This window comes from Trichomycterus rosablanca, chromosome 9, assembly GCF_030014385.1.
Source record: "Trichomycterus rosablanca isolate fTriRos1 chromosome 9, fTriRos1.hap1, whole genome shotgun sequence".
NCBI classification, from domain to species: Eukaryota; Metazoa; Chordata; class Actinopteri; order Siluriformes; family Trichomycteridae; genus Trichomycterus; species Trichomycterus rosablanca.
In genome coordinates, this window is record NC_085996.1 from 25,369,870 (window position 1) to 25,658,227 (window position 288,358).

Sequence of the window (288,358 nt, forward strand, 5' to 3'; positions counted from 1 at the left end):
CCCACCCACACATAGTCCGGCCCCCACCCTGCAGATATGGTGGCCAATTAGTATCTGCTGCAGGCAGATGGCACCCAGCTGACCGGAGGCAACACCGAGTTTCGAACCAGAGAGTTTTTGGATTTGGGTTTGTACCTGACTTCAACTGCAATGACCACTTACGACAGCATATGGCGCCTGCCGTGACAGGGTTATGACAAGTTCATGCAAGTGTTATGATAATAGTAGGATCTGTAGTGATGCTTTAAATTACAATGGATTTAACAATAATCAGTGTATAAATGTGTAAAGATTATGTGATTTTGGGTCCAGATGCAGAACAGATACTGGTACACTGTGTGGTAGCTCTTCAGTCCTCATTCAGCTGGCTGATCGAAGTTCATTTGAAGCTGCATACAAGTAAGTCACGACAGCAGTGCTCAATGTATGACTGACCTCTAGTGGACAATCTGATTACATTACATTAGGTGCCAAACCCTGGCCCTAAACAGGCACTGCTATAAATGTGCTTAATTTTACAGGCCTCGTTTTTCATTTTTAAAGAAAAGTGCCACATTTCACGGCAGTTATTAAATACCACTCATAAATTGAATCATATAATAAATGGTAGCTACAATATACAGCACAGCCTACCTTAATAGCTCCCTCTCAAAGACCAAAATACTCATCCGTGTTTTGACACCATCATCGTCTGCGTCCACATAAACGGTTGGGAGTTTTCAAAACTCAGTTACCCGAGTCTGTTTTTAGCTGCTTTAGACTTCGACATCTTGGACATTTTGTCTAACCGATTGAAGAAAGAAATCAACTGTACATAGACACTATCGGGAGCACAATACTTTACTGGCTTTTTTCTTTTTTTCCCTACTTTTTTCCCCCCAATTTTCTCCCCTAATCTAGTCGTGTCCAGTTACCCTGATTGCGTCCTCTATACTGATTCGACCCTTCACCGCTGACTGAGGACGCCTCTCAACTGACCTACGCCCCTCCGGCACGTACAGTCAGTACAGACTGCATTTTTCACCTGCACGAGTCGAGTTCATACACCGACGAGCACTGTGTACGGAGGGCCACACCCCCATCAGCATTATTCCTCAGCCCTGTGCAGGCGCCATCAGTCAGCCAGCAGGGGCCGCAGTCGCACCAGTTATGAGGACCTATGATCCGACTTTCTTACCCTCTAACCCTGAACAACAGCCAATCGTTGTTCATGCTGCCGCCTAGTCGGAAAGGCAGAGCTGAGATTCGATACGATGTATTCGAAACCCCAATTCTGGTGCGTTGAAAGTTTTAAAGAAGAAGATGCCACACAATCAAGCATTTTAATCCTCAAAAATCCTGGTGAGACTGATCTCTTATTTCCAGATTTATTAATAATTGCTTATTACCATCACTGTAGCCACCAAAAAAATTTTTAATCCATAACATTTATTACAAATTAAATACATTTTATAACAATAAATAAAACATGACTACAAAAACAATTGTCATTTTCCCAAAGAACATGTTTTTAAAAGTTTTTAATATTTTATAAAATACTCATCGTTCATAATCACATTAATATGATAAAAACAAGTCAGGCAGTTATCAAGTAGTTAAACTGAGCAGAATGAGTAGTGAGAACATTTAAAAAACGTTTTCCCTGAGTGATTATGTCAAAGTGCCAACCTTCCATTACAAGCAGCCCTTATTCTGAGGACCCTAAACTGGGCAATATATACATTAAAACCACCTCCTTGTTTCTACACTCACTATCCATTTTATCAGCTCCACTTACCATATAGAAGCACTTTGTAGTTCTACAATTACTGACTGTAGTCCAGCTGTTTCTCTACATACTTTTTTAGCCTGCTTTCACCTTGTTCTTAAATGGTCAGGACCTTCACAGAGCAGGTATTATTTGGGTGGTGGATCATTCTCAGTCATGGTGGTGGTGTGTTAGTGTGTGTTGTGCTGGTATGAGTGGATCAGACACAGCAGCGCTGCTGGAGCTTTTAAATACCGTGTCCACTCACTGTCCATTCTATTAGACACTCTTACCTAGTTGTTCCACCTTGTAGATGTAAAGTCAGAGACGATCTGTCATCTATTGCTGCTGTTCTAGACCTTCATCAGTGGTCACAGGACGCTGCCTACGGGGCGCTGTTGGTTGGATAATTTTGGTTGGTGGACTATTCTCAGTCCAGCAGTGACGGTGAGGTGTTTGAAAACTCCATCAGCGGTGCTGTGTTTTATCCACTCATACCAGCACAACACACACTAACACACTGTTAGCCTGTCAGTGTCACTGCAGTGCTGAGAATGATCCACCACCCAAGTAATACCTGCTCTGTGGTGGTCCTGTGGGAGTCCTGACCATTGAAGAATAGCATGAAAGGGGGCTACAAAGCATGCAGAGAAACCGCTGGACTACAGTCAGTAATTGTAGAACTACAAAGTGCTTCTATATGGTAAGTGGAGCTAATAAAATGGACATAGTGTGTAGAAACAAGGAGTGATTTTTATGTTATGGTTGATCGTTGTATATAAACCGTGTTTATACTGTGGAATTTGTCAACTCAGAAAGCGGGACAGGTCCTCTCTGATCTCAGCTTCATCCCACGGGCCGTGGATATTGTCCTTGTGTCTCTGTAGGCGAACCAGCAGCAGTGGGCACACCAGTGTGAGCACTACTAGTGCTCCAAGTAGAAGAAGAGCTCCTACAGGCCACAGAGTACCAACACCTACCACCCCACCCACACACACCAGCCCGGCTGCACACGGAAAAGTCCACTCAGCCTTGAGCCTCAGTCGCTGCAGTAGGCAGGGCCACAAAGCAAAAATTAACAGGGCACAGCACATCATGGCAAAGGTGTGCAGGGTACCAGGCAGGCGCGATGCCAGGCAAACTGAGGCAAAGAGGGCAGCATTGAGAGAAAGGCTACCCGACAGACTTGGCTGTGTGTAGGGAAATGACACCAGATGTGCCATGAGCATGACTGCGGTCATGGCGTACACTGTGTCTGTACTCACAGACTCGGTCAGCGTTTTGAGCACGGGTGAGAAGCCAAAGGTGAAGGCCAGGAAGATAGCAGCACTCTGCAGGTCAGCACAGCGTGTTCGCTTTCCTTTGTTTCCAATCCCCAAAGCCTCGTGAAGTGTGTAACCCAGTACTGAGCAGCCTAGGCCACACCAGAGCAGTGTTGATGCACTCACATATCCTCCATCCATGTAGGACCACAGGGTTAGAAAAAGTGCAACACATGAGAGCTGCTGAGAGACAAGCCCAGCTTCCCGAACCACACTCCAGTAGCGGTAGTGGCGTACACGGATGTTGCGTCGCAGCTCCTCCAAGAAGCGGCGGTCCACATAGTTGTCGGGGAATGGCTGGCGCTCATACAGGACCTTACGCCATGAAACAGACGGAACTGCATCACTGTCTGCGCCCATCACCTGGTAAAAGACATCAGTTATTTAAAAAATAGTCTTAACGTCTAATAACATACAGTTCTAAAGTGAAATATTAAACCCCCATAAGAAAATAAGCTTTTAGAACTCGAACTCTTCTACAGTTAGATTTTCCTGTAAATTAATATTTTGTTAATACAACAATGTCACAATTATTTAAACCCTAATAATATTGCTGATATATAAACCTATTATTGGTCTGTATAACCTAAAGTTGGGGTACAACATAATCAAATCATTGGGACTCAATAGCCTTAATTTTTCCTTAATTTTCTTTAGCTGTGATTTGTTATAAAGTTTCCATACATTGTTTAACACTTTAACATTTATTAAGAATTTCAAAAACAAATGACATCACTTTTCTATATAGTCACCTTCCGATGCATTTTTCCCAACTTTTTAATGCCATCAGCAAAAAATGTTTTTGGTTGACCGTGTAGCCACTGATCCACCGCTGCTTTCATATCATCATCACATAAAAATCTTTTTCCCCTTAAAGCTTCTTTGAGCGTCCAAAAAAGGTGGAAATCAGATGCAGCTAAATCCAGACTAAAAGCTCTCTCAGTCTTTCAGCCAAAGGTTTCCAACCAAAATATAAAAGTGCAGAAACGTTTTGAAGATCCCTCATAAATGCCACCCAGAGATGTATTCAGGGTGTGTTGTAACCATGGTGAAAACTGATCTGAAATCTGAAAAAGGAGTTCATTTCATTGCACCAAAAGATTGCCTGGAATCCACATATGAAATCACCTCGTGCAGGTGAAAAGATGCAGTCGGCTACTGCACACGTGCTGGAGGGGGCGTGTCCCAGTCAAAGTGGAGATCAACATCAGTAGAGAGGAAGCGTAATGCAATCGGGTAATTAGGGGTACCTGACACAAAAGGATTTTAAAGGAAGGGGGTGTTGTCATTAAGCAACAAGTCATGTCCCGTACCACATTTGTGGGTTACTAAACTATCGACCTCATATTGCACTCAAGAAACAGTACAGTAGCGTGTAAACCATGCAACTTGATATTACTTGACATCACTATTCTTTCAAAATTAAACATCTTGCTTGCTTTGGGGAGAAAACAGAAAACCAACATTACACAACATGTATTGAAATAATTTGATAAGTGTTTTTTGTGGACTTGGTGAGGCACAGAACCTGTTTAATTCTTAGATCTGGCTACTGTCTGTATGGAGCTTTACATCTTTGCCCTGTCTATCTGGTTTTCCTTTAGGTACCAGGTGTGACTAAGTGACTACATGTATGTGTGTTTATTTATTTATTTAGGATTTTAGATGGAGATCAACATCAGTAGAGAGGAAGCGTAATGCAATCGGCTAATTGGATACGACTAGATTGGTAATAAAATTGGGGGGAAATGCAAAAAAGGCAAAAGGTCTGAGTCTGGTTCCTCTCAAGGTGTCATCCTTGTAATACTAAGAGAGTTGTTTTCCCTTCCATTGTTGCCTTGGCTTTCTAAACGGGGAATTTTTGGTCCTAGGTTCTGTAAAGACAATGTGTTTTAAGACAAGGTCTACTGCAAAATAAATACATACGAGTTGACAAAAAGCCCTGAAACATTCCTTGGTGGGATCCAACCGTGGTAGCCAACTATCTGGTAAATGCCACAGAAGCTGAAGCTTATACCCCTCCTGTCAATCAGGTTTAAGGCACGTCACCCAAAGGGCCACTAATCTAATAAAACAATAATGCTTAATAAAAATTGCATCTTAATTGATTTAATAATTTAGCTATGAATTGTGAAGCCCTAGTGAACCCTGTGTCTGGGTGAATCTCTAGGTGCACTAATCAGAGATGGGGACTCGTGCACACAGCGACTCGACTCGGACTCGCAAAAAATGACTTGCGGACAACAAAAGTCAGCAACATTAGTTACGTGTGACAATTATATATACAGTATATGATCCGACATCATTCTGATCGTGTCACTTTCTGCTCTCTAATAACGCTCCGGCCGTTTCAAACCGCAATGCACGCAATGGCTAAATGTTCCAGCCAGCTTCCGGCGTAGTGATGAAGCGTCGCTCCCTACTTAAAATGGTGGAATACCCTACGTAGTGCACTTCACAGTAACAGATAGTGAATGGAACGCTCCTACATAATTGGCGCCAATGATTGTAAAAAACGCTTTCTGAACCAATCAGACCTTCTGATTTTAATTGTTAGTAAGAAATGTTGTTATTTGCATTTACTTAGTTTGAAGCGTCACACAGATGATTGTCAATGAATTTAAATTTAATAGCATCTGGAACAACATAAGATAGGATAAGATACTGTAAGGTAAACAGTATTATGGATATTTTGCTGTGTTTGGGATTTTGGCCGCTGTGCCGTAATTTGCAATGAAAACAAAACGTATCAGTTTAAGCTTTTAACTGGTACCTAAAACGGCAAAATACAGTCACTAATCTGTTGTTGTTTTTTATCTGAACTTACATATTATTTGTTTATTTCTACGCTACATTTCCAATACATGTTTTGTGTATATTATATTGACTTGACTCTGACTCTAGCCTAAAGACGCGTGACACGACTCGGACTCTAGTCTAAAGACTCGTGACTTGACTCGGACTCTAGCCTAAAGACTCGTGACTTCACTCGGACTCTAGCCTAAAGACTCGTGACTTGACTCGGACTCTAGCCTAAAGACTCGTGACTTGACTCGGACTCTAGCCTAAAGACTCGTGACTTGACTCGGACTCTAGTCTAAAGACTCGTGACTTGACTCGGACTCTAGCCTAAAGACTCGTGACTTCACTCTGACTCTAGCCTAAAGACTCGTGACTGGACTCGGACTCTAGCCTAAAGACTCGTGACTTGACTCGGACTCTAGCCTAAAGACTCGTGACTTGACTCGGACTCCAGCCTAAAGACTCATGACTTGACTCGGACTCTAGCCTAAAGACTCGTGACTTGACTCGGACTCTAGCCTAAAGACTCGTGACTTGACTCGGACTCTAGCCTAAAGACTCGTGACTTCACTCGGACTCTAGTCTAAAGACTCGTGACTTCACTCGGACTCTAGTCTAAAGACGCGTGACTTAACTCGGACTCTAGTCTAAAGACTTGTGACTTGACTCGGACTCTAGCCTAAAGGCTCGTGACTTGATTCGGACTCTAGCCTAAAGACTCGTGACTTGATTCGGACTCTAGCCTAAAGACTCGTGACTTGACTCGGACTCTAGCCTAGACTCGTGACTTGACTCTGACTCTAGCCTAAAGACTCGTGACTTGACTCTGACTCTAGCCTAAAGACTCGTGACTTGACTGACTCTAGCCTAAAGACTCGTGACTTGATTCGGACTCTAGCCTAAAGACTCGTGACTTGATTCGGACTCTAGCCTAAAGACTCGTGACTTGATTCGGACTCTAGTCTAAAGACTCGTTACTTGATTCGGACTCGTATTTTGTGACTTGTGAACATCTCTGGCACTAATCTGTATGGACTCGACACACTTTATAGAGCAAATGATTCACAGTAAATGTAGTTAGTAGGAGAGAATGATCACATACATTTGGTGTTATGATGATGTTATGAAGGTGAGTACCTGAGCGAGGTGTTAGAGCAGAATTACAGTAGAATCTGATGTAGATATGTCATGTCGACAGGAATGAATCAAGAAGGAACCGAACAGAGCCGGTGTAGCAGGTCTCATCGTCTCACCGTCTTCCGTACAGAGGAAAAATACTAGTTTGTTTCATCTAGGTAAAGGTTAAATACACAAGCATGGAAATAACTAAACCCAGAACCTCAAATAAGCAATAAACTTAAGAGAAATACGGATTAAATAATGACTTAAATCCGTTACCGAATCAGCTCATTCCTGTATACTGCTCTCCATTAGGATTCCCGGTAGTGACGAGTAATGACAACAGGAAGCAACAGAAAGAGTGAAATTGCGCCCCCTGCTGAAGGTGCTAAAGTATTTACATTTACATTTCCAGCATTTAGCAGACGCTTTTTTATCCAAAGCGACTTACACTATACAGTCTAAGCTTTAATTAATGTAGGGTTAAGGGCCTTGCTCAAGGGCCCAACAGTGGCAACCTGGCAGTGGTGAGGTTTGAACCAACAATCTTCTGATTACTAGTCCAGTACCTTAACCACTAGGCTGCAACTGCAGTCTATAGACAGACATGTAGTAATTACATGTAGCTGAGACTCTTAGTATATTTTAGTCTGCTGCTGTACATGTACACTGCCTGGCCAAAAAGGTCACCACCTGGATTTATCTAAGCAAATAGGAGAGCCTCTTATTGGATAATTACTACATGGGTGATCATGTTTCAGCTGGCAACAAGTTATTTAACCCTAACTGATGCAGTGAGTAGCTTCTCATTTGTTAAACAACCATGTCGAAAGACACATCCTGTGGTCGTGGAAAAGATGTTAATCTGTTTCAGAAGGGTCAAATTATTGGCATGCATCAAGCAGAGAAAACATCTAAGGAGAAGCTGAAACTACTAAAATCGGGTTAAGAACTGTCCAACGCATTATTAAAAAGTGGAAGGAAAGTGGGGAAACATCATCTTCGAGGAAGGAATGTGGTCGAAAAAAAATCTTGAATGATCGTGATCAGCGATCACTTAAACGTTTGGTGAAATCAGATGGTAGAAAAACTACAGTAGAACTCAGGGAGATGTTTAATAGTGAAAGTAAGAGCATTTCCACACGCACAATGTGAAGGGAACTCAAGGGATTGGGACTAAACAGCTGTGTAGCCTTAAGAAAACCACTTGTCAGTGAGGCTAACCGGCAAAAACGGCTTCAGTTTGCTAGGAAGCATAAAGATTGGACTCTGGTGCAATGGAAGAAGGTCATGTGGTCTGATGAGTCCAGATTTACCCTGTTCCAGAGTGATGGGCGCATCAGTTTAAGAAGAGAGGCGGCTGAAGTGATGCACCCATCATGCCTGGTGCCTACCGTATACAAGCCTGTGGGGGCAGTGCTATGATCTGGGGTTGCTGCAGTTGGTCAGGTCTAGGTTCAGCATTTACATTTACATTTACATTTTCTGCATTTAGCAGATGCTCTTATCCAGAGTGACTTACAGAAGTGCTTCCATAGTAAACATTTCATTTCTCAAGTTTTATTAAAGTCAAAGAACACAAATCTGCTGAAACCTGTTAGAACCAAAGTATTTTTAAAAAAATTTTTTAAGTACAAATAAGTACAATAAGTACAAGTCAGCTTAAGTAAATAAGTTCAAGTCAGCTTAAGTGTTTAGTAAAGAGGTGGGTTTTTAATCGTTTTTTTAAAGACAGCAAGAGACTCAGATGTTTGGACAGACAGAGGAAGTTCGTTCCACCACTTGGGCGCTAGAACAGAGAAGAGCCTTGATGCTTGTCTTCCTTTAGTCCTGGGTGGAGGCTCAAGTCGAGCGAGACTAGTGGCTCGGAGGTTGTGTGGTACAGAGCACGAAGGTAGCTTGGGGCTGGTCCATTTTTGGCTTTGTAGGCGAGCATCAGTGTTTTAAACTGAATGCGTGCAGCTACAGGAAGCCAGTGGAGAGAATGCAGCAGTGGGGTGATGTGGCAGTGTTTGGGTTGGTTAAAAACCAGACCGGCAGCTGCATTTTGAATGATCTGCAAGGGTTTAATAGTGGACATGGGAGCTCCTGCCAGGAGGGAGTTGCCGTAGTCCAACCGTGAGATTACAAGTGATTGGACCAGAATCTGGGTAGCTTCCCTGGAGAGAAATGGTCGAATCTTCCTGATGTTGTACAGGAGGAACCGGCACAATCTTGTCATGTTGGCTATATAAGGTCAGCTGGTTATCCAGGACAACACCAAGGCTTCTTACCTTATCAGATGGTCTGATCTGGGAGTCATCAAGAGAAATGACTAGGTCCTGGGTTGGAGACTGATCTCCGGGAATTAGCAACATCTCTGTCTTGCTGGGATTAAGTTTTAGATGATGAGCTGACATCCATTCAGCAACGTTATGTGCCCAAAGAATGAGGTCAGCTACCTGAATATACTGAACAAACAGGTTATACCATCAATGGATTTTTTCTTCCCTGATGGCACGGGCATATTCCAAGATGACAATGCCAGGATTCATCTGGCTCAAATTGTGAAAGAGTGGTTCAGGGAGCATGAGACATCATTTTCACACATGGATTGGCCACCACAGAGTCCAGACCTGAACCCCATTGAGAATCTTTGGGATGTGCTGGAGAAGACTGTGCAGTGGTCCAAATCTCCCATCATCAATACAAGATCTTGGGGAAAATTAATGCAACTCTGGACAGAAATAAATGTTGTGACATTGCAGAAGCTTGTGGAAACAATACCACAGTGAATGTGTGCCGTAATAAAAACTAAAGGCGGTCCAACCAAATATTAGTGTGTGTGACATTTTTTTTGGCCAGGCAGTGTATATTGTAGTGTTAAACCATGTGTAGTGTAAGATAGTTCTCATATAGTCATAAAAAAAACTAGTTGGTTGGAGCTGGTCATCCGTCTCAGCTAGTCAGGCTTGTTTTTAATGGTTTAAGGGGTTGTGATGACCAGACGGACAACCAGCTGCAGTTCGGCACCAACTATTTCAGCCTTAGTTTAAAATGAAAAGCATTAACAGGTTTCCCATACATCCTCATAGGAAAAATATTTTGAAACTCATCACCACTCCCAGAACCAATTGACGTCGAGTTTCAAGGTACTGTACCACTGTATTTAGAAAGAGATACAAGAAAACGCCAGAATGTGGCGCTACAGACCCAGAAATGCACAAATAAACACACAAAGGAATTAATAGAGTTCCAACACTGAACTCAACTGACAACCGTCTGTTTTTATGTGGTTACCAGAGATGTTCACAAGTCACTTGTGAAGTCTGAGTCGAGTCACGAGTCAATATAATATACCCAAAACATATATTGGAAATGTAGCGTAGAAATAAACATAATATGTAAGTTCAGATAAAAACAACAACAGATTAGCGACTGTATTTTGCCATTTTACTTAGTGCCTTTACTTTCCTAGGTACCAGTTAAAAGCTTAAACTGATGTTTTGTTTTCACTGCAAATTACGGCACAGCGGCCAAAATCCAAAACACAGCAAAAAAATCATAACCACTGCTTACCTTAGCTTATGTTGTTCCAGATGCTATAATTATAATTAAATTTATATCCGTGTGTTGTCCCATTAGTAATATAATCCATTATTTTGTAAATGTGCTTATAATTAAAAACCTCCAAACTTTTCCTGGTTGTGAGGTTTGTTTGTTTGTTAGGATTTTAACGTCATGTTTTACACTTTTGGTTACATTCATGACAGGAACGGTAGTTACTCAAACCGGAGCTCCCGGAGTAAACCCACGCAGGCACGGGGAGACCATGCAAACTCCACACAGAAAGGCCCCAGACCGCTCCACCTGGGGATCGAACCCAGGACCTTCTTGACTGTGCTACCCACTTAGCCACCGTGGGTTGTGAGGTAAAACACTTATTAAATGTATACCGATTCAGCTAATATGAATTGCAAAAGTTATTATAATTAAATGCCTGGTGATGGCTGCCAAAACAGTAAGTAACCTGAATTTGCAGAAGAGAATTTGAAGAGAACCCTTTTCATCCCACAGACAATAATATGTCTATAGTTTACTACTTAAAAGAGCACTTCAGTATATCTTCAAAATATAAGATGTTGCCGCTCAGGTGGCGCAGCGGTAAAAACACGCGCTGCAACCAGAGCTGGATTTCGAAAGTGGGTGGTTTCGAATCCAGCTCTGCCTTCAGCCGGTCGAAGGCTGGGCGGCTATACGAACAACGATTGGCCTGTTGTTCAGGTGGGGGGTGGGATTGGAGACCGGAGGGGGTGGGTCTCTCTCTGTCAGAATGCGATTACGAACTCTGCCAGCTGATTAAGAGGCGCCTACACAAGAGATGAGGGAGGGTGCCCTTAGGGTGTCTCTCCGCATGCAACGCTAGGTGGCGCCAAACTCATCAATGTGTGGGTGGCAAAAATGCATCCGGCTGCTGCCAGTGTTTCGGAGGGGATGTTGGTTAGCTTCCATCTCCTCTGTCAGGGCAGGGTTCGGCATAGACAGAGGAAGCATGATGCAAATTGGACAATTGGATGCGCTAAAGGGGGAGAAAAAGGGGAAAAATATAAAAAATATATATATAAGATGTTTGGCAAAACACTAAGAGTGCATTGTTAATGTGCATTAATAATCCATGCAGTGTAACTGTCAGGGTCTAAATAACTGTCTACCTATGCTAGCACACCAGAGCTGACATTTCAAACTCGTCGGCAGGCTGGGTGGCTATATGAACAACATTGGCTGTTGTTCATACAGTGGAGGGAAATGCCGGATAGGGACTCTCTCATAACTGCAATTACGACCTCTGCTGGCTGCCTGATGGTGTCTGCACGAAGAGAGGAATAATGTGATCAGGGTGTGGCTCTCCGAGCACAAAGCTGATCCGCATATGAACTCGCCTCGTGCAGGTGAAAAGACGTGTCAGAGGGGACGTGTGTCAATCTGCTCTCCTCAATCGGGGAGGAAGCATAATGAATTGGGTAAAAATGGGATGCGCTAAAAATCGTGAGAAAATGCATAAAATAAATAAATAAATAATTGTCTACAGTCAGTATAGTTAACACTTTATTAAAACTATGTCATAAGAAATAACAAAAATATCAGTTCATTATCTCTTTGTGCGAGTTAAAAAATAATGGTGTTTTTTTTTTTTTTGCCGGATCTCCATCACGTATAGCAGCGGCTCCACGTTCCCTGTTAGACCTGCAGAGGAAACAAACTCATGTGTCCTTGGCTCAGCTAAAAGACATGATTGTGTTCATCGGGAGAGAATAAGAAAGAGTTGAGGATGGTAGTCTTGGAAAAGATTTGTCTCCCAGAGTTAAGCGGTGGTTACGTGCGTGTTTTTCTCTTGTCGTCGAAAAGGCTGCGCAGGAGGTAAACCTGTATGCAGGACACCACCACCATCACCACAATGTTGGTGAATGACCAGACGTTAACACGATCATAGTTGCTCTCCTGCAGGTTGCGGTCACGTGCTTCGAAGGCCTTCAGCACAGTCTGGATCTGAAGACTCTTCCCTAAGCGAGCTTTCACACTGTTTATAGTGTCCTGGATAGAAAGAAACACACAGCGATAAATCATCAATTTGATTGAGTGGTTTATGATCACAGGTTCTATTCAGCTAGAAAAAAACGTTTAACAGGGTGCTCGGGGGAGCAGCAGTATAATGTGCTAGCACAACACTGCTAGCACAAGTTCGAATCCCACAGAGCTTCTGACTTGGCTGGGTGACCACACAAACACAGTTGGCCACGTTTGAGGAAAAGAAGGTCAGACGGTGTCAAGTCAAGTCAAATTTATTTGTATAGTGTGTTTTACAATGGACATGGTCTCAAGGCAACTTTACAGAATCCAGGACCAACAGACCAAAATCCCTGTTGAGCAAGCCGAGGGCGACAGTGGCAAGGAAAACTCCTTTAAAAATACAGGAATAAACCTTGAGAGGAACCAGACTCAGCAGAGACCCCCCATCCTCTTTGAGTCTCTTCCCGCTGCAGTATGCGATCTCCAGGACTGTTCCAGGTGACCTGCGCAAACAAGGGGAAAGTCACATGGAGCTTAGCGTGGCTCTCCGTTCAGGATATGGCTCTGTGTGGGAACCAAACACTGGCAGGTAAAACGGCTGCAGATGGACGCATGTCGGAGGGGGATGTTGTGATCCAGCTCTCCTTTATCAGACAGGTCAGTCAAGTGGGAGCTTAAATGAATATATTGGGAGATAAAAAGCAAAAAAATATTCCACTAGCACACCAGCACAGAGATTCTGAACACCCCAGTTCAAATCTTGGCTCTGCTAACAGTTGGCTGGGCGCCATCTAGCGGGCACAAATTGGCCACCGTGTCTGCTGGTTGGGGAAATGACCGGACTAAGTGGGTGGGGTCTTCAAACTCTGTGCAAACTCTGGTTACCAGACTGAGGCGCCTGTGCAGAAAGTGGATGAGCCTCGTGTGAATCCACCAAAGCACGGGCGTAAAAGGAGGGGTCCGGCTAGGACTGCGCACGCGTCAGAGGGCACGTGAGCAGCAATATACCCTCCTCGAACTCGATCGGGGATCCACAACAGAGGAGCACTACGCTAAATTAGGGAGAAAAAGGGAGAACATGCATGAATAATAAGAAATAAAAGCAAAAAATCCAGAAAAACATCAGACATGGCCAATTGTGTCTGTTGGACTGACCAGGTTGATAGCACAGCTGGGATTAGAACTCGAGTGTTCAAGCTTTCAGGTCACTGCACCATCCAAGTGCCCCACATTTATGTTTCGTCTTTGTTTTACTCCCCAGATGTTCTCTGGAAAGTCTCCAAGCTATCTTAAGATCAAGAAATTAGAACAGGCCACAGTCAATTTATGCAGGAATAGTTGGTCTACTGTAGCTACTACAATGCACCCACACAAGGGGCATAATGTCAAAAGACTCTATTGAGAATCCCAGCTTTATCATGGGCGTGACATGGGGTTTCCTATATAAAGCTTGTGACCGTCTGCTATTTTCAGTCTTTGCACAACTGGTCTCAAGGGAATAGGGTTACGCAAGAACCACCCAAGTCGAAGTCAGGCCTCGTCCACAGCAGAGTCGGTCAAACAAAGCCTTAGTTCCACAGTGATCACACATTATTAAGTCAAACTGGCGACTAGTGCTGCAGCTTTGATTATTTTTGTAATCGAGTATTCTACCGATTATTCCAGCGATTAATCGAGTAATCGGATAAGAAATACTTTTGCTTCAATAAAGCGCAAAAACAAATACATAAGATGAAGCGTCTCTTAAAACAAACTGCACATTTTTATTTCTTGTACAGTTTAAAGAGAACATTTTTGAAATGCAAAAATAAAATAAATCAAAATAAAATCAAATTCACATTCAACAGACAACCTAAAACTAAGGCATGAGTAACAAATAAACAATAATACATAAACATTGCCTTTAATTTGTGCAACTTTCAGAACTAAAAGTTTCAGCTACGGCTCACACAGAATATAAAGGTTTAATATTTTGTTGGAAAGCATTGTGGCATCTGTAGGAGTAAAAAAAAAAGTTCTGTCAGGATTGTATCTCCTAGATGAGTTGGATCTGGCGTTTGTGTGCATGCACATGTGTGTTTGTCTAAGTCTTCAAAAAAACATGTGGTGGTTGCAATGACAACAGTACGCGGGAGCGGCGAGCGTGTCCAAATATGTAGTATTCATTCAACTGTATGCGAAAAGTATCCGGTTTAAGTACTGTTTAAGTATGTGATTTCGGACGCGTTGTGCAAAAGTAAAAGTCGTCCATGTGAAACACCGTGAAATGTATATAGTTGTATGGATTAAATGATGCTTCGATGCAAAAAAATTGCATCGATGATTTTTAGTAGTTTTAGGAGTTTATCGAGGAATCGTTTCAGTCGTACTGGCAACCCAATTGACTTTCCTTCAGAACAGAAAGTGCATCATGCAGAAAAGCCTCCTATTCAACCTCACAAAGAGAAGCAGATTCTCCTGCGATGGTTGCAAAGTTAACTAAAGGTCTTCACCAGAAGCAGATTTAAGACTCGTCAATGTTTGAAATTGAAAATTTATGCAAAAGAGCTGCATTTTTTTGCTGCACCATACATATTGTGAACAAAGCAGCTCCTTAGCATTATGAGTGCCTTTAACTTAAACACATCTACAAGTAAATCTCTATAATCTTGGCAATTGAGTAGGTAGATTGTTACATCTTCTCTAAATATTATTTTTTATATTATTATTTGGGCTGTATTTTGTTTATCTATAACACTCAGATCAACCTGATGTGTTGGCTCACACCCACACATATACATGTGACTGATTTAATAAGACTGTTGAATATTAAATTGATGTCCACATGTAACTGGCTAGTGAAACCTAAATGGCACTACCCACAAGAAACAGTACACAAAAAGTGTCATCCATGTAAAAGCACTGGTACTGGTATATTAATGTAATTCAATTCAATAACTGTCAACTACACCAGCCCACCACAGGTTTGATCCAGGTTCAGATCTCAGCAGTGCTTTTGGCTGTCCACACAGATATAATATCGTCTTTGTCTGGGCACCCTGTTTAGGGTATTCCTCCCCTGTGCTCAGGGTTACCCTAACCAGGGTGAAAATGAAAAAAAAAAAAAAAAAAAAGATTTGATCAAATGATTAGAATAGTGATGCAAGGGGTTTGATGACCCAGCGGTGCTATCGGCCCACCGTGCGTCTACATAAAAACATGATTGGCTATGGAAACTGAACCCATCACATTTACATTATTGATGTTCTATGTGAGTACCCAAAGTAAAAATACTAAATGAGAAACTAGGGGGTGAATAATAATTTATCTTTAGGTTAGGGTTACCAGTTCACAACAGTATGCACTAGGCTTTAAAAAGCAGATGGAGCTGAAACCCTACTGACAGAGTCACTGACAGGTTTTATTGTGTCATAAAATATAACAGCCTGTCATTCCCAGTATGTAAATACAGGTTATGTAACAGCAGCATGTATAGAAATCAGGGTACAGAAATTCTACTGTGCCTTTTTGAATAATTGAATGTTAATATAAGACATCATTGTTATTTATATAAAATAATTATGTTTTGTTTTATTGGGATATAAACTGCCTTGCATAAAAATGTCAGGATTTGCTAAGAGACAAGAAGTAAAATAACATGAACATAAAAGACTGAATAAAAATGTAAATAACTCCCTGTTACGAATAGAATTTAGGTTTGTTAGCTACAGTATTTTTTTTATTATTATAGTAACATGCACAATACTGATGACACACATATGAAACACACATGAAATGCAGCCACTTAATGCTGCTCTGCTTTAATCAGTTTTAATCTTCTTAAAACTGATAATGGAGGTGCAGTCTATTTAACGTTTAGGGTGTTCAGGTGGCGCAGCAGTAAAGTATGGTAGCCCACTACTGCTGAGATCTGGTATCTGAATCTCAACTGTGCTATTGCCCGACATGCCCAAAGGCATTCATACATTTAAAAACAGGTTAACAAAAGCGGTCGGGCGAGCTTTGGCAGCACATACGCTGCACCTTGTAACTGGGAGCCATCCTAAATTAGTCTGACTAACACCTCTTGGCACTTTAATGGAGATCTTTATATTCCATTGGAATTGATAGTGCTATCCCCAGCAGTGCTATCGGCCGGTCGAGCATCTATATACACACGATTGGCTATGTCTGAGAGAGGGGTGCCCAAAGACCTGCAAAGGACTGGTGTCCTGTTCTGAGAAAACCATACCCACTGACCCTGACCTGGATAAAGCAGTGGAAAAACAGGAAAATAAATGAATAAAAAACAAACAGATAAATAAAGTGATTGTGATAAATATGGAGTTGCAAGATACATGCTGGCGCATGTAATGCATTTGGGTGTGTATCAGTACATATTGTTTTGTTAGGCTCTGTATACACTATTAAATAAATTAGCTCTATTACAAAAAAATGTTGTGTTACTACTTTCATTTGTGTGCACACTACTTAAAACCTGCATTTAAACTAAGCCTTTGTCTCTACGGATATGACGTCAGGCTTGTTTGACATATGGTATGCAGGCTTCTGAATGAAATTACTAAAAATCCTATTGAACTAAAGCTGATTTTGTTACCTTACTTTAGTTTAACTTTCAGTAAGGTTTCACACTGATTTTCCATTCTATAGTTATTCTATTTTAAATCCTCCCGCCCCGCCGGTCCGTGAAATTATATCTTATATGAAACCGGTCCGTGGTGCAAAAAAGGTTGGGGACCGCTGGCCTAGTGGTTAAGGTACTGGACTAGTAATGTAAAGGTCACTGGTTCAAGCCCCACCACTGCCAGGTTGTCACTGTTGGGCCCTTGAGCAAGGCCCCTAGCCCTCAGTTGCTTAGACAATGTACTGTTACAGTACTGTAAGTTTCTTTGGATAAAAGTGTCTGCTAAATGCCGTAAACATTTGTCAGCCCGATTTCGTTGTTACTTATGTTTCCAGCAGGTAAATCTGCTAACAAATCCATATATGACATACAGGGGTTGGACAAAATAACGGAAACACCTGGTTTTAGACCACAATAATTTATTAGTATGGTGTAGGGCCTCCTTTTGCGGCCAATACAGCATCAATTCGTCTTGGAAATGACATATACAAGTCCTGCACAGTGGTCAGAGGGATTTTAAGCCATTCTTCTTGCAGGATAGTGGCCAGGTCACTACGTGATGCTGGTGGAGGAAAACGTTTCCTGACTCGCTTCTCCAAAACACCCCAAAGTGGCTCAATAATATTTAGATCTGGTGACTGTGCAGGCCATGGGAGATGTTCAACTTCACTTTCATGTTCATCAAACCAATCTTTCACCAGTCGTGCTGTGTGTATTGGTGCATTGTCATCCTGATACACGGCACCGCCATTGGATGCACATGGTCCTCCAGAATGGTTCGGTAGTCCTTGGCAGTGACGCGCCCATCTAGCACAAGTATTGGGCCAAGGGAATGCCATGATATGGCAGCCCAAACCATCACTGATCCACCCCCATGCTTCACTCTGGGCATGCAACAGTCTGAGTGGTACGCTTCTTTGGGGCTTCTCCACACCGTAACTCTCCCGGATGTGGGGAAAACAGTAAAGGTGGACTCATCAGAGAACAATACATGTTTCACATTGTCCACAGCCCAAGATTTGCGCTCCTTGCACCATTGAAACTGACGTTTGGCATTGGCACGAGTGACCAAAGGTTTGGCTATAGCAGCCCGGCCGTGTATATCGACCCTGTGGAGCTCCCGACGGACAGTTCTGGTGGAAACAGGAGAGTTGAGGTGCACATTTAATTCTGCCGTGATTTGGGCAGCCGTGGTTTTATGTATTTTGGATACAATCCGGGTTAGCACCCGAACATCCCTTTCAGACAGCTTCCTCTTGCGTCCACAGTTAATCCTGTTGGATGTGGTTTGTCCTTCTTGGTGGTATGCTGACATTACCCTGGATACCGTGGCTCTTGATACATCACAAAGACTTGCTGTCTTGGTCACAGATGCGCCAGCAAGACGTGCACCAACAATTTGTCCTCTTTTGAACTCTGGTATGTCACCCATAATGTTGTGTGCATTGCAATATTTTGAGCAAAACTGTGCTCTTACCCTGCTAATTGAACCTTCACACTCTGCTCTTACTGGTGCAATGTGCAATTAATGAAGATTGGCCACCAGACTGGTCCAATTTAGCCATGAAACCTCCCACACTAAAATGACAGCTGTTTCAGTTATTTTGTCCAACCCCTGTAGGTCAGTACTTTCTTATAAAGTCAAGCTGCATTCTGCTAATTCCTTTGAAGTAACTGGGCAAATGAAGTCCAGGGAAGCACAGGTTGGATCTGTTTGGCTTGTAGTAATTGTTCAAAACGCTTAGCTGTAAACATGAGCATGTTCTCTTACCATAATATCCTCTAACTTCATGTCCAGTAGGTCAGCTCCCTGTACATACTCCTTCCAGTCCTCAGGATCCCCATCATCCATGTTGTCCAGAATCAGCTCGAAGAAGATGATCTTCTCAGACACGGTGCTGAAGGTGTTGTCAAAGCAGAACATATAGTCTCCATCCTCTGTCTCTACTCTGGAAAAGGTGAACAGACACTCTTAGCATATGTAATATAAAATGCATGTGTATATTATTAAGATTACTGAGTAAAGAAGAGTTGAACCTACGTATGAACCCCATCAGATTTTCGAAAGTCAGAAACCAGCACATGACCACTGGGAGAGGACAGATAAAAATCCACATCTAGGCCCGCACCATCCAGAACCTGCAGATCCATATCCAATATTGAATGAGTCACAAATATACAAGTATTTGCTCATACATATAACTAATTCAAAATAACTCAACATGAAGGTTCATTTGCAGGAGCCTTACACACATGTGAATAGAATGATATTAAATATGTGTATCCCTGGCCAATTAAGAAATCGCAGTTTATCTTAAAATGACCTACATCCATTGGAGAGTGTACTAAATATTTTTTATAGTAGTCACATTTACTTTCATCTGTCTGTGCAATGTTTTTAGTGCCACTGGAATGCTGTTTCGTTTGTCTCTAAGCACACCTTGCATAACTTAGTTTATTAGACTTACCTTAGAAAGATAGCAGTAATTAACCTAATTGTTCATTTAGTAAATTAAATAATCAACACAACCCTTCTGTTCCTTAACCAGCTACATTTTTAGATTGCCTCTTTCTAGGATGTCAATTTTCACATTTGTGTATAATTTTATTGTCAGCTGTATTTTACATTTTAAGTATGGGATCCAATACTCTGGCCCAAATCACTGGATCAGACATAGGAGGGAAAAACACGTGTAATCCGATCCGTTCCTTACTGTTGCTTAATGTAAATAACACTTAATGTAAATAAGGCCATTCAGAAATTAAAACACACTGATCTACTTAAACTTTTGGCATTTTAAAAAATCATCTACTACTGCCACATCTAAAAACACTGTTTAAACACAATAAAAATCATCTACTACTGCCACATCTAAAAAAACACTGTTTAAACACAATAAAAAATCATCTACTACTGCCACATCTAAAAACACTGTTTAAACACAATAAAAAATCATCTACTACTGCCACATCTAAAAACACTGTTTAAACACAATAAAAATCATCTACTACTGCCACATCTAAACACACTGTTTAAACACAATAAAAAATAATCTACTACTGCCACATCTAAAAAAACACTGTTTAAACACAATAAAAAATCATCTACTACTGCCACATCTAAAAACACTGTTTAAACACAATAAAAATCATCTACTACTGCCACATCTAAAAACACTGTTTAAACACAATAAAAAATCATCTACTACTGCCACATCTAAAAACACTGTTTAAACACAATAAAAATCATCTACTACTGCCACATCTAAAAACACTGTTTAAACACAATAAAAAATCATCTACTACTGCCACATCTAAAAACACTGTTTAAACACAATAAAAATCATCTACTACTGCCACATCTAAAAACACTGTTTAAACACAATAAAAAATCATCTACTACTGCCACATCTAAAAACACTGTTTAAACACAATAAAAATCATCTACTACTGCCACATCTAAAAACACTGTTTAAACACAATAAAAAACGCTTTATAAATGATAAATCGCTCACCTGAGATAAAGAAAACCTATCTTGTCCCGGCTTGGAGATCTCTCACATCCTCAACGATTAATCCATTAGTGTTATGAAATAAAACAAACTACACCGTTTCCCGTTTAGCCACAGATGTCCTCTTCAAAATCCAGCAGGGTTTAATAATAAGCGTGCTTTGGTTTTTAATAATCTACAAACATGACAGAACTTTAACGGAAAATTCTAATTGGTCCATCGCATTCGATTGACATCCAAATCTTCCAATTGTGGACACTTTATTTAGACCTGTTATTTAGATAGTTTAACCATGCTGCATTGAGACATGTATTATTACTGCTTAGTTGTTTGAGAGGAGAAATGACGGTATTAGATACTCAATTTGCAGTATTGGTATAGGTCATAAAAAAGTGGTATCGAGCCAGCCCTAATTTTAAGTATTTAATACTAGATTTACTTCTGATTCCTATCAGAAAAAAAAAGTGTATTAATCCACCTCTGGTACTCAGTGTCAAGAGATCTGGACATACACTTTACACTACATTTGAAATCAGTTCTAAGTTTTATAAACACAAATTCATAACTTTTATTGTATTATATTATATTGAATTTACTATCAGAGCTGATTGTACACACATTTTATAATTAAGGCCCTACGCTTACTAGGTCAGCCTTCCCAGACCAGGCTTAGATTCAACATTGTGCAAAATGACCCTTTGCCTGTAACACTGGCTCCTGGTATTTGTTTCAAAATTGTTTGGATTGTACCAGAATCTTGCCTTTGAAGGACACCACGATCATGCAGTCTGACATTTGCAAAACTTGATTTGTATAGCTTGTAGAAGTCAGCTCGTGTTTCAGTGGATGATGTTTGATGTTAATTTATGTAACATGTTCACAGTTACAGTGACAAAATACACTGATCAGCCATAACATTAAAACCACCTCCTTGCTTCTACACTTACTGCCCATTTTATCAGCTCCACTTACCATATAGAAGCACTTTGTAGTTCTACAATTACTGACTGTAGTCCATCTGTTACTCTGCATACTTTTTTTAGCCTGTTTTCACCCTGTTCTTTAATGGTCAGGACCCCCACAGAGCAGGTATTATTTAGGAGGTGGATGATTCTCAACCCTGCAGTTACAATGACATGGTGGTGGTGTGTTAGTGTGTGTTGTGCTGGTATGAGTGGATCAGACACAGCAGCACTGATGGAGACACTGTCCACTCTATTAGACACTCCTACCTAGTTGGTCCACCTTGTAGATGTAAAGTCAGAGATGATCGCTCATCTATTGCTGCTGTTTGATTTGCTCGTCTTCTAGACCTTCATCAGTGGTCACAGGACGCTGGATATGTTTTTGGTTGGTGGACTATTCTCAGTCCAGCAGTGACATTGAGGTGTTTAAAAACTCCAGCAGCGCTGCTGTGTCTTATCCACTCATACCAGCACAACACACACTAACACACCACCACAATGTCAGTATCATTGCAGTGCTGAGAATGATCCACCACCCAAATAATACCTACTCTGTAGTGGTCCTGTGGGAGTCCTGACCATTGAAGAACAGTATGAAAGGGGGCTAACAAAGCATGCAGAGAAACAGATGGACTACAGTCAGTAATTGTAGACCTACAAAGTGCTTCTATATGGTCAGTGAAGCCGATAAAATGGACAATGTGTGTAGAAACAAGGAGGTGGTTTTAATGTTATGGCTGATCGGTGTATGTATAAAAATCTTAAATATTTAACAGTGCATGCAGTAACATATATCTACCATAGAGGGCTCCAAAATCCTAAATCCCAGATGTGTACTGGAACTTTAATTTAATTTAGTATATGTATTATTCACTGCAAGGAAAAGACCAAGTGAGCACCGAACTCACTGATGTGTATTAAACGGAAGTAGAAAAGAATAACTTTTGATAAGTTACCTGATATTCAATCTCCAGTGAAGCATCTTTCCTCATAGTTTGGAAGAAGCACTCCTTATGACCGGCGGGTAACGTAATGGTGAAGTCGCTGTCCAGAGACTGTGTAAAAGCACCACTGACCACACTCCAATCCACCGTATACAGCCATATTAACACCATAAACACTCTCACCAGGCTGTCTTTCAACCAAACCATCTCCCACACTACAGCTGAACTCTCCCCCGTTCCCCCGTTATAATAAACAACAACTTGTTACCACCGAATATCCTCCCAACTTCCCTGACTAACTTCTTCGGGATGGTCGATACAGATCCGTGAATCAGTGAGTGGAAGGATACATGGTGTGACTTTAGGACCCCGCCGTGTTACACAGTCAACAATAACATAACCTAGCGCTTTATGTAGTTTCTTTCAAAATGTATATTCATTTCACATTTTATCTAACAAAACACAATAACAATGACTTTTACGTTTCTCAAGCTATTAAACAGCGCAGGCGATTTTTACAGACGCTCTAACAATGTTGCATTATGGGAAATGAAGTTTTTTAATTATGGCTACGTTCTAGTTTGTTTGTTTGTTTGTTTATTAGGATTTTAACGTCATGTTTTACACTTTGGTTACATTCATGACAGGAATAGTAATTACTTATTACACAAGGTTTTATTGAACACAGTCCTGGACAATTTTGTATCTCCAATTTACCTCACTTGCATGTCTTTGGACTGTGGGAGGAAACCGGAGCACCCGGAGGAAACCCACACAGGCACGGGGAGAACATGCAAACTCCACACAGAAAGGACCCGGACCGCCCCACCTGGGGTTCGAACCGAGGACCTTCTTGCTGTGAGGCGACAGTGCTACCCACTTAGCCACCGTGCCGCCCTTAATATTAGTTGTCTTAGTGTAGCAATAAAAGTCGGCTCTTAATGCTTAAATAAATGCATTTATTGTGGTTTCCCCCCTTTTTCTCCCCCTTTAGCGCATCCAATTGTTCAATTTGCATCGTGCTTCCCCTCTGTCTATGCCGAACCCTGCCCTGACCGAGGAGATCGAAGCTAACCCATATCCACTCCGAAACATGAGCAGCAGCCGGATGCATTTTTGCCACCCACACATTGATGAGTTTGGCGCCACCTAGCGTTGCATGCGGAGAGACACACCCTAAGGGCACTCTTCCTCATCTCTTGCAGGCGCCTCTAATCAGCCGGCAGAGGTCGTAATCGCATTCTGACAGAGAGAGACCCACATCCGGTTCTTTGTCCCACCCCCCCAACTGAGCAACCGGCCAATCGTTGCCCATACAGCCACTCAGCTTCGAACCGGTGAAGCAGAGCTGGATTCGATACTAGCATCTGCTAAATGCCACAAATGTAAATGTCAGCAAGAATTGATCCCAGGTACTTAGCACCTATGGGGCTGGGCTTTGTTTAGTTATTCATTTTTATAAGCTTTGATTGACCTGAACGTGTGCTTGGGTTCATTCTTTTGCTGGAAATTCCAATTATTACCATGGTTCAACAAAATCACAGAATGCATAAAATTCTACCTCAAAATGCCCTGAAATTTCTGTAAATCACCTGGTGCTATTTTCTTCAGCAGAAAAAAAACAATCATATTATCACTGATCCACCTCCACGCTTCACTGTGGAAGAAGCGCATATATAAATGAAAGTTAAATGTCAGACAGTAATAAGAAATCAGCCTCCCCTCTTATAATTAATAATTGATTGAGACAGCTTTTGCAGTTATTACAGCCAGTATTCTTATAAATAAGTCTCAGTTCTGTTCTTTTTACAAAGTTGTACCAAGTGTTGTCATGTTAGTTGGAAAGTAGTGGTGTACAGAAATTTTAAGATCTTGCAACATATGGGGTCAGGTCACTGACTGGGCCACCGGCCACTCCAACAGTGTGCATTGGGTCACTGTCTAGCTGAAAGACAAACGTCATTTTGGGATGAGCATTCTTGCAGAGAAGAGAAGGTTTGTGCCTCTCAGAACTGTACACTATCAACTTTTCTGTCAGTCCTGACCTGACTGTAAGTCCCATGTTAGAAGCACCACTATAACATGAATCTACAACCATATTTCTATGTGGAATGTTGTTTCCTGGCTGATTTGCTTTTTGAGATTTACACCATGCATCCCACTGACAATTGGAGCTAAAATCAATACTTAAGATGTTTTTAAGGGTAAGAAATAGTCAACAATATTTCACATCAAAAGCACACCCAAATGCCATGTGTCTGTTTATCAGAGTTGCAATTATAAAAGCTAGCTACACCAAATTTATTTTAGGTTGGAGGAATTTAAAAAGCTGTTACCATAATAAAAAATCTTGACAAAAAATATTAATAAATGGGCGCTCAGGTGGCGCAGAGGTAAAACACGCTAGCACACCAGAGCTGACATTTCGAACTCGTGCCATTCAGCTAGGCCGGGTGCCTACATGAACGATGATTGGCTGTTGTTCATACAGGGTGGAAGCTGGATAGGGACTCCATGTCACTGATGCATTTACAACCTCTGCTAGCTGATTGACGGCGTCAATAATGCATTGATCAGGGTGTGGCTCTCCGTACACAAAGCTGATCCGCATTTGAACTCGCCTCGTGCAGGTGAAAAGATGTATAGTCGGCTACTGCACACGTGTCGAAGGGGGCGTGTGTCAGTCTCCGCTCCTCAGTCAGGGCGGGGATCGGCATCAGTAGAGAGCAAGCATAATGCAATTGGAAGAAAAAGGGGAGGAAGTGCAATAAAAATATGATTAAATGCTTTCTAATGTGAAGAAATGTATTCAGATACAATAAGTTAATTTATTGGGATTGTGGCACAAAGCCACATCTACTCAGGTTTCTATGGTTCTGCTTCAGACCACTTTCTGACACTTTGTTAGGGAGTGTTTTTGCTCATTTTCTTACTAGTGGCTCAATTATTGCATCAGGTGTTGGCTATCCAAAACAAACACTCACTCACTTTCTTAACCGCTTATCCAATCAGGGTCGAGCGGGGAGGGGGGGTGCTGGAGCCTATCCCAGCTTTTCAATGGGCGCAAGGCACACAGTAACACCCTGGACGGGGCGCCAGTCCATCGCAGGGCAATTCAGTGTCTCCAGTTAACCTGACTGCATGTCTTTAGACTGTGGGAGGAAACCGGAGCTCCCAGAGAAAACCCATGCAGACACGGGGAGAACATGCAAACTCCACACAGAAAGGACCCGGACCGCCCCGTCTGGGGATCGAACCCAGGACCTTCTTGCTGTGAGGCAACAGTGCTACCCACCGAGCCACCCTGCCGCCCCTATCCAAAACAGTCTCTGTTATTTCATTTTCAGCCTGTTGGCCGATATGATAGGTGTATTTCATAAAGAGCAACTGTAGCCTAGTGGTTAACATACTGGACTAATACCTTAAAGGTCGCTGGTTCAAACCCCACCACTGCCAAGTTACGACTGTTGGGTCCTTAAGCAAGGCCCTTAACCCTCATTTGCTTAGACTGTAAGTCGCTTTGGATAAAAAGTGTCTGCTAAATGTCTAGAATGAATGATGAAGTGGCTGCTATGTTGTTTTTTTTACATCATTCATTTACATTTACATTTTCAGCATTTAGCAGACGCTTTTATCCAAAGCGACTTACAGTACTTTGACAGTTTATTGTCTAAGCCAGTGTTTCTCAACCTTTTTTCAGTCACAGCACCCTTTAAAAGTATTCAAAATCTTAAGTCACCCCAGTCTAAAATGTATTAAAAAACTTACACTCTGCATCCCTCGGACTGCTAACACACAAAAACACTACAGGGAAGAGACGTACTGTGGTTGCACTGCATTAGGTTTCAGAAAAATCCTCTCTTGTGCAGAGATGTGCCTGTGTTTGTTTCTGCTTTAAAACATACGCGCCATGAACCAATCAGATTTAACATCATTAAACAAGTTTATAGTTTATTTCTCAATTATTTGTCATTATACCACTAGCACTGCTCATTGTCTGCATGGTTTTTCTGTAGCTCGGTTACGGCTCTCAAACTTAAACTCAAAAGAAGCTTTATTGGCATGACAAATAAGGACATTCGTATTGCCAAAGCAAGTTAGAGAGAAATAATAAAAAGAACAATAAAAAAGAACAAATATATACAAAACAGTTACATGTGCAAAAATATAAAATAGAATAAAATATTAATAAAAAAGTGCAAAATAATAACAATAAAAATTATAATATTTACATTAATGAGGTAATTACCTCTCTCTCTCTCTCTCTGTGTGTGTGTGTGTGTGTGTGTGTTGCTTGCTCTCTCCGCGATACTGAAAGTGATTTGAATTTCGACAATAAACAGCTCTTATTATGACTGATTAATTCCCTCTACTGATGGAAGCGGAATGGTTGAATTACAGCCGATAAGAACTGCACAGAAATATAAATATATATTATAACGGCTCCCAGAGGCGCGACTCGGTTCCTTTTGTTTATTTTAAAGAGCCGTTTAATAGGATCGGATCGTTTGCGAACGACTCATCACTATAGGCAACGCACGCAACCCGCGTTGACGTTGTAGCGTGGGGAAAGGGGCGTGTGAGACAAATTTTGATGTTTGAGGCGGCTAATGGTCTACATTTTCATGATAAGTTGACTTTTTTGTATTTTTAATTTATTTCATTTTCAATATCAGTAACGTCAGAATATTTTTGACGGCACCCCGACGAAGCCAGACGGCACCCCAGGGTGAGAAAGGCTGGTCTAAGCAATTGAGGGTTAAGGGCCTTGCTCAAGGGTCCAACAGTGGCAACCTGGCAGCGGTGGGGCTTGAACCAGCAACCTTTGGATTACTAGTCCAGTACCTTAACCGCTAGGCCACAACTGTCCCATTCATGTCATATCAGTCCTGTCCTGGTTATCTAGGATGTATTACTCATGCCAGCATTGCTTCATCACACTATGCTGATGTAATAAAATGTGCTGATATCACTGGTGACGCGTCCGCTCATCAAACTTCCAACTCACCCAGAAAATAGTGGCATGTGGGCGGAGCTTAACTCAGTGCACGCGTGCTATTGGTGGAGAGGTTGACCGAACGGAGCGCTAGAGAGTCAGAGCAGCAGCGTGTGAGCTGAGACGAGAGAGCTTCAGCTCGAGCTAACCGCCCTGAACATATACCCGTTTGTTCTCAAACACCCCCCCCCGTACATTCAGAGGCAGAATTATATATTAAATAAAGACAACTGTTTAGCTGTGTTTTTAGTCTTTTGAATTCTGTGCTCGACATTGGAGTGTGAATAAAGAAGCGAGGATGTTGGTCCCCGCGGGAAGATAATGAAGAGGCTGTGCGGTTTGTTGCTGTGCCTCAGTGTAGCTCTCCTGTGCTGGTAAGTTCTCTCACATAGCTTTATCTGCGTTTCTATTTTAGCACTTTTATTGTAAAATAATGACTTAACAGTCTTAAAAACACGTTAAACCTTATTGAAATGGTAGGTTGGGATTAAAAACCTTTGTACTACTGTAGTGTTCGGTGTTTAATGCGTAGCTTGCTAGCTTCTCAGAAGAATATTAAAAGACTGATGCTGTTTGTTCTCCTATGTCGGGAATGTTGTTTAAATTTCCTTTTAACTGTAAGTTAGCAAATGTGCTAACCTTTATATTATTTTCTAATATTGCTAATGCGTTTTATTTCATATTATTATTATAACTCCATATTAATGCTACACATTCATGCTTGTTGTACGAGCTAATGTATAGCTAGCTATAGCTTCAGTCTATAAGTTAAGCTTGTTACGCAACGTCAAGGTTAGGCAGCACATGCCAAGACTAAGAAACGTTAAATACATCCAGCTAAAAATCCTCATTTATTTCTGCCTTTATGCTGCATCAGTTGTCCAACATGTTGATAAGGTGTATCTGTTATTCCTAAAATCGATGCCCCATTTACTAAGCTGAATACATTCAAATACAACTAGCTAGCTAAGCAGACAGCAGTAGTAATGCAACAGCTAAGCTTACCAGAATCTGAAGGTACCCTCGGAACAAAACATGGTACTATTTTGTATTTTAATATTTACCATCCATTCAATAGATCCAAATTCTTTATTGTCTTCCATACTGGTCTGAAACACTGGATCTGTGTTGATACACTGATATTTTGTGCTATGATTTTAATTTGACTAGATTAACCTGATGAGATTATTCACATTGCACAAATTACAGATGTTTGACTGTTTTACCATCATGTATTTGACATTTTGTCCTCCAAAGTTATCTTGTTTACTCAGATGAGTCGGTATTGGGATGATCAGTATTAGGGATGCACCGATATGGGAATTTTGGGCCGATGCCGATATCCGATATTATACACGTACTTATCTACAGATGCCGATGCCGATGCCGATATACACATTTATAACTTACAGAGAGATCAGACACCCCCGATTTACATTATAAACAAATGTACCATTTATTTGCATAACTTTTTAGCTTTCAACCAACTGTATGCAAACAATAAAATAAAAGGTGTCTCCTGAGAAAATTATTAGGCACATTTAGTTTAGCTAACTGGTTCTACACAGACTGGTCACCACTTTTAAATAAAATAGATCTATTCAAACTAATAATATATAAAAGACATTTTAAAAAGTGATCTTATATCAAAGGATTTTAAATTAACAACTTAAATAAAATAATATCTACTCAAATTAATAAAAAATAAATAGATTTAAGTCAAATTAAAGCAAAGAAATGCCAGTTGCCTTTTAGCAGTGTAACTAATCAACGATACAGTAACAGAGAAATAAGAATCCTTCAGCACTGACTTTGTGCTTCTCCACACTGTTAGAGGTGGAAGAATCTGAGCCAAATTATTTTTTTCTACAAGTTCATAAGTCTATTTTTTTTAGAACAAGAGGAAGGTTTTTCTTAACGAACAGAAGCATCTCTGCTTTATCACATGTAATTCTGTTCCTCTTTTCATTGATTACATTGCTGGTTGCACTGAATAACCTCTCGCTGTCAACGCTAGTGCACGGAGCTGACAAGAACTTGCGTGCTACTTTGGCAATAGTAGGGAATCGACTCTTGTTGTTATTCCAGTACTGCAGTGGGCTTTCATTCCTTGGTATTGGAGCTTCTGACAGGAATCCCTGCACCTGAACAAGAAACATGTAGATATGCAGGATTATATTCATTGTCATTTTTTATTAATAAAATATTGCATCAAAACGTTCAGTTGATTTTAGGACAGCATTTTATTAATGTGTAAATAATGTACACATTTGAAACAAGCATATTACATTCATATTGAAGCCAAATATTTAAAAAGGGCTTTTTTCCTTGTGATATTGAACTCACCTCTGTTGCTATCTGAGTGTTTTCTTGAGGTGCCTGCGTTTCTTCAAGAATTTCGTTGTACATATCAAAGAGAGAGCATGTCTCCTCGCCATCCCTCCTAGCTCTTTTCTCTTGTGGGCGGTCAAGCTGTGGCTCGCATGTTTGCTCTGTGCGCTCACTCGATACTTTCTCCATCTGAGTTTGGAACATTTCATGTGTCTGTAGTTTCACGTCTGCTGTAAAATATCGATCCTTATATCTTGGGTCTACAATTGTGGCGACACAGTACAGGGACTCAGTGTACATCTCACTGAAACGTGTGTTTACAGCCTCTAACAGAGCATTTTTGCTGGTTTTAACTCCGAAGTCAGAGTGAGCACTTTTAGTCAACAGTCGTTTCAATGCACTAACTGAAGGAATCGCGTCTGATGCCAAGGCTTCCGACTGGCAAATCTCTCTTGTCAATTGTTCAAATGGAGCAAGGAGTGTAATTATGTTTTCAATTAAACTCCATTGAGAAGCCGTCAGAGTAGCTGGTAACTCAAAATCAGCGGCATAAGCACCAATTGCTCTCTTCTGCTCTAGCAAGGTTTGCAACATGTAGAACGTACTGTTCCATCTGGTAGAAACGTCCTGCTGAAGCACTTTCGATGACATACCCAGCTCCGTTTGGATGGTTTTTAGACGAGAGCTGGCTAAATGCGAGTGTTTAAAATGGCCAACTATCCTTCGGCCAATCGCAATTACATCCGAGATACTGCGCTGAGAGAACACACCGTCGTTCACAGCGAGCTGTAACGTGTGGGCCATACACGGCAAACTCGGAACGCCGCATTCCACCATAGCTTTCGCAATGTTACGTGCATTGTCGCGCAGTACAACATGAATGTTCTCCTTAGAAATCTTCCATGTTTCAAACATTCTTTCAAATGCCACAGATAGTGCAGAGCTTGTGTGTGAACCGGAGCATTCTTGGGCGTGCAAAACTGCCTTCTGTAATTCAAAACTGTTGTCTACCCACTGCGCGGTTAAACTCAGAATACTCACTGGACTCACATCAGATGTCCAGATGTCCGTGGTAAGGCTAATGGAGGACACATTATCGTCGATGAGCTTGTGAATGTGAGTCGCTACCAAGTTGTGTAGCTCCGGTAGGGCTACGTCGGAAAAGTAACGACGGCTAGGTATGGTGTAACGTGGCTCAAGATGCTCGAGCAGCCGGCGAAATCCAATATCCTCCACAACAGAGAACGGCTGATCATCGAGAGCGATGAATTCCATCACCTTTGCTGTAATAGCTGTAGCTTTTGGGCTGTTTTTGTCAAATTTCTTAAATTTCTGAAGGAGTTGGTCAACCGGCTGAGTAGCTGCAGATTTTGCTGGCGTGCGCGGTGCTGTGCGAGTCTCCTCTTTCACCGTGAGGAACTCTGTATATTTGTCAGGATGGTGTGCCTTCAGATGTATAATTAAATTTGTGGTGTTGAAATTTCTTACTTTGCTCCCTCCACGCAAGACGTTAGTTGAGCAAGTGTTGCAAACTGCATGCTTTATGTCATGCTCGCTCACTTTGAAAAACTTCCATACCACAGACATTTTTGCTGCACTGCTGTAGCGCGGCCTGCGTCACCCCGTCTTCTTCCGGCAAATAATAAATGCGTCGGCAAATATCGGTTTGAAACATCGGCCAAATCTAAGCATCGGCCCGATGCCGATTGTTCTTAAAAAATATATTATCGGCAGATACAGATATAATTCCGATATCATCGTGCATCCCTAATCAGTATTAGTCAAGTGTCTGCATGAGCATACAGTCAGAGCTTTAATATTAATATTAATATCCTGTTATGTTTATGGGTCAAATTGACCCGTCTTAAAGTTTCAAAATTTAAAAAGATATAGTTTAAAGTATTTTTTGGTATGAAACTTCATTGATTTCACTTATTAAGCCAAGCAGAAGGAGTTAATAATGAAATATAAACAGAGATTATTGGGATTGTTTTTGGTTTCTGACACTTTTGGATAATTAAACCTGCCCTGGGTCAAATTGACGAGAAACGGACATAACAGGAGGGTTAATATAGGATTTATATAATGTATTTACACAATTATTCACAAAAACAAAAATCCTGAGTTAACAGACAAAGTAAAAGTGGGATCATTATCAGTATTAGTATTTAATAATTGCAGCATTAAAAAGAAGTTATTAATGTCTTTCATAAATCAGACTGTCCTCTAATCTGAAGTAAATGTACAGTAGCCGTAGAAATGGCCAGCGACAACCGAAGGTACGCTTTGTCGTACGCTTTGTCGTTCCTTATTTATGACTGTAGACCATACAATTGCATCCAGATTTTAATTGCTTGAGTGCAAATTAAAACTCCCAAGATCCTCCAAATCACAAGATCTTGGGAAAAATCCCAAAGAGTGGCAACACTGCATACGGTGGTTGTATATAATTTTGCTTTGTTAGATCTAAATTAGAGATGCAAATTTTGCTAATAATTTTAACCTTGGAAGACATATTTTGTGCTGTGATTTTGTCATGACTAGCAATAGGGATTGTTCGCATTTACATCTGAACAAATGAAAGATTTTTGACTGTTTTACCATCATGTATTTGACATTTTGTCCTCCAAAGTTATCTTGTTTACTCAGATGAGTCGGTATTGGGATGATCTGTATTAGTCAAGTATCTGCATGAGCATACAATCAGAGCTTTGATATTAATATTGAACATGGACTAAATAGGATAGCTCCTGTCTAGTTGGATTGGTTGTTGTCTGTTAATTAAAGAAATCACATACTGTCAGTGTTGCCTCTCTTTAATTCTTAAAGAATTCCCAAGATCTTGCCACAAAAATCCCAAGTAACTGAAAATGACAAAATTGTGAAGATTTATATAATGTATTTTCACAATTATTCACAAAAACAAAAATCCTGAGTTAAGACAAAGTAAAAGCGGGATCATTATCAGTATTAGTATTTAATAATTGCAGCATTAAAACAACATTATTAATGTCTTTTAAAACTCAGTGTCCTGTCTAACCTGACTTGCTATCACTATCAGACTCTGAAAACCTGGTAACAAGATTACTTGTTTCTGCTGATTAACACAGATTTATTCTATAACAACAATTACCAAAAAACGGAAGTAAAATGCATGGATGACAACAGACGTTACATCTTGTTCTCTCATTCTAGATGTAAATGTACAGTAGCCGTAGAAATGGCCAGCGACAGCCAAAGGTTGTTACTACTACTAATTATTTTGTATGTTTTGTCATTCCTTATTTATGACTATAGACCATTAAATTGCATACCATTTGAATTGCTTGAGTGCACATTAAAAATCCCAAGATTACTTGGCAAAATCCCCAAGTCCCAAGTAGATCCACCAATTCCCAAGATCTTGGAGTGGCAACACTGCATACAGTGGTTGTATGGCATTTTGTTTTGTTACTTTCACCTGTAAGAGATGTGTTTATAAGATCTAAACTAGAGATGCAAATTTTAGTAATTACTTTTAACTTATAACCCACTGTCATTAGTTGAATGTTAACCAACAAGCTTGTAGTGTCCAAACTTTTTGACTTCATGTGTTTAAAACTCTAACACATTGTGAACATGACAATAATGTAGAACAGTAAGATGAACAGACACTCAGTGAACAGAATTAGTTAAGCTTAATGAATAAATCATAAGAGAACATTTTATTACAAGCATTATCAAACATACATATCAAATGCTAGAGTTGCAGTCGGTTTCTTAAAGCTTTCTGACATCATTAGTGTAGTTATTATAAGATAAGCACAGTTCCACCTTTATACTGGGGAATGATGATGCACATATTCCACAATACATTTGTAAAAAAAATAAACAGTTAATGCACTTTTGCGCAGAAATTAACATGCCTGATAACTACATACTGACACAACAGCTTTTCTGTTTACAAATCTTTATTGGAATGGTTCTGTCATTTATGCAAATATGCATTAAACTGCATAGTAAAGTTTTACTGTTTGGGCTGTCCAAATGCCCACCGAGCGTAAGTTTACAGCTTAGCACTTTCACTGTACCTTCTTTCTCAATTCCAGTAAGTCGTCAGCTGTTGGAAATTAATTTAAACAACATTTTTAATCGATTACAATAATCAAACAATGACGTCTTATTGCGTGTCATAAATTATGTGACATTTAGGACTGTGAAACTTTCTCTCTGGCCTACAATTGATCTAATGTATAGTCAGCTTCTTACATGATTACAAAAAAAAATACTAGACACAGTTCTCTTTTTTTATTTTTTTTATTCAGGTAGTTATAGTTACAGTGAACTAGAAGTGAGTAGCTTTTTAACTATTCCTCATTTCTTGTAATAAGTGTACCATCATCAAAACACTACTGATGCTGTTCACTTCTGTTTATTAGAGCTAATGTGCAGCTTGCTGTATCATCTATAGCTTATGTACACCGATCAGCCATAACATTAAAACCACCTCCTTGTTTCTACACTCACTGTCTATTTTATCAGCTCCACTTACCATATAGAAGCACTTTGTAGTTCTACAATTACTGACTGTAGTCCATCTGTTTCTCTACATACTTTTTTAGCCTGCTTTCACCCTGTTCTTCAATGGTCAGGACCCCCACAGGACCACCACAGAGCAGGTATTATTTAGGTGGTGGGTCATTCTCAGCATTGCAGTGACAATGACATGGTGGTGGTGTGTTAGTGTGTGTTGTCCTGGTATGAGCGGATCAGACACAGCAGCACTGCTGGAGTTTTTAAACACCGTGTCCACTCACTGTCCACTCTGCTAGACACTCCTACCTAGTCGGTCCATCTTGTAGATGTAAAGTCAGAAACGATCGCTCATCTATTGCTGCTGTTTGAGTTGATCATCTTCTAGACCTTCGTCAGTGGTCATAGCCAACGGGGCGCCGTTGGCTGGATATTTTTGGTTGGTGGACTATTCTCAGTCCAGCAGTGACAATGAGTTGTTTAAAAACTCCATCAGCATTTCTGTGTCTGATCCACTCATACCAGGACAACACACACTAACACACCACCACCATGTCAGTGTCACTGCAGTGCTGAGAATGACCCACCACCTAAATAATACCTACTCTGTGGTGGTCCTGTGGGGGTACTGACCATTGAAGAACAGGGTGAATGCAGGCTAAAAAAGTATGTAGAGAAACAGATGGACTACAGTCAGTAATTGTGGAACTATAAAGTGCTTCTATATGGTAAGTTGAGCTGATAAAATGAACAGTGAGTGTAGAAACTGGAAGGTGGTTTTAATGTTATGTTTGATCAGTGTATATTGATACACAATGTACAGAACATTGTTTTATTCTTGTGGGAGAGTGTGGCTTTAAAGTGAGTGATGATAAGGACTCTAAATCTGGCTGAGTCTTAAATCACATATTAAATGGTATGCCATATAAGTGCCATAGTAATGGTGTAGTTAAACACTATAGTACAAGAAATGTGGTTTGGAACGCAGTTATTCAATCACTGATGAGCATTGTCTGCATATCCAAAAAAGCGGATAGCATGTAAATTAAGTGTGAGGTTTGACTGGCAAGGGAGAACAAAAGCAGATAGCATGTGAATTACCTGCAAGTATCATACCATAAACAAGTCGTTATTTAAGGTATAAACTGCAAAATGTGCAGAAGTAAGAAATCTCTGTGTATTAGGTAAAAGTGAATAATACTGCATTGGAGCTAAGCAGTGTGGTATTACTCCTAGGAAATAATAAAAAAAAAAAACCATTGATTTAAGGCTTTGCTTGTTAAACTACTCGTTTTCTCTAACAACACTATTCTTGATACGTTTATCAAAATATATGTGGATTAGTTAGCTGTAATTTTGACTTTTGGGTTACCGATTGAAGAATGTACCAGTTTTAAAGCATTTATTAGTGTAATTAAAAGGTGCACCAGATCTGTTGTGTAAAACTTTTAGTTAAGTAGGACCACAGCAACCTTTTTTGGCCCCTTTATATTAAAAAAGCTCTATGTCATGATATATGTCAAAATGTAAGGTTATGTAGTATAGAAAAACACCTTTTTAAGGCTTTGGCTTATGTGTAGCAATAAAGAAAGAAACTTGTTTAATGCATGTTCATCTTTTTGTTGTACAAATCTGTCTGACTCTGTATGTATCTTTTTTAGGGATGCATCGATACCATTTTTTCCCAACCGAGTACGAGTACAAGTACATGTATTTTTGTACTCGCCGATACCGATACCTATTTAGAATGATGCAATCTGGAGCATTATGGAATAGTGTAGTTTTTAGTGTAAAATAGTGCAGTGGAACAGTTGCTTGGGTTGCCATCACTAATTGTAAAAAAAAAAAAAAAAAAAAAAAAAAACACCGCACAGACATCATTGAGAAAGCTTCTGACAAGCTAACCTAAACTTCCATTAATAAACGCACGTAATTAACGTTGTGCACATCATACATGCGATGCAATTCTGCTGATTGAAATATTTACTTTAAAAGGATAATGCATTCCGATCCCATCTGAGCCGATTCTATCAGCACGTACATTCGTGGTTCACCTCGGTAAATCGTAAACGACTCTGAGTCGGCTCCCGCTCTGTGGTAATAACCAGTATAATTAAGCCTGAGCTTTATAATGTAAGCGAGTCACACAAAATGTTCTATAGTAGTTGGTGTTTATTTACAACCGCATCATTCATTATAACAGTAAACACGGAGAGATGACTGAGAAAAGAAGCTTAAAATGAGTCGACTCCTGAATCACTTGTATCGACACTGTGAACAGAGTATTGAACACAAACACGTCCTATAACAGCGGTCGCTGCTTTTGTAACCGGTTATCTTCAGTTAGCTCTATTTTGAAGGTTTTTTTTTTTTCCAAACGGAACTAAATAACATTAAACGTGCGTGTGAGCGTGGTCAGTGAGAATAATTCAATCTGTCTCCCGTGGGTGAAAAATGAATTGCTTTAGTTTTAGAAGTGAAAAAATCTCGCAATGTCACGCCCCCCCGGTCAGGCACTCGCGCCCCACAGGTTGAAAATCCCTGCGTTAACGCAGCAACGTGCACTAGGCACAAGGTATCAGATGTTTAGTATCGGAGCCTCGTTTGCGAGTGCGAGTACGAGTTAATGAGCGCGGTATCGGGCTAATACCCGATACTAGTATCGGTACTCATGCATCTCTAATCTTTTTATCAGTGGCTTTAGACTTTAGGTTACTCAAATCCAGTAATACATTGGTTAGGCCCTTTAAATTAGTTAAAAGCAGGAAAATGGCTCTTCAAGTGAAGTGTAGAAATTTGCTGTATCTTTGGGACAGCAATGTAGAGGTTAAACCAGTTGGTGAGTTTTGGAAACGACTAAAGAGGTAGAAAATTAAGAAAATAATATTAATTTTGTGAAGGTATAATTGTGAAGCTATAATTTACCACAACATTTACTATTGTGCAAAATATTCCACTAGATTTGTAAGAGTGCCTTTAGTGTTTCTTTTTCCCATGCTGCTCTGCACTTTGGCCATGGTGCCATGGGTTTGACAGATGGAGGATTTAACTACGAGCAGGCCACAATATTTGGAGCGGGCTGCACAAAATGATTATAGTCTTTACCAGCCAGGAGACTTGTGCAGGCAGGTTGGAGTTTGCTTAGAGTTCTTTAAGGTCCCGGTTACATTGTATCGTAACGTAATGTTTCGATCTTTGCAAATATTGAATTAAATGAGCTTGAATTCGAATGAGCTTTTTAAAGCACTGTTTCAGATTGACTTTAGTTGTTCAGTGGTTCATAAGGCTCAATGCAGATGCATTAACGTCTGGCCATGCAGGAGAAGCGTGTTCTTAAGCCTCCAACAGATGCCTTATGCCACTGTTAATAGCCAACACTTATTGTTGGCTCTTTATTAAAAGATTGCTTTGTGGTGTTTGTGTTGTGTGGTGTATACAGAGCAGCCTGCAACGAATAGAACTGAAGTTTCCTCAGAGTAGCTGCTATGCTGATGCTTGTGTGTGTACATATTGCATTACTTTTGCCAAAAGCAAACTTGGGATGAAAAGACTGGCTTTTTCAGGTACTGAAACAGTGTGTTCCTTTACTTTCACTACCCCCCTTTTTACAGCTGAGGAAGTTTCATGATGCAAAATGAGCCACTGTTGATGTTTAGCTTCTACATTTAACAATGTCAAGTTAAATGTAGACTTGTTTAATGCCTGTACTCTTTTTGGTGTACAATACTTTGTGCTAAACATTGTGAGAACTGTCAATCAGTTAAAATGATTTTAACTCAATATTGCAAATAATTTAAGTTATTTGCTATCTACCATATATAATATTGTTAAAAAATTGGAGGCCAATGAACGTAAGAGGGCCAAATACTCTGAGTTAGTGGCTGAGTGTCGGAGCAAAGGCTGGAAAGCCCGATGCGAACCAGTCGAGGTGGGGTGCAGGGGTTTTGCTGGCCAGTCTCTACCCCGCACCTTGAAGCTCCTTGGAGTTAAGGGTCAGCTGTGCAGAAAAGCCATTAGGAACATCATAGAGGCTGCGGAGAAAGCCTCAAGATGGCTATGGATCCGGAGGGGGGACCCTTGGAGTAGCAGGCCACTTGGACACAAGTTGGGGGCTGATCACCCCCGGCTGGGTCGCCCGAGCGAGGGTGTTTGATGATCAAAGACCCGAAACACCCAAGGACCTCGGGTTCATCACTGATGATGTGTCCAAGTAGCACCTAGTGGTGTATTCAAGAACTGTGGGAAATTTAAGTCTGAGAAGGGTGATGCCAAAAACCACTGTTTATACAGCATTGGGCGGCATCGTGGCTCAGTGCTACCTACCTAAGCTCACAGCAAGAAGGTCCTGTGTTCGATCCCCAGGTGGGCTGGTCCGGGTCCTTTCTGTGTGGAGTTTGCTTGGTCTCCCCACGGGAGCGCCGGTTTCCTCCCACAGTCCAAAGACACGCAAGTGAGGTGAATTGGAGACACAAAATAGTCCATGACTGTGTTCGATATAACCTTGTGAACTGATGAATCTTGTGTAATGAGTAACTACCGTTTCTGTCATGAATGTAACCAAAAAAGTGTATAACATGATGTTAAAATCCTAATAAATAAAAACAGCATTGCATGAGAAACCATCAGGGTACTGTAATAAATAAATCCACATGGGCTTGGAAGTGCTCCGTAAAAAGACGTCGTCAATAGCACAGTCCTTAGAGGCACCGTGGCTAAGTGGGTAGCACTGCCGCCTCTCAGCAAGAAAGTCCAGGGTTCGATTCACAGGTGGGACGGTCCGGGTCCTTTCTGTGTGGAGTTTGCATGTTCTCATGGGTTTCCTCCGGGTGCTCCGGTTTCCTCCCACAGTCCAAAGACATGCAAGTGAGGTGAATTGGAGATACAAAATTGTCCATGACTGTTCGATATAACCTGTCCGATGAACCTTGTGTATTAAGTAACTACCTGTTCTGTCATGAATGTAACCAAAGTGTGTAAAACATGACATTAAAATCCTAATAAACAAACAAACAAACTAGCACAGTCCAACTTTCCAAGCTGTCAAATAGATTTTTTGAGTTTCCAATGTTGGCAGAACAACATAAACCACCCAGCTTCTCTTCTGCTCAAAGGATTGCTTTGTTCTGGTAGAGTGGCCTCGGAGTCCACACTCCCACCTCATGTACGTTAGTAGGCATTCCTTGAGCTTCTTTTTCAAAATGCAACAATCTTTGTAAGAAAACTTTGATTCCCACAAGCAGAGCCATAATGAGCAATGCAATTGTAAGACTGGAGAGACAGTGAAGGAATGAACGCCAGGAAAAAAAGCCTAGTCAGGCAGAAATGCAGATATGTGCAAAATGCTGCTCTGGTACAAATCCCACTCATACTGAAGTTTCAACTCCTTCCCTTCTTCTGCATCATCATATCATATGGATCATGCATTGATAAATAGGATTGTTAAGGGGACAGTAACACTTTTAATCATGGTGATTGATTTGACACTTACCACACTTTTGGGTTTATTAAAATAAACCTTGATTTGATTTTGAAATAGCTTTTAATACTTATTACTTGTTACATTATTATATTATATTATTATGTTAATTCCTTAGGAGAACAAAAAATATTGTCGATACTTTTAAGTAGTCTGCTGTCAGAAGAGAAGAAGCCTGTTTTACCTGCTAAACAGATGATTAATGTTAAACTGCTAGTGCATAGCGTACTACAGCTATTAACAGATTCCAATGTGACTGGGTGTAAACAAATTAAACTATTTTAACAAATATTAGTTTTGACATCGATAAATGAGAAGAATTTAATGTGTTTAAATAAGAAGTGGGTGGACAAGCCCAGTCCTGAAGAGCCGTAACCCAGCCCAGCCAGACAACCTGACATATCATATTAAACCAAGCCAGCAGGTCGAATGAGCGCACCACACTGCCTCGACTAACAGGGTCGGATCTCTACACCCTTGTTTTACAAAGGCTAATCGAAAGCCCAAGTAAATAAATATGTTTTAATCTGGTCTTGAAGCCTAATGCCAAGTTCACACTACATGACTTTCCAAGTCGTCAGATCGCTGTACAGTTCAGACTACACAACTGGATCTCTTGTAATCGGAAGTAGGGGTGGGCGATATGGCCCTAAAATAATATCGCGATATTTCAGGATATTTTTGGCGATATAACAAAACACTGAAAAATATTTTATTTATTTCGAGAAAACACTATTGCAAAAAAAATAATGTTCAGGTTTTATTTAGAATGAATATAAGTTAACACTTCGTAGAAAAATGTAAGAAGTATGTAAGAATTACGCACACTTTTCTGTATTTTGTCTTTCCAATAAAAATAATGTAACATAATGTAATGGCGAAGCCAGACAATTTTTATAGGGGTGGCCAGACTGAGACCATTGCTCACACAGGGGTGGCACAGAAACTGATACCTTTTTTTATGTGGTCACTCACTCATTTACCTATACAGGCAGTGAGTGCCATGTAGAATTACATCACGAAGACTCGCATAATAATAATAATAAGCTTTTTTCTTTTCATTTTCCCTGACAAGTAAAAAACCAAAATATAGCAACTTTAACATTTATGAGGAAGAAATACATTCCTTTGCAATACTTTATCATTTGGCTGCCAACTTGTGTGTAATGATGACACTCAATTGAACCCAGAACATGCCAGTGTGAATGCATGGAATACTAATTTTAATTTTCTTTCAACAATATGATACAGACTGACCAACAATATTAAGCCAAATCAGCATTGAAAATTGACTTTACTTTTAATAGCCTTCTTCAATACTGGAGCTTTTTAAAACGGAATATTTTCTTTTAAATAGAGGGGTGTGAACCTGCGTGCAGAAATACTTCCGCAAAAAAGCTGCCGGCAAAGCGGTGGTTGGGGTTTGGGTTGCCAAAGATTAATTTATGGTGGACTTGGAGTTTTTGGAACGAGCTCCTCCACCGCAGAGCCGCTTTCCGCCATACTCGTTGCTGTGCCCAAATGACACACGTAACGAACGTACGCCATTTGCGTAGCTGTGTGACGTCATTACGTAAACAACGCAGAATATCGCTATTATTACGATATGGGATTTTTTATCGTTTTAGAAATTATACGGGTATTATCGTGAACGATACGATATAGCACAACCCTAATCGGAAGTCTTTTAAGTCGTTGTGTATTTTACACTACACGACTGATCGGCGATAGGGGGTCACACACTACACCATCTATGACCATATGGAATCGCAGGCGGGTCTGTCTGGTCTCCCAAACTACTTTTGTCACGAAAACACATGCGAGAAGTGACGAGGGGTTTAATGATACCATGCGACCGGCTAGAAACTATATTACGCCCCTGTCCCACGTTTTCACACTCCTCCTCCGGGTTTCTCCCTCACCCCTTATCCTGCATTCTTATTGGCTGTAGTTCAACATAGCAATCGCTGCCACTCGCAACCTGCGATTTCGAGTTGGCGACAGGTCCAGATATTTAACATGCTAGATATTTTTCTTCAGTCCGCGAGTGCTCGGCGAGCCGCTCGGATCAAGTCGCTGAACGGTTCACACACAGCGATTGAGAGCCGAGTTTCGATCCCCGAGCGAATGCTGATTTGCCTCCGAGCTGTCACATCGTCAAGTCATGTCGTTTTCCCACCAAACGTTAAATGCTTAGTATTGTGACATACTGGTAAGCAAAAGTAAATGATGCCCTGAGGGGAACCTCTTTCAGTACTGTGTGAAGGTCTGTCCCCATATGTTAAAATAAAGAAGCCAGTTTTACTAGTTTCTTACATAACATGGAAGCAGAATTTACTCAGAACTTACTCAGAATGTACTGTACTACTTGCACCTGCCTGTGTTCACATGCTTAGTGAGGGTGCTGCAAATATTGCAAAAAACAGTTAAATTTGCATAAATGATCCAGTTCCCAATTAGTCCATTTTATTTGTATAGTGCTTTTTACAATGGACATTGTCTTTAAGCAACTTTACAGAATCCAGGACCAACAGACCAAAAACCCCTGTTGAGCAAGCCAAGGGCGAGGAACTCCCTTAAAAATAGAGGAAGAAACCTTGAAAGGGACTAGAGTCAGCAGGGACCCCTAGACTATATAGACTGTATAGATATGGTTTGTCTCTTAAAAACTTAGACTAACTCACACCCCTGAAGTTACAGACTGTTTTGTTTTACCAAGCATGATCGATTTCTTAAAGAAAACTGGAGGACCACGCTATGCTCTGTATTTCTTCACCACTTGTTCTTGCAGGCAGTAGAAGTCTCTGTTGCAACAGTAAGGTGCTGAATTCCCATCCAGTGTTTTCATCTCTCTGCTACCTTCAATTGTATCTAATAAACTGACCATGGTCGTGACACAGCTAAGATTCAATTTTGGGTCTCCACAGTGGTGGGCTAGGACACTAACTGCTTTTGTTTTTGAATAGGACATAGATGATGTTTGGACCCTTGTTTTTGTCAGCTGATTTAAGGTATGCAACCTTGGTCATGTGTATGTTTCTGAAAATATCATCCGTTTACAAATTTTTTTGCTCGAAAGTTGGTTGATTCCGATTCATAGCCAAACATGGGTCCTACCATCTCTAATGCAGTCTGTATGTAATAAAAACAAAGCCTAGATCAATCACATGAATATGGTTTGGTTTTTAGTTACGGTGTTGTTACAGGTACTGTGAAGATTTTGACATTAATGCCCAACCCTCTGCTTTATACCAGACCAACCAGAAACATGGCAGCATATTCAGCTACTCTTGTTTATGCAGTAAAATGTGTGTCATTTTTTCCCCTGGTAAGAGTAACTTCAGTTTCCTCATGTAATCTAGATCAGATTTGATCTTTCTCTTCCTTGTGTGATCTGTAGGTGATAAACAGGTCTGATCAGCCTGGATTTTTTTTAGCTTTTTATCTGAATCCGGGTCTAGGGCGCACTTACCATGTGCACTGGCTTGACAAAAGCAACAGTTTCTCATTTACATCTGTTACAAATCAGCAGCCCTTTAACATTGTTTTCTTTGCATTTCTAAATGACTAGAAACATAGTCAGTGTATTTGTAGTTATAAAAAATGTATAGTTTTATAGATTGTTGCATATTGATTAGGGGTGGGTTTATAAAATAGATTTTTCGATTTTAATCGATCTTTATTTGAACGATCCGATATCGATTCATATAAATGCGAGATCGATTTTTTAAATACGCCCCTTTTTACGGTGCACACGGAAATCTATTACTATTGTTACCCCCTTTAATTTCGCGTGACCAGCCACTGTTTTTTCATGCAACGAGATCTGACCTGCACATCAGTTTAGCATGGCAGAAGCTCAAGTTATGACCACTACACAACTTTTTGCACTGATTTTCGCTGGGCTCTGGATTCGGGAGGAACTCGGTGTTCGCTCTGCGATCAAAACTCGGCTCTCAATCAATGTGAGAAACAGCGAGGGGAAACACAGGGGAGAGGTTGGAAACAGGTGGTGGAGCGCAATATAGTTTCTATCAGAATACATCAGCACACGCGAGATCGTTCTCTACAAAACAAAATATTTATTAACCTCCAACTCACTACAGAACGATCCATGCTGCTCGTGTTGCCAAATCCACTCAGATTCATTTATTTCATCAGCGCACAAACTTTGATTGCTCGCTACTTGTTGATGTGCATGTTTGGAAGTGGTATCATTAAACCTTTCATCACTTCTCACGTGTGTTTTCGTGACAAAACGTAGTTTTGGAGACCAGAGAAGCTCGCCTGTGATTCCCCCTGGAGATGGATGGTGTAGTGTAAAACTCCCCATCGCCGATCAGTCGTGTAGTGTGAACATTACAGTGACCACGTGTTAATCAGAGTGTCGTGTAGTGTAAACTTGGCATAAGCTGTACAACAGCCAGGTGTATGTTTACATTACATTTACAATATTGTAGCATGTCAGACAAATGGAAGAAAACAGTAACATTCATTTTTTATTATTATTTCATTTGTCTGACATGCTACAACATTGTAAATGTAATGTAAACATACACCTGGCTGTTGAATGTTACTGTTTTCTGTTTTGGATTAATTATTTATGTAAACAAAATACACAAATATTTTTAATAATAAATGTTCTTTGTACAATTATCACATTCGTTCTCTGAACATCTGTACATATGTAAACAAAACCTGTTAATGTAACTCAAATATGCCTAAATGTGTTGAATCGAAATTGGATCGAAAATCGAAAATCGAAAATCGAAGATCGAATCGAATCGGGACCTGGTGAATCGGAATCGAATCGATCCAGGAAATTGGTGGCGATACCCAGCCCTAATATTGATTATAGATTAGGCCAAAAATATTTATTCACTTCATACTTTTTATTAGGGATGCATCAATACCATTTTTTCCCAACCGAGTACAAGTACATGTATTTTTGTACTTGCCGATACCAATACCTATTTAGAATGATGGAGTTAATGAGTTGGAGGTTAATAAATATTTTTGCAATGTTGGTGTTTTGTTGTTATGTTTTGTAGAGAACGATCAGGTCAGAAATACTGTAAAACGTGTGTGTGTGCCGGTGTATTCTGATATAAACTATATTATCCCCCTGTCCCACCTGTTTACACTCCTCTCCTGCGTTTCCCCTCACACCGTATCCTGCGTTCTCATTGGTTGTTCGACATGTCACTCATTCCCAGTCGCACATCTCAGATCAGATATCTGACGTGCTAGAAGACTCGATCGGTCGGATCGAGTTGTTGGATCGAGTTGTTGGATAGTTGGAGTTTTGATCGCCGAGCGAACGCCGAGTTGCTCCAGAGCCGGCAAATCTAGCGCCGACCAGCCAAAAAATCAGGGCAAAAATCGTGTAGTGTGAACTAAGCATAACGCAGCACACGGTATCAGATGTTTAGTATCGGAGCCTCGTTTGCGGGTACGAGTACAAGTTAATGAGCGCGGTATCGGGCAAATACCCGATACTAGTATCGGTACTCATGCAGCTCTACTTTTTATGTATTTAAACAGATAGTTTTGTCCTGCAGTTACCTCTTTCTTATAATAATAATAATAATAATACATTTTATTTATATAGCGCTTTTCAAGATACTCAAAGACGCTTTACATAAGACAAATAATCAAAACAAATACGTACATACACCATACAAATCAAATCATAGTACAAAATCAAAATAGTACATCAACATCAAGAATAATTAAGATAAAAACAAAGAGAGCAGCATAAGACAGTTCATTAAAAATTAGCTAAATTATGAGAGAGAACAACAAATATAGAACAATTTCTTAAAATTAGACAGAAACAGGACAGATTTACATGCAATCAGGAAACTGAAAACTTTACAAGTTTTAGGATCTAGGACTTCACATTTCTGTCGTGATCTAAGTATAAAAACTATTAAAAAGAATAGCAAAAATAAAAGCATTTATTTCGTGTTGTTACAAGTTAAATGCCATATTGAATAGATGAGTTTTGAGAAGTGACTTGAATTTGGACAGGTCAGGACAATCTCGTAGGTGTTTGGGGAGAGCATTCCATAAAGATGGAGCAGCTATGGAAAAGGCCCTGTCACCCCAGGTCCGGTGCTTGGTCCTAGAGGGTATGGACAGTAGGTTAGCCTCAGAAGAGCGAAGGCTACGGGAGGGAATGTGCTGATGGAGCAGGTCGGTGAGGTAGGATGGGGCCTGATTATGGAGAGCTTTGTGAGTGAATAGAAGAATTTTGAATTGAATGCGTTGAGCAACGGGAAGCCAATGAAGTTTTTGTAGAACAGGTGTAATATGATCACGGGAGCGAGTATGAGTAAGGAGGCGAGCAGCTGAATTCTGGATATACTGAAGTTTTTTTAGGATTTTGTTAGATGTACCATAAAGGATGCTATTGCAATAATCAATTCTGGATGTAATAAAAGCATGAATCAAGGTTTCGGCGGCAGAAAAGGAGAGTGATGGACGGAGACGTGCTATGTTTTTTAGATGAAAGAAAGCAGTTTTGGTGATGTGATTTACATGGCGGTCAAAAGAGAGGTTGCTATCAAAAATTACACCAAGATTTCGGATGTTAGAAGACGGAGACAAAGTGTCATTATCAATGGTAATTTGAAAATTTTTTGTGGTTTTTGCCAGGGTTGTAGGACCTACGATGATCATATCTGATTTTTCACAGTTTAATTTGAGGAAATTAGCTTTCATCCACAATTTCATTTCAGTGATGCAATTTGTCAGAGTGGAGTGAAGTTCAGTATTAATGGATTTGGAGGAGATGTAAAGCTGAATATCATCAGCATAGCAGTGGAAATGTAAACCATGCCGACGTATGATGTCACCAAGGGGGAGCATATAAAGAATAAACAAAAGGGGACCTAACACTGAGCCTTGGGGAACGCCTTGGGACAGTGGAGCAATGGCAGAACTACAATTGTTGATATTAACAAACTGTTGTCTGTTTACGAGATATGACCTTAACCACAAAAGGGCAGTACCAGTGATGTTGACAGAGGATTCAAGGCGGGACAGAAGAATGGAGTGATTAATGGTGTCAAAAGCTGCAGTAAGATCAAGGAGGACGAGAATATTAATTTGTCCAGAGTCTGAGGAAAGAAGAAGGTCATTTGTGACTTTGAGGAGGGCTGACTCAGTGCTGTGCTGGGGGCGGAAAATGTTTATGTTTTCTTCTGCCTTCTCACATTTGTGGCCACTGTATAGAGTTAAAATGGACCAGCATTGTATAGGGTAAGGAAAAGTAATTTAAATTATTTCCAACAGCTGCTGATTAAAACTGAAAGTGGAGCTACAGATCTTTAAGGTAGCGTTGTGCAGGAGGTGCTATTGTTTGACGTGTTAAACAGTGAAGCTGTTTTGCATCAGTAAGGAGTCTGATTGCAGCTGTTTCAACACTCTTGTCAGCCTGCATGTCGCTGCAACAGTAACCTCACTGTCTGGTCGAGGCTCAGCTAGAGCAATGGAGGAATAAAGAGAGCATAGCGTGTCCTCTCGTATGTGTTAAAGTTGTTAACTGAAATTATTTCTTTTTTTTTATTTTTAGAATTTTCTTTTGGAACTTTCTGTGCGTCTCAAAAATCACTCAGATTTGTTCATGTAATTTCACCTTTAAATAAAATTTCCAGATGAGGTTCAAGCCATGAAACTAATGGGAAATAGATATACACTATTTTAAACAAATTGAAACCTAAACAAGTACAGTCCTGCATTAACAGAAAGGCATTTTAAAGTTTCGAGCTCTAGCAAGCTAAAAAACACATCCTAGAAAGGGCAGCAATTCATTGTGGGGCCCACACACTTTTACAAACATTACTATCACATTCAGGTGCTTCGACTAGACAGTAGGAGTCGCTGTTGCAGCAGTAAAAATGTGACGCAGCATTTGACCTTTTCTCAGACATGGTTAAGAAGCACCTGACCAGGCTGGTGACACATCACATTGTTTGTAATGCTGCTTAAATGTCAACTTCAGCTTCACGTCAGTGGATCTGTGCACTCTTTTTAACCAGTGCCACGTTGTCACTCTATCGGTGCGTCATTCACGTATCATGTAAGACCACCGCGAGCGCCTCTTTTGTGCTAAACCTGTATTCAGAGCTTTGTTCTTGTTTTGACACTCTATACTGTTATAGTCACTACAGTTCACACCCTTTAAAATAACAGAGCAGCTTATACAGTTAAAGTTACTAAATCTGCTATCATATCTCACACATGGATCAATCAGTGTTTTGGGTAGTTACACTTTACATTTATAATAATTAAGTGTATCATCAGATACTGGTTGTTTATTTTTATGTCTCACTGCAAGCTGATCCAGCTTTCAGTTCACTAGACAGCAAGGCTATATTTATTGTTAATGTACAAATATTAATTTATAGATTTGTTTTTACAGCATGGAGCTGCATCATATAGGGTTTTTTAATATGTACTGACAACTGGAAAAGTAAAGTGCCCAGCCATTGCGAAATCAGAAGAAGCTGGGAGAGAAACATTCACCTTTGCAATTTAAGAGGAGAAAATGGGCCGCTCAGGTGGCGCAGCGGTAAAGTACGCTAGCTCACCAGAGTTTGGGGATACATCGTATATGAATGTATACGAATACATCGTATCGAATCTCAGCTCTAACTTTCCGACTAGGCTGGGCGGATGCATGACCAACGATTAGCTGTTGTTCAGGGTTAGAGGGTAAGAAAGTCGGATCATAGGTCCTCATAACTGGTGCGACTGCGGCCCCTGCTGGCTGACTGATGGTGCCTGCACAGGGCTGAGGAATAATGCTGATGGGGGTGTGGCCCTCTGTACACAGTGCCCGTCAAGTGTATGAACCCGACTGTACTGACTGTGCGTACCGGAGGGGGCGCATGTCAGTTGAAAGGCATCCTCAGTCAGCGGTGAAGGGTCGAATCAGTATAGAGGACGCAATCAGGGTAATTGGACACGACTAGACTGAGGGATAAAAAAAAAAATTGGGGAAAAAAAAGAGGTGGGGAAAATATAAATGAAAAAAAAAAAGAGGAGAAAATGCTAATTGGCTAAGATCTACTGAATTCAGTGTTAAAATGTTATTTTTTACTGACTAGTATGTTTTGCATAATGTATAATCACAGGTAAAAATAATGTCTGAGGAAGGGCAACTTCTTTGACCAAATCTGGCCTGTTAAGGATCAAATAATGTTATTAATAAAAATGTGTTCAGTAGAGTCTGGAAAAACACAAGGAGCACTGTAATGAATTTGAACTGATCTGTTGTTTTTCCATTTGATACTGCTTTCATTTTATGTTTTTGAAGTGGCAGGTATTAAGACTTTAACGGTGCTTTTACACTCGAAATAAAAGGCAAGATTTATAGATGACTGGTCTAAATCCTCTACCTGGACGTGTGCACTAAAAAACAAACAATTAAAGTTTGCCAAATTCAGGGTCTTCTAAGATGTCATTTCAATTAGGCACCAAGGGACAGGTCAGGATAGTGATCATGACAATACAAATAAGGAGTGCTGTGTCAAGAGGGCCATACAGCGTAAAAACTGTGCCAAATTGGGTTTTTGGACCAGAATTATCCACAAAATATCCTGACCCCTAATATATGGAAGCAGCTGAAAGAAAAAACAGCTGTATTTGTTAAGTGGTCTAGGGGCAACAACTCAGCCAGGAAGTATTAAGGGACACAACTGTCAGGAGGAGCCATCACTGAATTAACTGCTGTAAAGACTTTAAAATGGGTTGTTGAAACATGATTGGCATACCGGATCCAATGTACCAAATCCCACCAATGGACCTCAAACCTACAATAAACTCATATATCAAGGACAAATGGCAAAACGACTGGAACATACACCAGAATCATAAGTTGTACTAAGTAGGGCTGGGCGATATGGATCAAAAATAATATCTCGATATTTTTTGCTGAACGGCGATATACGATATATATCTCGATATTTTTTTATCCCATAAGGTAATAACAAAAAGACACTTCTGAGACAAAGCTACATGTTCCAATTTTTTTACAGGCACTTTTATTAATATTCATGCTGGGGAAGCTTCACACAAGAACTATTTTTCCTTAATAAAAAAAAAAAAAGAGCTATTCTAAGAAAAAAATAACTTGTTTTCTAAGGCATCTCCTGTTGTGTAATGTGAATTACAAATATATTGTCTGGCCCTTTAAGAATGTTAAGTGCACTATAGGGCACAGGGAGCGAGTGTGTAGGGAAGATGTCGGAATGACACGGTTTCCGGCTGAGCTTGTGTGACATTAAAAGTAAAACCCCGTTAAAGTAAACCCCTCGTTAACCCCCCACCCCACCCCCACATGTTTGGACTTTATACATTATTTTATGTATATGTCGCCATAACATTTACATTAATTTTTTTTTTACGTATAGAACTCAGTTCTGTAATACAGGCAGAACTAATCGTTCATGTTACTGTGTAACTATTACAACATTTAATGCATTTTAATCAGCGTTCTGCTTCATGCACTTTATTATTATTTAACAGCTTTATTTGTTGTTTAATTGCTGTTTGCTCCTTGTTTACTGCAGAGTTAGTTCATGCAATTTAATAATGTTTGGTTGTTTATTGGCCGACAACAAGAAATACTATAATAGAAGATAAATAAATAAATGACGTGTCGGACGTCGGGCGATCGTCCAGTATAAACTAACACAACCACGTACATCCAGTACAGAAATCCCCATAATGTTTGTATTTACAGATAGCAAATATATGCACATCACATATACAAACACAAGAGTCAGAACAACAGGAGACGCACCGTTACGTTATTATTACTTTCTCAACACTTAATGTGAAGTAAATACGTGCATGTCAGCGCGTGCATGCCCTTGTATTGGTTTTTGAAACGAATAACGACTCGTTTTCTTGTTTTTTAACTTTGGGATTTGAAGTGAAAATGAATGACCAAAGGTACACGGAGCTGGAACCTTTTGTCTGGACTTGTTTTCGGCATTCTCTACAGAATACGTTATTCTGCTGCTCATCTGACACTTTGAATTCGAACCATCTCCAAATAATTCCAAAAAGAGTCATTATTTTTCTTTTTAGTAAGCAGCTCCTCTTCGATAGCTTCTGTCACGTCTTTATCCGTCTCCATGCTATCGCTGCCTGCAGGAATTACTGGTGAGGCGGTGGGGCGGGGCGAGTTGTGTTCAGTGAGGGAGAGAGGCGGGGCAGGTGAACATGTGCAGAGACAAACTGGGAGAAGAGAAAGACGAACTGTCTGATCTAACTGGAACGCAACATCTATATCGATATATGCGATATTGTCTTATCTTATATCGCGTATGAAAATATATCGATATTTTATAAAATCTCGATATATCGCCCAGCCCTAGTACAAAGCTAATCCCACTATTGGGGAAAAAATGAAGACCTACCTCGAAAACCGTTGGGACCAGACAGTGTACACAAGATGCCATATTGGACATACTAGATTAACACACATGTACCTGATAAAAGGTGAAGCTGTTTTATATTGCGCAACATGCCAAACACAGATTACAATAAAACATTTAATGCTGGAATGTATCATCTATAACCATGAAACACAACAGATCTTATCAGCAAAAACCATAAAGGAACTCTTTAGCAAGACAAAAGTAACATCACTCCTAAAATTCCTGTCATTAATAAAACTGAAGCAACACGTATAAATGAACATACATAGACAACAGACATAACTTCTCTAAGTCAAATGAAATAAGTAAATAAAAGACAGATTACGACCTTTCCTGACATGAACATGGCCAAAAGGGCAGACATGGCGTCAAAAACTAAACGCTAAACTAAACTTGAAACATGATTGGCGATCATGTTGAATGCTTCTTTGTGTGCTGATTGGTTTAACATTGACCGCCACTTCCAGGTTGCCAGCTCGGACACTGAGAAAATATGCAAAGAAACGACTCTGGTCGTCCAGCTGAGGAATAGAAAAAAACACATGGCTGTAATAATTAGTCGGGTTACATTCAACCAGACACACAGATTTAGAACTAAATATTCACATAGATCTTTGTTATTATGAAGAATTATTACTGCCAGCCAATCAGAAACGAGAATTTTTTTTATGACTGCATATGGTCAATAGACGAAGTGGTTTGGTCTGTCCTATTGCTCACAGTAGCTTTACAGTATATTTGAATTGACTCCAGTCTGCACAGTAATGCTGTGAGAGAAAGGAAGGATAATATTGAATGATCAGGATTTAAACCCTGTTGCTTTGCTGTTGGTTCAGACAGAAGCGGCTGTCTCTCTCCAGCCATTCAGCCCGTGATGAGATGATTATCTCTCTGGCCTACTTTCCAGCACAGAGCTGGAAGCTTTGTTCCCTAGCCACGTGGCTTTTTTTACACTCCAGCAGAGCTCCAGCTATTCCTTTGCTTTCTGTGCACTTTGTTGTAATCTAAATCTGACCTTTTTCTTTAATCTTTTGTTCTGAAATCACTTTTAAAATCATGTAGACTGTAGATCATCAAGAGCATGGATTTTTTGCATCCAAACAGTTGAATGTACACTAATACGTATATACTGCTGTATAATTTAGATTTCTGCCTGCATTGATGCCTAGTGAAGAACCCTTAAGGTGAAAAGCACAGATTCCTGTTTTTTTTCTATCATTTAACAATTTATTAATGCCAGCCTTAAAGTTGTGCAGACTTGTGCAGACAAACTTGAAGCAAATGAGCTTTATGTGTAAAACCGTCCTACTAATTTTACTTTATTAACATACTTTAGTCACATTGTGTTGGGTTAGGAATGTCAAATTTTTTGTAGTTTTTGTAATCATCTGTCAGTGCTAAGTCATTTGGTCTGTTTGCTGAGGAGTGCTTGTCCCCCGATGTATCCGGTTGCAGGTTTATTTTTATTTACAGAATCACAATAGCAGACTATTTCCTTGTGTGCTGTTTAAAAACCAGACACTAACTGATGTTTACTTTAGTAACGCTACAAAAACATGGTTGTGCCACAACAGGTTTTTTGTCTGTGTCTGTCTGTCTTTGTGAGTCTGTCTATGACTGTCGTTGTAAGTCTGTCTGACTCTGTCTATCTTTGTGATTCTGTCTGTCTGAGTCCGTCTTTCTATGAGTCTGTCTTTCCTTATAAGTCTGTCTGTCATTGTGAGTCTGTCTGAGTTTGTCCGTCTGTGAGTCTGTCTGTTCTTGTAAGTCTGTCTGTCCTTGTAAGTCTGGCTTTGAGAATCTGTCTCTTTGTGACTCTGTGAGTCTGTCTATGAGTCTGTCTGTCTATGACTGTCTTTGTGAGTCTGTCTGTTTGTCTTTGTGAGTCCGTCTTTCTATGAGTCTGTCTTTCCTTATAAGTCTGTCTGTCATTGTGAGTCTGTCTGTCTGAGTTTGTCTGTCTGTGAGTCTGTCTGTCCTTGTAAGTCTGTCTGTCCTTGTAAGTCTGTCTGAGTCTGAATGTCTTTGTAAGTCTGTCTGTCCTGTTGAGTCTGTCTGTCCTGTTGAGTCTGTCTATGACTCTGTCTGTCTTTGTAAGTCTGTCCGTCTATGACTGTCTGTCTTTGTGAGTCTGTTTGTCTCTGTCTTTCTTTGTAAGTCTGTCTGTCTGAGTCTGTCTGTCTTTGTGAGTCTGTCTATAAGTCTGTCCTTGTAAGTCTGTCTGTCTTTGTGAGTCTGTCTGTCTTTGTAAGTCTGTCCATCTATGACTGTCTTTGTGAGTCTGTCTGTGAGTCTGTCTGTCTTTGTAAGTCTGTCTGTTTATGTATCTGTCTTTTTTTGTCTGTCTTTTTTTGTAAGTCTGTCCGTCTATGACTCTGTCTGTCTTTGTGAGCCTGTCTATGACTTTGTCTGTCTGTGTAAGTCTGTCTGTATGTCTCTGTCTTTCTTTGTAAGTCTGTCTGTCTATGAGTCTGTCTGTCTTTGTGAGTCTGTCGAAGTCTCTGTCCTTGTAAATATGTCTGTCTGTCTGTGACTCTGTCTGTCTGTGACTCTGTCTGTCTTTGTAAGTCTGTCTTTGTAAGTCTGTCTGTCTTTGTGAGTTTGCCTATGACCCTGTCATTCTTTGTAAGTCTGTCTGTGGGTTTGCCTATGACTGTCTGTCTTTGTAAGTCTGTTTGTCTTTGTGAGTTTGCCTATGACTCTGTCTGTCTTTGTAAGTCTGTCTGTCTGTGAGTTTGCCTATGACTCTGTCTTTGAGAGTGTCTATGACTGTCTTTGTAAGTCTGTCTGTCTATGACTGTCTTTGTGAGTGTCTATGACTGTCTGTCTTTGTAAGTCTGTCTGTCTGTATTTCTTTGTAAGTCTGTCTGAGTCTGTCTTTCTGTGAGTGTCTGTTTATGTCTCTGTCTTTCTTTGTAAGTTTGTCTGTCTATGAGTCTGTCTGTCTTTGTGAGTCTGTCTAAGTCTCTGTCCTTGTAAGTCTGTCTGTGACTGTCTGTCTTTGTAAGTCTGTCTGTCTTTGTGAGTTTGCCTATGACTCTGTCTGTCTTTGTAAGTCTGTCTGTCTATGACTGTCTTTGTGAGTGTCTATGACTGTCTGTCTTTGTAAGTCTGTCTGTGAGTCTGTCTGTCTCTGTATTTCTTTGTAAGTCTGTCTGAGTCTGTCTTTCTGTGAGTCTGTCTATGACTGTCTGTCTTTGTAAGTCTGTCTGTTTATGTCTCTGTCTTTCTTTGTAAGTCTGTCTGTCTTTGTGAGTCTGTCTAAGTCTCTGTCCTTGTAAGTCTGTCTGTCTGACTGTCTGTCTTTGTAAGTCTGTTTGTCTTTGTGAGTGCCTATGACTGTCTGTCTGTAAGTCTGTCTGTCTTTGTGAGTTTGCCTATGACTGTCTGTCTTTGTAAGTCTGTCTATGACTGTCTTTGTAAGTATGTCTGTCTATGACTGTCTGTCTATGACTGTCTGTCTTTGTAAGTCTGTCTGTGAGTCTGTCTGTCTGTATTTCTTTGTAAGTCTGTCTGAGTCTGTCTTTCTGTGAGTCTGTCTGTTTGTCTCTGTCTTTCTTTGTAAGTTTGTCTGTCTATTAGTCTGTCTGTCTTTGTGAGTCTGTCTAAGTCTCTGTCCTTGTAAGTCTGTCTGTGACTGTCTGTCTTTGTAAGTCTGTCTGTCTTTGTGAGTTTGCCTATGACTCTGTCTGTCTTTGTAAGTTTGCCTATGACTGTCTGTCTTTGTAAGTCTGTCTGACTGTCTTTGTAAGTCTGTCTGTCTGTCTGTCTGTCTATGACTGTCTGTCTTTGTGAGTCTGTCTATGACTGTCTGTCTTTGTAAGTCTGTCTGTGAGTCTGTCTATGTCTCTGTATTTCTTTGTAAGTCTGTCTGTCTTTGTAAGTCTGTCTGTTCTTGTCTGTCTCTATGAGTCTGTCCTTGTAAGTCTATCTGTCTTTGTGAGTATTTGTCTTTGTATGTCTGTGTGTGTGTCTGTCTGTCTGTCTTTGTGAGTGTGTTTCTCAGTGTCTGTGTGTGTGGGGGGGGAAGGACCAAAATAGAGTACAGAAAGAGAACGTTGATAATGATATTCAGTCAGGTGTGCTGGGCTCTGTTTTTCCATTCCTTTTGCATACATTAATAAACCACATGGTGGTTTTATGCAAGGTCTCTTCACTGAATAATCCATGCAGGTACTTTTTTGACTGGGTACATCATTAGCATCTGTTGGCAAAAACTCCTTCCTGGTACAAAACACATATTAATTATTGAAGTAAAGTCAGTAACGAAGATGACGATCACTAGTTTAAATTTACCTCATAATCTTTACTTATTCCTGCTCACAAAGTCCCATTTTGTGTGGTGTTACTTGTTTGAATGCTGGTTCTGTCCTGGAAAATTAGTAGTCTATCTATAAATGTTTATCTGTGTTTATCTGTAATACTAAATGCTAGTGTTTGCTTTGTTCTTAAATCTTGGCTCGAAGTGAAGAAGAGACAGATCAGGGTTTTAACAATGATTATAGGTAGACCAGGGACTCGTCTGTTTATGACTTAGTTGGCAAACATTAGTGTTCTAAATCTTACGTGGGCAGCTACCAAAGCCAGTGGAAAGAATTTAGCAGTGTACTGACAGCGCCTGCATCAATGTGTCCATGTTTTTATAGCGTCTGAATGAATTTGTTGAGCCTGTGATCAAAACTGTACTTAATTATACAATGATTTTAGCACTGGCATGATTATGGCCAGAAGTATGTGTGAGCTTGTTGGGCATCCCATTTTAAAACCATTATTATTGTGACCATGCATTTTTACAAGATTCAGGCTCTAATGTTGGAAAGGAGGCCTGGCTTGCAATTGATGTTCCAGTTCATCCCACAGCTGTTCAATTGGTATGAGGTCTGGAATTATAGAGGAAATATAAAGGTTTTTTTATACTATTTATTCAGCTTACTGTGAACCGGGAACACAGTCATGCTGGAACAGGAAAGGGCCTTCCTCAATCTACTGTCACAAAGTTGAAATTAGGTTGTTTATTTACAGTGGGGCCAAAAAGTATTTAGTCAGCCACTGATTGTGCAGGTTCTCCTACTTAGAAAGATGAGAGAGGTCTGTAATTTTCATCATAGGTACACTTCAACTATGAGAGACAAAATGAGAAAAAAAAATCCAGGAAATCACATTGTAGAATTTTTAAAGAATTTATTTGTAAATTATGGTGGAAAATAAGTATTTGGTCAATAACAAAAGTTCAACTCAATACTTTGTAACATAACCTTTGTTGGCAATGACAGAGGTCAAACGTTTCCTGTAAGTCTTCACCAGGTTTGCACACACTGTAGCTGGTATTTTGGCCCATTCCTCCATGCAGATCTCCTCTAGAGCAGTGATGTTTTGGGGCTGTCGCTGGGCAACACGGACTTTCAACTCCCTCCACAAATTTTCTATGGGGTTGAGGTCTGGAGACTGGCTAGGCCACTCCAGGACCTTGAAATGCTTTTTACGGAGCCACTCCTTCGTTGCCCGAGCGGTGTGTTTGGGATCATTGTCATGCTGGAAGACCCAGCCACGTTCCATCTTCAATGCTCTCACTGATGGAAGGAGGTTTTGGCTTAAAATCTCATGATACATGGCCCCGTTCATTCTTCCCTTAACACGGATCAGTCGTCCTGTCCCCTTTGCAGAAAAACAGCCCCAAAGCATGATGTTTCCACCCCCATGCTTCACAGTAGGTATGGTGTTCTTGGGATGCAACTCAGCATTCTTCTTCCTCCAAACACGACGAGTTGAGTTTTTACCAAAAAGTTCCATTTTGGTTTAATCTGACCACATGATATTCTTCCAATCCTCTTCTGGATCATCCATATGCTCTCTGGCAAACTTCAGACGGGCCTGGACATGTACTGGCTTAAGCAGGGGGACACGCCTGGCACTACAGGATTTGAGTCCCTCTCGGCGTAGTGTATATACTGATGGTAGCCTTTGTTACTTTGGTCCCAGCTCTCTGCAGGTCATTCATCAGGTCCCTCCGTGTAGTTCTGGGATTTTTGCTCACCGTTCTCATGATCATTTTGACCCCACGGGATGAGATCTTGCGTGAGGCCCCAGATCGAGGGAGATTATCAATGGTCTTGTACAGGGGTTGGACAAAATAACTGAAACACCTGGTTTTAGACCACAATAATTTATTAGTATGGTGTAGGGCCTCATTTTGCGGCCAATACAGCGTCAATTCGTCTTGGAAATGACATATACAAGTCCTGCACATTGGTCAGAGGGATTTTAAGCCATTCTTCTTGCAGGATAGTGGCCAGGTCACTACGTGATGCTGGTGGAGGAAAACGTTTCCTGACTCACTTCTCCAAAACACCCCAAAGTGGCTCAATAATATTTAGATCTGGTGACTGTGCAGGCCATGGGAGATGTTCAACTTCACTTTCATGTTCATCAAACCAATCTTTCACCAGTCTTGCTGTGTGTATTGGTGCATTGTCATCCTGATACACGGCACCGCCTTCAGGATACAATGTTTGAACCATTGGATGCACATGGTCCTCCAGAATGGTTCGGTAGTCCTTGGCAGTGACGTGCCCATCTAGCACAAGTATTGGGCCAAGGGAATGCCATGATATGGCAGCCCAAACCATCACTGATCCACCCCCATGCTTCACTCTGGGCATGCAACAGTTTGGGTGGTACGCTTCTTTGGGGCTTCTCCACACCGTAACTCTCCCGGATGTGGGGAAAACAGTAAAGGTGGACTCATCAGAGAACAATACATGTTTCACATTGTCCACAGCCCAAGATTTGCGCTCCTTGCACCATTGAAACCGACGTTTGGCATTGGCACGAGTGACCAAAGGTTTGGCTATAGCAGCCCTGCCGTGTATATTGACCCTGTGGAGCTCCCGACGGACAGTTCTGGTGGAAACAGGAGAGTTGAGGTGCACATTTAATTCTGCCGTGATTTGGGCAGCCGTGGTTTTATGTTTTTTGGATACAATCCGGGTTAGCACCCGAACATCCCTTTCAGACAGCTTCCTCTTGCGTCCACAGTTAATCCTGTTGGATGTGGTTTGTCCTTCTTGGTGGTATGCTGACATTACCCTGGATACCGTGGCTCTTGATACATCACAAAGACTTGCTGTCTTGGTCACAGATGCGCCAGCAAGACATGCACCAACAATTTGTCCTCTTTTGAACTCTGGTATGTCACCCATAATGTTGTGTGGATTGCAATATTTTGAGCAAAACTGTGCTCTTACCCTGCTAATTGAACCTTCACACTCTGCTCTTACTGGTGCAATGTGCAATTAATGAAGATTGGCCACCAGACTGGTCCAATTTAGCCATGAAACCTCCCACACTAAAATGACAGGTGTTTCAGTTATTTTGTCCAACCCCTGTATGTCTTCCATTTTCTTACAATTGCTCCCACAGTTGATTTTTTCACAACAACCTGCTTTCCTATTGTAGATTCACTCTTCCCAGCCTGGTGCAGGTCTACAATTTTCTTCCTGGTGTCCTTCGACAGCTCTTTGGTCTTGGCCATGGTTGAATTTGGAGTCTTACTGTTTGAGGCTGTGGACAGGTGTCTTTTATACAGATAATGAGGTCAAACAGGTGCCATTAATACAGGTAACGAGTGGAGGACAGAAGAGCTTCTTAAAGAAGTTGTTACAGGTCTGTGAGAGCCAGAAATCTTGCTTGTTTGTGGGTGACCAAATACTTATTTTCCTCTCATAGTTGAAGTATACCTATGATGAAAATTACAGACCTCTCTCATCTTTCTAAGTAGGAGAACCTGCACAATCAGTGGCTGACTAAATACTTTTTGGCCCCACTGTAATAGAGTTTATTTTATACGTCTGTTAGCAGTGGGTGTGGCTGAAATACCTGAGCGCAATTGTGTTTGAGCATGGTTTGAGCAGCTAGCCATCTACTAGCATAAAGCTATAGGAATCTTATTTGGCTGACCCTTGACTTTGATGTTTCCTTCTTTGCTCCAGTAATGCCAAGTTAACACTACACGACTTTCAAGTTGTTCATATCACTGTACAGTTCACACTACACAACTGGATCTCTTGTAATCGGGAGTCTTTGTGGTTTTCACTCTACATGACTGATCGGTGATAGGGGGTCACGCGCTAAACGATCTATCACCAGGATAAATCTCAGACGAGTCTGTCTGGTCTCCCAAACTGTTTTGTCATGAAAACACACACAAGAAGTGACAAGGGGTTTAGTAATACCATGTCCAAAAATGCACATCAGAATGAAGCAAGCGATCAAAGTTTTTGTGTGCTGATGTGTAGTGTATTCCACAACAGTTAGTTCCGACCTTACAATCTGATTGGTTGAGAAGCGTTCTAGCCGTGTTGATATTTGTGATAACAGCACGGCCTTTTCACACCACAACTGTACTACTCCGCTGATGCGTTGCCAGTAGCGACAAGCTTCATGCACACAAGCTGCAGTTGTTTTGTAGGCCTATTTGTGCTCATACACATCCAGAAATTGATAAAATGGATCACTTTTAGATAACATTCGACCTGCAGCCTGTTTGGCCAGACTCTGAAGAAGAGTGTGACAGCAAACGCACATCAAATTCTGATTCGGTAAACGCTGTTAGGTCGGCTTCAGTGACGGAAGAACAGCTGAATACGCTGGAATTCGCTTCCAAACTAGCGTTACTTTGTAGTGTTAAACTACATGCCTTTTTAGCTTACTGTGTTAAGGCAGAGTAGGGTATTTTTACCGTTGCATAGCAGCAACTCATTCGTTGTGGAACTACTTTTTGGCGGAAGGTATTGTCAATATTAAAGCATATTTAATATGAAATTCAGGGCTTCTTTGATTTATTTTCTTTCTTTATTTTGTAAAAAATGTTGTATAAAAGCAATAGAACACTTGAGGTCGTGTATTATCGCGAATAACATCACCTTCGGCTCGTGCCTGCGACCAGATCACAGCCGTGATGTTATTTGCTATAACACACTCCCTCTCGTGTTCTATTGCTTAAAAAACAAATAGGAAAAATACATGAATCTGGCTGAAGGAGTGGGTTTGGCTTCACAGCCAACAGGGATTGTCTGTTCTGCCAAAAGAGTTGGAAGTCAAATAATAATATTTTTTGCAGTGCAACGTTGGTATTATGGTTTGGCATGGATGGTAAGTCACATACTGTTAAGCTTGTGTGTGTGTGCGGATGTATTCTGATAGAAACTATATTATGCCTCTGCCTCATACATTTACAATTCCACCCCCGGGTTTCCCTTCTATATCTTGTGCTTACAGCAATCACAGCCTTATCGCAACACCTTTCACACTACAGGATTTTGAGTCGCAGACAGGTCCAGATATTTCGCATGCTAGATATTTTTCTTGAGTCTGCGAGTGATCGGATCGAGTCGTTGAACGTTCATACATAGCGATGTAGAGTCGATGTTCAAGCCTCGAGCGAACGCCGATTTGCCTCAGAGCTGGCACGTTTAACAAAGACTTGTCGTCAACCGAAAATCAGGGCAAGAATTGTGTAGTGTGAACTAGGCTTGCGATCAGATGTCTGTTGTAGGGATGTAACGATGCACCACAAGACAGTTAAAAATCGATTCAAATGTGTAACGATTCAAATCGGTTAACATGTATAATGAATCGATATTCACTATAAACAGCAGAGGGCACTGGCGCTATTTACCTCGCTTGGTTGGCGTCACTACAGGGTTGCCAGGTTCGGAAATTTCCAGCCAAATTTACTTATGTGAGGATACTTTCTTTATTCGTAGTATTCATTTATTTGATATGGGATTTATTTTAAAATTTCATTTGTTTGTTTTTTTTATGCAAAAAGCGAAATGTGTAGCATTGTTTTGCATAGTTTGTACCTACCTCAAAAATAAAAGAACATTCATTATTTAGATAAATAAAAGATAAGCACAAATACAGAATTTATTTTTAAAGAGAAATAATTAAAGGAAACTTTGTCATTTGTCTAATTTAATTTTGTTTAAAAAATCGGGAAGAAATCGTATCGTGAACCCAGTATCGTGAATCGCATCGTGGGTAGAGTGTATCGTTAGATCCCTAGTCTGTTAAATTGATTCTGGATTATCCTCTACATTTCTATACTATTTTTACGTTGACTAGTACTATAAGATACATGCTATGGACAAACATTGTAATCTGTTTCTTTATTTTGGTAGATGTGGTCCAGTTCTGGAAATCAGAACAGAGCTGCCCACAGACTACGTTCAGCATAAGCTTACAGGAAATCTGTAGAGGGATTATGTTGTGCATCTGGCCTTCCTGAACCCCCTCAGGCAGACCAGCCCAGAGAATAAACCCTGGCACAGAACACAGAGATCTGCCACATCAATTACAGTGATGGCTAATTGAACTCTCTCGTGTTTTGTGTACCACTTTGTGAACTATTTTATTTCTCACTGCCTGTGTTTGGACCAACATGCCACTCTGGTCTTTGTTTGGATAACTTTTACAGCTCTTTCATTCTTGTTCTGCCAAGTACCAGTCTGTGGTATTTCCTGACTGCTGGATGCTTTGATGTTAATAATTGATCCAAGTAGGCAAAAGCAGTCCACCACTTAAACATCTTTACCATCAATGGTAGGGATGTAACGATACATTCTACCCACGATGCAATGAGATTCACTTTACGATTTTTTAAAACTAAAATTAAAGACAAAGTAAGACAAAGTTTCCTTTTATTATTTCTCTAAAAAAATAAAATAAAATATTGTATTTGTGATTATCTTTTATTTATCAAAATAATGAATGCCCTTTTATTTCTGAGGTAGGTACAAACGATGCAAAACAATTTTGAATTAAGCCCAATTTGTCTGAAAAACCCCGAATTTGGCAACCAGGCGTATAGCGCCAGTGACGTCCACCAGGCGAGGTGTATAGCACCAGTGCCCTCTGCTTTTTAAAGTGAATTTCGATTCATCCAGTGCTGCTTCTGTGACTATATGTTCAGCGTAAAGGCTGAACAGGTATGGAAACTCCTTTGCCAATGTGGAACCAGTCTGTTCGTCCAATAAAATAATGAGATGTTCTGATGTTCCCATATATACAGTGTATCACAAAAGTGAGTACACCCCTCACATTTCTGCAGATATTTAAGTATATCTTTTCATGGGACAACACTGACAAAATGACACTTTGACACAATGAAAAGTAGTCTGTGTGCAGCTTATATAACAGTGTAAATTTATTCTTCCCTCAAAATAACTCAATATACAGCCATTAATGTCTAAACCACCGGCAACAAAAGTGAGTACACCCCTAAGAGACTACACCCCTAAATGTCCAAATTGAGCACTGCTTGTCATTTTCCCTCCAAAATGTCATGTGATTTGTTAGTGTTACTAGGTCTCAGGTGTGCATAGGGAGCAGGTGTGTTCAATTTAGTAGTACAGCTCTCACACTCTCTCATACTGGTCACTGAAAGTTCCAACATGGCACCTCATGGCAAAGAACTCTCTGAGGATCTTAAAAGACGAATTGTTGCACTACATGAAGATGGCCAAGGCTACAAGAAGATGCCAACACCCTGAAACTGAGCTGCAGCACAGTGGCCAAGATCATCCAGCGTTTTAAAAGAGCAGGGTCCACTCAGAACAGACCTCGCGTTGGTCGTCCAAAGAAGCTGAGTGCACGTGCTCAGCGTCACATCCAACTGCTGTCTTTGAAAGATAGGCGCAGGAGTGCTGTCAGCATTGCTGCAGAGATTGAAAAGGTGGGGGGTCAGCCTGTCAGTGCTCAGACCATACGCCGCACACTACATCAAATTGGTCTGCATGGCTGTCACCCCAGAAGGAAGCCTCTTCTGAAGTCTCTACACAAGAAAGCCCACAAACAGTTTGCTGAAGACATGTCAACAAAGGACATGGATTACTGGAACCATGTCCTATGGTCTGATGAGACCAAGATTAATTTGTTTGGTTCAGATGGTCTCAAGCATGTGTGGCGGCAATCAGGTGAGGAGTACAAAGATAAGTGTGTCATGCCTACAGTCAAGCATGGTGGTGGGAATGCCATGGTCTGGGGCTGCATGAGTGCAGCAGGTGTTGGGGAGTTACATTTCATTGAGGGACACATGAACTCCAATATGTACTGTGAAATACTGAAGCAGAGCATGATCCCCTCCCTCCGGAAACTGGGTCGCAGGGCAGTGTTCCAGCATGATAATGACCCCAAACACACCTCTAAGACGACCACTGCTTTATTGAAGAGGCTGAGGGTAAAGGTGATGGACTGGCCAAGCATGTCTCCAGACTAAACCCAATAGAACATCTTTGGGGCATCCTCAAGCGGAAGGTGGAGGAGCGCAAAGTCTCGAATATCCGCCAGCTCCGTGATGTCGTCATGGAGGTGTGGAAAAGCATTCCAGTGGCAACCTGTGAAGCTCTGGTAAACTCCATGCCCAGGAGAGTTAAGGCAGTTCTGGGAAATAATGGTGGCCACACAAAATATTGACACTTCAGGAACTTTCACTAAGGGGTGTACTCACTTTTGTTGCCGGTAGTTTAGACATTAATGGCTGTATATTGAGTTATTTTGAGGGAAGAATAAATTTACACTGTTATATAAGCTGCACACAGACTACTTTTCATTGTGTCAAAGTGTCATTTTGTCAGTGTTGTCCCATGAAAAGATATACTTAAATATCTGCAGAAATGTGAGGGGTGTACTCACTTTTGTGATACACTGTATATATATATATATATATATATATATATATATATATATATATATATATATATATATATATATATATATATACATATATACATATATACAGGGGTTGGACAAAATAACTGAAACACCTGTCATTTTAGTGTGGGAGGTTTCATGGCTAAATTGGACCAGTCTGGTGGCCAATCTTCATTAATTGCACATTGCACCAGTAAGAGCAGAGTGTGAAGGTTCAATTAGCAGGGTAAGAGCACAGTTTTGCTCAAAATATTGCAATGCACACAACATTATGGGTGACATACCAGAGTTCAAAAGAGGACAAATTGTTGGTGCACGTCTTGCTGGCGCATCTGTGACCAAGACAGCAAGTCTTTGTGATGTATCAAGAGCCACGGTATCCAGGGTAATGTCAGCATACCACCAAGAAGGACAAACCACATCCAACAGGATTAACTGTGGACGCAAGAGGAAGCTGTCTGAAAGGGATGTTCGGGTGCTAACCCGGATTGTATCCAAAAAACATAAAACCACGGCTGCCCAAATCACGGCAGAATTAAATGTGCACCTCGACTCTCCTGTTTCCACCAGAACTGTCCGTCGGGAGCTCCACAGGGTCAATATACACGGCCGGGCTGCTATAGCCAAACCTTTGGTCACTCGCGCCAATGCCAAACGTCGGTTTCAATGGTGCAAGGAGCGCAAATCTTGGGCTGTGGACAATGTGAAACATGTATTGTTCTCTGATGAGTCCACCTTTACTGTTTTCCCCACATCCGGGAGAGTTACGGTGTGGAGAAGCCCCAAAGAAGCGTACCACCCAGACTGTTGCATGCCCAGAGTGAAGCATGGGGGTGGATCAGTGATGGTTTGGGCTGCCATATCATGGCATTCCCTTGGCCCAATACTTGTGCTAGATGGGCGCGTCACTGCCAAGGACTACCGAACCATTCTGGAGGACCATGTCCATCCAATGGCGGTGCCGTGTATCAGGATGACAATGCACCAATACACACAGCAAGACTGGTGAAAGATTGGTTTGATGAACATGAAAGTGAAGTTGAACATCTCCCATGGCCTGCACAGTCACCAGATCTAAATATTATTGAGCCACTTTGGGGTGTTTTGGAGAAGCGAGTCAGGAAACGTTTTCCTCCACCAGCATCACGTAGTGACCTGGCCACTATCCTGCAAGAAGAATGGCTTAAAATCCCTCTGACCACTGTGCAGGACTTGTATATGTCATTTCCAAGACGAATTGACGCTGTATTGGCCGCAAAAGGAGGCCCTACACCATACTAATAAATTATTGTGGTCTAAAACCAGGTGTTTCAGTTATTTTGTCCAACCCCTGTATATATATACATATAATCATATAATATATGTATATAGCAAATGGCAGACATAATGGATCACACTAACAAAGCTTTATGAAGTATGCACTGACTTAAAAATCTGCCAGAAATCATACCCAGGAAAACGTAAAGATCAAGTTATCTACTCTAGATGTCGCATTGAACACACCAGACGCGCACATTCCTACTTGATAAAGGGGGAGGATGCCCCGCAATGCGAATCCTGCCAATTACCCATCACGATTAAACACATACTAACTAAGTGCCCTAAATACCAAAGGGAAAGACAAAAATCCTCAATAGCTGGAACAATGAAAGACATTTTTAACCTTGGAAAAGCAGAATTTTTTTTTTACTTCATTACAATCACAAAATTAGAAATACACATATAATATCAGAGACGACCTAACGAATACAAAGCACCCACATAAACCTTTCCTGCCATGAATGTAACTCACAAGAGTAAACACGGCATTAAAAGATAGATAGATAGATAGATAGACAGACAGACAGACAGACAGACAGACAGACAGACAGACAGACAGATAGATAGATAGATAGATAGACAGACAGACAGACAGACAGACAGACAGATAGATAGACAGATAGACAGACAGATAGATAGATAGATAGATAGATAGATAGATAGATAGATAGACAGATAGATAGATAGATAGATAGACAGATAGATAGACAGATAGATAGATAGATAGATAGATAGATAGATAGATAGATAGATAGATAGACAGATAGATAGACAGATAGATAGATAGATAGATAGATAGATAGATAGATAGACAGACAGATAGATAGACAGATAGATAGATAGACAGATAGATAGACAGATAGATAGATAGATAGATAGATAGATAGATAGATAGACAGATAGATAGACAGATAGATAGACAGATAGATAGACAGATAGATAGATAGATAGATAGACAGACAGATAGATAGACAGATAGATAGATAGACAGATAGATAGACAGATAGATAGATAGATAGATAGATAGATAGATAGATAGATAGATAGATAGATAGATAGATAGACAGATAGATAGATAGACAGATAGATAGACAGATAGATAGATAGATAGATAGATAGATAGATAGATAGATAGATAGATAGATAGATAGACAGATAGATAGACAGATAGATAGATAGATAGATAGATAGATAGATAGACAGATAGATAGACAGATAGATAGATAGATAGATAGATAGAAATCCTTGTGTTCTTTTGGTGGGTGGTAAAGATTTACAGTTGCAGCTGTAGTATTTTAATAAACCACAATCCATTTTGTCACAACTAACTGTATGCTAGAATTTAATAATGGTTACCGATTTTATACTAACTACACTCTACACCCTTGTAGAAAAAACCCGAAAACAAAAACCTTCCACATGGGTTTCTGGTCTTAACACCAATGTACTAACTATAGTGTCTGGCAGTGCTAACACATGAGCTCATGTTATTGGAACTATGCATGGATGGTCTCAAGTATCTCTGAGTTAATAAGTCATGACAAGTCACTGAGCATCCTTGGATTCTTTGACACATGAAATCTGAAAATTAGAGATAAGATTTTCTGCAGCCTTCAGTGCTTAGCATGCCTCAGCTATTTGGCTTTGATACAATCAGAGTTATAAATGAGAACTTTTGATAACTTAATACTTTGATCAAGAAGGCTACTGTACAATGAAACAGGAGCAGTTCAACTGATCTAAGCTTGTTGGTAGAGGTGATTCCAGTATAGGCTAGGGTGCTGACAGCATGCTAACATTTGCCTCCATGTGTGCAGGTTGAGGCCAGGATTCAAGGTGAAAGTGTGTGCGTGTGCGCATGTTTAACAATCTGAGCTCCCAGCTGTTGTTCATACTCATCTGATGAGTGTATTTTTTACACCAAGATAAATGTCATTACTGTATGTTTAGTATAAAGCAGCTGCACGAGGCATGACTAATAATTTCTTTGTGTCATGAAAATAGTCTCTGATTTACATTCATATGAGTGGTCTACTTTTAGTTTCATATGCAAATTAATTGGGCTTTAAACAGGTCCGTAAATAGGTGTATAGCTTCCAGCTCAGAATTGATTTTAATTGGATTTGTCTTTTTAGGTTACCGTTATAAAATACACCGATCAGCCATAACATTAAAACCACCTCCTTGTTTCTACACACATTGTCCATTTTATCAGCTCCACTTACCATATAGAAGCACTACAATTACTGACTGTATTCCATCTAGTTCTCGACATACCTTTTTAGCCTGCTTTCACCCTGTTCTTCAATGGTCAGGACCCCCAAAGGACCACCACAGAGTAGGTATTATTTGGGTGGTGGATCATTCTCAGCACTGCAGTAACACTGACATGGTGGTGGTGTGTTAGTGTGTGTTTTGCTGGTATGAGTGGATCAGACACAGCAGCGCTGCTGGAGTTTCTAAACACTGTGTCCACTCCCTGTCCACTCTATTAGACACCCTGCCTAGTTGGTCGACCTTGTAGATGTAAAGTCAGAGACGATCACTATTGCTGCTGTTTGAGTTGGTCATCTTCTAGACCTTCATCAGTGGTCACAGGACGCTGCCCACGGGGCGCTGTTGGCTGGATAGATTTCTGGTTGGTGGACTATTCTCAGTCCAGCAGTGACAGTGAGGTGTTTAAAAACTCCATCAGTGCTGCTGTCTTATCCACTCATACCAGCACAACACACACTAACACACCACCACCATGGGGGTCCTGACCATTGAAGAACAGGGTGAAAGCGGGTTAAAAAACATGCAGAGAAACAGATGGACTACAGTCAGTAATTGTAGAACTACAAAGTGCTTCTATATGGTAAGTGGAGCTGATAAAATGGGCATTGAGTGTAGAAACAAGGAGGTGGTCATAATGTTATGCCTGATTGATGTAGTGAACAGGTGACTTATTGCCAAGAAATATGTTATTCACTCATTAGATTATTTTCAATTCTTACATTTATTAGGTGCTCATACATTGTGAGCAATTAGATGATGTAGGCCTGGCTACAATAATCTCAAAATGCGTTCATATTAATTCCTCATCATCTCTCATCTTTTCATGCAGTTTGTGGTAAATAAGATGTGTGTTAAAACCATTTGATTTGACTACTTGTTAGTGGTGTTCAAATCCCATCTTATCTCTCCTGAATAAGACCCCTCAAAGAACAGATGCCCTTTGAAATCTGTTTGCGCTAGAGTTGACCATGGTTAACTCACTGTTATGTTGGGTCACACATGCCACAATTTACAGTTGCTAGTGAAGATAGGCCATTTACAAGTTACAAGTATATTCAAATCTCAGCAGAGTCACCGGCCAGCCTTGACGTCCACACGAACATGGTTGGTCGAGTTTGAGGGAGGGAAGGATGCACAGGGTTTCTTCACACTGTCGCTGCATTATGCAATCACCAGGATTGGTCCAGGCACCTGCACGGATAGAGGAGGGAGGAGGGTCACATTGAGCTAAGTTTGGCTCTCCGTATGCTTCGTGTGTGAACCCGGCCCTGGCAGGTGAAGTTAAGCGCCTGCAGATTGGACACGTGTCGATGGGGGCGTGTGGTGATCTGGCTCTCTTTGATCAGATCAGGGGTTGTGAAAACAGCAGCGGATTGACAATTGGAAAATGGAAATGAATATATTGGGAGATATGCTTGGAAGATGCACAGATCAAGACTTGTGGTGCATATGTAAGCACTACAAGGTAATCTAATCCAACAACTAAAAGTATGGGAACTGTTTTTATGGCATCTGTGTAGTAACAATTTACTGTGAAATAATGTTTAAAATGATAATAATAATAATATAGGTTATATTAGGGCTGCCGCGATTGGTCGCCCTAGTCGATGAGCATTGACGTCAATATTTTAAGTTAAAACTGTGCTTATAAATGATCCTTTTTCATTTCTACTACGTTTCCATTCATATAACCATTCATATGATTTCCCTCGGCACTATTTGCTGCGTGCGTGACCTGAGTTGTATTTGGTCCAATCACTGGTTGGCGGCATTAAGCGCATTCTTAAAAAATGCCGTCTGCAGAGAGCTTTCAAAGAAAAGCTAAAGGTTTTCCAAGATCCAAATCATCTAAAGTTTCGGAATACTTAAAACTGGCACAAATTGTTTCATTAAGCTTCTCAATCGCGGAGTTCTTGGAATACCGTATTTCTTAGCGAGTTCAGTTAGGGCGCATTCACACGCGCCGTGCACTTGCTCCGTTGGGCTCGCGATTTTTGCTGTTTCCGCGGCGATCAAAGCGCAAAAAGCTTCTCATGTGAATGCGCCTTAACGCTTATCACTGTGTTTACATGGCTTAGAACTTGAAGTTTTGAGTGAATGTGTAGGTTAGAATCTGGACTCATTCAGTCTTTACTGTACGTTGGACTTAATGAGACTTGCCCACATCTGTTTTATTTCTGCTGTAAGTTTAAGCACTTTGCTTTGTGTATGGAATGCCATAAACACATGCTGCACTTGGTTTAATATGGAGCACTTGAGAATTTGATAATATGGACATAAACCCCGTTTACATTTATTTTTGTGCCATATTATTATGCCATGCAGTTTGTTGTTAAAATAAAAGAAGCGTAAATGAGATTCTGAATAAAAATTTTTAAGGAAAATTAATTGTTAGATTAATCGACTAATCGATAAAATAGTCTATAGATTAATCGATAAAAAAATAGTTGTTAGTGGCAGCCCTAGGTTATATAGTTCAAAATGAGCTGTATGAGGCTGCACATGTAGCAAGCTGGAAGGCTGGGTCTCAGACGACACTCCGTTTACCATACTGTGTGCTTCATTAACAAAGAAATCATTTAGCAGACTGTTTATATGTATGCACAGCCTGATGCAGATGATCAAATGTTTGCTCTTGGCTGTGTGTAATAGGTGAGTTTGCAACTAGTCGTTACCCCGATGACTGACTGGCAAACTTTAAAAATGTAGTTGCTGAGTAGTGCACACACTGTCAGTGCTCATCACGGGCATACACTGAGCCTAGTCATGGATTACATGGAAACTCTGCCCATGTCAGGTTTAGCCCAAAATAGCATAGTATTACTTACCTGTTTTTTCTAGTTAGTTCTGAATGTATTAACAGTCTTGATTTGTGTTTTGCAGGTCCCCCAATCATAATGTCCAGTGTTCAGTACAGCCTTCCACGGGCCCAGAACTTTCTGAACAGGACGATGGCCCTCACACGACACAGGAGGAGAAAACTATCGTCAAGGTAAGAAATACAACCAGACAGCAAACAAAAACTAGTTCCTTCCTGCAAATAAACTTTCTGTAGCAAAACCTGGGCAACAAATAATTTATTTATTAGGATTTTTTTGAATGCATTTTCCTCCCGATTTAGCACACTCAATTCAGTCTTCCGCTGCTGAGAGATACCAGATTGCATCTGAGAAGAGCACATCGCTGCACACGCCTCTTCCGACACATGCACAGCCCTCCTCTTCTCGCCCATTCATTCTGCCTCTTCCGCCAGTCAGGGTCCTTACACAGCATATGAAGACCTACCCACCCACACATAGTCCGGCCCCCACCCTGCAGATACGGTGGCCAATTAGTATCTGCTGCAGGCACTGCCAATTATTATGCCTAGATGGCACCCAGCCAGCCGGTGGCAACACCGAGTTTCGAACCGAGGAGTTCAGAAACTCTGTGCTGGTGTGCAACCTGGGCGCTCTTTCATTCGGATTTTAATGTCATGTTTTAAACACTTTGGTTACATTCATGACAGGATAGTTACTAGTTGCACAAGATTCATCAGGGCATCACCGTTGCTCAATGATGATTCATTTCCACAGGTGTTGAAGCTGGTGTCCAATTTGTATCATTGTACTTTAATGAAGCTGGTATTTGAAAACTACTTAGAAAGAGGAGATGTCGAGTGCATCTAGTTCAGAAAGTTATTTTTATAAGCTGCTGCTTCCTATCACCCCCACTCCATCTAAACCTAATGGTTTAGACTTAAACCTGTGATGACCTATGATGTTTTATTTCATACATTTTTGTCAAATAGCTCCTCCGGTACTTTTATTGTTAAGTGTTCTAGGGCAACACAGCATTTATAGCATTATTTATTTAACATAACATTTATAGCATTGTTTATTTAGAGCAACAAAGTTTTATTAATAATTTAAATATAAATTATGCTAAAATACACAAGATTACGAAACATTAAATAATGTTTTAAAGCAAGAACTAAATATGTTTTACTGACTTTAGTGGCTGTGTTAAAATATAAAATATTACAGTTTTTCACTATCAAATATAACTATTAAATTTAGGTTTCCACAAACAGGATTTCTTGACTCTAACGATGGATTACAATAAACTTAATACTAGCCATGGCGCCCAGGTGGAGCAGCGGGATATTCCGCTTGCACACCAGCACCGAGTTTCTAAACTCCTTGGTTCGAAACTCGGTGTTGCCGCCGGTCGGCTGGGTGCCATCTAGCGGGCATAATTGGCAGTGCCTGCAGCAGATACTCATTGGCCACTGTATCTGCAGGGTGGGGGCCAGACTATGTGTGGGTGGTTCTTCATACGCTTTGTAGAAGAGACGCCTGTGCAGAATGCATGTACAGCGACGTGCTCTCCTCGGATGCAATCTGGTATCTCTGGTAGCAGCGGAAGACAAAATTTTTGTGTGCTTAATCGGGAGGAAAATGGGGAGAAAATGCATTAAAAAAAATACTAGCCATTAGTTTTAGATTCCACACAAGACGGTCAGTTAAAAGGTGTTCAACTCTGCTGGGATTTCAACTGAGAAGCCAAACCGTTGATGCTAAACCAGATCTGAACCTTACTTATGAATTCCTTTTTCTGTTGATCTTGAAATTCCTTATTCTGTCAGCCCTTCTCATTCTAAATCCATAATTAACTCAGTCTAGTCTTGTGTAGCATTCAGCAATTATTCTGCTGAGTCTGTGAGACTTGGGAAATCAACAGGCCACATTCACATTGACCTGTAGGTCTGTCTTCGTAAGAGTGGGAACAGAAGTCTCACATGGTTTGACCTTTAGGGGAATGCGTATGTTGATAAGTTAAGATTTTGTAAGACCTAATTACTAAAGACTTTGCACTGGTTGCCAGTGAGTGTTTAGACAGCCTGCTCAAATTCAATGTCTGAACATCTAGAAAAACCCACTCTGCTCTGTAGCTGATGATTATAAAATAAATCTAATTGTTGGAAGATTCGTTCATGCTACTCAGTTTGATTTAATCAGTCTGATCTATTTTTCTCCACATAAATATTCGAGTCAAATATATGAATACAGTTTTTTTTTTTTTTTTTTTACAAATTTTAACCTATTGGAAAGTAAAAAATAATAATAATACATTATAGATAGACACTGATAGATAGATAGATAGATAGATAGATAGATAGATAGATAGATAGATAGATAGATAGATAGATAGATATTTTACTAAATGAAATTCAGTAAACAAGCAGTAACTCTATTAAAATGTGCCAATGGCAACATCACATGATTTTACTGGAAGTGTTTAAAATGTTTAAATCAGCTGATAGCTTTAGTCGCTGTGGGTCTGTAGTGTACTTAGTAACACTTGGTGCAAAGAAGGAATATATCCTCAAGTGTACCAGTCCATTGCAGGCCCATCTCACTCACTTACATTTACATTTTCAGCATTTAGCAGACGCTTTTATCCTAAGCGACTTACAGTATACAATCTAAGCAATTGAGGGTAAAGGGCATTGCTCAAGGGCCCAACAGTGGCAACCTGCTCGACTTGAGCCTCCATCCAGGACTAAAGGAAGACAAGCATCAAGGCTGTTCTCTGTTCTAGTGCCCAAATGGTGGAACGAACTTCCTCTGTCTGTCTGAACAGCTGAGTCTCTTGCTGTCTTTAAAAAACGATTAAAAACACACCTTTTTACTAAACACTTAGGCTGATTTGTACTTATTTACTAACACTTTATTCCAATCTTTTCCATTTAAAAAAAAAAAAAAAAGGCACTTTGGTTCTAACAGGTTTTAGCAGAGTTGTGTTCTTCGACTGTTGTCTATCTAAACTTAAGGAATGAAATGTTCACTATGGAAGCACTTCTGTAAGTCGCTCTGGATAAGAGCGTCTGCTAAATGCTGAAAATGTAAAATGTAGTGGTGGGGCTTGAACCGGCAACCTTCTGATTACTGGTCCAGTACCTTAACCGCTAGGCTACAGCTGCCCTACTTACTCACCCACTCAGCAAAGCAAGCCATAACATCCCCGCTTCGATAATGCCCTTTATCTGATCTCAGTCCCACCGTGAAAGCATACACCACAGAAGCTTGGCAAAAAGATTGTGAAACCTATACCACCAATAAACTGTAAGAAATCCACCCTACTTTAAAAACAGACAGAATTCAATACCCCAAAAAATTATAGGAACAAATGATTTACACAAGACTCACTCATACCTACCTGCTAAAGGGAGACCAGGTCCCTACTTGCCCCCTCTGTGGACCAAGAACCTCTGTCAAACACATCTTCTATGCATGCCAGAAGATAAACAACACCAAAACAAAATTCTACCATACAAACAACTACACAGAAATCTTCACATTAGCCCCCTCAAATTGACCCATATCTACTTTGCTAAAAGAAGACCAGGCCCCCACAAGCCCCCCACAAGTGGATCAAGAACGTCTATTAAACATCCTCTATTCATGCCAACAGATGAACACCATCAGAACAAAATTCTACAATACCAACAGCTACAGGGAAAATCTTCACCTCAGTACCCCCCAAAAACTGCTTCAATTCTTGGGAGCAATTACATTTAAAAAATGCCATATAAGTTAAGAAAAAACAATAAAGACTATACACCCTCATAGTTACACAAACACTCAAAGCACAAGTAAAAAAAAAAAAAAAGAAGCAAATTGACCCACCACTTTGACGTTTAAAGTTCATTTATCAGCTTGGCCTGATAATAGCCATAGCAGCTGACGTGGCATTAAGAATTAAACAAACAAACATTAGCCCCCTTCCCAAAAAACTGCTTAAAAGCAGTACTTAAAAACCCTAAATAAGATATGAAAAATCTATTAAACTCACAGTCAAGCAAACAACACCCTAATCCCTATAAATTCAATACAAACAAATCAACTTGCCACTTTGACTTTTTAAAAATGGAACCTATTATTTATTCATGGTAATAGCTATAGCAGCTGACATGGCATTAAGAATCAAACAAACTCACCCACTTACTTAACCAGGGGGGAGAAGTATAGCAATCCATAGCCAATCCACCTATGTGCATGTTTTGGAGGCTGTAAAACCTAGTGGAAAACCAACAGGACACTGGGAGACTGGGATAATTTTTTAGCCCAGTGACTGGACATGAGGATCAATTTCTGAAGAAATTACATCTTGTACTACTGTGCTGTCGGCTTTGTTATGAAATTAAACTTGTGAAATACATGTAAATAGTAGTTATTCAGGGCTTATTGTGATCGTCACACTTCTGGTCAGTCTGCTTAACCAGACTTACTTTAAAGGTTACTTAATGTTTAATGTCGGTTTACTTTATATTTGAATGTTTGATTTGTATTAGTAAGCCTCAGTTCCTGGCCTGTGGTTGGGTGGTTTGTTTGAAAGGCAAACAGCAGCCATACAGGTTTAGTTTGCCGTACAAACACACACTCAAATGCCTCTTTGAATAAACACACACTCACAAAGTATGATCTATTTAGCTTGTCTTTAAACCATTAGCTTTTTGTTCTGTCAAGTTACTTAAGGTGGTTTCAGTAGGTTTATATTATAGTCTGTCTATTGTAAGGCAAATCCATTCTAATACAATATACAAAAATGCCCATGACTGTGTTTAACATTGGACTTGAATTGATGAATCTTGTGTGACCTGTATCTGCCTGTCCTGTCAGGAATGTAACCAAAGTGTAAAACATGACATTAAAATCCTAATAAATAATAATATGTCAGCGTGTCTGATCCAGACCAGCAAGTAAGAGCAGTATAGGCATGATACTATGTCTGTATAAGTCCTCAAATTTTCTCAGGCACCTAAAAACTTAAATAAATAATAAATATTGTACAAGTTTTTGTTATTGTTCTGGATGGGAAAAGAATTGTGCTTATTATTTTACAAGATCCTTCTTCTGTGTCTGTTACATAAGTGCAAATTAAGGATGCTCATTGCTTCAGGTACATTTAGACTGGTTGCTTTGCTCTCTATCATCTTGGCAGGTTGAGGAGAAATGGACCACACAGCTATCATATGAAGTGGGGCTGGAGACAGAGAGGGCTGCATTAGAGGAGCAGCTGAAGCATGATGCTCAAGATGAAGACGAACCTAAAGAGGTACCTGTGGTGATATTGAATCTATACTGATGCACATTACAGTCTAGCTGCTGTTAGAGCTGGGTGGTATGGCGGTACATTTGGTGTACCGTCTTTGATTCCTCATACAGTATGGATTTTTCATATACCACCGTACCGTAACATCTGTACAGCTGTATGCTTTAAAAGGCGGCAGAGAGCGGCATGGTGGCTCAGTGGGTAGCACTGTCGCCTCACAGCAAGAAGGTCCTGGGTTCGATCCCCAGGTGTGTTCTCCCAGTTTGGGTTTTCGCCAGAAGCTCCGGTTTCCTCCCATAGTCCAAAGACATGCAAGTGAGGTGAATTGGAGATACAAAATTGTAACCAGTAACTACCTTTTCTGTCATGAATGTAACCAGTGTGTAAAACATGACGTTAAAATCCTAATAAATAAATAAATAAACATAAGGCAGCAGATCATATAATATTGTTCGCCGCTAAAAGCACTGTGGAGCGCCGTGCAGATTAAGTACTTAGCCAGGTAGCAGTAGCATGACAGTGTTAACAGATGAGAGAGGTTTCCTCAATATGGTAGGAAAAAAAAAAAAAAAACAGATGGAAGATGAAGAGAGGAAGACCAAATATGCACCAGAAGAATCTGCCAAAGAAAGGAGGCTGTTTAGAACATACTAAAACACTATATACTGCATGGTTTGTCGACTAGACTACATAGTCACAGATTTTTTTATAGTTGTAGATGTAGACTCCATTTTTTTTATCAGAGAATTAGTTCATATGGAACTAAAATACTCTAATAGCTGTTTACATTTGTATGTCTGATTCAAGTCATGCATATTGTTTCAGATTATTGTGTTGATGAATAATACATTGTCTTATTCTAATAGGGTTATATTATAATTAAGGCCCTACCTTATTCACAGTCGTGAAAATTGCCTCATGGACTGTGAAATGAGCCTTTTTCCATGTAATATGCAATTTTCTGTGAAATTCGAAATTTAAGCTTTGTGTTTAGCGAGTTAACATTTTTAATTCGGGCAGCATTCAAGTGCCTCACATTTACTGGTTAATTTGCACTATGAGGCGGTCCTAGCAATCTTACGGCAATTTAGTTAGCAATCGGTTAGTCAAAATGTCCAAGATGTTGAAGTCTAAAGCGGCTGCAAACACTACTCGGGTAAATGAGTTTGGAAGACTCCCAAACAATTCTGTGGGAGTGCGTAGAGGGGGTGTGTCAAAACACTGACGAGTATTTTCATTTATACAACAGTTAGTTCCGACCTTACAATCTGAAGCGTTCTAACTGTGCTGATATTCGTGATAACAGTACGGTCTTTTCACACCACAACTGTATTACTCCGCTGACGCGTTGCCATTGACGACAAGCTTCATGCACACAAACGCGCACACAGGCGACACAGACCTTATTCCCGATCGCGTTTTAAATCCGTTATCTGATATACAATCTAGTGCACTGTGTAGGAAACATAAATCAATTGTCTAATTCACTATCTAGTGCACTATGTAGGGAACATAAATCCATGATCTGATACACAATCTAGTGCACTATGTAGGGAACATCAATGTGTTTGTAACGCGAACAGTTAGCTTAATAGCCCAGTTAGCAGCTCCTAGAAGTTCTGTTATCACCCATATCCTTTGGTGTGTGCGAGAGGTTTTTATTTCTTTTTTTTCCCTTCGGAGGTTCTTGCCCTCTTCTTCTTGTTCTTACCTTCCTGAAATGAGTTTTTGCAACTTGGGATGTCTGCTTTGTAGTGTTAAACTTTATATTCGTTGTGGAACTACTTTTTGGCGGAAGGTATTGTCAATATTAAAGCATATTTATTATGAAATTCAGTGCTTCTTTGATTTATTTTCTTTCTTTATTTTGTAAAAACTGTTGTATAAAAGGCCGTGTGTTATCGCGAATAACATCACGGCTGTGATGATATTCGCGATAACACACTCCCTCTCGTGTTCTGTTGCTTAAATTTGAGACGGAGCCTCGCAGTGTCGCTGAATGTTTTAGCTTTACACTTAACAATTAAGATAGGCTGTGCTGTGTATTGTTGCTTCTTTTTATTTTATCATTCAATTTATGAGTGTCATTTAATGACTGCCGTGAAATGTGGCACTTTTCTTAAAAAAATTAAAGACATTTAATTTCAGTCTCATTTCTCTTTATAGACTGTGAATATAGTAGAGGAGGTTGTGGACCATGTGCACTTTGTACCTGAGTCACAGGATTCAGAGCCCCTTTACACACCTGATCAGCAACAGGGTACCCAAGAACAACCCCACCAATCATCACCACCTCCTCACTCAATCCAGAGCCAGCTTGAGGATAAACCTCCCAATGCTTCGCCCCCTCTGGAACAAACTGCTGCTACTGCTGATGTTGATTCTTTGTCTGCTGAACCACATGCCGACATCCATATAGACCCCAACGCTGATGAGCCCAGGAACACATCAGAAGCAGCCTTATCTACCTCACACACCTCCACCGAAAGCCCCTCCAGGTGAGTTGTCTAATATGTTTAAAGAAATCACTTATTTTTATGTGGTATTGTTCAACCATTCCTCAACTATTTTTATATTATTGTGCACATTTATTCATACAGTTTTGGCTCAGTGTAATGAGACTGAGTAATATAGGTATATTTCCCAAATCATCTGAAATTCTGGACATTCAGTCGTGTTACTGAATTTAAGCATCAGACATACCAAATATGAGAAGACTTCACACTTCTCTGCTTGGACTGTCCTCAGCCATTTGCAGGATTCTCCCACAACCAAATTTCGACCCTAAATATCCCCCTCCTCCAACTCTCTTCTCTCTCTCCTTTTCTTTCTGTCTCTTTTGGTAAATAGCATATGATTTGTCCCCTCAGTCCACTAGAGATTGCCAGTGCTGGTGCTCCACTAAAGAACTCTAATGCCAGTTATTGTGAGTGGGGCTCCATGGCCCTCTCCAGCCAGTTTCCTGCTTCTACAGTCAGCAGGTAAGGACTGAACAGCTGTCAGCTAACCAGCTCATTACTGTTAATAACAGGTAACTGTGAGAATAGCCAGGTAACAGTGAAGCACTGGAGGAACAATGTGCTTATTCTGGCACATCATTTTCCCTACCTCAGTTCATTCTAGACATTCAACTTCTCAAGATCCAAACACTGAGACCTGTTCTGATGAACAAAAATTGTTTTGTGGTTTAATTTTTAACTGACACATTCCACTAGAACACAATTTTGAAAGATTTTGCCTTTCTGTAGCGTGTTGGTTAAACCAGTGGAGAGTCAAGAAGCAGGGACCAATGAAGACCCGGTTGCCTCTCTAGACTCGGCTGCCTCTCTAGACTCGGCTGCCTCTCTAGACTCGGCTGAGCAGGACCTTGCAGAGTTGGAGCAGCCAGCCAATGTGTCACACTCCCCAGAGGACCAGCAGGTAAATATTAACACACCCATATCTAAATGACATACAATGATGCTATTGAATTCTGCTTGGTCAAAAAGAGAGACTGTTCGTTCGAAGTTTGTTTAAATGCATTATTCATTTACATTTACATCTTCAGCATTTAGCAGACACTTTTATCCAAAGCGACTTACATTACAGTTACAGTATACAGTTTGAGCAATTGAGGGTTAAGGGCTTTGCTTAAGGGCCCAACAGCAACAACCTTGTGGCAGCAGTGGTGGGGCTTGAACCAGCCACCTTCTGGTTATTAGTCCAGTACCTTAACCACTAGGCTACAGCTTGCCCCTGCTATCTATAGTATTTAATGAACAGGTGCAGGGGCATGTTTAACAGACATTCTCAATAGCCCACAGCCCTAACAACGGAGTCATCACTGCCCTGCCCTGCAAAGTCACATCGGATGCATTACAGAAATGCTTTATTTGCTTCTATTGCATTTGTTATATATATATACTGCATATACTGTATATACTGTGTATATATATATATATATATATATATATATATATATACAGTATATATACAGTGTATCACAAAAGTGAGTACACCCCTCACATTTCTGCAAATATTTTATTATATCTTTTCATGGGACAACACTATAGAAATAAAACTTGGATATAACTTAGAGTAGTCAGTGTACAACTTGTATAGCAGTGTAGATTTACTGTCTTCTGAAAATAACTCAACACAGCCATTAATGTCTAAATGGCTGGCAACATAAGTGAGTACACCGCACAGTGAACATGTCCAAATTGTGCCCAAAGTGTCAATATTTTGTGTGACCACCATTATTATCCAGCACTGCCTTAACCCTCCTGAGCATGGAATTCACCAGAGCTGCACAGGTTGCTACTGGAATCCTCTTCCACTCCTCCATGATGACATCACGGAGCTGGTGGATGTTAGACACCTTGAACTCCTCCACCTTCCACTTGAGGAAAGGTTGGGTTTAATTTGGCTCAATTGGGTTTAGTCCATCACCTTTACCTTCAGCTTCCTCAGCAAGGCAGTTGTCATCTTGGAGGTTGTGTTTGGGGTCGTTATCCTGTTGGAAAACTGCCATGAGGCCCAGTTTTCGAAGTGAAGGGGATCATGCTCTGTTTCAGAATGTCACAGTACATGTTGGAATTCATGTTTCCCTCAATGAACTGCAGCTCCCCAGTGCCAGCAACACTCATGCAGCCCAAGACCATGATGCTACCACCACCATGCTTGACTGTAGGCAAGATACAGTTGTCTTGGTACTTCTCACCAGGGCGCCGCCACACATGCTGGACACCATCTGAGCCAAACAAGTTTATCTTGGTCTCGTCAGACCACAGGGCATTCCAGTAATCCATGTTCTTGGACTGCTTGTCTTCAGCAAACTGTTTGCGGGCTTTCTTGTGCGTCAGCTTCCTTCTGGGATGACGACCATGCAGACCGAGTTGATGCAGTGTGCGGCGTATGGTCTGAGCACTGACAGGCTGACCTCCCACGTCTTCAACCTCTGCAGCAATGCTGGCAGCACTCGTGTCTATTTTTTAAAGCCAACCTCTGGATATGACGCCAAACACGTGGACTCAACTTCTTTGGTCGACCCTGGCGAAGCCTGTTCCGAGTGGAACCTGTCCTGGAAAACCGCTGTATGACCTTGGCCACCATGCTGTAGCTCAGTTTCAGGGTGTTAGCAATCTTCTTATAGCCCAGGCCATCTTTGTGGAGAGCAACAATTCTATTTCTCACATCCTCAGAGAGTTCTTTGCCATGAGGTGCCATGTTGAATATCCAGTGGCCAGTATGAGAGAATTGTACCCAAAACACCAAATTTAACAGCCCTGCTCCCCATTCACACCTGGGACCTTGACACATGACACCAGGGAGGGACAACGACACATTTGGGCACAATTTGGACATGTTCAGTGTGGGGTGTACTCACTTATGTTGCCAGCTATTTAGACATTAATGGCTGTGTTGAGTTATTTTCAGAAGACAGTAAATCTACATTGCTATACAAGTTGTACACTGACTACTCTAAGTTATATCCAAGTTTCATGTCTATAGTGTTGTCCCATGAAAAGATATAATGAAATATTTGCAGATAATATATACAGTGTATCACAAAAGTGAGTACACCCCTCACATTTCTGCAAATATTTCATTATATCTTTTCATGGGACAACACTATAGACATGAAACTTGGATATAACTTAGAGTAGTCAGTGTACAGCTTGTATAGCAGTGTAGATTTACTGTCTTCTGAAAATAACTCAACACACAGCCATTAATGTCTAAATAGCTGGCAACATAAGTGAGTACACCCTACAGTGAACATGTCCAAATTGTGCCCAAATGTGTCGTTGTCCCTTCCTGGTGTCATGTGTCAAGGTCCCAGGTGTAAATGGGGAGCAGGGCTGTTAAATTTGGTGTTTTGGGTACAATTCTCTCATACTGGCCACTGGATATTCAACATGGCACCTCATGGCAAAGAACTCTCTGAGGATGTGAGAAATAGAATTGTTGCTCTCCACAAAGATGGCCTGGGCTATAAGAAGATTGCTAACACCCTGAAACTGAGCTACAGCATGGTGGCCAAGGTCATACAGTGGTTTTCCAGGACAGGTTCCACTCGGAACAGGCTTCGCCAGGGTCAACCAAAGAAGTTGAGTACACGTGTTCGGCGTCATATCCAGAGATTGGCTTTAAAAAATAGACACATGAGTGCTGCCAGCATTGCTGCAGAGGTTGAAGACGTGGGAGGTCAGCCTGTCAGTGCTCAGACCATACGCCGTACACTGCATCAACTCGGTCTGCATGGTCGTCATCCCAGAAGGAAGCTGACGCACAAGAAAGCCCGCAAACAGTTTGCTGAAGACAAACAGTCCAAGAACATGGATTACTGGAATGCCCTGTGGTCTGACGAGACCAAGATAAACTTGTTTGGCTCAGATGGTGTCCAGCATGTGTGGCGGCGCCCTGGTGAGAAGTACCAAGACAACTGTATCTTGCAAGTCAAGCATGGTGGTGGTAGCATCATGGTCTTGGGCTGCATGAGTGTTGCTGGCACTGGGGAGCTGCAGTTCATTGAGGGAAACATGAATTCCAACATGTACTGTGACATTCTGAAACAGAGCATGATCCCCTCCCTTCGAAAACTGGGCCTCATGGCAGTTTTCCAACAGGATAACGACCCCAAACACAACCTCCAAGATGACAACTGCCTTGCTGAGGAAGCTGAAGGTAAAGGTGATGGACTAAACCCAATTGAGCACCTGTGGCGCATCCTCAAGTGGAAGGTGGAGGAGTTCAAGGTGTCTAACATCCACCAGCTCCGTGATGTCATCATGGAGGAGTGGAAGAGGATTCCAGTAGCAACCTGTGCAGCTCTGGTGAATTCCATGCCCAGGAGGGTTAAGGCAGTGCTGGATAATAATGGTGGTCACACAAAATATTGACACTTTGGGCACAATTTGGACATGTTCACTGTGGGGTGTACTCACTTATGTTGCCAGCTATTTAGACATTAATGGCTGTGTGTTGAGTTATTTTCAGAAGACAGTAAATCTACACTGCTATACAAGTTGTACACTGACTACTCTAAGTTATATCCAAGTTTTATTTCTATAGTGTTGTCCCATGAAAAGATATAATGAAATATTTGCAGAAATGTGAGGGGTGTACTCACTTTTGTGATACACTGTATATACTGTATATACCCAATTTCCTGATGGCATTAAGCTTCCTCTCTGCTGATTCTGATCTCCACTACTGATTTATGAGAACAAGACTGACACACACCCCCTTTGACACGTGTGCAGTAGCCGACGGCATCTTTTCAGCTGCACGAGGCGAGTTTATATGCGGATCAGCTTTGTGTATGGGGAGCCACAACCTGATCAACGCATTATTCCTCGACTCTGTGCAGGCGCTATCAATCAGCCAGCAGAGGCTGTAATTGCATCAGTTATGATGTCCCTCATCAGCTGTATGAACAACAAGCCAATCATTGTTCACGTAGCCACTCAGCCCGGTCGGATGGCAGAGCCAAGTTACGAACCGACGGGTTTGAAATTTCAGCTCTGGTGTGCTAGCATTTTATATATATATATTTATATATATATGCTAGCAAAATATATATATATTTTTTAGGGCTGTCAAACGATTAAATTTTTTAATCGCGATTAATCTCAGAATTTCATATAGTTAATCGCGATTAATCGCATTAAATAAAATCTGTGTAAATGTTATAGAAAACAAGGTTTTTTAAGTGAAATGTGAAAGTGGACGTTTCTACACGAAGTGAGTGTGTTTTGACCCTTTTGGGGCTTCCATAGTTCATGGACTAGCGTGCTTGACTCCGGTATTCAGTGCCGTAACAGATTAAGTTAATAAAGTGTTTTGCTCCCGACAACTTGTGAATATAGCGTGTATTTATTTCTTTATTATGCAAGCATCCCTACGACGCTCAGTTATATTATTTTAACAAACCGCAAATGAACAACGGTGGCAAGTCCGACATTAAAACGTTGGTTCTACCAGTCAAGTCTCAACATGAACTAGAATTTGCGTTAACGGCACTATTTTTTTTAATCGCGTTAAATTGAGATTGCGTTAATGCGTTATTATCGCGTCAACTTCGACAGCCCTAATTTTTTTACATCATTAATGTTGACATCAAAAATTTACCTGAGACAGTGGGACAAGGAATTATCAGCATATTGGGGGTTTGTTTTTCCCATGTTTATGTAAAATGGCAATGAAACACACAGTTCCCAGTCGATTTCAGGTTCCCAGCCTATAGAATATAAAAGTGTCTGTGACCATCTTTGAGAATGTATGGTATAAGCAACAATAAAAAATTACTGTGAGTAAAAACATCACAATTAAACATGAGACTTTAATGATGAAATGATGTCTCTGGGATTTGCACATGGGGTTTGGAAGCACACCGTCTCTACAGGTTTGCTTATTCTGCCTGGGGCTGTAATCATTTGTTTCTATTAGGGGTTGCCAGAGTGGATCACTCATCTATATATTTTATTTGGCACAGTTTTTATGCCAGATCCCTTATCCAGCCTTGGGTCTGGTACTTTGGGTGCACTGATATGTGTCCCCCAATTGCCAGGTTCATATAACACCATGCACCTTCTACAGTTGTAAGCCCAGCTCGGAATTCGAACCCCTGGAACTCGGGCACTGCTGTTACCAGCAGTGTGGCGCCTACATTTATGCCACACTAGCTCAGTCAGTGGCAGTTACTAGTTTCCTGTAATGATGTAATGCATCCAAATCATAATTTGATTACTAAAATACCTGTTTTTAATTGGATTACACTCAATTTACATGTGCAGTATTGTAAAGTAATTTGGATGTTATTGACACTTATACACTGAAAATAACACAAATATAATATAAAAACACTGAAATAAAAAGCAGATTCTTACAATTTCTCAGAACCCTGAGCTGTAACACAAGTTTAAAAGTGAAACAGTGAGGAGAATCCAGCTAAACACAGATATACATGTGGAGCTTTCAGAGTGAATCTGATGGTTATTCCACACAATTGGCAGTTTTGTCTCATATTCACACTGATGATGTTTTACTGCATCACTCAAGTTGAGCGCTGAACAAAGCGGCCGTTCATTCACAATTTGAAAGCAAAAGCAAAATGAACACGTTGAGTTTAAGGGTACACATTTCTTGACGAAGGGCGTTGAGTTTTAAAGTTTTTGAGTTTAGGGGACAATGAGTTACAAGGTACCATGTACTTTAAAAATCTCAGTGTCTCAAACTTAGACAAATGCCATCTCTGCTATGAAGCATGTTTCTTTTTCAAATTAGTAATTGTTTAATATGTTGGCTGCAAGCAAAAAACAAGCATCAAACCTAATAGATCAACCCATTATATCTGAAATATTGACAAAAGACAAAGAACTACGAGAACAGCAATACAAAGTCGTCTATTGCTGGATCCCAAGCCACATAGGGATTTTAGGCAATGAAAGAGGGGATCGGATTGTTAGGACATCAACTGAAGATACAATCACCATGCGACCACCCCCCCCAGACGCCTTTCCAAAAATCTTCTCGCTCATTAAAAACAAATGGCAAAACGAATGGGACCTCAAACCTCACAACAAACTATATGAAATAGAGCCAAAAGTAGGACAATGCTACACTAGAATGGACAGTCGACTAAATCAGACTATCCTTACAAGGTGCCAAGCTAACGCACAAGCACCTTCTTACAGGGGAAGATGCACCAACTTGCCACCTATGTAAAGATAGACTAACAATCAAACACATACTGACAGACTGCCAAACACTAAACACAGAAACACTGAAATACTTTAATGAAAACAATATACATACAAAACCTGCTTAAGACAACAGCACCAGGGAAAATACTAAATTTTTTTTATTCATTTAGATTCAAAACATCTATCTTTCTGCCATATGAATGTACTGATACGGCATTAAAATTGAACAAACAAACAAACAAAAAACAAACCACACTGTGTGCACACATCCATGCCAGTGTGGTATTATCTGTATTTTGGTAAAGCATTTACACAGTCTGTGCACTCAGACTGATTCACTAATTCCATTATAATAATAATAATAATAAAATGCATTTTATAAAGTTTAAGGGAACATTTAAATAGAGGTGTTTAGCAAGGTGGATAGTCCAGCATAGACTGTTGATTTATTTTCAGACATCTAATTCAGCTGACCTGTTTATTACAGTGTTCAGCTGTTGTTACTCCTGCCTGGTACAGTATATAGAACATCTCTTGTTTCATTTTTCCTATCAGGCATTTATCAGAACACAGTCAAACCTCTTATTATCCAGAGTCAAGCCAAGCTTTCTAGTCCATTTCCTGTGTGTGCATGTATGTGTATGATGGTAGTACTAAAACTATAATAAGATTTTAGAGCTTCATTCTCCTAAGGGAAAATGACTGAGTGGCTATTCAAAATGCAGTCACGTAATACTTACACTCTTTCTAAATGCTGTCCTGTTGAAAAGCTTTGTAAATGTTTAACTCTGTCAATCCCATCCAGAAAAATACAGATAAAATTGAGTGGTCCAACGTTTTTTTAAATGCACCAATAAGATGAAAACTGTCACAAAATATGATCTCATTTAAAGGTCATTCACACTGGATCAGTCAATCAGAAGATTAATTTAAGTGCTATTATTATTTTTGCTGTATTAAGAACATTCTGTAATGGCTGCTAAATACCATTATATGTCATCAAATAGTTTAGAAATTGACTTTTTTTTAATGCATTTTCTCTCACTTTTCTCCTGATTTAGCGTAGTCAATTTGTCTTCCGCTACTAGGGAACCCTGATTGCATTCGAGGGGGGTATATTGCTGCTTATGCCTCCTTCTAGCGGAGACCTTCTTTTCGCCTATGCTTACTGCACTCTCTATCTGCTAACCAGGGTTCTTACACAGCGTTTGAAGACTCTCAATTAGTCCGGTCATCCCACCCTGGACATTGGCCAATAAGTGTCTGCTGCAGGCACTGCCTATTATGCCCGCTAGATGCCGCCCAGCCGACCGGTGGAAACTCCAAGTTCCGAACCGAGGAGTTTAGAATCTCCGCGCTGGTGTGCCAGCAGAATATCCCGCTGGGCCACCTGGGCGCCACAGCTTTATTTCTTTGATTTGTAAGTAAGCAAAACAAAAGCTTGAAGTCACTGCTACAGCACCAGAGAAAACCAAGGCCACATACTGGCATCTTGCTGGATGTTTGGCCATGGGGAGATGGAAGGGCTCAAATGTATTATAGAATTACACTATAAAATACAGATAATTTACAGCATGTCAGTTTTTTTAGCTTTATTAAATTTAGCTTTTGTTTTTTCTTCTTGTTGGGATGGTTTGGGGACCTTTGTAGATGACAAAGAGACTTATTTGTTTCTCTTCTTACTTTAAGTTGAGGAACTCAATCAGGTAGAAGAAGAAGATATACTTTATTTGTCATATATACATATACAGGTGTACAGTACATTCTTTCTTGTTTGGAAGCCGGGGTCAGAGCGCAGGGTCAGCCATCGTACGGCGCCCCTGGAGCAGACAGGTTTAAGGGCCTTGCTCAAGGACCCAACAGTGGCTGCATAGCAGAGCCTGGATTTGAACCGCCAATCTTCCGCTTTATAGCCCAAAGCTCTACCCACTAGGCTACCACTGTCCAAGAAGGATACACACGCCTAGCCAACCAGATCTGCCGATTCAGTTTCAAATCCAAGCGATCAATGCGGTGACAGATGTTGCAGCCAGTTCATCCTCACATCAGCTAAAGATATAAGCTAAAATTTCCCAAGGTGATAGTACAACCACAGAATTGAAATGTTGAAAAGTAACGGCACACCTGCACTTATTTGAGCATGCTAAGATCAATAACATTAATTTGTACATTTTCATCTGCCATATGTTCTGTCTGTATTAAAAGCCTAAAGAATTGGGCATGTCATTCGGCTGGAAAAAGGCAAAAAATAGTCATGATTGTTTAATGCATTTACCGGACACTTTTTTTTATATAAGTGCCTTATTGTGACTGAATGCAGTCCAAGCGTTTGAGGCTTAAGGGCTTTGCTCAAGGGCCCTACAGTGGCAGCCTGACAGCAGTTTGAATTGGCAACCTTCCGATTACTAGTGAAATACCTTAACTACTATGCTGCCTCTACCACAAATGACAAGAATATATGGCTGTTTGCAGAGATGCTTTGTTAATAAATGTTGTATTTTTGTTTGTTTGCTTTGGTAAAGGTTTAATAAATGCACACTAGTACAAATTAATTTCACCTTTTAATTACAGTAAAATGAATGAATGACATGCCACACTGTCTAATAATATGACTAAAAAAGTGTGAAAATAAGCACATTGTTGTTGTGTTGTGATTCGTGTAGGTGGCTGACCCTGAAGGAGGGACTGATCCCCCTGGTACAGGTAAAGAAGTCATTCCCACCTTTGATGAGTGGAAGAAGAAAGTCATGGAGGTGGAAGAAAAGAAAAGTGAGCAATCATTTTATTCTTCATGCTCCTACTCCAACTTTCATAAGTTTTTTTTTTAAATTCTGTTTCTCAATTGATCCCTTTTCTCCCAATCTAGTTGTATCCAATTATCCTCGTTATATCTCGTCCACTGCTGCAGTGATGAGGAATTCCTTGGCCCTTGTAACGAATGGGCTAACGTAACAAGAGAGGGCGGACACACACGCAGAGACGTTTTACCAGTGTTTAATAATAACAAAAGGCACAAGGCACAAGACACACTAACAAATGACCTATGATGAGCTAAATGCTAAACTAAACACACACAAAACTAAACTAAACTGTACTAGACCCTAAGCTAAGCTAACACATGCTAACACCAAACAAGAACTGACTAACACAAAACACTTAACAAGACTTTAAGACAGGAGCATGGACAAGATAATCAGACAAACCTGAATTTCATTACATGAGCATGAAAACAAAAGCATGAAAAGTCAAACCAGCATGAGCTAGAAATCCAAACAAACCAAACCAAAATAGTCACTACCAACATGAGTACCAAAAAAATGAGCTGGGAAAAACCAAAATAGTCTCAGCTGAAGCTGTGGATCATTAACGATTCATTGACGAATCAGCAGCATAGAGGGGGTGTTGGCTTTACCAAAAACAAACCACCTCCACAAACTTTTGGAGCACCATGAACCATGAAGCTGGATTCGTGACAGCCCTCCCACACAGACTGGTCCAAAGTTTTTTTTAAATGCACCAATAAGATGAAAACTGTCACAAATATGATCTCATTTAAAGGTCCTTCACACTGGATCAGACAATCAGAAGACTAATTTAGGTGCTATTATTATTTTTGCTTTATTAAGAACATTCTGTAATGACTGCTAAATACCGTTATGTGTCATCATAGTTTAGAAATGGACTTTTTTTCTATTTATTTATGCATTTCCTCCCACTTTTCTCCTGAACTTTGGGAGCACCATGAAGCTGGATTCGTGATAGCCCTCCCACACAGCAGACGTTAGCCAGTCATGTCGGAGGCAGAAATCAGCCAATCGGGTCTGTGTGTAGGCGCTCGGCCGGCCGATAGCAAAACTGAGAATCAAACTTGCGTCCTCCAAAAATATCAACCTCCCTGGTCAAAAATACATCTGCTGCGTGCCTCATATTAAGTTACATTTTGTAAGTCAGTGAGTAAGTAATCTGGTGAGAGTGGAAATCACTACAATGAATTGACACTTTATCCTGTGCCTGGTGTTTCAAGGGAGGCTGTTTTAAGTGGGATAATGGAGATGGGCGCCTGGGTCTCCATATGGATCCAGGTTATAAGAAGCAGTCGGCTGCTGCACACGTTTGTGGTGATGTGTAATAGTCACAGCTCACTTTGGTTAGGAGTGTCTGTCAACAGCATTAGAGGAAGCAAAATGCAATGGCTAAATGGATAGAACTAGATTGGGAAAATAATAAAAAATTAGAAATATAAGAAAGGACTGGTGATTATTCTTGGTGGTTTATGTCAACATACAATTATCACAGTGAGTTACTGACTAGTAATAGGGTATAAAACAATCATAATAAACAATGTATGCCAGGTTGTACTTTATAAGGGGGTTCTGTTAAGCACATCAATAAAATATAACCCTAAAACAGAGGCTATAAGAGACATCTTTTGATACATGGTCAGTATGACTGTGTTGGATAAAACAGTGTAACTGACATTTCAATTTTAATTCAAAACATTTCATGTAAACATTGCTGTATGTTGTGTATGACTTTAAGGGTTATTATATTCACCCTTACTCACTCTGGATATCTGACACAGTAACTGTAAAATCTTCCCCTTCATTTAAATTCTCCAAACATGATCTGCTATTTATTTCTGTATTATTAAACAACTATATAGCTTTATTACACATTTCTAAATCATTCAGCCAGTCCGTGTTGATCATGTTTAAGTCCAACGTTTTGTTTCTGAGTAAGGTGCTCAAATGCTCCCCCACTCACACCCCCCATTGCACTTCAGCAGAGGAGCAGTGAGTTCAGGCTTTTAGCTGGCATATAATACTCCTAATACTATTTCACACTGCTGTGTATAATTCTCTTTCTCTCTTTCACTCACTCTCTCTCTCTCGCTCTCTCGCTCTCTCGCTCGCTCTCTCTCTCTCTCTCTCTCTCTCTCTCTCTCTCTCTCTCTCTCTCTCTCTCTCTCTCTCTCTAAGTTCAATTCAATGGTAAAAAGGTACAATGTTGCCAAAGCAGGTAATAAGAAATTCTAGCAAAAACAATAGAAATCAATATTATACGAGGGATCTTCAAAAAGTTTTCACACTTTTTTAAACTCGATTTATTAAGAATTTCAAAAATAAATGACATCACTTTTCTACATAGTCACCTTTCCTAGCGTCGTACCAACTTTTTAATGCCATCAGCAAAAAAATGTTTTTGGTTGAGCGTGTAGCCACTGATGCACGAAAATCTTCTTCCTCCTAAAGCTTCTTTGAGCGGTTCAAAAAGGTGGAAATTTGATGGCACTAAATCCAGCCTATAAGCTCTCTCCCAGTCTCTTAGACACAAGAAGTTACTACTCTTCCCACCCTCACAGTTTCCAACGAAAATATAAAAGTGCGGAGACTTTTTGAAGATCCCTCGTAGATTACAATAGAACACTATAAATTATTTACAGGGTTATTTGTAATCAGTTAGAACAAAAAGGAAAATAAAAGAGTCAAGACAATTTCTGAATATGTAATGATCAGTAGTAGACAGTTGCTGGTCTCCCTCTCTCTCTCTCGCTCTCGCTCTCGCTCTCGCTCTCGCTCTCGCTTTCTCAAACCAAAATATAACTTTTTCATTTGATGTGCTATTTTGAGAAGTAAAGTATGCAAAGTTTATGATGCATCACCCCCTGTTCTCCTGGCTAACATTAAGCCAAATGAAGTGTGTTCATTTTACTTGTAGGTGATTTAAAATGTTTTACAGGTCTCATTGATTTTATACTACAGTCTTAAAAATGTCAAGATTACGTTAAAAAATATATAAACTAAAAGAGATGTGCAAACACTGTTTTTAACTAATATATTAATCATATTTCTACTCTTTTGTTTGTTAGTATTTTGTGACTTGGTGCTACTTTAGGAAGTAGAGCATACAAAGTAAATGTCGCATTACTTTATGCACACACATTTCATGCATGTGCAGACACGAGTTATTTTTGGTAATCTAAACTAAAAAATAAAGTACTGCCTATATTATGGAACAAAATGTCAGGGATTAGGTGCATTTTAAGTACAAAAACCTCTTCCACCATTAAGCGAAGAGTGAGCTTACTTAAATGGATAAATGAATAAACTATTCTGCTTTAGGGAATCGGTATGTTCTATAGGAGCTTAACCATGCAGGTGCTTTGTAGTCGATGCAGAATAGAGACAAGCTGCATCATTTTGAAAGCTGAGGAAGCCAGTCATATATAAACATACACAGTGGGGGAAAATAAGTATTTGATCCCCTGCTGATTTTGTAAGTTTACCCCCTTACAAAGACTTGAACAGTCTATAATTTTTATGGAAGGTTTATTTTAACAGAGAGAGACAGAATATCAACAAAAAAATCCAGAAAAAAAAAACATTAAATAAAAGTTATAAATTAATTTGTATTTAATCAAGGGAAATAAGTATTTGACCCCCACAGACCGGTAATGTGCACAAAAGGCACACAAATGAGTCCTGTCCCTGTATAAAAGACACCTGTAACAGAATCAGTTTCTTCTGTTCAAATCTCTCGACCACCATGGGCAAGACCAAAGAGCTATCAAAGGACGTCAGGGACAAGATTGTAGACCTGCACAAGGCTGGAATGGGCTACAAGACCATCAGCAAGAAGCTTGGTGAGAAAGAGACCACTGTTGGTGCGATAATTCGAAAATGGAAGAAATACAAGATCACAGTCAATCACCCTCACTCTGGAGCTCCATGCAAGAATGATTCTGAGAAAGGTGAGGTCAGTCCAGAATTACACGGGAGGAGCTTGTCAATGATCTCAAGGGAGCTGGGAGCACAGTCACCAAGAAAACCATTAGTAACACACTTCACCGTAATGGATTGAGATCCTGCAGTGCCGGAAAAGTCCCTTTGCTCAAGAAGGCTCATGTACAGGCCCGTCTGAAGTTTGCCAATGAACACCTGAATGATTCAGAGAAAGCTTGGGAGAATGTGATATGGTCAGATGAGACCAAAATTGAGCTCTTTGGCATCAACTCCACTCGCCGTGTTTGGAGGCAGAGAAATGCCCGGTGGGGATGGTGTTCTTGGGGTCATATCCAGCATTTCTCTGCTCCCAGCTCCCTTGAGATCATTGACAAGCTCCTCCCGTGTAATTCTGGACTGACCTCACCTTTCTCAGAATCATTGTTACCCCACCAGGTGAGATCTTGCATGGAGCTCCAGAGTGAGGGTGATTGACTGTGATCTTGTATTTCTTCCATTTTCGAATTATCGCACCAACAGTGGTCTCTTTCTCACCAAGCTTCATGCTGATGGTCTTGTAGCCCATTCCAGCCTTGTGCAGGTCTACAATCTTGTCCCTGACGTCCTTTGATAGCTCTTTGGTCTTGCCCATGGTGGTCGAGAGATTTGAACAGAAGAAACTGATTCTGTACAGGGACAGGACTAATTTGTGTGCCTTTTGTGCACATAACCGGTCTGTGGGGGTCAGAATTCTTGCTGGTTGGTATGGGGATCAAATACTTATTTCCCTTAATTAAATACAAATTAATTTATAACTTTTGTTTAATGTTTTTTTTTTCTGGATTTTTTGTTGATATTCTGTCTCTCTCTGTTAAAATAAACCTTCCATAAAAATTATAGACTGTTCAAGTCTTTGTAAGGGGGTAAACTTACAAAATCAGCAGGGGATCAAATACTTATTTTCCTCACTGTATATAATACATGGGTAATTAAATAAATTTGAAATTTAAATCCACAACATAAAGTGTGCAAAAAATCTAAATCCACTTCTGTGTATAATAAACAGTAATTACTTCTTATTTTTTTGTATTATTTTTTTCTTTTATTTTCTCACTTCTTATATACATATAGCATAAAGAAAAACAGAACAGCACTGCTATTTTAGCTTGTAAAACCCTGACCATGTTAAACATTAACCATTAAAGCATTATAAGAATTTCATTTTACAGTGTAACTGCTGGTTCTTCTGTGCACATGACAGTAAAACTCTTGAATCTTGATAGCTGTCTTCATGCACATATTTTGTACTAAAACAGGCATGCATTAAGTTCTTTCAGAGATCTGCACAAGGGAAAGCAACTAGTTAATGCAAAAAAAAAAAAAAAAAAAAAAAAAATAGTGGATGCCTTTTCAATAATTTAATGCGATCTATAACAAACACGTTACTTGTTTATCAGATTATTAGAACACTGTGTTACTATGTACTTATTCATATGTTATTTACTCATCCCTTAGTGGATTCATTGTGCATTTTAATGAGTGAATTTGTCCAAATAAATAAATTAAATTGTATTTTAGGCCAGTCTCTGCACACCTCATCTAATGGGGGTTCTCACCAAGTCAAGAAGATCCAGAAGAACTTTAAGAATAACTATGCCTCTGTGGAGTGTGGGGCTAAAATCCTTGCAGCCAATAATGAGGCCAAGGTAAAACACAGGACATACTGTACACACGGCATAATAATGAACATGTTTTAATAATATTTCCATGTAAAGAAAAATGTCTTTACTGTTCTGTTGTGTTGTCAGTTTGCTGCTGACCGATTACTGTACTTATTCTGCACTAGATGTTTGTGTATTTAATTGCATTGTCTTTTTGAATAATAAGTAAAACAAAAATTCCATATTAGATAGAAGATCTAATATGTTAAAATGACTCTCAAAAATGGTAGCCATGGGTGGCACACTGGTGTATTGCACTAACCCATCCACCACCACAGAGAGCTAGGTTTGAGTCTCAGCTGTTCTGTACAGACACAGTTGGCTGCATCAGAGAAAGGGACTTTCCTGTTTCTTTTCACTAACTTACTTTCAATCTAGGGCCACATGCATTTCCTCACCTGCTTGCAATGGAGACTAAGAGAGAGCTGCATTGCGTTCTGAGAGTAACACTAAGCTCTGCAGATTATCCATTGCTAGTGCAGGCGTCTTGACAAAACAGCAATCAAGTTAAGCTTCGATCTCTGATCTCTGAAGTTTCCTCCCTGCTGCTGGAACATTGGCTCCCACTGGTTGTGTCTTATATTAAATTAGTTGAAAGATCCCAAACATCCCAAGACAAATGAGCAAAAATAGAAGGAACTATAAAGGGGACAAATCCTTTTCACAGCACTGTATATGCAATGATGTAATGTATCTGTGAATGTGTTGGTTTGGTTTGAATGGGTGTGTTGTTCCTTTACTGTAGAGCACGTCTGCTATTCTAATGGAAAATATGGATTTATACATGCTGAACCCCTGCAGTAATAAAATCTGGTGAGTAATGTAAACACTGAACTGAACTAGTTACATCAGAATGAATGAGTTCTCAGTTCTAAGTGGTTCTTTTTGGTGTCAGGTGATCAGAAAGAAATGACACATTGTCTGTTCTTAGCAGATCTAAATTGTATTACAAGGCCAAAGTGTATACATGAAGTGAAATGTAGGATGGGTTTACATTTTGCGACTATCGTTTCAATATACTAAGCATCGCAAGAAAACAATAGGGTTGCGAAAACCATGTGTGTCTGGGGAAACTTTCACGGCTACAGTACAAAATATTCTAGAATGTCAAGGGTATATTGTAGACTAATGCGTAGTTCACACTACACGGTTTTTGCCCTGATTTTCGCTTGCCGACAGGTCTCCGCTCGATGTGGCAGCTTGGAGGCAAATCTGCGTTCGCTCGGGGCTCGAAAATCGGCTCTCGATCGCTACGTGTGAACCGTTCAATGACTCGATCTGAGCGGCACGCCAAGTGCTCACAGACTTAAAAAAAAATATCTAGGATATTTAATATTTGGACCTGTCAGCGACTCAATCATGTATTGTGAAAGGTGTTGTGATCAGGTTGTGATTGTTATGAACACAAGATACAGAAGGGAAACCCGGGGGAGGAGTTGTAAATGTGTGGTGCAGAGGCATAATATATTTTCTACCAGAATACGTCGACACACAAACAAACCATAATACCAACGTTGCATGGCAAAAAATATTTATTAGACTTTCAACTCTCTGCAAAACAGACGATCTGTGCTGGCCATGTAGCCAAATCCACTTCACCCAGATTGATTTATTTTTCCTTCTTGCTTTTACGCCACACATCAACGCACAAACAACTTTGATCACTTGCTTCTTGTTGGCGTGCATTTTTGGACACGGTACCATTAAACCCCTAGTCACTTCTCGTGTGTGTTTTCATGACAAAACGTAGTTTGGGAGACCAGAAAGACTCGTCTGAGATTGCTCCTGGTGATAGATGGTGTAGTGTGTGACCCCTATCAGCCGATCAGTTGTGTGGTGTAAAAAACCACAATCATTAAAAAAACCTGAAAATCATTATGAACAACCTGAAAATCATGTAGTGTGAACTTTGCATTAGCAAAACTGTCAAATCAGTTGAAATATAAAATTAAATCCAACAATGTGGATGTGTATTTAATGTTTCATAGCTTTCTTGATCTGTCCAATATAAACACATTTACTTTTTTTTTTTAAGTAACACAACTCATTCTGGAACACATAATTTAACACATTAGTTAATTTAATATCTTTCCCATTCTGAAATTATTTAAAGCAGTTCTACACAGTTAATTGAGATGTATTTTCTGATTACAGCACAGCTCGAATTGAGCATTTTTAGTGCCATTACAAAAAAAAAAAAACACAAGTGTGCCATTGCTAATTGTATTCATTTCTAAGAAGCCATTCTGGTTCTGGATCCAGACACACCGGTCCTCTATTTAGTCACCTTAGATCTAGACATGCTCTTCTGCCATATGAATCTCTTTTCATCTGTGCTTCCACACACACAAACACTGTGTTCATTAGTATTATGGGATCAGCTCAGCTGCTGTCCTGCACACCCATTCTGCCTGGATACATGTGACGGAGCTTCCAGTGAAATGTCAGCTGGAGGACGCAGCTGTTTGTGCTTGGACAGAAAGGGGATGCAGCTTAATAAATCATCTGACTTCATTACATGAAGCCTAATTTAACATCGTCTGGGCTGAGAGTTTCTTAAGGGGACCCTCGAGCTCCAGAATAGTCTGCATTTCTAGGAAAACTTTTCACTACATCAGACACAGGAATGTTAAACTGACATTGCACTGATGTTTTCTCTTCTGCTTTCTGTCTGCGCTTTCAGGTTTGTTATTGAGCTCTGTGAGCCAATCCAGGTAAAGCAGCTGGACATTGCCAACTTTGAACTCTTCTCCTCCACTCCGAAAGATTTCCTGGTGTCCATCAGTGACAGGTATGCCAATATAATTTACTACCTGTGCACATCCTGGATCTTAAACGTCTTTACTGATGCAAGGTCCGTTTCCAAATCCACTAGATCTTTCTTACAGTTTATCTGAATAAATATTTACATTTCGTTCTGTTGGTATTTTTTATTACAGTACTTTCAGTTAGGTTACTGGGTGTTTTGACCTTTGCAAATTACACACAGACGTACAAAAATCTATATTTAAATATTACATAAAGTTAACCAGTATTGTTTTTTTAAAATAATTATGCTCATCCCTCATAGTCAGGGATCAAGTACAGTATGTTTTGCTAAGCTTTGTTGTCCTATGTCTTCCAAGACTATCTGACCTTCAGGGGTAGTGCAATACAGAATAATTTCCACGTAATATTATTTGACCTGAGTCAGAACAGTCATATGACACAATGAACTGCTGACTGGCTGATGGCACTAAAAGATAAAGAAAATACAAACAAAACACTTGAAAAATGATCACTGTATTAGCAGTGAAAATGGTCTTGTCAGAAAATACTGCTAACTTTTAATAAAGTCTATATGGAAGAACAGGCTTTTTGCACACACACTTTCACAGCTAGGACTAGCCTGGTACATTTAGCTAGCTTAATGCTGTTCCCTGTAAACAGTTTGTACATTTTGAGTTGTCAATTTGAAAGAATGGTGGTGTCTCAAGGCCTCTGGTGTCACCACAGAAAGTGGATTCAAAATCATTTTGGGGCGGCACGGTGGCTGTGTGGGTAACACTGTCGCCTCACAGCAAGAAAATCCTGGGTTCTAACCCCAGGTGGGACGGTCCGGGTCCTTTCTGTGTGGAGTTTGCATGTTCTCCCCGTGTCTGTGTGGGTTTCCTATGGGAGCTTCGGATTTCCTCCCACAGTCCAAAGACATGCAAGTGAGGTGAATTGGAGACACTAAATTGTCCATGACTGTGTTTGATATAACCTTGTGATCTGATGAATCTTGTGTAACGAGTAACTACCGTTTCTGTCATGAATGTAACCAAAGTGTAAAACATGACGTTAAAATCCTAATAAACAAACATCAGAATCATTTTGGCAGCTGAGAAGCAGCGGATTCCAAACCCTGCACCAATTATTTTGTATTTCTCCAGCCCTCCCCTCTCTCTCTCATTTCTTTGTTTTGGTCACTGTGTGTATGTTAATCAGATTTACCTCTCTAACTATTTCCTTTCAGATATCCAACCAACAAGTGGATCAAGCTTGGCACCTTTCATGGACGTGATGAGCGCACAGTCCAGAGCTTTCCTTTAGACGAACAGCTGTATGCTAAATATGTTAAGGTAAAAAGCACAGTGTTTGCCCTGGCACTTTACTCTCTATGAACTTGGTTCATGACAGGCCAATGAATAACTGAAGTACTGGACTGGGTTTTCTGGGTGGTTGTTGTGTTCTCATTTCCATTTTTGAGGTGGTGAGCGGTTCAACTGCAGACTTGTAAAACACACTGACATTTTTTAATGAACTGTTTGCTCCCTTTGCAGAAAGTAAAACATCTGTTAAAGGCAGTGACAGCAAAAACAATACAGAACTGTCAAGAATATTAACACTTTCTGTATGGGTGTTAAAAAATTACTGAGAGAAGTGTCAGAAGGACTAACAATACAACACTAATCTTTCTTTCAGACTTATAATTAAATAAAATTAAGTAAAGCTGAAAACTAATAATAATAATGAAAGTTAACCCATCAAGCATTGTCACACTAGCATAGACGAACATACACTGATCAGCCATAACATTAAAACCACCTCCTTGTTTCTACACTCACTGTCTATTTTATCAGCTCCACTTACCATATAGAAGCACTTTGTAGTTCTACAATTACTGATTGTAGTCCATATGTTTCTCTGCATGCTTTGTTATCCCCCTTTCATGCTGTTCTTCGATGGTCAGGACTCTCCCAGGACCACTACAGAGCAGGTATTATTTAGGTGGTGGATGATTCTCAGCACTGCAGTGACACTGACATGGTGTTGGTGTGTTACTGTGTGTTGTGCTGGTATGAGTGGATCAGACACAGCAGCGCTGCTGGAGTTTTTAAACACCTCACGGTCACTGCTGGACTGAGAATAGTCCACCAACCAAAAATATATCCAGCCAACAGCACCCCGTGGGCAGTCTAGGTCTAGCAGATGACCAACTCAAACTTTACTCTGACTTTACATCTACAAGGTGGACCAAGTGGGTAGGCGTGTCCAATAGATTGGACAGTGAGTGGACACAGTATTTAAAAAATCCATGCCAGTGTCCTTGCAGTGCTGAGAATGATCCACCACCTAAATATTACCTGCTCTGTGGGGGTCCTGACCATTAAAAAACAGGGTGAAAGCAGGTTAAAAAAGTATGTATAGAAATAGATGGACTACAGTGTTCCTATATGGTAAGTGGAGCTGATAAAATGGACAGTGAGTGTAGAAACAAGGAGGTGGTTTTAATGTTAAGGCTGATCAGTGTATATCAGACAACTACAATAAAAACAGCGATATTGTTTATCAAAAACGTATACAGTACATCTAATTGTTAATATAAAATGAACAGACGCCAGGCATAAGAACAAACAAAAAGAAAAAAGTAATAGACACGATGTTCTTTATTTTTTGTCTGTGTGAGGTAAATCAATTACAGTTTGGGAAATCAACTCCAAAGCTGGACATTCAAACTACTAATCAAGAATTGTGATTTGATGACTTAAAGCTCAGTAACAATTTAATGTGTTTTGTGTATGGTAAAAATATTAAATTATCCTGCACTGGTGCCCTGTCTAGGTTTTGTCCTGCCTGGCAACAAATGTTGTGTTAGTGGTATTCTGTTTTCTTCATATTATAAAAAATAGCTACCCAACACCGGTGGTACATATCGCCTTTGTATATGTGTCAGTTAGGACCTGTCAGTTTGCGGGTATAATATGCCATTGGTTTGGATAAAATTTCAAAGGCACATTGACCTGCTTCTATACCTCTAACAATGTAGCCACAGACAGATAGTATTTAATATACAATATATCAGCTTTTTTGCAGCAAGGCTTTGTGGAGAATGTTACCTATACTTGCCTTCCTTTACTTTCTTTTACGTATCTCTCATTTTCTGTCTCATTTCCAGGGTCTATTTCTAATAACCTGTTCTGTCCTTAAAGCTTGTTGAAATTTAGCCTTTTGACGTCAGTTATGCTCTTAATGAAATAGTGTCTCTGACTAGTAATCAGAAAAGTTTACTATTTTATTTTGTTCTTTTGGAGGTGGGTAACAGCACACCATTAAGCTCTTGTACATGCTTTACAATGTTTGCATTTCATGAATGATATTTGATTCATTATTCATTCATTACATTTACTTTATATTGCAGACTTTTATCCAAAGCGACTTACAATTGTGATAGAATACAATTCAAGTTGGGGTTAAGGGCCTTGATCAGGGGCCCAACAGTGGCAACTTGGCAGTGGTCGGGCTTGAACCAGCAACCTTCTGAGTTCTAGTCCAGTATCTGAGCTACCTTGAGCTACCCTTTTTTCATTAGGTTTTACCACCGCTTTATCCAGGTGAGGGTTACGGCTTCCCCAGAATCAGTATTATTTTTTATTATTTTTTATTTTATTTTTGTTATTATTAATTATTATTATTAATTATTTTTGTTATTATTAATTATTATTATTAATTATTATTATTATTTTAATGAAAAACCTATCCAAACATCAATATAATTTTTATAATTTTAATTTAAGCATTAGCATAATTGAATAATGAATATAGGTGTATTACACTTAAGGTAATTCACATCCTGTGTGCTACATAGTGTGTAACTACTGTATATCTTTTACAGTGCACTAATTGAGCACGCTGCGATTTGTGCTACTTAATGTAGAACTATGCCATGTTTACTGTATTAATTAAACATACTATTTAGTACAGTAGTTTACAGTGTAGGACGGTTACACCTGCTGTTCTTATGCTCAGTTCTGCTTTATACTGAGTTTGGTCCCACTTTACTCAGGTTTAGATCTTACTCACTTTAAAGGCAAATTTCCTCACATGTAATCCTACTGAAGGTGATGCTCTCCACTGTGAAACAGGATTAAATGATAACGTTTTATCAACACACATTATTTTATATGAATTATGTGAAGGTGAATTACATTTTAATGTCCTGACAATCTGACATTTGGGCTTGTTCCTTCATGTTTTGCCTTCCAGTCAAAGCATCTTGTGTATGTAGGATCAAACCAATTCATGTTTTTCCTGTTCTGTTACATTTGTCATGAAGGTAAAATACATTGATCTGAGCATGTGAAGCCTGTCACTCATAATGTGGCAAATGCTAAAGAGATACTGAACTTGCTTGTGGCATGTCTCTTTTTTTACTGATACTTTTTCTTGTTTTTCTCCCCTTCCACCATCTTGCATCAGATGTTCATCAAGTACATAAAGGTTAGCATTCTCCTGTCTTAGCTGTTTTGAATGCACGGTAATTGGCACTTTGGTGGCAGGGCCCAGGTGGAGTAAAGCATGGCAGTGGTACAGTTTTTGCACAATAAAAACACTCATTTGCACAGACTGCTGGCTTTTGTTTAAGGTTAAAACGTAGTGAATCCTATTTTCTAATTGTTTTCTATGTTTATTTATTTGTAGGTTGAGCTGCTTTCCCATTTCGGTTCTGAACATTTTTGTCCCCTCAGTCTGATCAGGTGGGTGAGATTTGATGTTTTCTAATGTGTAATCATTACTCCCCTTCCCTCAGTTCTTTATTGTATATTTTACAATAAAATCCATTTGTTTTTACCTGTATGAAGTGAGTTTATGCAACTTTTTATTATAGAACCTTGTCTTAAAGCAGCTTTGCAGAGTTTTAGGTAAAATTTAAAATAAAGCAACTCTAGAATTAGCCAATAACATAACATTAAAACCACCTCCTTGTTTCTACACTTACTGTCCATTTTATCAGCTCCACTTACCATATAGGAGCAATTTGTAGCTCTACAATTACTGACTGTAGTCCATCTGTTTCTCTGCATGCTTTGTTAGCCTCTTTTTATGCTGTTCTTCAATGGTCAGGACTCTCCCAGGACCACAACAGAGCAGGTATTATTTAGGTGGTGGATGATTCTCAGCACTGCAGTGACACTGACATGGTGGTGGTGTGTTAGTGTTTGTTGTGCTGGTATGAGTGGATCAGACACAGCAGCGCTGCTGGAGTTTTTAAATACCATGTCCACTCACTGTCCACTCTGTTAGACACTCCTACCTAGTTGGTCCACCTTGTAGATGTAAAGTCAGAGACGATCGCTCATCTATTGCTGCTGTTTGAGTTGGTCATCTTCTAGACCTTCATCAGTGGTTACAGGACGCTGCCCACGGGGAGCTGTTGGCTGGATATATTTTTGGTTGGTGGACTATTCTCAGTCCAGCAGTGACAGTGAGGTGTTTAAAAACTCCAGCAGCATTGCTGTGTCTTATCCACTCATACCAGCACAACACACACTAACACACCACCACCATGTCAGTGTCACTGCAGTGCTGAGAATGATCCACCACCTAAATAATACCTACTCCGTGGTGGTCCTGTGGGGGTCCTGACCATTGAAGAACAGCATGAAAGGGGGCTGACAAAGAATGCAGAGAAATAGATGGACTACAGCCAGTAATTGTAGAACTACAAAGTGCTTCTATATGGTAAGTGGAGCTGATAACATGGACAGTGTGTGTAGAAACAAAGAGGTGGTTTTAGATATGTTCAAATATGATTATATATAAAATATTTTTATATATATAATTTTTCTTACATTACATTATGTAAACCATTTTAATAGCTTCCTTGTGACATTTAGGATTTGTTTTACGGGTTCTGCTCTATCTTATAATTGCAGTAATAGTGGGTTGTGTTATTCCATGTTGTTTGCTTTGGCAGAGCAAGTAATGTGGGTTGAGAGGCCTACGACGGGTACAAGCCTGCTGCAGAGCAACAAAATACACACAGTGACCAGCTCTATAAGCAGTTTATTTCCATGCTGTTAGAGGCCAGCCAATTAAAGCTGTCAGAGAAAGTGAGAGAAACATGGCAGCAAGACGAAAGCAAAACCTGTTGCAATTATTTATGTGTGAGACCGCCCAAATTACACTCTCACCCTGCGTTCACGCTGGTAGCGACTTTTCGCCTCATGTCACTCAAATCGCTGATTGCTCATTGTCCTGCGTTCACACCAGCAGAGTCATTATCATCTGTGGGCGTTTGGTTGCCATGGTTTAACTGACACCAAAAACTTAAAAACACCACATATTGTTTACTAAATTGAACAATGTCTGTTCGATTTCTGTATGTATGTGTGTATAAATACACACACACACAGGTAGCACAGTGACAGGGTAAGCGTAACGCAGTAGTACGACTGCAATTACTATGAACAGTTTAAACTAAATACTATGATGTAATGAGAGTGTCTATACAACATACAGTGATACCTGTTTTCCAGGTTTTCCATACAATGTTGGGGGAAAAAATTCCTTGAAACTCGTTGAAGTCGAGTTTCAAGGAATTTTTTCCCCCAACATTGTATGGAAAACCTGTTCATTTGTTCCAGGGTCCCGTAGAACTGCATTGTTGTTTTTGACACTTGTACACTGAAAATAACACAAGTATCTTCTTCTTTTCCTCGGCCTTTGTCCCGTTCGGTTATGGGGTCGGATCATGGTCCGCGCATTGATTTGGCACAATTTTTACGCCGGATGCCCTTCCTGACACAACCCTCCCTATTTTATCCGGGCTTGGGTTGTGCATCTAGTGGCTAGGTATCTATAGGACAATTCAGTGTTTCCAATTAGCCTGGTGGCATGTTTTTGGACTGTGGGAGGAAACCGGAGCACCCGGAGGAAACTCACGCGGACACGGGGAGAACGTGCAAACTCCGCACAGAAAGGACCCGGACCACCCCACCTGGGGATCGAACCCAGGACCTTCTTGCTGTGAGGCGACAGTGCTACCCACTAAGCCACCGTGCCGCCGAAAATAACACAAGTATAATATAAAAAAATACAATCGAAAACAGTTAAATATCAATAAAAAATACAATAAAACCTGCACTTTACCTTTATTGTTTTCTTATGCTTCTTAATCGTGGAGATGTTTAATCTTGGAATACCGTTTTCCGTTCAGTAAAGGCGCATTCACATGAAAAGCGGCACAATAGCTTTTGCGCTTGCTGTGCCGTTATATCCTATGGAGTGTGTCGGTACACAAAGATTAATGTGACATAATGTACTAAAACGCTATAACCCCGAGCTATAACACAAGTTTAAAAGTGAAACAGTGAGTAAAATACAGCTGAACACAGATACATGTGGGCGCTATTCGTCTCATATTCACACTTTGACGTTTTACCACACCGATCAAGCGAAGCGCTGAACGAAGCGGTTCATTGTTAATTTGAAATTAAATAAATCTATTAAAGCTGAACACTGAGTTTAAGGGAAACGTTGAGATTAAGGGTACATATTTCTCAACGAAGATTTTGATTTTAGAGGACCTTGAGTTTCAAGGTACCACTGTATATTTTAAAAGTTCATTGCTTGAGACACAGCTTCCCATAATCACACAAATAAGTAACTGTTTTTGGGTAAAGATTATGGTAGTGAAGCAGTTGTAAAATTTTAAAAAGGTGAAACAAATGTGTATCTTGTAGATTAGGCATCATTGGAACTTGCCCTCTTATATATTTACGTTCCTAACCCCCTTTGGTTGTGATGTGAGCTGTTTATCATGTCAGTTCAAGATAACATATAGAACACTGTTATTTACATGTTTTTTAGTTTTCTAGTCTTCTTTATTTACAAATTGTATTTGTTGTTTTGTTAATTCTTTGTTGTCTTGGTTTTCACTTCCTTTCTTAATCAGTTCTATTTTTTCCTGGTTATTAGGGTATTTGGTACCAGTATGGTGGAGGAATATGATGAGATTGCTGACTCACAGTATACATCTGAGAGGGCTGAGTACCTGGATGAGGACTATGGTATGATATTGATTTGTGTTTGTTCGTGTGTGTGTATGTGTTGTATTGTATATACAGTATATTTTGTATTTGCTGAACACTACTTTAAAAATACTTTAAATCAATTTGTTGTTGTTTTTGTATTATGATGAACAGTAGCTAAAAATATTAAAGGTGTTCTCTTAACTCCAGACCTCAATTTCCTAGATTACCCTCTGGGCTACCTACCACCTGATGACAAGCAGTCGAAAAACCTCTTGGGTTCTGCAACAAGTATGTACTATGATATCTATCGTCATAGTTTTCCCTGTACAGTGGTACCTTAAAAACTCAACGTCAATTGGTTTTGGGAGTGGTGTTGAGTTTTAAGGTATTTTTTCCATAAGGACGTATGGGAAACCTGTTAATGTGTTCTATGGTCTCGTGGAACTGCATATATTTTAGGCTAATGTAAAATAATGGTGTTGTTTTTAAAACTTATACACTGAAAATAACACAAATATAATATAAAATATTTCAAGTTTAGGGGACGTCGAGTTACAAGGTACCACTGTATTGTATTATATACCTTTACATGTGACAGTATACAGTCTAAGCAATTGAGGGTTAAGGACCTTGCTCAAGGGCCCAACAGCAGCAACCTGGCAGTGGTGGGGCTTGAACCAGCAACCTTCTGGTTACTAGTCCAGTACCTTAACCATTAGCCTACAATGTCCCTATAGAATAGAGCATGCCAAATCAAGATCCTCCCCTAATGGTTAATACCAAATTTTTTCAGGACCAATCAAAACACACACAAACCTATGTTTGTGAGAGTTTGAACACTGCTGGTCCATGTCTATGTTTCAATCATTTCTAAAGTTAAACTGATTAAAAATCATTATATACTCTTTATTACACATAACATACACTCAGACGCCTGCTTTTCAACAATGTCTGACTGCATACAAGCCTGTTGTTACTGTGAATGTATCCTGAGTCTAGAAAGGTCACCAGATGCCAGTTACTATATTACACTGTAATCTGAGCTTATCAGGATTTGAGCTCAGCAGGGTGCTGTCACATATGAGAAAGAATGCAGAACACCAGAACTTGCAACAAAACTTCAGGGCATTGATAGTTCAGCAGTTAACATACTGGACTAGTACTGGACTGCCAGCTTGAATTTCTGGCGTTTAGCAGGTGATTTTATCGTAACCGACTTACAAATGTTATTGAATACAGGCAGAGCAATTGAGGGTCAAGGGCCTTGCTCAGTGACAGCTTGGCGGTGGTGAGGCTTGAAACAGCAACCTTCTGATCACTAGTCCAGTACCACTTAGCTATTACTGCTCTAAGACAACATGTTTATGGCAACCACACATCAACAGAACAGCTTCAGTTCTCTTAATTACTTGGTGATGGGCAGTGGTAGCTCAGTGGTTAAGGTACTGGGCAGAGGGTTGCTGGTTCAAGCCCCACCACTGCCAAGTTGCCACTGTTGGGTCCCTGAGCAAGGCCTTTAACCCTCAATTGCTCAAAAATCGTGTTCAGTCATAACTGTAAGTCGCTTCGGATAAAAGCGTCTGCTAAATGCCGAAAATGTAAATGATGTTGGTAGAGAATGTGTTTGAACACACTGGGCCCAAATCATCCACAGGTGTTGGATTAGATTGAAATCTGGTAAAAAGCATATGGTTTACAGCATTTTTAGTGACTTATCGTGCCCTGTTAATGTATGCAGTGTCATCCTGCTTCCCTTAGAAAAATAAATGTTCCATAATATTAATCAGGCTGACTTTGTATTGCTTTACAGTGACTCTTCCCTTAACCCTTTAACGTTCTGCTCAACATTTTGGTAGAGCACATTTTGAGTCACTATATCTTATTGAAAAGTTGTTGAACTTAACTCAAACTGATAGTGCTATATCTACCATTCGGTAGAGGTATGTTATGCAAAAAAAATCCACTAGGGGTCACTGTGTCTTTCAATAGTATGCCGTTTCAGTTCACCTCCATAGCCGAAGTGGGCTACCAGTAAAACAAGCCACCCATTCGGACGTTTTTTGGCCAAATTTTCAAAGGTAAGCATATTTTCTGTGCACATTGTAGTTTCAGAGGTTTTAATGATCAGAATGATGTAACTTTATACAGCATAAATATGTTTTATAAGGGTCAAATAATTTTTTAAAACATATGTGACCAAATGGTTGAATTGACTCTTTAGGGTAAAAGTGTATATGCTTAGCTATAGTAATTAGAACCAACTTCTTGCTTTGAAATAAAAATCTCTGATCATTCATATTTTGTTCATGTGACACATTTATTGTTATTCCATGAAATATATTTAAATCTATTTATTTGACAAATTTTGACACATACAAGGAAATTGGTTGTAACAAATTGTATGCTAACTTTTTTTTTTTTTTTTTTACAAATAATAGATGGACACGAAAATATTTTATGGTGCAAGACCACGCTCTGTCCTAGCCCTCATACCAGAAAATCCTCAAGAGTCTGATGGTGATCTGAGTGATGACGATGACCAAATAGAGGATCCTGATTATCTGCCCACACAAACAGAAGACTCTGGAGAAACATCTTTTGAGTCCATGGATGAAGAGGACATAGTCTCAACAAGTTCATCTTCTAAACCGCCACCCCGTAAGAAGAAGATGAAAGAGAAAAACTCCCTGAAAACAGTTTCCTTAGAGGAGCCAGAGGACACCAGTGACCCTACTTCACCCCTAGGCCTAAACAAAGGCAGGGAGAAAATCTGGAAACATGAAGACATTGGGACATTCCAGGTTCCTGATTCAAGATTTGAGCCCCCTGATGCTGTAAAGACACCATTCCAGTATTTCAAAACACTCTTCACTGACAAGATGATTGAACATATTGCTCAACAGACCAATCTATACTCTGCCCAAGAGTTGGGGGATCCAATCAAAACTAGTCCACAAGAGATTGAAGAGTTTTTGGCAATACTACTCTTCATGGGTGTTTTCAGCTTCCCATCTATTGAAGACTACTGGCACCATGAGTCACGATTCAGCGTCATAGCTGATATCATGCCACGTAAAAGATTCAGGCTGTTGCGTCGGTTCATTCATTTTAATGACAATCAACAGTGGGATAGCACTCCAGACCGATTTCTTAAAATCCGCCCCCTTTTTGAGATGCTTCGTGAGCAGTGCCTCCTCATTCCATCTACATACAAACAAAGTATTGATGAGGTGATGGTGGCATATAAAGGCACAAGGGCCGGCACTCTTCGCCAGTATATTGCCAACAAACCAGACAAGTGCGGCTTTAAATTGTTCTGCCGAGCCAGCTCATCTGGAATCATCCATGATCTACTGCTCTATCAAGGGGCATCCACATTTTTCAATATTGCCCTAAGTGAGCAGGAGCAAGAGCTGACTCTAGGGGCCAAACTGGTGACAGTTTTGTGCAAAACCATGACGCAACCACAGCTGTCAGTTGTCTTCTGTGACAACTACTTCACCAGCTTTAAGATGATCCAGAATGTACATGCAAACTTGGGTGTCAAATGCATCGGCACTGTCCGATCAAACCGTGTCAGTGGAATACCCTTGATTACAGACCAACAGCTAAGGAAGAAAGGACGTGGAGCTTTCGATTATAGGTCTTCTGATGGTGTGATTGCAGTGAAATGGTTTGACAACAAATGTGTCAACCTTCTGAGCAATGCTTGTGGGATCACACCTCTTTCCACTGTCAAAAGGTGGAGCAAAGTTGACAAGACAAAGATCTCTGTCCCTTGCCCATCACTTATCCCAGCCTACAATGAGCATATGGGAGGCATTGATCTTTCTGACATGCTGGTGCACATGTACAAGACCCCTGCGAAGTCAAGGCGATGGTACTTACCACTGTTTGGATACATTCTTGACCTGTGCGTCTCAAACTCCTGGCTGGTCTACAAGAGAGACTGTGACCTACTGAATGAGAAACCAATACCTCTCAAAAGGTTCCGCCTGGCAGTCGCCCACACTTTGAAGCAAGTCAACAAGACAGCATCCAAGGTTGGCCGACCATCATTCTCTTCTCCACCACCAATGTCTCAGAAGAAACAATATGTCCCAAGACCCACACAACCACAACCAGATGTGCGTTATGACAACTGTGGACACATGCCGCTTCACAGTGTCAAGCGTGGGCGGTGCAACTTCTGTCCAAAGGGTGTGTCAAGGTGGAAGTGTGAGAAATGCAATGTTTTCTTGTGTCTTAATGCAAACCAGCAATGCTTCATAGCATACCACAAGAAATAAATTGGATTCAATGCTGAAAAACCATTAGTGCTGTTGCACATCACACATGAGTATTTCAAAAAAGTCACAAAAGTTAACAAAGTTAGCATGTTACTGCACTTTATTATTGCTTTTTATTGTTGTTGTTACTATTTATTATTGTTTTATTATTATTATTGTTGTTGATGTTATGTTCTGATTTTACTACAAATATGTCTCGGAAGAAACACTACATCCCAAGGCCCTCACAACCAGATGTTATATGACAACCTTGGACACATTCCACTTGTCTAAAAAGTCACAAAAGTTAAGAAAACAAAGAGTTAGCATGTCATTGCCCATTGTTTTTAATATTTTTTGTATTTCTGGTTCATGTTCTGATTTTACCACTGAGTGCCATCTCAACCATTTGGTAGAGGTGTATATTTTGAAAACTGGGGGGTCTATTTAAAAAAAAAACACCAATTGTTTTTATTAATGCCCCAAACAAATAAAAAATTTAAATTAAAAATTTTTCCTTTGCTTTTTTCTTGGTGAGGACATTAAAGGGTTAATGGAGATGAGTGTCAAATTTCATGAATTCAGCTGCACTTATGTACTTTTACTTTTTGCTTTTACAGTGGGGGAAATAAGTATTTGATCCCCTGATTTTGTAAGTTTACCCCCTTACAAAGACTTGAACAGTCTATAATTTTTATGGAATGTTTATTTTAACAGAGAGAGACAGAATATCAACAAAAAATCCAGAAAAAAAAACATTAAATAAAAGTTATAAATTAATTTGTATTTAATTAAGGGAAATAAGTATTTGATCCCCCACCAACCAGCAAGAATTCTGACCCCCACAGACCGGTTATGTGCCCATGAGGCACACAAATTAGTCCTGTCCCTGTATAAAAGACTCCTGTCACAGAATCAGTTTCTTCCATTCAAATCTCTCGACCACCATGGGCAAGACCAAAGAGCTATCAAAGGACGTCAGGGACAAGATTGTAGACCTGCACAAGGCTGGAATGGGCTACAAGACCATCAGCAAGAAGCTTGGTGAGAAAGAGACCACTGTTGGTGCGATAATTCGAAAATGGAAGAAATACAAGATCACAGTCAATCACCCTCACTCTGGAGCTCCATGCAAGATCTCACCTGGTGGGGTAAGAATGATTCTGAGAAAGGTGAGGTCAGCCCAGAATTACACAGGAGGAGCTTGTCAATGATCTCAAGGGAGCTGGGAGCAGAGAAATGCTGGATATGACCCCAAGAACACCATCCCCACCGGGCATTTCTCTGCCTCCAAACACGGCGAGTGGAGTTGATGCCAGAGCTCAATTTTGGTCTCATCTGACCATATCACATTCTCCCAAGCTTTCTCTGAATCATTTAGGTGTTCACTGGCAAACTTCAGATGGGCCTGTACATGAGCCTTCTTGAGCAAAGGGACTTTGCGGGCACTGCAGGATCTCAATCCATTACGGCGAAGTGTGTTACTAATGGCTTTCTTGGTGACTGTGCTCCCAGCTCCCTTGAGATCATTGACAAGCTCCTCCTGTGTAATTCTGGGCTGACCTCACCTTTCTCAGAATCATTCTTACCCCACCAGGTGAGATCTTGCATGGAGCTCCAGAGTGAGGGTGATTGACTGTGATCTTGTATTTCTTCCATTTTCGAATTATCGCACCAACAGTGGTCTCTTTCTCACCAAGCTTCTTGCTGATGGTCTTGTAGCCCATTCCAGCCTTGTGCAGGTCTACAATCTTGTCCCTGACGTTCTTTGATAGCTCTTTGGTCTTGCCCATGGTGGTCGAGAGATTTGAACGGAAGAAACTGATTCTGTGACAGGAGTCTTTTATACAGGGACAGGACTAATTTGTGTGCCTCATGGGCACATAACCGGTCTGTGGGGGTCAGAATTCTTGCTGGTTGGTAGGGGATCAAATACTTATTTCCCTTAATTAAATACAAATTAATTTATAACTGTTATTTAATGTTTTTTTCTGGATTTTTTGTTGATATTCTGTCTCTCTCTTAAAATAAACCTTCCATAAAAATTATAGACTGTTCAAGTCTTTGTAAGGGGGTAAACTTACAAAATCAGCAGGGGATCAAATACTTATTTCCCCCACTGTAAATTCTTCCTTTCATTTGTTAACTCTGTGCTGATACACACACCAGATTTTTTAGTCTAAGTTTAGACCGGCACTTGTGGTTTAGACCGACTCTTGTACTCTTAGACCATTCCTCATGTACTTACAATGTCTGTCTGCTTTCTGATGACGCAAGAAACGTGGCCACTAATCTGTACACACGCGGTGCTCCTCTTTCCAAGTGTTGGCTTTGCTCCTGCTGTGCTGGGGGAGGTTCTGTGTTAGAACGAATGCTTCTGTCCTATTCGCTAAAAGGGCTCCCCGCCCCATGTCATGTGTCAAAAAAGTCATTTAAAAAATGCATGTGTTTATGTATACACCTAAAAACTTACCTGGTAGGATTCATGTCAAACCTGGCTTTGGTTTGTGTTTTAATTCAGTAATAATACTAAGGAAGTAATGTTTCATCAGTTCATTAAAAATTTATTTTCTTTTAAATACTGCAATTATAACGCCAACATATTATGATGCATTAAAATTCAAATTGTGTTTCTTTAAAATGAAAGGTGGGTTTAGTTTTACACCATTGTTTTAGGGCTTATAGCTTTAATTAATATTCATGTGTATTGCTTTCAGATGCAATTCTCAACATGGTCAACAACATTGCTGCAAACGTTTTAGGCGGTAAGCAAGAGCTTGAGGATGGAGGTCAGTTGGAAGGTACAGTATTTTCAGTATATATTTGTATAACTGTAGTTTAAATACATAAGTCTACCCAAAGGATTAATTCAGAACTCATTTGAAACAGGATTTCACTGGATCGGATATCAGAAGGAAAAAATTTGTAATCTGATTCGATACTGTTGCTTAATGTAAATAACACTTAATGTTAATAAGGCCATTGTTTGTGTGTAAAGCAAATAACACACAAAGATACGTTCCAACGTTTATTGCCAGCTCACTCTTGATGACATTATTAACATGTGCCACTGATCTACAACTCATCTGCAACAGCCTTTCAGAAATTCAAACACACTGATCTACTTAAACTTAAAGCATTTTAAAAAATCATCTACTACTGCCACATCTAAAACACTATTTAAACACAATAAAAATCACTTTATAAATGATAAATCGCTCACCTGAGATAAAGAAAATCGCTTGTCCCGGCTTGGAGATCTCTCACATCCTCAACAATTAATCCATTAGTGTTATGAAATAAAACAAACTACACCGTTTCCCGTTTTCCTCTTCAAAATCCAGCAGGGTTTTTTAATAAGGGCTTTGGTTTTTAATAATCTAAAAACGTGACAGAACTTTAACAAAAAAACTTAACTCTGCGTCAATTCTAATTTGTTCATCGTGTTTGACATCCACAACTTCTAATTGTAGACACTTTTGTTAAACAAGTCAAAAATACTGCTAAATGTTCTGTGTGTAAAAGTTAAAATAAAAACAGCATTTTTGCATAAGTGTGATGTATCTTCTGTATTTATTCCTTTAGAATATTTGTTTTACAGTCTGAACATTGTTATTTAGATAACTAGTTTAACCATGGTGCATTGAGACATGTATTATTACTGCTTAGTTGTTTGAGAGGAGAAATGACGGTATCGGGTTGGTATCTAGTATAGTATTGTTCTTTTCTATAAAAAAAATGCTTCTAAACCAACTAAAGCTGTTGCTGACGTTTTCGTATAAGCTGTACATTATCAGAAATAGTCATTTATTTGCACTTGGGAATATTACTGTTTAAGTGTTTGCATGTATAACAAATAATCATTCATTGCATGCCAGATTTTCCTCAAATGTGAGATTCAGGTGCAGCATTTGCTCTTCAGAGCCAACCTTTTAGACTGTAGAGCTTCTTTTGTCTCACTGAGCAAACAAAATTCATGCCTGAGGGAGTTGCTCAAAAACCAGCCTGCCCAAAGTGATTAGTTTAAAAGATGGAGTATGTACTGGTATATTTACTTTGTGGAATTCACTCTACAGCTTAGCCTGAGTATTGCTATCCAATGTGTGCAGTACTGTGAAATGTGATTTTTTTTCACCACTTCTAACTAAGAGGGAGGCACGGTGGCTCAGTGGGTAGCACTGTCGCCTCACAGCAAAGAGGTCCTGCATTCGATCTCCGTGTGGGGCTGTCTGAGTGGAGTTTGCATGTTGCAAGTGAGGTTAGTTAGAGATGCAAAATTGCCCATGACTGTGTTTGCCTTGAACTTGTGAACTGATTAATCTTGTGTAACCAGTAACTACCTGTTCTGTCATGAATGTAACCAAAGTGTCTGACTTGACACATTGCAATGCTGTGGTAGGACCTGAAACCTTTCAATTAAGGTAAAAATAAAGCAATTATGCAAGAAGTGAGGCAAAATTCCCTCAGTGTGATGTGATAGTCTGATTTTCAGTGAAGCCACTGCAACACCCTCTAAACCGCCTCCTTACTGTTTCTTGTACTTCTTTTTTACATACTGATTTCTTCTCTTTCTATATGTAGTGATTATTATTCTTGTTTTCCTTTAGGAAATATGTCATCAGAGATGGAAAACAGCACAGAGGTCACAGAAACCCAACTTACACCCACACAAACCCTAACAGAGCAAGAAGAAACGTATGTTGTACATATATATAAACATCTATCCTCACATTATTTAGCTTGCTGAATGCTCAAACCCCATGTATGCTTTTTACAGCTCTGTAGCTTGGTTTGCTCACAAAAAAAAGTTAATTTCTGTGTGTGTGTTTTTGTAAATACAGTGCTCACAAAAGGAACACTTAAATCTAGGGGTGTAACGATTCGATTCACGATTCGATTCACGATTCTGAGCTCACGATTCGATTTTCTCACGATTTTTTAAAAAGTGTAAACAGTGCAAAACAATGCACATTTTCTTGTACAATTAAAAAAAAAAAAAAAAAAACTTCAGTCCCCTGCAATTAAAGGTAATTACCAAGAACAGAGTACTTTACTGTAACCTAACAGGTTTACCAAATTTAAGTTACTTATTGCCATCTTAAATTGAAAATCAAAGTAATCAAACAAGCTCATTCAGCTGAGCCTTTAAACAGATTTTTTTGTTGCTTGAACTAATTTATTAACAAATTACATGTAAAATGAATTACTAATGTAAAAAAAACATTGTATCAAATGTTTATTATTTAAATTGCCTTATTTATATACTCAACGTGGAACAGAGTGCCACAACAATAAATTATAAAATACAAAAACAAAGACCCATCTCAATTAGACAAAAAGGTCTGATTGTGTATATTATTTGTAAATTTGCATCTACAGTGGAACAACACAACATCAACAAAGTATCACTCAACAAAATATAAATGAAAATGTGCAAAAGAAAAATCAGTATCCAGGTGACAGGATTTGTAAGTATTTAGTGAAGATTGGCATTCAGAAAAACAAGCAGCTCATCTTTGAGGGGTTGATCCTGTTTCTCCTTTCTGTTCTGATCTGCCCTGTTTTAGAAAAGATTCTCACTGAGAGGACAGATGTTGCTACAGTACACGCGCTCTCTCTCTCTCACTCCCTCCTGTTCGTGTGTGCGGTGTGTGTGTGTGTGTGTGTGTGTGTGTGTGTGTGTGTGCATCTGTAACCCCGCCCCTCCTGCTAACGCCACCACGGAAACGGAAAAAAAACCCGGAAATGAACGAATCGGCTCAGGATTCTGTCATTCATTTTAAAGAGCCGACTCTTATAGCCGGATTCTTCGCGACCGACCCATCACTAATAAATTACAGAACGCACGTGCAATCGCGCAGATGTCCACGATGCACATCGCTACATTTTTGCATCACGATGCATCGTTACACCCCTACTTAAATCACACACAAATCTTCATGAACGAAAGATTCAAGTTAAAATTTGTACTGCTATAAAAAAATTAAGTGGAGGCCGCTCAGGTTGCGCAGCGGTAAAATACGCTAGCGCACCAGAGCTGGGATTTCGAATATGGCATATCGGATTTCATCTCTGCCATCCAGCTGAGCTTGGTGGCCACATGAACAACGATTGGCGGCTGTTCAGGGTGGGATGAGCCAGACCAGGGTTCCTCATGGTTCCTGGTGCAATTACGACCTCTGCCGGCTGATTGATGCCGCCTGCGCAGGGTTGGGGATTAATGCTGATCTGTGCACAAGGCTGATCCACATATGAACTTACCTCGTGCAGGTAAAAAGATGCAGTTGGTACTGCACATGTGTCGGAGGGACCATGTGTTAGTCATGACTCTCAGTCAGAGTGGAGGCCAACATCAGTAGAGAGGAAGCATAATGTAATCGGGTAAATGGATATGACTAGATTGGGAGGAAAATTGGGAAAAATGTAAGAAAAAAAATTCATCACACATTTTATATGTAACTATTTCTTTTTAAAGCTAATATGAACCTGCTATTCACTTTTTTGTTTTATTTGTTTTACTTTAAATCAGTTGTGCTGTATTTTTGTATCATATTTAATTCTTATGTTTTTTCCACAATCCCAGGCTGGACACTCAAGAGCTGGATTCCACTCCGACTCAGCCTGATGTCCAGGTGCCCGTTTCTGAGTCTCCCTCTGACCCTACACCTGAGGAGAGCCGCATCGTCATACTCATCGAAGATGAAGAGGAAGAGCCCACACCACCCATGGTGACCCTGCTGGAGGAAGAACAGGACGAGGAGAGGATGCGTGAGGAGTCTCACCTCAATGAGAGTGCATTTTACTGCTCCCACCTTTCCACTCTGTCCTGCCTGGCCAGCCTGTATGAGCACCTCCACCTCTGCTGCACAGCTGCTTTGGCCATGCAGCGTCTACGTGGAGAGCACCATGTACATGCCAACATGCAAACACATTCAGACACTCAACTCCCTGACCCCACTCCAAGCAAAATCTCCTCTCCCCTCTCTGAGAACCCTTCAAAAATAGAGCAGACGTTTCCAACTCAGAGTGAGACTGTTGAGCCCGCCCACACTGCCCCTGTTATTTCGGATCCGATTCCTGATCCACCACCTATCCTATTAGAACCAAGCCAAACCTCCTCCCTTATTCACCACAGCTACTCTGAGACCCTTGTGTCTAAAGCCACGCCCACTGACGGCATCCCTGAAATGCAGCCCACTACTGAGGCTCAGGCCCAGGCCCCAAATTCACAGCTCTTGGAGAGCATTTCTGAAACACAAACCTTTTCAGCGAGCAGCACTTCCTTTACATCTGCCACCATTTCCAACGTCTTCACTTCCACACCCTCGATTCTCACTGCTGAGACTGTGCCCCCAGTCCCCACCCAAGAACAGGTGCTGCATCCAGTACCTACACACACACAGCCTGCCGATATCCCGCCTCCCACAGAACTGCCCGTGTCCACAGCCGAGTCCTCTGCAGACACTGAGGATGGCCAGCCTAATGCCTATCAGCCTAGTCCCCAGGACGAGATTGTGGAGGAGGTGCAAAGCACACTACAGCGTTCCGCCACAGATTTTTACGCTGAGCTGCAGAACTCCACCGAGTTGAGCCATGGCAATGGGAATGGCAACCATGTGCATGCCTCCAACCAGAAGGAGTCAGTGTTCATGAGGCTTAACAATAGGATCAAAGCCCTTGAGATGAACATGTCACTCAGCAGTAGATACCTGGAGGAGCTAAGCCAGAGGTAATGCGCCAGTACACTAAAATATCGTATATTCTACCTTATTCTTATGTACTGTAATAGCATTTCATTTTTTATTACATAGTGCATTTTTATAATACGATTATAAACATTGTATGTATGATTAGCTTTATGTATTCATACTAATGGTTGTGGTATAACAGCAATTTTCCTATTTCTACCATAGATAGACAAAAATACAGTTTATAAAAACTTGTATTTACCTGTAAGTTGTACTTGCAACTGCATTGGCCAGATCAGACACATCTAGGAAAGGCTCTGTGTCTTTGTATAATTTTAAGCACTACTCTGCTGCCACAGTTTAAGAACTAAAAGCTGATGGCAGCACAAGGTTCAAAAAGTCATGTGTATTTTACATTAGACGACTGATCGCCGATAGGTGGGTCACACACTACACCAATTATCACCATGAGGAATCTTGGACGAGTCTGTCTGGTCTCCCAAGCTATGTTTTGTGACGAAAACACACGCGTGGAGTGGCGAGCGGTTTAGTAATACCATGTCCAAAAATGCACGTCAACAAGAAGCGAGCGATCAGAGTTGTTTGTGCTCTGATATGTAGCGTAAAAGCAAGTTGGAAAAATAAATGGATCTGGGTGAAGGAGTGGATTTGGCTATGTGGTCAGCAGGAATTGTCTGTTCTGTTCTGCAGAGAGAGTTGAAAGTGAAATATTTTTTGCAATGCAACGTTGGTATTATGGTTTGGCGTGGATGATAAGGTCACAAATACTGTAATGCTTGTGTGTGCTGATGTATTCTGATATAAACTATATTATCTCCCTGTTCCACATATTTACATCTCCTCCCCCGGGTTTCCCTTCTGTATTTTGCGTTCATAACAATTACAATCTCATTGCAACACCTTTTACAGTACATGAATTTGAATCGCCGACAGGTCCAGATATTTAACATGCTAGATATTTTTATTGAGTCTGCAAGCGTTCAGCGAGCTGCTCGGATCAAGTCGTCGAACAGTTCACACACAGCGATTGAGAGCCGATTTCCGAGCCCTGAGCAAACGTCAAGTTGCAGTCGAGTTGCCACATCTAGCGGCAAGCGAAAATCAGGGCAAAATCGTATAATGTGAGCTAAGCATAAGCAACTGACTGTGGATTACAGCAACACACTTTCATCTTGCTGTTTCCACTGTTTGTATTGTGGAAGTCAAAACACGATCTGGAAAACCAAGATCTGTACTGATACAGCATGCTTGCATGCCAAGTTTCACATGTAAAGAGTCATTAAAAGAAAACCTTACATGTTACCTTACATGTAAAGTGTTGTGTACTGATGAATGGCAAATGGAACTCTATGGGCAAAAAAGTAGTAGCATTTGATAAAGGGCACCTTGCCAAATATCTAGCATTTGAATGGATATTGTACACTTGTGGGATGTGGGATAGTGGTCTTTGCTCAGGTAGATGCAGGAGAATGTTAAAATGAGATTGGGTTCTGTAACAGGACTAATATACCCTACAATCCATGCACTACTTCAAAGTTCTGGTTAGAACTGCAGCACACTTTCTGCATGTGTCTGTATACAGAACTGGTGGTTGAGGGTGAGTTAGGAATTGTTGCGTTTATTCTAAATATCTCTTCTGTTATCATTTAGATACCGCAAGCAGATGGAAGAGATGCAGCGGGCTTTTAATAAGACTATAATCAAACTGCAGAACACTTCCAGAATCGCAGAGGAACAGGTAACCAGCACTTTTTACTTACAAATAACACCCAGATTTTTGTCCAATGACATTACTAGTAGCTGTTATATTATCTTTAAGAAATTAAAATAATCTCTGTGTGCACTTTCGCAGGATCAGAAACAAACTGAGTCCATCTTGATATTGCAGAGCCAACTGGAGAGTGTCACCAAGCTTATGCTCAATCTGACAGATACTGTGAGCCAATTACAGAGAGAAGTATGTTTACACACACACACATTGCAAGAGTTCACAGTTCATGCATTACTTGTCTGGATGCAATAATTTATATGCGTTATGTAATGTGTGTTTCAGGTGTCGGATGGACAGAGTTATCTTGTGTTGTCTTTGGTGTTGTGTTTGGCTTTGGGCTTGTTGCTGTGTATGCAGTGCTGCTGCAGCTCCTCCAGTAACAACCGGAGCACAGTTATTCCAGTGAGCAACCACTACCCTAGTCCCAAAAGGTATACACATCATCACACATTGCATATGCAAGACACTTTACTGATCCAGGTCAATTTTTGCAGTTACAAAACAATGGATATCTTTTGACAGTTTTCTACATCATAAATTGTCGACATCTGCCAATTACAGATGTTTTTCATTCTTTTTTAAATATCCAGACTGCTGTTCTTGCACAGTTATTGTCCTGTCATATACAGAATGACCTTTTAAACCTGTCTTTGTACAAGAATAGGCATTTTACAAAAAAAACATAACTATAGTGACTGCCTTCCTTGCAGTCACTATAATGCTGAATAAGCTCGGAACTCAGTGTTGCCGCGACCCTGACCAGGATAAAGCAGTTGATGGAATGGGGAAAAAAGGCTAATCAATCATTAACATGCATTCTTTACTCACTCTTAGGTGTTTCTCTTCATATGATGATATGAGTTTGAAGCGGAAACCTCCCTGTCCTCTTGTACGGTCCAAGTCCTTTCAGTTGCCCCCTACAGAAGGTAAGAGTTCCCAAGTTGCCAGTCTTGCTGTACCACAGTAATCTCTCAGCACTGAGGCCCAACACTATGACTTCATAGTGAAATCGGTTGCATGCTTCCATTTGATTTCTGTATGGATAGGCGATTTTAAAAATATCATGTTAGGCAAGGCACGTTTATTTGTATAGCACCTTTCATACACAGTGGCAATTCAAAGTGCTTTTACATAAGAAAACATTTAAAGCATTAAAACATTCCTGAGATCTAGAACCTCAGAAAGACTTCTTGCAAACATTTAGTTACAATGTTAGCAGTGAACAAAATCATTTAAGCATTAAGAGTATTTTGGAACATGGTGCATTACGTTTACATTTTTGGCATTTACTTTTATCCAAAGCCACTTACTGCTGTGACAGTGTACAGTCTAAGCAATTAAAGCTTAAGGGCCTTGTTTAAGGGTCCAACAGTGGCAATCTGGTAGTGCTGGGGCTTGAATTGGCAACCTTCTGATTACTATTCCAGTACCTTAACCACTAGGTTACAGCTTCCCTGGTGCATAAAACAAACTATGGCATTGCTGGTCTTTGATTGCCAAAGCCACATGCCCATTGTCAATGCCACATCCACTGCTTTCATAAAAACACGACCGTGTCAGCGATTTTTGTACCAAAATTGATTACTTTGAATTTTGAATTGACTACTTTGCACCATGTACAATTATTTCAATTTATTTAATTTCATTTTCTTTTACTGTGCAACTGGCAAAATGATAACTGTTGTCAGTCGCTTTGGTGGCATGCTTGATTCATATGAGGCAGTATAGTCAGACAGCACATTGCCCTATTTTTTCCTGTCAATGAATAGTCTCCAGTTACCTTTAGGCTTATTTCCTACCTTTTGTAATTTCCTCCTTCATTTGTAATTGAAATCAAAAGTTTTTTGTTGCAATGTGTTCCGTTATTGTGGTGAGGTCTAAGCAGTAACGATCATTAATGTGTCTAACCGAGCGTTATTACACCAAAGCAGCAAGTTATACATGTAGTAAAGAAACCCAGTGCAGTTATGCTGTATATCAGCACTTCTCAGATGCCTCTTGTTCAGTTAAACTACTTGGTTGGAGCACATACAAGTGACAGGAAAAAATCAAGAATATTAACTTCCAGAATTCCATTCTTTCTCTTTTACTCTTTTTATTATTCTGATCATGTATAGTACTGCGTGAAAGTGCTCTAGGCCAGCGGTCACCAACCTTATTTGCACCACGGACCGGTTTCATATAAGATATCATTTCACGCATGGGGGTTAAAATAGAATAACTGAAGAATGGAAAATCAGTGTGAAGCTTGAGCTTTTTTCACTGCAACGAGACGCTGCTTCCACCTACTGGTGATTGGGGACGATAACATCCAAGAGTAATGGAAATGTAATTGCTCTTATAAGCGATCTCTAATTATTTATTCTTTCTGTGCGGCCCGGTAATAAATGACCCGGTCCGTGGCCCGGTGGTTGGGGACCACTGCTCTAGGCTGTGTGGGTGCATGTTTGGCAGTTTTTGTTTGGTTTTGGTTGTTAGAGTTTTTGGTTGGCTTATGTGAAGTCATTTGCAATTAGCAACTACTGTACTGAACTGTAATGATGCTTGAAATCTTAAACAGTTTCTATAGAAATGATGAATAACAGCTATTCGTTTTGTCTTTTTGTTACTCATTTTGCAGTAAAATATTCTACTGCTTGTACATGATACTGGTTGCCATATCATTTATTTAATCAGACCGCCTTTCTCTCATTTTCAGTAGGTCCTGATGACTTGTACATTGTAGAACCGCTAAAGTTTTCTCCAGAGAAAAAGGTACGGTATCCCTTTCACCTGCATTGCTGGGCTGCTGTGCATTTGATGTGCTTCAAATTACTGACTAGTTCTATTATCACCAAAAATAAAATGTTTATAATCTAAACATTGCAAATAAGCAGGGTGAAAAATAAAGCACTCTTTAATTTGACTTGATGTTGTACATACACAGATCAGGCATAACATTATGACGACCTTCCTAATATTGTGTTGGTCTCCCTTTTGCTGCCAAAACAGCCCTGACCCGTCGAGACATGGTCTCCACTAGACCCCTGAATGTGTGCTGTGGTATCTGGCACCAAGATGTTTGCAGCAGATCTTTTAACTCCTCTAAGTTGTGAGGTGGGGCCTCCATGGATCGGACTTGTTTGTCCAGCACATCCCATAGATGCTCCATTGGATTGAGATCTGGGGAATTTGGAGGCCAAGTCAACACCTCAAACTTGTTGTTGTGCCCCTCAAACCATTCCTGAAGCATTTTTGCTTTGTGGCAGGATGCATCATCCTGCTGAAAGAGGCCACAGCCATCAGGGAATACCGTTTCCATGAAAGGGTGTACATGGTCAACAACAATGCTTAGGTAGGTGGTACGTGTCAAAGTAACATCCACATGGATGGCAGGACCCAAGGTTTCCCAGCACTTGCTGTTCACTTGCTGCCTAATATATCCCACCCACTAACAGGTGCCATGATAAAGAGATGATCAGTGTTATTCACTTCACCTGTCAGTGGTCATAATGTTATGCCTGGTCAGTGTAAAGAGCAGAGTAAGTCATTCGGAAAACAGCCTAGAAGTTACTCTTTTATTCTTATCAAAATTAAATTGCCTTTCTATTGAAAGAAATCTGTAACCAACTTAAAGTTGTACTATACCTTCACAATAGTTTTTTTTTATTTTTTTTATTGTTTTTACAGCTTTAGGTACTTTTCATTTGTTGTTTCAGGAATTAAATTATTTTCTTTGTATCATGTTCTGACAGAAAAAACGCTGCAAAATGAAATGTGCTGAGAAGGCCTCTGTGACGGCTGCTAACGGCAGTGGCGAAAGCGAGAGTGTGCAAGTGCCCCAATTCCTACCATCAACCTGCAACGCGGATACGTCTGCCTACTCATCTGAGGTGTCTCGCGTGTCTAAGTGCAACTCAGAAAGTTTATCTTCCTCCTCCTCCTCCTCCTCCTCGGCCTCATCCACAGTGTCAGACGAGTCCACCTCCAGTATCCCATCTGTTAACAGTGACTTAACTAACGGGCAGGTCCCAACAGCCAAGAGCAAGACAGAGAAGAGGTCCTTGAAGCGCCGCCGTTCTAAGATAGGCGATCAGCAGCAGGAGCAGCCACCACCACGATCACATGGCCGATATGGGACGGGGCTTCTGCACGCTCCCATTCCTGTTGCAACGTGTGTAATGCCTGCGCTTCAGGAGCTGATAAAGGGGAAACAGGAACTAGGCGTTGGGACGTTTAGAGTAACTGCTGTGACTAGCCATGTTTGAGTTGTCCCTTACATCATCCAGGAACTTTGCGTGGTTCTGTCTCTTACTATTCATTGAGCCAGACTTCCACATTGCTGGAACACAGATTGGAATACAGACTCCATGACAACAGTAACCCTAGTAACACCCCATCCCACTTAAATATTTATTCTGACATCCTCTTCTCTTTTATGTGCCTTTATTTGTCCGTTTCAAACTCACAAATGTCTACAGATGACAAATTGAGGTTAAGGATCTCTTTTTTGGGAGGTTTTGTATCTTTCTGAATGGGATTGTATATTTTCTTTTAAGAGGACCAGTAGGATGACCAGGCCAGAGAAGCAGCAGGAGCAGACACCTTTTCTACACACTACTATGGTCAACTGTCTTTTTCTTCCCTTATTACTCTCTCTCTCTCTCTCTAGTTTCTCAGTTTAGTCAGTGTTTGCCCTAGTCTCAAGTGTTCATACATTTTTTTTTGAGAAACAGGCTTTTACTCACACTCCTTTTTACTTTCAATGTGGCTGTATTTGTAACTCCAGTTCTCTCTATATTCTTTGTGATTGGTGGGACCAGAGTGTGTGTGTGTGTGTGTGTGTGTGTGTGTGTGTGTGTGTGTGTGTGTGTGTGTGTGTGTGGTGTGTGTGGTGTGGGTGTGTGTGTGTGTGGGGGTGTGTGTTTATTTGTGGGTGTGGGTAGATTGTATCTAATAGCACAGTGCTCCCTGGTACTTTAAGGCATGTCCATATTTGCACTTCTGTTCCAGAACCAGGTCTGTGTTGCCCTGAACCGCACAATGTATGAAAGTGATCTACCCCAGAGACCCAAATAATAGAATTTGTTCAGCAAAAAACTGCATGTCCTATAGTCATGTAGACCTTACAGTTACATGCAAGATGTGCTTTTGTTCTGATGTGCAAGAACAAAAAACACATTCAACAGCAGTCCTCACATAAGTCCACTGTTTTCCACCCTGTTTACTAAAATCTAGTTTCCTAATGCAGCCAGTTCTCACTAAACTGGTGCAATCCTGGGAACCAATCTGGGGTTTTCATATCCATTTCTCGGGTTGCATTTTAAGTTTCACATTGGTGGGGAAACAGATGCTGTCTGTATATCCAGCAGTGTCTCCTTGATATAGAGAACAAACAAATATCTGGTGTTCGATTTACATTGATTCTTATGTTGATTGGAGCAGGTCTGGGGGCTGGGTCCAAAGAATTATCTTCAAACTCCTTCTGGTCTTGTTTTGAGGAAGGGGTTTTTGGAGCCTTGGCTTGATAGCATACTTCTAATCGTATGCCTGCGGTGTAAAAAGTATCTATTATTCATGTTTATGATTTATGAGCTAAGTCAAAGCTGCTCGTTCAAATAAATCCAATTCTTCAAACCATATGTGTTAAAAAGGCTTTCCTGGATGCAGTGTTCCTTTTGCCACCACTGTAAAGGTTTAAATATATACTATATGGTCTTGTCGCTCAGGTGGCACAGTGGTCTAATATGCCAGCCCACCACTGCTGAGATCTGTGTTCAAATCTCAGCTGTGTTATCGGCCGGCTATGTCTGAGGTAAGGGTAGGTCAAATCCTTGTCTAGGGTGTTCCTGCCTTGCTTCCAGTGTTTCCCCAAAATGAGGCTGGCAGTGACGTGATCGCTGCAACTGGGAGCTGATCACATTCACACAACGTATGTTCCACGTCCAAGCTCATTTGAAGTAAACAGACCGGAGACCAATACCCATAATACCAAAATTTAGTGCATTTATGCTTAAATGTCCCAGACTTTGGTTCTTAGTTGACTTTTGGTTCACAACAGGAGTGCAAATGAGAAAACACACCTAGTTTACAAGAATAGCTGAACTTATGGCAAAACTAAAGTTGTGTAACTGATTTATGGTTTAAAAAATAATGGCCTGTGTGAAAACCAACCTGTTATGATCACGCCCTCATCCAAGTATTTGGTCCAAGTGTGATGACACAACATCCATTTATGTTAGCAGAACTTAATGAAGAACAGATCCAACCATTTGGCTTTTTGGTGGCTTTCCATGTATTGGTACATGTTTTCTCAAAGGGTCAAAGTCCTCCTCATGGCACTTTTGACTGTTCTGTTTTTAGAATATGATCAACGGTGTTTAAAGTTCAGGCGGGGCCTGCACTCAGCTGCAGCACATACATAGCAACATATACATTTCTTTATATTTTAAGCAGTTTATTGCGGTTTGTTTGTTTGTTTGTTTGTTTGTTTGTTTGTTAGTTACGTGAGCCAGCACTAAATAAAGCTGTTAACTTGTTTACTGCAGGTACCCGATTTTTAGGAACACACACACACACACACTATATATATCCAGACCCACACACAGATTTTTACAGAGGGTGCTGTTTTATTTATTTGTTTATTTATTATAAAGTCACTTTTGCCTTGGACTCTTTATGTGCAGGATTGGTCAACAGAAAGGGAGTTCTACCATCCTTGTAGTGGGTACTCTTTATTTAAACTTTAACATGCTTTATATGTTGTTTCACATGTACAAAACTTCATCATGGCACATCCAAAGTGTTTCTTATTTATTATTCAGAGCTGAAATCTGATTACAATAGCCACCATCACATTTATTACGTAGATGTGTTTATATTTCCTATTCACTTAATTCTCACTGATTCCTAATAGGTTTGTAAATGTTTCTCATGAGCTAGTCGACACTCATAACTAAGTCTGCCTTTACTCTGTTGCTCTATATGGTGGATCTGTTCTGATGAGTTCTTCACTGTAGTTGCAGTATTAAGGTGTCTGATTTCTAATCTGCCAGACGGATGTGTGTTAAGCAAACGTCTTTCTCATTCCTCTTGATCCACTTGTATAAACCATCACCTCTCTCATTGGCACTATACCTGCTGCTGTATGTCTCCTTTAACTCTGTTTGTATGTGATTGAAATGGCTATCTGAAGCATGTGTCCGTTCTGTTAGAACCTACGCTCTAACGATGTGTCTAACTGGTCATTGTGTGATGGTTGACTCAGTTCCTAACCTTGTCTCTTGTTGAAGCTTTCTTCAGATGAGAATATGAATTCTGTTTGGATTGAAACTAAAGGAAACGGTCCAGGTGGGTAAAAAGCATCATTTCAAAATTATTTCACCCAGAGATATTCCAAAAAATCTTTTTGTTTGTGTAAATGTAGATGATGATGTGCTTGTGTATTTGGTGTTTGTGTGTGTATGGGTGATTTTGAGATAAACCTATCATAACCCGATGATTAGAGGCGAGACTCTGGTGTTACCCAGGTCTTACTTCTTCAGCACTTTGGAGTGAGTACTCCTTATGCCTTTTGGTTTTTCTACACTTGCCCTTCTTCTCCCAGTGCTTTTCTTTGTGTCCTCCAGAGGCCATAGGCTTATGTATTAATGCAGCCCACCAGATAATATGTGAGAACGGGTTGCAAAGTATTTTTTTTAACTTGATTAATTGTAACTACAAAGATGTAGTGCCAATAGAAACTGTGAATTTCTAAATAAAACAATTTGTCTGTAATGCTGGTGTCAATAATTTGCTGTCTTTTTTTCCTCTATAGGTAAGGTAAGGTTAGCCAATCAAATTTCACAAACTTCCCAGCAACTCTAAAATTTATTTTGTTATTATTATTGTTACAAAGCCATGGATGCCACTGAAACACAGTAAGAGCTATGACCTTGTAACGAAGAATAACTTAAAATTTGACTGGTCTTTTAAAGGTCTCCAAAGGGTTTGGCAACAACTTATCCATGAGTTCACATCCCAGAAATGCACATCTCTAGCCTTGGCTAAAGTCATTGGTAAAGCAACAAGCTAAAAGTGGTATTTAAAAGAAAAACACTAATAACCAAGAAAAACTACATACTTTTTGAACATGCTGTTCACCCTGTTCTTCAATGGTCAGGACCACCACAGAGCAGGTATTATTTGGGTGGAGGATCATTCTCAGCCCTTCAGTGACACTGATATGGTGGTAGTGTGTTAGTGTGTGTTGTGCTGGTATGAATGGATCAGACTGTGGGGGTCCTGACCATTGAAGAACAGGGTGAACGCAGGCTAAAAAAGTATGCAGAAAAACAGATGGACTACAGTCAGTAATTGTAGACTGCTATCAGTCGTTTGTATGGACTGAAAACTTTGGATGGATTTGTTCTCTGCATCATTCTCTGTGTTGGATGAATGAAATTTATTTGTTTTGAATCACAGTAACAACAAATATTGTAATCAAATGCTTTCATATAAGCAACATTTAAAATGTCTGTTAATAATGCTGCAAAATTCTTCAGGTTTTATATTAGTATTAGTTTATATTTAGTTCATTAAGTTTCAAATGTTATATATCAGTGTTTATTATTGATTTTTTATTCAATATAAAACATTGGGACATGTCTTAAAATTTCTCAATTATTTAATATTAAAAATATTGGCACATGAACTAAAACGTTTAATTTGTTTAATAATAAAAATACTGGGACATGTCCTAAAATTTCTCATCCTGAAATTTCTTATTGTTCATCACATAAGAATTTTGGGACATGAACTAAAATGTCTACTTTTCTTATTAGTAACCGTTCACCTACATTTTAGGAAACTCTACCTGAAGTTGCACAATTAATAAATCAGCCAACGAGTTGGGGAGTTAAGGTTCACTGCTCACTCCTTTTTATTTCAGTATGTGGCCAAGGCCACAATAACAAGTGAGTAGTTCAGACTGCATCTGATAATCTAGGCCATAATGGTGGAATAATAGAGCTTTGATTATACTGGAATATAACTAAACTTTGTAAAGAGTAGTAGGTGTTTCTATTTTATGCTTGTTACAAAAATATGCTTTTTGGTTGCTGCATGAATCTGTATCCAACCAACTTTAAACGTAACTTAGCTATGATAGTTAATGTTAGTGATGGCTGATTGATTAACACTTTCAAATCTGCCCGTTTTTTTTTACCACAAAATGTTTGTTTCTACTTTAATACAATTACTGACACATTTTAGCAAAGGTATTTATTTTCACACATTATTTCTACATAACATTATCATTGTTATAACCCTTAAAGTGTTTCATTTCCAATTTTTAACTACATCAATAAAATTTAAAAATATCAAAATTAATTGTTGTAACAATGTTGTGACCACTTATTTGTGTTTGCAGTGTACCTCCGCAGGCAAACAGTACGCCCAGACTGGTTCTAACCCACAAAAGTCCAGAAAGGTGTTATTTCTTGCTATTTTTAGATCACAACAACAAAAGATGTCTTCTTGACATGACAAGATCAAAAGAAATAACACATAGCCTTTCTAGACTTCCATACTAACCACTTTATCCTAATTCTGATATTCTTAGAGATAAAAGAAAGCTGGAGAAATCCACCTGGCAAGGAAAAATATGTGAAACTCTTCAAAAACATTGACAGGAGCTGCAGTACCATTCCACCCAACAACAAAAAAATTATGCATTTATAATAAGATTAGGGTGACACATGGCTCAGTGGGTAGCACTGTCGCCTCACAGAAAGAAGGTCCTGGTTTGATTCCCAGTTGGAGCAGTCCGGGTCCGTTCTGTGTGGAGTTTGCATGTTCTCCCGTGTCTTCATGGGTTTCCTCCGGGTGCTCCGGTTTCCTCCCACAGCCCAAAAACATGCAAGTAAGGTTGCCAACCGTCCCGTAAAATACAGTATCGTTCCTTATTTGGAAACTAAACGTGGTGTTCTGTATTGAACTGATACGGGACACGCTTTGTTCCGTATTTTTATTAATGCTGCAGATTAGACTGAGACAGGGTGATATGTATGAAGCAGAAGGAAACTGCTGCTGCGGTGGGAATTAGAAAGCATTTGGTTATTATTTTAAGTAGTATTTACTTTTAGTCTAAGTAACGCCGTGTGTGCGCAGGCATATCAGCATAACAACCTGCTTATTACTCCGCTGTTTGAGTAGCGCAGTGGGCAGAGCGCATCAAGCATATTTTCCCCTAGGTTCGGATCCGGCTTAGGGCGAAACTAAAGTAACACAAGCAGGGCCGGCGCTATGGGGGCGCTGGGGTGGGCATTACCCCTCCCAGATTTTCTCACTGCCCCCTTAAGCAACGCAGTCCAGAACCTGGGCTGCATGTCAGTGTGAAGATAGATTATGTAAAAATGTTGTTTGAACTATTGAGAAAGAATGTTACATGATGTTCTTCATGCATGTTGTTTTGTCTAAAATCTGGTTCTGATTTATTATTATAAAGAATGAAAATAATAAATGTTAAACAGCCTAAATAAAACATTTTGATAATGTTCCTATGACCTGTTATATTTTTTATAGGTGCAACCCTAAACGCCTACCCCCTGCTCCCGCTCAGGTAAACACCCGCCATCCCACCCCCCACCCTATGCCTTTCGCCAACCCGCCAGCCCAGGGTGTTCCTTATTTCCAGTTCTTAAACTGTAAATTGTCCATGTCTGTGTTTGACATTAAATACTACAACTGAGGCCGCTCAGGTGGCGCAGCGGTAAAGTACGCTAGCGCACCAGAGTTGGGGTTATGAATACATCGTATCGAATCTCAGCTCTGCCTTCCGACTGGGCTGGGCGGCTGCATGAACAACGATTGGCTGTTGTTCAGGGTTAGGGGTAAAAAGTCGGATCATCGGCCCCTGCTGGCTGACTGATGGCGCCTGCATAGGGCTGAGGAATAATGCTGATGTGGGTGTGGCCCTCTGTACACAGTGCCCGTCGCACTGGCGATTTCTCTAAGACTGCAAGGGAAGCTCAGCTTCCCCTAAAATGTCAAAAATGTAATGGTCAAATATGTACAGTTGTAATACATTTGTTACAGTTGTTAACATTTCATTGACTACAAATGCGTTAGAACACGTTAATCTCGAAGACGAGTTCGTTCAGAATCAGCTACTTATCACAAATCGACTGACTCGATTTTGTTAACTCCCGTAGCGTCAATGCATTTGCCCGTAGAAGCTGAGCGTCTATTCACTTCTATGGGACTGCATGGAAGGGTTTTTTCATTGCTTCGAAACTCGCCGGTCATTGGATAAATGCCACGATTTTGTCCCGCCCCTGGACGCTGAGCTTCTCTGGGAGTGAATGGAGCTGTGGGCGGGTCTGGATGCGGAGCTTCTGCAAGATGATTGGAGGATCAGTAGAAAGGCTGAATCCCGTTTTGATTGACAGCTATTTTGAGATCTACTCGTCACTTAATCACTGGGAGCTTCAGTCCCATCGCGGATTTTGCGAGTGAAGTCGCCTACTTGGTACGATAGGATCACAGGCCATTTTCTTGAAAAGGAACGGAGGGCAGAATTTATGTATGAATAAATTGACAAATTTTATGATGTAAGCCGACAATGAGCTTCCCCTCTTTGAAAGACCAGCAGCCGCCACTGGCCCGTCGGTGTATGAACTCGACTGGTGCAGGTGCAAAATGCAGTCTGTACTGACTGTACGTGCCGGAGGGGGCGTATGTCAGTTGAGAGGCGTCCTCAGTCTGCGGTGAAGGGTCGAATCAGTATAGAGAACGCAAACAGGGCAATCGGACACGACTAGATTAGGGGAGAAAATTGGGGTGGAAAAAGTGGGAAAAATTATAAAAAAATAAAAATAAAAAAAATACTAGAACTGATGAATCTTGTGTAACCAGTAACTCACCTGTCCTGTCATGAATGTAACCAAAGAGTAAAACATGACGTTAAAAGCCTAATAAATAAAGAAAGAAAAGATTAAATCATACAATTTGACATTTTGGGGCACACATAAGCTCTGACTCTTGTACTACTGATCAGAAGAAACTGCTGACTTACTCATACTGACTTTTATTTTGACAGTGCTAGTTCGGCAGGTTCACACAGACAGTCCTCATATCTACCTGTTTACAGTGCGGTTCAGAATATCCTGAGGTAATAACTTTATTATATTAATGTAAAATATTGTGTGAAATAAAGCTTAAACATAAAGAGACAAACCATTTAATGTAGGGAGATGTTACTCTGTTATTCAGTAATGGTGTGAACCGCTATATTACAGACAGGCCGATTAAATACAAGTAGATGAAATGTAATGCTGTCATGTCTTGTTTGGTGAATAAATGAATGAATGATTTAACAGAGTGGGATGTGTATATAGAGAAGCAGGACTGGTGTACTATAGTGGATAAGCCGCAATCTGAGCTGTCAGTAGAGAGATTTAACACTGCTGTGTAATCCCAGCACATCCCTGTACATTCTCACCAACACTTTATCTGATTCATCTGATTCTGTAGCATGTAAATGTGATGTTTTGTTATATCTCTGTTAAATGAAGTAATAATTAAGACCCTATATTTGCACCTCATTGCTGCCTTTTCAGAGACTTGTTTCATAAAGACCAAATTAAACCATAAAGCAAATAATAAATGTCATATATAAATCACCCAGAGTAACAAGAAACACTACAGTCAGTATTTGGGTTAAAATTACATGATCTGCCAGTGTTTAGTTCCACTACTTTGACTTAAGTTAATACAACCCCAAATCAGAAAAAGTTGGGACTAGGGATGTAACGATACACTCTACCCATGCTGCGATGCGATTCACGATACTGGGTTCACGATACGATTTTTTCCCGATTTTTTAAACTGAAATTAAAGACAAATTATGACAGTTTCCTTTTATAATTTCTCTTAAAAAAAGAAAATAAAATCCTGTATTTGTGCTTATCTTTTATTTATCTAAATAATGAATGCCCTTTTATTTCTGAGGTAGGTACAAACTATGCAAAACAATTTAGAATTAAGCCCAATTTGGCTGAAAAACCCCGAATTTGGCAACCAGGCGTATAGCGCCAGTGACGCCAACAAGGCGAGGTGTATAGCGCCAGTGCCCTCTGCTGTTTAAAATGAATATCGATTCATTTTACAAGTCAAATCTATTTGAATCGTGGAATTTTTTAATCGGTTATTAACTGTCTTGTGGAGAATCGTTACATCCCTAGTTGGGACGGTATGAAAAATGCAAATAAAATAAAAATGCAGTGTTCCTTACATTTACTTTGACTTTTATTTGATTGCAGAAAGCTTAACCCAAGATATTTCATGTTCTCTCTGCTCAACCTGATTTCATTTGTTAATATACCTCCATTTCTGCATTTCAGGCCTGCAAAACATTCCAAAAAAAGTTGGGACAGGGGCAGTTTAGGGCTAGTAATGAGGTGAAACAACTAAATAATGATGTGATTCCAAACAGGAGATGTTAACAGGTGATTGTAATCATGGTTTGGTACTAAAGCAGCATCCAGGTAAGGCTGAGCGTGAGAAAATTATTAAAATGTTTAAAAACAATGTACCTCGAAGAAGGTATACAGTGCATAATATCATTAAGCTATTCAAGGAATCGGGAGGAATTTCAGTGTGTGAAGGCCAAAGGGGCAAGCTTAAGCTTAAGACGTGTTTGCAGGAAGAATGGGGCAAAATAAAAGCTGAAACACTAAATCACTTGTTCTCCTCGCTGCCAAAACGTCTTTTATGTGTGGTGAAAAGGAATGGCAACATTACAAAGTTGTAAATGCTTTACTTTCCCAACTTTTTTTGGAATGTGTTGCAGGCCTGAAATGCAGGAATGGATGTTTATTAATAAATGAAATGAAGTTGAGCAGATAAAACATAAAATATCTTGGGTTCATCCTGTCTGCAATGACAATACAATACACACAATATATGTTGTTGGTACAGAATGCTTAAAAATAAAAATTTGTAGTACACCACTGATACCAGTGTTGCACTGTGCTCTGTGCTTATGCTACTTTAATGTGTCACTGGTGTATTAGTGTTTTGTAATGGGCATTGATTTAGCCAAGTTCTAACACATGCAACAGAGGCCAAAAGTCACCTGACCTAAACCCCAGTGAGCAATTATGGGCACATTTAAAGACAGCGAATGCCAGGCATTTAGTAACATTACTAGATGCTCTTTTGAACATTCAGAAACTGTGCTGGGACTATATGTATTGTAAGATTTTGCACAAAGTTTGCAAACTTTGGGACCTTAAAATATTTAACTGTGTTACATTTTTAGTTTTTGTTAATTAACTCAGTCCTTGTTCTGATTTGTTTTAGGATGGCCGAACCACCCCAGTCATGTGACTGTTTTGTTTCTCTACCGCCTGGTTCTAAGTACGATCATGTGATATTTGGGAAGAATTCGGACCGGCCAAGGGATGAGGTGCAGGAAGTGGTTTACTACCCTGCTGCATCACATGCTCCTGGGGTCACTGTGGAGGTGAGTATTTACACCAGGATACACTGATCAGATAGTATCAGTCTTACCAGTAAAACACTGAATCCGTCTTAAAGCACATGTAATGCATTTTCAAGATTAATCCACTGTTTCGGATGTTTGTAATTTTAATTAGCCCAACTGCAAATAATTTACATGAACAATGAGAGGACAACAGAAGCATGTATTATGACAGTCAATAGTCTACAGTCATGTATTATAATTTGAGCAGTGTTTATTTCCGTTTGCGATTGATTGAAACACTTACATTCTTTCCACAAAAAGCTTTTTATAAATTAGATTTTTTTTCTGTTGTTGATTTTTTTTTTAAATATGCTGATTTATAAATATAAATCTATCAAATTAATAATCTTGTAGTGTAAAAAGTTCTATAAGGTCATTAACTTTGTTGCAAGGCCATCTAATTATTTGCCAGTGATTACGACTACATGGCCAAACGTATGTGTACAAAAGTAGAGCTGAGCTGTTAACCTTTCTTTTTCCTCCCAGTGCACATACATCTCAATACCGCAAGTGGAACACACACATGCAGTGGTGCTGAGCAGGCCCGCCTGGCTTTGGGGGGCTGAAATGGGGGCCAATGAACATGGCGTGTGTGTTGGGAATGAAGGAGTGTGGACCCAAGAACCCGTGAGTCCAGAAGAAGCACTGCTAGGCATGGACCTGGTCCGGTGAGTTGCATGGGATACTTTAAGATCATATTAGGGTTTTACCTGCATATCATGGTTTGACATTTTTGGCTTGAGTAATGAACTGGGTGTGCTGTGTGTACTGGATGTGGGTTCAGGTTGGCTCTGGAGAGAGGGAACAGTGCATGGGCTGCTCTGTCTGTAATCACCGAGCTGTTGGAGCATCATGGGCAGGGAGGAGCGTGCAGAGAAGATCCTGAACACTTCAGCTACCACAACACCTTCCTGCTAGCCGATCGCCAGGAGGCATGGGTACTTGAGACTGCCGGGAAACTGTGGGCTGCTCAAAAAATCACAGGTTAAACATTGCACTGTTTTTTTTGCATGTATTTCATTTTCTTAAAGTTAAAAGTGAACCTTGAACTTTATCTAATAGGCACTTTGTTGACCTCTCACCTTCTAATGAGGTGGAGTAGCTGTTCTAAATTCTAGGTTTGACTGGGTGTGGGTAAATGTGTGATGGTCTGTATGGGACAGGGACTCTGTAAAGGGGCAGTGTAGCTCTGGGCTACCACTCAGAAGGTTCAAATCCCCGTTCAGCCAGTCAGCCACCATTGAGTCTTTGTCCAAGACTAGTAACCAGACAAGATCTCTTGGCTTTGGGGGCAGCGTACAATAGCTGACCCTGCACTCTGTTTCCGGCCTTCAGACAAGCTGGGGTATGGTAAAAATGAATTCACGTTAGTAAATATGACTATAAGCCATTCTTCCACTTTGCACTTGTGTTTCTAGTTAGGCTGCGTCCCAGTGGTGGCCCCCTGGTTGTGCACTCTAAAGACACATTTGGCTGTGTAGCAGAGGCCAGATTGAGAGTCACCTCCTTGTTGCTGTTGCACTTAGGAAGGCTGGTATCACTATAAATTATTTAATTAATTAAAATGTTGAGTGTTTTTACATCGATTATAAAATAACAAAAGTCTAGTTACACACATACACACAAACACAGTGCACACTGTTTTTGGTGCCTGCTTTAAAGAGTGACACAGCTATTTTCTTTGTTCACTTTGCCAGAGGGAGTAAAGAACATCTCTAACCAGCTGACGATAGGCACCGAGATCACTGCTGAGCACCCGGAGCTGCGCAGCATGGCTCAGTCTCAGGGCTGGTGGAGTGGAGAGGGCGAGTTTAACTTCAGTGCTGCTTTTAGCCCCGACAACCCCCCTGCTAGAATGGAACTGGCCAAACAGCGCTATAAAGGAGGCACAGAACTGCTTCAGAAGCATGATGGTGCGTAAATATATGTCAACCGTATGACATTTTAGCATTTTAATTTGGAAATGTATTAAAATAAATAATAATAATGTGAGCTACTGAGATTAAGCTTTCCAGCAATTTCTGAAAAGGATTGATGTAAGGGTTATTAGTAAGCGTGATGCTGATACTGCAAAGATTTTTGAATCCCTGCAATATTTGTTCTTGTATGTTCGACATTGTACACTGATCAGATATAACATTAAAACCACCCGCCTAACATGCGTAGTGGGTAGAGCTTTGGGCTATTAACTGAAAGCTTGAGAGTGAATCCCAGCTCTGCCATGCTTCCACTGTTTGGCCCTTGAGCAAGGCACTTAACCCTCTCTGCTCTAGGGGTGCCGTATGATGGCTGACCCTGCATTCTGACCCCAGCTTCCAAACAAGCTGGGATGTGCGAAGAAAGAATTTTGTTGTACTGTACACCTGTGTATGTATATATATATATATATATATATATATATATATATATATATATATAGTGTATCACAAAAGTGAGTACACCCCTCACATTTCTGCAGATATTTAAGTATATCTTTTCATGGGACAACACTGGCAAAATGACACTTTGACACAATGAAAAGTAGTCTGTGTGCAGCTTATATAACAGTGTAAATTTATTCTTCCCTCAAAATAACTCAATATACAGCCATTAATGTCTAAACCACCGGCAACAAAAGTGAGTACACCCCTAAGAGACTACACCCCTAAATGTCCAAATTGAGCACTGCTTGTCATTTTCCCTCCAAAATGTCATGTGATTTGTTAGTGTTACTAGGTCTCAGGTGTGCATAGGGAGCAGGTGTGTTCAATTTAGTAGTACAGCTCTCACACTCTCTCATACTGGTCACTGAAAGTTCCAACATGGCACCTCATGGCAAAGAACTCTCTGAGGATCTTAAAAGACGAATTGTTGCACTACATGAAGATGGCCAAGGCTACAAGAAGATTGCCAACACCCTGAAACTGAGCTGCAGCACAGTGGCCAAGATCATCCAGCGTTTTAAAAGAGCAGGGTCCACTCAGAACAGACCTCGCGTTGGTCGTCCAAAGAAGCTGAGTGCACGTGCTCAGCGTCACATCCAACTGCTGTCTTTGAAAGATAGGCGCAGGAGTGCTGTCAGCATTGCTGCAGAGATTGAAAAGGTGGGGGGTCAGTCTGTCAGTGCTCAGACCATACACCGCACACTACATCAAATTGGTCTGCATGGCTGTCACCCCAGAAGGAAGCCTCTTCTGAAGTCTCTACACAAGAAAGCCCGCAAACAGTTTGCTGAAGACATGTCAACAGAGGACATGGATTACTGGAACCATGTCCTATGGTCTGATGAGACCAAGATTAATTTGTTTGGTTCAGATGGTCTCAAGCATGTGTGGCGGCAGTCAGGTGAGAAGTACAAAGATAAGTGTGTCATGCCTACAGTCAAGCATGGTGGTGGGAATGCCATGGTCTGGGGCTGCATGAGTGCAGCAGGTGTTGGGGAGTTACATTTCATTGAGGGACACATGAACTCCAATATGTACTGTGAAATACTGAAGCAGAGCTTCCTCCGGAAACTGGGTCGCAGGGCAGTGTTCCAGCATGATAATGACCCCAAACACACCTCTAAGACGACCACTGCTTTATTGAAGAGGCTGAGGGTAAAGGTGATGGACTGGCCAAGCATGTCTCCAGACCTAAACCCAATAGAACATCTTTGGGGCATCCTCAAGCGGAAGGTGGAGGAGCGCAAAGTCTCGAATATCCGCCAGCTCCGTGATGTCGTCATGGAGGAGTGGAAAAGCATTCCAGTGGCAACCTGTGAAGCTCTGGTAAACTCCATGCCCAGGAGAGTTAAGGCAGTTCTGGGAAATAATGGTGGCCACACAAAATATTGACACTTCAGGAACTTTCACTAAGGGGTGTACTCACTTTTATTGCCGGTGGTTTAGACATTAATGGCTGTATATTGAGTTATTTTGAGGGAAGAATAAATTTACACTGTTATATAAGCTGCACACAGACTACTTTTCATTGTGTCAAAGTGTCATTTTGTCAGTGTTGTCCCATGAAAAGATATACTTAAATATCTGCAGAAATGTGAGGGGTGTACTCACTTTTGTGATACACTGTGTGTATATATATATATATATATATATATATATGACAAGTAACGGCATTCTAACACATGGACTCAACAAGACATCTGAAGGAGTCCTGTGGCATCTGGTGATGGGACTGAACCAGGAGCTTTGTAATACATACAAAACAACTCATACAAAAACTTCTTAATTTGGTCAGACACAAAATCCCACTTATGCCTAGTTCACACTACACGATTTTTGCCCTGATTTTCGCTCGGCGACTGGTCGGCGATTGATTTTCCGGGTCGGGAGCAACTCAGCGTTCACTCGGCGATCAAAAAGTTTGAACTACCCAACAACTCGACCCGACCGGCTCGCCGACCGCTCGGCGACTGGATTGAGTTTTCTAGCAGGTCAGATATCTGATCTCAGATGTGCGACTGGAAATGAGTGACATGTCGAACAGCCAATGAGAACACAGGATACGGTGTGAAGGGAAACGCAGGAGAGGATATAGTTTATATCAGTATACACCGGCACACACACGTTTTACAGTATTTCTGATTTGATCGTCCTCTACAAAACATAATACCCCCGCTGCATTACAAAATTATTAATTAACCTCAAACTTACTACAGAACAAGCCATATACTGTTCGTGTTGCCAAATCAGATTCATTTATTTTTCCTCTTTGATTTTACGCTGCACATCAGACCACAAACAATTTGATCTCTCGCTACTTGTTGACGTGCATTTTTGGACGTGGTATCGTTAAACTTCTCGTCACTTCTCACGTGTGTTTTTGTTAAGAAAAAAAAGCGAGACCAGAGAATCTCGTCTGCAATTCCAGTTGGTGATGGATCGTGTAGTGTGAAACCCCCTATCGCCGATCAGTCGTGTAGTGTGAAATATACACCGACTGAAAGACTCCCGAGTGCAAGAGATTCAGTCGTGTAGTGTGAACTGTACAGCGACCTGACGACTTGGAAAGTCGTGTAGTGTGAACTTGGCATTACAAGCCATGGAATCTCTAAACACCGATTACCTCACTATCAGCGCAATACATGCAAAAGTGAAAAAAGCTTGTGTGTGTCCCTGTGCTCCAGGCTCTGTAACAGGGGAGGTGATGATGAGCATCTTAAGAGACAAACCCAGCGGGATCTGCATGGATTCAGAAGGTTTTCATACCACAGGCAGCATGGTTTCAATCCTGCCACGAGATACCAGCATGCCCTGTGTTCACTTCTTCACTGCCACACCTGACCCCTCCAGGTGGTTCTCTCCCCTCAAAGGGTTACTTCAAATAAAATAATAATAATATGCAAAAAGTAGTCAAATATTAAGACACACAGCCAAGTCATGCTAAAAGTTCTCCTCCCGGGCCTTAAATGTTTATACACAATTTGGCCAAAAGTATGTGGATATCTTTGTAAAATCATCATTGTAAAATTTTGATGCAGAACATCCAAATCCAGTAAACTCCAAGTTATCTAGGTTCTCATGATGTGCCGACGTTACTTAGATAATATCAGTAAATAAATAATACGTAAATACTGATGTTGCGTAGTCTGTGTGTGTCTCAGAATCCATACTGTGTACAGCCTAATGACAGAGTACTGATACCACCAATCAAAATGACTAATTAAACTTACTATTTAACACCAGCACCGAGTTTCTGAACTCCCAGGTTCGAGGCTCGGGGTTGCCACCGGTCGGCTGGGTGCCATCTGGCGGGCATAATTGTCCACCGTATCTGCAGGGTGGGGACCGGACTATATGTGAGTGGGTGGGTCTTCATACGCTGTGTATTGACCCTGATTGGCAGAAGAGACGCCCGTGCAGGAAGCATGGACGAGAAGAGGAGGGCTGTACACGTGTAAAGAAGGTGTGGGCAGCGGCAATCTGGGGTCTGTCAGCAGCGGAAGACAAATTGGATGCGCTAAATCGGGAGGGAAAATGGGGAGAAAAATGCATTAAAAAAAAACTTACTATTTAGTACAGTTGCTGGCATAAAGGATAAACATTTATTCTAAACAGATGTATTAAATGGTATAAAATGACCAGTTTTGGGGGGCTTGGGTGGTGCAGCTGTCTAATATGCTAACCCCACCATAGCTGAGATCTCAAGATCTTAGAATTGCTGCCAACCTGGCCAGGCATTCAGACTGGCACAGTTGGATGTACATGGGGTATAAAGGTTTAATGGGCTTCATTGTCGCTGTACAATTGAGATCTTTGCTGTCTGGTTAAGGTGCCTGAAGTATTGTTAGGGTACTCAAGTTCATAGCAACTCTCTCCATATGTGGTACAGGTGACAGTCCCCTACTGGCATGTTTAAAGATGTGGTTAGTGAGAGCATTCGCTTTGTAGCATTAGGTATATCAGTAAAATGATACATAAAGTAAAAAAAAAAAACTTTGAAATAACTGTGCTTCAGACCAATGTTAACAGTAAAGAGTAAAAATGTAAACGGTTTATTGGATTTTTTGCTTTATCAAATGACTGGAACACACTTTTTGTCCATAAATTCTTTCATAAGTTTATTGTGTTTTTTTTTTTGTATATATATCATACAATATATAAGTTATGTAATGATATGTTATAATCATACCTTATACTAACCTACTGTGTTATTTCTTTCACTACAGGTCTGTTTTTAAGCCATTTATATTCTCGGAGAGCATGCGTCCGGTCACTATGGTGATGTCTCCACAGTATGGCTCAGAAGATCCTGTGAAGGCTCAGCCTCGATTCCAGCACCACGTTGACAGGAAGCATGAGCTTTACAAAGCCCACCAGTCAGCACTGGCCACCATGGATGAAAAACCAGTGAGAAAAATTAGTGAAGGCTGTAGAGCTTCACAGTCCTATCACAGTCCTAAAGATCTGAGTTCTACATAATTGTAGTAAAGTGTAGTGTGAAGTAAAGTATGATATTGTCGCTGTCTGATGAAAAACACGTATCTCCAAAAACCCAACTTTTCAAAAACTTTTTTCCCTGACAGTAACGGTGCAAACAAACCACAGATTGCGACATTTAGATACAATTCAGCACAGAAATAAAAGTATATCTTTATCAGGTCGTCAATCCGTCTGTTTCATATGCAAAATGGACTTACGTGTACAAATATAAGTCATTTTTAAACAGTAAAGGAGGGGAAGGAAGAGGAGATACGCGGTTTTGATGGACCGATCTAACAGCCAATGGAGATACTCGTTAAAGAGATTGCGTGATTTTTCATCTTTTAATTGGTCATTTTGATATTCGCTGCTATTGACAGAGATTTCTACCCACAATCAACACATGTAAAAAAGTGAAAACCGCTAAAAGTGGAGATACGTGTTTTTCAATGGGCAGCGACGATATATTTAATATTAGTAATAATATTAGTTACATGACTTTTTTGTTGTAATGTTGATCAGTTTTTGATTACATTTATTTAGGATGGTGGAGCTTCTCTGCAGGAAACTATGCACTTCTTGGAGTCACAGTGTCTACAGGAGATTGAAGCCATGCTTAGAGGGGAGGTAGAGGGCCAGGAGCTCGGCGACCTCTTTTTTGACTGCGTAGACACAGAAATAAAGTTCTACCAGTGAGACAAAGCAGGTAAATAAACATTTAAACCGTGGTAATTCATGTAACCGTGGTAATATGTAATACATATTACACATACTGTATAAATCCTCATGCAGTTACATTCTTATTACAGCCTTCTTCAACAAATATGATCATTACTCATGTTTCTGCCTCTAACAGTAACCAAAACTTAACATTATTTGTTATTGATTTTAGCCCTGTTGCACTAGCCACAGTGGACTTACTTTTACAGCCTTGGATATCATATTCAGTCCTAGGTTTATAGGGCTTTGCATTAGGTGTTGGGAGTCACTTATAACACAGATATGGTATAACAAATTATGATTCTCACTTTGGCTAATCTGTATAATATCAGGTCATTACCTAAATCTAAAGTAATGCAAGGGTTATTTCCTAACAACAGAAAGATGCCTTATCAACATTTGTCTTTTGAGTATGTTTGATTGTTTGCATTATCAGTAATGTGTCTTATGTTCTAATGTTTTACTGTTTTTCAGTTACCTTGTGAATATAACTAGTGTTTGCTGATCTGCCCTGGAGAGGGATGGGCTCGTTTGCTTCGATCCACCTCTTATAGTTTCCCCGACGCCATGTAACACATCGTGATGCACATTATAATGCCACACTAATTGTAACTGTATGAAACAGGTACTAGATATTCATGTTGAGCATTGTATTATAGTAGTCATCTGGGCATATTAATGCTACATTAATGAGTAATGGATAGATGACTTAAGGTGTGTGTAGAACTTTGTGAAAAGGGAATAGGATAGAATTGCTTAGATCATTCCTGTGTTAGTGTATGACTGTTAAGCTGCCTGGCAGCTCCTCACAGATGAATGTCAATAAAGATTAATACTTTTAAGCCTGATTGTCTTTATTTTTGCTACTTGGCAGATTGTTTTTAACTGTATATTTGTTCTTACAACAGTCATTTCATGCATCTTCTTATGAGACTGTATTTGCATGGTTTTAACCACATACACCGATCAGCCATAACATTAAAACCACCTCCTTGTTTCTACTCTCACTGTCATTTGATCAGCTTCCCTTACCATATAGAAGCACTTTGTAGTTCTACAATTACTGACTGTAGTCTATCTGTTTCTTTGCGTGCTTTGTTATCCTGCTTTCACCCTGTTTTTCAATGGTCAGGTATTATTTAAGTGGTGGATGAGTCTCAGCCCTGCAGTGACAATGACATGGTGGTGGTGTGTTAGTGTCTGTTGTCCTGGTATGAGTGGATCAGACACAGCAGTGCTGCTGGAGTTTTTAAATACCATGTCCACTCTATTAGACACTCCTACCTAGTTGGTCCACCTTGTAAATGTAAATTCAGAGATGATCGCTCATCTATTGCTGCTGTTTGAGTTGGTCATCTTCTAGACCTTCATCAGTGTTCACAGGAGGCTGCCCACGGGGCGCTGTTGGCTGGATGTATTTTTGGTTGGTGGACTATTCTCAGTCCAGCAGTGACAGTGAGGTGTCTTATCCACTCATACCAGCACAACACACACTAACACACCACCACCATGTCAGTGTCACTGCAGTGCTGAGAATCATCCACCACCCAAATAATACCTACTCTGTAGTGGTCCTGGGAGAGTCCTGACCATTGAAGAACAGCATGAAAGGGGGCTAACAAAGCATGCAGAGAAACAGATGGACTACAAGTCCGTAATTGTAGAACTACAAAGTGCTTCTATATGGTAAGTGGAGCTGATAACATGGACAGTGTGTGTAGAAACAAGGGGGTGGTTTTAATGTTATGGCTGATCAGTGTATATTTATACTCGTTTTAGCCAAGATAATTTTCAGGGACCTATCAAGTGAAATCCAGTTTTTAAGGAGCATGTCACAGGTTGTTTATAATATTAATAATATTAATAATGGCGGATAACAATAGTGTGGTTGCCTGTTGCTGGAACGATGTGAACTCCCGACACAAGGTGTCGCTCTAAAAAACACAGAGAGGAAACTTGTCTCCATCAGAAACATGGCGGACGAGTTGGATGTTGTGGATATAGAAGGAGATGAATGTAATGCAGATAAAAGGTAAAATCAGTCTGAATTCATCATTTATATATGTATATGATCATAGTGTAAGATGCACCCACCAGCGGGCTGGTATTGAGACAATTACACGGTTTATTATAAGATATGTCATATACGGTCTGTTATGGTAAGCATACAGTCCTCAACACAAGGTGTAAAATACATTGTTTTATACACGGTATAGTGTGTTTTATATGGAAAAGCATGCTAATTGGAATTGAGCCTGAATAGTATGTTAGTCAGGTTCAATTTAGCACCTCAAAAACCATTAAAGAGCATTTTTATAGATGTATATTTCTCTTACTGTATTTGTTGAGAGTTAACACACGAAATGTCAATACTGTGTTGTCTCATATAAAGTGCTGTCTTTTTCAAGCTGCAGTATTAATACGGTAAATGGCTCGGTGGGTAGCATTGTTTCCTCACAGCAAGAATGTCCTGGGTTTGAGCCCCAGATGGGGCGGTTCGGGTCCTTTCAGTGTGGAGTTTGCATTCACCCCGTGTCTGTGTGGGTTTCCTCTGGGGGTTCCGGTTTCCTCCCACAGTCCAAAGACATGCAAGTGAGGTGAATTGGAGATACAAAATAGTCCATGACTGTGTTCGACATTAAACTTGTGAACTGATGAACCTTGTATGTAATGAGTAACTACCGTTTCTGTCACGAGTGTAACCAAAGTGTAAAACATGATGTTAAAATCCAAATAAACAAACAAACGAACCATGTCATTACCCCATTTATGCCATTCCAGTACTAAGAATGGTCCACCACCCAATCTGGTTAGTAAGGAATCCATTTGGATTGATCAATAGGGTACAGGCAAGTTACAAAGTGCAGTGAGCGACAGATGGACCACAATCAGTAATTGTATACTGCAAAGTTTATCTGTATTGAGTGGCATATAATACACTGCCTGTCCAATAAAAAGGTCACCACCTGGATTTAACTAAGCAAATAGGTAAGAGCCTCCCATTGGATAATTACTGCATGGGTGATTATGTTTCAGCTGGCAACAAGTTATTTAACCCTAACTGATGCAGTGCGTAGCTTCTCATTTGTTAAACAACCATGTCGAAAGACACATCCTGTGGTCGTGGAAAAGATGTTAATCTGTTTCAGAAGGGTCAAATTATTGGCATGCATCAAGCAGAGAAAACATCTAAGGAGAAGCTGAAACTACTAAAATCGGGTTAAGAACTGTCCAACGCATTATTAAAAAGTGGAAGGACAGTGGGGAAACATCATCTTCGAGGTGGTCGGAAAAAATTGTGATCGGCGATCACTTAAACGTTTGGTGAAATCAAATGGTAGAAAAACTACAGTACCTAGAACTCAGGGAGATGTTTAATAGTGAAAGTAAGAGCTTTTCCACACACACAATGCAAAGGGATCTCAAGGGTTTGGGACTAAACAGCTGTGTAGCCTTAAGAAAACCACTTGTCAGTGAGGCTAACCGGCAAAAACGGCTTCAATTTGCTAGGGATCATAAAGATTGGACTCTGGAGCAATGGAAGAAGGTCATGTGGTCTGATGAGTCCAGATTTACCCTGTTCCAGAGTGATGGGCGCATCAGGGTAAGAAGAGAGGCGGCTGAAGTGATGCACCCATCATGCCTAGTGCCTGCCGTACAAGCCTGTGGGGGCAGTGCTATGATCTGGGGTTGCTGCAGTTGGTCAGGTCTAGGTTCAGCAACGTTATGTGCCCAAAGAATGAGGTCAGCTGACTACCTGAATATACTGAACGACCAGGTTATTCCATCAATGGATTTTTTCTTCCCTGATGGCACGGGCATATTCCAAGATGACAATGCCAGGATTCATCGGGCTCAAATTGTGAAAGAGTGGTTCAGGGAGTATGAGACATCATTTTCACACATGGATTGGCATCCAGACCTGAACCCCAATGAGAATCTTTGGGATGTGCTGGAGAAGACTTTGTGCAGTGGTCCAAATCTCCCATCATCAATACAAGATCTTGGGGAAAATTAATGCAACTCTGGACAGAAATAAATGTTGTGACATTGCAGAAGCTTGTGGAAACGATGCCACAGCGAATGCGTGCCATAATCAAAGCTAAAGGCGGTCCAACCAAATATTAGCGTGTTTGACCTTTTTTTTTGGCCAGGCAGTGTATATACACACACATTAAATTTATATTTTAGCATTTTCTTGCAAACTCCAAACAGATAGGATCTGGACTGCCCCACCTGGGGATCAAACCCAGGACCTTCTTGCTGTGAGGCAAAAATGCTACCCACCGAGCCACCGTGCCGCCCTTTTGAAAGTTATCCACTGGCACCTTTTTAGTTCCAGTATGTGTGTTGCTGTTGTCAGTTGTGTTAGGCTCATGTGTGATGCTGAGTTAACTGAGTTAGGCCATAATCTCATCTATCTGTGATCTCTCAGTGACCTTAGTGAAGCAGTGTTACTCCAGGATCAGTACTTACAAACAGCATGGAGGACTGACCCTTCTATTCTGGTAAGGAAACAATTTAGCAAGTACATAAAATTGTACAACTGTCACAGAACAGAAAATGTGTATATAAATGTATTAAAAGTAGCCCAAAGGTGCTGTACTGGTAAGGTTAGACTGGGATTAGTGATTCTAACATATTAATGTGGTAATATAAAACGTGTACACGAAACGTAAATTGTGATACCTTAAAACTGCACGTAAAACAGGTGATATTAGGTGATGGAATGGCATATTTAACTGTAGTGAGGTATGGACATTGTATTTATTGAATAAAAACAAATATCACTAAGTAATCGCTTATTGCTTTATATGTTTACTTATGTTTAACTTTTGCTGGCTTTGTCAGAAAGTCAGTACATTAATGAAGTCAAGCTGTTAAAACATTATGTGGCCAAAAGTATGTGGACACCACTTCTAATAACTGAGTAAAGTTGTTTCTGCCACACTTATTACTAGGTATCCAACATTTAGGCAAAAATATGTGGAAGACCCTTTTCTGTTTTATTGTTTCATCTTGACCGTGTCTGGGCCCATAAAGACTCTAATGGCTTGTAAAGAACCCCAACCTTAACCATGCTGAACACCTTGGGGATAAATTGAAATGCTGATTATGAGATCATTGCCTGGAAAAAGAATGGAAAAAACAAAAGCAGAACAAACTCTACAATATCCACCCCAACATCCAAACACGTCCAACACTACCAACTGGAAAGAGACTGGAACAGACGACATACACAAGATGTCGTATTGGGCACTCCCGCCTAACACACAAGTAACCATCGAACATTTATTGACAAAATGCACAAAATATAACATAGAATGACAAAGACTCACAATTCCAAACACAATGGTAGAAATCTTTAACAAAACCGAAACAGAAACTCTGATCAATTATTTGAAAAAGACAGGACTGATAATACACATCTAGAAATAAACACAGAAAGGACACAAGAAAAAGAACATGAATAAATAACCCGAACAAAGCTAGGTACCTATCTTGCCATGAGAATGACCAATGGGTAAACATGGTGTTAAACAACAAACAAACAAACAAACAGATCATTGCCTGGTTTTCCAAAGGCTTATAGTCATTGTTAAAAGTTGTGGACAGAGTGTCCAGTAGAGTGGATGCTTTTATAACTGCAAAAGGTTGGATGTTCATCAAGCTCATGGTCATACACATACTTTTGGTCATAAAAAAGTGTACCATGGTTGCAGTCCTAATTTCTGACTGGCTGTCAATCCGGTAATACTGAGTTCAACTAATGCTCATATCCCATTCTACCAGGAAAGTTGAGGATTTGTTCTCAGTCTCTGGTTTTGCATATTGACATTGTATCAGAATGGCTCTCTCACAGACTCATCAGGGGAGATTACTGCAACACTGTACCTTAACACTGTACCATAATAAAAACAAAAAAAATTGACTATGAATCTGTTTCTGAGCTTTTGGGGTGCAGACAGAGCGAACCAGAGACATTTCCCATTTTATTGCTGAGGTACTAATGTCCTAATGACGTACAGCTTTCGAATGTATATCAGTTTAAAATCAGTGCATCTGTTGGAATTCAACATGTTGAACTTAATTCATTACGTCTTTTTACAAATGAAACATAGTAGACTTCCTTACTAAATGGCTAGCATTATGTCTAGCAAAATGCTATAGTTGTAATACACAGAAAATAACCATTTACAGACTGTCCTGGCTGTTTACATGCGTAAAGTTGTGTATGTTAATACTTACATTAGCTCAGGCCAACCTATGAAATAATAAACCTCATGCTGTGTTAAAATAGTTTATAAACACATTTTACTGTGTATTCACTAATATTTTTGCTGAAAATCTCATGCTGAGACATGCTGTGCCATTATTTATTTCCTTTTATTGTTTTCTCCTTAGCCCTGGACCCTGGATTCCTCAATCAGTAATGAGAATCGAGAGGTGATCGAGAGTATGCTTCTGGAAGAGCAATATCCTTATTCCGTTCTCTTCTTTGGCTCTTGTTTAATGGACATATCTTTATAGCTTTAACTGTTATATTCTCAGAAAGCACACATATATTCTCTTAACCATGATTACGTACTATTTTGCTGGTAAGAAGGTCTCTAACATTGTGTGGACTGAAGACAAGTCTAAAGTAAAGAAGTAGGTAAAGCAGCATGTTTTTCCATTTTTTCCTCTTAATGAAAGTCTGCTTGATGAATCTGAACAAAAAAAACAACAACAACTTTTTGCAGATCATCAGTTAAGAGTTCTGGAGCTCCAGCACGCTGGGGCCAGGAGGAAAAGGACCTCTTTGAGAAAGGAATAGTAAGTTATTAATGACTTTTCTTTAATACATATTTAAGCCTGATGTGTTTGAAAAATGTAACACAATCTAACACATTATTTAATAATACCTGTACAAAAAAATCAGTCTTGTACAGAGTTTGAACACCCCTGGTCAAGTCCATATTTAGTTGATTTTTTTTTAATCATTGTTCAAAATTAGTGTTTATGTGATCAATTTAACATATTGGAAACATGTAAATGACCCATGCATGATTAATTTTTTTTATTTTTTCTTAATGTGTTAAAATTCCAGCCATACAGTTTGCTTATATAGTATGTGTTAATTTTTCACTTAAAACCATGGCAGTCCAAATGTTTGCATTAAACTGTTTTGTAATGTGTTTTAACAGATTAAAGAATAATAAATGCCAAGAATTTGATAACTATTTTTAAACCTGTGGTAATGTATCTAACATGCATTGTACTTTTACATTGTGTGCAGTCACACATTAATAAGTATACATTATATACACCGATCAGCCATAACATTAAAACCACCTCCTTGTTTCTACATTCACTGTCCATTTTATCAGCTCCGCTTACCATATAGAAGCACTTTGTAGCTCTACAATTACTGACTATAGTCCATCTGTTTCTCTACATACTTTTTAGCCTGCTTTCACCCTGTTCTTCAGTGGTCAGGACCCCCACAGGACCACCACAGAGCAGGTATTATTTAGGTGGTGGATCATTCTCAGCACTGCAGTGATACTGACATGGTGGTGGTGTGTTAGTGTGTGTTGTGCTGGTATGAGTTAATCAGACACAGCAGCGCTGCTGGAGTTTTTTTAAATACCGTGTCCACTCACTGTCCACTCTATTAGACACTCCATCCTAGTTGGTCCACCTTGTAGATGAAAAGTCAGAGACGATCGCTCATCTATTGCTGCTGTTTGATTTGCTCATCTTCTAGACCTTCATCAGTGGTCACAGGACGCTGTCCACGGGGTGCTGTTGGCTGGATGTTTTTGGTTGGTGGACTATTCTCAGTCCAGCAGTTAAACTCCATCAGCGCTGCTGTGTCTGATCCACTCATACCAGCACAACACACACTAACACCACAATGTCAGTGTCACTGCAGTGCTAAGAATGACCCACCAACCAAACAATACCTATTCTGTAGTGATCCCGGGAGAGTCCTGACCATTGAAAGCATGCAGAGAAACAGATGGACTACAGTCAGTAATTGTATAACTACAAAGTGCTTCTATATGGTAAGTGGAGCTGATAAAATGGACAGTGTGTGTAGAAACTAGGAGGTGGTTTTAATGTTATGGCTGATTGGTATACATATGCATTGTATGCGACATTGTAAAGCAAATTATAACAGCGTTCAACTATTTTTACATTTTGGGCTCATGACACCTGATATGGCAAATGGATAAAACCCTACAGTGACCCACAATGATTTTTTCCCCCCAAGAAATATAGTTAGCTTCTGGGCTACTGGAAAAAAGTGTCAAATTTTGTCAAAAAATGTCTTTGTTTATTTCATGTTGTATGTGGCACTTGGGCGGAGGGGTTAGGCTCTTGCTATCCAAAACTGTACTATGAATATTTTTGCATATCATATGAAAAGACCAAAAAAGCATAAAAAGTCAGTAGGAATTTTCAAGTAAATAGCAATTTGCTTATGCTTAAAAAAAGGTTTATGTATGAAATACTATGTAATGTATACCCCAAAAGGCTTAGCTTGAACATGTTTGTTTGTTTTAAATAAGTATTTACTTAAAATATTTGTATTAATCATATGTTTGAACTAAGCGCTCAAGTAATGCAGCAGGAAATACCATTAGCCCTCTACAGCTGGAACTGAAACGTCAGCAGTGCTATCGGACTGTAGGGCGTCTACTTACAGACATGATTGGCTATGTCTGAGGTGGAATGGCTGAGGCTTTGTGATGGATTGGCGTCCTGTCCGGGTGTGTTACTGCATTGCGTCTAGTGATTCCGAAGAACTGAAAATGAAGATGAAATAAAATAATCTGGTTGAACCACCAGACATTTCGCAGTTTTAAAGCTAATAGCTTGGATGAATTATTGCAGGCATAAAAATGAATGTCATTCATCGTAGGAGGAGTTTCCTTGAAGAGCTATTTAGAATTCTTGCCATGAACTAGTAACAACGGTATGAATCATGGACTCTTTAGGCTCAGTATGGGCGGAGGTGGACTAAGATTGCAAAGCTGATCGGCACCAGAACTGTTCTGCAAGTGAAGAGCTATGCCAGACAATACTTCAAAAACAAGGTATAGAACCCCAGCATGAAGTTCACTTTTAGAATGACTGCTAATAAAAAGTACAGACACATCCAAGACACTTGATTGGATGTTCATATTCTCGCCTTTTTCTTCTATACTGTAAGCTAATCTTTTTTTTATTCATTTTTTTATCCTCAAGGCTAAAACTGAAGGTCATGCTGACATGTCCCCTGCTAAGCCCAGAAGCTCGCTGCTTCATGCACCACCAGTGGTTTTGAGCCTTCCCTCTGTCCAACCTCAAACTGATGTTCTGGCCAACGCTGTACGTATTGAACGACTATCTGACGACGAGGATGTTGATATCACTGATGATCTCAGTGATGATACAAGCCAGCCTGAAAACCACTTAGATTTCAGGGATGAGTCCAAAGGTTTGAATCAGCATCGTTATCAGAACTCATGCTCATGTAGTGCGCTTTACTGGCAGACTAAAACTGTCTCTAATGCAGGGGTAACATCTGACGGGCATGCTGAGGTAACCTCTGAGGAAAACAGCTGTTACTTTTCGACACTGATTAAGTCTGAACCTGCAGAGCAAACAATGGCTTGCTATGCCGACCCTAGCTCAAATGCACTTCCCTCGCCCAGGCATGAGAATGCTGAAGGTACTTAATGCCTTTCCAATGCTTTTTACATCAGTTATTTGGCACGGAAAGTAAAACAATTCTCAGCAATTGTGCAATCCTCTGTTTATTCTCTAGATGTTGAACATAGTCTACCGGAGGAGACTGAAGAGGAAGATGAGGAGATGCTAAAGGTCCCTGAACAGGAAGTGATGCTTGATAAAAGCACAATTATGGAAGAAGAAAAGCAGGCCATCCCAGAGTTCTTTGAGGGTCGTTCATCCAAAACTCCAGAGAGATATTTAAAGATACGCAACTATATTCTACAGCAGTGGTGAGAGTCTGCAAAGAACCATGGTGGATTCATGAGATTACACAGACTACGATTAGACACTTCCAGCTTCCAAACAAGCTGGGATATGCAGAAAATTTACTAGTATGGGATATTTAATAGTACTGGGCATGTGGATATGTATATATGACAAAAAAGGCATTTTTTTTCTAAATCAACAGGGGATGTATTTGACTTTTTATTGCTAACTTCATTTTATAGAATTTCTCTTCATTTTTGCTGCATCTTATAAGCAGGTTTTTGTTTTCACAGTAAACAAGTAAAATGATAAAGCTAAAATCGAATTACTTTAGGGTGATTTAATGCATCATAATTGTTGTACAACTAGTTGTGATTGTTGATATTAAGTTAATTATCAATCAATTAAATTATTGAATTAAGTTCATGCCGAGTATATGTTAGTGTTGGACAACAAAATAATTAATTATAAAGAATTAATATTTGTTTATAAGGCTTTGACTGAAAATGTTATAGTAAAAAAAAAAAAAAATAGTATATTAATTTAATTGGTTTAATAATGACCCTATACATATTAACTCTTTTGTTTCATTTTGCATGTATTTGTGTTTAAACCAACATTAACAAAACGTATTGCGGTCATCTTAAACAGTCTTGATACGGTCATGATGTGAGACATGCTGTTGTGGCCTTTTTGTGTGTGTGGTTTTAGGGAGAACAGTAAACCCAAGTACTTGAATAAGACATCAGTCCGTCCTGGCCTGAAGAACTGCGGGGATGTGAACTGCATTGGAAGAATACATACCTACCTGGAGCTAATAGGGGCAATCAACTTCAACTGTGGTAATGCTTGAATGCTTCTGTCTACCTTTTGGGGTCCTGACACTCCACTGGCAGCCAACTATTTCACCAGTTAGTTGCCAATTGGTTGTGTTGAACTGGCATTGAGGGCTAGAAATAGTTTATATTCTAGTCAGTGTTGGAGAAGAGAGACCAAAACAAACCTGTATTAAAAGGTGGCAGAATATTGTAATATTTAAATGTAAAATCAACATTTGCCTACCTGGCATGGTGTTATTGTAAATTCTTAATTCGTTTACACCTTTAGCATTAAATGTATTTATTTACTGTGTTTTGTTTTGCTTGTTTAGAGCAGGCCATCTATAACCGTCCTCGGCCAGTGGACCGCTCTCGACTGAAAGAGAGCAGAGACAGCCTGGAGGCCTATCAGCTGGCTCAGAGACTGCAATCCATGGTGACTATTAACCTGTGTTGTTCTAGTTTTGAAAATGTTCTAGTGTTTGTTTTCAGGTTCTGTTTGCTAGTTTTAAAAGTGCATAAACACTACAGAAAAACTCACAAAACTTTGTTATACAATTTTTATTATTAGTTTTTGTTTTCAGGATAGTTTTTGACTTTCAGCATTCAAGCACACAGGGGCTGACAGCAGTTGCTCTCATATACACTTCTGTCCCATTGTTACCACTCGCATAGCATGACATGCTAGACCGCCTACTGTATTTTCACCCAAAATTAGCAGATCCACATGATAGAGATAGCCAAAGCAGGAATGCTTGTAGTAGCTGGCTTTGTGATTCCTTTTCTCTTTTTTTGACTCATTGGTGTACAAAATCTGTCTCTTAGCGTACAAGAAAGCGGCGAGTTCGGGATGCTTGGGGAAACTGGCGTGATGCCAGAGATTTGGAAGGCCAGACTTATGAGGTAGTACATCTACACACATTGACACTCACTGTGATCTACATTACATTTTCAAAAGTTTGTAGACACTTTTAGACTAGTGGAATTTATACCTTTGCATACATTGTAAACAGGTGCCTGAAATAAACCATTGCCTGTCCAAACGTTGTAATGGAATGCGCAAAGACCTTTAATGTGGCAATTTTATTTGATTCTACCTATCTGACATTTCAGTTCATTAAGTCTCTTCCCTGGTATAGCAGCCCTGGTCATCTAAAGTACTGTTACTGAGAAATACAAATGTCTAGAAGTGACAACACATTTTCATAACATTTTGTGATCAGCATTGACAGCCCTAGTTAAATTCAGCACAATGTCATGTTTATTTGTAAAAATGTTTATTAAATTTACAGTCCTGTCCATTTTTTCTGCATCACAGATTATACAGGGTTCTACACTCCTTCAACATGAGCAAAAGCAAATCCTTAAAATCTAGTGGACAAGTTAGCAGCAATGGAAAAGGGACCAAAGGCTGTTTTGGAAGGATATTTTCATGTCATATACTGCATGAATCTACTTTTGACCATACAGTGTATAAATCAGCCCATATTAAAAACCATGTGAAAATAGGAAATAAGAGTCCAACAGATTTAAAAATCCTGTTAATTTATTTTTGGACAGTGTGTTATAGGACTCCCCGTGTTCTCCCAGTGTCCGCGTGGGTTTACTCCGGGTGCTTCGGTTTCCTCCCACAGTCCAAAGACATGCAAGTGAGGTGAATTGGAGACACTAAACTGTCCATGACTGTATTCAATATAACCTTGTGAACTGATGAACCTTGTGTACTGATGAACCTTGTGTAAGGAGTAACTACCGTTTCTGTCATGAGTGTAAAACATGATGTTAAAATCCTAAAAAAACAAAATGACAATACAGAGTGTAAGTTGTGGGCTCTTATAGAATTAGTAGGACACAGCCAATTCAGTCTTATTTATGCAGTCAGGGTTAATTAAAGCAAACAGGATGCACCTGAACACAACTTGTAGTGCCACAGCAAAGGGTCCGAATACTTTTTACCTCAATTAACCGTGTGTCTCTCCCCACTGATCAGCATTTAAGTGCAGAAGAGCTTGCCATCAGGAGGGAGGAAATGAGGAAGAGGCAACCAAAAGCCAGTAAAATCCCTAAACAACGAGGGTGAGTTAAGTGGCATGACTGATTTACACAGACACACTTAATCTAGCAGTAGATGCAGTACAGATTGCAGTAGGCGATACAAGTACCAGCTAAATAAGCTTGTTTTCTCCTGCATTGCAGATCTTTTGATCCTTTCCAACTTGTTCCGTGCAAGGATTTCGGAGAAGAGAGACAGGTAGAGGTGTTGTAACTGCACTTTTGTTAAAGGCAATTGATGTAACAATTGATCACATGCATTTTCTTTATGTTTAGGAACCATTCAGTGTGATTGTGTATGCTGAAGCCCTGCTTGTCATGGACATGGTATGTTTACATGTTGGTGTTAGTTCTGTTTTGTGTGTTTCAAGTTTGCCATGTGATAAGTAATTAAAGAGTTAAAGTCTGTACAGCACTACCTTTAGACAAAACAGTCATTAGAACAGAGTTCACATTTTGAGAAACATTGGTAAATCAAATACAGTAGACACACTAACAGATCTAGAAATGAGAGAAATTAGAGCAGAAATTAGACAGTATGAGAATAAAATCAAAAACTGTCGTTTCCGTACAGGGTACTTACACCGATTAGGCATAACATTATGACCATCTTCCTAATATTGTGTTGATCCCCCTTTTGCTGCCAAAACAGCCCTGACCTGTCGAGATATGGACCCCACTAGACCCCTGAAGGTGTGCTGTGGTATCTTGCACCAAGATGTTAGCAGCAGATCCTTTAACTCCTGTAAGTTGTGAGGTGGGGCCTTCATTTATCTGACTTGTCTGTCAAGCACATCCCACAGATGCTCTATTGGATTGAGATCTAGGGATTTGGAGGCCAAGTCAACACCTCAAACCATTCCTGAACCATTTTTGCTTTGTGGCAGGGTGCATTATCCTGCTGAAAGAGGATGCACTGTGTATTCTGACACCTGTCTATCAAATCCAGCATTAACCTTTTCAGCAAACTGAGCTACAGTAGCTCATCTGTTGGATCGGACCACACAGGTCAGCCTTCGCTCCCCATCAGTGAGCCTTGTCCGTCTATGACCCTGTTGCCGGTTTACTACTGTTCTTTCTTTGGAGCACTTTTAATAGATACTGACCACTGCAGATAGGGAACACCCCACAAGAGCTGCAGTTTTGGAGATGCTCTGACCCAGTCGTCTAGCCATCACAATTTCCCTTGTCAAACTCGCTCAAATCCTTACGCTTGATCATTTCCCCTGCTTCTAGCACATCAACTTTGAGGATAAAATGTTCACTTGCTGCCTAATATATCCCACCCACTAACAGGTGCTGTGATGAAGAGATAATCAGTGTTATTCACTTCACCTGTCAGTGGTCATAATGTTATGCCTTATGATAACACATACATATATATCAGGCCTTATAACACATATATCAGGTTTTTTGGCTTTAATATAATGTCGTCTAGCACATATCTCAATTTTGATGCCGTTTCTGTTTATTTTGCCAGCATGCCCATGTCTCTATGGGAGAGGTGATTGGACTCCTGGGTGGATCTTACAGTGATGATGAAAAGGTGTTGAGGGTGAGGCCCTTAATGGATTTTAGTACATAAAATGATATAAAACGTCTTCATTCTTTTTCTAATCAAAAGATTTGAAGGATTTAAAGACTATTTTCACACTGAAAGAAAAAATATTTTACATAACAGTTAATAATAACACATAATAATAATAACAGTTATTGGGCAGCTATGGATTTGGAACAGAAAGCGTCCCATTTGGAATCAAATATTTTTGATAAAAACAGCAAAGCATTGTAGAACATCTTACATGAAAGCAGGGTTCTACTGTTTTGTACAGCTAAGCATGATGAATCATAAAAGTATGTCAAATATTTACTTATTATTTCAGCTTTCGTTAATGTTTCGTTAATGTGCTTAAGGAAGCTCTAACTGCTTTCACCCAATTACATGGGGTTGCATTTCTCCCATCCCGATAGCAGAACTAATCAGCTCTTGACTCCTGGTCATGAATGGCTTACAACTTATCTGCCACTAAAACTTGTGACCTCTAAATGATACGTTAAATGCTTTTCTTCTGAGCTATTCAGCAGCCACCGTCACATACTGTATTTCTGCTGCTCTAATAATCAGCACCGCAGATAAGAGAACATTTACTGCATCGAGGCAGTGAGATTCTAGTAAGGATGAATAGTGCTAGTGACTGGATCTTATGATGTATCTGTGTTTGTATGTGTAGATTTGTGTAGCAGAACCATGTAACAGCCTGAGTACTGGAATGCAGTGTGAAATGGATCCTGTCTCCCAAACTCAAGCATCTGAGCTGCTTGAAGCCAAGGGTCACAGTGTAGTTGGTTGGTATCACTCCCATCCAGCCTTTGACCCCAACCCTTCACTCAGAGATATTGACACCCAGGCTAAATACCAGGTATTTAGATTTTGGAGCTTTACTAAGCACTCACTAATATACACAAGCACTGCTAAGCTGACATAATGTGTTTTTGAAATGACTAAAACATTATAGCATATTTTTAATTACTTTTATTAGGGACAAATATTAAATATTAATCATTCAGGAACTACTTTCACTGCTTTTTTTGTGTGTGCATTTTTCACAATTTTCCTCCCAATCTAGTCGTATCCAATTACCCGATTGCATTATGCTTCCTCTCTACTGATATTGACCTCCACCCTGGTTGAGGAGAGCGAGACTGACACACACCCCCTTCGACACGTGTGCAGTGACCGATTGCATCTTTTCGCCTGCATGAGGCGAGTTCATATGTGGATCAGCTTTGTATACGGAGAGCCACACCCTGATCAATGCATTATCCCTTGTTTCTGTGCAGGCGCCATCAACCAGCCAGCAGAGGTCATAATTGCATCAGTCATGGCACCCCCCTAGAACAAAAGCCAATCGTTGTCCGTGAAGGCGCCCAGCCTGCCGGATGGCAGAATTTTTTGGCAGAACTAAGTTTTGAACCGACGAGTTTGAAATGTCAGCTCTGGTGTGCTAGCGTGTTTTACCCCTGCGCCACCTGAGCGCCTACTTTTACTACTTTTATTGTCGTCTGAAGTCCCTGCCTGATTTTTTGTAAATGGTTTGCACAATTTTTCGACCTTTTGGAGGCGTGTTTGCTGGATTGTGGTTAGATGTCAGTATTTAAATGCACAATATAAACAATAACGCCATCTAGAGGTAGTTTAGGTAGTACCTGCCTGCAGCCAGATCCGTGTCCTATAGAAAACGTATGGTGCATCATGAAAATGAGAATCGGACAACAGCATCCACTGACTACTGAGCAGCTTAAGTCTTGTATCAAGCAAGAATAAAAACCAAATCCACTTGCAAAACAGCAACAATTAGTGCATTTAGTTTCCAAACCATTAAAAAGTCTCATTAATAGCAAAGCTGATGAAACACAGTGTTAAACATGCCTCTGTCCCACTTTTTTAAGTGTTATGCACACATCAAATTCTGAATGTGTTTATATTTACAAACTACAGTGATCAGTAAAACACTGGATATCTTTTCTTTCTACTTTTGTAAGTTAAGATTCAGGACAATTATGTGAAACAAATCTCATATTCTTTGTTTATTGCATTTTACAAACTGTCCCAACTCTTTTTTGTAGAGTTATTTCTCTCGAGGAGGAGCTCCATTTATAGGGATGATTGTGAGTCCATACAATCCCAGTAATTCCTCCCCTGTATCCCAGAAGACCTGTCTCTTGGTGGAGGAAGAGACCAGTTCTGCAGGCATTCAGAGTATGTACTAAACCTTTCTTTAGCTATAACTTTCAAGTAAGGAAGCATTATAGCATTTCACTATAAAGCTTAAGTATTTCCATTGTTGCTCCTTTTTTCCATAGATAATTATGTTTGAAAAGAGAGTTCTGTACACTTGGTAACAATAAAAGCTGCTTTCAAAATCAAGTGTGAACCAGGACATTAAAACAAGCTTAGATCCACCTTTCAGTGGTGGTAATATTGTTGGTTTAAATAAATTATTTTATTGTTTGTTTCTTTTATGTAGTTGAGTTTTTATATCACTTAGACTAGAGATTGACGTAGAGAGTGCTGTGGTTTAACCCACATAGGAAAACGTTTTGATCCATTTGTATTATTTAAATTATTACTGATGAAATTCTTACAAATTAAGTTATAAATGGAAGCTTTTTCCATCAGTATGAATATGGTTTTGGATAACCATCATCCATCATGGTATAAAGGTAGCGTTTGTTTCTCTTACTGTTCTACATTACTGCAACATTCTCTACTTTAAGCTGTTTGTCATTAAATCGTGAATAATCATTTATATATGAAACTGTTTTTGTTTTATATTGGATGCAGCACTGTAAGTTTACCTTTGAATAATGGTGGTTGGTTTAAAAGAAATGTAGCAAAAGTTGCATCCTTTGGTTGGGCCCTTGTTTATGACATTTTTACAATGTTACCATACAATAGTTACATGTTTAAGTTAACATTAACCAATGATTTATAAATATAGGTTGATAGTTGTAAGTACTTAAATTGTGCTTTTAATATGCAGTGTAATCGTTGTAGAGATTCAATATTCTGTAATTATTGTTGTGTTTCACAGAAGTTCCATACAAGTTTGACTACCAAGTTTCCACAAAGCATCCTGACTGGATGGAGGTGATGAGAAGAGCAGAATGGGTGGTGTTCAAGTACAGGCAGTCTTACGGGTTAGTGCAAAAGAATTAAAGCAAAATAACCATGCTGATTGATTTGCATTTTGGTCAAAGTTTTAGACACAGTTTGGACCAATTTCCATTTAGGCAAGTTGTTAAAAATAAAACAGCAACACTATAATATTAAAACTTGCCTTTTTACTCCACGAAGTTAATTAATTATTTGTATATTTGCCCATATTTAGCCACCATAATTTTATCATTTAGAAAAGCTGGGGAAAGAAGTAAAGTGAAGTGTGATATTTCAGACATTATATTTTGTATTCATGTTGGTCATTCAGAAATAGATTAGCTTTTTTAATTCTAAAATATCTGTAACGAATGTGCTCAGATTAGTAATGTGCCTGCATTTTCTTCTGTAATTGTTGACAGTTTTTACACCAGTTGTGCATTAAAAGCCACTGGGAATATATCATTTACTGCATTAGAAGTGGCAAGAGCCAAATAGTTGATCATCATTGCAAACATATTCTTTCTGAGGCAGTAGGTCATTTAATTAAGGTTTGTAAGCCAAGTTTTTAGTTATAAGTACTCTTGTCCATCACATGACTTTGTGACGTCCCAGTGAGTTATAAAACCCATTAAACAGTTGCCATTAAACCAGTGGTTGTTTTTATATACTGAATGGATTTAATTGAAGTAGAAATTGTTATTCACTCTTTTGATAAGGTGTGTACCCATGGAAAGGCTCTACCGGAGAGATTCTTCACTTACATGCCTGGAAAAGGTAACATCATTCATTCTTAACTATAAAATTGTGGCTGTATGGAAGTATATGTGTGCCCACATGTCTTCAGAACCAAGTATTCCAAGTGTTGTAAAAACTGGGTCTTGATCTGTGCTCAGTTAGACAATGTTGCTACAAGGTGAATTTCCTGACTGGCATGCAGCACTAACTAGCAGCTTTTGCTAGACCACTCTTTTTCCAGGTAAATGCTGGCACCATCTCGTGGTTGAGGAGTGAAATTACATGTCCTTCGTATATTATATGTGGCCATATACCCACAAGGACGGATTAAGGATAGTCTGGGCCCCTGGGCAAACGACGTTATATGACGTTATAATCCTAATAAAGAAATAATTATAATAATAAATAAGTATTTATCTGTTCTACAGATGCTCACGTCCCTCAGGAAGATTCTCACAGAAACACCGGAAACAGAGACTTTTCTGGTCCAGATTGAAACACTGTTCATTTCACATTTTAATGAAAAGCATGAGACTGCACACGCGTCTGGCTTCTCTAATCTTCACGACCTGAACACACAGTCTCCATTACACACTTTTTCTATTTCTGAGGCTGCAGATGACAGTGAAGCACTGGATTTTGAGGGGATGTATATGACTGAGGAAAAGCCAATCACTAAAACTGATACAAGCTTAAATGATTTGAGTTTTACTCAGTAAAAAACAGAACTCTAACACTTAGTCCAAAAATTTTGTAATCATGCACTTCTAAATTGATTATAGGACTAGCCGATATGATTAAAATTCATGTCTCTTTGTTCATAAGATATTAATAGTTATCAGTATTGTTCTTCCTAAATGTTAGTCTTTTTTAATCTGTACATGTATGTATGTTTATATTTTGTTGTATTAATCTTATCTGCTGTAATACAGATCGTTAAATAGAATTATTAATTATACCAATTTCATATTTAACATCCAGCACTGTTAGCTGTTTTATTAGTCAACCAAAAGTTGACTAACAATAGTACCTAAGCCCAATTTTAAACTTGTAACCTGTAAACTTGTAAAAGATGAACATAATGTAGGACAGAATGTAGTTCTTCATCTAGTTGCTCTTACCAGACCTGAGAGACAGTGTAATGTATATGAAGTGTTGTTATAGTAAGAATTGTTATAGTAAGAATTGTTGTAATATAATCTAGGCTGACCTTATGAAAGCAAAACTAATTCTATAATTTACAATGTAAAATACAGTACTTGGTTTTAATAGTTTTGGAACACACGAACAAATTGCACCCAGAGCAAATCAATTGACCAACCTGACTAATATAACTGGATCAAATACAAGTTGCACAGCTTTGCCATTATTCTCACTTTGCTTAATTTAGGATAAATTGGATCTTTTCCTCATGTTAGGACTAAACAAACACAGACATGGAAGTACTTATTTTTTACAGTATTGTTTTTTACAGAAGAAATATCAAGTGTCAAGAATTGCATATATATATTATCATCACTCAGTATGTTTTGTAATAAATATTATTTCATTTATTATTTCATTTATAAAGTTGTTTTTTATTATATTTATATATATACACACACAACCCCAAATCAGGAAAAAGTTGGGACAGCATGGACAATAACATGTACTTTGACTTTTATTTCATTGCAGACAGGATGAACCTGAGATATTTCATGTTTTGTCTGGTCAACTTCATTTCATTTTTTAATAAACATCCATTCCTGCATTTCAGGCCTGCAACACAATCCAAAAAAATTGGGACAGTAAAACATATACCACTTTGTAATGTTGCCATTCCTTTTCACCACACTTAAAAAACGTTTTGACATCGAGGATACCAAGCCTGATTCATCTGACCACAATACACGTTTCCACTGTGTGATGGTCCATCCTAGATGCCTCCGAGCCCAGAGAAGTCGACGCTGCTTCTGGACATGGTTAACATAAGGCTTCTTTTTTGCACAGTAATTTGCACAGGCTAAGATCGTTTGATGCTGGTCTCCTTGTTATACCCAGGTTTAGGTTGACCACCATGGGTGGTAGATCATTTAGTGTTGCTGCCCCGACACTGTGGAACTCTCTTCCTCTCCCTCTTCGTCTCTCTTCCTCTCTTTCTGAGTTTAAATCTCTTCTTAAAACGTTCTTGTTTACTTAACACTTTCATTCTCATGTTTCTATTTGATTGTTGTTCTTGACTGTAATTACTATGTGAAGCGTCCTTGGGTATTATGAAAGGCGCTATATAAGTTGAATGTATTATTATTATTATTATTATTAGTAAAGTTTTAAGTGGTATTTGTGCATGTAACTCCGTATTGTAGTGCTTGGTAAAGGTTTGCCAAAGTAATCCCTCACCCATGTGGTTATATCAGTTATTGTTAAGAGTTAGTTCTTGATGCAGTGCTGTCTGAGGGATAGAAGATCATGGGCTTTCAGCTTAAGCTTGCGCCCTTGGCCTTTACGCATTTAAATTTCTTGAACTGTTTGAGTCCTTGAACTGTTTAATGATATTATGCACTGTAGAGGGAGAAATATGCAAATCTCTTCCAATGTTTCTTTGAGGTTCATTGTTTTTAATCATTTCAATGTTCTCATGCATTTGTTGACAAACTGGAGATCCTTTGGCCATCTTTGCTCATCAAAGACTCAGCCTTTCCTGGATGCTGCTTTTGTACCTGTTCACATCACCTTTAGTTTTTTCACCTCATTACTAGACCTAAATTGCCCCGTCCCGATAGCGCATATATATATATATATATATATATATATATATATATATATATATATATATATATATATATAATCACTTTATAACCCTGCAAGTAGGCAAAGATGATTTCAAAACGGAACTACATTCACATATGGTAGAAGGAGGCGATTGTTGATGTAGCGCACTGTTGCCATGTCCGTGGAATTAGCGCAAAAGTTAGACTTTAAAGCAGCCTCTATAAATGGGTATGTTTATACAAATCTCATTTCGTTTAATTGTTTTCAATAAAAACAGTTGCACTGTTTACACCAATGAAAGTCCAAGTGGGAGTAATTTTACCACGTCAGCACCACGTTGCTCGTCCTCCATTAAATTCCAGGCAGCACCCCGGCCAGTCTCTCACAAAGTCCCTATTTCTAAGCCTGCGGCAACCCGTAACCCGGGGGGTATTCCAGAAAGCGGGTTAAGTGATTAAACCGGGTAAATTAACTCAGAATTAAGGAAAACTCGGGGTTTTCCGTTCCAAAAACCGAGATTAAAGAGAGCCTGTGTCAGTTACTATAGCAATTTACGCTCTGAAGCTAACCTGCTCGCTGGCAGGTTAACTTAAACCTAACCCGGGGTTACACACTTTTCTCATGTAAACCCGGCGGGTTCTTTACTCCAGGATCCAGTGGATCCCGACGCGCTAATTATTCGAAGAGATCTTAAACGGAAACGAGTCATTAAACTCAGATTAGTCATTTCCCGATTAATTTCTCTGCAAACCTTTCCGTTTTTATCAGTCAATTCGGGGAGAGTGGGGACGGTTGCAACAAGGGGCAGTTGCAACATTATTAATCACAATATTAATAAAAAGGCTTGTTATAGCATTAATTATAACATTATGAATGGAATGTTATGGATTAATATAGAATACCTTTAACACACACACAGTTTAGTAAACTAAAATAATTTGTGGTTCAAATTAATTGTAATTAACCCCAAACATGATTGTTAAACTTAAAACAGGGTGTTAAATTAAACTTAAAACAGGGTGTGTACATATATATATATATATATATATATACATATATATATATATACACACATATATATATATATATATATATATATATATATATATATATATATATATATATACATATATATATATATACACACATATATATATATATATATATATATATATATATATATATATATATATATATATACATATATATATATACAGTCACATTAATGAATGAAAACCCTATCTGTACACAAGAAAAATTCTGTCTTTGCAAAATTATGTCAAAGAATGATTTTACTACATATTGAGGTAAATTCAGGTATTATTTTTTACACATTTGCAATATTACACTTTGTGGATCAGCCCTCACTTCTTTGCAGACTTTATGCATTGCTCTCCGTTTTTTGTATGTTGGTCCATCCAAAAAGTATGCCTAGCATTGAAACTCTTGTTTGTCTGTAATAAACATCAAAGATAAATGCTACAGAATAGCAGGTTTGTCTTTAATAATAAAGATAAAAACTGAAAAGTAATAAAAAAATTGCTCTGCACCATCTTAAGGATTCTCAAGGGTTAGTGGCTGCATGGATGGAGCCCACATTCCCATTAAAGCACCAGCAGAAAATGAAAAGGATTAGGTGAACAGCAGACAGAATATCCCTCCACGTACAGGTAGTGACCATTATCTTAAAAAATAAACAAATGTTTTAAATAAAACAGTGTAACATTTAATACACATTCTGCAACTTACTGTTCTCCATCAAGATCTTATGTGATGCTACCCACATTACAAATATTGAAGCCAAATGGTCAGGCTCTGTGCATGATCACTGAAAATAAAACAGTGCAACGAGTTAATTTCCTTGTCCTTATTCTTTAGTAAGAACATTTATATTTATACACCCTTCGCACTGACACCCATCTTAAATTCAAGCAACTAAATTTCTAGCCTTGTCTGTTTTATATGCTCAACCTGAGGATCACACTTTGCAATTTGTTTCTCCAGATGGACCTTGTATATATCATTTACACCCAACTTGAAAGAAAAAGGCAAAAATAGCATGTTATGATCAAACATAGCTTTTTGTGTTCTCAATATTTCAGATATTTGGTAAGACATTTTTACTGTTCTAAGCTGAGCTTTGGATGTGGATGGTCCCTCATCTGATTCGGGACTGCCCATCACATTCTGTTAGAGGACAGTCACACACATTACCATGGTAGATCAAATGAAATGCCATGCTCTATGTCCAACATATCCTGTACCTCTATAGGCCTCCCAATATCATCCCACCTTGAGGCAGAGGAGATGGTTTCTCTATCATCCTTCAACAGTGTTTTTTTTTTTTTTTGGATTAAAGAACATTATTTAAACTCATCAGGATCTAGGGACATTTAGCTCACTAACAATTGCAGAAGGCTCAAAACCACACCACCAATCACTGTAGAGATGGCAATATAAAGTGTTCAGACTACCAATGCAGTTCTTAATATTCCACAGTTTATGCACTACAAACTAATTATTTACATTAAATAAACATGCCTTGAACATAGACAGTTTTTGTATTTTATTTTTATCTGCTGCTATGTGCATCTGATTCCACTTGGATTACACCTAGATTGAGTAAATGAAAGGGAAAAAACGTGTAAAATCGTGACAAACTGACATATTAAACATTTTGCCCTATCCTTCTGCTAAATGTTGAATTATGTTTCAACAAGTTTTTTTTATTGAATTTAAACTCACGCATTAACTCACATTTAACTAACTTTTTTTTGCCATTTGCGACATCTTTTTTTTACGGACGATGCTGTATTACTTTTACATTTAAAACATTTTCATGATCTGCACATGCAAACATTAAAATAAACAGTTCTATTGGTGTAAAATATTACAGACTACTTTTTCTTTCATTCACATCCATGATGAATCCATTTATCGCCACTCCATTGAGAATGCCTGTTTAGAGTTAACAGTGAACGCGCTTCTGCTGGGTTCAATCTACTCAGACTTGAGTAATCTAACCCTGAACCGCTTTTCTGGAACAGAAAACTCCGGCTATGACACGGTGAGATAAGTCAACTCGGAGTTCAGGTTTAAGTTTGAAGTTTGTTAAACTGGAATACCCCCCCGGAACCTGAAAAAAGAGAAACACATTCCTCTTCTGTTGAATGTGTTTAACCTTCAAGCCCGGAATAACAACACAGATTTGCATAAGTTACTATCATACTGTGAAAATTATAGGGAGTACTTTGGAAAACTATTGTCACTTAACACAGTCTGTCGCTGCATAAAGAAATGTAACCTGGAACCTAAAAAAAGAGAAAGACATTCCTTCTCAGTTGAAACGGTAAAAACATTGTAAAATCAGACAACAGGCTTTTGATTTAATTAGTACCCTTCCTTTAATTCCAAAACAATTAAAACGTTTTAGAAACAATGGTAAACATGTTGCTGTCAATGTAATTTGGACCTTTGTGAAATAACTCACATTTTGTCATGTCAAATTGTAAAAAATATATATTTCTGACTTAATTTATATGTGGTTTAATATATTGTAGGGCAGTTGTAGTTAGTGGTTTATGTACAGGGCAGTGTTAGCTTAGTAGTTAAGGCAAAGGACTAGTAACCGGAAGGTCGCTGGTTTATGAATGAATTAATCCTTTATTGTCATTGCACATTGTACTTGTACACTTGCACAACGAAATTGAAGTACCCCCTTGGTGTAGAAAACAACAACAGCAAACTATAGCGCTATATATACAATTATAAATCAACACTCAAACAAAACAAAGCTGAACAGAAGCGATTGCACTTGTCCCATTGAAATTTTTACATTTAAATTATAAGTTGCACATTTGCCCATTAAAAGTGAAATATGAAATTGCACGAGACCCATTGAAATGACACGCGATGTGTCACATGTTTGTTTAACAGAGCTATGGCCATGTTGTAAAAACTGTCTCTCAGTCTATATGTCCTTAGTTTGCCTGTAACGTCTACCAGAGGGTAGCGGTTCGAACATCAGGTACCCTGGGTGTGTACTGTCTTTTTTAATTTTGTGTGCCCTCCTGAGACAACGGGTGCTGTAAAGTTAAGTTAAGCCCACCATCTACCAGCTTGCCACTTTTGGGCCCTTGAGCAAGGCCCTGAACCCTCAATTGATTGCAATGTACACAATTCAATGTCTCAATTTGAAGTTTTGGATAAAGGTGCCTGCTAAATGCTGAATATGTAAATGTAATGTAATGTAGGTTGCCGGTTCAAGCCACACCTTTGCCAGGTTTCCATTGTTGGGCCCTTGAGCAAGACCCTTAACCCTCAATTGCTTAGACTGTGTACTGTCACAACTGCAAGTCGTTTTGGACTAAATGCCAAAAATGTAAAGGTGAAATACTTTTACATTAGGTTGGATATTATTTTCATTAGGGTACTTTTTAACAGCATACCTGGCAACCCGATGAAACGTGCTTCCGAGTCCAGTGAACACTTGACGCTAAGCCCATGGAGTCCAGTGAACACTTGACGCTAAGCCCATGAAATTTTTACAGGTAACGTCGTCGTTTTGTAGTTATATGAAGGTCTCTGAATGACATGAATTTAAGTCAATTATCGCTCAAATTTACCAAATGTTAATAGTTAACATTTTTGTAACATTTCTGGCAAAATGGTTTTGGTCTACACTTGTCTTTTTAAAAGCGTAAGAACATTTACTTTACCGACTCTGAACCGACTCCAGTGTCATCTGCACAGGGTTAATGGTGTTTTTACAAACCCCGGGCTCCATTTATACCAGGATTTTAGGTCGTTATCTCAGGTTGGATTACCTAGTAAATACTCTGCTTATCGTTTACAATCAGTTACATCGTTATGTTTAAAGCGGAAAACGTTTCGAGGAATCAGTTGCTCCGTTGCAGAATGTGCCCGTAACGTTCCTTTGAACCGATTCAGAAGTGAACCGATTCAGAAGTTTTCCACATCGGCTCGCTTGTATGCTGCTCCTGCACCGCTTGTTCTTCTACTGCTGACCAAACATGTGCAGAAGGTCGCAGCCGTTATTCTGGGAAGGTAAGAATATCTCTGTCTTTGAGGGTTGGGGGTGGATGGCTGTGGTATCCCTGTGTTTGATTGGCTTCCTGTTCAGGGTGTGTTCATGTCACGAGGCTGAAGTTAGTTACTTATTCGCGGCTTCCGATTCGTTTGGTTACTTATTCGCAGCTTCTTATTTAGCGGCTGAAGTTGGTTCCTTATTCATAAAGGGAGCGTTCGCCATGGATATTTGCTGCACACTTTATATTTTACCGACATAAATCAACTAAATGAAGACGTGAACATATTTTTTTTGGCTGATTCTCATCGTGATATTGTCAATGTAAAAATGTGATTCAAATATAATTAAAATATTTACTTTGTAAAATATTTTTTCAATTCATTCTTTCAGGCTGCATTTCCACTGTAAGGAAAACCTATTTTTATTCAGAAGCATACTGGTGGCATAATTCAAGTCGGGCCAGACAAATAACAAATCCATCATACAGAACTGGTCCCTCTCTGTAAAAAAAAGTTGATTTTAGACTGGCCCAAGTTCATTCTATACCTAAAATCGAACTGGCAACATGGCACACTCAGCAATGGTGCACATGAAAATTGATTCAAATGAACTGGCAACATGCTACATCTAGTGCAATTTAAGATTGTATTTTAAAAACGTTTAAAAGCTATACTGAAGGCATTATTCATGCACAGACAGAAAAACAATAAGTCCGTCACGATCAGGTTTTTCCCTGTACAAAAATCTTGTTTTACACTGACCTGCCAATTGTGATTCCATTCATCAAAAATTTATTCCTTAAACTCAATTTCCATTGGTATTTTCAAAGCCTATTTCAGCATCTGGCCAGATCTAGCCCTTTTCTCTCAGGAAGGACAACTAATTTCATACCTCCAAATCAGATATCACTTTACTTTACCTGTGTGTCCAAATAGGCCTACTCCTCTATCCTGTTTTTTCTTTTGCTACTTACTGTGGTGGTTTCCGTTTGTGTTTGTTTGTACTGGTTATTGTTGTGGTCTACATTTGTGCCTATTTTTAAATTACTGCTAGTCAGTGTTCACTAGTCCGTGTTTGTTCGTGGTTCTGCTCATTAAAAGCTGTTTAACGCATATGCGACTTGCGTTCGTCACATGAACAAGTAGGCTGTATAGTGAAGGGCCCCCATGAGACAGTGGCAAAGATTGCAACTTCTTAATATGATTGCCATGTTCTCTCAAGTAATAAAATTTAAAAATTGCTTACAGGGAGAGAATTCTTCTTTTTGGTTAATTTGTTTTCTCTTTGAATAAATTTACATGTGCACCATTGCTGAGTGTGCCATGTTGCCAGTTCGATTTTAGTTAGAAAATGATCCTGGGCCAGGCTAAAATCAACTTTTTCTTACAAAGACGGACCAGTTCTATATAATGAATTTGTTATTTGTCTGGCCCGACTTGAATTATGCCACCAGTATGCTTCTGAAATTGCCCCTTTGAATCAATTTTCATGTGCACCATTGCTGAGTGTGCCATGTTGCCAGTTCGATTTTATGTATAGAATGAACTTGGGCCAGTCTAAAATCAACTTTTTCTTATAAAGAGGGACCAGTTCTGTATAATGGATTTGTTATTTGTCTGGCCCGACTTGAATTATGCCACCAGTATGCTTCTGAAATTGCCCCTTTGAATCAATTTTCATGTGCACCATTGCTGAGTGTGCCATGTTGCCAGTTTGATTTTTGTTAGAAAATGATCCTGGGCCAGGCTAAAATCAACTTTTTCTTATAAAGAGGGACCAGTTCTGTATAATGAATTTGTTATTTGTCTGGCCCGACTTGAATTATGCCACCAGTATGCTTCTGAAATTGCCCCTTTGAATTAATTTTCATGTGCACCATTGCTGAGTGTGCCATGTTGCCAGTTCGATTTTAGGTATAGAATGAACTTGGGCCAGTCTAAAATCAACTTTTTCTTATAAAGAGGGACCAGTTCTGTATAATGGATTTGTTATTTGTCTGGCCCGACTTGAATTATGCCACCAGTTTGCTTCTGAAATTGCCCCTTTGATCAATTTTCATGTGCACCATTGCTGAGTGTGCCATGTTGCCAGTTCGATTTTAGGTATAGAATGAACTTGGGCCAGTCTAAAATCAACTTTTTCTTACAGAGAGGGACCAGTTCTATGTAATGAATTTGTTATTTGTCATTTGCACCATTGCTGAGTGTGCCATGTTGGCTATAGATTTTAGGTATAAAATGAACTTGGGCCAGTCTAAAATCAACTTTTTCTTACAGAGAGGTACCAGTTCTGTATGATGGATTTGTTATTTGTCTGGCCCGACTTGAATTATGCCACCAGTATGCTTCTGAATAAAAATAGGTTTTCCTTACAGTGGAAATGCAGCCTGAAAGAATGAATTGAAAAAATATTTTACAAAGTAAATATTTTAATTATATTTGAATCACATTTTTACATTGACAATATCACGATGAGAATCAGCCAAAAAAATTATGTTCACGTCTTCATTTAGTTGATTTATGTCGGTAAAATATAAAGTGTGCAGCAAATATCCATGGCGAACGCTCCCTTTATGAATAAGGAACCAACTTCAGCCGCTAAATAAGAAGCTGCGAATAAGTAACCAAACGAATCGGAAGCCGCGAATAAGTAACTAACTTCAGCCTCGTGTTCATGTCTTGGGCTCACTGATTCCTGTTGGTTTCGGACCCACCGCAATCCTGACCATTAGGGCCCCCTCTAGGAGCAGCAGCAGCAGCAGCAGCTGAAAAGTGATAGGTCATCCAGGCTAACAGATGCTGGTAAAGTTGTCTTCACACAAGTAAATCCTTGCTGTCATGTTCCAAAATCTTGAGAAAAACATTCCCAAAATAAAGCAGGCTGATAGCTTATAGTTGAATGTGATGTTTAGTTTTTATATTATATAGACCGTTTCAAATGAATATTCATGAGTCCAGGAAGTGACGTTGATGTTCCTAAGACGCTTCCGCTTGGTGGTAAACAGCGCTCAGAACAACAGCGATTGACCACAACTGCTTCAATTCTTTTGCGCTAGTTCAGTTGTGATTTACTGACAGTATGTCTAAATTAAAGTTAGGACCGTGTTGTTCGGTTGTCGGATGTTCCCTCAGGCCAGGTACAAACTTGCTTTCAGAAATTAAGGTGAACAGATTTCCAAAAGACAACGCACAGCGAAACGCTTGGATTGCTGCTGTAAATAGAGCCGGCTGGATACCCACCATCAACTCTTATAATAAATGTAATATATATTATTTCATAATAAAATATTGTGAACAAATGTACTCACTTAAACGCTGTTCTCTTGGTGTCTTGTCCCTGACGTTTAGCTTAAGTGTATTAAAATATGCAGGCGCTTAATATTTGTATTAATAGAACAGAATAAACATAAACCTAACATAAGCCTTAAAAAGTTTACATTTTCCTGAGAATACGATGTAAAAGCCATAACTTTATAGGACTATATTTTGGGGAAATGTCACTATATGGAATTATATTAACGGCTTAATTAGCTGTAATAATTAGCTTAGCTTAATTATTAAATGACACACAGACCTGTAAAGAAACATGGTTCTACTTTTGTAATACAAAAAGTAAACATTCTATTTATGAGTACATTGTGCTTACTGTAATATATTTCATGTATTTCCAGTTAGGCTATAAAAAAATCGTTTTAGCATTAGCTAATATGTTCTAATTCAGATGAGAAGTAATTCACTGTGGTTTGTCATATTTTTATCATATTATAATGGCTCTTAACTCAACAGACACAAAAGGGGAGATGACACAATAATTATTTTAATAATTAATTGTATGCGTCCAAACTGCGGTGTGCTTTCACTGCCTCTCTGGTGTAAACACACTCCGTTTCAACAGGGTAGTGATACACGTCTGGGTATGTTACCTCAGGCAAACGTTTTAGGTCAGCGGAAAAACACTTCTTAAATTCTCCTCAAAAGGGTCCGGTACAGATACTTGATGATCTATCATTCATTTCTGCTAATATCGCGTTTGTTCCGCGTTCGGGAGACTCGCAAAGTACGAGCTCGTCATGTTGACAGCTGGATGGATGTTTAAAAGTGGCGCTACCGGAAAGGCGAAAGGAACAGACATGCGCAGTAGCGTTGTTATTGTTTACCCTCATTGAAACGGTCTATACATTGTCAAACATTTTTGAACTGTGCATCACTTTTACACCCCTTATATGAGTAACGTATTTCTCCCTTGTAGAAGTATCAGAAAATGGTGGAAAAGCTTGCCACCCAATAAGAAGCAGCTCTTTCGTGAGTGGACAAGGCAGCGGCGATGGTACCTTGTAGGAGCTGGCACCGGGCTGCTGGTTTTTATTTCACTCTTTCTCCTGACCCACCTGGAAGAGTCTCCTGTGACGGGCAGAAGCAGGTTAATGGTTTTCAGCAGAGAAAACTTTATGCAGCTTGCCCAACATGCTTCTGAGGAGGTAGGACTGTTTTAATCAATAAGTTAGTCACTCTGTCCTATGATACTATGTTCCTTGCATAAATTGGTGTAATATAATGCCAGCATTTCTAGATTTCTGAAGTCTGTCCTTAAGAATTTGTGCTCATTTAGTCAAAAGACTATTTGAGAGCTCAGGCCTGTTTGACGAGAAGGCCTAGCTCTCTAAACTGGAAACAGTTATTTATTTCAGTTTTGTGCAGCTGTCAACACCACACTCATCAAACCATGCATCAAAATACCTGTTTGTCCACAAGGACACAGTCGTGGTAAAAAAAATAGCATTTGCCAGACTGTTGCCACAAAGTTGGAAGCATGTCATTTATCAGATGCGGTGGGTCTGATTCATTGGGCAAAATGCAGTAAACACCCCGGACAGGTCGCCAGTCTATCACAGGGCAAACACACACACACAGGCACAGGGCAATTTCTAGTAGGCATGACTGCATGGATTTGTGGGAGGAAACCGGAGCATCTGGAAGACACCCACAATGCAAACTTCACAAAGAAAGGACCCTGTGTAAGGGAGTAAACATGTACAATGTTAATAATGTTATATAAAAAAGGTATTTACAATAATAAAGAAGTTACATTTGTTTTACAGTGTATGGACCAATTAGTGTGATTTAAGTAATAAAGCTTTAATTATTTATTTCTTAATGCAACCACAAATATTAATGCTTGTTCTCTCTGCCCTGTCCCCTCTTTTTCCCCTTTCTCTCCTAACCAGTGCATAAAGAAGTATGAGAAATTGTTTCTCCCTGTTTCAGACCCCAAGCATCAGGTGGTTGAGCAGGTGATACAGTACTTGGTACAGAGAAACCAGGACATTGATGGAATTAATTCTATACCCTGGACAGTTCATGTGGTAGCGAGTCCTTTGAACAATGCCTTTGTTTTGCCTGTAAGTCAATCAAGAGTAAATCAACAGAATAATTTGAATTTGGTTGAATCCTGAAAATGTAGTTGTAGTTCAGTGAAGTTCAGTGTCAGCCATGATCTTTTGAAATGGCACGCATACATACAGTTCATAATTGAACTGTGAAGTGAAGTGGTAACAGATGAGAGTATTATGATTGGATATAAAGGGATATAAAGACTCAGTCCTTTCTAGCAAAGCTTGGTTCTTGCTCATGACTTTGTGAGAGAATTGTGAATCAGTTCAGAAACGTTATTTAATAAAGATACAGATACAATCACAACATGCAAATTATTTAAGTTTTCATCATCTTTTACTAAGGCCTTACCTAATTCATGGCCGTGAAAATAGCGTCATGGGACCAGCCTTTTCCAGTGTAATATGCAATTTGCTGTGAAATTCAAAATGTAAGTTTAGCAATTTAACATTTTTAATTCACATAGCATTCAAGTGCCTCATGTTTACTGGTTAATTGGCACTATTAGGCGGTCCTAGCAATTCTATGGCAATCCAGTTATGCCTAGTTCACACTACACGATTTTTGCCCTGATTTTCACTTGCTGACTGGTTCACTTTGCCGGCTCGCGAGCAACTCTGCGTTCGAAACTCGGCTCTCGATCGCTATGTGTGAACTACTCAACAACTCGATCCGAGCGCTCTGCGATAATTATCTAAATAATTATCTGAATATAATTATCTAGCTTGCTAAATATCTGGATATAAGTTGGCCGACTGGCAATGAGTGCGGTGTTGAACAGCCTATGAGAACGCAAGCTACGGGGTGAGGAGAAACGCAGGGGAGGAGTTGTAAAAAGGTGGGACCGGGGCACACGCTCAAGTATAAACATAACACCAACGTTGCATTGCAAAAATATTTATTAACCTCCAACTTACTATAGAACAAACAATCCCTGCTGGCCACGTAGCCAAATCCACTCAGATACATTTATTTTTCCTAGTTGCTTTTATGCTGCCCATCAGCACACAAACTTTGATCGCTCGCCACTTGTTGACGTGCATTTTTGGACATGGTATCATTAAACCCCTTGTCACTTATCGCGTGACAAATGTAGTTTGGGAGACCAGAGAAGCTCGCCTGCGATTCCAGTTGGTGATAGATCGTGTAGTGTGAAACCCCCTATCGCCGATCAGTCGTGTAGTGTGAAAGCCACACCGACATGATATCCTGACAGAATGCCAAGCCATCAAAGAAACTAGAAAAATATTTTACAGAGACACAAATATGAAAGACCTCTTCGAACGCAATAACCCACAAAAATCCTGAATTTGTTGAATTACCTAAAGATTAAAGCCAAATATAGTACATTAACTTTCACTAAGCTTAAACTTGGTATTGAACCCACCTCTAATGCCTTGTACATAGCCTAATTGAGCTGGAATGGCAATAAACACAAACAAACAAAACACAGACATGAAAGACTCTCTATTACAAGAGATCCAGTCGTGTAGTGTGAACTGTACAGCGACCTGACAACTTGGAAAGTCGTGTAGTGTGAACTTGGCATTAGCAATCAGTTAATCAAAATGTCCAAGATGTCAAAGTATAAAGCAGCTAAAAACACTACTCAGGTAACTGAGTTTGGGAAACTCCCAACCAATTCTGTGGACGCTCTGGGGAGAAGGGTGTCAAAACACGGATGAGAATTTTCATTAACATGATGCCTCACACGTCACGTGATGCCTCACACGTGAATGTTCTAGGTTTACATTCAATCTTTAGGGTAGACTGTGCTGTGTATTGTAGCTTCAATTTATTTCATCATTCAATTTATGAGTGTTATTTAATGACTCCCGTGAAATGTGGCTTGAAAATCTGTGATTTTTGAAAAACGAGGTCCGTGAAATTACACATGCACATTCCTCTGCACGTTCTTCTGTGAATTTAGGAGAGCCCTATCTGTCACACATAATAGATAGATTCAAGGAATCCAGTGAAATCTCAGTCCATGCCGGGCAAGGCCAGAAACCACTGTTGAATGTGCGTGACCTTTGAGTCCTCAGACAGCTTTGCATGAGAAATGATCATGCTGCTCTGATAAATATAGCCACATGTTCTTCGCTGTGTTAAATGAGCATTGCAAATTACTCCTGAGAAATGCAACCAGAAACTCTATACATAGAGAAAGCCATGCATCAATTCTGGTCCCAAGCTAATCTCATATGGACTAAAAGACAGTGGAAATGTGTATGACTAAATGTCATCAGATTAGTTCATTTTTCAGGTGGTTTTCGGGGCAGTTTGTAGTACTGCAAATGACTGGTTTATTGATAAGGATAGACATTTTTACACATTAAACAAAATGTGTAGCTTGATTTATACACTATTAACAAAACAATTTGGTTGCAGCCAGGTTGTGATTGATTTCTGATAATGTGTGTTTGTGTGTGGTTGTGTGTTTGTGTGTGTTGTGTAAAGGATGGGAAGGTATTTGTATTTACAGGAATGCTGGACATTGTTGATATCCATCAGCTGGTTTTTGTAATGGGTCATGAGTTGGCGCACGCCCTAATTGGTCATGCTGTGAGTACCAGTTCATTTTGCAGACTTTTACACATCATATCCATCATTTAGGACTAAAAACATATATTGGTTGGCTGAAATTACTTTTACCTTTCCGTAGTAAACACTTGGACAGGGGTTTAGTCCATGGCAGGACATTACTCACTTATACATGTACTCATTGACTTACACTTAGGGGAAATTTTGAGAGGTTTCCCATAAACTTTCCACAACTGCTGGTGTAATCTGCACAAAACAACAAAGAACATGTTAGGAAAAATTAAGTAGTTAAAAAAAAAAAAACTTTATGCATTTTCTTTCTCTCCACCAATGCCGATCCCTGCTCTGATTGAGGAGAACGAAGCTAACCCACGCCCCCTGCCGACACGTGCAGCATGCCGTATGCATCTTATCACCTACACTTTGACGAGTGTAGTGCAGTGCAGTTCAGCGTTGTGTACGGAGAGACACACCCTGAGAGCACTCTTTTCTCATCTCTGTGCAGGTGCCATCAATCAGCCAGCAGAGGTCGTAATTGCACCAGTCATGAGAGAGAGACCCCATCCGGCTTAGTCCCGCCCATATCTGAACAACAGGCCAATCGTTGTTCATGTGGCCGCTCAGCCTTAGCCGGCAGGCAGAGCTGAGATTCAATACGATGTATTCGAGATCCCGGCTCTGGTGCCAGCGTGTGTTTTTACCGCTGCGCCACCTTCGCGGCCAAGAAAAATTAAGTCGTTTAATCAAAGTTATTTTTTATGTTGAATTAGGTTTATAATTTAATTTATTAAATTGTTAAACTATTATTGGAATACTATTCCTCCCCTCCAGAAAGCATCAGCTCCTAGTTTACAGCCATAAACTGCTTGTGATGTAGTGATGAAGCTTGGTTCAACCATGGCAGCTTAGATGAATAATGTTGCACCATTGTCTAGTTAGGCAGCATTCAAATATTTATTTAATTTATTTATTAGGATTTTAATGTCATGTTTTACACTTTGGTTACATTCATGACAAACGGTAGTTACTTGTTACACAAGATTCATCAGTTCACAAGTTTTATGTTAAACACAGTCATGGACAAATTTGTATCTCCAATTCACCTCACTTGCATGTCTTTGGACTGTGGGAGGAAACCGGAGCTCCCGGAGGAAACCCACGCAGACACGGGGAGAACATGCAATCAGGATCGAACCCAGGACCCTCTTACTGTGAGGCGTCAGTGCTACCCACTGAACCACCGTGCCACCCCAGCATTCAAATAATAAAATGCAAACTGAGTCTGGCTATGCCATTGTTTTTTCATGGAAAGAGTGGTGTCATTTGTCTTAATACTGTTCTATCCTGTGTATCCTGTTTCAATGACTTAATAATGTGCTCTAGTTTAGCTTTGACCCAGTTTGTCTCGTTGTTGGCATTTTGCAATGACAGTGCCACACTTTTCTGTTCCATTAGAAGCAACTCACTTCTCAACATCTTTATATCAGCTGGTGCAGCTAGGAGTTATATTTTTATACAAAAATACAAAGAAATGACTTTTAATGTTTACAATATTTGGAACAGGGACAACGTAAGAATGAAAATTTTATAGAATATTTAGGTTACACCATTTTAAAAACATTCCCATAGTGGTGAGTTGGTAACAGTTCATCATTGGATATGAAAGGATAATCCACAAAAGCTCATTCTTTGTGTAAAAATATGTGTTTTGTCTTCTGTTAATTTGTCTCCTGCTGCTGAGGGATACCCGATTGCATCCGAGGAGAGCATGTCGCTGCCCACGCCTCTTCCGACACGTGCACAGCCCTCCTCTTCTCGCCCATGCATTCTGCTCAGGCGTCTCTTCCGCCAATCAGGGTCCTTACACAGCGTGTGCAGACCCACCCACCCACAACATAGTCCGGTTGTCCTACCCTAGCAGATACGGTGGCCAATTAGTATCTGCTGCAGGCACTGCCAATTATGCCTGCCAGATGGCGCCCAGCCGACCGGTGGCAACGCTGAGTTTCGAACCGAGGACAAAATCTCGACGCTGGTGTGGTAGCGGAATATCCCGCTGCACCACCTGAGAAAGGCTTTAACAAATGTTGTACTAAAAGGACAGTATTATATACAAAGGCAGTGGTAGCTCATAGCTGTACTGGTAATGAGAAGGACACTGATTCAAGCACCATCATTGAGTCTCTCAGGTTCAAATCCCAGCTCTGCTATTGGCCAGACATGATTGGCTATGTCCGGCTATGACCTTTGCTGGCTAAACGATGGCGTCCGCACAGAGACGAGGAGTAGTGAAAATCAATGCTGTAGCAGTGACTCTCCGTACACGATCTTGTGGAGTTGAAAAGAAGCAGTTGCACATTTGTCAGAGGGGCCGTGTTAGGTAGGGTCGGTTAGAGTCAGTGTTTGCAGCAGAGGAGCAGAGATATAACTGTGTAATTGGATCTGACTAGATTGGGAGAAAAGGGGAAAGAGGCATAAACAGAATAATGAAAAAAGTTAATGCATTCTGAGAGTTTATGTTGTCCTCGTCTACATCCACAGTTCTAGTAAAAGTGGTCCAAATCGACCTGTCATTTAAGGTCAAGTTTAAAGCACTTTTCTGCATGGTGGTGAAATCCTATCTGTATTAAACAAATGGAAATTTAATCTGGTCTGTGTGCATTTAGTTTAGTAAGAATACACTTTTATTATGAGCTTAGCAACAGCATTTAAAGAAATGCATTAGTATTCAGACATCCCCTAGCCATCCTGATGCATTCTGTTAGAAAACTAAACACCCTTCAATGGGTTTAAACTGCCTGTTTATCTCCCTTTAGCTTGATTCAGGTTTGTTTGTTTAATCAGTATTATTTAAAATGACGATAGCTTTCCTTCTAAACATGTGCATTAAAGGCTTAATTATAATGTTGGTGTGCAGTTTCAGGACTTTGCATCATGCAAAGAGTTGAGGTTATGAGGAAGGAACTTTTAATGTAGCAGGTAAAGTAACACCTGTGAGATTTATTTTTATTTTATGAGGATCTTAACGTCATGTTTTACACACTTTGGTTACATTCATGACTGGGCAGGTAATTACTGGTTACACAAGATTCATCAGTTCAAGTTTAATGCCAAACACAGTCATGGACAATTTTGTACCTTCAATTCACCTCACTTGCATGTCTTTGGACTGTGGGAGGAAACCGGAGCTCCCGGTGGAAACCCACGCAGGTACGGGGAGAACATGCAAACTATACACAGAAAGGACCCAGTGAGATCAAATAAAAAGGTTGTAGCTGCTTTGGCTTGAGCGTCTGAAAATTCAGTTCTCGGTTAACTCTTAAAGGACGTGTTTATTCTTGAAGTTTGGTTCCTTTGGTCTGGACTAACCAAGAAAATGATACATTGTTACATTTTCATGCTGGTTTGCTTAGTGTTCACACTCACTAAATTACAATTAACCTAAATAAAAATTAAAAACAATAATAATAAAAGGGACATAACGCACATATGGCTATTTTGAGAGCCAGTCGTCAGAACAATGCACCATACTGGGCCATACATGCACTATACATGGTGGAATATGCTAGAAACACAGCTAAATGTGGTAAAATGGATAAAGGAGTCAAAACAGCACCAGAAATCAATGGCAGAGCTAGGTGTGTTTTAATCGAATTAAAGCTGACGAGTATAAACATCCATGAAAACAAACACCAATATGTTTTGTTTAAAGTGATTATACACCAGTCAACCATAACATTAAAACCACCTTGTTTCTACACTCACTGTCCATTTTATCAGCTCCACTTACCATATAGAAGCACTCTGTAGTTCTACAATTACTGACTGTAGTCCATCTGTTTCTCTGCATGCTGTTTTTCAGTGGTCAGGACCCCCAGAGGACCATTACAGAGCAGGTATTATTTGGGTGGTGGGTCATTCTCAGCACTGCAGTGACACTAACATGGTGGTGGTGTGTTAGTGTGTGTTGTGCTGGTATGAGTGGATAAGACACAGCAGCGCTGCTGGAGATTTTAAAAACCTTACTGTCTCTGCTGGACTGAGAATAGTCAACCAAACCAACCAACCAAAAATATATCCAGCCAACAGTGCCCCTTGGGCAGTGTCCTGTGACCACTGATAAAGATCTCAAAGATGACCAACTCAAACAGCAGCAGTAGATAAACGGTGGTCTCTGACTTTACATCCACAAGGTGGACCAACTAGGCAGGCTGTCTAATAGTGACAGTGAGTGGACACGGTATTTAAAAACTCCAGCAGTGCTGCTCTGTCTGATCCACTCATACCAGCACAACACACACTAACACACCACCAACATGTCATTGTCACTGCAATGCTAAGAATGATCCACCGCCTAAATAATACCTGCTCTGTGGTGGTCCTGTGGGGGTCCTGACCATTAAAGAACAGCATGAAAGGGGGCTAACAAAGCATGCAGAGAAACAGATGGACAGCAGTCAGTAATTGTAGAACTACAAAGTGCTCCTATATGGAGTGGAACTGATAAAATGGACAGTAAGTGTAGAAACAAGGAGGTGGTTTTAACGGTATGGCTGATCGGTGTATTTTGATGTAATAATAATTATTAAGTGCTTTGTTTTATTTAACGGTATGGCATTAGGTAAATTAAATAGATTTGATAGATCTGTGGAAAAATAAACTGCTCATAGGTAATTGCAGAACAATAAAAGTAAAAGAAAGGTAAACACTTCAGAATGTTGACAGAAGACATCACATTTTGCCATTATTTTAGCCATATTGAAAAAATGTTTACAAAAATGTATATACTTGGTTTATTCTCCTTTCTTATAGTCTTTACACAGTGGCTGTAGTTTTGTGCTGAGAACTATAAAGTGTGCATCAGATTTATCGCTGCCATTTTGTTAATTTACACACACAATCTGCACCCTCAGAAGTACTTGCAGACCTTATTAAAACCCTAATAGATTTTTTGTTATTTATATCACACTCTCACATAAACTCCCCAAACTGTGTATTTATTAAGCCAGACACACAAACGGGCAAGGCGTTTTTTTTTCTTTTGCTTCTTTTTTTCCTCTTAAAATATGCAAAGCTTTATTGACACTGTTAGTAAATAATGCAAAAGTATAATTAACGATTTACTTATTTTCCATTTCTATGCACTATTTACTTTGCATGATGATTAAACTTGGATTTTAATGTCCCAAAGTGAGTATAAAACAGTACTCCACAACATGACAATCACAACACATCATTGTTGATTGTTACCTTTAGGAGTAGCTTTAATCTGATCATGGTAGTGGCAGATTTAATGTTACTCACAGTTTTTAATTGAACATGACAGGATGCTGCATAGCACCACACACTCATTTACTTACCAGCTCATACCCAGGGTTAGTTAAAAGCACTTTTTGCATATATTTGGAATGTTGGTAGAAAACACATGCAAAACATGCCTGGATAGTGACTAAAGGCATTTTGTAACCCTGGAGACTTAGGTTCTATGGGTCAAAAGCACTACAGGCTTCGCCACCATACAACCCTCTCATATCCGACTAAAAAACAAAAATACTAAAGTGGAAAACTGTTCAAATTTCAAATACAGAAAAGATCATAGCTCAAATTTGACCAAATTAGGAGTATGTTTAATTGAAACCAAGCCTGGCATACTGTGTATATAAAATTAGTTAGTTAATGGGTCGTATCCCACTACCCGATTGCATTACGCTTCCTGCCTACTGATATTGACCTCCACTTGAGAGCCAAGACTAACACACACCCCCTCCGACACATGTGCAGTAGCCGACTGCATCTTTTCCTGCACAAGGCGAGTTCATATGCAGATCAGTTTTGTGTATGGAGAGTCACACCCTGATCACATTATCCCTCGTCTCTGTGCAGATGCCATCAATCAGCCAGCAGAGGTCATAATTGCATCAGTTATGAGGAATCCCCTACCAGCACCCATCCTTGAACAACAAGCCAATTGATGTTCGTGTAGGCGCTCAGCCTGCCTTTGGTTACATTCATGACAGAACAGGTAGTTAGTTGCAGGTTACACATGATTCATCAGTTCAAGTTCAATATCAAACATCATCACAAGCAATTTTCTATATTTAATTCACTTAACTTGCATGTCTTTGGACTGTGGGAGGAAACCGGAGCTCCCAGAGGAAACCCACACCGACACAGGGAGAACATGCAATTATTCTCACTTATATACACAGATCAGCCATAACATTAAAACCACCTCTTCTACACTCGCTGTCCATTTTATCAGCTCCATTTACCATACAGAAGTACTTTGTAGTTCTACAATTACTAACTGTAGTCCATCTGTTTCTCTGCATGCTTTGTTAGCCCCCTTTCATGCTGTTCTTTAATGGTCAGTACTCTCCCAGGACCACCACAGAGTAGGTAATATTATGGTGGTGGATCATTCTCAGCACTGTAGTGACACTGACATGGTGGTGGTCAGACACTGCAATGCTGCAATGAGTGCAATGAGTTTTTAAATACCGTGTCCACTCACTGTCCACTCTATTAGACACTCCTGCCTAGTTGGTCCACCTTGTAGATGTAAAGTCAGAGACGATCGCTCATCTATTGCTGCTGTTTGAGTTGGTCATCTGCTAGACCTTAATCAGTGGTCACAGGACGCTGCCCACAGGGCGCTGTTGGCTGGATATTTTTGGTTGGTGAACTATTCTTAGTCCAGCAGTGACAGTGAGGTGTTTAAAAACTCCAGCAGCGATGCTGTGTCTGATCATACCAGCACAACACACACTAACACACCATCATAATATCAGTGTCACTGCAGTGCTGAGAATGATCCACCACCCAAAAAATACCTACTCTGTGGTGGTGCTGGGAGAGTCCTGACCATTGAAGAACAGCATGAAAGGGGGCTAACAAAGCATGCAGAGAAACAGATGGACAGCAGTCAGTAATTGTAGAACTACAAAGTGCTTGTATATGGTAAGTTGAGCTGATAAAATGGACAGTGAGTAAAGAAACAAGGAGGTGGTTTTAATGTTATGGCTGATAGGTGTATATTACAATAATTACTTGCAATGGCACAATATTAAAGCAAAATTGAAAAATAAACATGGTTTCTCAAATATTCTCCTTCTCTTTGGACAAATCATTTAACTTCTAGTATATAAATAGGTAATTTCTTGCATAGCCTTCTCATATTTATTCATTATACCAAACTGTCACTCTCCTAGCACTGCGTAAAAAGTTGCATGCCAAAGACTATAAAACATCTTATTACTGTTCTCAAGCACTGGTTTAGCAATGAGTGCCATTGTATTATAACCCTGTCAGTCATATAAAGACCGCAGATCGCTATCTGCCTCTAAATGTGCACCTTCAGGATGTGTGTATGATGGAATACAGAAGAGAGAGAGAGAGTAGATCTTTATGAGACGAGCGTCATATTCATCAGCTCGGAGACACAGTGAAGTGCATGTTATGGACTTTGATGGCCTGGCTGCTTGGAATGAAATGGCTGGGTGATATTAGACTGGCAGGTAGAAAGGGGCTCGTATTCTTTCTGATATTGCAGGCTGAGAATGGGATTGTTCTGATGACTCCTGCAGGTAATATAGAGTTTCAGTGCCATCTGCATTGCGGTACATTTTGCAAATGCTGAGCCACTCAAAGAGAAGAGTCTATCTAATTGTGCTATTACATGCCTTAATGTGCGTAGTTTTATTTTTATTCTGTCGTATTAATAATCCATCTCATTCAGCATCCTTTTCCAAACCTGTGGGATATAATGTGGAGTTTTCAGTCACCCCCTGTTCCTGCTTTGTGGCTTTTAACAGCCTTCACTGTTCTACGTAGAAAGGCTTTCTACAAGATTGTAAAGTATGTCTGAGGGAACTTCTGTCTGTTCTGAACATTTATAAGGTCAGGCACTGATGTTGGATGAGAAGGCCTGGTTGTCAATCATTGGTCCAATTCATCCCAAGGTGTTTCATGGGGTTAAGGTCAGGGCTTTGTGCAGGCCACTGGCATTCATCTATGCCTCTAAAGATCAGGTTTTGTTTCTTACAATGACAGTCTGGATAAAAAATAGCATTTGCCAAGCTGTCCTCTTCACCAAACTTGTCAACCCATGTTTTTACGGACCTCGCTCTGAGCTCAGGGACACAGTCATTGTACAATAAGTAAAGGACTTCTCCAAACTAATGTCACAAAACATACTTTTAGCTATGTAGTGTATTCTAAATTGTTCATTTATTTTCTTTTGACAAATGATTGCACACAGTTGGCTTGTCCAATGAATGATTAATAATAAAAATGTACTTTATTCTTCCTCTCTCAGGCTGAGCAGGCCAGTCTCTCTCATATGGTGGATTTGTTGTCTATATTCCTGTTGACAATGATTTGGGCGGTCTGCCCTCGGGACAGTCTTGCTGTGTTGGGACACTGGGTACAAGGCAGACTAGTCCAGGTAAGGTTTTGTTAAAGTATACAGATCTGTAATTGCAAGCCAGATTTTGTGAAACATTTGGAATCACCCTTATGTGTGCAGTAATATTTGTGGTTTAGTAATAACACACATTCAGTACTTTAGCAGGGCTTTTTATGTCTTGTCGGTACTGATTAGATTTGCACTACAGCAGTGGTCCCCAACCACCAAGCCGCGGATCGGTACCAATCCATGGGTCATTTATTAACTGGCCGCACAGAAAGAATAAAGAGATTCTACAAGAGAAATTACATTTCGAGTACTCGGGTGTTTTTGTCCCCAATTACCACTAGGTGGGAGCAGCGTCTTGTAGCAGCTAAAAAAGCTCAGGACTCGCACTGATTTTCCAATCTATTTTTTTTCTTTTCTATTTTTTAATGCATTTTCTCCCATTTTCTCCCAATTTAGCGTAGTCAATTTGTCTTCCGCTGCTGGGGGATCCCTGATTGCTGTCGAGGTGGGTATATTGCTGCTCATGCCTCCGACGACCCACGCGCAGCGGAACCCTTTTTCACCCAGGCACCTCTCTGTCTGCTAATCAGGGTCCTTACACAGCTTTTGAACCCCACCCACATAATCCGGTCATCCCGCCCTAGCAGAAACGTGTCTGCTGCAGGCACTGCCAATTATGCCTGCTAGATGATGCCCAGCGGACCGGTGGCAACACCGAGTTTCGAACCGAGGAGTTCAGAATCTCTGTGCTGGTGTGCTATGGTGTCCCCCCATTCTATAGTTATTCTATTTTAAATCGCCCCACCCCTGCCGGTCCGTGAAATTATATCTTATATTAAACTGGTCCTTGGTGCAGAAAAGGTTGGGGACTGCTGCACTGCAGTATGGAGAAACATTAGACCACTTTGGGTTTTCAGGCATGGACAGTTGACACGAAAGAGCACTTTAGCAGGACAAAAGTCTGTCCTCTGCCTGTTTTTGATATTCAGTTATTGAATACCTTGTGTGATTTTGGTCAAAGTCACATCAACAACTTTTATTAAGTTCCGTTGAGGAGTGCTAGGTTCAGGAGGGTCAGGTTGAGTGAGCTCAATTGTTTATTACTGTCATTCCTACAATTCGGTGCTTTTTATGTCCCCAGGACTGATCATTGCATTTATTTAGTACATTTTAAACAATACAATTTCTAAACATCTTACTGAATAATTAACACTTTCAAATACTAAACACAGTGTTTTCTACCCCCCCCCCCCCCCCCCCCAACATAAAATGACTGTATACATACTGTTTTTATCTCTTAGATACCAGAGGTTTTCCCATGTCCCCAGTGCTGTACATTCAGATTTAGTGATGGATATATGAGGTTTAATCATGAAATTATCTGTCTTTCAATACTGTTTAAAAGATTTGCTTAAGTCCCTCTAAACCCTGGATTTTTTTTTCTTTTATTGCTGATTATAAGGGTTTTTCACACGTCCCTCAAGTTGCTGTCCACCCTGTTATTTCTTACTACTGTCTCTTAAAATAAAGAACTGTTTTACATACTGACATCATTTCCTGGAGCTCACATGATCTTTTTGGAGGGAAAACAACTGTGGAAGATGATTGGCTAACTCCTCATTTTAATGTTATTTTTCCACATTTATCCTAAAAGTCTTATATGGTCAACCATAACATGTCCACCCATTTTAAAAATAATCATACTAAAAAGCGGAGAATTCTTTGTCTGAATTCACTTTTATGCTAGCATGGTTTTGCTCACTCGCTAGCTAATGGCTAATTTTATGTTAGAATGTCCACCCTGTAATGGTCCACCCTTTTACAACCGAATACGTAACAGGGTGGACGTCACAGTGTATATGAGGTGCATGTGTAATTGAGCTTGACCAATATTAGTTTGGAAAAGTATAACATGTCCTTTTTATAATAAAACATGAAAAACAAATTAAAACAGTGTTTCATTTTCAAAAAGTTCTAAGGTCCAAAAGGCACCCAATCCCAGGAATGACCCTACTGTGGTGTCCTACTGAGAATTGTCTTATTGTAATTGTTAAACCCCCAACTCTTTGGAACATAAATGTGTTTATGAATTATAAAACCACATTTCTATACCTGAGTACAACAGTTTTAAACTTAGTTTTATGAGATAACCAGCATTTTCAATCTCATTTTATTAACATCTGACTGGTAGATAGCCCCAAAGTTTGCATAAGTTGACATACCTGGACTGTGAATCATTACTTAATGTGTTCAATAATTAAAAACAACTATTGATTGTTGATTGTGTTACATTATTTAGCTAGTTTGCAAATGTTTACGATTTCTTTTGACATTTTGGTTTTAATTAAAAGCCAGTGATGCAAACTCTAAAACATTTTAGATCCAGTAGGCAATATTGTCTTCATAATGATTCTGAACTTTATGTTTATAAAGTGCTTAAGTGAATAATGTCTCCAGACTAAGCCTATTCACTTTTATAGTAAATGCTTCTTGTTTTATATGCTTTATTTATGTAGTAATAGTTGTAGTCTTGCTGAGTTTTGCCACCGACTCCTTTAACAGTTTAAAATAAAATAGCTTTGCTATTGTTTTAAATTTTCAGTTTAATCATTTATATTAAGTCGTTGGCGGTTTAAATTACAGTTTTAATTGCAGTATAACTCAGTCTAGATTTTACTGAACCCCTTTTTCCACTATATACTACTATATAAAAGCTTTCTCTTTCACAGTATATTTTATGTTTATTGCACTATTTGATTACTATTTCCAGGCATAGTTTTCTGCTGACCATATCCAAAAGTCTTCTACCAGAATTTGCTATCAATAAAATTATAAAACTAATACAATTTTGTACCATTTAATTACCTTAAGTTGAAACATATAATAGATAAGTGTTATGAAATGAATATGAAAATGAATTTGTTACACTCATTTTAACAATTTACCTTATTGCAACATTTTTAACAAATAAAACAAATAATCTATTAACAATGGGCATGAACTAAAAATATGTTAATCTTAAAATATGTTAATAGCTTGTAGAGTACTGAGTGAATGTTGTTTATGGATCTATTGTAGTTCATGTTCGACCGGCCCTTCAGTAGAAAGCTGGAAGCAGAGGCTGATGAGGTTGGAATGAAGCTGGCTGCAAAGGTACTCAAAACATCAACACTTACTAATGCAATGTATTCAGTCAGTTCTAGAATTATTGCACCCTTGGACAAGATAATAACACTAAGCATTTTTAACATTCTATAAAAATAGAATTATATTTAAGCTACATTTATTTTACTTATGCATCATCTCCCATTTCCCCCCAATTTAGCGTAGTCAATTTGTCTTACGCTGCTGGGGGATCCCTGATTGCAGTTGAGGAGGGTATATTGCTGCTCACGCCTCCTCCGACCCGCACACAGCCCTTAGCAGAACCCTTTTTCACCCATGCATTCTCCACAGGCACCTCTATCTCTGTTAATCAGGGTCCTTTCACAGTGTTTGAAGACCCCACCCACATAGTCATCCCGTCCTAGCAGAAACGTGTCTGCTGCAGGCACTGCCAATTATGCCTGCTAGATGGCCCCCAGTCTTTCACCATCTACTGAGCACAATATTGTAAAAAGAAAAGAGACATTTAAAAACAGGAGTTCTTGGTGCCAAAGGAAAAAGAAAAAAAAAAACACTTATCAGTGAAAAGTTCAAAAGCCACTATCTATCACAGTACGGCAGAGCATAAGTCCCCACAACATGGATAATTTGCATTCTGTGTGAAGGTACCACTGATGCCGAGATGTATAATGGAATTTTAGAGACATAGGCTGCCATCAAGGCGATGTCCCCGCGAAGTCCATGGTTATTTCAGCAATTTAATTGCAGGGCCTCCTTTTGCACTTGTTACAACAATGTGGCCTTATAGACACTGAGTGTGTCTGCTTGTCTGGCTTGCCTGCAGTCCAGACCTGTTTCCTATTGAAAATTTATGGCTTATTATCAATTAAAAAAACGTGACGTCTTGTATCGAGCAAGAATGGGGAAAAATTCCACCCTCAAACTATTAAAAAGTGTAATTGATAGAAAAGGTGATACGCCTCATATTTTAGTGTTGCAGGCATCAAGTTTTAAATTTGTTTATATTTACATAATACAATTAAGTTGGTCTTTGTAGTTTTGTCAGTTAAATAAAGTTTGTGATTTTGTCCTTTAGTTAGTTATGATATTTTGGATATAATTTATCCACGCTTTATTCAGGACCTCTTTCATCCACCTTTATCAAGGGTGCTAATAATTCTGCAGTTGGCATGATTGATGTAATGACTGAAGTAGTCTTGATAATTCTGTAAGTAAAGTGAATCTCTCATGTAATTTGCTATTAGTGCTATGTGAACAGAATATTGTATTACTAATAAAGGCAATATCCACTGTCCTCTTTAGATGGCAGTGTTCACACACATGTTGGTAGGCTGTGGCATGTTTTCTGTGCCAGCCAGAGCTGTACTGCTGTCACAAGTCCAGCCTTTACACAGTCCTTTTAAAGAAGAGGATTTCTGAATAGTACTGTTGAATTTGTTTACTTTGCATATTCCACTATGTTGAAAGTCACAGGCCTGGGTCACTTCTGGATCAGAGAGGGTTAAAACTCTTGTTCTTGCTCTTGATTGGTGAAGCTGGGATTTGAATCCTCAACCTTCTGACTGTAAGCCCCGAGCTCTGAGCTGATGCTGTTAGCCCACCCCCTTGAGTGTTAGTCTCCCTGTTCAGTAATACGTTATTTAGAACATATAACTCATTCAGGTTGATAATGCTCGGCTCTTATGTTTGTGGGTTAACTTTACGTTTACTCTGTCCCTCTCTTAGGCCTGTGCAGATGTGAGAGCTGCACAAGTGTTTTGGCAGATGATGGAGTTAAATGATATATTGAGTGGAGAGCCCACCATCCCTGAGTGGCTTTCCACCCACCCATCTCATCGCAATCGCTCCACACACCTTGAACGCCTTGTCCCAGAGGTAAGGTCCACATAGACTTGCACCTCTTACACATTTCCTGGTGGTAGCGCACACACAAACATCCTAGAAATAGAAACATTATTTTCTCACCAGCCTGTATTGCTTCCTGAAAACAGTGACTTATTGGAAATTTTACAAATAAGAGATTTAAACAATTGAACAAAACCAACCAGCTGAAATAATTACATTGACTTAATAACAAGAGAAAATACTTACATATGAGGGCACTAGACGTACACCGATCAGCCATAACATTAATACCTCCCCTTGTTTCTACACTCACTGTCCATTTTATCAGCTCAACTTACCATATAGAAGCACTTTGTAGTTCTACAATTACTGACTGTAGTCCATCTGTTTCTCTGCATGCTTTGTTAGCCCCCTTTCATGCTGTTCTTCAATGGTCAGGACCCCCACAGGACCACCACAGAGCAGGTATTATTTAGGAGGTGGATGATTCTCAGCACTGCATTGACAATGACATGGTTGATGGTGTGTTAGTGCGTGTTGTGCTGGTATGAGTGGATCAGACACAGCAGCGCTGCTGGAGTTTTTAAATACCGTGTCCACTCACTGTCCACTCTATTAGACACTCCTACCTAGTTGGTCCACCTTGTAGATGTAAAGTCACAAGAGATGATCGCTCGTTTATTGCTGCTGTTTGAGTTGGTCATCTTTGAGATCTCTATCAGTGGTCACAGGACGCTGCCCACGGGGTGCTGTTGGCTGGATGTTTTTGGTTGGTGGACTATTCTCAGTCCAGCATTGCTGTGTCTTATCCACTCATACCAGCACAACACACACTAACACACCACCACCATGTCAGTGTCACTGCAGTGCTGAGAATGACCCACCACCCAAGTAATACCAACTCTGTAGTGGTCCTGGGAGAGTCCTGACCATTGAGGAACAGGGTGAATGCAGGCTAAAAAAGTATGTAAAGAAATAGATAGATTACAGTCAGCAATTGTAGAACTAGAAGTGCTTCTATATGGTAAGTGGAGCTAATAAAATAAACAGTGAGAGTAGAAATAAGGTGGGGGTTTTAATGTTATGGTTAATCGGTGTATAGTATTGTATACTTACAATCGTGTATGAGGGTGCACTTGTCAGCATTTATTACTGTAAATCTTATTTACTATTGCAAATAGGTAAAATATTAAAACAATTTAATCAGGCAAGTGTATAATACAGCTGAAGAAATGGCATCTCAAAAACACAGAGATGGGTCTGCTTGTTTACATTAGACCTGCTAGTTTACAACCTTCTGCAACATTAATTTATCTACAGTTGTAAACAATGTGCCTTTAGATTTTTATTAGCATATAAAATTAAATATACAAACCAGCCGCTAAAACTGAACCGTGCTAAGTATCCCAGCAAAGCATCCTCTGAAGCAGTTAAATATCTTGACAAAATGCCTTTGCTTTTCTTTATAGAAATTGTAATACAAATGCACCATTACCTTTCAATGTCATTTCATTTTAAACCTCCTGGTGCAAGGAGGAGCTGTCAAAAATGGTGTGTGGAGCTTACAGGTCTGTCTGAGGTGGACCCACACTAACAAGGCATCTAGAGACCACCCTGCCTCCCTAGAGTTTACACAAACCGACTGAAAGGGATTGTGTGCTGCTTTTTAGTTTCATATAGATTGGATATTTAGGCTTTTGAAAACACTCCTTACAGGAATGGCTTACATTTCTCTCTCATATCCTAAAACATGTACATATTTATACTTGCTTATGCTTCCATGAGCTTTATCTAAAAGGTTTGGGCTGTCACAGAATCTAAGTAATGTAATTTGAGAAGGTATTGTTCAGAATATGCTTTCAGGAGAGTTATTTTCCTTCTATCCATGTCCACTATCCCTTCAGTGACTGCTTTACATTATGCCTCTTCAGTATTTCCCCTTAAACAGGCATTAATGCATTTCCTCAATTTGTCTTCCACTGCTGAGGGATACCCGATTGCATCCGAGGAGAGCACGTCGCTGTACCCGCCTCTTCCGACACGTGCACAGCCCTCCTCTTCTCGTCCCTGCATTCTGCACAGGCATCTCTTCCGCCAATCAGGGTCCTTACACAGCGTATAAAGATCCCACCCACACATAGTTCCGTCCCCCCCTGCAGATATGGTTGCCAATTAGTGTCTGCTGCGGGCGCTGCCAATTATGCGCACTAGATGGGACTCAGCCGACCGGTGGCAATGCCGAGTTTCAAACCGAGGACTTCAGAATCTCGACGCTGGTGTGGTAGCGGAATATCCCGCTGCTCCACCTGGGCGCCTGGCATTTGTTTTTTAATCGGGCAGTGATAGCTCAGTGGTTAAGGTACTGGACTAGTAATCAAAAGGTTGCCGGTTCAAACCCCACCACCACCAAATGCCAAAAATGTAAATGTAAATGTAATCGTCTTCCTGCCTTGCTCATCCGAGCTGGTGGTTGTGCTTGAGCTGCTAACAGTTTTAGTAGGATGTTTAGGTTGGATACTTGCCTTTAGGATTTATCATATGATCAGAGGTGAAGGTGGGTCGAGCAGCAAAAATGTAAAAGACTAAAGTGAGAAAAAAATACTTCCCAAGCAGTTGAAACCCTTTACCATTCCTTTATCATTATCATATTTTGCTTTGCACCTTTTAAAGCTTGTAGTATTCGTATTTGCAAGGTTATACTAGCGTTAGCAGAATGAATATGGCCAACTACTAAAGATCAAGCCTGAACTAGAGATCAAACACTATACAAGACTATTAATCACCATATATGGTCATTTTTTTCATATACAATAATGTGCAGTATTGTTTACAAGATTACCATGGGAGGCGCCCAGGTGGCGCAGCGGCCTATTCCGCTAGCACACCAGAGCCGAGATTCTGAACTACTCAGCATTGCCACCAGTTGGCTGGACGGCACCTGGCAGGCATAAATAACAGTGCCTGCACTAAGGGCGGGATGACCGGACTATGTGGGTGGGGTGTTCAAACGCTGTGTAAGGACCTTGACAAGCAGATAGAGAAGCAGAATGGCAGAATGTATGCACTCCTGTGCAGAATGCATAGGTGAAAAAGGGTTCCGCTAAGGGCTGCGCGCGGGTTGGAGGAGGCGTGAGAAGCAATATACCTGCTATATAACTGCTATCAGGGATCCCCCAGCAGCCGAAAGACAAACTGACCACGCCAAATTTGGAGAAAATGGGAATAGTGGGTATGTGAGTTTCATCATATCAGCCCAAAAAGTGTTCTATGCTGCCAATACATAAAAACTGTAAGTATACATCAGTGAGCCAAAACATGGCAATGCTTAATATGGCACGGTCAGACTGGGCTGAGGGTTGTTCCTCGTCGGACAAGTGTTGAATGCAGCACATGTATGATCAGGCATAAAGACCTGATTAACTTTGATAAGGGTCCAGTTGTTATGGCTAGACAAGTGGATTGAAGTATCTCCCAAAAAGCAAGAGGTGCTCATGGGCCATGGTGAATACCCACCGACAGTGGTGTAAGGCGGGACAAGCCATGAATTGCAGACAGGTTGACATCCAAGATCAGCGGTGCATCGTTTACCTGTGTCGTGGACACAATGACACCATGTTGCACTGTAGGACGATCCACCTTGAAAGGACCGTGTATGTCCTGGGACCAGATACTACAGGACCTTTTCAGATGTCTTGTAGAGTCTATGTTTCAGCAGATCAGAGCCAGGATTCCAATGTTTTGGCGCATCAGCGTTGTAGTGCAATTACAACTTTAATATTTTTTGGTTCTAGATAATTATAATGAACTTAATGTTGTGTAGTCAGGGTCATTCAGTTTAAAGTTGTGTGTGGTTCAATGGTGCTAAACACTCATGCAAATCATTGTACTTCTCAATAGATATTGAGACACTGAAATAATTCAACACACACACTCACACACACAATTAACGGACAAATAACATCTTTACCATCTGTTCCTTCCGAGTTTGTGGCACCTTAGTGCCAGTATGCAGGCAGGACTCTTTCACTCACTGCTACAGGTTCACACTGAAGGTTAAGTAAGCCCATGTGTGTGACTAACACACTCTCTCTCTGTCGTTCACTCACACTCACACTCACACACACACTTATACTCCCCGTACGGCACATTTCCCAGCACCTTTACTACTTAGCATCATATATTAGAGAACCATTTTGTGGAATCTGTGATGTGTGACTTTGTGTGTTCCTTAGCATTAATGTCCTCCACAGTCAACACTCACTAGCTCACTACGCCTGTGACTACACACACACTTATATATTTGTGTGTGTGTATATATATATATATATACACCGACTAGGCATAACATTATGACCACTGAAAGGTGAAGTGAATAACACTGATTATCTCTTCATCACGGCACCTGTTGGTGGGGGGGATATATAAGGCAGCAAGTGAACATTTTATCCTCAAAGTTGATGTGTTAGAAGCAGGAAAAATGGGCAAGCGTAAGGATTTGAGCGAGTTTGACAAGGGCCAAATTGTGATGGCTAGACGACTGGGTCAGAGCATCTTCAAAACTGCAGCTCTTGTGGGGTGTTCCCGGTCTGCAGGGGTCAGTATCTATCAAAAGTGGACCAAGGAAGGAACAGTGGTAAACCGGCAACAGAGTCATGGGCGGCCAAGGCTCATTGATGCACTTGGGGAGCGAAGGCTGGCCCACGTGCTTCAATCTAACAGATGAGCTACTGTAGCTCAGATTGCTGAAGAAGTTAATGCTGGTTCCGATAGAAAGATGTCAGAATACACAGTGCATCATAGTTTGTTGCGTATGGGACTGCATAGCCGCAGACCAGTCAGGGTGTCCATGCTGACTCCTGGTTTCTACACACATTGTCCATTTTATTGGCTTCACTGACCATATAGAAGCACTTTGTAGTTGTACAATTACTGACTGTAGTCCATCTGTTTCTCTACATACCTTTTTTTTTAGCCTGCTTTCACCCTGTTCTTCAATGGTCAGGACCCCCACAAGACCACTAAGGAGTAGGTATTTTTTGGTTGGTGGATGATTCTCAGCACTGCAGTGACACTGACATGGTGGTGTTAGTGTGTGTTGTGCTGGTATGAGTGGATAAGACACAGCAGTGCTGATGGAGTTTTTAAACACCTCACTGTCACTGCTGGACTGAGAATAGTCCACCAACCAAAAATATATCCAGCCAACAGCGCCCCGTGGGCAGCGTCCTGTGACCACTGATGAAAGTCTAGAAGATGACCAACTCAAATAGCAGCAAGAGATGAGCAATTGTCTCTGACTTTACATCTACAAGGTGGACCAACTAGGTAGGAGTGTCTAATAGAGTGGACAGTGAGTGGACACGGTATTTAAAAACTCCAGCAGGCCTGCTGTGTCTGATCCACTCATACCAGCACAACACACACTAACACACCACCACCATGTCAGTGTCACTGCAGTGCTGAGAATCATCCGCCACCCAAATAATACCTGCTCTGTGGTGGTCTTGTGGCGGTCCTGACCATTGAAGAACAGGGTGAAAGCAGGTTAAAGTACGTAGAGAAACAGATGGACTACAGTCAGTAATTGTAGAAGTACGAAGTGCTTCTACATGGTAAGTGGAGCTGATAAAATGGACAGTGAGTGTAGAAACAAGGAGGTGGTTTTAATGTTATGGCTGATCGGTGTATATCCTGCTTGTTTAGTACTTGGTTGAGATATGTTTTTTTCTATTTTAAGCAGAATTCTTTTGGGTCTTAGAGTTTGCACCATGTTGTGCAAAATGAACTGGCAGGCTAGCTGGGAAGCAGTGGTAAGCCAATTTTAAGGTTTTGCTAAAAGGATTAAGATTAGGGCTATATTATTTGGCCACTTTAAGAAATCAGCTATTTTTATTTGAAACCATTTCAGTAGTGCTTTTAGTCATTCTCATTCCTAACCAGATCAAAACATATTGTACATGGCAGTTGACATATTTTGGCACTGCCAGTAGAATTAAGCTTTACTAAATAAAACTCTAAAACCCTGTCCTGTTAATGTTGATGTAATTATTGCTGGCTTTCCATATTATTTTTTTTCTTGTCATATTACAGGATGATAAGTAATGGACATAATTTATTTCCTTTTTAGTGTCCAAAATAAGAGTCTTATAGCAGTCCCTCTGTAACTAGAGGGCAATGTTATTGGGTTAATGTTACCCAATAAGCTTTATACAAGCACCTCTTACATCAAGTGCATTTTACATGTATTTAGCCATTCAGAATAAGAGTTTCCTAATGGCCTAATCTTCAAACAACCATGCACTCCCTAAATCCATCCCTCTCCCAGGCTAATGAATAGAGTTTGTGTTAAGAGCAACATCTGATATATTCCTGGGGGGAATTTTCTGAATAAAGCTTTAACAAGCTAAATATCATGTATAAAGTACTTTGCTGTAAATACTACACTGATCAGCCATAACATTAAAACCACCTCCTTTTTTCTACACTCACTGTCAATGTTATCAGCTCCACTTACCATATAAGGAGCACTTTGTAGTTCTACTTGGTTGAAGGAATTTGAAACATGGGTATAGACATATCAGGAGAAGTATTTTTGGTACTGAGTAGGTTATCTAACTCGATTGAGAGGCTTATTAACTGGTCCAGTGAAAGTGAGTCATCATGGCAAGCATGCACAGTTTTGACTTCAGGTCTGAGTCCTGGCAGATCAGAGGTTATGAGAGCATAGTGGTTTTAATCTGATTGTGTTGACAAGGTACGAAAGGTGACCTGTTGCCAGGTCGCAAGCAGAACAGCTCCTTACCAGACCCCCTTCCTTTAGCTGTGGAAATTCATTGTTATTATTATTATTTTTTTTTTATTATGATGGGCAAATCTGGCTTTAGTGGATAAAAAATTACAGTTGGCTGCTACTCTATAGTACAAGTTTGGTGAAGGGGCCGTGATGTTCTGGGTCTATTACTGATGGTTGGAGCTAAACATATTGGTTTTTAAAACTACAGCATACAAAAACGTTGAGAATAATTGTTTGCTTGTAGCATATTAGAACAGATTTGGGGAAGGCCATTTACCAAGAAATGCCCCAGTTCACGAAGTAAAAACCATTGAAATGGTTTCCTGAGTTTAGTTTGAAAGAACTACCATTGACAAAAATCCTGACCTACATGGAACTTATTTGTAAAGAATTACAAGCCAGGCCTTTTCTAAATAGTGGGGGCTCTTATAGCAGCCAGGGGGCTTAAATACTTATGAATGCTTACAGTGACGTAAATAGGAGCTCATGGGCCCCGGTGCATATACTGTGTATATATGTATAGCTGATCAGAATGAATTAAAGATACTCACTCAGAAGTTTATGCGGCGTGCCTTGTGCTCAGCGAAATCATCTACAAACACTGCTGCTCAACTCGTTCAGTCGAATGAACAGGGGAACTGATGTTGGAAGCGAATTCCTCTGTAATATTTCTGCTTTTGAAGTAAGCATCCAATAAGCATCCAATTTAGGAAGTTTATTCAACTGCTCTGACTGCTCATGCCTTTCTTTTTGCTTCTGAGCACCGCTTTTTTGTTTTCATTTACTGAGCATTTTGCCCGGTACCCCTCAGCTCACCACAGACAGATCTGTTTGGTTTGCAGTAGTCACACATCAAGTTCAGCCTGATGTTCCATTGGTCTAGTAACGTTAAACAGGTTACAAAGATTCCCAAAATCCTTGCTGTGCACTCACTGTATACACCGATCAGCCATAACATTAAAACCACCTCCTTGTTTCTACACTCACTGTCCATTTTATCAGCTCCACTTACCATATAGAAGCACTTTGTAGTTCTACAATTACTGACTGTAGTCCATCTATTTCTCTGCATACTTTTTTAACACACACCAACACACCACCACCATGTCATTGTCACTGCACTGCAGTGCTGAGAATGACCCACCACCTAAATAATACCTGCTCTGTGGTGGTCCTGGGAGAGTCCTGACCATTGAAGAACAGCTGTGAAAGGGGGCTAACAAAGCATGCAGTGAAACAGATGGACTACAGTCAGTAATTGTAGAACTACAAAGTGCTTCTATAAGGTAAGTGGAGCTGATAAAATGGACAGTGAGTGTAGAAACAAGGAGGTGGTTTTAATGTTATGGCAGATCGGTGTATTTTGATTACATGTATTCTGAGGTTTCATTGTCTTTTAGTTATTTTAATCTTTTACTAAACCCCTTGAATGCTTAAAATTTTTGGATGTGATCAAGTGTGTGGATGTTCCTTGGCTTCCTATTATAGTGATAGTTTTGAGTTAAATGGTTTACTGTCTATTGCTATGCACCTCAAACATGTTACAAAGTTATTCTATTAATTCCCTATGAGACTCTTCTCAGAGAGAGCTGAGAGATCATGTGTGGACTATTAGATGTGCTTGTAAAAAAGGAATACCAACTAAGAGGGTTTTTGTTAAGCTATGCTTTACTTGTCCACTCCATCCATCCACCCACCCACCTGGTATTAAACTTCAATGATCTCTGCCATCTACACAATACAAAGGTGATGCTAAGTTCAAAGGTGATTTCAAGTTCAACGTTCTTAATAACGTGTGTTTACTTGTCTTTTGTTGCTGCAGGCTCTAGAGCTCCGCAATAAATGTGACTGTCCTGCACTTCCTGACATCGATCCCCGGATTACCTTCTCCAAGACTGTGCAACTGTTGCTTGAAAGGCTTGAGAAAGAAAAAAGCAAAGCCCAGGAAAACAAGAAAGAAAGTGAAATAACTGTAGTGTCTTATCAATGACCCAACGTTGGTTAAACAGAGTGATGGTTACATCTGCCCTGCTGCAAGCTCTGCTCTGTGAAGAAGACCTGTCTCCATTTGCTGTGCCGTGAAGACTTCAAGGTCTCCTGAACTTAAAACCATAAAAAGTGGTCAAATTAATGCACTTGGATTAATAGTTTTGGCTATAGTTAACACAGTGTGGAAGTGAAAACTACTTTTACTTTGTACCATTGACTGTGCAATAGTTTGACATACTATTCACAGTAGTACATGGTTTTGTATACAGCAAATTGTGGCTGTTCTGGTTCCAGTTTAGACTCTTTGTCATTCTGTATGAATACCATTAATGAAAAAGTACTTTGACAAGTTTGACTACTATATACACCGATCAGCCATAACATTAAAACCACCTCCTTGTTTTTACACTCACTGTCCATTTTATTAGCTCCACGTACCTTATAGAAGCACTTTGTAGTTCTACAATTACTGACTGTAGTCCCATCTGTTTCTCTACATACTTTTTTAACCTGCTTTCACCCTGTTCTTCAATGGTCAGGACCACCACAGAGTAGATATTATTTAGGTGGTGGATCATTCTCAGCACTGCAGTGACACTGACATGGTGGTGGCGCTGCTGGAGTTTTTAAATACTGTGTCCACTCACTGTGCACTCTATTAGACACTCCTACCTAGTTGGTCCACCTTGTTGTTGTAAAGTCAGAGACGATCGCTCATCTATTGCTGCTGTTTGAGTTGGTCATCTTCTAGACCTTCATAAGTGGTCACAGGACGCTGTCCATGGGGCGCTGTTGGCTGGATATATTTTTGGTTGGTGGACTATTCTCAGTCCAGCAGTGGAAGTGAGGTGTTTAAAAACTCCAGCAGCATTGCTGTGTCTGATCCACTCATACCAGCACAACACACACTAACACACCACCACCATGTCAGTGTCACTGCAGTGCTGAGAATGATCCACCACCTAAATAATACCTGCTCTGTAGTGGTCCTGGAAGAGTCGTGACCATTGAAGAACAGCATGAAAGAGGGCTGAGAAAGCATGCAGAGAAACAGATGGACTACTGTCAGTAATTGTAGAACTACAGAGTGCTTCTATATGGTAAGTGGAGCTGATAAAATGGACAGTGACTGTAGAAACAAGGAGGTGGTTTTAATGTTATGGCTGATCGGTGTAAATAGAGTATATGACGATGCAAACAGAGAATCAGATCTAAAATCCTACTTGTACCTAACTGTGACATGTATGCTCATTTATTTTGAATTGGGGGTAAGCTTGCATAATGTTTCTAGGTCAGTTTTAGTGTTTTCTCGGAAATTAAAATACTAACCTTTCATTATACATACAACCAACAAAATGTTTATAGCTATTGTGCCCCGGTTAAAACTCAGTTAAAACTGTTTTTTCTTGTTATTTAGCTGTGATTTGGCGTACATACACTATATGGCCAAAAGTATTTAATCACCTGACCATGAGTTTGTTGGACATCCTATTTCAAAAACAGATGGTATTAAAATAGAGTGACCTCTATGTGATCTCAGCTATAACAACCACCCTTTGGAGGGCTTCTGACTAGACTTAAGTATGTCTTATATGATATGGGTCAAGAAAGCTTCAATTGCCTCCAAACCTTCAAAGCGGAGCTGAGATCAGGGCTAGGTGTAGGCCACTGAAGCTTTTCCTCATGTTTTTATGGACGGCTCGGTGGGTAGCACTGTCGCCTCACAGCAGGAAGATCCTGGGTGCGATCCCCAGGTGGGGCGGTCCGGGTCCTTTCTGTGTGAAGTTTGCATGTTCTCCCCGTGTTTGCGTGGGTTTACTCCGTGTGCTCCGGTTTCCTCAGACAGTCCAAAGACATGCAAGTGAGGTGAATCGGAGATCCAAAATTGTCCATGACTGTGTTCGATACAACCTTGTGTGACGGGTAACTATCGTTTCTGTCATGAACGTAACCAAAGTGTAAAACATGACGTCAAACTGCACCAAAAAGGCCTTTCCTAAACTGTTGCTGGTATGTTGGAAAGCATATAATTAATTTATTACACCTGTTAGCAATTGTTGTGGCTGAAACACATGCATATGATAATTAGAAGGGGTGTCCCAATACTTTTGTCCATATAGTGTTCATTATGCAAGCTAAATAACCCCCCAAACTAAATACACACCACTCACGAAACAGCCAAAAAGAAAACCTCAGAGCATAGTGAATGGAACAGATACTAAAGACGCAGGAGCTGCTGTGGCTACAAGTAGAGCCCCAAAAAATCATAACAGACCTTTAACTATAGTTTTTTTGTATAAAAAGTAACAGCTAAAGAAATTAGGGTGAATTGACCATTAACCTTGTAACTTTTTAACATTTGTTTAAGTTTGTGAAAAGTAAATTATAAGCCGTAAAGTTCAAAATATAATGATATTTTTGCTGTTATCCAAAGTGTGAACATTATGTGAATAAGAATGTGATTTGTAAGCAAAGTTTGATTAGCTTTAATGTTGAAATTTGCATAATAGCAATGTGCAGCTGAATTTATCATTTACTGTTTTTATTAGGGGCTAGAAAAGGCCAGCATGAGTCTATTTATGATAAATGCTGACCTTATTCTGAGGGAAAAATTTTTGTTTTGTTCTTGTTTGTTCTTAAATGATATACTGTTAAAGGTTCCTGTTTTCTGGGAATAATGTAGCTTCTAAATCATAGTACTTTACTCTATGCAAATACACCAGTCAGCCATAACGTTAAAACCACCCCCTTGTTTCTACACTCACTGTCCATTTTATTAGCTCCACTTACCATAAAGAAGCACTTTTCTCTACATACCTTTTTAACCTGCTTTCACCCTGTTCTTCAGTGGTCAGGACCCCCACAGGGCCACCACAGAGCAGGTATTATTTAGGTGGTGGATCATTCTCAGCACTGCAGTGACAATGACATGGTGGTGGTGTGTTAGTGTGTGTTGTGCTGGTATGAGTGGATCTTACCATCATCTGTTTTTAAATACCGTGTCCACTCACTGTCCACTCTATTAGACACTCCTACCTAGTTGGTCCACCTTGTCGTTGTAAAGTCAGACGATCGCTCATCTATTGCTGCTATTTGAGTTGGTCATCTTCTAGACCTTCATCAGTGGTCACAGGACGCTGCCCACGGGGCGCTGTTGGCTGGATATTTTTGGTTTGTGGACTATTTTCAGTCCAGCAGTGACAGTGAGGTGTTTAAAAACTCCAGCAGCGCTGCTGTGTCTGATCCACTCATACCAGCACCAAGTCAGTGTCATTGCAGTGCTGAAAATGATCCACCACCCAAATAATACCTGCTCTGTGGTGGTCCTGTGGGGGTCCTGACCATTGACGAACAGGGTGAAAGCAGGCTAAAAAAAGTATGTAGAAAATGTATGTAGATGGACTACAGTCAGTAATTGTAGAACTACAAAGTGCTTCTATATGGTAAGTGAGTGTAGAAACAAGAAGGTGGTCATAGTATTATGCCTGATCTGTGTATATTACTCTTTTAATGCTAAGCTATTATGATTTCCTTTTTTTTATTTTTTTTATGTCAGTTGAGTTGCAATACGCCTGAGTTGAAATGTGAACATAGGACCAGCATTTTGTATGTTGATGATTTACTTATGCCTTGTGACTGAACTACACTGTGGTCAAAAGTATTTGGACAAATGACAATGAGCTTTTCAATACCATTTGAATATTGAAGTACCTCTCCAGAACATACCTCACATCTTGCTCATTAGAACACCTCACTTTTCAAAAAAGTAAAGGTTCACATACTTTTTTCAGCATTGACTGTGATTAATTAATTGTTTAGTTCATGTTCATGTGTAATTTATACAGATAATTTAAAATATTCACAAGTTATTTTTTCTTGCATCTGTCTTTTAGTTTTTGCTGTGTCATTACAAAAATGTTACCAGATTTGATCACTTTCACACATTTGTGTGATTTATTGGTGGAAGGAATCCGAACAAAGTAATTTTGCATTAGCCTCTTTTTGTAAATGAGAAAAAACAGAATTCCAAAATAAACTATTTTATTAAGAAAGCTGTTCTTGTCATCATGTTGTTTTTGCTTATCTCTTCCTTATGTTCCTTGAAGGGCTGGGCGGGTATATCTTGAATATCGATATATTCCATAGTACTTTTTACAATGTTAAAAATGGCCATATTCGATATATCGAGTATGTCTAGGATACACAGGTTACCTTTTGAGAACATTTAAAACAGAGCACAAGCACTGCGCATAATGCTTTCTCTAGTGCACGAGCGGGTGTGTGCGTGCACGCACACACATGCAAACTGAATTACTGAGTAAAGCGTCAAAAACGACTCTTTTCAAACAAATTACTCATTGGAATCGAATCAGGGAGCTGTGCTCTTATCTATGGTAAAGATTCATTAGTTTTGCTCACACAAATGAATCAGTTTATTTGTGAAAGAGATTAATTCGTTGTTCAGAGCTTCCAAATTCAGAATTTGGGAGGGATTTCAATCTTCCTCTTGATTGGCTGTAAAGGCATAAGTGATAGTTTAGTGAACGAATTACCAGTTTCAGCTTTTTACCTTACAGGAGGATAAACAGTTGAAAATGGATTTGTATATTCTGGAAATATTCTGGAAACAGGAAGAAAAACAAGGTGATTATATTTCTAATGGAACAACACACGGACATAAATTTGATTCGCAATTTGAGGAACAAAAGCTCAGGTAAGCAGCAGTTAAGATTTTATGCTGCTGTTTAGTTGATCTGGGTCACGGTGCTGTTGTTTAACTTGCACTTTCATTTTGAAATGATAGCAAAGCATTATTAAATAAACTTTTTTTTTATGCTCATTTATTTAAAGTAAAACGGACAGCATAAATGTGAGATTCTACTGGTTTGTTTGATATAAATATTGTCAATATGAATACAAATACAGCCTGTAATAATACAAAATATAAACACTGTAATTCTGTCAGAATTGATCAGATGTTTTGCATTTTTAAGATAACTTATAAACAATATAGGGTAAAATACGAGCAGTGGTCTGCCACTGTACTTTAAGTTTACATTATATCGTATCGTATTAAAGCATATCGAGATATGAGTTTTTTAGTCATATCGCACAGCCCTAGTTCTTTGCAGACAGCATCCTATCAATAGGAACCCTGAGGAGACCTTCAGTGCCGGTGGGCAACCGACTGCTCATTCAGCGCCAGTCTCACGGTTCCTCTCCTCGCTACCTGTATGTGTTGAGTTTAAGTGGAGATTGGCAGTGTTATAGCCTAAATGCTTCCTTTTCTTGAGAGCACTTCATGCTCTCTGGGCTGGCTGGTATGGAATGGTCCCAGAGGAGAGCTGAAGCAAAAACTCATTACTAGCTGCAAGATTGCTTAAGGAATATCAAGCTGCTGGCTGGCACGTACCAAACCAATTAGAGAGAAGAGAAGCCTGGAGGTAGTGCAAAGATTGGAGGATGGTGTAGATCTTTTGACATGGGAAGTCAGGGTAGACAATAGACGTAGTTAACAATATCAGACATTTGTTGTACAAATCAAATGTACCAGGACTGAGGCTAAATGGCTAGGCTGTTACAAAGCATTAGGATTTTAATAAAGAAGCAAATATGATAGCAGAATGGATATTTTAATGTAATCAACATGGCTATTTAAGGAGCACAAAATACTACTACAAGATCAAAGATACAGCAAGCACACCGTAATATGTTACTCTCCTTTTTACTGCTGGTACAGCTTTCACTTTTAGGGGCTTTGCACTTGATCGTGTTTCCTCAAACTGGCTGTATGGTGTATGTGAATACAGCGAATTAGGCACAGTGGACAAAGTCTACACACCCCTGTTAAAATGCTGGGTTTGTGATGTAAAAAAATTAGACCAAGATGAATCATTTCAGAACTTTTTCCAACTTTAATGTGACCAATACGGTGGCTAGGTGGGTAACACTGTCGCCTTACAGCAAGAAGATCTTGGGTTTGATTCCCAGGTGGAGCATTAAGAAATTTCAATTTCCACATTTTTGGACAACTACAGTTAACAAATGCAAAAAAGTAAGAAAACTTTATTAGAATTAACTAGATTTCTGCATTAATTACTAATAGAATGTAGTCAGATTGTTATCAAAGTCACAATTATAGACAAACACAATCTAATTAAAGTAATAACACCAACAGTTGTACTGATCATGTCATCAATGAGTGATCATCCTCAGTGAATGAAGAAGATACAAGTGAATCTCTGTGTTAATGACTTCTAGAGCTAATTGGCAAAATGCTAATTGGTTTCAATTAAAGAAATTAGATTTGTGGGTTTCACAGGTGTTCTACCTGGTTAGTGTGAACCAAGCCTCAAGGCTGGAAGCTGGAAGAGGGTACAAGCTATCTTTGAAGAAAAAAAAAAGACTGCTGCACACAAACACCCAAATCTTATCCCAACTGTGAAGCATTTTGTTTGGTGCACCCTCAGGGACTGGGTCCCTTGTGATCATTACATTTACATTTTAGCATTTAGCAGACGCTTTTATCCAAAGGGACTTACAGTATACAGTCTAAGAAATTGAAGGTTAAGGGCCTTGCTTAAGGACAGTGGCAACCTGGCAGTGGTGGGGTTTGAACCAGATATCTTCTGATTACTAGCCCAGTACCTTAAACACTAGGCTACAACTGCCCTGCATTAAGAGAACAATGAATTCAAAAGTGTATTTAAATATTTTACAGAAAATGTAAAAGCAGCTGTCCATGTCCATGGCCTCATGATGAAAAGAAGTCGAGTGATGCAGCAAGACAATGACTCGAAGCACACAAGTAAGAAAACTAAAGACGTGTTTACTTATTTTTATACAAGACATGAACGGTTTGTGTTACTGGTCTTGTTAGAGTTTGTGTGCCTATAATTGTGACTTATAAAATAAATATATAATCATAAAGTTTATACTTTACCTTGTCAGGACTCCGAAATCTATGTAATATGTGTATGTTGTGTATGTGCGCCTAAAGAAGCTGCCTAATTCAAATGGGTATCTACTAGGACTGGCTCAATACTACTTTTTTATGTCTGATACCGATACCAATCCGATACCATAATTTTTCCTCTCGAACAACTAAGCAGTAATAATACATGTCTCAATGCACCATGGTTAAACTAGCTATCTAAATAACAATGCTCAGACTGGAATAAATACAGAACCTACAACATCACAGTTCTGCAAGACTGCTGTTTTTATTTGAACTTTTACACAGAACATTTAGCAGCATTTTTGGCTTGTTTAACAAAAGTGTCTACAAGATGTAGATGTCAATCAAACGCGATGGACCAATTAGAATTGGTTCAGAGTTGAAATTTTCTGTTAAAGTTCTGTCATGTTTTTAGTTTATTAAAAACCAAAGCGTGCTTATTAAAAAACCTGCTGGATTTCGAAGAGAAAAATGGGAAACAGTGTAGTTTGTTTTATTTCATAACACTAATGGATTAATCGTTGAGGATGGGAGAGATCTCCAAGCCTGGAAAAGATATGTTTTCTTTATCTCAGGTGAGTGATTTATCATTTATAAAGCGGTTTTTATTGTGTTTAAACAGTGTTTTTAGATGTGGCAGTAGTAGATTTTTTTTTAAATGCTAAAAGTTTAAGTAGATGTGTAGTGTGTGTGAATTTCTAAATGGCTGTTGCGGATGAGTTGTAGATCAGTGGCACATGTTAATGATGTCATCAAGAGTGAGTAGCAATAAACGGCACTCTGTTGGAACGGATCTTTGTTGCTATTTGCTTTACACACAAACAATGGCCTTATTTACATCATGTTATTTACATTAAGCAACAGTATCGGATCGGATTACACGTTTTTTTCCTTCCGATATCCAATCCAGTGATTTGGGCCAATATCGGACCGCCAGCCCTAGTATCTACACACTTGTGGCTTTGTAGTGAACATGCTTTCTGTTAGGCAAAATAACTTGGTCCTAGATTACAGCAGTAAATAAGTGTATACATTAGTTCTGGCCTTTTTATGAGTAGTAATACGTCTCTACAGCAACACTGAATAGTCTTGACTGACAGTACTTGGCCCAATGTGTGGGTGTGTGAGCACAGCCAGTTGATGCTGTTTACAGTGAACTTCAACACCTTTCATAAAGAGCATTTCCAAACCATCTGATGCTCAACAAAACTTCAAATCTTCATTTCGGTTATTCATAGTTTCTTTCAATCCCTTATTTATATGCTTTTAATATGTCTCTGCTACTCTGTCCTAGAAACTGACAGTTTTCCTAGTCTGCGTTTTCCTGCTTGGCGTCATCCAACAATTTAGTGTCCTAGTTTAATAAATAGTCCAATGTTTAATGTCTGCTGAACCTACAGCATGTGTATGATTACTGCAGACAAGATACTCTTGGGTGTTGCACCGGTCTCGAGTCTCAGTGGTGCTGTCAGCATTTACACAGACATGGTTGGCTATGTCTGTCCAGGTGGCATGGGGGGTAGGGAGTAGTCAAAGCACTGTGATGGATTGTCTCTCTGTCAAGGGTATTCTTACCTTGCACCCATGGTTTCCTGGTGGAAATGGATCTGTCATGACCCTGACCAGAATAAAGTAGTTGATAAAAAATAAATGAAAACAGATATAGACTGGCTAATGCAATTTAAACTGGGTTTGTTCCCTTTCCAATGGGTCTTTGTTCCCATCCACCTCTAAGCCAATAATCCTGATATCAGATATAAACTGACACATGTCAGTCATACGAAAATAATTTTTGCCAAATCCCTTTTCTAATGGTGCACACCTGAACTCTAACCTTATTATATAAAAGAGAGCAAAGCCTGGAGTTCCTTTGCTGTTTGTCTGGGTTCTTTAGTGAGTTAACGGATGTGTTGTCTATGTTTGGATTTTTGTTAGGCTGGCCAGTCTGGGAGGACTCGCCACTGTTCCAAATGCCACTGTGGTTTGCTAAACTCTTTTTAGATTGACTTACTGAAAATACACTTATCAGCCATAACATTAAAACCACCTCCTTGTTTCTAGACTCACTGTCCATTTTATCAGCTCTTCTTACCATATAGAAGCACTTTGTAGTTCTACAATTACTGACTGTAGTCCATCTCTGCATGCTTTGTTAGCCCCCTTTCATGCTGTTCTTCAATAGAAGAAACAGATGGACTACAGTCAGTAATTGTAGAACTGCAAAGTGCTCCTATATGGTAAGTGGAGCTGATAAAATGGGCAGTGAGATTTGAAACAAGGAGGTGGTTTTAATGTTATGGCTGATTGATGTACAATTACTATAATAACAATTGTAATAGCTGGAAGTAGCCCAGAAGTAGGACATGTTTCCTAACATGGAAACATGTTAGTTTAGAATATTTTAAAAGACTACATTTGTATATGACATTCACAGATTTTTTAAAAAGAGAACGCTTTTATGCTTTGAGTGCTGCACCTGTGAAATTGGTATCTTCCTGTTGCCTTTGGTACAGAATCCTGACCCACTTAATACAAATAGCAGCTCTATGTAGGTAACATCTCTTTCATAAAAATGTGTGTGTGTAAAAGTGTGCAATTTAGAGAGCTGTTGCTATGGTTCTCTGTCCCTAATCACCATCTGACATTAAAATACAGTAAAAAAAAATGCCCAGAAAAGCTGATTAGAAATTCAGATATTTTAAATTTTAAACCATGTCAGTGTCACTGCAGTGCTGAGAATGATCCACCACCCAAATAATAAATACTCTGTGGTGGTCCTGGGAGAGTCCTGACCATTGAAGAACAGCATGAAAGGGGGCTAACAAAGCATGCAGAGAAACAGACTACAGTCTGTTGGACTACAGTCAGTAATTGTAGACTACAAAGTGCTTCTATATGGTAAGTGGAGCTGATAAAATGGACAGTGAGTGTAGAAACAATGAGGTGATTTTAATGTTATGGCTGATCAGTGTATGTTTATGGTTCAAAGATAACTTTGTTGTACAGTGGTACCTTGAAACTCAACATCAATTGATTCTGGGAGTGGCGTTGAGTTTAAAATGCGCTTGGTTTCAAGGTATTTTTCCCCATAAGGATGTATGGAAAACTTGTTAATGCGTTCCATGGTCCCGTGGAACTGCCGATATTTTAGTCTAAAATGTATGCAAAATAATGTGTCATTATTCAATCCATTTGTGCCTTTTTGGCTCTAAAACTCTCCCAGACTGTCCATACACATGAAATTTACCACTCCCCCATTTCTTCACATCAGTCTGTGCAAAAGCAAACTGAATCACTGAGTAAAACATGTCAGAAACGACTCCTTTCAAACGAATTATTCATTGGAATCGAATCAGGGAGCTGTGCTCTTATCTATGGTAAAGATTCATTTGTTTTGCTGACTCTATTTCATTATGGTGTCATGTGTAAACGACTCAATGAATCAGTTCATTTGATTAATAGATTCATTTATGGTTCAGGTCTTGATAAACAGCTGTATAAACCAATCAGAGCTTCAGAATTCAGATTATGGGTGGGATTTCAGTTGTTCCTCTAATCCAAAGCAATCTCCAATGTTTGTCATTTAGATGAGTTGGCAATGAAAAACTCTTACTTTATTGGTTGTAGAGTGTACAGTATAAGTGACAGTTTAGTTAACACATTACCAGTTTTAGCTTTTTACCTCAAAAGCTGAGAGAATAATTTATCTGACTAAGACGTTTTTTGTTAGTTAAGTGAACAAACACAGTAGGAAATGGATTTATATATTCTGGAAACATACAATATGGCTGCCAAGAAAAAAAAAGTGGATTATATCCCTAATTAGTACTACTCTTTAGCCTTGATGTTTTAAAATATGAATTTTTATGTTTCTTGTACTCCTATTGCACTTACTTTTTATAAGCTATTTTACTATAGTTTCATGTTTTTCATGTTCTTAATTTTTAAAGCACTTTATCTCTTATTTTAATGTTTTTTTTTTTTTTTATTGTAACTAAATGTTTGCAAAAAGCCTTTCTGAGGTTCTAGATCTCAGGAATGTTTTAATGCTTTTTTCCTTATATAAAGGACTTTGAATTGCCACTGTGTATGAAAGGAGCTATATGAATAAACTTGCCTTGCCTAATGGAAGAACACATGGATCAATTGAAAGAAGAGAAGCTCAGGTAAGCAGTGGTTATAATTTTATGTAGCTGTGTGGTTGATCTGGCTTGTGGTGCTACTGTTTACTGTGTGCTGTCACTTTGCAATGATAGCAAAGCATTATCAAATATTTAACTCTTTCGGGATTTTTTTTTTAAATGTTCATTTATTTGAAGTAAAATGAACAGCATAAATGTGATTGTGAGATTCTGCTGGTTTGTTTGATGAACCTTGTGTAACAAGTAACTACCGTTTCTGTCATGAATGTAACCAAAGTGTGTAAAACATGATGTTAAAATCCTAAAAAAAATAACCAATAGTGCTTGTGAGACCCTATACACAACTAAGATTTAAACTCTAGACCCCTGGGCTACCCTATGAATTTCTTTTGCAAGCTGAGATGAATGAGGGTTGTGTTATTTGCAGTAATGTGGATAACATAAAACTAAAATTGTTTTTTTTGCCAACCTTTTTTAACCTACAGGATTGGCACGCAAGGATTTATATTTTCTGATTTACCTGTAGGTTGCTTAAATAAATAATTAAACATTTAAAAAGATTTAAATGTACACTTGATAGAAATTAGAAAAAAAACAAGAGGGGTGAAGTGGCTAGAGAGTAAACGCACTGATAGGCTTGGTAGGAAGAGGTAGATTTATGCTGTGATTTTTGTGTAAAAAAGAGCAGCAGAGCATGGCAGGAACTCTGATATGCTGTCCAAACATACAGTCGGACACGCTGTCTATTCCAGACAGATGCAGCTGGGTTATTCTGCCAGAGTATGAAATTTTATGTCACTCATGCAGTGCCTTACAAAAGGCTTCACCTTTCTTCCTCGATCATAGTGATCACATTTTGTAGTGTTACAACCTGGAACTAGGATAAGTGACTGCATAAGTATTTACTGCTATCAGGGATAACATAATAAGTTAAATAGGGTCTGTCTGTGTGCAATTAGTGTCATGTGATCTCAGTATAAACCCACCTGGTACTAGAACAAACCAGACTTAACAAACATCATAAAAATAAGAAGCTGTCAAAACAAGTTTGAAACAAGGTCCTGCATCCTGTTTTAATTAGTTTGATGATTAAAAAAAAAACCCCTCAAACCTTAAAGATCCCACAAAGCCACAACAAATGCATAGTTTACAAAAGAAATAAATAATAGAGCATAACTGACTACCAAGAATTTATTTTCCACAAACTAAAATGCATGATGGAGCTTTGGCATATGTGGAATGTATTTCACTTTTTGGCCTTGCTTTAATTTTTGTGGGGTGGGGAGAGGGTGAGGATGAAACCCATAAGTGCTCATTACACTGGGAACATCATCCTTATAGGGAAGCATGGTGGTGGCAGCATTTGAACACACACACACACACACACACAAAATAATTTAAATAAGTTTTAAATAAACAATTTAATAATTGCAATTTGTCTATATATAGACAAAAAAATTATTTAAATAAATTTTAAATAAACAATTTAATATTTGCAATTATAATGGTATTACCCACTTAAAGTTCCTATTCACATTTTGGTAATTTTAATTATGGAGAAATTAATTGATTTTTTTTCATCATTTTACAATAAACCTTGCACCTTAAGCACAACTAGTATACAGTACCAGGTGCAGTTTGCATCATTACCATTCAAGTTACTAACAGTGGCTCGGTGGGTAGCACAGTCACCTTACAGCAAGAAGGTCCTGGGTTTGATCCCCAGGTGGGGCAGTCCAGTCCGGGTCCTTTTGTGTGGAGTTTGCATGTTCTCCCTGTGTCTGTGTGGGTTTCCTCCGGGAGCTCCGGTTTCCTCCCAAAGTCCAAAAACATGCAATTGAAGTCACTGAATTACCCTATAGATGAATGGGTGTGTGTATGTGTGTCTGCCCTGCAATGGACTGGCACCCCGTCCAGGCTGTTACTGTGGGCTTTGCGCCCATTGAAAAGCTGGAATAGGCTCCAGCACCCCCATTTGTCTTGATTATTATATTTGGCTTTATCAAAGTGATTTCTTCTTTCTCAGTCATAGCTTGCTCAGAAATCAATAGACATGTTTTAGTCACAACGTTTTGCTTCTGCTAAAAATGCCCTTTCTAAAACCCACTCTCTGACCCAAATAAGCAATATTTAAGATGATGTATTATACCTGTCATGCGGATCAGGACATTTCACTGTTTGCTGCCTTGAACCATTGCCACAAAATTAATACATGAATATGTCTGAATAATTTTAAATTTGCCTCGTCTACGCTGACATGATTTCAGATTTAGGATGCACTGTAATGGCGACTTTACAATTCAAAGCTTTGTTTACAAGTCACAGCACATTGTAATGTTTTCCTCACACATTATTTTGTATTCATTTATAAATCAGTCATTGGATTTAAATAATTTATAAATCAGTCATTGAAGTCATTGTATTTATGCTGTTTTTATGTATAGTTTAAAATGATTTTGTGGCATAAGAACATTTTGTCCCATGATGTTTTTATCCTGACCATGGAGAGGGCATGCACCTGTTTGCATTAGGTTTATTTTGTAATAGATGCAAAAGACCTGTTAATTATAACACATTAGAAGAAGAGGGCATGCCTCCTGTTGCTCAATTGCTGTGGAAATGTGTTTACTGTTTCTTTTTACTGCATGATCTATTTACCAGGGCTGGTAGTAATCAAGTACTGATACATGACATGCCAAAAGGTTTACAGGCACATAAAATGAAGTATTCAGCATGCAGTGTTTGGGGTAGTTACTCAAAAAAAGTAATCCATTACTCATTACTTATTACTAAAATTGTAATTGATTACTTTACTAATTACTTCCTCGAAAATGTAATCTCGTTCCTCATTACTTTACTTTTATGTTACATTCTAAAACCCATACAAATACGATGTACTGGAATCAAATCTACAAAAAAAATCAATTTATTTAGTTTATTTATTTAGATCCAGAAAAATCCTCTTTTGTGCAGTGATGTGCATGTGTTTGTTTCTGCTTTAAAACATACGTGCCATGATCCAATCAGATTTAACATAATTAAACAAGTTTATTCCTTAATTATTTGTCCTTATACTAGAGGAGCGACTCTTCCTTTCGTTCATTTCAAAGAGTCGTTCAATAGAATCGGATCGTTTGCGAACACCATCACAGTCACATGCCCAGCTGTGCATGTTTCGACACGTATACAGCCATCCTGTTCTCGCCTCTGCAATCAGGGTCCTTACAGTGTATGAAGACCCACCCCACCCACACATAGTCTGGCCCCCACCCTGCAGATATGCTGGCCAATTAGTATCTGCTGCAGGCACTGCCAATTATGCCCGCCAGTTATGGCAACACCGAGTTTTGAACCGAGGAGTACAGAAACTCGGTACTGGTGTGCTCTGCACCACCTAGGCGCTGCACCAGTTTAAAAAATAAAAATAAAATCCACATTAGCAGAACTAAATAATCATGCATGTACATGTATTGGGACGTTAAGATCTATCAAGCCTGCCAACATGTCAAAACTAGATTCTAACAGACTAAGCATAAACAATAAAATAACCAAAGGTTCCTGTATATCCATTCCTTATTGTTTTTCTTCTATTTTTATGGTTCAATATCTGTAGAGCTCTGTTTCTGCTGCTGTAACAAAAAAAATTTTCTCGGGATTAATAAAGTTCCATCCATCCATCTTTTGTAACTGTGGTGTAGTTTGCATTTTCCTTAACATGTAATTTACTAAATAAATTCTGTCTTGGCCAGTTGTATAAATGCATTTAGAATTAAAATAACACATCCTGCATAGACACAAACCCTTATACATTTACAATTTGTTAAAATGTGACATGATTGCCAACATGTCTAACTTAATTAACTTACAGTAAAGATAACTGTATGAGTGCATTGATTATGCTAGATACATTCATACCTCCAGGCATATCTGAAAAACACATTCTTCACCAATGTGATTTTGCCTCAAAGGTGAGCAGTGCTATCACACCACAGATTATTTTCCAATTACATTAAAATCTATTTGAGTTTGATTTTTGACTGATACGTGGATGATGAACAATTAGATGTTCAATATAAATATCTTTTCAGCAGTAAGATTTGCAGCCACAAAGTCTTTACCAGTCTGGACAGGGAGGGGTGTAAAATAATGCAGAGGAAGCAGTGAATGACTTTATTGTAAAATGGCATTTGTGTGTGCGCATGTCAGTGAAGCTGACTCGGATCTCTTCCTTGGCTGGGGGTCTCAGAGTGGTGTTTAAGCTGACTGATGTCCTACTTAGCACCTGGAGGTCATCAGATGAGAGTGACAAACCGACTCTTGCCTATGATATGACTGCTATAACTTCTGTGTGGAATTGCTGAAGCATTTTAATGCAAGGAGAGTGAATGTGGTGAACTGCAGTAAGCTTGGATGCACTTTTTTGTGTATCACAAATCACTTCATGTTACTATAGCCAAGTTTATCTCATTTTGAGTCCTTCTGTCTCTACAACTGGTGCACCGTTTAATAAAGATTGTTATAAGCCTTACTGTTATTTAGAAAAGCAACACTGCGATATAGTTGATTATTTGTGGTGAATGTGGTGCTAAAGAGGGTGAGTTGCTTACCCAAAATGATAATTTTAAAATAAAGGAGTCTTATGCCTTTGCTGGTGTATAGGCAAGTTAAGTCCAAACTGACCCTAAGTGCTGGTTTATAGCCCAATGTCTGAAATGTGCAGTTGTAGCCTAGCGGTTAAGGTACTGAATTAATAAACAGAAGGTTACTGGTTAAAACCCCACTACTGCCAGGTTGCCACTGCTGGGCCCTTGAGCAAAGTTCTTATCCTCAATTGCTTGGACTGTTAACTGTTATTCCCTTTGGGTAAATGTGTCTGCTAAATGCCAAAAATGAATGTGTTGTAATAAATAAAAAAAAATAGAAAAACTTTACACTAGAGCTGGGCAGTATGATGTACATTTGGTATACCGGCTTTGCTTCCTCGTACGGTATGGATTTTTCATATACCACCATACCGTAACATAGTTCATTTTAACAGTTGTAGGCTTCAAAAGGCAGCAAATCATATAATAATGTTCAACGCTAAAAGCGCTATGGAGAGCTGTGCAGATTAGGGGTCTGTCTGAAATCCTAGTGAGCTGTCTACTGCTTACATAGGCAGCTGCCTCAGTAGAGAGGATTCTAATAAAACATCGAACAGGTCTGGTTATTCGGACGTGCTACTTAGACAGTAATTACAGCGATTTAAACCAGTTTTTGCTTACTAAGCTAACACAGCCTCATGCCATTTAAACCAGTGGGATGAGGTGGCACAGTGTGCTAGCACGCCAGCTAACGTCTCCCTTTGTGTACCAAAAACAGTTAAATTGTCACCAAATTTACAAATAAATGACACTTGTACACATTTATACAAATTCATATATACAGTTGAAAATAACTCTGCATTCGTCCACCATATTTGTATTGTTTTGTAAGCAAAGTTATGCCGCACTGAATGCTGGGATTGCTTTCACCACTAAGGAAGCATCAGATGCTCAGTCAAAATAATGTTCAAATGTAAGGTTTTAGGCAGCATTTTAAGGCATCTAAGAATTCGAACTGATTCCATCATATATTGTGTATTTTGTGGGGCCAAGCAAAGCTTATAGTACTCAAAACCTTCACTATATACATGGTGAAATGAAAAGGTTTTATATTCTATGTACAGTGGACCCTTGACATACAAATTTAATTGGTTCTGCAGGGCTGTTGAGTCAATGTTGGTTAGTCAAACCTATTTTTCCCATAAGAAATAAATTAATCCGTGCCAGACCCACCAAACCACCCCCTTACCTAACCTTTCTAATGTCTTAAATTGTCTTTTTTTGTTATAAATACAAGTATATTTTACCTTAAATCTTACATTATAGAATATGATTTTTTTTTTTCGTTTTCTCACCATTGCACTTCCTCTGCACCTTCTTTGGGGACATTTTAATATTGAATTTTAAAAAATATAAAGAAAACACCGGAAAAACACTGTCCGAATGTTTGCTCACTGTGTTGTCTGTCTGTCTCTGTCTGTCCGTCTGTCCGTCTGTCTGTCTGTCTGTCTGTCTGTACAGTGGGGGAAATAAGTATTTGATCCCCTGCTGATTTTGTAAGTTTACCCCCTTACAAAGACTTGAACAGTCTATAATTTTTATGGAAGGTTTATTTTAACAGAGAGAGACAGAATATCAACAAAAATCCAGAAAAAAAACATTAAATAAAAGTTATAAATTAATTTGTATTAAATTAAGGGAAATAAGTATTTGATCCTCTACCAACCAGCAAGAATTCTGACCCCCACAGATCGGTTATGTGCACAAAAGGCACACAAATTAGTCCTGTCCCTGTATAAAAGACTCCAGTCACAGAATCAGTTTCTTCTGTTCAAATCTCTCGACCACCATGGGCAAGACCAAAGAGCTATCAAAGGACGTCAGGGACAAGATTGTAGACCTGCACAAGGCTGGAGGTGGGTGTGGGATTGGTTGGAGTAAACACGTGACGTCACGTGTTTCGCGAATTTCTGTTCGTAATCCAAAATTTGTTTGTACGTTAAGTTGAAAAAGAGCGTTCGTAACCCGAAATGTTCGTATAGTAAACTGTTCGTAACTCAAGGGTCTACTGTACTTATAACAGTAGAATAAGCCACAGACATATAAAAAGTCCCAGTTATACAAAAAATTAAATATACTGTGAAACTTAAGAAATCACAATCTTAAACACCGTGATAAAAATTTTTGGTCATACCGCCCAGCCCAACTTTATACACTTACCTTTTTGTAATAATTAGGCAACACAGTGAAGAAGTGGACTTTAGCAGCATGTTCTCATTTGTTTATTAAAACGTTCAATGACCATCATTGGTCATAAATTTGTCACCATTTGTTTTGACACATGAAAGTGATATACTAGCTTGGGCTTGCTTCTCCTGAATGCATCACTGTGTCCTTCTGCAACCCAGCAGTGCATATTTGTCTAATCGTTCTGGGAAAACAAACAATGAAACATAATTGTGTTTAGTCATGGTCCTTGGTGCTATATTAACCATATTTGCCACATTATGATGTTATAAATTGCTAATTAATGGAGCATTAATTAGTAATTTGTGACATCATGATGTGGCAACTATGGGTATACCCATCATTCACTCTTAGGTACTGTTCTCTTAGCCACATTTTCCCTAGGCATCCCAGCCATTAATAAATCAGGTATGTCCCTGGCTTCCTATCTAATCTATGTTCCCTCAGCCAAGATAACTCGGGGTCTTTTTCTAACAGTAGATTTGATCTGTCCTTGAGTTATGAAATTGCAAAATGCCTTTTACAAAAATAAATGGAGCAGGTTTTATAAATTATTATTTTTTTTTTTTTCCAAATCCAAAAGTAAATTTTTAGCATTTAGCAGCAGTACTGTGACAGTGTACTGTCTAAGAAATTAAGTGCCTTAACCAGCAACTTTTTAACTAATAGTACTAGTACTTTTGAATATTAGTCCAGTTCCTTAACCGCTAGGCTACAACTTCCCAACTGCAAATGTTTTGCAGCTAGTCCATTGTTCTTGTTTGCAAGCTTTTTCCCAACCACTAACTCTGCCCTTTATTGACACCTTTTATTTCCTTCATATTTCCTATAACACTCTGAACTAGTAACCCAATCTTACCCCTTATGACCCCCATAACTGCAAATTGGTTTACCCTGTAATGAGAAAATGCTGTGTTAGTGGTTTGGGGCTTGAATAGGGGCCATGAGAGGCCATGGAAAGTGCCATGTATGCTTGCCTGCTCTCATTGATCTCTCCTGATTGTCTGGCCCATATCCATCATGACAGGACAATTGTTTTTCATTAAGGCCGGTCAGAGAGGACCAAGGGTTTGAAGGATCCCATACAGATCTTTGGTTTATAGCCACCACAAGGGCATAATACCATATTGACTGTAGCAGTGGTGTAATGTAATGAAGTAATAATACTTTGTTACAGTACTTAAGTATTTTTTGGAGTGTCTGTACCTTACTTTCACTTTTACTCCGATACATTTGTCCTATGCAAATTCGTTAATTGTTACTACAAAACAGCAAGAAATTTGGTAGCTAAATAATATGTGACAGACTGCAAACAAGCAGTTGTGGTGAATGCGTGATTGGTAAACATTTACATTTTCGGCATTTAGCAGATGCCTTTTATCCAAAGCGACTTATACAGTCTGAGCAATTGAGGGTTAAGGGCCTTGCTCAAGGGCCCAGCAGGATCAAACTGGCAGAGGTGGGGCTTGAACCAGCAACCTTCTGATTACTAGTTCAGTACCTTAACCACTAAGCTACCACTGGCCTTGTACAACAACTTACAACTTTAGCATATTAAGCATATTAAGCATATTAATGAGCAATTGCAAGTTCTCTAAAAGTGGTGGATACATTTTGATTTCCACCCAATTCCAGGCATGTAAGATGCTAGCAGCAACATAGTAGTGTCCGACAGGAACACTGTGACCATATTTACAAGAAATGTGAATGAAGTTCGGCATTTCGGAACAGAACTTCCCCTCTAACCTCTAGAAACACACTAATGTAAATTAAGAATGATTAACAAAGCAAAGCATCATAGTTTTTTTTATTTCTAATAATTAGCATTAAGATTGTTCAGATATCTAGCTAACATTTTCGATTACATTCGAATCACAGATATAACGTTCCACTAACTTTTGTTGTAATTAATTCAGTGCCAAACTCTTAAAGACGTCCTTAATTTTCAAAAACTCACCTGCTGACAAATACTTCTTCAGGTAACTTCTGTATTACACCAACAGAGGAAAGATTCATGGTATTTAGGAAAATGCACCATATGTTTTGTAAAACTCTCTTGAGTCTTGCTTCAAATTAATTCTGCAAAAGTTTACTGGTTATATGTTTTTGAGATACGTATATCTCTGATTTAAATCTACAACTCATACGAAAAAAGTTGGGACAGTATAGAAATACAAATAAAAGTAGACAGTGTTTCTTACATTTACATCGACAGTTATTCCATTGCAGATATGAACACAAGATAGTTCATGTTTTGTCTGGTCAACTGTTAATATACATATACAGTGGTACCTTGAAATTCGGCGTCAACTGGTTCTGGACGTGGCGTAGAGTTTAAAAGGTGTTGAGTTTCGAGGTTTTTTTTAGCATAAGGATGTATGGGAAACCTGTTAATGTGTTCCATGGTCCCGTGGAACTGCATATATTTTAGGCTAATGTAAGATAATGGTTGTTTTTGACACTTATACACTGAAAATACAACAAATATTATGTAAAAAACACTAAAATACAAAGGAAAATCCAGATAAACACAGATACATGTGGACGCTTTCAGAGTGAATTTGACGGTTATTCCACACACATTTAGATTCGTCTCATACTTTTCTGGAAATGTGGTTTGTGTGTAGGGATTGTGGAAGCTTGAACAACTTCTATGTGTTACACACTTTAGTACAGCTCTCTATAGTGACTTTAAATGACTGGACTGGACTGAAACCAGCTCCAAAGAAACTGTCTTGCTTTGCTCTTTGAAGTATATACATCACATGACCACCACAGAAAAACAACTTATCGTATGGTTGACTGGCAGAATCTAGCAGGCAATTATTAAACCTGTAAGGGTAGCATACTATGACATTAGATAGTTCCCATACAAATTTTAGTCTATGGAAATGGATGTATGCTTATTATTTTATCCATTTTATTAAAAATGGTTATGGATGATTGAGCAAAAGTTTGTATTAAAAATGCTATTCATGTATTGGTGGCCATTTATCTTCTACAGATAAAACACATACATCAATGCTAACAGAACATCTTTAAAACTAAAGATTGGATTCAAGAGGTCAATATACACTCTTACAGGATCCTCTTGAGCTAGTCAATGCTCCCTTCCACAGGGGGTTGGTGTTTACACATGACGAAGATCTATTAAGAGGGTGATCTTCTGTAGCCTCTATTCTGCTTCAGCGTGTCTACACTTTTATCTGATCAATACACAGGATATCGCTCCTGCTCTTTCTTTTTGTCAAACAGAAATGGGATTTCAGTGTCCTCTGTTCTGTGTACCACTTTCTTTCTCCATCCTCGTCTCTCTTCTTTGATTGGACACATGCTTTATTGGTTTATTAGCTAGTCTGCTTATTTAGGAGTGCTGGTGAATGGAGTACATTTTCAGGGCAGAACATGCATTGAGTTCATGCCAGTGCCTGTCCATCTCTTTGTTACTGTCTAGCTCCATCACTAAATGTTGACCATTTGCTGACCTCATTCATCCATGCTTATTTTATGTACACTGATCAGCCATAACATTAAAACCACCTCCTTGTTTCTACACTCACTGTCCATTTTATCAGCTCCACTTACCATATAGGAGCAATTTGTTGTTCTACAATTACTGACTGTAGTCCATCTGTTTCTCTACATACTTTTTTAGCCTGCTTTCACCCTGTTCTTCAATGGTCAGGACTCTCCCAGGACCACTACAGAGCAGGTATTATTTGGCTGGTGGATCATTCTCAGCACTGCAGTGACACTGACATGGTGGTGTGTTAGTGTGTGTTGTGCTGGTATGAGTGTATCAGACACAGCAATGCTGATGGAGTTTTTTTAAATGCCTCACTGTCACTGCTGGACTGAGAATAGTCCACCAACCAAAAATATATCCAGCCAACTAAAAGATGACCAACTCAAACAGCAGCAATAGATGAGCGATCGTCTCTGACTATATGTACAAGGTGGACCAACTAGGTAGGAGTGTCTAATAGAGTGGACAGTGAGTGGACATGGTATTTAAAAACTCCAGCTGCTGTGTCTGATCCACTCATACCAGCACAACACACACTTACACACCATCACCATGTCATTGTCACTGCAGTGCTGAGAATGATCCACCACCTAAATAATACCGGCTCTGTGGTGGTCCTGACCATTGAAGAACAAAGTAAAAGGAGGTTAAAAAGTATGTAGAGAAACAGATGGACTACAGTCAGTAATTGTAGAACTACTAAGTGCTTCTATATGGTAAGTAAGTGTAGAAACAAGGAGGTGGTTTTAATGTTATGGCTGATCAGTATGGCTATGTACATGATGGTAGCATGACGATTTCTCAAACAATACTGTGAGAGGTCGATGATCATGCACATTCTGCAGCGGTTTCCACCCTTGATTTTTTTTTTCGCACCAGGATTTCCCCTGACTTCCTGAATTATTTCATGATATTATGAACTGTAGATGATGAAAGGCCTAAATTCCTTGCAATCTTAAGCTGAGAAATGCTGTCTTACTGACAACTCTCAAGAAGTTTGGCACAAAGTGGTATATTGTGACCCGTCCTTGCTTGCTTGGTGGATGTGTCTTTTATACTAAATTTTAATGACCTCACCTGTTACCACTTAATCTGCTAATTGTGGACGCTAGGGGTGGGCGATATAATATCGTTCACGATAATACCGGTATAGTTGTAAACTCGATATGATGTTTGCCATATCGCGATATTGTTAGCAAACGCGCGTCACTCACTCTCAAGCGCGTAGTACCGGAGCACTGAGGACGAACTAGTCCCTACAAGGGGAGCTACATCACTAGTGTGGAAGGTTTTCAGATACAGAAGGTCAGACGCCAAACAAACGACTGTAATTTGCAAAATGTGCAAAAATACGATGACGACAAATGGTGGCAACATCACATTTATTTCAGCACCTAAAGCAAAAGCACCGGCGTGAGTACGAGGAGTGTCGGTTATGTGAGAACAAAAACTGTCAGTAAACGTACAGAATACACAGGTTACCATCTGCGAACGTTTAAAACACAAAAGCGCTAAGCAGAACGCTTTCCTTCACATATGAGCATGGAAACTGAATCACTGAGTCAATGAGTCAGAAACGACTCTCTTCAGATGAATTGTTCAGATTCAGATGTATGAACCGATCAGAGCTTCGAATTTAGACTTTGGGTGGAATTTCAAGCTCTCTCTTCATTGGTTGTTGTATAATTGTCAGACACGCTTTGATTATGCAATGATAGCAAAGCATGATCAAATATTAAACATTTTCGGGATTTTTTGATGCTCATTTATTTGCAGTAAAAAGGGGCAGAAATGTGATTGTGAGATTCTGCTGGTTTGTTTAATATAAATGTTGACAATATGAATACAAAAACAGCCTTATAATAATACAAAATATAAACACAGTAATTAGTCAGAATTGATCAGAAATACAATGTTTTGTGTTTTTAAGAGAACTTATAAACAATATAAGATAAAATATGGGTGGTGGCCTTCCATTGTACTTTAAGTTTACATTATATTGTATCGTGTATCACCACTTCTCAAAAGCATATGGGGATATGAGTTTTTTAGCCATATAGCCCAGCCCTACTGGAAGTGGTGCTTAATTTAATGTACATTTAGTAACATTTGTATCTTTGTACATTTTCTGAGTGTCTGCAAAACAAAGGTGTTTTTAAAATAAACTTTTAAAAACAGTGTTCTTATATATTGCGAGTGAATATCGTTATCGCAAAAATATCCTAAAATATTGTGATATTATTTAAAGGCCATATCGCCCACCCCTAGTGGACGCTTGCAGAACGATGTTACTTGTGTAACCTTAGTCTTATTTTGCCTCTGTCCCAACTTTTTTGAGTGTGTTGCAGGCATCACATTATTTTTATTTACAAAATAGTGAAAACACTGAAAATGTGTTTTGTCCTTTTAGCAGTTAAATAACAGTTTAAGCAGATTACAGATTTTAGTTTTTATTGCAGTTTTACAGGGTTCTATGTACTCCACAGTACAAACTTTCATATTCCTCTTAAAAAATGTCGTGTTTGTGGCTCCCACTCAATATTTCTTTTATAATTCAGTCCCTACTTTGAACTAATCTTAGATTTTCTTTTAAGCTTTTTTTTTTTTGCAGTGGGTAAGCTCACACCCATGCTTTAATTTTTAAAGCATGCTTCATTTTCCTTAAATGTTTAATAGTAAGAGCCAAACATTAAATTGGACACATTAACATGCTCTGCAGAGCTTAACAGAGCACTTGACTCTGCACATTATGCTATTTCTATTTCTGATTATGCTTCAGAGGGAATAACTAATCTACATATCTGGCATTAGAAAGCAGGCTTATCTATATACATTAATGCCTTTGAATCCCTATTACCCACTAGCTGGAAGCTTGGTGGCCCATACTGATAGAAAGGCTTGTAGAAGACGGGTGGCTGCTAGTTTTAGGGGAATAAATAGGATTAGAAGCAGATGCTGTTCTCAGCAGTTATCTTACCGGAAGGGGCTGTCACTGTCCCAGTGCTCACACAGTCAGGAATTAATTTAAACCCTTAAACAGAATTATCTAAGCCCATTTATACAGTTCACATTCAGCTGTAATACACTGCATTCTTACAGCCCCATCTCCTCTTGCCTCCTTATGGTTAATCTACACCGCTAAGATGGAGCATCAGTCGATCCCCAATCCTTTTATTACACAAATAGACTTCTGAACTTTTAATAACACCGTCTTGTGATGGCACCTTCAGCCTTCTTCATCCTCTTCATACATAACTGCCTATTTGTTATTGCACTTTAGCACATCCAATTTCTGCCCGTCAATCATCCTCTCACTAATGCTGGTCCCTGCTCCTGATTGGGGAGGACGATGGTTGCTCCACGCCCCCTCCGACACGTGCACAGCAATCGAACATCTTATCACCTACACTTGACTAGTGCAGTGCAGTACAGCGCTGTGTACGGAGAGCCACACCCCCTACTGCACTCCTTTCCCATCTCCGTGCAGGCGCCACCAACCAGCTAGCAGAGGTCGTAATCGCACTAGTCTGAGAGTCCTCATCCGGCTTAATCCCGCCCCTATCTGAACAACAGGCCAATCGTTGTTCATATGGCCGCTCAGCCTCAGTCGGCAGGCAGAGCCGAGATTCGATACAATGTATTCGAGATCCCAGCGCTGATGAACAGCGTGTTTTTACCGCTGCGCCACCTGAGCGGCTGTATTTGTTATTTTCATTGCCTAGGTTAACTATTGCACCAGTAGAGGCCACTGGAATACATAATGAGATAAACCCCTTAAGATAGCGGTAAAACATGCTTTCAGCAGCCAATTCTGTAATACTTAACAGTAATAATTAGAATGTGCAATTAAATGTTGTACAGGAAGTCAAACTAATCCTTGACTATGGGGCTACCCTTTTCCAGTACATATCTATTTATTTTCAGACTTATAATCAAGGCCCTACCTTATTCACGGCCGTGAAAATCACGCCACGTTTCTTGTGTAATATGTGATGTGCTGTAAAAGTCAAAATGTAAGGTTTGTGTTCTGCGATTTAACGTTTCATTCACGTAAAATATGAGGCACATTATACAAGTAAGTTCCAACCTTACAATCTGATTGGTTGAGAAGCGTTCTAACAGCACGGCCTTTTCACACCACAATGGTATTACTCCGCTGACGCGTTGCCAGTAACGACAAGCTTCATGCACACAAACGCGCACGCAGGCGACACAGCCGTTTTTCTCGATCGCGTTTTAAATCCGTTATCTGATATACAATCTAACGCACTGTGTAGGGAACATAAATTAATTGTCTAATATATTGTCTAGTGCACTATGTAGTGAACATGAATGCGTTATCTGATATACAATCTAGTGCACTGTGTAGGGAACATAACCAATTGTCTAATTCACTATCTAGTGCACTATGTAGGGACCATAAATCTGTGATCTGATACACAATCTAGTGCACTATGTAGGGAACATTAATGTGTTTGTAACGCGAACAGTTAGCTTAATAGCCCAGTTAGCAGCTCCTAAATGTTCTTTTATCACCCATATCCTTTGGTGTGTGCAAGAGGTTTTTTATTTCTTTTTTTCCCTTTGGAGGTTCTTGCCTTCTTCTTCTTCTTCTTCTTCTTCTTCTTGTTGTTCTTACCTCCCTGAAATAAGTTTTTGCAACTTGGAATGTCTGCTTTGTAGTGTTAAACTTCATATTCGTTGTGGAACTACTTTTTGGCGGAAGGTATTATCAATATTGAAGCATATTCAATATGAAATTCAGGGCTTCTTTGATTTATTTTCTTTCTTTATTTTGTAAAAACTGTTGTATAAAAGCAATAGAACAATTGAGGTCGTGTGTTATCGCCTTCGGCTTGTGCCTACGACCAAATCACAGCCACACAACCTCGTGTTCTATTACTTAAATATGAGGCGATCCTAGCAATCATATGGTAATTATATTAGTGTAACAGACTTTTCATCTTGTAGTGTTCTGACTGAGATGTCAAAGTCTAAAGCAGTTAAAAATTGCTTTAGTTTTAGAAGTAAAAAAAAATCTCATAATGTCACGCCCCCTCCTGGACAGGTACTAGCGTCGCGCCACTGGTTGAAAACCCCTTGTCTAGACTACTCCAAGTCTAATTTGTTTTTTCCTCTAAACTATTTACAGTTTTGCCCTTGCGCTTTGGGTCAATGCCTTGTTGCATTATTCATTTGTTCCTGAGCTTCTAATCATGGACTGATGACCAGACACTCTTTTCTTAGGTTTTTTTTTCCAGAGCAGAATTCATGTTTTTGTCAATTATGACAAGTCACCCAGGCCCTGAGGCAGCAAAGCATGTTTGACTGTTAATACAGTATTCTTATTGTGTAGTACTTTGTTAGCTTTACACCATGTAAAATAATGTTTAATACACCAAAAATAATGGTTTATAACATGTTGGGTTTTTGTGAAATATAACTGTTTAATGCTCATTTTTCAAAATTCTTTAGTTGACAAAAATATAGAGACCGTTATAAAAATCACCACTCTCCTACCCATTCATTTATTTAACTTACACCTAGGGACAATGCTGAAGCCAAGTCATGTTCTGCATATTTTTAAATGGTGGAAATATTACAGGAACCCACATGAACATGGAAAATATATTCCAACTTTTGTATGGACAGTGACTGAGTCCCTAGAACCCTGATACTGTGTTGCACTCACATTTCCAGTCTATAATTATAAATATTTCAACAGTACCTTTTAACCAGGTTTATTTTGTCTGGCAAGTACAAATTAGATTCAAGAAACAGGTGTAAAGGTAAATCTGTGTGTGTGTGTAAATGGCTGTAAGAACAATTAATAAACTGTGCTATGCAATGACAATATTGCCTGCTGTGTTAAAAAAATCTGTTGGTGTTACAGGTCTGTTAGAAACTTTCAAACTGTTCAAAAGTATGTAGTTGTTAAATAAATAAATTAATAAATAAATAAATAAATAAATAAATATATATATATATATATATATATATATATATATATATATATACAGTGTATCACAAAAGTGAGTACACCCCTCACATTTCTGCAAATATTTCATTATATCTTTTCATGGGACAACACTATAGACATGAAACTTGGATATAACTTAGAGTAGTCAGTGTACAACTTGTATAGCAGTGTAGATTTACTGTCTTCTGAAAATAACTCAACACACAGCCATTAATGTCTAAATAGCTGGCAACATAAGTGAGTACACCCCACAGTGAACATGTCCAAATTGTGCCCAAATGTGTCGTTGTCCCTCCCTGGTGTCATGTGTCAAGGTCCCAGGTGTAAATGGGGAGCAGGGCTGTTAAATTTGGTGTTTTGGGTACAATTCTCTCATACTGGCCACTGGATATTCAACATGGCACCTCATGGCAAAGAACGCTCTGAGGATGTGAGAAATAGAATTGTTGCTCTCCACAACGATGGCCTGGGCTATAAGAAGATTGCTAACACCCGGAAACTGAGCTACAGCATGGTGGCCAAGGTCATACAGCGGTTTTCCAGGACAGGTTCCACTCGGAACAGGCTTTGCCAGGGTCGACCAAAGAAGTTGAGTCCACGTGTTCGGCGTCATATCCAGAGGTTGGCTTTAAAAAATAGACACATGAGTGCTGCCAGCATTGCTGCAGAGGTTGAAGACGTGGGAGGTCAGCCTGTCAGTGCTCAGACCATACGCCGCACACTGCATCAACTCGGTCTGCATGGTCGTCATCCCAGAAGGAAGCTGACGCACAAGAAAGCCAGCAAACAGTTTGCTGAAAACAAGCAGTCCAAGAACATGGATTACTGGAATGCCCTGTGGTCTGACGAGACCAAGATAAACTTGTTTGGCTCAGATGGTGTCCAGCATGTGTGGCGGCGCCCTGGTGAGAAGTACCAAGACAACTGTATCTTGCCTACAGTCAAGCATGGTGGTGGTAGCATCATGGTCTTGGGCTGCATGAGTGTTGCTGGCACTGGGGAGCTGCGGTTCATTAAGGGAAACATGAATTCCAACATGTACTGTGACATTCTGAAACAGAGCATGATCCCCTCCCTTCGAAAAACTGGGCCTCATGGCAGTTTTCCAACAGGATAACGACCCCAAACACAACCTCCAAGATGACAACTGCCTTGCTGAGGAAGCTGAAGGTAAAGGTGATGGACTAAACCCAATTGAGCACCTGTGGCGCATCCTCAAGTGGAAGGTGGAGGAGTTCAAGGTGTCTAACATCCACCAGCTCCGTGATGTCATCATGGAGGAGCGGAAGAGGATTCCAGTAGCAACCTGTGCAGCTCTGGTGAATTCCATGCCCAGGAGGGTTAAGGCAGTGCTGGATAATAATGGTGGTCACACAAAATATTGACACTTTGGGCACAATTTGGACATGTTCACTGTGGGGTGTACTCACTTATGTTGCCAGCTATTTAGACATTAATGGCTGTGTGTTGAGTTATTTTCAGAAGACAGTAAATCTACACTGCTATACAAGTTGTACACTGACTACTCTAAGTCATATCCAAGTTTTATGTCTATAGTGTTGTCCCATGAAAAGATATAATAAAATATTTGCAGAAATGTGAGGGGTGTACTCACTTTAGTGATACACTGTATATACACACAGTGTATCACAAAAGTGAGTACACCCCTCACATTTCTGCAAATATTGCATTCTATCTTTTCATGGGACAACACTATAGAAATGAAACTTGGATATAACTTAGAGTAGTCAGTGTACAACTTGTATAGCAGTGTAGATTTACTGTCTTCTGAAAATAACTCAACGCACAGCCATTAATGTCTAAATAGCTGGCAACATAAGTGAGTACACCCCACAGTGAACATGTCCAAATTATGCCCAAATTGTCAATATTTTGTGTGACCACCATTATTATCCAGCACTGCCTTAACCCTCCTGGGCATGGAATTCACCAGAGCTGCACAGGTTGCTACTGGAATCCTCTTCCACTCCTCCATGATGACATCACGGAGCTGGTGGATGTTAGACACCTTGAACTCCTCCACCTTCCACTTGAGGATGTGCCACAGGTGCTCAATTGGGTTTAGTCCATCACCTTTACCTTCAGCTTCCTCAGCAAGGTAGTTGTCATCTTGGAGGTGTTTGGGGTCGAAGGGAGGGGATCATGCTCTGTTTCAGAATGTCACAGTACATGTTGGAATTCATGTTTCCCTCAATGAACTGCACCTCCCCAGTGCTAGCAACATTCATGCAGCCCAAGACCATGATGCTACCACCACCATGCTTGACTGTAGGCAAGATACAGTTGTCTTGGTACTTCTCACCAGGGCGCCGCCACACATGCTGGACACCATCTGAGCCAAACAAGTTTATCTTGGTCTCGTCAGACCACAGGGCATTCCAGTAATCCATGTTCTTGGACTGCTTGTTTTCAGCAAACTGTTTGCTGGCTTTCTTGTGCGTCAGCTTCCTTCTGGGATGACGACCATGCAGACTGAGTTGATGCAGTGTGCGGTGTATGATCTGAGCACTGACGGGCTGACCTCCCACGTCTTCAACCTCTGCAGCAATGCTGGCAGCACTCGTGTCTATTTTTTAAAGCCAACCTCTGGATATGACGCCGAACACGTGGACTCAACTTCTTTGGTCGACCCTGGCGAAGCCTGTTCCGAGTGGAACCTGTCCTGGAAAACCGCTGTATGACCTTGGCCACCATGCTGTAGCTCAGTTTCAGGGTGTTAGCAATCTTCTTATAGCCCAGGCCATCTTTGTGGAGAGCAACAATTCTATTTCTCACATCCTCAGAGAGTTCTTTGCCATGAGGTGCCATGTTGAATATCCAGTGGCCAGTATGAGAGAATTGTACCCAAAACACCAAATTTAACAGCCCTGCTCCCCATTTACACCTGGGACCTTGACACATGACACCAGGGAGGGACAACGACACATTTGGGCACAACTTGGACATGTTCACTGTGGGGTGTACTCACTTATGTTGCCAGCTATTTAGACATTAATGGCTGTGTTGAGTTATTTTCAGAAGACAGTAAATCTACACTGTTATACAAGCTGTACACTGACTACTCTAAGTTATATCCAAGTTTCATGTCTATAATGTTGTCCCATGAAAAGATATAATGAAATATTTGCAGAAATGTGAGGGGTGTACTCACTTTTGTGATACACTGTATATGTATGTATATATGTGTATATATATATATATATATATATATATATATATATATATATATATATATATATATATATATTTTTTTTTTTATGCATTTTCTCCCAATTTTCCTCCAGATTTAGTGCACCCAATTTTGCCATCCGCTGCTACCAGCAGAGATACCAGATTGCATCCAAGGAGAGCACGTCGCTGTACACGCCTCTTCCGACACGTGCACAGCCCTCCTCTTCTCGCCCATGCATTCTGCACAGGCGTCTCTTCCACCAATCAGGGTTCTTACACAGCGTATGAAGAATCACCCACCCACACATAGTCTGGCCCCCACCCTGCAGATACAGTGGCCAATTAGTATCTGCTGCAGGCACTGCCAATTATGCCCGCATAGATGGTGCCCAGTCGACGAGAGGCAACACCAAGTTTCGAATCGAGGAGTTCAGAAACTCGGTATTGGTGTGCAAGCGGAGTATCCCGCTGCGCCACCTGGGCGTCTATTGTTAAATATATTTTAATTAGAATTAGGCCTATAAGATGTAATACACCCATCTATGTGTTTACCTACTTACTTACTCAGCAGCCATTTAAGCTAGCTAATCCACATGCATGTCGTTCGAGGTGGCATTTAATGGCATGTAATCTTTACAATATTTGAGCTGGAGTAGATTTTTCTAGTTTTTCTTTATTTTTTATTTAATATTAGTGAAGTTTTTGTTTAAACTTACTAAACTGTAGCAGGTGCCCATGTGGTGGGTTCTTCAAAAGCTGTGTAAGGACCCTGATTAGCAGATAGAGAGGCTCCTGTGCAGAATGCATGGGTGAAAAAAGGTTCCGATAAGGGCTGCACGTGGGTCGGAGGAGGCGTGAGCAGCAATATAGCCACCTCAACTGCAATCAGGGATCCACCAGCAGTGGAAGATTAACTGACTAAACACTAAATTGGGAGAAAATGGGAGAAAATGCATAAATAAAAGTAGAGAAAAAAAACCTTACCTGTGTTGTTGTGGTTAGGTTCTAGTTACAAAAAAAACTTTTAGAACATAGTGAGCCGTTGAGTAGAGCTAAATGACTCCTGCAGTGGGGTTGCTTTATTCTGGAGAATAAAATGTACTCCTCATACATGAAAACACTCAATACAGGCTTCAAAATCACATTTCTCTGCTCTTTTTGACCCCAGCCAAGAAGGTAGAATTTAGGGTTGTTTAGTGTTTTAAAAATCAGAGAGAATTCTAAACATAACTAACCGCAGCACTATCTTTAAATGTCCGCCCCCACGCCTTTATTCTGTTGCTTCTCTCCAGTGCAGGACTCTTTACTTTTTTCCCTGTAGATACAAAAAACTACCAAAAAAAAGCTACTACTAAGAAAATGGAGAGTTAGTAGACAAAAATGTAAAGGTTGGATACATAGAAGAGGATACATAAGGGCATATTTGCAGTATTAAGTTCAACTTGGCCCTGTTTATAAATATTTTGCTTGATAAAAAGGTATTTAGAAATTCTAGGCTAACTACTGTAGCTCAAATTGCTGAAGAAGTTAATGCTGGTTCTGATAGAAAAGTGTCAGAATACACAGTGCATCACAGTTTGTTGTGTATAGGGGCTGCATAGCTGCAGACCAGTCAAGGTGCCCATGCTGACCCCTGTCCACCGCCGAAAGCGCCAACAATGGACACGTGAGCATCGGAACTGGACCACGGAGCAATAGAAGAAGGTGGCCTGGTCTGATGAATCACGTTTTCTTTTACATCACTTGGATGGTCGGGTGCGTGTGCATCGCTTACCTGGGGAACACATGGCACCAGGATGCACTATGGGAAGAAGGCAAGCCGGCGGAGGCAGAGTGATGTTCTGCTGGGAAACCTTGGGTCCTGCCATCCATGTGAATGTTACTTTGACACGTACAACCTACCTAAGCGTTGTTGCAGACCATGTATAAACTTTCATGGAAACGGTATTCCCTGATGGCTGTGGCCTCTTTCAGCAGGATAATGCGCCCTGCCACAAAACAAAAATGCTTCAGGAATGGTTTGAGGAGCACAACAACGAGTTTGAGGTGTTGACTTGCTCGATTAAATTGAGATCTGGGGAATTTGGAGACCATCTGTGGGATGTGCTGGACAAACAAGACCGATCCATGGAAGCCCCACCTCACAACTTACAGGAGTTAAAGGATCTGCTGCTAAGATCTTGGTGCCAGATACCACAGCACACCTTCAGGGGTCTAGTGGAGTCCATGCCTCGATGGGTCAGGGCTGTCGATGGGTCAGGGATCAACACAATATTAGGAAGGTGGTCATAATGTTATGTCCGATCTGTGTATATATATATACATATATACACACTGATCAGCCATAACATTAAAACCACCTCCTTGTTTCTACACTCACTGTCCATTTTGTCAGCTCCACTTACCATATAGAAGCACTTTGTAGTTCTACAATTACTGACTGTAGTCCATCTGTTTTTCTGCATGCTCCTTTCATGCTATTTCTCAATGGTCAGGACCACCACAGAGCAGGTATTATTTAGGTGGTGGATCATTCTCAGCACTGCAGTGACAATGACATGGTGGTGGTGTGTTAGTGTGTGTTGTGCTTGTATGAGTGGATCAGACACAGCAGCGCTGCTGGAGTTTTTAAATACCGTGTCCTCAGTGCCCACTCTATTAGACACTCCTACCTAGTTGGTCCACCTTGTAGATGTAAAGTCAGAGACGATCGCTCATCTCTTGCTGCTGTTTGAGTTGATCATCTTCTAGACCTTCATCAGTGGTCATAGGACGCTGCCCACAGGGTGCTGTTGGCTGGATGTTTTTGGTTGGTGGACTGTTCTCAGTTCAGCAGGGACAGTGAGGTGTTTAAAAACTCCAGCAGCACTGCTGAGAATGATCCACTACCTACATAATACCTGCTCTGTGGTGGTCCTGTGGTAGAGTCCTGTGGTAGAGTCCTGACCATTAAAAAACAGCATGAAAGGGGGCTAATAAAACATGCAGAGAAACAGATGGACTACAGTCAGTAATTGTAGAACTACAAAGTGCTTCTATATGATAAGTGGAGCTGATAAAATAGACAGTGAGTGTAGAAACAAGGAGGTGGTTTTAATGTTATGGCTGATTATAAATACTGCCCAGTTGGTAGACTCTGAGTGTGTGATGAGCTTTTCTGGGGAAGGGGAGAAGCTTATCACACACTGAGAGGTCACATCTACCAACTGGCCAGTTCTGAGTAAAATCTTGGTGGAAAAGCTAAGTTCATCAAGTATGAATTTACTCTAAGCTTTAGACTAAAAGTCATCACCAGATTTGTTTTTAAAACAAAAGCTCACATATAAATGAATTTATGGTTCCCTTTTATTTACTGTTTTACATATTTTATCATGTACAGTCATTAGTCTTTCTCTCTCCTTCCCCCATACCTGTTTCACAATACAGCCACAATTTCAGCCTAAAAAGTAGGTTAGTTGGTTAAGGTGGCCGTAGGGTGTCTGGCGTGTCTGCAGGGACTCACGGCTAGATGCTATATTCAGCCTCTCATTATACAGTGTGTCTGTCAGAGATGGATTAGACTCAGCACATACAAGGTTCCACTATTCATCATTTTAATCATTGCGTATCGATCACCGAGAGAAGGTGTGTCTGTGTGTAGTGGGTTAAAGGAGCCCCTGTAGCCATTAGGAAAACATCTGAGCAAACATGCACCAGAGGATATGAGAAGAAGAGAAGATACTACAAGACTACATCACCACCTTATCTTATTTTCTTCACCTGGCAGCCGAGTCTAGAGTTTTTACTTACACTCACTAGTTATTATTCAGTGAAAAGTCCACACCTTTAGTATTTATATCTGAAGTAGGAGATTCTGTAATTAATGGGGAGTTCTGATACAGGGTCTGGGGCCATGTTTCCTTTTTTGGTTTCCATAGTAACCTGGGACTATGAAGACCACTTAGCAAACGGCATGAATCATACGTCCATTGATTTGTCATATAGTCAAAAAGAAATAAAAAATTCAATTATTCATGTTATGTTTTACAGACAGAATGAGGAGAATAATGCAGCATTGGAGTTGGCACTTCAGGTACAATTCAGCCAAAACATTAAAAACACCTCCTTGTTTCTACACTCACTGTCCATTTTATCAGCTCCACTCCTACTAACTGTAGTCCATCGGTTTCTCTGAATGTTTTGTTAGCCCCCTTTCATGCTGTCAGGACCACCACAGATATTTCATGTTTTGTCTGGTCAACTTCATTTCATTTATTAATAAACCTCCATTCCTGCATTTCAGGCCTGCAACACATTCCAAAAAAAGTTGGGACAGTAAAGCATTTACCACTTTGTAATGTTGCCATTACTTTTCACCACACTTAAAAAACGTTTTGTCACTGAGGATACCAAGTGATTTAGTGTTTCAGCTTTCATTTTGTCCCATTCTTCCTGCAAACACGTCTTGTTTGTGCAACAGTACAGGGTCATCAGGACTGCAGACAGGCCAGTACCAATGAAATCCTTTGGGTTCAAACTGTTTGCAGTCAAATAAAACTCAAAGTAAATGTAAGGAACACTGCATTTTTATTTTATTTGCATTTTTCATACTGTCCCAAGTTTTTCTGATTTGGGGTTGTAAATGGACAAAACACAAACTTGATCTCTAGTTTTTGCAAAGTTCTTTGGCTCCGCCAGATCCCAGGGGTTGGTTTGCAAAGCTTTAGATTTTGTTCTATTTTACTTACAAACCATTTCTGAAACAGTTGGGACATTTTGGAAAATGCAATCAAGACAAGAACATGTAATCATTTAGTCTCTTGAGTATGTATTTTACTAACAAAAGTGCAAAGAAAAGATTTTTTCTGTATTTTTGTTTATTCATTTTCTCCCCTTTTTCTCCCGAATTTTATCGCATCCAATTGCCCGATTGCATCACGCTTCCTCACCACTAATGCTGATCCCCACTCTGATTGAGGAGAACAAAGCTAACCCACGCCCCTTCCAACATGTGGGCAGCAGCTGTATGCATTTTCTCACCTGCACTAGGCGAGTGCTAATGCAAATCAGCACTGTGTACTGAGAGACACACCCTAATCAACGCACTCCTTTCCCGCCCCTGTGCAGGCGCCATCAATCAGCCAGCAGAGGTCGTAGTTGCATCAGTTACAAAAATACCCTATCCGGCTTACTACTACCCCACCCCTATATGAACAACAGGCCAGTTGTTGTTCATGTGGCCGTTTAGCCCAGCCGGATGGCAGAGCTGAGATTCGTTATGATGTATTTGAGATCCCAGCTCAGGTGTGCTAGCGTGTGTTTTACCACTGCACCACATGACCAGCCCTAAAGAAAAGATAATGATAATATAAAGATAATGTTTTTATTTTATTTTTATTTTATATATATATGCGTTGCACAGGCGCCTCTATCTGCCAATCAGGGTCCTTACACAGCGTCTGAAGACCCCACCCACATATTCCAGTCATCCCTCCCTGCAGAAACTGCCAATTATGCCTGCTAGATGGCACCCAGCCGACCGGTGGCAATGCCTAGTTTTAAACCGAGGAGTTCAGAATCTCTGCACTGGTGTGCTAGCGGAACATCCTGCTGCGCCATCTGGGCACCTCAAATTTTGTATTTGATACCTCAAAGAGATTGGGACAAGGGCAAAATAAACTAGTTGTACACTTTTTAAATGTCCCACAATGAGCAGGTCAATTGGTATCAAGTGAGGGTATAAATGGAGGATCTGCCAATTTCTATCATTGTATAGGGGTGCATCAGTGTCCTCGGCATGGGTGACTTGCATATGCATGACGGTATCATTGACACACAGGCATGTACTCATGTTGTGTAGCAATGTAGCTTATCACAAATGTGCGAGCCTATGTGCGTTTAAGACTAAGTATGCTTGTTGAAATGTGTTCATAAAAGAGTGTGCTTCATTGTCTTACAGTGTAGGTGTGCTTACTTCAAGTCAATTTGGCCCTTGGGAAGACTGAGTGTATCGGATGGGCTGCTGAGCCCTCCTTGGTGTGTGGCTTTATGGGTTGGTAGTTGTTCACTGTGAAGTCATTATCATAGATAAATATTGCAGGGTTGATTTCCCAGCCCTATGAATAATTATGGCTAAAGCAGCCATTTGGCCAAGCATGTGTGAGAATTGTCTCTTTTTAATCTGTGGAGCTGCACTCTTATAAACTTCTCAGTAGGAATTAACCTGCTCTGGGGGCAGGATTCCAAACTGCTTCAAGAAACAAAAATAAATACTAAAAAATGTTGTTTTTTTGCTATTTTTATTTCTGCATTTTCTCCCCTTTTCTCCCAATTTAGTGTAGTCAATTCATCTTCCACTGCTGGAGACACCAGTCTTGTCTGAGGGGGGTATTTTTGCCTGCCTCACACTCTCTCTGATGTGTGCGCAGTCCACCGACTCCTTCTTATTCACCACGCAGTCAGTTAATTCGTGTGTGGAGAGCCATGCACTGATCTCCGTGCTCCACCACTTTCTGTGCAGGCGCCTCGAGCTGCTAACCAGGGTCCTTGCACAACATCAAAGACCCCACCCACTTTCAGTCTGGTCTTTTCCCACCTTGCAGACTTTTAAATAGCCAATTTTGTCTGCTGCAGGCATTGCCAATTATGCCTGCCGACTAGTAGCAGAGCTGAGGTTTGAATTTGGGGAGTTTAAGAATCCCAGTGCTGGTGTGCTAGCAGAATATCCCACTGTGCCACCTGATCACCACTAGAAAATGTTTGCACTAAATGAAAACTGAAATGTATATTTTATATAATTTTGGATCACATTTTTAGTTGTTGAAATAATTTTTAAAATGATTAAACACACAACTTTAGAATACAGTCGAATCCGGTTAATTGGACCACCGGTTAATCGGACCAGCCGCTTATTCGGACCGAATCCTAAAGTACCGAAACAAATCCTATTATGTTCGTGTTATGTTATTCGCTTATTTGGACCAAAATTCCGTTTAATCGGACCAAAGAACATGAGAGCGAATAAGAAAAAGAAGCCACAAGTTGCCACTTAGAGCGGATGCAAAGCGGGTCAGCGAGATACGGGAGGATTCCTGGGCTCCCCGGGAGAATTTATGCTTTTATAAAAGGTCAGGAAATCCGAAAAGTTGTGTTGACGAGCAAAACCAGCGGGAGGTGAACACGCCCACCACTTTCTTTCCCACAACGAAGCACCCAGTAGCCAGCAGCGTGGTTATTGGATCCATCTGCATCTCCGCTTTTCGGCGAAATGAAGTCAAGCGTAAACAAGATGGAATTTAGTAAGAACTTTTTTTTTTTATTATGCTTCGCATGCTGAGTACCTATACATTGTGTTGTAGATCGTTTCGAAAAACTTGTTTGCAAATTAATTTTTCAATGAACAAAGTTCGTAAGCAACAGTAGTTCTTGTGTGTACGTTCGCTATACGTGTATATCGCACAATAAAGGTTTAATAAACATTTAATATGTTACATAAATTATAGCACGTCCCGTCTTGTAACATAGGGCATGTTCGTGTAATCGGACCAGCCGGTTATTAGGACCAAAACGATCGCGTCCCGATGTGGTCCGATTAACCGGATTCGACTGTATTTAAAAGTGTTTGTCCGTGACGCTCAGGTGGCGCAGCGTTAAAAACACACGCTGGAACCAGAGCTGGGATCGCGAATACACTGTATCAAACCTCAGCTCTGCCTGCCGGCTAAGGCTGAGCGGCCACATGAACAACGATTGGCCTGTTGTTCAGATATGGGCGGGACTAAGCCGGATGGGGTCTCTCTCCCATGACTGGTTCAATTACGACCTCTGCTGGCTGATTGATGGCGCCTGCACAGAGATGAGAAAAGAGTGCTCTCAAGGTGTGTCTATCTGTACACAATGCTGAGCTGCACTGCACTCGTCAAAGTGTAGGTGATAAGATGCATACGGCATGCTGCCCACTTGTCGGAGGGGGCGTGGTTTAGCTTCGTTCTCCTCAATCAGAGCGGGGATCGGCATTGGTGGATAGGAAGCATGACGCAATCGGGCAATTGGACACGCTAAAAAAGGGAGAAAATGCATAAACAACAAAAAATATGTTTGTCCAAAATTTTAATTCTCTTCTGATACACTTTGTTAGTCACTTGCTTTCCTTCATCAATTTAGGGTGGCACGGTGGCTCGGTGGGTAGCACTGTCGCCTCACAGCAAGAAAGTCCTGGGTTGACGGAGGTGGAGCGGTCCAGGTCATTTCTGTGTGGAGTTTGTGTTTTCTCCTCGTTGGGTCCTTTCTGTGTGGAGTGTGCATGTTCTCCTTGTGTCTGCATAGGTTTCCTCCAGGAGCTCTGGTTTCCTCCCACAGTCCAGGGACATGCAAGTGAGGTGAACTGGAGATACAAAAATATCCATGACTGTTTGACATGAAACTTGTGTGTAATAATGAATGTAACCACAGTGTGTTAAACATGACGTTAAAATCCTAATAAATAAATAAATAATAAATTCATCATTTTATAATCACCATCCAGCATTGTGTGCTGATTTTCTACACCTTGATCAGTCAGCAATTGTACCATCTTGAGCCCTTTTAAACATCATACTTCTTCATTCATGGATGAACCCAAGTAATACCCCAAATAAGTATGCAAAGTAATTCATTGTAAAATATGATAAAATAACAAGAAATTAACTTGTCTTACGTGTTTTATCAGTAACCAAAGATGTTAACAAATAGAAGATTATGATATTTCCAAGGGCCCAAATAACTGGAGTCAGAGTCGCACGTAAGTCGCACACACAGCGACTTCAGACTTGACTCGGACTCGTTTCAAATGACTCGGACTCGACTAAAAGACTTGTAAACAACAAGAGTCCCTAGCCACGTGGTCCCTACTGAGTGCCATTGTGTTTCCTACACACTGATCACGTGATCTTGTCTATGAGACCTTAAGCAGGTGCAACGAATTCATTTGGACGCCCTGTGACGTCATCACGTACATGACTGAGCGTTTGTGCAATTCTTTACTTTCTAAACTATCAAACTAATGAAGCTCAGTCGTCTATCATATTGTGATGTCATCTGGGAATAAACCTGATTTTATCATCGTACAGCCATTTTATGATGTCATCACGTGGTGTTTTATTGTTTGTGATTAACGGTGTAAAAGTTACCAAGCTACATTTGTGTTTTTGGTGGATTATGCAGCGTTTCTGGACGTTCACTGGTTATTCTCACATTACTGCTAGTTTTTATTAAAGATGAATGAAACGTCGATCCGACATCATTCTGATCGTGTCATTTTCTGCTCTCTAATAACGCTCCGGCCGTCTTAACCCGCAACGCTTGCAATGGGTAAATGTTACAGCCAGCTTCCGGTGTAGTGATGGTGTCGCTCCCTACTCCCTACACAGTTTGAAGTTCACTTCATTTGAACATTTTTGTTACCTTTGGATTGGAATCTCACTTAAAATGGTGGAATACCCTATGTAGTGCACTTGATAGGAACAACTGGGGTGAATGGAACACTCCTACAGAGTTGGCGCTAATGGTTGAAAAACCGCTTTCAGACCTTCTGATTGTAATTTTTAGTAAGAAATGCTGTTATTTGCATTTATTTAGTTTGCATCACACAGATGATGTGTCAATGAAATGCTTGATTGGCTTTATAACGAGTCTAGTCTAAAGACTTGACTCGGACTCGTATTTTGTGACTTGTGAACATCTCTGATCAAGATTGAACTCAGTTCCCCAGAACCCATGTTGTTGTGTCATCGACTTTGTCAACATTGCCCCCCTGCCACCCAGATAGAAGTGACAGAATCTAAAGTTTTCTACAAAAGATAATGAAGTGGAGGAAAACAAGTACCCAATTACTGTTGTGAACTAAAGGTCATTTTTTAAAATTAAATGACTCATTTAAAATCTCAGTGACTCAGTGTATTTGTTTAATACCCCAAAGTGACAAAGTCTTGTGTGGGGTCAGAGCTTTAGTTGCACAGGCCACAGTTCAGCAGCCCCGAGGCTTTATCATGGACTGCTGCCTTGATGCATTACCATATTTTTTACCATATTTTCTCTTATCCCTTCTGTTCATTTGCAATGGAAATGCTATTTTAATGCAGGATAAAAAAGAAAGAAAGGAACTCAGGACAAACTTTGCCACATTTGCTATTCTCTGCTAGCCTGAAACATCAGACTATCCAAGCAAATTTGGCATAGAGCAGGGGTGTAACTACCAGGGGGGCAACTACCAGGGGGGCAGGTGCACTGGGGCCCATGGTTGTCCACGACATGAACTCAACCCCCCACCACACTGCCCCCCCATTGGTTGCACTCACCAGGTGGTTATTATTATATTACAATATAAGTAAAATATTAAAATAACTAAGACAATAAAACATCAGAATACATGTAATCAAAAATATACAGTGAGTGAACAGCAAGGGATTTTGGGAATCTTTGTAACCTGCCTAACGTTACTAAACCAATGGAACATCAGGCTGAACTTGACATGTGACTATAACCTCACCACAGACAGATCTGTTTGGTTTGCAAGTGGTAAAACTCATCAAGACCTACTTGAGGAACAGCATGGGACCAGAGAGGCTTATGCCACTGGCATAGAGTGTAGAAACTGAGCTCTGCTTCTCTGTTGCTAAATCCCATTAAGAAGGAAAAGGTTTTTTACAGGCTAATGTTTGTAGAGCATGGCAAAGGTTGATCTCGAAAAATAAAAATTGCCATTATTAGACAAAAAAAAGAACAGACACGATAAAAGTCATGAAAGAAGTCTATAAAAAAAGAGCCAAACATGTCATTTAATCAACGTATAGGAATAAAAGACCCTTTATTATGTAAAATGAGCTGCAATAGTGTGGGTTGTTATACAGTATTTATGTTGTATTAGTTCTGATAGCTTCTAGTTTCTTTGAGGCTTTGTTTATTTATGAATTAAACTTAGGAAAAACCTTCTTGTTAGTTAATCTACTGTATATAGGATCTAGTTTGTTATTTGAAGTAAGTAGATGTTTCATTCTACAATTGCCCTGGGTGTAAGAAACTTTATGACATAATAAAGGACAGTTGTAGCCCAGCGGTTAAGGTACTGGACTAGTAATCAAAAGGTCGCTGGTTTAACCCCCATTACTGCCAGGTTGCCACTGCTGGGCACTTGAGCAAGGCCCTAACCCCCAGTTGCTTAGACAATATACTGTCACAGTACTGCAACACAGTTTTATCGCTTTGGATACCAGTGATCATGGTAGTCTCTAGGTTTTAAGCAGGCATCTGAATTTATTGTTCTAAATAAAGCACACTTAGAAGACTTCCTCAGTCAATCCAAAGTACAAGTTTCAGGTAAAAAACACGAGGACTTTTTATAATGAAGATTATTAGTGTTTAGATTAGACCTGTAGCGTAGTCTTTATTTTTTCCAAATGAGTCTAAGCTGGTCTTTTAGAGTATGCATCTGTCACACTGTTTATATATGGGACAGTGGTAGCCTAGTGGATAGGGCTTTGGGCTATCAACTGAAAGGATCCCTTGTACGGCCCACGCCATCCCCAACCGGCCCGCGTGAGGTCAGTGGCAATTAAAAATCAGACGTAAATAAATGTACATCACACATGCCATATAACAGAATTGTTTTTATTTTGACGGGAGCGCTATTTCTTTACATTTCCGCAAGTTTATATTTACGTGTGGGAGACGAGTGTATCCAGCTTCACTGTAATGTGTCGGCGAACAGAACTGAGCGCGACTGACAGAGATGATATTTTTAACTCATCAGTAGATGAGTTTTTAACAAGACATGAACTTCAAAAGTCAGGTGTAAAGCTGTTTAAGGATCACAATTTAAATCTAGGGTTTATATCACTGTTACGGTACTAAACACAGAGAAATACAAGAACATGAACGATGCAAAGCTTCACATCTGAAGCTTCGCTAACTAAACTGCAAACCAACACAGAATTTTTATAAAGTTTTACACATCCAGGACTGGAGCAGTTAAGATCAGCTTTGTGATATCCAAATATCAGATATCAGAACTGTAAAATTTAGGCAATAAAAAGAAATCTTATTAATATTGAGCAGAATGAACTTCACCCTATTGGTCCTGTCCTCCACAACAGTAACAGTTTATGTGGCCCCTTGGAAAATTTAATTGCCCACCCCTGCCTTAACCCTTTGTGCTCCAGGAGCGCCGTACAATGGCTGACCCTGCGCTCTGACCCCAGCTTCCAAACAGGCTGGGATATGCAAAGAAAGAATGTCGTTGTACTGTACACCTTCATATGTATATGACAAAGGCATTCTATTCTATACAGGTATGTGCCACAGGTATCGTGGTTATTAAGTGATGCATATATTTGTTTATACACACTTGTAATCTTTTATTCCCCTTTAAATATTTATTTATTATTTAAACGTCATGTTTTACACACTTTAGTTACATTCATGACAGGACAGCTCTCGGAGGAAACCCCCACAGACACAGAGAGAACACGCAAACTCCACACAGAAGGGACCCGGACTGCTGCACCTGCCAGGGAATTGAACCCAGGACCTTTTTGCTGTCAGGTGACAGTGCTACCCACTGAGCCACCGTGAACCCCCCCCCCCATAATTTTCTTGATAATTTTTAGTGAAAACAATATAAAAAAAATCTCAAAATGCTCCTTTTTCTCAGAAAGTAAGCAACAAACCAAGGCAATATTTCTTTTCATTTCTGATCAGGTGCCTATGATAGTTCTTTGTCTATAAACATTACTGCTGTTGGGAGTAATCCAATCTTGCAAGCCATGTCTTATTTACAGTAGCACTGGCTACAGATCTGTTTTTGTCCTGAGTTGTAGGTAACTTTGAGATGTGGGACCATTAGTTGTGAAAGGTGGTTGCTACTATAATGATGGGGAATGGTGGGTCATAGAGGCTGCACAGGGTTTGACCCATGATCTGGTGCCAAAAACGTCTGGCAAAATAATAGTGGGCTAAGGAGGCACTGAGAGGGCTTATTGTCTGCAAAGTTAGGTATGTCCTTGAGGGACGTGAAACTAGAGAGTGAAAGAGAGAGCAAGAAAAATGAGTTACTAGCAGTCAAAAAAAGACCAAGGGGTATAAGACAGCAAATAAAGAGAGAGGAAAGAAAAGAAGGATTGCATGAAGTGCCGAAAAGAGAGCTAAATGGTTCTCTGTCAGGAGCAGTGTCCACAGTGGGCAGCTGATATTCCTCTGGGCTCTGCAGTGATTCATCAGGTGTACCTGGGACATGAGCAGTTTTTCTCCTGCATTCTTTCACTGTATGACTGTGTTATTAAGTGCACTCTCTTTTCTGTGTATTTTACATTGCACTGGTGCAGAATTTCCAATTCCCTGTGTGTTATTGCATATCTGTCGCACCACTAAAACACTACAACATTACTGTTACAGTTAGGACTTTGTACGCTAATTCAAAAGTCTAATTCTTTTTATTTGAGTGCTTCAGATATGAACTTGCTTATGTGTTTTGGATATTTGCCAGGCTGAGTAACTCAATTACAGCTCAGGTTCAGCTTGAGATAATGTGTGACCACTGCAAGTTATGGAAGCTGGTTGTAAAATGTTTTGTTTATGCATCTTCTCCCCTTTTTCTCACGACTTTTAGCATATCCAATTACCCAATTGCATTATGCTTCCTCTCTACTGATGCCAATCCCCGCCCTGACACGTGTGCAGTAGCCGACTGCATCTGTGCATCTATAACAGGGGTGTCAAACTCATTTTCACCAAGGACCACATCTGCATTATGGTGGCCCTCAATGGGCCAATTTTAACGTATCCTGCTGTGATTGCACTTTGCCTTTTTAAGTCTTGGACAATTTGTTGTTTTTCTTGGGGGCTAAATTCTGTGTTTGGTGTCAAAATGCCAAATTTATACTGTATATTTATAATGTATATCTACATTTCTATTTTATACTGTATTATATATTGTACTCCTTTACCACAGACATGGAAGAGACGTACTTTTTTTTCTTCATGAAGCACAAACAGTATTCACTTTTCTATCTTTCATTAAATTTCCTCCTTCTGCTTAAATTTTCTCTTCTTATACATTTGTAAATATTTCTCAACATCATTTGTTGGAAAACCACCTCAGTTAAACGCTGATGTGGCAACACTGGCATCTAGTGGCAGGATTTGGTCACTTTGCAGGTCACAAAATCGGCATGCATTGTGGGAGATGCAGTTTATGTACGATTTTACAGTGTATTTTAAGACAATCATACGTCTTTGACGTGGCTGGCTGGATTTGGCCTGCGGGCCTTAAGTTTGACACATGTTCTAAAAGTTCTAATTGCTAAATGGTGTGTGAAGTTGGTATAATGAAAGGAACACAATGACCTTACTCTGCGGTTGTAGTGTATTTGATAATTACATACAGAATAGTAAATATGTTGCAGTATATTATCAGAATTAAGTGCCATGGAATGTCATGGACCTCATATTCTGGTATTAACTGGACATTCTTTAATTTGAAATATTAATAAATAAATCTGGACATGGTTAACATAAGGCTTCTTTTTTGCACAGTAAAGGTTTAAGTGGCATTTGTGCATGTAACTCTGTATTGTAGTGCGTGACAAAGGTTTGCCAAAGTTATCCCTCACCCATGTGGTTATATCAGCTATTGTTAAGTGGCGGTTCTTGATGCAGTGGCGTCTGGATGGAAGATCACGGCATTCAGCTTAAGCTTGCGCCTTTGGCCTTAACTCGCTGAAATTCCTCTAGATTCCTTGAATCGTTTAATGATATTATGCTCTGTAGAGGGAGAATTATGCAAATCCCTTCCAATCTTTCTTTGATGGTCATTGTTTTTAAACATTTCAATCATCTTCTCACACATTTGTTGACAAACTGGAGATCCTCTGATCATCTTTGCTCATCAAAGACTCAGCCTTTTCTGAATGCTGCTTTTGTACCAAACAATGATTACAATCACCTGTTTAAAATCACATCATTATTTAGTTTTTTTTTCACCTCATTACTAGCACTAAATTGCCCTGTCCCAACTGTTTTGGAATGTGTTGGAGGCCTGATATGCAGCAATGGAGGTATAATAATAAATGAAATGAAGTTGAGCAGATAAAACACGAAATATCTCAGGTTCATCCTGTCTGCGATGAAATAAAAGTCAAAGTAAATGTAAGGAACACTGCATTTTTTTATTTTATTTGCATTTTCCATACTGTCCCAACTTTTTATGATTTGGGGTTGTATACTTCCTTCTTTTTCAGTTGATGGGGTAAAAACCAGTAGCTCCAAAGAACAAACCTGGGCTAAAAACAAATGAAAAATAAGGTAATGCTGAGTAAAGAAGGAATCAATAGAGAGTAGAGGAAACTGGTTTTCAGTGCTTTCTGTGAGTACAATAAAGACTGGAGCAGGATTGACTGTGTGGTCAAAAACAATTTTGCTTTTATTAAACGTGGTCGCTCAAGGGCCAAAGCTGTTCATTTCAGGTCCAAGTAACATGCGGCTGAGGGGGAGTTTTAACATTTTCATGTCTGAAATAAATTCACAGCTTAAGAGTTCTGGTAATCTTCAGGGCCAAGAGTCACGGATTGATGAAGCAACATTTGACTGAATGTTTTAATTTTAGGCAGCTGTGAGAATGATTTAACTAATAGAAAATATACTCGGGTTGTCAGTTGTCCCTATTTTTGGTATGTCTTTGTGCAGAAGGAAAGTGAACACCAAGCTGAAAAGCAATCTATGCAGCAAAGCTGCCATTTGTTTATTTAAAAACTGACTTTTTTTGTATTAATGAACAAACAGCTTGAGAAGGGCAAGTATGTCTGACCAGAATCCCTTCTTTCTGGCCCAAATGAACTTTTATTACATACTTATTAAGTGAGATATACACCGATCAGCCATAACATTAAAACCACCTCCTTGTTTCTACACTCACTGTCCATTTTATCAGCTCCACTTACCATATAGGAGCACTTTGTAGTTCTACAATGTTTCTCTGCATACTTTATTAGCCCCCTTTCATGCTGTTCTTCAACAAGCTGGGATATGCGAAGAAAGAATTTCATTGTACTGTACAACTGTATATGTATGTATGACAAATAAAGTGTATATATATATATATTGTGTTTGTAGCTTTGTTTTTGTTATAAATCCACTCTGTCTTTTTGACCTAAGAAATCAACTATAGGGGCGATTAGATTTGCACTTGTTTTAAATCCAATTTTTATCTCTTATGGTTTGAGTAAAAGCTGCAGTAACAGACTCTGTAGTTCATTTACAGACATTACCCAGTGTGCACTCTGCTGTTTTGTGTTTGTGAATGCACATGTTTTAGACTTGGCTGGTGTATAATTTGGAAAGTGAGGCTGTTGTTGCAGGAGGTCTCTGGGGAATCCACTCTGCTCACTCTGAAGCCAGTGGTTTAATGATGTAGAGTACATTAGCAGTGAGTGATTTGTAAATATATCTGCATTCTGCTGCCTCAGCAGCTGCTGACACCGACATGGATCAAACTGCTGCTGCATCGTTCTTCTCTGTACTCAATCACCCCCACCCTCTGTTTCTCTCACTGCCTAAACACTTCCCCGCTTTTACTCTTTCACTCCTATAAACATACAGAGATGGGGACTCAAGTCTGCGACTCGTTTCAAATGACTCGGACTCGACATGTGACTTGCAAAAAATGACTTGTGGACAACAAAAGTCAGCAACATTAGTTAGTTCTGATCATGTCATTTTCTGCTCTCTAATAACGCTCTGGCCGTCTTAACCCGCAACGCGCGCAATGGCCAGCTTCCAGCGTAGTGATGAAGCGTCGCTCCCTACTCCCTACTTTGAATTCGAATCTCACTTAAAATGGTGGACTACGTAGTGCACTTCACAGTAACAGATAATGTAAATGGAACGCTCCTGCAGAATTGGCGCTAATGATAATAAAACGCTTTCTGAGCCAATCAGACCTTCTGATTTAAATTTTTAGTAAGAAATGCTGTTATTTGCATGTATTTAGTTTGCAGTGTCACACAGATGATGTGTCAATGAAACGCTTGATTGGCTTTCTAACGAGTTTGTGTTTTACTTCACAACCGGGAAAAGTTTGGAGGTTTTTAATTATAAGCACATTTACAAAATAACGGATTATATTCTTCATGGGACACACGCTTGTAAATTTACTAGCATCTGGAACAACATAAGCTAAGGTAAGCAGTTGTTATGATTTTTAGCTGTGTTTGGGATTTTGGCCGCTGTGCCGTAATTTGCAATGAAAACAAAACGTCAGTTTAAGCTTTTAACTGGGACCTAGGAAAGTAAAGGCACTAAGTAAAACGGCAAAATACAGTTGCTAATCTGTTGTTGTTTTTTATCTGAACTTACATATTATTTGTTTATTTCTTTGCTACATTTCCTCGTGACTCGACCCTAAAGACTTGTGATTTGACTCGGACTTTAGCCTAAAGACTTGTGACTTGACTCGGACTCTAGCCTAAAGACTTGTGACTCGACTCGTAGTTTGTGACTTGTGAACATCTCTGTAAACATATACTGAATATTCTGGAGTTTTCTAAAAAATCTTGATTCTGCTGAGCAATACTCTCATACAGTCTTTGGAAATCAGAATACCCCTTAAAAATAACCATATTTTTGTCTTGCATCCTTTAATCAAAGCCCATTTGCATTCAAGCAATGAGCGGAAAAAAGCTAACACTTCTGAAAATCATTTTACATTAATTTTTTTGTTAAATTGAAAATGAAAAACTAGAACAACGAGGTTGAAATAGTAATCAGTCATCTGATTTAGTATTTTTTAGAGCTCAATTTTGCTTCAATTTCAGCCATACAGCTTGAAATACCATGATTGGGGAACATCACTTTTCAATCTACGAGGGTTCTTCAAAAAGTTTCCACACTTTTTTTAAAGCTCAAAAACAAATGACATTTTTCTACATAGTCTTCTTCCACTGCATTTTCCTCAGCATCGTACCAACATTTTAATGCCATTAGCAAAGATGTTTTTATTTTTTTTTCTATTTTTGTTTTATGTATTTTCTTCCCTTTTTTTGCTTCCTCTCCACCAATACCGATCCCTGCTCTGATTGAGGAGAACGAAGCTAACCCACGCCCCCTTCCGACACGTGAGCAGCATGCCGTACGCATCTTGTCACCTACACTTTGACGAGTGCAGTGCAGCTCAGCGTTGTGTACGGAGAGACACACCCTGAGAGCACTCTTTTCTCATCTTTGTTCAGGTGCCATCAATCAGCCATTAGAGTTCATAATTGCACCAGTCACATAGTCCCTCATCCCGCTCTAGCAGAAATGTGTCTGCTGCAGGCACTGCCAATTATGCCCACCGGATGGTGCCCAGCCGACCGGTGGCATTGCCGAGTTTTGAACCAAGGACTTGATTGCATAGCCACTGATGCACCACTGCTTTTACATCTATCTATTTCCTCGGCTGCTCCCGTCAGGGGTCGCCGGCGGATTGTGATCCGCATTATTTTACGCCGGATGCCCTTCCTGACATAACCCTTCCTATTTATCCGGGCTTGGGACCGGCACTACAATGCACTGGTTTATGCATCCTAGCGGCTAGGTACCTATAGGACAATTCAGTGTCTCCAATTAGCCTGGCTGCATGTTTTTGGACTGTGGGAGGAAACCGGAGCACCCGGAGGAAACCCATGCAGACACACGGAGAACATGCTAACTCCACACAGGAAGGACCCGGACCGCCCCACCTGGGGATCGAACCCAGGACCTTCTTGCTGTGAGGCGACAGTGCTACCCACTTAGTCACATTGCCGCCCACCGCTGCTTGTACATCATCACATGAAAATCTTCTTCCCCTTAAAGCTTCTTTGAATGGTCCAAAAATGTGGAAATCAGATGGCGCTAAATCCAGACTATAAGCTCTCTCTTAGTCTCTTAGACACGACCAATTACTACTCCTCCCACCCTCACTGTTTCCAAGTGCAAAAAGAAACTTTTTGAAGATCCATCATATATCAGAACTTCTTTGAAGGATGTAAGGCCATCTGTCAATATGCTAAGGTATAATTGGTTTAATCCAGCTGTAGTTTGTTGACCCTGGTCCAAAATACCAAAGCAAATGTACATCTGAATGAAAAAAAATAACCACAATAAAATTTCTAGAGTGGCCATTTAAGGTCTTTACTTGAAACAATAAGTATGCCGTGGTAAGACTGTTATATGCACTTTATCCTACAGTGTCAGTGGAGTGACAGTAGTCTGCTCTCAAGATCATTCACGGTCTTATTGTGCTGGAAGGCCAACCATCTGCCCATCTTCAACTATCTAGCAAAGTACAGCAGATTTTCCTCAACAATTTGGGTGTACTTGACAGCGTTCTTTTTCTCTTCAGTCCTGACCAATTACTCTGTTCTGAGAAAAAAGAAAAGCCTACAGAACTTGACAGCAAAACAGCCTCCTAACATAATTGTACATTTAACAGTAGGTACAAGGTACAGTGTATCTGGATTTGTGTGCTTCACCTGTTTTCCTTCCTGTTGTCCTCTTCTGTTAGAAATGGCCAAGGAACATAATCTATTTTTAATTAACCACACAACTCTCTTCTGAAATACTTTTTTTAAACTAGTCAAGCAGGTAATGTAAAGATAATTGGACTGTTGACCTCTGTGTTCAGCAAATTTTTTATGACCGACTTGTTTTTTGGTTGTTTTCGGTTTAGATCTGACCATCTGCACAATTTTTCTCTTGGCCTAGGGTGACAGTTTCTCTTTGACCTTGAAAAACAGACCACTGTTTTTTTGTGCGTTTGTAAAACTTTTGCTTATTTTTTGTGAACTACACTAAGAAAATATTAAATATATATATATAAAGATAATTTGATAAATATATATTATATATATATATATACACTGTATATATATACTGATCAGCCATAACATTAAAACCACCTTGTTTCTACACACATTGTCCATTTTATCAGCTCCACTTACCATATAAAAGCACTTTGAAGTTCTACAATTACTGACTGTAGGTCTATTTACCTACATACTTTTTTAGTCTGATTTTACCATGTTCTTCAATGGTCAGGACACCCACAGGACCACCACAGAGCAGGTATTATTTAGGTAGTGAATGATTCTCAGCACTGCAGTGACAATGACATGGTGGTGGTGTGTTAGTGTGTGTTGTGTTGGTATGAATAGATCGGACACAGCAGCGCTGCTGGAGTTTTTAAATACCGGGTCCACTCACTGTCCACTCTGTTAGACACTCCTACCTAGTTGGTCCACCTTGTAGATGTAAAGTCAGAGACGATCGCTCATCTATTGCTGCTGTTTGAGTTGGTCATCTTCTAGACCTTCATCAGTGGTCACAGGACGCTGCCCACGGGGTGCTGGATGTTTTTGGTTGGTGGACTATTCTCAGTCCAGCAGTGACGGTGAGGTGTTTAAAAACTCCATCAGTGCTGCTGTGTCTTATCCACTCATACCAGCACAACACACACTAACACACCACCACCATGTCAGTGCCACTGCAGTTTTATAATTAACCACCCAAATAATACCTACTCTGTGGTGGTCCTGGGAGAGTCCTGACCATTGAAGAACAGGGTGAAACAGATGGACTACATACAGTAATTGTAGAACTACAAAGTGCTTCTATATGGTAAGTGGAGCTGATAACATGGACAGACAGTGTAGAAACAATGAGGTGGTTTTAATGTTATGGCTGATCGGTGTGTGTGTGTATATATATATATATATAGTATGCAGTATTATGTTGACTCATATTTGTAAAAATACAATAAAAAAAATTCAGATTGATTCACATTTTGTTTTGGACAAAAATGTATTGACATGCATGTCTTTTGCAAGTATTTGTGCACTTTTGACTTTAGCAGTTGATATTTAGCACACTGAGCTGCAGATATTGAAACATTCCAGTTCACAGAATAATGCAACTAAGAATAAAACACCCACTAAGTAGCACAAATAATGATCACAAAAAAAATCAAAGCTACAACTGCTATGTGCACCAGGAGCGTTTTTTTTTTATTACCAGATGTTCTTGTGGGCACTGGCTATGATTAATCATGTTGACAGAATTTAAGCCAAGACAGACGAGATGTTTTTTCCTGTAATATCTCTCAAGTGTAAACAAGGAGAAATACATGACTTCGCTGGCGTATCTCCTTCCCCGTCCCTTGGTTGATTTTCCACAAAAAAAAGAAACTAAGAGGTTTCTTAAAGGATGCACTGTTGTGTTTGGCAAGGGAGAGAGAATTCAGCTTTTCTCTGTAGTCCATAAACCTGATATATACTGGTTTTATTGTCTTGGCTTAAGAAGGAGGCGTTAGCCTCATTTAGATAAAAGCTTCACTTATTTAGAAAAGCTCATTGTTTAATAATACATCAGTAGAAAGGGCAACCTTCTTGGAGTGTAGTATCATTTAATAAAGGAAAGTGAAGAAGAAACCAGTTTAGCTTTTTATTTTCAATCTATTTGTGTTTTTTTATGGTAGTAGTGTGTAAACATAAACATAAAACATTTTAGTTTTCATAGAAAGACGTACACTTTCTTGGCATTGTTGAGCAATATACATTTACTGATGGAGTTGAGTCTTAAATCTGAAAATGACTTTTTAAAACTGTAAGTGTTAGTAATGCATACAGGAGGACAAGGGTCGGCAAATCTAATTTTACAGCTACTCCACAAAGCAAGTGAATTCTCCAATTTATTTGCCTAGACAAATTATGCTTGCCTGGACAAATACATAACTAAAAACTCCACTGTGTTGCATCTAATAACACTTAATAACTGTTTATGCCAAGTTCACACTACACGACTTTCCAAGTCGTCAGGTCGCTGGAGAGTTCACACTACACAACTGAATCTCTTGTAATCGGGAGTCTTTTTAAGTGGGTGTGTATTTCACACTAAGCGACCGATCGGTGATAGGGGGTTTCACACTACACAATCTATCACCAACTGGAATCGCAGGCGAGCTTCTCTGGTCTCCCAAACTACGTTTTGTCAAGAAAACAAACGCGAGAAGTGACGAGGGGTGTAATGATACCATGTCCAAAAATGCACGTCTACAAGTAGCGAGCGAACAAAGTTTGTGCGCTGATGTGCAGCGTAAAATCAAGGAGAAAAGATCAATAAATCTGAGTGGATTTGGCTACGCAAACAGCATGGATTGTTCTATAGTGAGTTGGAGGTTAATAAATATTTTTTGCAATGCAATGTTGGTGTTATGTTTTGTAGAGGACGATAAGGTCAGAAATACTGTAAAACTTGTGTGTATGCCGATGTATTCTGATATATACGATATTATGCCCCTGTCCCACCTTTTTACATCCCCTCCCCTGCGCTTCCCCTCACCCCGTATCTTGCGTTCTCATTGGCTGTTCGACATAGCACTCATTGGCAGTCGGGCAACTCGGATCCAGATTTTTGACATGCTAGAAATCTCTCGAGCGCTCGGCGAGTGCTTGGAGAGCCGCTCGGATCGAGTTGTTGAGTAGTTCACACATAGCGATTGAGAGCCGAGTTTCAATCACCAAATGAAGGCCGAGTTGCTCCTGAGCCGGCAAATCTAGCGTCGACCATTCAGCGAGCGAAAAGATATAGCATGACACTGCAACCTTCAGTGGGTAACTGGAATCCTGACCCAAATAGGCTACCACAACATTGTGCAAACACTGCATCGTCCTGCTTCTGCTGAACTGTGACATGAGTTCCCAGTCAGGTTTTTCAATAATATCTCTGTGGGGTATTTTTTATCCTAGAAAACCCCTCAAGTGGCCAGACCTTTCCAGGTCACAGCCACTTCTCTAGAGTACCTTACATTAACAGCGCACTATTCAAGCAGACAAATTCTCCTTAGAGAGCTGGTGCACTGTGTCGGCAAGTGTGCAGAGTGGGATGCTGTTGAAAAGGGTAAACCAGATGAGATAAGAAGCCTGCCTTTTCACACCAGGATCCTGCCCCTTACTTGTGTTAATTAACAAATAACCTTTAATGAGGCATTTTTCTTCTTCAGCTCCTAATGAGGAATATGTCACTCTGGTGTGACATTATTACAAGGGGGATGACACTGGGTGGACGGGTAAAGCTGCCATGATGTCAAAGTGGATACATAAAAGGTGTTGAATGAGCCATAGTGCAGTAATGCCTTCTAGCCATGATTTCGTTATATATATATATATACAGTGAGGAAAATAAGTATTTGATCCCCTGCTGATTTTGTAAATTTACCCCCTTACAAAGACTTGAACAGTCTATAATTTTTATGGAAGGTTTTTTTTAACAGAGAGAGACAGAATATCAACAAAAAATCCAGAAAAAAAACATTAAATAAAAGTTATAAATTAATTTGTATTTAATTAAGGGAAATAAGTATTATTCCAAAGAGCTATCAAAGGACGTCAGGGACAAGATTGTAGACCTGCACAAGGCTGGAATGGGCTACAAGACCATCAGCAAGAAGCTTGGTGAGAATTATATGGGAGGAGCTTGTCAATGATCTCAAGGGAGCTGGGAGCAGAGAAATGCTGGATGTGTTTTGTCTGCTCAACATCCATTCCTGCTTTTCATACCTGCAAAGTTGGGACAGTAAAGCATTTACCACTTTGTAATGCTGCCATTCCTTTTTACCACACGTAAAAGACGTTTTGGCACCGAGGAGACCAAGTGATTTAGTGTTTCAGCTTTTATTTTGTCCCATTCTTCCTGCAAACACGTCTTAAGATGTGCAACAGTACGGGGTCGTCGTTGTCGCATTTTTCTCCACACATTCTCTTGGGGACAGGTCAGGACTGCAGGCAGGCCAGTCCAGTACCCGTACCCTCTTCTTCTGCAGCCATGCCTTTGTAATGTGTGCAGCATGTGGTTTTGCATTGTCTTGTTGAAAAATGCATGGACGTCCCTGGAAAAGATGATGTCTTGAAGGCAGCATATGTTGCTCTAAGATCTCAATGTACTTTTCTGCATTAATGCTGCCATCACAGAAGTGTAAATGACCTTTGCCAAGGGCACTGACACAGCCCCATACCATGACAGACCCTGGCTTTTAGACTTGTTGCTGATAACAGTCTGGATGGTCCTTTTCGTCTTTGGTCCGGAGCACACAGCCTCCAATTTTTCAAAAATAGACATGGAATGCTGATTCATCTGACTACAATACACGTTTCCACTGTGTGATGGTCCATCCTTATTTAGTTTTTTTTTTACCTAATTACTAGCCCTAAATTGCCCCTGTCCCAACTTTTTTTTTAAAATGTGTTGCAGGACTGAAATGCAGGAATGGAGGTATATTAACAAATGAAATGAAGTTGAGCAGAGAACATATGAAATATCTTGGGTTCAAACTGTCTGCAATCAAATAAAAGTCAAAGTAAATGTAAGGAACACTGCATTTTTATTTTATTTGCATTTTTCATACTGTCGCCAACAGGCAGCTTGATGGTGCAGCAAATAGTGTGGGTGCCACACAGATTCAAGGCCTGTAAATCTGGCTTAGACCTCCAGTTTCAATCTGATTGAAGGTTAGCAGTGTTTTCCATGTTCATGTGTCTCTCCTTTGAATCCTCCAGTATCCTCTTAACTCAGAGTTATACCTTTCTAATGCGTAATTACAAGTGATCCAAGAAATAATTCAACATGTTTTGTTTTGTTGCTCTGGATAAGTAAGTCTGGTGAATACAACTGAATAAAATGTCTTTGTCTACCATTCATTAAATTCTTACTCGAAGTGGGGTGCTAAAGTCATTTTAATGAACTACAATTCCCAGCAGCCCCAGTTCTCTGTTCTGCCGTCAGCTGCCTGACCACAGCATTCCAAATCACCTGAGCACTAACACATTGAGCTCATCTCAGTATATCACTCTGTCCAAGTAACCACAAAATAAATCTTATTGATTTCTTGATAATCCCTGTTCCTTTATAGTAGCCCACACATCAATATTTTTACATCATGCACAAGGACTCATCCCAAGGTCACTGCCAATAAATCAGCGGATCTCCAACAGATGAAATTCTCACTCGCTCTCTCACTTGCTCTAAATTCAGTTAATTTTATTCATAAGATGGTTAACTGATGTTAACATAGTGGATATAAAAAGTCAACACACCCTTGTAACAATGGCAAGTTTTTGTGGTGATGTCACATCTGAGGCTGCTGGTTCCCCTCCTCGCCAGCAGATGGCACCCTCACCTGAGTACTAGCTGGCTGGTGGCTCACCTGATCCTAATCAGCGGCCATCTTGGAATCTTTATAAACCCTGTTGTTTGTTTGCATCATTGCAAAGTTTGGTGGGGCGGCATGGTGTCGCCTCACAGCAAGAAGGTCCTGGGTTCGATCTCCCTGTGTCTGCGTGGGTTTCCTCCGGGTGCTCCGGTTTCCTCCCACAGTCCAAAAACATGCAGCCAGGCTAATTGGAGACACTGAATTGTCCTATAGGTACCTAGCCGCTAGGATGCATAAACCAGTGCATTGTAGTGCCTGTCCTAAGCCTGGATAAATAGGGAGGGTTGTGTCAGGAAGGGCATCCGGCGTAAAAACTGTGCCAAATCAATAATGTGGATCACGATCCGCCGGCGACCCCTAATGGGAGCAGCCGAGGAAATAGAGATAGAGATTGCAAAGTTTGGTATTTGCTATTCGGGGCATTTCTTTTTTTTTTTATTTATATGTTTTCCCCTCTTTTTCTCCCCAATTTTTATCCCCCAGTCTAGTCGTGTCCAATTACACTGTTTGCGTCCTCTATACTGATTCGACCCTTCACCGCTGACTGAGGACGCCTCTCAACTGACATGCGCCCCCTCCGGTACGCACAGTCAGTGCAGACTGCATTTTTCACCTGCACGAGTCGAGGGCCACACCCAGCACTATTCCTCAGCCCTGTGCAGGCGCCATCAGTCAGCCAGCAGGGGCCGCAGTCGCACCAGTTATGAGGACATGTGCTCCGACTAACAACCCTGAACAACAGCCAATCGTTGTTCATACAGCCGCCCAGCCCAGTCGGAAAGGCAGAGCTGAGGTTTGATACGATGTATTCGAAACCCCAACTCTGGTGAGCTAGCGTACTTTACCGCTGCGCCACCTGAGCGGCATGCGGTGCATTTCTGAGCATTTTCTTGTTGCTTTTGTCTTTCTGGTTACGACCCTTGCTTTCTGCATGTTTCACGGTTTATTGATTGGTTTTCTTTGGCTTTGGATTTTGGCCTGACTACCCGGTATTGACCTCGTTTGTTTGTGACTATTCGTGTGAACTAATAAACCTGCACTCGACTCCACTACCTGGTCTGAGTCTCTCTGGTGACATGTAAAATGAGACCAAGATGAATCCTTTTAAAACTTTATCCACCTTTATAGTGATTTATAATCTGTACAATTCACTACAAAAACAATCTTTCAACAAGACTTTCAATAATGTGGTTGCATACTTTGTCACCTTGTGATTTTATGACAGAATCTTACAAAAAAAGACTAAATGCTATCAGCATGGCACATCTAGACTTGGCAATCTATGCCCACTCTTTCTCACAGAAGTGCTTGAAATCTGTTTGATTATGAGGGCATCTCCTGTGATCAGCCCTCCTTAGGTCACCCCACAGACTTTCAACTGGATTCAGTTCTGGGCTCTGACTGGGTCATTCCAAAACTTGAAATCTTCTTTTGGTGAAGCCATTCTTTTATTGATGTGAAGGTATGCTTTGGGTGTTTGCTGTGCTAACTAATTTTCTTCTTTTTTATTAGTTTTTAGCCATGGCCTTAAGGTTTTATGCCAAAATGGACTGAGATTTGGAACTGCTCATAATTCCTACCATGTAATGCTTTGTAAGCTCTTTTCAGACCATGTCTTTTGCTGTTGGGTGCAACTAAGTAAACTGTCCAGAAAATCCTATCAGAAGAGCTGAACTTCCTTTATATGGGGTTGATTAGGGTCACTGTAATTAAGGGCAGGTGTCACTGACTACTATTCAACATAAGTATGAATGTTATTCATGCAATCTGTATAAGGTATGGTACAAAATACTTTCGATTATTTATTGATTAAGGAATGTGCTGGGTTTGAACAAGAATTTATCCCGGAAAGGGCAGTAATCCATCTAAAGGCACCACACACTCACCTATTTCCTATTTACTCAGACCTAGGGGCAATGTACAGCAGCAAATCTACTTTTACCATGTTTTTGGGTGAAAACTAAAGCACCTGGAGGAAACTTACATGGATATGAGGAGAGCATAATAAACTTTTCACAGACTGTGACCAACATTAATGCTTTTACTCCATGTCCTTTGGACTCATTTCTAATTTGTTGCTTGTAATACAATCTAAAAAAGGTATAGGTACTCTGTTGACTCTATTTATTACCACGTAGGTATAGTAATACTTGTCAGTAAACTGTTTGTCACTGTATCTACAAAGGCAAGTTAATAATCTATTGCAAAGTGTGGAAGCCATATGCCAACAATATCCAGAAACCAATTTCTCTGGGCTCAAAACTTAGTAAAAGGCACTGAAGCAAAAAGGACAGTATTATCTGGGCCAGTCCCGATTGATACCAGAAATTCAGATGCCAGTGACTGTCATAATATGGGGATGTCTTGGTGCCATGGCATGGGTAACCTGCACATCTAAGAAGAAAACCTTTAATGCTGAGAGGTACATACACATTTTAGAGCAGCATTTTCTGTCATCAAGATGTGTTTTCAGGGACAGAGGCAAAGTAAAGCAGCATTCTCTGTTGATGGAAATAAATAGTAAAAGTGTAACAGTGGAATATTTTTACATTTTCACATGTACATGCACTCGTATGCACACACAAACTGACCGTAACTGCGTAAATCTAAGGGACAGATGAATTCATTTGAAAGTGAACAGCTTTATAAGGGTATGTTTTCCCCCTGAGCTTCAGTGGATGCAGTAAGCATGTAAAGCCATATTAACACACACACACACACACAAACACACACACACAATTATATAAAGCCACAGGGATGTGTCTTAAGGTTGAAAAGAGCTGAATTATTGCTGTGGAAAAAAGCTCATAAGTGCATAATTGTCTACTGCTACAGCACAATAAATAGGCTGCACATATAATAAACATTTAAATAGTAATAATGTCACTAGTCACAACATTAAAATAATTTAAGTCGAATTGTAGATACTGTTGCCATTTTAATTTGAGTGAATTTTAAATTTAACCTCTGTCTATACAACACATACAGCGATCAGCCATAACATTAAAACCACCTCCTTGTTTCTACACTCAATGTCCACTTCATCAGCTCCACTTACCATATAGAAGCACTTTGTAGTTCTACAATTACTGACTGTAGTCCATCTGTTTTTCTGCATACTTTGTTAGTCCCCTTTCATGCTATTCTTTATTGGTCAGGACCCCCACCAGACCACTACAGAGTAGGTATTGTTTGGGTGGTGGGTCATTCTCAGCACTGCAGTGACACTGACATGGTGGTGGTGTGTTAGTGTGTGTTGTGCTGGTATGAGTGGATAAGACACAGCAGCGCTGCTGGAGTTTTTAAACATCTCACTGTCACTGCTGGACTGAGAATAGTCCACCAACCAAAAATATCCAGCCAACAGTGCCCTGTGGGCAGCATCCTGTGACCACTGATGAAGGTCTAGAAGATGACCAACTCAAACAGCAGCAATAGATGAGTTATTGTCTCTGACTTTACATCTACAAAGTGGACCAAGTAGGTAGGAGTGTCTAATAGAGTGGACAGTGAGTAGACACATTATTTAAAAACTCCAGCAGCACTGCTGTGTCTGATCCACTCATACCAGCACAACACATACTAACACACCACCACCATGTCAGTGTCACTGCAGTGCAGAGAATGATCCACCACCTAAGTAATACCTGCTCTGTGGTGGTCTTGGGAGAGTCATGACCATTGAAGAACATTATAAAAGGAGGCTAACAAAGCATGCAGAGAAACAGATGGACTACAGTCAGTAATTGTAGAACTTCAAAGTGCTTCTATATGGTAAGTGGGTGGTTTTAATGTTATAGCTGATCAGTGTACATACAGGTGAGTGATGGTAGATTGGATTTTGACTTATTAACATACATACTTAAAAGTTTATAGCATTAATGATAGCACCATTATACTAGAAATATTCAATGTCATGAAACAACAAACACAAGCTCAATATCAGGCAATCAACAACTAGATTTAAAGTATATAAACCATAACTGCACAGATTTGTACACGGCTTTCTAGACATTTCTGGTGTAGTGCTTGTGGCTTAATCTAATGGTTGCAGTAAAGCTGTATTTAGAATCACTTATGAGAAGTTAGTAGGCCAGGCCAAGTAGGCCAAGCTAAAATGTAGAACTTTTTGCAACACATTTTTAATCTAAGCTGCTGACCCAGATTTTGTCATATTGAAAATAAAAATTGAAATTTGGTGAAGTTTTTTCTGGACAGAGAAAAAGTCAGCATATTAATAAAAATTTAGAAGAATATTAAGAAAAATATAAGCAAAATAAGTTGCACAGTCCCTTACACTTAAACCTATTTTTAGCAAAACTAAATGAATAATACCTAATTTACAAGACCTTTATTTATTTATTTAACTTTATTTTACTTGTTTTTTTTCCAATATATGTTCAATAATAGGCATAGAAGACATTAAGCTGAGAAAAAATATGGACCACCTTTTTGTTTTGTGCCAGTTTTAAGTATTCCCAAACTTTTGATGATTTGGGTCTTGGAAAACTTTTAGCTTTTCTTTAAAGGCTCTCTACGATCGGTACATGCTCTTTGACTGCTGCAGACAGCATTTTTAAAGACTGCGCTTATAATATATATGAATGGAAACATTGTAGAAATTAAACATAGTTTTAAAAACGATGCATCGACTTAAAATATTGACATCAACTAGGTTAGGTCATCTGGGAAAAAGGAGTTTTTTAAGCTTTGTTGAAATCTAATTATGACCATCTATCTGTTATTCTTCAAGACTTTCAGAAATAAGTGCTAGTCATGCAGTACCACTGTTACTGTCTGTGGTACTGAAAACCTTGTTAACCCCTGCTTTGGGATACAAAGCTTTTCTGCCCTTATGCCTTATGCTTGACTCCTGAGACACCCATGTCAATTTAATACAGCTCTAAAACTGCTGATCCTTTTTTTAAACACAATAACCTAAAAGTATCCCTTTCTTTCCTTGCCAGTCTTACAGCCATTGTCAGTGAACTGACCTACAGGCAGCAGATTTGCAATGTCACTATGTTTCTGCTCTGGGCTCTGCAGGACAAGAGCAGAATATATAATATTAGAAAGATGTGCAGCGTTTTTCTTAAATGTACCCCTTCAGACCACTAGCAATCCCTGACTGAGATGTTCAAATGAGTACGAGAAAGAAAAAAGAAATAATTCTCTACATGCTGAGTATCTAAATTGCCCTCACACTGTTCCAGGGGGCACTTGATATGTGGTGTGATGATTAAGGTAGGCTGTAATGGGTCATAATGGGTAGCTTTTACACAGAATTACCTGTTTAATTGTATAATTGAAATGAGATGATGTTTGTGCGGGCTTTAGACTGCTGAATAGAGACTGTGTGAGCAGTTTATCTTTCTGCTCATGAAGATATGGCTCCTCTTCAGTTCACTTAAGCCATTTTAAAGTGGCATGATCCTAAGTGTTGTCTAAGGATAGACTGATGCACTGCATGTCCAAAGATAAACTATATGACTAAAATTATATAAAATAAATTATATGCTTTCGACCTGGTGGGAACAGTTTGGGGAAGGCCCTTTTCTGTTTAAGCATGACTGATTCAAACTGTCATGGGAAAATAAGGTAAGATGATAAATGAAAACAAAGATTATAATTGACTGGATTGGAAGAATTTATTGGCACGATTGTGGGTTTTTACAGCAGTTGAAGAACACACAGCTGAAGAACAACGACAGATATGTGGCCTTCCTTTTATACTGCTCTGGCCATATCACATTGGGTGTTGGACTTAGGAACCTCCTTTCTGTTCTAACTGTTGTTTCTTATCTGCTAACAACAGCTTTACAACAGCTTAATGACAGGCATGTTGCTTATCTCTGTACTTTAGATTCCCAGCCTATAATTATGTAATGCACAAGCAACATAATACTAATATCCAGGTTATATTAAGCATAAAATCTAATTTCCATAACACAAACCATGTCTTATTGGATCTTGATTTGTATTCCTCAGTCTCATTAAATGTATTCAGGATGAATTGGAACTTCAGTTGTGAGCCAGGCCTGTTTGTCCAACATCAATGACTGACATTATGTAGGGGCAGTTGTAGCATAGTGGTTAAAGTAGTGGACTAGTAATCAAAATGTCACTGGTTCAAGCCCTACAACTGCCAGGTTGCCACTGTTGGGCCCGTGAGCAAGGCCCTTAAACCCTCAATTGCTTAGGCAATATACTGTTACAGTACTGTAAATATAAAAAGCATTAGTAGAGGTGAGGCTGTTATAGTGTCACAAATCCAGCCTCTCTATGCTCCCATTGTTTATGTGCCATGCCCCTGTCTCTGCGAGCACATGTTGGAGGTGGTTTGTTTTCAGTGTCAGGCCAACGGCGCTTTGTCATGATTGGTCTACTGCTAATTATCCACAGCTGCACCTCATTTAGGTGTAATGCTCAAAGCATTTAAGGAAGCAGCTGTGGATCATTCGGCGGAGGCTATTTTGTTTCTTGTTGCGGTTTTGACTTTGTCATGCTTTTGGATAGATATCTGGTTGTTGTCAGGTTATGATTTTGGATTATGCTCTTGCTCACACTCACACTCTTGCTCAAAGTCTTGTTTAGATAGATAGATAGATTCAACTTTGTCATTATTCGGTACAGGTACAAGGCAACGAAATGCACTTAGCATCTACCAGAAGTGCAAATAGTAGCATTGTGCAAGAAAACAGAGAATATCAGTAAAGTTACATATTTTATGAGTAATATTAATATATAATTATAACAATATCTATTTCCATATATGGAATTATATCTATGTACATAATACTATATACGTACATAATAGCAATAATAATTATAATAATAATTATTGTTTTAGTTTAGTCTTGTTCATGTTTGGTGTTGGCATAAGTTTTTTTTCTTGATATTTTGTAAACATAAACATTTTTAATTTGATGTCTGCCGCTCGCCCAAATAATTTGGGACAGGCGCAAAATAATGAATATTATTAATGTTTTGTGGAGTTCTTTAATTAAGACGAATAAAGAAAGGTGACTTTTAGAACTTGTTTAGATTATTTTGGACTCCCTATCTTTATGACAGGACATGTTTATGAGATGAAACGGTCGTAAAACTAAGGACATTTGGTACTCTGTAGACTTAGCAGTTAATTTTGGTGATACCTTTTGAGCCCATAATTCCTACCGTTGTAGTCTGGGCTCTGCACGTTACCTATTAAACTGTTTCCCAATAAACCTCGATTTGTTTATAGGGGCATTATTTCTAGCTGAATATTTCTAGCTGAAGTTGGTTATCGCTAAAAATCCAGAAACATCTAATTATAAGGAGTGTCTACAGACTTGACCATGTAGTGTAGCTTGTAACTCGACACAGACAAAATCTGTCTCCTACTCTGTTTACTATAGTAAATATTTTCTGTTTTCCTGACAGAATCCAGCTATGTAAAGGAATTGAAATGGTATTGTAGCTGTGTGCATAAGGGTGTGCAAAGGCTGTGCAACAATTCGGTTATAAATTTAAGCAGTTTTCAGGGAGCGATAAAACACAAACAATAACAATGTTATCCGCCTCCTTCGAGAGCAGTTTGGAAGAAAGCTGCCTGGATTGATTTGGGAAAAGATTGTCTTTCGCCTGCATGCATCAAAGGTTATTATTGGTTTATTGAGTAACATAGTGACCTGGAAAGACAGAAAACCTTTTTGAAAAATAGAGGGTGTAAAAGAGACACATAAAAATGAAGAAATATATGAGGGCATTCATTTTCTGTTGCTACTTCAAGCTTTGACTATAAATAAAGCTCCTAATTTTTCCTTTTTGTCATTTTTACTAAAGCTACAGTGCTGATACAATATGTTGTCAAAACTATGTGGACCCCTGCCCTGACAGTGAGCTAGTATGACATCTAAATAAAAATAACATGCTTGTGCTAGCATTCAGTAATATGTGTAGGTGAAATCCTGAAAGCCGTTGCCTAGTGGTTAAGGTACTGGACTAGTAATCAGAAGCCCCACCACTGCCAGGTTGCTGCTGTTGGACCCTTGAGCAAGGCCCTTAACCCTCAGTTGCTCAGACTGTATACTGTAACTGTAAAATCCAAAGTCTCTTTGGATAAAGGCATCTGCTTAATGCCGAAAATGTAAATGAAAGTATATCATGAATGGGAGAAGCACATTCTGTAGACCTTATGGTTAAATGTTACTGGTTTCACATAAGATCACTATTTTAACATGAGAAGGAATACAGCTATGTTAACACAAAGCACATCATTGTTTTTCTGGTGAAATTCTCTACCAGTCTGATGTGTCACACTCCTCCTTTCCCATTTGAAAAACTGAAATTAAATCCAAGATGGAGGCATTCAAGATGGCAGCCATGTTGGTTTTTCACTTACCCCACAGCTTGAGTCTAAAATCGGACTATCATCATCAACCAAACTGTTTTTATTTTAGAAGGATGTTTTTTCCCTCCCCTCTGTCTCCCAACTTTAGCGTATCCAATTACCCGATTGCATTATGCTTCCTCTCCACTGATGTTGACCTCCACTCTGACTGAGGAGAGTCGTGACTAACACACGGTCCCTCTGACACGTGTGCAGTACCAACTGCATCTTTTCACCTACACGGGGCGAGTTTATATTTGGATCAGCATTGTGTATGGAGAGCCACACCCTGATTAATGCATTATCCCTCGAATATGTGCAGGCACATCAATCAGCCAGCAGAGGCCGTAATTACATCAGTTATAAGGAATCCCTTCCGGCTCCTCCCAATTTGAACAACAAGCCAATCATTGTTCATGTAGGCGCCCAGCCTTCCAGGTAGCAGAGCTGAGATAAGAAGGATGTTTTCTTACTCTTTAGACACAGTGTGCGAGTAACTGGTTGGCAACAGACTCATACAGACAAGAGAAGTTCTTGTACCACCTTAGTGCTGGTCTAGAGAGGAGCCTTAATGTCTGCCTTGCTTCAGTTCTGAGGGGTGGATTAAAATAAACCAGACTTGAGACTTAAAGGGTATGAGGTATTTAAGGTAGGTTGGGGTGGTTTGTTTATAGCCTTGTAAGCAAGCATTGGTTAGAATTTAATACGTGCAGCTACAGGATGCCAGTGAAGAGAGCGCAGCAGTGGGTTAATGTGGCAGGGCTTGAGTGGATTAAAAACAGGTGTGTAGCTGCATTCTTGATCAGTTGCAGAGGTTTAATGGAGACCTGCTAGGAGAGAGTTGTGGAAGTCTAGGCTATCCAGAACAACAAGGTTTTGTGCATTTTCAGTTGGTTTGATCTGAGAGTCATTACATAAGATTATACACCACATACTGTCCATTTTATCAGCTCCACTTACCATATAGAAGCACTTTGTAGTTCTATAATTACTGACTGTAGTCCATCTGTTTCTCTGCATGCTTTGTTAGCGCCCTTTCATGCTGTTCTTCAATGGTCAGGACTCTCTCAGGACAATTACAGAGTAGGTATTATTTAGGTGGTGGATCATTCTCAGCACTGCAGTGACACTGACGTGGTGGTGGTGTGTTAGTGTGTGTTGTGCTGGTATGAGTGGATCAGACACAGCAGTGCTGCTGGAGTTTTTAAACACCTCACTGTCCGTGCTGAACTGAGAATAGTCCATCAACCAAGAATATATCCAGCCAACAGCGCCCCGTGGGCAGCTTCCTGTGACCACTGATGAAGGTCTCGAAGATGACAGCAGCAATAGATGAGGTGGACCAACTAGGTAGGAGTGTCTAATAGAGTGGATAGTGAGTGGACATGGTATTTAAAAACTCCAGCAGCACTGCTGTGTCTGATCCACTCATACCAACACAACACACACTAACACACCACCACCATGTCATTGTCACTGCAGTGCTGAGAATGATCCACCACCTAAATAATACCTGCTCTATGGTGGTCCTGTGGGGGTCCTGACCATTGAAGAACAGTGTGAAAGCAGGTTAAAAAAGTATGTAGAGAAACAGATGAACTACAGTCAGTGATTGTAGAACTACAAAGTGCTTCTATATGGTAAGTGGAGCTGATAAAATGGACAGTGAGTGTAGAAACAAGGAGGTAGTTTTAATGTTATGGCTGATCAGTGTATCTTGGCATGAAAATATATACCCAAGAGTAAACATCAGCTTGCTGGTGTTGAAGCTAAAGGTGATGAGCTGACGGGTCTATCAGACATGCCGAGCAGCAAGCTAAATCATAGGTGTCTGAAGGAAAAAATGACAGACAGGTTGAATTGAGTTTAAGCAGCATAGGGATGATCAAAGAATGTCTACAACCTTTAACAGTGGCCAAACATTGCTCAATCAAGTACTAAAATAACAGGAGGAACACACTAACAGGAGGAACTTTTCACAAGCCACTGAATCCTGGTGTGTGTCACAGTGGGTCTGGCACTTCTAAAGCAGAAATGCACCTTGGACTCTCATTTCAGAAAGTCATTTTAATTTGTAAAAATAAATAAACTGCTTAAAAAGCAAATACAGAGCAATAGAAGAAGCTGCAGGCCAGTCCTATGTTATTAAATATACCAATTATGATACTATGTGTAAGAAATGAATGCTGTATTTTGTTTATTGCAGACTTGTGGATAACTGCATTGCAGCCCAGGCAATAAATATTCTTTGTTTTTTGTTTTTTTAGTTCCTAACCTCTATTTTCTACTGTCTAATTCACATCACAAAAACTGCAGCTGGGGTGTAAAATGCAGTACCTGCCCTGTCATGATATAAATTCTCAAATACAGTGCCTACTCTAAATTCTACTCATGGTATGGTGCCTTGTTGAGGCAAGAAGGCTTATGGGCATCAGGGAATCAAAAAGCTATGCTGCCTGGAGTGTTATCTTCTATCGGTCTCCTGTGGCAGAAAAGTGCCAGACTAAATCTACCACCTATATTCGGCGGCAGCAGTGTAGGACGATGTCAGAGGCGGATGAACACAAAGGTGACAACGGCAACAACATCAGTTCATCTTTGCGGAAGAAGGCAATGGTAAACCACTTCTGTACTCTACAAAGACAACCAAAGGAAAAGGAACATGAATGTTGGTAGAGTGACAGAAGATAGGACTTGTTAGTTTGAAGGCACTTGTTAGTGAGAAAACGCTGGGGAATCCTTTTGTTTATGATGTGGCCTGGTTAAATTCCACAGCATTTGGTGAACAAACTAGAACCCCTGGGCTTCAGCACCCCCCTGCGGAACTGGCTGCTAGACTTCCTCACTGAACGACCACAGTCAGTTAGGGTTGGACAGAACACCTCCAGTGTCATCAGCCTCAGCACAGGATCCCCTCAAGGATGTGTACTGAGCCCCCTGCTGTTCACTTTGATGACACACGACTGTGTCCCTAGGTCTGCCACTAACCACATCGTGAAGTTCGCGGACGACACTACAGTGGTGGGCCTCATCAAGGATGACAATGACCTGGCCTACAGAGAGGAAGTCGATCTGTTGGTGGTAGTGATGGGTCGGTCGCGAACGATCCGGCTCTAAGAGCCGGCTCTTTAAAGTGAACGACTGGATCCGGCTCCTGATTGGGAGCCGATTCGTTTTTTTCCAGTTTTCTTTTTCTGTCAAAACCGCACGTGATTGGTCAAGATACGTGGTGGCGTTTGTGTAATTACACTGAGCAGGAGGGGAGGGGTTACACACACACACACACACACACACAGAAAGACAGCGTGCACACGAACAGGAGAGAGAGAGAGAGAGAGAGAGAGAGAGAGAGAGAGAGAGAGAGAGAGAGAGAGAGAGAGAGAACCCAGCGCTTTACACAGCCAGACATTACACGCTGGAAAGGTGAGAAAAATGAGTGAGAGGAAACATAGTAAAGTTTGGACACGAAAAGCCCCTTTTACAGAGAAGTGCAGATCCACTGAACCAAGTGTTCACTGGGAGACCAAGTGTTCAGTCTACCCACATCTTATACATGTGATGGCACACAGACTGTGTATCTGTCCCCTCAGAGAGAATCTTTTTTTAACAGGGCAGATCATAACAGAAAGGAGAAACAGGATCAAGCCATCAAAGATGAGCTCCTTGGTTTTTCTGAATGCCAATCTTCACTAAATACTTACAAATACTGTCACCTGGATGCTGATTTTTCTTTTTGTTTTGCACATTTTCATTTATATTTTGTTGTGATGCTTCGTTGATGTTGTGTTGTTTCACTCTAGATGCTTGTTTATTTTGTTTTATTTATTAGGATTTTAATGTCACATTTTACACTTTGGTTACATTCATGACGGGAACATTCACCTCACTTGCATGTCTTTGGACTGTGGGAGGAAACCGGAGCACCCGGAGGAAACCCACGCGGACACGGGAAAGACATGCAAACTCCACACAGAAAGGACCCGGGCTCTTCACCTGGGGATCGAACCCAGGACCTTCTTGCCGTGAGGCGACAGTGCTACCCACTTAGACACCGTGCCGTCCCACTTTAGATGCAAACGTACAAATAATATACACAATCAGATCTTTTTGTCTAATTGAGATGGGTCTTTGTTTTTGTATTTTATAATTTATTGTTGGAGCACTCTGTTCCATGTTGAGTATATAAATAAAGCAATTTAAATAATAAACATTTGATACAATGTTTTTTTACATTAGTAATTCATTTTACATGTAATTTGGTAATAAATTAATTTAAGCAACAAAAAAATCTAAGGAGCCACTTGGGAGCCGAAAGAGCCGGCTCTTTTTAGTGAGCCGAGCCAAAAGAACCGGCTCTCTAAAAGGAGCCGAAATTCCCATCACTAGTTGGTGGGTTGGTGCAGTGCTAACCTGATCCTGAATGTGGATAAAACAAAAGAGATCATCATCGATTCAGGATGAACCAGCCCAGCCACGCTCCACTTTTCATTAACACCACGGCTGTGGAGGTAGTCAGCAGCGTAAAGTTCCTGGGGGTGTACATCACAGACAACCTCACCTGGTCTGAAAACACCACGTCACTGGTCAAGAGGGCACAGCAGCGTCTGCACTTCCTGCGCAGGATGAGGAGAGTCCACCTGCCCCCGCCCATCCTCATCACATTCTACAGAAGCACCATAGAGAGCATTCTGACGAGCTGCATCTCTGTGTGGTGTGGAGGCTGCAGCGCCTCTGACTGGAAGAATGTGAGGAGAGTGGTGAGGACAGCGGAGAAAATCATCAGGACTTCTCTTTCCTCCATTCAGGACCTCGCATCAGCGCACTGCATATCCCGTGATAAAAACATCATCAGTGACCGCTCACATCCTCACTGTGGACTGTTTTCCCTGCTGGCGTCTGGTAAAAGGTTCAGCAGTATTCGGTGCAGGACCACCAGGTTCTGTAACAGTTTTTCCCCCAGGCCATTAGACTGTTGAACTCCTAACACTTTTGGACGATTTCAAGGAAATACTGAGCCACATGCCATCTGTGCACCCATTATTTATCCTTACAAATATATATATGAAAAAATTTTTAACTCTCACAAGTCACTTTATTTTTCATCTTATTCATGCTGCTATTTTATAGATATGTATATATACAGTATAGTAGATGTACTGTACATTTATGTATCTATACCATATACCTATATTTAATATTCCTGCTGCTACATTTCTATATATTTATATATTTTTTTTTACTTATTTGTTTAATACTGTGCTCCCACTTATCACATACTTTAAAATCTTAATCTGTGCTGATATATAACTCATTGATATATTTTTATATCTAAATCCTGTGATACTATGTATCAATAATCTTCTCTGTATATTCCGTGCGAGCCAAAATGCAATGAAATTTCGTTCTGCGTACACTTGTGTATAATGAATGACAATAAAGGTTGTCTAAGTCTAAAGCCTTCTGGATGCTTAGTTGCAGATGTTAACATGTGAAAACCACAATTGTAGGATTCATGGCAAGCTGGAAGTTGGGTGGTGGATCATTCTCAGCACTGTAGTGACGATGACATGGTGGTGGTGTGTTAGTGTGTGTTGTGCTGGTATTAGTGGATAAGACACAGCAATGCTGATGGAGATTTTAAACACCTCACTGTCACTGCTGGACTGAGAATAGTCCACCTACCAAAAATATCCAGCCAACAGCGCCCCGTGGGCAGTGTCCTGTGACCACTGATGAAGGTCTAGAACAGGGGTATTCAACTAAAATTTAAAGAGGTCCAGTTAGAGAAAATTTCTTGAAGCAAAGGTCCGGAATGTTATATATATATATTTACATTAAAAAAAAAAAATTACATAATGAAAATGTTATATATTACATTTTCAGCAGACGCTTTTATCCAAAGCGACTTACACAATGAGCTGAACACGATGAACAACTGAGGGTTAAGGACCTTGCTCAGGGACCCAACAGTGGCAACTTGGTGGTGGCGGGGCTTGAACTATTCTGTTTAATAGTCCAGTACATTAACCACTGAGCTATCACTGCTATATATATATATATTATAACATATATATAACATATATATATATACATATATATCATATATATTGATATATATTATATATAAGTAGCCTAGTAGTTGTATCAACATCTGCATGTAATCAATAACTGACTGTCAAATCAGATGTCTGTTTATTTATTAGGATTTTAACATCATGTTTTACACTTTGGTTACATTCATGACAGAAATGGTAGTTACTCATTACACAAGGTTCATCAGGTCACAAGTTTATATTGAATACAGTCATGGACAATTCAGTGTCTCCAATACACCTCACTTGCATGTCTTTGTACTGTGGGAGGAAACCGGAGCACCGAAGGAAACCCACGCGGACACGGGGAGAACATGCAAACTCCACACAGAGAGGACCCGGACCGCCCCACCTTATCAAACCTTTCTCTTATCAAATTAAGAGAAAATAAAAATAAATTGTGCTCCAGTGGGAAGTAAGAACAGAAATGAGTCTCTCCATCACGGATTAAATGCTGTATTTTCGCTGTACACGTTTCTTTTTTGGAGAGCGCTATTTGTCTCCTGTCTCACTCGTCTTTTTCTCAACTTTCTCCTGCACAGTCGTCTGTATCTCTCCCTTCGTTTTTTCTACGTTCGCTATCTTTCTTTTTCTTTCCACCGTCTTTTCACATGTAACTCGCCTCTAACTCTCTCATCTGTCTGCACTGTAGAGTCGCTGTGTTTACCGGCTGGAATGCACAGACTTGATTGGCTAAGTGGTGTCACGTGATTGGTCTGTGCGTTTTCTCATCCGCTAAACCGCTACCGTAAAGACTACAAAAGCTGCGCCGGTTAAAATAGAAGCGCTCCGTCAGGTTTCAAATCATAACTTTCTGTTTTGGCTGTAGGTCCGGGTCCGTATGGGACAGCTTCTGGGTCCGGACCCGGACCGCGGTCCGCCTGTTAGTGACCTCTGGTCTAGAAGATGGAAATGGATCATCTACAGAACAATATTCCTGGGATCAGAACTAAAATGAACATCACCTAGGGTACTGTCTACTACTATCCACCACAAAATAAACATGAACAAATAATTTGGGACAGACACAAAATAATGAATATTATTAATGTTTTGTGGAGTTCTTTAATTAAGATGAATAAAGAAAGGTGACTTTTAGAGCTTGTTTAGATTCTTTTGGACTCCCTATTTTTATGACAGGACATGTTTATGAGATGAGACGGTTGTAAAACTCAGGACATTTGGTACTCTGTAGACTTGGCAATTAATTTTGGTGATACTTTTGAGCCCATAATTCCTACTGTTGTGGTCTGGGCTCTGCACATTACCTATTAAACTGTTTCCCAATAAACCTCGATTTGTTTATGGGGGCATTATATTCTAGCTGAAGTTGGGTATCGCTAAAAATCCAGAAACATCTAATTATAAGGAGCGTCTACAGACGTGACCATGTAGTGGTCAAAAAGTGACCAAAAGTTAGGACACCCTATGCCCTAATAGCTGGTATTTCCACCTTTGGCTGAAATAACCTCAATTAGACATTTCCTATAACCATCTACCAGTCTCTGACATCGACTGGTGGAAAGTTTTTCCCACTCCTCCATGCAGAATTTCTTCAGCTGTGTGAGGTTTGAGGGGTTTCTTGCATGCACAGCCCATTTCAAATCAGCCCACAGCATCTCAATAGGATTAAGATCTGGGCTTTGACTTGGCCATTCCAGAATTCTTTATTTCTTTCTTTTGAGCCATTCCTTGGTGGATTTACTGGAATGTTTTGGGTCGTTGTCATGTTGCATGGTCCACCTCTGCTTTAGCTTCAGTTTTTGAATATTTTGAACAGTCTTACATTTTCCTCAAGCACCCTCTGATACAGTGAATAGTTCATCGTGGATTCTATAATGGAGAGCTTGCTAGGCCCTGCTGCTGCAAAGCAGCCTCAAACCATGACATTTCCACCTCCATGCTTCACAGTTGGTGCCCAAATAATTCAACTTTGGATTCATCTGTCCAAAGCACACTGTTCCAGAAGTCCTGGTCTTTGTCTAGGTGTTCTCTGGTAAACTTTAGTCTTGCCCTGATGTTCTTTTTTTGACAGCAAGGGTTTCCTCCCTGCACACTTCCCATGAAAATCAAACTTGTGCAGTCTCTTTCTGATGATAGATGCATGAACCTTGACATCAACTGTGGCAAGAGCTACCTGTAGGACATTGTAGGATTATTGGAGACTTCTTGGGCTGAACTTGCTAGGACGGCCTGACCTGGCCATGTTGGCAGTTGTTTTAAATGTTCTCCACTTGTAAATTATTTTCTGGACAGTGGATTGGTTGATTTCTAATTGTTTTGAGATATTTAAATCCCTTCCCAGACTCATATGCATCTACAACCTTCTTTCTGAAGGCCTCAGAGAGCTCTTTAGATCTCACCGTGGTGATACCACTCACTTCAACAATCAAGAACAAAATGTCTGAGGTTTAAATCAAACTCCAATGTCCTCTAATGATACTCTAATCATTGCAGCTGATGTGGTGCATCTGATTCTAATTTTAGACATTTTAAATAGTAATAAATGTGGGGGTGTCCTAACTTTTTTCTCTCAATACATTTCCATTTTTGTTCATTACATTTTACAACAAAAGTAATTTTTAACTATTTTTATTTAGTTACATAAGCTCCATCTCTCAGTACAGTTCAAATGAAGCTCAAATGTTTAAATATGTTCAAAAAGACAAAGGTTTTCATGACTGTATATATAACCTCTGTTCTATTTCCACCTATAATATCCTCTCCTACTGCATAAATAACATTCTGTTTTGCTTTACTGTGTTTAAGGGCTGTCTGAGCTCAATAGAACAAGCCTCACAGGAGCAGGCTGGCTATGTTTATCTATGCTGCTCTTGTAGGTTTCCTGAACCAAAGCTTCAGCCTGGATGATCAAGGTCACCCACGGGGCTTAGATCTGGTGGTGGTTTTCCTATTAGCTGCTGAAATGTTAACTTAAAAGCTAGAGCTTTAAAGATAGCTGACCAACATGTTTAGTCTATTTGCATGCATTTATACTATACACTGATCAGCCATAACATTAAAACCACCTCCTTGTTTCTACACTCACTGTCCATTTTATCAGCTCCACTTACCATATAGGAGCACTTTCTAGTTCTCCAATTACTGACTGTAGTCCATCTGTTTCTCTGCATGCTTTGTCAGCCTTTCATGCTATTATTCAATGGTCAGGACCCCCATAGGACCATCACAAAGCAGGTATTATTTGGGTGGTGGATCATTCTCAGCACTGCAGTGACGATGACATGGTGGTGGTGTGTTAGTGTGTGTTGTGCTGGTATTAGTGGATAAGACACAGCAATGCTGATGGAGATTTTAAACACCTCACTGTCACTGCTGGACTGAGAATAGTCCACCAACCAAAAATATCCAGCCTACAGCGCCCCGTGGGCAGTGTCCTCTGACCACTGATGAAGGTCTAAAAGATGACCAACTCAAATAGCAGCAATAGATGAGCGATCGTCTCTGGTTTTACATTTACAAGGTGGACCAGCTAGGTAGGAGTGTCTAATAGAGTGGACAGTGAGTGGACACGATATTTAAAAACTCCAGTCTGATCCACTCTTACCAGCACAACACACACTAACACACCACCACCATGTCAGTGTCACTGCAGTGCTGAGAATGATCCACCACCTAAATAATGCCTACTCTGTGGTGGTCCTGTGGGGGTCCTGACCATTGAAGAACAGGGTGAAAGCAGGCTAAAAAAAGTATGTAGAAAAATAGATGGACTACAGTCAGTAATTGTAGAACTGCAATGTGCTTCTATATGGTAAGTGGAGCTGATAAAATGGACAGTGAGATGGTTTTAATTTTATGGCTGATCGGTGTATATACATATAGTCCTTAGTAGGTAGGAAACCTAGTGGAAAAACAGTAAATGAAAATTGTCTAACAACTGTTTGCGAAGAAGGGCACAGTACAATGATCTGTAAAATAATCTTGATGTGTAAATACTTTGATTACTACAAAACCTTTTTAATTTTACAATATTTCATAATTGTCACCTAAAAATTTAAGAATAAATAAAAATACATGAATTAGATTCAGTGGAGGAACTTTGTCACTATGGATACATTTCATTTGGATCCTATTTACTCTCCAAGTAAACAAGTAAAATACGTAAATGTCTTTGTTTAATTAACATGATAAATATGCAAATCAGGCAAAAAGTTGACCCTGAGAACAGTGAGAGCTGAACTATCCAGGGCAATCGGAGAGGTAAAGCATGGGGTTTTAAATAATTCAGACTTTGCGGATGACATCGCCCTGCTCTCCCATACCCAGAAAGACATCCAAGATAAGACAGACAGGCTTAATCCGACAGCAAGAAGCGTGGGTCTCAAGATCCACCCTGACAAGACCAAGGTGATGAAATTGAGAGACAAGAATGCAACCAAAAACAGTTACATCTCAGCTGACAGCAACATCAAGGAGATCGCCACCAGAATTAGCTGTGCAGCACAAGCCTTCAAGAGGCTGCAAAATATCTGGAAATCATCAGTCCTGCAGATGAACACCAAACTGAAAATCTACAAATCAAATGTCCGCTCAGTTCTTCTATATGCCTCGGAAACCTGGAGAACCAACAAGAAGATAGAGAGCTGGCTCAGAGGCTTTGAAGGGTGATGCCGCTGCAGAATCCTCAGAGTCCACTGGGAACAGCGTATCACCAATATGGAAGTAAGCAGACGCACAGGCATCAACAACATTGTAGACGAGGTGAAGCAGAGACGTTGGAGATGTCCTACCAATGAGCAAGACTAGACATCCACATGCTGCATTCAGCTCGAAGAGGATTAGCTAACTAAGATATGAACTTGCTGTCAGTTTTAAGAAGATACTTTCTTCAATCTGTGGTACAGGAAGAAGTCAGCAGCATTCAAGAAGGCCATGACCTTTATGTAGGAGATTGCTCCATCATATACATTAAAGTACTCCACTGCTTGGCTAGCCAGCAAAGGCCTCAAAGATGATCAAATAATAACCTGGCCCCTACGTCACCTGACTAAAATGCTATTTAGAGCATTTGGGAGGCTGTGGCAGCAAAAGTTGGTCATAAACAGACAGACAGACTACATGGCTAAAAGGCACATGGCAGTTATTAAAAAAGCGTATGTTGGTCACTAAATATTTGAAGGGGGCCAATGTTATTTAATTGCCCCCCCCCCATTTCTCCCTAATCTAATCGTATCCAATTACCCTGATTGCATTACGCTTCCTCTGTACCGATACAACTCTCCACAGCTGACTGAGGAGCATCGCAACTGACACACGCCCCCTCCACACTGACACGTGTGCAGTTCCGACTGCATCTTTTCACCTGCACGAGGCGAGTTCATATGCGATCAGCTTTGTGTATGGTGAGCCACACCCTCCATCAGTCAGCCAGCAGAGGTCGTAGCTGCATCAGTTATGAGGAACCCTGGTCCGGCTTTCCCACCCTGTGTGAACAACAGCCAATCGTTGTTCATTTAGCCGCCCAGTCCAGCCGGATGGCAAAGCTGAGATTCAAAATGATGTGTTTGAAGGCTCAGCTCTGGTGTGCTAGCATGTTTTACCGCTGCACCACCTGAGCGGCTGTCAATTTGTTTTACTTATTTTTTATACTCAATCTACAAATCTACATGGAGAAAGCACAAGCATACATGGAAGGAAAGCAGAGATGAATAGGGCCAGTGATGGCTCAGTGGTTAAGGTACTGGACTAGTAAACAGAAGGTTGCCGGTTCAAGCCCCGCCACCACCAAGTTGCCACTGTTGGGTCCCTGAGCAAGGCCCTTAACCCTCAATTGCTCATTGTGTTCCGCTCACTGTGTAAGTCGCTTTGGATAAAAGCGTCTGCTAAATGCTGAAAATGTAAATGTAAATGAATCTTGAAGCTATTCAGCACCAAGACTGTCGGCTGCATGACCTTTCTAATCAGAATACATTTTAATGCCTACATTTAAATAAACTGATTATCAAATAATTATTTGTTTTGTCAGGTTTTAGTGTACCCTTTAATTTACCTTTTTATTTAAAAAAATAACTGTACGTTTTTAATTTATGTTAAATTAGTTATTAGATATTCAAGACTTTGTGGGTGCTGCCCAGCACCAGGATCTTGAGAACCTGTTTTTGAGGTGCTTGGCATGTTCTTTGTATTTCCATGTAGGTTTCCTCTGGCTACTCTAGTTTCCTCCAGTGACATGACTTGACTTAGTTACTTAACCTGATTCCTGAAGGGACTGAGCAGTAAACATACTCTATCTAAGAATAAGAGTCCAGGAAAGCACATAAGACAGTATAAGTAACAACCACTGGTGGAGTTATGTCTGATAAATTGTACTGTGTACTGTGACCCAGGGGCTTTTCGAACAGTTAAAGGAATAGCAATTGTTCACAAGAACAAATATGGTTCAGGTTGCAAGGCACATGAGATAAATCTGTCAGGCAGCCCTTACAAGTGGTCTGTCTACTGCGTCATTACCAAAGTCTCTGTTTATATATCATAATCAAAACCCTTTGCAATGTTACATAATAATGCACATGGTTAAGGCTGCTAAACTTGGTATCGGTTAAGAAAATACAGTAATCTTTTGCATAGGGTTTGGAAATATAAAACAGGAAATATGCTGTCAAGTGGTATAGCACAGTACGTGTAATCCAGAATTCAAAAATATCAGTAGAGTCTGCGGGAGAACTTCGTCACTGTGGATACCTATGCAAGCATTATATATGGGACTATATATCACTATACCACTCTAAACAAAACTTACCTTTGCCCCCTTAATTTGTAAAACCATGGGCTCTGTTGAAATTTTAATTGTAACAAATTTATATACATATATAATTTTAATTATAACAAATTTATATATATATATAATTTTAATTATAACTAATTTATATATGTATATGTATATTGCTGCTCACGCCTCCTCCGACCCGCACAGCCCTTAACTGAACCCTTTTCCACCCATGCACTCTGCACAGGTGCCTCGATCCGCCAATCAGGGTCCTTACACAGGTTTGAAGACCCCGCCCACACATTCCGGCCATCCCTCCCTGCAGGCACTGCCAATTTTGCCCGCTAGATGGTGGCCAGCTGACCGGTGGCCACGCCGAGTGTCGAACCGAGGAGTTCAGAATCTCGGCGCTGGTGTGCTAGAGGATTATTCCGCTGTGCCACCTGGGCACCTTACAATTAATCTGACTACATGTGTTAAACTATACTGTTCAGCTTTGTGGATGTGGAAAAAAATGTGGCAATTTTTCTTCACATTTGGCAAGTGGGTCTATGTTTATTTTAGTCCATTGTGACAATTTAGAAATCAGTGAATTAACAGATTCAAAAAAGACAGAGGAATTGAGGATTTTAGTAAATATATGCCATAACTTTAGTCGTGCAGATAAGTCTTTAGGTAAATTGGCTCATATTTATGTGCTGGGAAAATTAAACATGTATTTGAGTAGATAAATATGCAAATAAGATAAACCCCTTCTGAAAAAACAGCATAAGGTGGTTGTAGCAGGAAGTTATCATGCTTTACCCCCTATTACTAGTACATCCTCTGCCTATGGCAGCATTTGTCTTGTCATTTTTATGTTAGGTGGAGATTTGGTTTAAGTCTGTTGTACACAAAGACTACAACGATAAGTCTATTAAACGTACATATTCACTCCTCAACACTTATCTGTTATAGACACCACACCTTTACCCTTCATTGTATTTCCTGTGCACCCAGTTTTTTTGATGTCTGGAGCGAGATTGGACCAAAGAGCCTAATTCCAGGGTTATTGTCACTCCTAATAGTCCTTTATTGTCTGCTTTTTGAGCAAACTCCTCCACTCCATTTCCAGTCAAACAACAGCTGGACTGGAGAATAATGGCACTGGCAAGTCCCTCTTTTACACCAATGCATCCAATCGAAATACGAGTTACTTTCAGAGCACTTTGGAGGCTTATGTCTGTAGGCAGCAGTTGTATAAGCCTCCCAGATCATCCGTGGTGTAAGTGTGTGTCTTTGTACATGTAAGTAAAGCCCCAGTAAGTGGCTTGTTGTGTCAGATGGTAGATCGATGCTAAATTTGCACTTTGGTTTCACTTGTATTTCAATGACATGTTACACAGAATTTTACTTTGTTTACTTTATCTACCACACTTCTCATCTTCTGTTTTCTGATTTAATATTTTAATTTTGACATATTCATGTATATTATCTGTTTGTCTAAATTTAATAACTGTCCCTGGTTGTCAATAAACTATGCTCCCAAAGTTTTGCCTGGACCTCACCTGGACATTTCCTATTACAAAAACACAACAGTCCACATCTGAATGGCTAGTAATACACTAATTAAAGGTTATATGGGGGTTTTCTTGTGTATTGTTTTGATCAATGGTGGCACAGAGGTGCAGTTGCTAGAGTGGTTGCCACACTGCAACATGGGTTTGGAATCCTAGGTTTTACACTTGCCTCTGTTTACAGTCTGTAAGATTTTTGGTGTCATCTCCTCATATCTGCAGAGGTATTTCAGTTTTCTTATATCTTCTAAAATGAGTAGTTATACTGGTTGCTTTACATTGCTTTACTGTGATGAATTGGTGCATTGCCCTGGGTCTGTTCACGTTATGCACCTCTGTGAAGTGCTTAATAAAAATAATTTTATTGGCAGTAGCAGTTATATATAATATATTACTTAACTGTGTGTTTTTTAAAATATTTTATCTATAAAGCTAAATTCAGCATTCGTTTAATCTGCAGTCAGCTACGGGATGTTTTGCGAAGGTCTTTCTCTTGCAGTCTGATAAGGTAATGGATGCAGTAGGTCTTTCCTCCAGGCTGCATCCTCAATCTCATTTTCTGATTAGAAGCTCCTTCCCTATATCTGTCTGCTCTGTGGCTTAGAGCCTAATTTATAAGTGTGTACTGCCAGACCGAACGGGACAGACCAGGCTTTAGGGAGAAGGGCAATTTGTATTGATTTGGCTTTAGGAAGGTGGGATTGGAGGATGAAAGCGGGAGAAGAACGAGAGGGAAAAAATGAAAGATGGCTCTGCTCATTGATGAAAACCCCATCGGTCTTTGTTGGAGGAGACGTCTTGAGAGATTAGATGAGGTGAAGCAGGTGAAAATGGTGTAGGACTGTTTAGATGTGGGGTCACCCATGTGTGTAATCTAAATTTTGGGTAAATTAGGGTGAATAGCAGGGGGTGACTTCATTTTAACAATAGATTGTATTGCATACATTATGACCACCTCCTTGTTTCTACACTCACTGTCCATTTTATCAGCTCCACTTACCATATAGAAACACTTTGTAGTTCTACAATTACTGACTGTAGTCCATCTGTTTCTCTACATACTTTTTAAGCCTGCTTTCACCCTGATCTTCAATGGTCCACAACAGGACCACCACAGAGTAGGTATTATTTAGGTGGTGGATCATTCTCTGCACTGCAGTGACACTGACATGGTGGTGGTTTGTTAGTGTGTGTTGTGCTGGTGGATAGATGAGTGGATAAGACACAGCAATGCTGATGGAGTTTTTAAACACCTCACTGTCCCTGCTGAACTGAGAATAGTCCACCAACCAAAAATAAATCCAGATAACAGCGCCCTGTGGGCAGCGTGCTGTGACCACTGATGACGGTCTAGAAGATGACCAACTCAAACAGCAGCAATAGATGAGCGATCGTCTCTGACTTTACATTTACAAGGTGGACCAAGTAGGTAGGAGTGTCTAATAGAGTGGGCAGTGAGTGGACACGGTATTTAAAAACTCCAGCAGCGCTGCTGTGTCTTATCCACTCATAACAGCACAACACACACTAACACACCACCACCATGTCAGTGTCACTGCAGTGCTAAGAATGATCCACCACCCAAATAATACCTACTCTGTAGTGGTCCTGTGGAGGTCCTGACCATTGAACAGCATGAAAGGGAGCTAACAAAGCATGCAGTAATTGTAGAACTATACAGTGCTTCTATATGGTAAGTGGAGCTGATAAAATGGACAGTGAGTGTAGAAACAAGGAGGTGGTTTTAATGTTATGGCTGATCAGTGTATATTGTTAATCTCAATAGTGTGCACCATGCCAATTTAAAATAAAAATGATACTAAAATACAATTGCAGACATCACATAACACCGGCCATGAAATGAATTCCTGTCTAACATGTTGCCTACAGTGCTTTTGCATCTACTTTTCTCTCTTTTCTTCCCCTTTACCTTACGCCTACACTCTCATGAACCAGACAAACATTCAATTCGGTGCTCATCAGCAAAAATGGCTGACACTGTTTAACCTCCAAAAGTCTGGGTCACTTCTCCGTGACAGGCTCATCTTTAAAAATGCTGCCGCAAGCTCTCTCTCTTTTCCACACGTATCCCTGTGGTATAAATGTCACAATATACAAAGCATATGCTGTTTCATATATACACAACCCTTATACAATAAAACACGAGGGCAGAAAGCATCAACACAGCCTAAATGAAATCTCCTACATAAGCGCAAGCAATTTATCTCACTCACGTCCTCACACATCCAGCAGGAAGCCTTTTCAATTTCCTTTACACTCTCCTGTCAGCCAACTGCCAGCTAACCTGTTGTAATTAATGAGGTTTTATATCCAGCTGTCTGATCTCGGATCAGCACTGGACATATTTAATAACAAAAATTGAATACGTGAAGGTCCTTCTGACTGCAAACGTAATTACCTATGAGCGTGCATGCACCCAGGCTGTAAGATGACATTGGTCCCAGTGCAGGCTAAGGTTAACTGGTTCCACATTATGCTAATTTAAAATCGCCCGACTTATGCCTGACTGCCATTTGTTTTGGCATTTTTTTAAACTAAAGAGTTGCTGAAGCGCCATCATTTAGTTTAATGTTCCAGCCCAGTGGGCATAATAAATCAAGCTCTCACTTTTAAAAGACTCTTGCTCTTTTAAATATAGTTGATCAGTAAGGCATTGTTTGTGTGTTGATTATGGAGTCACCAATCAACATTTCTGATCTATTATTAACATTTACTGTTTGATGTTGTCTTTGTGTCTGTATCACCAAGTTCACATTTTACTGTTTTCCCAACATTAATCATCATTCATGGGGCAGCATAAAGCATGCATAAAATTCTGTGATGAATTGGCTTTTGCCCAGACTTGCTCACTACAATGACATCCTTTCCAGCCCCCCTGATATATATACACTGATCAGCCATAACATTAAAACCACCTCCTTGTTTCTACACACACTGTCCATTTTATGAGCTCCACTTACCATATAGGAGCACTTTGTAGTTCTACAATTACTGACTGTAGTCCATCTATTTCCCTACATACCTTTTTAGCCTGCTTTCACCCTGTTCTTCAATGGTCAGGACCACTACAGAGTAGGCATTATTTAGGTGGTGGATCATTCTCAGCACTGCAGTGACACTGACATGGTGGTGGTGTGTTAGTGTGTGTTGTGCTGGTATGAGTGGATCAGACACAGCAGCGCTGCTGGAGTTTTTAAATACTGTGTCCGCTCACTGTCCACTCTAGTAGACACTCCTACCTAGTTGGTCCACCTTGTAGATGTAAAGTCAGAGATGATTGCTCATCTATTGGTGCTGTTTGAGTTGGTCATCTTTGAGATCTTCATCAGTAGTCACAGGACGCTGCCCACGGGGCGCTGTTGGCTAGATATTTTTGGTTGGTGGACTATTCTCAGTCCAGCAGTGACGGTGAGGTGTTTAAAAACTCCATCAGCACTGCTGTGTCTCATCCAATCATACCAGCACAACACACACTAACACACCACCACCATGTCAGTGTCACTGCAGTGCTGAGAATGATCCACCACCCAAATAATACCTGCTCTGTAGTGGTCCTGTGGGGGTCCTGACCATTGAAGAACAGCATGAAAGCAGGCTAACAAAGCATACAGAGAAACAGATGGACTACAGTTAGTAATTGTACTGTAGATTTACAGTGCTTCTATATGGTAAGTGGAGCTGATAAAAATGGACAGTGAGTGTAGAAACAAGGATGTGGTTTTAATGTTATGGCTGATCAGTGCAAAATACTGAATAAGTGTGTGCTGCATTTTAATAAATACACATTTTATAAAAGGTCTCGTTATTGCTGGGAGCCAACTTTCTGTTTACTACAACAAACTTGCTTGAGTTTGGATTAAAGCACACACAGTCATATCCGCTTACTTGAATGCAGTGTGGCTTTAAAAATCCTAAAACCAAAATCATTGCGGTTTTTGTTAGATGACATTTTGCATTCAGATTTCATTTTCAATTGAGCATGTGCATCAGTCCGGACTCCACAGATGTGCCTTACAGCGTTGATTATGCAGCTGTGAGAAATGAAGTGTAACATTCAAGAGTGTATAAATAAAGATGAGCACATTGTGTTTAAATTAAATGCTTTTCTTATTTAGAAAATAGTAGTTGATAGTTGGTTAAATGAGGCATGCAGGTCATGTAAATACTGCTGTTGTAATGAAGAAGTCAAGACCTGTTTCCCAAAGCGTTCACATAGACTTAACTGTTTTATGACTGACGCTTGTTTGGGTTTGTGTGTTTACAGAAAGTCCTATAATAGCTTTTAAAATGACTTAGATAAGATATTTGCCTAGCGTTTTTGTGAATACATATTGTAGGTGATTGTAATTCACTGTTAATAGAACTAAAACATGAAATGCAAAATAACTTTCAATTACCCAATTATATTTTGATCATACTTTATACAGTGGTACCTTGTAAACTCGGAATCTTTGAAACTTGATGCCCTTCGTCGAGAAATTTGTACCCTTAAACTTGACTGCCACTTTGTTCAGCGCTCGGCTTGAGCGGTGCAGTAAGACGTCATCAAATTGCGAATATGAGACGAATCTGTATTTGTGTGGAATAATCGTTAAATTAAAAAGCTCCACATGTATCTGTGTTGGATTTTCCTCCTGTTTCACTTTAAAACTTGTGTTATAGCTCGGGGTTCTGAGAAACACTGAAAGTCAGCTTTTCTGAGAGTCTAAAATGCTTGTTGTTTAAAAAAAAGCATAATATGACAATGTATTAAAATAATGACATAGAAACACTAAACCTCTCTTAATTATTACTGCTCATAAGTTCTCTCCACTAATGAAATTCCTCGCTCTAAGCTTTGTGCCCCGCCACACTCTATAGAAAATAGCGGTTTTGCCGCTTCTCATGTGAATGCGCATTTACTGAATGGAATACGGTATTCCAAAATTAAGCATCTCCGATAAAGAAGCATAAGGAAACAATAAAGATGTAAAAGTAAAGTGAGTGTTTTATTGTATTTAACTGTTTTACAGTTGTATTTCAGTGTTTTTTATATTATACTTGTATATTATATTATACTTTTATATTATACTTATACTTATTATACCAACCGCAACCTCCACAGCTTCTTTCCCCAGGCCATCAGCTTACTAAACAAGGACTACACCCACATCCCTTCGTTTTAATAGATGCACATGGTTTTTCACACGTGCTTCCCACATTTTTCCCTTATACAGTTAATGCACATATGCACCTTACCTACTGTAAATAATCTTTATTGCACAATCTTTCTACTTGAAGTCTGTCAGTGTACTGTACTGTGCACATTCATTGCACGCTTTGATGCTGTACTGTTCATGTCGCTGCTATATTGTTTATTTATTATATGTTTATATATAATATACCTTTTCTATTTTTTTTTTACTTAAAGTCTGTCAGTGTATTGTACTGTACACATTCATTGCACAATGCCTGATGCAGTACTGTTCATGTCACTGCTATATTGTTTATTTTATTCTATGTTTATATATAGTGTTTCTTTTCTATTATTTAACTTGATGTATTTCTTGCACATCTGGTACAATAAAGATTCTGATTCTGATTATTGTCAGTGTATAAGTGTCAAAAACAACCCTATTATTTTACATTAGCCTAAAGTATACACAATTCCACATGACCATGGAAGCATCAACAGGTTTCCCATACATCCTTATGGGAAGAAAAAAAACCTTAAAACTCGACGGACCAACTGACATCCCACTGAGGTACCACTGTGCATAGAATTTTTTTTAACTTGGTTTAAACCATGTTAGAATTTACAATTTTGCACTTTGGGCACCATCATGTTATATGATGCGATTCCTACTCCCTAGCAACCCTAGAGAAACCCAGTCTTTCTAAATATGTTAAAGGGCTACTTAAATAGATATTTAATTTTTTCTCTTCTTTTACATAAAGTAAATGTTAATGAATGAGGAAGACTACACACTGTCTATTTTACTACTCTCGGAATTCAGCAGTTTAAGTTCATGTGAGGTCAAAAAGTGTGTGAATACAGAGGATAGCACATGTTTTGTGTGTGTTACTCTGAATGAGTAATACAAAGCTTGTTGAGTTTCTATTTACCAATTCATGTCACCCCAACCAAATATAAGATATCATGGAGGTAAAAAATAGCATTATAAATTGCCCAAGCATTTTATTTATTTGAAAAGCTGACATATGCTGTACCTATTGGTAATGCTTCCTCTCTACTGGTGCTGACCCCTACTCCGATTAAGGACAGCGAACTGACACATGCCCAGAGGCGATTTAACCTGCCGGTGGGCCCAGGGGCTATGGCTGGTTGTGGGCCCCCACGTATAGTTTTCATAAAATCAGTACACAATGCAAAACAACAGAGTTCAGTGGCGTAACTAGAAGCTCATGGGCCCCACTGCAACGTTAAGCAGGTTACACAGAATTTCTTGCTGTACACTCACTGTGTATTGTGATTACATGTATTCTGATATTTCATTGTCTTTTAGTTATTTTTATATTTTACTTAACGAAAATATTGTCGTATTTTTACTTTCGCTATCGCGGCACTTTACCGCTAGCACCACTTGCTACCGTAGAGGGTCGGCTCACCTAGCCGCTGTCCGGTGGGGATGCTGCGAGTCTTTTGCTGTGCGGTGGTGGAGGTGTGGGAATAAAGGCACACGACAGGGTAAAGCACATGTATAAACCTGGTGCTGCATTCTGATTGGCTGAGCTGAATGTCACTCACATACTAGCTCTAACGTTCACGTTGCTTATCTGAAACCACCAATCAGAATTACAGCAGCTCGTTTATCTGGCCAATCAACAGTCAGAAACATGAATAACGTGTAAATGATTTACAAAAGCATTGGTTTGTAAGCTTTCCCATTCTTATTAACCAAAATAACTAACAAAATAAATAAAAAATAAAACAGCCAATCCGGGGCCCTCAATTATTCGGGGCCCCTGGGCTGAAGCCCAGGTAAGCCCATGCATTAAATCACCACTGCACATGCCCCCTCTGACACATGCCCCCTCTGACACATGCGCAGTAGCCGACTGCATCTTTTCACCTGCATGAGGTGAGTTCATATGCGTTTCAGCTTTGTGCACGGAGAGCCACACCCTGATTGCATTATTCCTCTACTCTGTGCAGACGCCATCAATCAGCCAGCAGAGGTCGTAATTGCATCAGTTATGAGGTCCCTATTCGACTCCTTTCCTGCATAAAGAACAGCCAAGCGTTGTTCATTTAGCCGCCCAGAGCTGAGACTCAAGATGATGTATTCGAAATGCCAGCTCTGGTGTGCTAGCGTATTTTACCGCTGCGCCACCTGAGCGGCCTGCTTTATATATTTCTAATGCTACCATTTTCATTTCTCTCTTTTCTCTAATGTTCTTTGTTCTGCTACTTTAGCAGTAAGTAATGAACCCTAAACTTATTATATTTTAGATTTAGTACAGTTTTTTGTAGTAGAGCTTTTCTTGTAGAATCTTAATTTTCACTAACTGCATGCACTAATGCTAATTTCTCAAATGTTGCCAGTCAAAGGGAATTACTGAGAATGGCATTGGGTATTAAAGAAGGATTCATCAAAGGCTCAGTTTTTACAAGCAGTGATGTGTCGTGACTCACCACTTCGTGCCAAACTTCAGGAGAGAATTGCCCATCAGTTCAAAAAGAACATTTCTCAATGCAAGACTGCATTTCACCATCTATTGTTCATTGCAAAAAAAATCAGGGAAACTGAAGAGATCTCAGTCTGTGTAGAGCAAAGTCGGAAACCAGTGCTGAACGTGTGTGACCTTTGAGCTCTCAGACAGCTCAATGCTGCACGAGAGATCGTCTGCTACTGTGATAAATATATCCACCTGGAATAGTACTTCAGAAAAGCAGTGTTTTAGACAGGATATGCAAACTGAAACTCTATACACAAAGAGAAAGCTGTATGTAAATTCTATGCAGTTCTCTGGGCTCAAAAATACCTTAGATGGTCCAAAAGACAGTGGTAACTATGCTCTACAACAGTGTGGCTGGGCGGCACAGTGGCTAAGTGGGTAGCACTATCGCCTCACAGCAAGAAGGTCCTCGGTTCGATCCCCAGGTGGGGTGGTCCGGGTCCTTTCTGTGTGGAGTTTGCATGTTCTCCCCGTGTCTGCATGGGTTTCCTCCGGGTGCTCCGGTTTCCTCCCACAGTCCAAAGACATGCAAGTGAGGTGAATTGGAGACACTAAATTGTCCATGACTGTGTTCGCTATAACCTTGTGAACTGATGAACCTTGTGTGTAATGAGTAACTACCGTTAATCTACAATCTGACATTCATATGAAGTCAAAGGCCTCTGCTGGACAATTTTGGAACTTTCTGGCTGAGGAGAAATATCCAAACGTAAGAATATGTGCCACATATTTGACAGCATTTTTGGATTAACCCACTTGTGTGAATCAGCCTTTTTCAACATAAAAAAATAATTAGGTCTAAATATCAGTCCACCCTTACTGATGAACACTTGAAAGCCTGCTTAAAAATTGGCATCAGCAGCTATTGTACAGACTACATAAACCTGGCTCACACCATTCAGAGCAAATAATCAGAATAATGTCAGCGTGATTTTTCAATCGCTTGCCCTGTAATGCTGAATATCAACATAGGAACTGAAGCACATTTAAAAAAGCTTCAAAGCTTTTTTAAAAAATGATGAGGCCAACCTTAAAAAGTACCTTTGAAAAACAACCCCACATCATAATCCCCCCCCCACCAAACTTTACACTTGGCTCAATGCAATCAGACAAGTACTGTTCTCCTGGCAACTGCCAAACCCAGACTCGTCCATCGGATTGCAAGACGGAGAAGCGTGATTCGTCACTCCAGAGAACACGTCTCCACTGCTCTAGAGTCCAGTGGCGGCGTGCTTTACACCACTGTATCCGCCGCTTTGCATTGTGCTTGGTGATGTAAGGCTTGGATGCAGCTGCTCGGCCATGGAAACCCATTTCATGAAGCTCTCTACACACTGTTCTTGAGCTAATCTGAAGGCCACACAAAGTTTGGAGGTCTGTAGTGATTGACTCTGCAGAAAGTTGGTGACCTCTGTGCACTATGTGCCTCAGCATCCGCTGACCCGCTCTGTCATTTTACATGGCCTCTAACACTTGGTGGCTGAGTTGCTGTCGTTCCCAATCGCTTCCACTTTGTTATAAATACTGTGGAATATTTAGTTGTGAGGAAATTTCACGACTGGACTTGTTGCACAGGTGGCATCACGGTACCACGCTGGAATTCACTGAGCGCGACCCATTCTTTCGCTAATGTTTGTAGATGCAGTCTGCATGCCAAGGTGCTTGGTTTTATACACCTGTGGCCATGGAAGTGATTGGTACACCTGAATTTAATGATTTGGATGGGTAAGTGAATACTTTTGGCTATATAGTGTATTTTTAGCACTATGGGCACATCTGTGTTTAAAAGCTGTAACTAAAATCCCACTCCAGATAAACTTGAAAGGAAATTTCTGAGTGGAGAATTAAATGGCAGAATTAAATGGCTGTTTAAATGGATTTTCCAGCATTTAGTCTTGGCATAAAGTAATTGAGTAAAAGAGTTGTAAGTAAGATTGAATTGTTCTTGGATGACTGTTCAGTGGTGGTGAATGACTTTTTGCATTTAAATCTCATTTAAAACTTGCTGTGTACAGATGTTGCTCAAAGCTTAAATTAAGCAGCTGGGAAAGATTAAGGTAAAAAATACAATTATGTACAAATGCCATATTGTTTGCTGCTATCATTTTTTTAATGAAATGTCTAATTCCTTTGTTCATTAAAGTGCACGTTTAATTAGTTACATAGATTCTGGTAGTATTGCAGCTTTAATAATAATAATTTTAATAATTATTATAGCTTTAATAATTAATTAAAACTTTTGGATGCTTGGTGGTGCAGTGGTAAATTACACTAACCCACTACTGCTAAGGTCCAGGGTTCGAATCCCCAGTGGTGCTATTGGCCGGCCAGGCATCTACAACCGGACAACTCTTGCTGGTGTGCATTTTTGGACATGGTGTCATTAAACTCTGTGTCACTTCTCGTGTGTGTTTTCGTGACAAAACCAAGTTTGGGAGACCAGACAGACTCGTCTGCGATTCCTCCTGGTGATAGATGGTGTAGTGTGTGACCCCCATCAGCTGATCAGTCATGTAGTGTGAAAACCACGATGACTTAAAAGACTCCAAGATTACAAGCGATCAACATAAATCAACATAAATATTACGTCTTTTAGGAGCAGTACAGCAGAACACAGAGAACTCAATAGCTCAGTAACAGATGATAGTTTTGGGGGGCTGTAAACCAAAGAAAAAGTTTACAAAGGCTGCGTCCGAAATCGCATACTTAAACAGTACGCACTAAACTGGAGGCAGTGCGCACTGCTCAGCCGGTACAGCATTACGCTCTTTCAGTATGCAAATGTGCAGTATGCTACGTCATGTGATGCATGGTGTCACATCGTCAAAGTTATAACAAAGCTACGCATACACAATCATCAATTGCAGCTCCAGTTGAATTATGGGATAGACTAGTGGACCGCAGTGTGCTGTCTTTGCATACTTTTCGCATACTGTTTTTTTTTACTTTTCTTTTTTGCATTTTTCCCAATTTTCCTCCCAATCTAGTCGTATCCAATTACCCAACTGCATTACACTTTCTCTCTACTGATGCTGATCTACACTTCTGAGCGAGACGCCCCCCTTCAACATGTGTGCAGTACTGACTGCATCTTTTCACCTGCTCGAGGCGAGTTCATATGCAGATCAGCTTTACCCTGATCAATGCATTATTCCCTGACTCTGTGCAGGCACCATCAACCAGCCAGCAGAGGTCGTAATTGCATCAGTTATGAGGTCCCTATCCGGCTCCCCACCCTGTATGAACAACAGCCAATGGCAGATTGGATGGCAGAGCTGAGTTTCAGTGTCAGCTCTGGTGTCGTGTACTGTTTAATGAATACTACGTATTCGGACACACTACCCGCCAGAGATGGGGAGTCCTAGTTGCACGTAAGTTGCACACACAGCGACTTCAAACTCGACTTGGACTCGTTTCCAAGTGACTCGGACTTGACTCATGACTCGCAAAAAAATGACTCGTGAACAACAAGAGTCGCTAGCATCAGCATGTGTTAACATTAGTTACGTGTGACAATTATATATATATATATATATATATATATATATATATATATATATATATATATATATATTATATATTATTATAAATATTCTGCTCTCTAATAACGCTCCGGCCATCTTAACCCGCAACACACACAATGGGTAAATGTTACAGCCAGCTTCCGCGTAGTGATGAAGTGTCGCTCCCTACTCCCTACACAGTTTGAAGTTCACTTTATTTAAACATTTTCGTTACCTTTGGATTGGAATATCACTTAAAATGGTGGAATACCCTACATAGTGCACTTCACAGGAACAACTGGGTTGAATGGAACGCTCCTACAGAATTGGTGCTAATGGTTGAAAGACCCTGAACCAATCAGACCTTCTGATTTTAATTTTCAGTAAGAAATGCTGTAATTTGCATTTATTCAGTTTGCAGCGTCACACAGATGATTGTCAATGAAACGCTTGATTGACTTTCTAACGAGTTCTTGTTTTACCTCACAACCGGGAAAAGTTTGGAGGCTTTTAATTATAAGCACATTTACAAAATAACAGATTATATTCCTAATGGGACACACGGTTATACATTTAATAGCATCTGGAACAACATAAGTTAAGCAGTGGTTATGATTTTTTTTTGCTTTTAAGCTTTCAGTTTAAGATTTTAAATGGTACTTTCTTGTTACGGAAATTACATGTATTTGCACAATGACTAGGAAAGTAAAGGCACTAAGTAAAACGGCAAAATACAGTTGCTAATCTGTTGTTGTTTTTATCTGAACTTACATATTATTTGTTTATTTCTACGCTACATTTCCAATATATGTTTTGTGTATATTATATTGACTCGTGACTTGACTCGGACTCTAGCCTAAAGACTCGTGACCTGACTCGGACTCGTATTTTGTGACTAGTGAACATCTCTGCTACCCGCTCTTGCATACTGCTTTTGCGTACTGTTCAGTATGAAAGTATGCGATTTTGGATGCAGCCAGTGTCACAAGTCATTTAATTGGTAGAAATGCAAGTCTTTGTGCATGTGTGTGACTGATTTCTCAGTCATGCTTTAAGAAATAGCAACATGGTTGGCATTGCTACATTTTTGTATAACAAGTTACCACCAGTGTTTTGATGACTGAAGCATCATGGCAATGTATGCTATCAATGTGGTATTTTATTTATGTGCGTACACACACACAATTACATGCACACAGTCTTTATTATGAATGGGTTTTTTAATTAATACCGGATTGCATTCCTGGCTGTAAATAACAATGCGATGTGACCAGAGTATGATGGTTTATGTTCGAAAGGGTTCCCACATATTGATGTTTCATAATTGTGCCTAGCATACAGATTCTGAGTACATTGTCAAGGTAACCGCAGTTCACCATAGCAACTCAGTGACTCAGCTGCCATTAAGGTCCAATGCCCAAAGTAAAAGCCTGTCAGTCTCTGTTCCACATCTGAAAATGAAATGTATTGAAATCAGATTTATAGGCTAGCCTGCAGTGATCTTGAGCACACATTTTAGAGGAGAAAATAGGGGTGCGGGAATGGTGCAACTGCAGATTTGATTAAAAAAACATTTTTAATAATGTATGGAAGGAAAGCATATACAGTATGTAACTGAAATAAGAGATGGAAAGTGGATGTCAGAGGAGGGGTTTTGGATTGTATCATCCAGTAGCCTTAGCAATTACATTAACAATAGGTCTGAACAGAGACTGCATACACACACACAGGCTCACACTTCCATACTGAACAGTATGCAAAAGCAGTACGCAAGAGCGGGTAGTGTGTCCGAATATGTAGTATTTATTAAACAGTACGCGAAAAGTACCTGGATGACCTACTGCATAGGCAGCTGTTTTTGAGT

The 288,358-nt window shown here is 39.8% G+C and overlaps 7 protein-coding genes across 14 annotated transcripts; 5 read left to right on the top strand and 2 right to left on the bottom strand.

Annotated features, from left to right (window-relative positions):
* Nucleotides 1-2,454: 2,454 nt before the first annotated feature.
* On the bottom strand, nt 2,455-3,429 carry pigc (phosphatidylinositol glycan anchor biosynthesis, class C). The gene has a single exon (XM_063001295.1). The coding sequence runs from the start codon at nt 3,427-3,429 to the stop codon at nt 2,554-2,556; it is 876 nt and encodes a 291-aa protein (XP_062857365.1). The 3' UTR covers nt 2,455-2,553.
* An 8,633-nt stretch (nt 3,430-12,062) lies between these two features.
* tmed5 (transmembrane p24 trafficking protein 5) lies at nt 12,063-22,904 on the bottom strand. 2 transcript variants are annotated; one of them, XM_063002154.1, is made up of 4 exons: nt 22,595-22,904; nt 19,203-19,300; nt 18,933-19,110; nt 12,063-12,561 (listed from the first exon to the last, which is right to left on the bottom strand). In XM_063002154.1, exons 1-4 carry the CDS (start codon nt 22,787-22,789, stop codon nt 12,343-12,345), a joined length of 690 nt encoding a protein of 229 aa, XP_062858224.1. In that variant the 5' UTR covers nt 22,790-22,904; the 3' UTR covers nt 12,063-12,342. The 2 variants fall into 2 exon arrangements, with proteins under 2 accessions (XP_062858224.1, XP_062858225.1); XM_063002155.1 differs by lacking the exon at nt 12,063-12,561 and adding an exon at nt 12,570-13,040.
* A 4,747-nt stretch (nt 22,905-27,651) lies between these two features.
* On the top strand, nt 27,652-123,270 carry suco (SUN domain containing ossification factor). 5 transcript variants are annotated; one of them, XM_063002156.1, is made up of 24 exons: nt 27,652-27,952; nt 70,545-70,653; nt 75,648-75,761; nt 77,925-78,256; nt 78,629-78,739; nt 79,007-79,178; nt 88,111-88,216; nt 93,748-93,875; nt 94,636-94,703; nt 96,574-96,681; nt 97,888-97,993; nt 101,112-101,132; nt 101,334-101,389; nt 104,613-104,704; nt 104,876-104,956; nt 111,654-111,737; nt 113,544-113,631; nt 115,520-116,665; nt 118,296-118,383; nt 118,498-118,602; nt 118,699-118,847; nt 119,251-119,342; nt 121,115-121,170; nt 122,151-123,270. In XM_063002156.1, the coding sequence occupies exons 1-24, from the start codon at nt 27,900-27,902 to the stop codon at nt 122,661-122,663; spliced, it is 3,978 nt and encodes a 1,325-aa protein (XP_062858226.1). In that variant the 5' UTR covers nt 27,652-27,899; the 3' UTR covers nt 122,664-123,270. The 5 variants fall into 5 exon arrangements, with proteins under 5 accessions (XP_062858226.1, XP_062858227.1, XP_062858228.1 ...); XM_063002157.1 differs by having other exon boundaries at nt 104,891-104,956; XM_063002158.1 differs by lacking the exon at nt 101,112-101,132.
* On the top strand, nt 106,517-109,441 carry LOC134320014 (piggyBac transposable element-derived protein 3-like). The gene is made up of 2 exons (XM_063001296.1): nt 106,517-106,746; nt 107,107-109,441. Exon 2 carries the CDS (start codon nt 107,107-107,109, stop codon nt 108,955-108,957), a length of 1,851 nt encoding a protein of 616 aa, XP_062857366.1. The 5' UTR covers nt 106,517-106,746; the 3' UTR covers nt 108,958-109,441.
* Nucleotides 123,271-130,054: 6,784 nt separating the features above from the next.
* Nucleotides 130,055-141,386, top strand: scrn2 (secernin 2). 2 transcript variants are annotated; one of them, XM_063001297.1, is made up of 9 exons: nt 130,055-130,546; nt 132,739-132,901; nt 133,409-133,590; nt 133,707-133,906; nt 134,620-134,835; nt 138,030-138,195; nt 139,572-139,752; nt 140,368-140,530; nt 141,019-141,386. In XM_063001297.1, the coding sequence occupies exons 2-8, from the start codon at nt 132,740-132,742 to the stop codon at nt 140,518-140,520; spliced, it is 1,260 nt and encodes a 419-aa protein (XP_062857367.1). In that variant the 5' UTR covers nt 130,055-130,546; nt 132,739; the 3' UTR covers nt 140,521-140,530; nt 141,019-141,386. The 2 variants fall into 2 exon arrangements, with proteins under 2 accessions (XP_062857367.1, XP_062857368.1); XM_063001298.1 differs by lacking the exon at nt 130,055-130,546 and adding an exon at nt 131,903-131,921.
* A 1,126-nt stretch (nt 141,387-142,512) lies between these two features.
* Nucleotides 142,513-160,523, top strand: mysm1 (Myb-like, SWIRM and MPN domains 1). Of its 2 annotated transcripts, XM_063001301.1 has the most exons (21): nt 142,513-142,576; nt 144,980-145,052; nt 146,950-147,020; nt 147,130-147,195; nt 147,288-147,360; nt 149,532-149,630; nt 149,782-150,013; nt 150,092-150,247; nt 150,344-150,539; nt 151,228-151,358; nt 151,667-151,770; nt 152,160-152,237; nt 153,325-153,410; nt 153,531-153,585; nt 153,663-153,713; nt 154,867-154,941; nt 155,618-155,806; nt 157,014-157,146; nt 157,982-158,087; nt 158,763-158,820; nt 159,210-160,523. In XM_063001301.1, the coding sequence occupies exons 1-21, from the start codon at nt 142,518-142,520 to the stop codon at nt 159,498-159,500; spliced, it is 2,382 nt and encodes a 793-aa protein (XP_062857371.1). In that variant the 5' UTR covers nt 142,513-142,517; the 3' UTR covers nt 159,501-160,523. The 2 variants fall into 2 exon arrangements, with proteins under 2 accessions (XP_062857371.1, XP_062857370.1); XM_063001300.1 differs by having other exon boundaries at nt 149,782-150,247.
* Nucleotides 160,524-161,637: 1,114 nt separating this feature from the next.
* Nucleotides 161,638-196,855, top strand: oma1 (OMA1 zinc metallopeptidase). The gene is made up of 10 exons (XM_063002496.1): nt 161,638-161,669; nt 161,810-161,977; nt 166,483-166,599; nt 170,831-171,059; nt 171,807-171,980; nt 174,433-174,537; nt 182,834-182,962; nt 186,011-186,085; nt 187,784-187,933; nt 196,519-196,855. Exons 1-10 carry the CDS (start codon nt 161,638-161,640, stop codon nt 196,684-196,686), a joined length of 1,347 nt encoding a protein of 448 aa, XP_062858566.1. The 3' UTR covers nt 196,687-196,855.
* Nucleotides 196,856-288,358: the final 91,503 nt, after the last annotated feature.

Bases quoted from the DNA above. Each gene is read 5' to 3' on its own strand.
- scrn2 (XM_063001297.1), top strand. From the start codon at position 132,740: ATGGCCGAACCACCCCAGTCATGTGACTGTTTTGTTTCTCTACCGCCT. The intron at 132,902-133,408 runs GTGAGTATTTAC...TTTTCCTCCCAG, and splicing joins CTCCTGGGGTCACTGTGGAG to TGCACATACATCTCAATACC. The intron at 133,591-133,706 runs GTGAGTTGCATG...ATGTGGGTTCAG, and splicing joins CTAGGCATGGACCTGGTCCG to GTTGGCTCTGGAGAGAGGGA.
- suco (XM_063002156.1), top strand. From the start codon at position 27,900: ATGAAGAGGCTGTGCGGTTTGTTGCTGTGCCTCAGTGTAGCTCTCCTG. The intron at 101,390-104,612 runs GTGGGTGAGATT...CCTGGTTATTAG, and splicing joins TGTCCCCTCAGTCTGATCAG to GGTATTTGGTACCAGTATGG. The intron at 118,848-119,250 runs GTATACACATCA...ACTCACTCTTAG, and splicing joins CACTACCCTAGTCCCAAAAG to GTGTTTCTCTTCATATGATG.
- tmed5 (XM_063002154.1), bottom strand. From the start codon at position 22,789: ATGGTTTGGTTGAAAGACAGCCTGGTGAGAGTGTTTATGGTGTTAATA. The intron at 19,111-19,202 runs GTAGGTTCAACT...CACCTTTTCCAG, and splicing joins AAATCTGATGGGGTTCATAC to AGTAGAGACAGAGGATGGAG. The intron at 12,562-18,932 runs GTAAGAGAACAT...CTTTCTATCCAG, and splicing joins TGAAGTTAGAGGATATTATG to GACACTATAAACAGTGTGAA.
- LOC134320014 (XM_063001296.1), top strand. From the start codon at position 107,107: ATGGACACGAAAATATTTTATGGTGCAAGACCACGCTCTGTCCTAGCC.
- oma1 (XM_063002496.1), top strand. From the start codon at position 161,638: ATGATTTCAAAACGGAACTACATTCACATATG. The intron at 171,981-174,432 runs GTAAGTCAATCA...TGTTGTGTAAAG, and splicing joins ACAATGCCTTTGTTTTGCCT to GATGGGAAGGTATTTGTATT. The intron at 187,934-196,518 runs GTAAGGTCCACA...TTGTTGCTGCAG, and splicing joins TTGAACGCCTTGTCCCAGAG to GCTCTAGAGCTCCGCAATAA.
- mysm1 (XM_063001300.1), top strand. From the start codon at position 142,518: ATGGCGGACGAGTTGGATGTTGTGGATATAGAAGGAGATGAATGTAAT. The intron at 153,411-153,530 runs GTGAGTTAAGTG...CCTGCATTGCAG, and splicing joins AAAATCCCTAAACAACGAGG to ATCTTTTGATCCTTTCCAAC. The intron at 158,821-159,209 runs GTAACATCATTC...TCTGTTCTACAG, and splicing joins CACTTACATGCCTGGAAAAG to ATGCTCACGTCCCTCAGGAA.
- pigc (XM_063001295.1), bottom strand. From the start codon at position 3,429: ATGGGCGCAGACAGTGATGCAGTTCCGTCTGTTTCATGGCGTAAGGTC.